General features: G+C 37.8%; 4 protein-coding genes, 1 long non-coding RNA gene and 1 pseudogene across 6 annotated transcripts; 2 read left to right on the top strand and 4 right to left on the bottom strand.

Annotated features, from left to right (window-relative positions):
- Nucleotides 1–29,778: 29,778 nt before the first annotated feature.
- On the top strand, nt 29,779–188,198 carry NT5DC1 (5'-nucleotidase domain containing 1). 2 transcript variants are annotated; one of them, XM_010358138.2, is made up of 12 exons: nt 29,779–30,156; nt 36,781–36,872; nt 38,605–38,676; nt 41,048–41,154; nt 44,808–44,887; nt 46,979–47,063; nt 153,777–153,951; nt 155,751–155,848; nt 170,006–170,124; nt 171,212–171,373; nt 171,980–172,148; nt 182,587–188,198. In XM_010358138.2, the coding sequence occupies exons 1-12, from the start codon at nt 30,064–30,066 to the stop codon at nt 182,700–182,702; spliced, it is 1,368 nt and encodes a 455-aa protein (XP_010356440.1). In that variant the 5' UTR covers nt 29,779–30,063; the 3' UTR covers nt 182,703–188,198. The 2 variants fall into 2 exon arrangements, with proteins under 2 accessions (XP_010356440.1, XP_010356443.1); XM_010358141.2 differs by having other exon boundaries at nt 46,982–47,063.
- COL10A1 (collagen type X alpha 1 chain) lies at nt 48,911–55,228 on the bottom strand. The gene is made up of 3 exons (XM_010358125.2): nt 55,155–55,228; nt 54,441–54,609; nt 48,911–51,103 (listed from the first exon to the last, which is right to left on the bottom strand). Exons 2-3 carry the CDS (start codon nt 54,592–54,594, stop codon nt 49,215–49,217), a joined length of 2,043 nt encoding a protein of 680 aa, XP_010356427.1. The 5' UTR covers nt 54,595–54,609; nt 55,155–55,228; the 3' UTR covers nt 48,911–49,214.
- LOC104658201 lies at nt 66,728–67,323 on the bottom strand (annotated as a pseudogene).
- A 473-nt stretch (nt 188,199–188,671) lies between the features above and the next one.
- TSPYL4 (TSPY like 4) lies at nt 188,672–192,725 on the bottom strand. The gene is made up of 2 exons (XM_010358114.2): nt 190,641–192,725; nt 188,672–189,116 (listed from the first exon to the last, which is right to left on the bottom strand). Exon 1 carries the CDS (start codon nt 192,599–192,601, stop codon nt 191,357–191,359), a length of 1,245 nt encoding a protein of 414 aa, XP_010356416.1. The 5' UTR covers nt 192,602–192,725; the 3' UTR covers nt 188,672–189,116; nt 190,641–191,356.
- Nucleotides 192,726–192,785: 60 nt separating this feature from the next.
- On the top strand, nt 192,786–197,034 carry LOC115896955. The gene is made up of 3 exons (XR_004056904.1): nt 192,786–193,053; nt 195,813–195,934; nt 196,834–197,034. It is a non-coding gene; the product is annotated as an uncharacterized LOC115896955 (long non-coding RNA).
- A 14,720-nt stretch (nt 197,035–211,754) lies between these two features.
- On the bottom strand, nt 211,755–215,038 carry TSPYL1 (TSPY like 1). The gene has a single exon (XM_010358102.2). The coding sequence runs from the start codon at nt 214,922–214,924 to the stop codon at nt 213,602–213,604; it is 1,323 nt and encodes a 440-aa protein (XP_010356404.2). The 5' UTR covers nt 214,925–215,038; the 3' UTR covers nt 211,755–213,601.
- Between the last annotated feature and the right edge of the window lie 47,768 nt (nt 215,039–262,806).

Here is a 262,806-nt window from a genome sequence, read left to right on the forward strand (position 1 = left end):
TTAAAATTCTTTTCTTTAAGAACGTTGAATATTGGCCCCCACTCTCTTCTGGCTTGTAGAGTTTCTGCCGAGAGATCTGCTGTTAGTCTGATGGGCTTCCCTTTGTGGGTTACCCGACCTTTCTCTCTGGCTGCCCTTAAGATTTTTTCCTTCATTTCAACTTTGGTGAATCTGGCAATGATGTGTCTTGGAGTTGCTCTTCTGGAGGAGTATCTTTGTGGCGTTCTCTGTATTTCCTGAATTTGAATGTTGTCCTGCCCTACTAGGTTGGGGAAGTTCTCCTGGATGATATCCTGAAGAGTGTTTTCCAACTTGGTTCCATTTTCCCCCTCACTTTCAGGCACCCCAATCAGACGTAGATTTGGTCTTTTTACGTAATCCCATACTTCTTGCAGGCTTTGCTCATTTCTTTTTCTTCTTTTTTCTTTTGGTTTCTCTTCTCGCTTCATTTCATTCATTTGATCTTCAATCGCTGATACTCTTTCTTCCAGTTGATCGAGTCGGTTACTGAAGCTTGTGCATTTGTCACGTATTTCTCGTGTCATGGTTTTCATCTCTGTCATTTCGTTTATGATCTTCTCTGCATTAATCAGTCTAGCTGTCAATTCTTCCACTCTTTTTTCAAGATTTTTAGTTTCTTTGCGCTGGGTACGTAATTCCTCCTTTAGCTCTGATAAGTTTGATGGACTGAAGCCTTCTTCTCTCCTCTCGTCCAAGTCATTCTCTGACCAGCTTTGATCCGTTGCTGGCGATGGGCTGCGCTCCTTCGCAGGGGGAGATGCGCTCTTATTTTTTGAATTTCCAGCTTTTCTGCCCTGCTTCTTCCCCATCTTTGTGGTTTTATCTGTCTCTGGTCTTTGATGGTGGTGACGTACTGATGGGGTTTTGGTATAGGTGTCCTTCCTGTTTGATAGTTTTCCTTCTGACAGAAGGACTGTCTGTTGGTCTGTTGGAGATTGCTTGAGGTCCACTCCAGACCCTGTTTGCCTGGGTAACAGCAGCAGAGGTTGCCGAAGATAGAATATTGCTGAACAGCGAGTGTACCTGTCTGATTCTTCCTTTGGAAGTTTCCTCTCAGGGGTGTACTCCACCCTGTGAGGTGTGGGATGTCAGACTGCCCCTAGTGGGGGATTTCTCCCAGCTAGGCTACTCAGGGGTCAGAGACACACCTGAGCAGGCAGTCTGTCCGTTCTCAGATCTCAACCTCCGCTTTGGGAGATCCACGGCTCTCCCCAAAGCTGTCAGACAGAGTCGTTCACGTCTGCACCGGCTCCCGCTACTTCCCCTGTTGGTCTTCAGCTGTGCGCTGTCCCCAGAGGTGGAGACTACAGAGACAGGCAGGCTTCCTTGAGCTGCTGTGAGCTCCACCCAGTTCGAGCTTCCCAGCGGCTTTGTTTACCTACTTAAGCCTCAGCAATGGCGGGCGCCCCTCCCCCAGCCTCGCTGCTGCCTTGCGGATAGATCGCGGCAGACTGCTGTGTTAGCAGTGAGGGAGGCTTCGTGGGCGTGGGACCCTCCCGGCCAGGATTGGGATATATTCTCCTGGTGTGCCTGTATGCTTACAGCGCAGTATTGGGGTGGGAGTTACCCGATTTTCCAGGTGTTGTGTGTCTCAGTTCCCCTGGCTAGGAAAACGGATCCCCTTCCCCCTTGCGCTTCCAGGTGAGGCGATGCCTCGCCCTGCTTCAGCTCTCGCTGGTCAGGCTGCAGCAGCTGACCAGCACCGATTGTCCGGCACTCCCTAGTGAGACGACCCCAGTACCTCAGTTGAAAATGCAGAAATCACCGGTCTTCTGTGTCGCTTGCGCTGGGAGTTGGAGACTGGAGCTGTTCCTATTCGGCCATCTTGCTCCGCCCCTCAGCAATTATTCTTAAGTAATGAAACATCTCCCTAGTACACCAGACACATTTCAATGGAGGAAAATCATAGTGATTTACAAATTCTAATTGGAAACAAAGAAATGTATTGAACTTAACAGCAAACAAAATGCATCAATATGTAACAACAATAATAAAATTAATTTAGCAGGAATTACTATTGAGAACATTAAATAACAAAAGCACTAAACGTATTAAAAATGAATAGGGAAGCAGCAGATAAGTGATCACCACTTAAAACTCTCCCAAGAAGCCACTACAGCCCATGACTTATTTTCCTTGTACATATTATGTAGGAAACTATTTTTCAGTTCATGCAATAATATTTATACTGCATTTTCCATTAAAATGTGCTCATAAGTATTAATCAATTCCCATAACAGCACAGAGATAGCTAAGAATTATCCAGAGTTGACAGACTGAGAGCTTGAAATGATGTTTGACTATAATGTTAAGACTGCTGGGGGAATTAATAAGAGCTGACATGTGAGTTCCAAATTCTGGCTCCTGGCTGCTGCCAGGGTGAAGGAAGCTGTCAGAAAGTTAACTTATCCTGTCCTCTGCCCACCACATTGACACAAAGGAGCCAAGAGCACCTGCTTGTACATTACCCCTGCGTGATCAGCAAAGCTACCACAGATACTCTTTCTATCTTAGTTCTTGGTGTCTCACAGAGTTAGGTATTTCACTTGGAGAAGATTAAGAAAATCCAATCCACAATTCAATGACCTGGGTCAAGAAGTCCTCCACAGGTCTGACTTAGAACTTAAGCAATAATACTGTTATATCCTAAAGCTAAAACCAGGAGACTGGGGGTGACTCCTCTGTCTTCATAATGACTAACACCTTTGTTTACATGCATTTAATGTTAGGAAGCTTGTGATTTGTACATGGCATACTGGTTACCAGGGACTGAGGGTCTCCAGCTCTGCTGGACTTTCAGTTTCAAAGCTGAGGAAGTCCCGGGCAAACCCAAATGGTTGGTCACCCTTCTTCTGGGTAATGAAATATGCCATGCTTCTTCATTTTATGTAACCGGTGAAACTAATGTAATCAGTTGTCTTATTTCTTTGAGTAACCAGATATACATGGGACAAAATTAAATTCAAGCAAACACTTTTAAATTATTTATTTAAAAATATTTTTAGTGAGTTATGGCTACGTCTTCATAGATAGCAAAATTTCACTAACAATATTCAAACTGCCATGAGGTAAGACCACCCGTATATATCAAAGACTATACCAAAAACTTGTCTTGAGATGATTTCCTTGCATAGAAGTCAGACGGGAGGAATCTAATTTCCTTTGTACCATCCCAGGTCCACTTCTCATATGTGGCCCTCAGTCAACCTACATCACAGCCCTATGAAGGGATGTGAAAAACTTCCTAATGCTCTCCAGTGCCATACCAGGGCACAAGAGAATCTGAGGGACTGCCATTAGTTTTCTGTGTCATGCCTGTCCCTCTGTTGTGCCATGCTGTGTTCCCTTTGACTTTACACCTTGACGTTATGGCCTCCTAGGGTTACAGTCTGGGAATCCAGGCAGCAATATATACTACTTTGGGACCTACCCAATTCGCCTCCCTTGTGAGCGCTCAGAGAGAAGGAGAAGGGCAGAGATTAGGGTCATTTCAATCATCCAAGGGGGTTTTCAGCTCTCACGAAGGCCCCTCTGATTCTCTTTCTCCCACTTGCATGTTGAACTCTTCTCTCGTTTTGGAAGAGAAACCAGTTCTTACATGTTACCATCCACTCTTTCTCCACTGTGAATCATGAATAGATTCTATGCTAGGTCCCAGGCTTTGGCTTCTCTATAATTACTTTCTATTTATATGACTGTGAGTAAGTATTTCTTTTTAATCTTCTTATGCCCATGTCCTCATCTGCAAAAATAGGGATAATTATAGCATCTACACCATATGGATCATTGTGAAGATTATATGAGTTAATAGGTATAAAAGTCTTACGAAAATTTCGACAAAAAGTAAGCCCCCAAAAAAGCTAATAGTATTTTTGATTTTGGTGTGATTATTCAAATGTAAGCTTTAGAGTTGGAAAAAAAAAAAAAAAAAAAGCTGGAACTTTTTTCCTCCCAGAACTTGGTATAAAGACTTTTCTTTTTTAAGATGATTGTTTCAGGCAAAGCCTCAAAGGCCCACTTTGAAACTCAGGTAAGAAATTAACACTCTTTATTGGGGTTCTTTTGTGCCCTCCTTTCCCTAGAGACCTAGACCTCAATCTTTGGCTCTGTTTTTAACAGTAAAAAAGTGCTCCCCCCACCACCCAAAATTAAGGAGTAAAAGGATGAAATAAAACCAGGATGATATTACTGTCTTTTGCTAGCTGTGTGACCTTGGCAAGTGGCATAAATTCTGAGCCCTACACTTTACAGGTGCTCAAAGAAGGCTGTTAAGGCTGAACTGAACAAAGTGAGGAGAGTGACAAGAGGTGACAATGAAAGAGGGATGAGATCTGCAGGGCCTGTAGACTGTAGAACACAAAAATGTAATGAGATAATAAATGGAAAATTTTGGCACATATCAACTCTTCACTTAACATTGATTCCTTGACATTCCTTGACACTGACTCCTTCCTGGAAATTCCTTCTGCAACACAGAATTTCTCATCTTCATTATTGTTTTCTTAGTGCTCTTCTTGTTTTAGGTATTTTAAATTGAGTCACTTCATTTGTATATGTCCATTTGCTAAGTGTCTTGCATATCTGTTTCTGTTATGAAAACTCTCACCAAAAGTTTATATGATGATTGCCAGATGATAAAAGATTTTTCTGAAATTATTTCAAGGAAATTATTCATTTTTTTCTTACAGTATGTTATGATGGATGTCATATTTATGCAACGTTGTATGTCAAATTTATTTATGTAAATATATAAATACTAAACAGCAAAGTTCAAAATGATTTATTTTCTTTAAATTATTTTAAAGTATCCTGTTCTATTGAACCACACTTCCTTTTGTATTTCACATATTTTAATTTCAATTATTGTGTCAATTTCTGGATTTTAAAAATGATTCCACCATTAGATTTTTGCTATCTTTTTCTAACAAATGAGAAAATATGATTTTTTTTCATCCATTTCAGCCTTTGTAAAAGTATAGCAATGATAAGGAAGCAAAGGGTATGAAATAGCTTATAAACACCATGCTGAATCGTTTCTGGTTAGTCACGGACTGACATGTCTAACATCTTTGTTGCACTTATTCTGAGGATGAAAGCTGATAAGTGAGCTTAACTGCTCAAGAGTCACACATTTCCAACCAATTCTCATGTGTTTTTCTTTGACTAAGGTGGTGCAGTGGGCTGGCTGCACAAATGGCCATCCTGACCCAGGCAGTGTTTATCCTTCTGTTGTTCCATGAGTGCCCTATGCACTCATTCTCTAAGTTAAAATAATAATAGTAACAATGCCTTTCACTTTGCTATCAGTTTGAATCTGAACTTGTCTAAGAAAGGTGTTTACCAGATCAAGGAAAGAAGGATGATAATGTTACAGATTATTTTCATTGTACTGTATCTGCATTATCTTGAAAAATCTATCTCCCAATTCATAAACATTTTCAGTTACCCAAGGATAATTCTGAAGTATTCATATATCAGATTGACTAACCAAAAGATGAAAGAAATGAAAATCAAAAAGTTGTAAGTTCTTACCACATTTAGATTAATAAAGAAATTCACATAGAAATAGAGGTGCATTACAAACTCCATTTTACATGTTTTTACCTGTAATGTAGTTACTGTCAGTCGACTTTAAAACAAAATAGAAAAACAGAGGCTTTCGGTTATTTACTGAGGTCACATATCAAGGACCAAACAGGAATTAGTTCCCAACGCATCCAGTGCGAAAGACTTCACTCCTTTATGATGTTATGGAAGGAATATTTCGCATAGGGCTTAGCTGTGCCTGTGAAAATGCACCCTAGGACACCAGCCCTTCCCCACCTTGAAGGACCCAGGGTTGCTTTGTCTTTCACAAAGATTACAATTGACTTCAGCTGCTCCTCAGGTAAAGTGGACTTTAAATCTTATAGCTCCCCACCCAACTCATTCAAATTTGTAATTTGATCCGTGTACATATATGCACGGTGCTAATTCAGTATGATCTTTCTCTAAAATATGGCTTCTCTCCTCTGATTTATTTAAACTGTAATTACCCTTAACTTCTTTCTTGATCACATATTCATGTGTACATTACCTTACTCCTTGAACAGTTTTTTGAGTATTTCTTAAATTCCAGGGACTATGCTAGGTACCAGAGAAAGCTTGTGCTTCTTTCTTTCAGAGAAAATGGGGAATCTCCTTTGCTTTATTATAGATATTGATGTCATCATGCCTATGACCAGACTCCTTTATTTGTTCCAATCCTGCCAGATCAACTAAGACTATACAGCAGTTATGCAACTGGACGTTGGCATGTCTTACAAGACAGTCTAACCATTTGAACATTGGCCAGGTGCAGTGACTCATGCCTGTAATCTCAGCACTTTGGGAGGCCAAGGCAGGCAGATCACGTGAGGTCAGAAGTTCAAGACCAGCCTGGCCAACATGGTGAAACCCCGTCTCTACTAAAAACACAAAAATTAGCTGGGCATGGTAGCAGGTGGCTATAATCCCAGCTACTCAGGAGGCTGAGGCAGGAGAATCACTTGAACCTGGGAGGTGGAGGTTGCAGTGAGCTGAGATCATGCCATTGCACTCCAGCCTGGGCGGCAAGAGCAAAACTCCGTTTCATAAACAAACAAACAAACAAACAAACAAACAAACAAACATACATTTGAAAATGAAAATGAGCAAAATGACTTCTTTACTCAGGAGTAGTGTCCCATCTTCTGGACAACAGTTATGAACATGGGAGGAATTGTTAGAGGTGTTTAGTTTGTTAGATAATATTGTTTTTTATTACTAGGACTAAAGACAATACAATAGTCTCCTGGGAACAGTCTTATTTTTCTTCAATGTCCCTTGACCAATCTGGGAAAATGAGTCTAACTAGCCTGGTGTCCAGTTATTAGATATCTGAGGTCCTAAAGAGCTTGGGATGGACACATAGACTCCTAATAGCTAATGTATGTTAAGGGTTTTGTTTGTTTGTTTGTTTTAATGGGGTCAGGGTTAGTGTTAGTTGTTTTAATTCTGAAAACACTCCATGTGAAGTAAATACCTTGTTTTGTTAAATTTTCAAAATTGTGAGATAGAGCCAACATACAGAAGAGTGCATAAACTTAAACGTACAGCTTAACAAGTTGTCAGATGCGTGCTCATGTACTATAACACAGATAAAGAAATAGAACATTATTGACACACTAAAAGCCCCCTGCAGGACCGGCTGCATCATAGCCCCCATCTACCCTCTCCCAGTGCCAAACACTTTCCTGACTTTTACAGAATTCAACTTCCTTTTATTTCTTTATTGTTTCACAACAGAATTAACCATCCCTAAAAATGTACTGTAATTTTGCCTACATTTTTGTTCATGCAGTTCCCGTTTTGGTGCCTCTGGCCCCTTTTGCTTAGCATCATGACATTAAGATTCATCTAGTTTGTAACATATCAAAAGTCCCTTCCTTTTCATTGCTGTGTATTGTAACTTTGTGTGGATATTCCATAACTGTGTATTCTGTTGGGATGCACTTTTGGGTTATTTGTGGTTTGGGGCCATTTTGAACAATGCTATAAATCTACATGCACACATCTTCTGGTGTGCAATGTGCACATTTCTCTCTCTAGTGGTGAAACTGTTGAGTAGTAGATTATAGGCAACTTTACTATATATTACCAAAGAGCTTATTCATAGGAGTTCCTGTTGCTCCACATCTTTGCCTGACCTGAATTATCAGACTTTTAATTTTTGCCAATATGACGGATTATAGTAATAGTTCCCTGAAGATCTTAATCTTCATTTTTCTGGTTTCCAATGATATTGGGCATCTTAATTTGTATTCTACTTATATGCCTGCTTCTTTGATTCAGGGCCTTTGCCTATTTCTGCATTGGGGTTCTGTATTTTTTTTAAATTTATTTTTCGGAGTTCTTTCTGGATAAGAGCTCTTTATCAGTTATATATGTTGAAAATACACATTTCTTCTTTGAGGCCTACTTCTTCACTATCTTATTGTGTCTTTTAATAAAAAGAAAATTTCATTGTAGGTACATTTAAAATGTTTTTCTTTTATGGATAATATTTATTATATTGTTTAATAAATCTCTTCTTTTTTTGAGACAGGATCTTGCTCTCTCACCCAAGCTGGAGTGCAGCAGCACAGTCATGGCTCACTGCAGCCTTGACCTTCTGGGCTAAAACGATCCTCCCACTGCAGTGCCCTGAGCAGTTGGAACTACAGACACATGCCACCACACGTGGCTAATTTTTTAACTTTTTGTAGAGACAGGGTCTAACTACGTTGCCCAGGCTGGTCTCAATCTCCTGAGTTCAAACAGTTCTCCTGCCTCAGCCTTCCAAACTGCTGGGATTACAGGTGTGAGCCACCATCCTTGGCCATAACTCTCTTCTTATTCTAAGATTATGAAAATAGTCTCCTATGTTACCTTTACCCTACCTCAGCTCAAAATGAATAGGTAAAATGTAATCAATGAGAAAAAGAAGACCTATTAAATAAAGGGTATTGACTCAATTGACTATACATTAAAAATAGTAATAAATGTGAATATGTACCTTTTTATAATAAAAGTATTCGAGTTAGATTAAAAGCATAATGCAACAATAGCATAAAATATTATAAGAAAATATAAGAAAAATGTTTTTAAAATCTAGGTAGAGAAAAAGTCTTTTTGTTTGTTTGTTTTTAATATGGAGTCTCACTCTGTCACCAGGTTGGAGTGCAGTGGCATGACCTTGGCTCACTGCAACCTCCGACTCCCAGGTTCAAGAAATTCTCCTGCCTCAACCTCCCAAGTAGCTGGGACTACAGGCACCTGCCACCACACCCGGCCAATTTTTGTATATTTAGTAGAGATGAGATTTCACCATGTTGGCCAGGATGGTCTCGATCTCCTGACCTCATGATTCACCCCCCTCAGACTCCCAAAGTGCTGGGATTACAGGCGTGAGCCATTGCACCCAGCCAAAAAAGCCTTTTTAAGTATGAAACCCAGAAGGCTGGAACCCAACATATTTGCCTACGCAAAAATGTTAAACTTCTACAACATACCACATTTATATAATACAAGGAAAGTTACAACACAAAGTTGAAAATAACTGCAGTCTAGAAAACAGACAATAGATTAATATTTGTACTATATGAAAACTTTCCACATGTTAGAGAAAAAAGAAATAACCCATAAGAAAATGAGCAAGAGATAGGAACAGACAATTCATAGATTAAGAAACATAGAAGGACTTCCAAGCATATAGCATATGCTCAAAGTCATTAATAATGAGAGAAATGTAAATTAACCCTATAATGAGATCTATTGTTTGCCCTTGATTGACAAAAAATATAAATACTGATAATATCCATTTTGATATGGATGTGAGAAAACAGATCTTGTATTAGTCTGTTCTCATGCTGCTAATAAACACGTATCCAAGACTGGGTAATTTATAAAGGAAAGAGGTTTAATTGACTCACTGTTCAGGATGGCTGAGGAGGCCTCACAATCAAGGTGGAAGGCAAAGGAGGAGCAAAGATATGTCTTATATGGTGGCAGACAAGACAGCGTGTGCAGGGAAACTGCCCTTTTATAAAACCATCAGATCTCGAGAGACTTACTCACTATCTCGAGAACAGCATAGGAAAAACCCGCCCCCATGATTCAATTACCTCCCACTGGGTGCCTCCCACAACATGCAGGGATTATGGAAGCAAAAATTCAAGATGAGACTTCAGTGGAGACACAGCCAAACCATACCAGATATCTTCGAACACTTTTTGTGGAGGTGCAAATCAGTACCACCATTTTGGAGAGCAATTTGTCAATATTTATGATATACATTCTGTTTGATTCCATAATTCTACTTGTAAAAAATGATTCTATAGGCCAGGTGCAGTGGCTCCCAGCATTTTGGGAGGCCGAGGTGGGCGGATCACCTGAGGTGAGGAGTTCCAAACCAGCCTGGCCAACATGGTGAAAACCCTGTCTCTAACAAAAATACAAAAATTACCCGGGGGTGGTGGTGGGTGCCTGTAATCCCAGCTACTCAGGAGGCTGAGGCAGGAGAATTGCTTGAGCCTGGGAGGCAGAGGCTGCCATGACCTGAGACCATGCCACTGTACTCTAGCTTGGGCAGCAGAGTGCAACTCCATATCGAAAAAATATATATATTCTATAGATATACAAGATAATAATAATAATGGTTACATTTACTGAGCAGTTGTTATGGGTCAACTGATATTATTAAGAGAAAATAGCAAATATCTACACGTTTATCTAGTGTTTTAATTGAATCCCTATTATGCATCATATGCTATTCTAGATGCTGGAACTTCAGCATAGGCACACACCAAAAAGAAAAATTTCTGTCTTCATGGAGATTTATAGTAAAGTGGGAGGGGAGATAATAATAATAAAAATAATCATAATAAATCAATAACATGCTCTATTAAAAGACGGTTAAGTCCTGAGGGAGAGCACAGGAAAGATCAATGGTTTGTGGGGAATTTGAAATCTAATCACCCAAGAGGGTATAATTTAAGCAAAAATATAAGGAAGTTACACAGATATCTAGGAAAAAAGCATTCTAGGCCGAGTGATAAACTGCTGAAAGATCTGTGAAGTGGGAGCTTGTACTGCATATTTAAGGAATAGAAAGAAGGCTGGTTTGATTGTAGCAGAGTGAGAGCAAAGACATAGTAAGAGATAAGAAAGGGTAGCAGAGACCTGACAGTGTACACCTTGCTGCACCAGGATGACCTTAGACTCTATTCTGAGTGAGGCTAAAAGTCATTGGAAGGATATAAACAGAAGTGAAAATCTATTTTATGCTTAAAGAAGCTCTCTGCCTTGGATTGAGGACAGAATTGGGATGGAGAGGGATGAGGGTAGACGTAGGAGGACCAATTAGGGGCTATTGCAATATTCCAGGCTGGAGATGGTGGTGACTTGGATCCAGGTGGTAGAAGTGAAGGTGGTTAGAAATAGCTAGATTCTGGGTATATGTTTAAAGTGGAAGTGCAGCATTTGATCATGAATTTGCTGTGAGATGTAAGAGCAAGAAAGGAATCAAGAATGGCTCCAAGCATTTTTGCCTGACAAACTGGAAAAAACAGAGTTTCTATTAACTAGCTTGGGAAAGTCTATGGGTACAGCAGGTTTTGGAGGAAAAATTAGGAGGTCACTTTTAGACAGTTGAGCTTAACAGGTCTATGAGATCTCCAAATGGAGATGTCAATTGGACAACTAGATCTATAAACCCAAATATCATGAGAGAGGTCAAGGCAAGGAATAAAAATGTAGGAGTTTTCAAAGTATAGATATATATTTTAAGTCATCAGATCAGATTTAAAGAAGAGAAAATAGGAGGCAGAAGGAAGGGGAGGGAAAGGAACACAGATGTTTAGACATCAAGAAGATGAGGAACCATCAAAATATCAAGAAGATCAGGAAGTTCAAGGAACGCAGAAGTTTAGACATCAAGAAGATGAGGAAGAACCAGCAAAGGAGACTGAGAAGGAGCAGCCAGTGAAGAAGGAGTAAGGTTCCTATAAACACAAAGGTGTTTACCGAGGAGGGAGAGATCAACTCTGTCAAATGACAGTCATGGGTAAAATAAAATAAAATAATACTGAGGATTGACCATTGGATTTAACAAATAAATAACATCAGTGACCCTACAGTTTTCGTGGAATATTGAAGGGCAAAGTCCACCTTCATGTGCTTAAGAGAGAATGGGAGCAAAAAGAGATTGCAAACAGTGAGACGAAACAACTATTTCAATCAGTTTTCATCAAAGGGGAGCAGAGAAGCAAGTTTGTATGAAAAAAAAAAGCTTTGTTTTGTTTTAAGATGAGAAAATTAACAGCATATTTATGATGATGAGAATTATTTAGTGGAAATTAAAAATATCATTGGTTGGGGGGAGCAATATTTTTGAGAGGATGCATAAATCTAGAGCCTAAGTGAAGGGTTGGCTTTACCTAAAAATGCAGATAATTTATAGCAGTGATTCTCAAACTCTAATGTACATCGGAATCACCTAGAGGTTTTATTAAAGTACAGATTGTTGGGCCCGGCCCCCAGAGTTTCTGGTTCAGTGTTTCTCAAGTGGGACCCAAGGATTTGTTTCTGACAAGTTCCCAGGTACTTACTGCTAGGAACCACAAGAACCACTGCCCCCGGGCGCGGTGGCTCACGCCTGTAATCCCAGCACTTTGGAAGGCGGAGGCAGCAGATCACCTGAGGTTGGGAGTTCGAGACCAGCCTGACCAACATGGAGAAACCCTGTCTCCACTAAAAATACAAAATTGGCCGGGCGTGGTGGCACATGCCTATAATCCCAGCTACTAGGGAGGCTGAGGCAGGAGAATCGCTTGAACCTGGGAGGTGGAGGTTGCGGTGAGCCGAGATCGCGCCATTGCACTCCAGCCTGGGCAAACAAGAGTGAAACTCCGCCTAAAAAAAAAAAAAAAAAAAAACCCACTGCCTATAGTAACAATCATAGTTTACTGCAAACTCAAACTACTGGGCTCAAGTGATCCTCCCATGTCAGCCTCCTGAGTATGTGGGAGCCACCAGGCCCAGCTAATTTTTGTTTTTTTTATTTTTTGGATAGATGAGGTCTCATTATGTTGTCCAGGCTGGTCTCAAATTCCTAGACTCAAGTGATTGTCCCACCTTGGCCTCCCAAAGCACTGGGATTACAGGCGTCAGCTATAGTGCTTGGCCCTAAGGAAGCTTTTTTGACTGCTTATATATTCCCAGAAAAATAAAAGTTTGGTCAATATCTGAGAGTGAAGATGAGGTTGAAGGTGGTAGCAGTTTGATGAAAGGAAAAATATGAAATAATTGTTAGGATACCAGCACAGCAAATGCACCAAGGCAATAAAATATGATTACCCAGTAGCATTAAGTACTCATCGAATGGTTGCATATATTTTCTTTAGGCAGGATCAGTTGCTCAATTGTGAATGCAGAGAGCGAAAAGAGTCAAACCTATATCTCTGTTAACCAAAAGAGGATAACCAATGTGTATAAGTATTGCTACACAAGTAACCCCAAAACTTGGTGGTTTAAAACAGTATTTATTATTACTCAGGAGTCTATGGTCAGTTGGGTAGTCATGTTGATCTGGACCAGGCATGGTCCAGACTGGACTCATTCATGGTCTGTAGTCGGTTCACAGGTCAGCTTGGGACTGAGTGTTTTCAGGTGGCTTTGCTCACATGTCTGGCAGATCAGTGATTACAGGCTGTGATGACTGGAGTGACTGTGATAATCATCTCCTAGCAGTCTAGTTCAGCCTTATTCAAATAGCAGTGGCAGAGTTCCCAAAATACTGTGGAATTCCTCATGGCCTCTTGTGACTCAGACTCAGAACTGGCAAGATGTCACTTTCCACTTGATGTTATTGGCCAAAACAGGTCACAAAGCTAGACCATATTTAAGATTGAGAGAAACAGATTCTATGCCTTGATGGGAAGAGTTGCAAAGTTGTATTGTAAGGGGCATGGATACAGGGAAAGGAACAATAATGCCTATTTTTGATTGTGATTTTTTTCTAGGAATACAAAGAGGTGAGAGAAGACTATCAAATTAGGATATATCAATGAAGTTATTATAATGATTCTCTATGAATATTCATAGCTTTGCAAAAAGAAGTGAGAAGATAATGGCAGCGAAGGACACAGTGAAAAGGAAGTGGGGATCATTAGATTTTAGATACCAGTGGCCTCTAAGGATTGTTGGAGTAGGATACTTGAGAACATGAGCGGGAAAGATAGAAGGGGGTGGTTAAGAGAGTGGTATGCCTGCTTTTGAGATTATGAAGGATGTGTGAAAATGTGGTTGAGTTTGTGTGGGTGACAAGAACATCATAGAAGTTAAAGGAATTGAGAGGCTAGAGTATTAGAATCATTAAAAATTAAGAAATAAGTAGGATGGAAAAAATTACAATGAGGTAGGAGCTAAAATCTTAAGGAAATGGGAAGTGTGGGGAGTTGAGGGATGACTAGGATAGGCTGGTACATACCGCATATATGTCTGCATTTTGCGTGTTGGAATAGGTCTTTAAGGACATTCACTCAACTGCTATCAGCAGTTACTTCTGGGAAGAAGAATGATGATAAATGTGTGAAGTAGTGAAAGAAGATTTTCACTTTGAATATATTTGCTTCTCTTTTTCATTGTTTCATAACACGTATGTATTATGCATAAATGACTTAGTCTAAAGAAAATGTTCAAGTAAGAAAGCAAAAGTGTTGAACTTCTTGTCACAAAGATTGGAATTTGAATTATATTTGTAAAATGAGTATGCATTTACTTACTTCCATGCTGTTACGACGAGTGAGGCAATTATCTGCTGTTCTTAATACAATGTCTGACACATTAGAAGGAGCTCAAGAATGTTTTCTATTCCTCTACCCACTGACAAATCTCCCCATCACCACATGCACCACATGCACAGGCTGTGTGAGTGTGTGTGTGTGTGTGTGTGTGTGTGTGTGTGTGTGCCACAGAGAGGGAGAGATGGGATAGAGAAGGATACATATGAACACAGAGATTCTGTAGCACTTTTGTATTCTCCTTGGGGTACTCTCAGATTTTGAGATGAAAAGGAAGAAATAAAATGGACACGTTTTTGTTTATATAACAATTACCTGGCTAATTTCCAGAAGAGAATAGTAGTAACAATAAATTATGCATATATTGATACTTCCATTGTAAGCTGTAAGCAGCATTTATTCAGCCATTCTCATTACTGTTTGTATGTCCATATGACTTTTTTTTTTTTTGAGACAGAGTCTCACACTGTCACCCAGGCTGGACTGCAGTGGCTTGATCTCGGCTCACTGCAAGCACTGCCTCCCGGGTTCACGCCATTCTCCTGTCTCAGCCTCCCCAGTAGCTGGGACTACAGGTGCCCGCCACCACACCTGGCTAATTTTTTGTATTTCCAAATGACATTTTAAAAATACAGCTTGAAAAACAAGTTGCAGGAGACAAAAAGCACTATTTTCCAACAGTCAAAAGTCACAATGAAAATAATTTAGTAGGTAGTATTATCTCAATATAGATAAAATCTATTAGTAGGAACTAAGGGAACACTGTGAATCTCATGATAAAATGCATAAACCTAAGTTCCTGAAATAAGTATTTTTTCTATGTGATGTACTATTTAAAAAGTAAGTGCTGCTAGGTAAGCTCATTCTCAGTTTGCTAAAATGTTAGCTTAGGCTGTCTTTATGCTGTAATTATTTATATAGTCTGCATGTCAGTTCTTGGTGTGGGCAATGGTCTACCAAAGGTCAAATTAAAGGTAGTAGCTCATGCACTGATACTGGTATTTGACGGAACTAAAAATTAATGGTTGTCAGAACACTTCCTGACATTGGCTCCAAGCAACTAAAATCTTTATTCTAAATCAGTGAAATGTGGATCCTGATTAATTGATTACTAGGGACATGGGATTCAGAGTTTCAGTGAAATATGGGTGCCTCCAGCCTCTGAGTAAAAGCTTCTTTGCAGCCATTGATAACTTCACAACTGAAAAGATGGAAATGAATAAATGGGAATTCATTCATTCATTCAATGGACATTATGTGCCAGGTTGTGTGCTAGGCACTGAGACACAAAAATGAACAAGACAAAGTCTCCATCTGAAATAACTTAGAGCTGGAGGAGAAGACTGACATGAAAACAGGTTATAATACAACAAAAAGTTGTAAAGATAACTTCAGGTTCCTGCAGCTAGACAAAATACTTGATGTCGTTTCTGAAGGTAATGTGGGAGATATCCTGCATGGGAATGGAAATCAGGAAATCAAGGGGGAAAAAATATTTTGAGCAGATCGCACAGCATGAATGAAAGATGCCTTGCCAAACTAACCTCTCCTCTTTATTGTACATACAGTGTTTTATTTGAGTTATCAGATTATGTGTCATCTCTTTCTCTAAACTGCAGGCCCCTCTAGACAAGGCACTACTTTGTCTATATTTTTATGGTAGTTAATGTAGTGCCTAGCACACAGTGCATTCTCAATAAACATTTGCTAAACTGCACTGAGAAGTAAGAAGCCAAGAGTTTACTAGCATTTAAAAAGAAAAAAATAGAAGTTGATTCAATAAAATATTTCAACCAATGTGCTCAACGCATACCAGGTTATATTTATGCTATGATATTGATCAGCCCTGCCCTCTGCACCCTAGAGTAAGCCCAAAGCCTAGGCTGCCCCACCTACCTGGACCAGCTTTTTCTGTGTGTTCCAGCTTGCTAAATAAACTTGACCGTTTTCTAGGTGAGTCATGACATGAACACGTTTGGAAAGCACTAAACTATTTATGGTAATTTCCACTGAGTTGTATTACTTTTCCTTGGGGCAGAGAACACACAGAGTAGCCCACAGATGGAACAGAAAGAGAAGATACAGAAGGAACAGGGGGTTAGAGACAGACTGGCCAACAGATGGAGACACCATTCCCAGACTAATTCCTATAGATTGGAATAAATTTTGTGGACTATACTGAAGTGAATGAGCTTTTACAAGAATGGCCACTGTAGCAGATGACACTGGTATCCTGTTTCACATCCCCTTAGCCCACTTTTGATTTCAACCACAGCTTATACATACTCATTTTCATGTAAGTACAGACTTATGGCACACTAGCAATGACCCACCTCAACAGAGCTCTGCAAGATCTTTCTCCTTTGTGCCCAGTGGCCTTCCCTGAGGCCATAGGAGCCCAAGTGCAAGCATGGCCTGAACAAGTGGATAACCCTCAATCATGACAACAGGAGCCAGAGGGTAAACACTCAGCCTCTCCTCCTTCCAGTGGACAATTTCAGGAAGGATCCTCTGTGCTTCATGGGACATGCCAGCAGAATTGAACCATTGATGCCTACAACAGTGATCTTGATGTTGCTTTTTGGTATTGTTACTGGCTCACTCTCCATTACTTTACTCTTTATTCCTGGGATCATCTCCTAATATACCACCTGCAGCTAAGTCCTTGTCACAGGCTCTCCTTTTAGGGCAACCCATCCATGAGAAAGAGGCAGTAAAGTAACTTTTGAGAAATTATAAATTTTCTGCAAATAGTAATAAAAAAACAGACATGAGAACTCAATACCTCAGTGCACAATGGTGTAGGACAAGAACTATAAAACAAGCTAACCCTGGAAGAAGAGAAAGCCAGACCTAAGAGCATTCTCTTACCACAAAAACCTTTCCTCTGATTTCTTAAGGGCAAGGAAGTTGAAAACAAATGTCACAATCTCACCAAATAACATTTCTATTTTGTTGCACATGTACACACATATAATTGTTCACTACAGAGTATGTGATACATGCTATGTCACTTGCAGCTAAAATATTTAGTACCTTCTTAACATCCCCGGTTCAAGGTTTCTTCTTATGTATTATCGTAGTTCAATTTCTCAAGTCTAGCTAATATTGCAGATGTGATTCTGGTGCTCAGAGCAAGCAAAGCCAGGGACTATGTCTGACAAATTCTGTAATAATTTATGAATGAATGACTGATTGGTCTTTTAATATGATTAGCTCTCCTTGGATGCTTTCAGTCAGTTAAGTCATGAAAGTAAACACTTTCTGAGTTAACTGACTGAAAGGTGCCCAAGAGGTCTGAAGACGAAGAAGTTATGCACTTAAGACTGAGCCATGGGGAGCCCCACATTGACTGGATCACAGTTTATAAGGGATTCCTGAAATATGTTCATATTTGGAATACCCTTAAAGAATGAAAAATTTAACTCACCTAGTTTTTGTGAAAAATTGGAATCGATACTTGAGGCAAAAGAGGAAAGGACAGACATGAGTGTAAGAACCATTCCAGTCTTCTTACATATTATTTATACTGCTATTACCATCAAAATGCTGACCACACTCCAAAACTATCTCACACATTTCCAATAATCCCTCAGAGACACCAATCCCTAGACAGGAAAGCTTGGCTTAAATGCTTCCATTATATCTTTGCTTGTAGATTTTGCCCATGCTGCATAACATTAAGATATTGACTGAGATATCTTTGCTTCAAATTTCCTCCCACTCAGAAAGCAGCAATAGTTTTCTGAGCCCAGCCCTTAAAGGAAGATCTTCTAGAGCAGAAAAGAGAGACAATTCTTGGTTTTGTTTCCAAAAATGAACTCTAGACTCTAATAGTAAAGAAATAGTCTTGAATGCTGTATTAGTTTGCTAGGGCTGCCATAACAAAATGCCACAGATTGGGTAGCTTGAACAAAGGACATGTATTTCTTACAGTTGTGGAGGCTGGAAGTCCAAGACCAAGGTATCAGCAGGCTTGGTTTCTTCTGAGGCCTTTTTTGTCTTGTAGATGGCTGCCTTCTCGCTGTGTCCTCACATACTCTTTGATTGTGTATCCCTGCTATATGTTTACATGTCTAATTTTCTCTTCTTATAAGGACAACAGACAGATTGAATCTGGGCCCACCTTAAAGCCTCATGTTAACTTAATCACCTCTTCAAAGGCCGTATCACCAAGTATAATTACGTTCTGAAATATTGAGGGTTAGAGCTTTAAAATATGACTTTTGGATGGACATTTTTCAGCCTATAACAAACCCCAAGGCACATCTGATTTTCCCTCTCAAGGAAAAAAATACTAATTACAAAAAGGTTTTCAAGAAGTTTGTTTCAAAAGAATATAGAGTCTCTGTCTCACAATGCCAGATTTAGCAAATAAAAATACAGAATATCAATTTAAATTTGAATTTCAGATAAATTTGAATTTCAGATAAACAAATAATGTTTTAGTATTAGGAAGTTCCACAATATTTTGGGCATTGAAATTTAATTGGGCATTTTGTATTTTGTCTGTGAATGTTAGTCTCAGATAAACAGGATGAAGAGCATGATAATGAGCCTTGTCACCGGTCCTACATTCTGTCCCACTGCAAGGTTAAATCCCTTCCATGGGAAACAACAGCACCCCCAACATGAGCGTGGGGATCCCAAAGCAGAGAAAACTAGGTCCTGATTCGCATTTGGAATTCTGAGAGAAAACAGTTTTGCAGAGTGTCCTGTGATGATATGGGACAGTGATTAGAATAGGAACAGTAGGTCACATCTAGAGACAGAGTCTGAGGTAGTGACCTCACCTTCCCGCATCATAGTACATACATCTTCTTTTTCTGTGGTTCCAAACCCAAAGGTTTCCTGTGATTGCAAGATAAGTATAGAGGTTGGCTGAGTGTGGAAAGGCAGGTCTGAAATTGTCTCATGGTTTGAGTCAAAACTAAACATGTTTTGGACAACACTGTAACTGAAGCATTTTAGAATTTAGGCAGCAGTGTGGTTAATGACAATGAGTCCAGAGGCAACCCAAAATCACCAGCGATGGTCTAGTCCAGGAAAAGCCATGTATATGGATTCCATTAACCAAGGATCAGAATCCTCTCTCCAGACCTCTCAACAGTGTGTTAGCCCTTCTGCAATTTAGAAGCCCCACACCCCCAAAAGAACAGTCAAAGTCAAAGAGAGGTATTATAAAGTGACAGTCAAAGAGACATTAAGTTTAACCTGGAACTAGCTGAGCTTATCTTGAGTTTATCCATATTGTATTTCCATCTCGGCTGCTGGCAAATCAATACTCCCTATCAAATATCATTAAAGTTGATTATTTGAACCTTAAAGCAAAACTTAACATTTAATTAAATTTCAATTCATTGCTCTACCATTTGAGATTTTTTTTAAATTGTAATCCTGCCACTTAATATTTATCCAAGAGGAACTCATTTCATATTTTAAACTTTTTTTTAAATCTAGATACAACTTTATAAGAAGTTTCCTACAAAAGTGAGAGGTGAAGCCAGCTGGACTTCCTGGGTCAAGTGGGGACTTGGAGATTTTTTGTGTATAGCTAAAGGATTGTAAATGTACCAATCAGTACTCTGTGTCTAACTAAAGGATTGTAAATGCACCTATCAGCACTCTGTAAAAACACACCAATCAGCACTCTGCATCTAGCTAAAGGATTGCAAATGCACCAATCAGCACTCTGTAAAAATGCACCAATCAGCGCTCTGTGTCTAGCTAAAGGATTGTAAATGCACTAATCAGCACTCTGTAAAATGGACCAATCAGCGCTCTGTAAAATCGACCAATCAGCAGGATATGGGCAAGGACAAATAAAGGAATAAAAGCTGGCCACCCTAGCCAGCAGTGGCAACCCACTTGGGTTCCCTTCCATGGTGTGGAAGCTTTGTTCTTTCACTCTTCACAATAAATCTTGCTTCTGCTCAATCTTTGGGTCTGTGCCACCTTTAAGAGCTGTTACACCACGAAGGTCTGTGGCTTCATTCTTGAAGTCAGTGAGACCAAGAACCCACTGGAAGGAATCAACTCCAGACACATTTTGGCAACCACAAAGGGACTATCGCCTGTCGCCAAGCAGTGAGTACCATTGGATCCCTTTCATTTGCTATTCTGTCCTATTTTTCCTTAGAATTCAGGGGCTAAACACTAGGTAATTGTTGGCCAGTTAAAAGAGACTAGCGTGGCTGTCAAACTAAAGACACAGGTGTCAGGCTTTCTGGGAAAGGGCTCTCTAGCAAACCCCAACTCTTTGGAGTTGGGAGTGTTGGTTTGCCTGGAACCAGCTTCCACTTTTCCTGTACTTCTGGGCTGAGCCAAGCGTCGACAGAGAGGAAAGCCATTCAGCTCCAGGGTCCGGACAAAAAGTTGGTTGACCCTGTAGCCATGTGCGAAACTCTCAAAGTCACATCACCCAAGTGAGACTCACCCATCTATCCTATCTATCCTGACCCTCCCCTCCTGGGTCCTAATGCTCGTCAGACAAACTTTCTCTCACCTCTTGCCTCTCTTCTCTGAGGCTAGTCCCACTTCTAAAAACCACTCCCTGTCTCTGGTGCTTTTCTAGCTTCTACCAGCAAAATGATTTCTAGTATAAACTTCAGGACTCTGTTACCTTCTTTAGGCACCTGGGCTTACGAATCAGAGACATACTTTTTGCCCAAAGCCCTGTCGGCAGGGGGCAGGGGGGCAGGACTATCTGGAATTTTAGGATCCCTCCTCATACTAGAAGGCCCAATAAAAGCTATTCCTGAAGCTAGGATATGCGGAGCCTCAGAAATGATATCCTTCCTATCCAAATGATGAGAAGTGAGAACAAAAGGCATCACTCTTCCAACTGTGGAGATCCCTTCCCTCCCTCAGGGTATGGCCCTCCACTTCATTTTGGGGGCATAATATCTTTATAGGACAGTGGTAAGGTCCCAATACTAACAGGAGAATGCTTAGGACTCTAACAGGTTTTTGAGAATGTGTTGGTAAGGGCCACTAAATCTGATTTTTCTCGGTCCTCTTTGTGGTCTATGAGGACAGACAAGGGTGCAGGTTTTCGAGAATGCATTGGTAAGGGCCACTAAATCTGACCTTCCTCGATCCTCCTTGTGGTGCAGGAGGAAAACTAGTGTTTCTGCTGCTGCGTCGGTGAGTGCAACTATTCCAATCAGCAGGGTCCAAGGACCACTGCAGGTTCTTGAGCAAGAGGGGTTTCTGCTGCTGCGTTGGTGAGCACAACTATTCTGAATCAGCAGGGTCTGGGGACCATTGCGGGTTCTTTGGCAGTGGGTGGGGGGGACAAACAAACCAAAACTGTGGGTGGTTTTTTCTTTCAGACGGGAAACTCTCAGGCATCAACAGGCTCATCCTTGAAATGCATCCTAAGCCATTGGGACCAATTTGACCCACAAACCCTGAAAAAGAGGTGGCTCATTTTTTTCTGCACTATGGCCTGGCCCTAATATTCTCTCTCTGATGGGGAAAAATGGCCACCTGAGGGAGGTATAAATTACAATACTATCCTGCAGCTTGACCTTTTCTGTAATAGGGAAGGCAAATGGAGTGAAATACCTTATGTCCAAGTTTTCTTTTCATTGAAGGTGAATCCACAACTATGCAAAGCTTGCAATTTACATCCCACAGGAGGACCTCTCAGTTTACCCCCATATCCTAGCCTCCCTATAGCTCCCCTTCCTGTTAATGATAAGCCTCCTCTAATCTCCCCTGCCCAGAAGGAAACAAGCAAAGAAATCTCCAAGGGACCACAAAACTGCCCAGGCTATCGGTTATGTCCCCTTCAAGCTGTAGGGGGAGGGGAATTTGGCCCAACCTGGGCACATGTCCCTTTCTCCTTCTCTGATTTAAAGCAGATCAAGGTAGACGTGGGGAAGTTTTCAGATGATCCTGATAGGTACACAGATGTTCTACAGGGTCTAGGGCAAACCTTTGATCTCACTTGGAGAGATGTCATGCTATTGTTAAATCAAATGCTGGCCTTTAGTGAAAATAATGCGGCTTTAGCTGCAGCCTGAGAGTTTGGAAATACCTTGTATCTTAGTCAAGTAAATGATAGAATGACAGCCGAAAAAAGGGACAAATTCCCTACCAGTCAGCAAACCGTCTCCAGGATAGATCCCCACTGGGACCTTGACTCAGATCATGGGGACTGGAGTTGCAAACATCTGTTGACCTGTGTTCTAGAAGGACTAAGGAGAATTAGGAAAAAGGAATTATTCAATGATGTCCACCATAACTCAGGGAAAGGAAAAAAATCCTTCTGCCTTTCTCAAGCGGCTACGGGAGGCCTTAAGAAAATATACTACCCTGTCACCTGACCCACTTGAGGTTCAATTGATCCTAAAAAATAAGTGTATTACCCAATCAGCCACAGATATCAATAGAAAGTTCCAAAAGTGAGCCCTGGGCTCTGAACAAAATGGAGGCATTATTAAACCTGGCAACCTCAGTGTTCTATAATAGGGACCAAGAGGAACAGGCTGAAAAGGAAAAGTGAGATAAGAGAAAGGCTGCAGCCTTAGTCATGGCCCTCAGACAAACAAACCTTGGTGGTTCTGAGAGGACAGAAAATGGAGCAGGCCATCACCCAGTAGGGCTTGTTACCAGTGTGGTTTGCAAGTACACCTTAAAAATATTGTCCAACAAGAAACAAGCTGCCCCCTTGCCCATGTCCACTATGCCGAGGCAATCACTGGAAGGCACACAGCCCCAGAGGACAAAGGTTCTCTGGGCCAGAATCCCCCAACAAGATGATCCAACAACAGGACTGAGGGTGCCCGGAGCAAGCACCAGCTCATGTCATCACCCTCACTGAGCCCCGGGTACATTTAACCATTAAGGGCCATGAAATTGACTTCCTCCTGGATACTGATGTGGCTTTCTCAGCGTTAATCTCCTGTAAGGTCTGTTACCAGTTGAGGAATCCTGGGATGGCCTGTAACCAGGTATTTCTCCCACCTCCTCAGTTGTAATTGGGAGACTTTGCTACAGATAGTAAGTATGCTTATCTAATCCTACGTGCTCATACTGCAATATGGAAAAAAGGGAGTTCCTAACCTTTGGGGAAACTCCCATTACATATCACAAGGAAACCACAGAGTTATTGCACGCAGTGCAAAAATCTAAAGAGGTGGCAGTCTTACACTGCCGAAGCCATCAAAAGGGGAAGGAAAGGGGAGAACAGCAGCATAAGCAGCTGGCAGAGGCAGGGAAAGACCAGAAGAAAGGAAAGAGAGAAAGAGACAGAAAGTCAGAGAGAGAGAATAAGAGAGAGGAAGAGACAGAGACAAAGAGGGAGTCAGAGAGACAGAGAGAGACAGAAAGTCAAAGAGAGAGAGGAAGAGACAAAGAGGGAATAAGAAAGAGAGAAAGAGAGAGACAAAGAAGAAGTCAAAGAGAAAGAAAGAGAGATGGAAGTAGTAAAGAAAAAACAGTGTACCCCATTCCTTTAAAAGTCAGGGTAAATTTAAAACCTATAATTGATAATTGAAGTTCTTCTCTGTAACCCTATAACACTCCAATACCACCTTGCTGTCAGTGTAAACAAGGTCATAGCCCGAAAATACTGAGGCCACTGACAACCCATAGTCTTCCTATCAAAAATCCTTAACCCAGCAGGTTTCCTAACAGGGGATCTAAATCTTAATTAATTATCATACAAAGGTCCCACCAGACCTAGGAGGAACTCCCTTCAGGACAGGATGATAGATGGTTCCTACTAGGCAAGTAAGGGACAAAGACACAATGGGTATTCAGTAAGTGATAAGGAACTCTTCTAGAAGCAGAGTTAGGAAAATTGCCCAATAATTGGTCTGCTCAAACTTGCAAGTTGTTTGCACACAGCCAAACCTTAAAGTACTTACAGAATCAGGAAGGAGCCATCTATACCAATTCTAAGTTAATATGGACTGAAAAAGGTTTTATTACTAGCAAAGAAAAATTAAAATCCCAAACTCGCAAGGTTTTCAACAAAAGTAAAGTATGCTAAAAGTTAACAGTGTAACATGTATTATCCTAACTTCTAATCTTACAGAAATCAGACCCTATCAGTGCCCCTCAAAGCTCAAGCCCATTAGCGCAGGGCCATACAACTAATACCCCTACTTATAGGGTTAGAAATGGACACTGCTACAGGAAGTGGAATAGCAGGTTTATCTACTTCATGATCCTACTACCACACACTCTCAAAGGATCTCTCAGACAGTTTGCAAGAAATAACAAAATATATCCAGTAAGGATAGTAACTACAATCCCAAATAGCCTCTTTGGCAGCAGAGACTCTCCAAAACCGCCAAGGCCTAGACCTCCTCACTACTGAGAAAGGAGGACTTTCCAGCTTCTTAGGGGAAGAGTGTTGTTTTTACACTAACCAGTCAGGGATAATACGAGATGCCGCCCAGAATTTACAGGAAAAGGCTTCTGAAATCAGACAACGCCTTTCAAACTCTTATACCAACCTCTGGAATTAGGTGACATGACTTCTCCCCTTTCTAGGTGCCGTGACAGCCATCTTGGTATTACTCGCCTCCGGGCCCTTTATTTTTAACCTCCTTGTCAAATTTGTTTCCTCTAGGATCAAGGCCATCAAGCTACAGATGGTCTTACAAATGGAACCCCAAATGAGCTCAACTAACAACTTCTACTGAGGACCCCTATACCAACCTGCTAGTCCTTTGACTGGCCTAAAAAGTTCCCCTCTGGAGGACACTACAACTGCAGGGCCCCTTCTTCGCCCCTATCCAGCAGGAAGTAGCTAGAACAGTCATCGTCCAATTCCCAACAGCAGTTGGAGTGTCCTGTTTAGAGGGGAGATTGAGAGGTGAAGCCAGCTGGACTTCCTGGGTCAAGTGGGGACTTGGAGATTTTTTTTGTGTCTAGCTAAAGGATTGCAAATGTACCAATCAGCACTCTGTGTCTAACTAAAGGATTGTAAATCCACCAATCAGTCCTCTGTAAAAACACACCAATCAGTTCTCTGTGTCTAGCTAAAGGATTGTAAATGCACCAATCAGCACTCTGTGTCTAGCTAAAGGCTTATAAATGCACCAATGCGCACTCTGTAAAAACGCACCAATCAGCACTCTGTGTCTAGCTAAGGGATTGTAAATACAACAATCAGCACTCTATAAAATGGACCAATCAGCACTCTGTAAAATGGACCAATCAGCACTCTATAAAATGGACCAATCAGCACTCTGTAAAATGGACCAATCAGCAGGACACATGCGGGGACAAATAAAGCAATAAAAGCTGGCCAACCCAGCCAGCAGCAGCAACCCACTTGGGTGCCATTCCATGCTGTGGAAGCTTTGTTCTTTCACTCTTCACAATAAATCTTGCTTCTGCTCACTCTTTGGGTCAGTGCCACCTTTAAGAGCTGTAACACTTAACCGCGAAGGTCCGTGGCTTCATTCTTGAAGTCAGTGAGACCAAGAACCCACTGGAAAGGACCAACTCCGGACATAAAAGGACTTTGTCCCATTACATCCTCCCTCTCTATCATCAAAAAATAAATTCACACACACACAAAACACAGTGAAATTTCTAAGTAGGCTTCTTTTTCTTGTGGTAAGAGCAGAGTAGGAAATCAAGAGAGTAGAAAATGAAGTATGTTTTATTAAGAAATGTAAAGATTTTAAGATTACTAAAAAAATGAAAAATATTCCTTATGCAGAACTACTGCCATCTAAAGGCCTCAGCACAATATTACAAACAAGTATTTGGTTCTATGTAGCTAAATGGCTTAATATTTAAGTGCCATAGAGTTTTATTTTTAGAAATTTATATTTTTCCTATTTTTTTCCAATTTAGTAAATGAACTTTTTTCTTACCCCTTAAAGAAACTATATGTGCCACAGAAGATATGTAGATTGGCTTAGGTTATACAAAAAGTTGAACATACAATATTTAATTAGAAATATTTAGAAAAGCATATTTTAAACCAATGAAAAAAGAAACAGGCCATTTCCCTCCTTCCCCAAAATGTTTGGCAAATCACATTTACAATATAGATGTTAAAATACAGTATTATAAATTCACAAAAGATCAGTTAGTGAGATATTAGGGAGTCTAAAGCTTAAGCTAGCTAATTACAAGTCACACCTAAGGTTAAAACTGCTAAATTATAGTACCACCTCAATTAAAAGCAGGTTCATTGTAATAACGAAATTCAATTCTAGAAAATCAGTTGTAACATAACTTCCTATTTCTGAATATTTCTTAATTATTACATGACTTACAAGTATAAGAAAAAACAGTACATGAAATACTGAAAACAAAAAAAAACTAAAACTTCTAAAACTTCACAGCATGGTATTAATGTTACACATAAGCAAAAGCACCCAACTTTAAGAAGTCAACAAATAACATAAACCCAAGTTCATGTCCTTTACAGATCTTTCAAATGGCAAATATTTCCTACATTTATCACAACACTGATTCAACTATCCTTATTAACTGCCTTAGTTGGCTCAGCCTGCCTTAACAGAATACTACACAATGGGTGGTTTAGACAACAAAAAATTATTCTCACAGTTCTGGAGGCTGAAAGTCCAAGATCAAGGTGCTGTGAGGGTTGGCTTCTGGTGAAGCCACTCTCCTTGGCTTCAGACAGTTTTTTTTTAGACAGGTTCTCATTCTGTCACCCAGGCTGGAGTGCGAAGGCCTGATCCCAGCCCACTGCAACCTCCTCCTCCCAGGTTCCAGCGATCCTCCCACCCCAGACCCTAGAATAGCTGGGACTATAGGTGCCTGCCACCACACCCTGCTAATTTTTGTATTTTTTGTAGAGACGGGTCTCACTATGTTGCCCAAGCTGGTCTTGAACTCCTTACCTCAAGCGATCTGACTACCTTGGCATGATGCCAGGCAGACAGCCGTGGTTTTGTGGCTCCTCACATGGCCTTCTGTGCCTGCAGACGCTGGTGTCTCTTCCTCCTCTTACAAGAACGTTAATCTTGTTGGATTAGGGCTCCACCCTTATGACCTTATTTAACATTAATTACTTCCTTAAAGGCCCTATGTCAAATACAGACACATTGTGGGTTAGGTCTGCAACACATGAATGAGTGGGGGACAAAATTCAGTCCATGATACTCAAAGAAACAGAAATTAATTGGTATCTGAGTAGAAGACTGAACTTGTAGTTGATAATACAAGAGCTTGGCATTTTATCAGTAAATGTGATAGAAGTTTAATATGCAGGGAAAATGAAATATCCTTATCTGGAAATAAGCCTTATCAAACCATTAAATTGTGTGTTTGTATTTAAACTCAGGGTTATATAGGGAATGGGAGAAGAGAAGGGAACCATCCCCTGTATCTCTGGAAAAGTCAGACTGAGGTTTGAGGTAGAAAGGAAAGGTGAGTGGGGCTCAAGAAAGAATACAAGCCTCTAGGATTGGATCATTTGCAAAATTCTCCCACAAAGTTTAAATGATGTGGACTCTCTAGCACAAGAACTGTTTGTGTAAACATGCAGAATATATATAATTTGTTATTTAGCAAATACATAAGATTGTTGATGTGCATGTAAAGACCAGATTCAGTCCCAGGACCACTTGGCTATACACCCAGGGGTCTTTTCCTCTTTAAGAGTGCCCTGGTTCCCTCTCTCCCTTCACACCCAATTTCCTGTTCACAATTCAGCACACTCAAGAGGTTTTGTAAGGACAAGTTTTGGCTAAGTCAACAAAAAACAATCCTTTTCTATTCTTCCCTCTTAAAATGAATGTACTATTATATTTGTATTACTAAGGGAAGTCCCTAAAGCACCTAAAGCGCCTACTCCCACATGAAACAAGATATTCCCCAAGGACACATGTGCCCTTCAACGTGGCATCTACCTGGAAGTTTGACTTTGGTAGCGCTCTATTGCAAGGGGCAGAGAAGAATGCCAAGGTCAATGCTCCAGGGCCAACAAGCTTTTTCCAGCTCCTCCAACAATCCAGCCTTTTCTCTTTTGGTTCACAGACATTGAAGACATGGTTGTTGGACTCATCAGTGAACAGCTCAATCTTCTTGAAGATTCTTTTTTTTTTTTTTTTTTTTTTGAGACGGAGTCTCGCTCTGTCGCCCAGGCTGGAGTGCAGTGGCCGGATCTCAGCTCGCTGCAAGCTCCGCCTCCTGGGTTTACGCCATTCTCCTGCCCCAGCCTCCCGAGTAGCTAGGACTACAGGCCCCCGCCACCTCGCCCGGCTAGTTTTTTTTGTATTTTTTAGTAGAGACGGGGTTTCACCGTTTTCGCCAGGATGGTCTCGATCTCCTGACCTCGTGATCCGCCCGTCTCGGCCTCCCAAAGTGCTGGGATTACAGGCTTGAGCCACCGCGCCCGGCCGAAGATTCTTTACTTTCCCTATTCCAGAGAGATTTGTTTGGGGCTTTTAAGTATTATAATGGAACAAGTTATAAATTTTATTCAAGTGGGTCTACTAGGTATAATAAGTGTCCTCCTACTCAATTACACTATTGCACTAAATTAATCCTCTGGTCTATTAGCCTCAAAAGGATTATTATTTGAAAGGGTTAAATGCAGTTCTTAATTATATTTTCATTATGTCACGACTATTGATTTGTCCCATTAGACACACTGTTCCTTTAAATTTAAAACTGAAGCAATATAAACATAATAGATTTGTATTTTCTTTTTAAAATGAGCACTATGTAATAAAGATCTCAAAGTGCTAGTCCTTCACATCAGGAAATCCGGAAGAGAATTAAATGCCCTAAGGCATACATTGTATGTAATGGATTAACTTTCTCTGCATCTAAAATGGTAGTAGTTATACAGTTTTTGAGAGAATTGAGCAAATGTCACTCAAATAATTTTGTGCTCTATAAACCTTAAACCCGGTTTACAAAAGTTTTCTTTTTCTGTAGCATACTCTATATATTTCTGTGAAGTGTCTGATGTCCTTTCATAGAAAATTCTTCATTACAATAACAAAATAGGATGATCAAGTAATAACCAATATTGGTTTCCATAACCAGTATCATCTTGCAGAATGGTTCTTCACGATGTCTGATACATTTATTTTCTAACGCACTCCAGGGTATGAAATGGTGAAAGGTCTCTCTTTCATTTTACACTTAGGAAACCAAGGAATACAAAGTTTTTGGTTTAAACCACTATCAAAGATCACGTGGGCGAAAAGACCTTCCAAATTGCAGGCTAACTGGGTCAGAGGGATATTAGAGGATGAATTTTTTCCATGATCTTACACTATTCCGCACACAGGGGTAAAAGGTCAGGCCTAACCTCAGGATCTCCTGGTTTCCGAGGCGCCCTGAAGGCGATGGCGAGTCCGGTTAATTTTGTGGTAGGAAGGGCTAAGTGCCTACAGGTCTCAGCTGTGCAGCAGCGGCACCGCTCCTGGACCCCTATTGCCTTCTGGGTTCCCAGCTTGCGGGACAGATCGAGGTCGCCGGCGCTGGGGTATCAGGAGGACGCGAGCTGACTACCTGACTCCGGAGGGCGGCGCAGGACGCCGGCCCCGCGAGGGGCGGGGGCTAAGCGTATCCAGGGGCGGTGCTGCAGGGCGCGGGAGGCGGGAGAGGCTGCCGCGCCGGTGCCCTGACAGCCGCAGCCCCGCCCTGCGGCGTCCGACCCGGTCCTGTCCCGCAGCGTCCCGCCCGCCAGCTCCTTGCACCCTCCCCGGCCGAGGGGCTCCTCGGTGCTCCCCGCGCAGCCATGGCTCAGCAGTTCTCCCTGGCCGCCTGCGACGTGGTCGGATTCGACCTGGACCACACTCTGTGTCGCTACAACCTGCCCGAGAGCGCCCCGGTGAGTGGCGCGGGCTCCCCGGGGCGCACTGCGCGCAACCTCCATGGCGGCTGGGGCTTGAGTTTCCTCCAGGCTTGGGCAGCGGCGGGCGCTGTCGGGGGCCTGCGGCGGCCGAGTCTTTCCGCAGAGCGCGGCCTCCAGCGGCGAGACGGGGCGGAAGTGTGCAGCCTCCGCTCGGCGCTAGTGCCCTGGGGACCGGCCCATTTAGCTCAGCCATTAGCTAATGTTGAGAAGGGTAGGGAAGAACGAAGGAGGGGCAAACTGCGCAAGATCGTGCTGGGGAATTGGTTTCTAGGACAGAGGAGGGGCGGGGTCAGGAGCACTGGGGCTGTCCTTGAAGATCCCATGTTGTGGAACTTCTCTGCATGTCTTTCTGGACACAAGCTGATTGTGGACACAGCCACTTGATTTGGGACTTGCATTTTTCTTGGCTGCATTTTTCAATTTGCACGATCAACCATCTATCAGTGTTTAAACTGCAATCTGGGAGAGATGTGTAGTATATAGCGTAGTGTATTGGACGGAACACTAGTTGAGAAGTCATTAAGATCTTAGCCCTCATTTTACCTCCTGTCAAGAGAAGAAAATAAATATTTATTGCGCATCGACTGCGTGCTCCCTGCACTTTGAATACATTCCAGTCCTACCAACAGCTTGCAAAGTTTAGGTCCTCACTGTGCCCAGAGGGAGGGGGACATGGAGTATGCATGCTTCCAGACCTGTACTCTCAAATTAGTTGCCCTCCCTCCACTATTCCTTTGGTTTCCCAATTCCCAAGGAAACTAATTTTGAAAAGTTACCAGATTTTTTTAGTCCACGATCTAAGCATCCAGACAGAAAAAGAGCTGGTTATGAGTACAATAGTGAAAGCGAGGACTCCTCAGCCAGACTGCCTAACATAGGACACCAGCTCCACTGTTACTAGCTCTGTGACTTTGAGCAAGTTACTTAACCTGTGCTGCTTCTCAGTTTCCCCGTCTGTAAAATGGAGCTAATAATTGGATTTACCTCACAAGATGGTTGCAAGGATTAAATGAGTAAGAGATGTATAATGCTTAGAATAGCACCTTGGCAAAGACAAGTGTTTGCTTTTATGGTTACCACCCAAACCATTTGGAAACCTCAGTTTATGGCTAGAACTCTAGATCACTGGTGCAGACATCCAGCCTGGGCTGTGCCCCTTTATGGTGATGTCCTTGCACCCGCTAGTTCAGGTACACGTTAAAGGTCAAAAAAGAGTGGCTGCCGGAATTTATTGTGTGTTTTCTATGCCCAGATGCTAATTTTTTTTTTTTAATGTCCTTTTTCTGCTGTTACACTTTCCTGCTTTCTTACCTTCCAGGTCTGGTTTCTTTAGTCACAATGAGAATTAAGAAGGCTTTTTTACTGCTTGATTCTTTGGCCACTGCTTCCCCTAGGTCTTTGATACATGTGTTCCTTCCCTCTGTGCCTTTTAAATCCTTCCTGAATCACAGTTTTGTGTGTCTCCTCTTTAGTTACCTTCATTTGGAGGGAATATTTTTAAACCACTGTCATATTAGAGCTAGTGTTGTCCATAGGTGATCATAAAATTTCAGAATATAAGATTCTGAAAGACAAGAGTTTTTTTAGCTGCAAACCTGGAGAATAGTGATGTTTAAAGCTTGAAAACGGTAACCTATTGAGTTTTGGATCATGTTTGGTGTGGAAAATCTTTTTTTAAGTCCCACAGTGTGCTGAGCACCATGCTAGAGCTGAGGATACAGAGATCAACACGCAGGCCTCCAGGCAGCCTCACGCAGTAGGCAAAAATGCTGAAGAGTTAGTCTTGGTCCCCTGCAGTGGGTAGTATGACCTGGGTCTTGCTGCACACTGCCAGTGCCTGGAGGGCCTCTTTGCTCTGCACAAAAGCTCTTCATCCCATCAGGCCTCATCTTAAACATGGTTCCCCTTAGGAAGCCTTTTTGGCCCTCTAAAGTTTGCCCTTCCACTCTAAGCCCACCTTCAGTTTTCCACAAAACCCTTCCTTCCTCAGAGCACATACGACATGATGTTAACACTTCCTGTTTACTTGTTGGACTTCCCCTAGAGCTCCATCAGTATCTGTGACAGTTTCTTGTGTGTTCTATGTGCCAAGCTTAGTGCTGGGCACATACTGGGCTCAATAAATAGACTGAATAGATAATTGGTATTTTAATAACAGAATATGATACAGCCATAATTCTAATAAGCATGCTGCTTTTATGAATGGATTTAATCCTTACAACGTCCCTGTGAGGTAGATATTATCACCACAGCCACTGTTAAGAGAGCATCGAGCAATGAGGCACAGAAAGAAAGTGTATCCAGGGCAACCAAGCAAGATAGTCTGGCTGTGGATTTCTGCTTCTTCCCACCTTGTTGTCTGTATGGTGCCCTAAAACACAGAGGGAATGCCTGGAGCTGGCAGGTGAGGAGGTAGAGAGGAGTGCTTCACCCATAGGAGTTATAATAAAGGCCAGGACCCCGAGGTGAGCAACAGCACCAGGAACTGCTTGGTGCAAGCAAAAGGTAGCAAGTTTCAGGAGAAGATGGTGGAGAAGTCAGTGGGGGCTGCATCATAGAGAGCTGCGAGTGCCTTTCCTTTCAATTTTGTAGGCATTCACATGAGGCCTCGGAAAGGCATTGTAGAAGAGAGGATGACACGTGGTTTCTCCTAAGGTTGCAGACTCAGAAGTCTGATGCCAGTCAGTTAATGTAAATGTGTGAGTGGGAGAGTAGGGTCCCAAATATTGCATAGGACATGCTTATACCAAAAAAAAGTATTTGTTGTTTATTTGAAAGGCACATTTACCTAGGCATTTTTAAATTTTATCTGGCAACCTTAAGTGGGAACCAAACATAATTTGTAGGCTGCATATGGACCACAGGGTACCAATTGGCAACTGCTGTAGAGTATGTATTATTATTAGTTCTGAGAGACTGTGAGGTGGTGACAGCTAAGGCTGGGAGAGGAATGTCTTAGAGAGCCCTGTGCCATGAAGGTTTCTAGAGAGACTCAGGACAAACTGCAAGAAGCCTTCTGCGTAGACCAGGGGTTTCAGAGTACAGATGCCCCTGCTTTTCTTCACACTGCTTTTCTCTGCTTCTCTCCTTGTCCATTGGCCCCCTTCTGTCCTGTTACATAAAAATCTCCTCCACAAGGTAAGGAACACACTGTGGCTGTCCCTGTTGGCATCTCTGATGGAAAGGGCTCCTTCGTTCCAGGAGATTTCGAGTGTTTTAGAATCACATGCCCATATCGTAGACTAATCACTTGGATAACTGGAGAAACTCAGAAGTGCCTCAACCAGAGGCAAATCTAAGGTGTACAATAGCTGACTCTTAGGGGCTTGTGAAAGCCGGTTGTTAACTATTCAGGAATTGTGCAAGCAGGTAAACTGCTGTTGGTGGCTTGAAACAGGCCATGGTGGGAATATTTACACCGTGGAGATGGGTGAGCGCCACATGTCAGGACATTGTTTTTGTTTTCTGTTTTTGTTTTGTTTTGTTTTGTTTTTAGCAACATATGACATAATAATAGCAAATACTTAAATTGGATTTGCTGGTGTGCCAGGCTCTGCTCTAAGCACTTCACATCTGTTAGCCCTGCAGCACTGGTTTCTTATAAGCAGGATCATGGTGTGGACTTTTTATTGTCCATAGTACTTTGTACCACAGAGTGACTCAGTGTATTTTTTATTGTTTTTTTCCTTTTAATGAGTAAATGAAAATCTGTAAAACACGCAGGTCAGTGGTTTTCAGTGTTCTCTGTGCTTCAGAGAGGGCCCTCTCTACCCTGTACACTTGGAAACTCTGGGTAGTTTTAAGAAGCGTCACCTGTGGTTCTGAATCACCATCAGGGTTGAGAACTGTTGATATATAGTGTTAACATAATGTGGGTCGATTAACAGTTGACCTGGATAAGGTCACATTACACTGGATGACGTACCTGTGTAGTGATTTTAATAGCTTTATGACAGGGAGCAACTCAATTTGACATTTGACAAGGAGCCTTTGCTTTCTCCATGCTCATATCCTGACACTCAGACCCTGATACCGCTACTCCAGCTGTGTGCAGGTCCCTCAGTTTCTGAACCTGAGTCACCCCCCATTCCCTCTGCATTCACCCAGCGAACTGCTACATCTAAGTATCAGTGTAAATCTCACCACCCAGGAGAGATTTCCCCCACTCCTCTGACTCCATCTTCTCCCTAAGAGTATGACATGTTATCAAAACCTGTCATGGGTTAATATCTGTAGAAGAAGGGTCAGATTGTTCAGTGTGTCCTTTTGGACACTGTGCAGGTTGACTCAGACCTCTGTTCTGCTCAGGCTCAAGTGTACCTGACACTGGCCAAAGAACATTTCGAGGTAGAACAAGGTTGGGCCATCTACCTTTTGTGCACTTTTTGTTTGGTATGTACAGTTCTTTTAAAGTTAGCCAGCACTTAAAAACCAGATATTTTACTCAAAAACCTAGCATTTTTTGTTGTTGAGAAATAAAATCTGTCAGCAATCAGCAGAGTATTTCTTATTGTAATTATTGTACTTGCTTCCAGAGGCTTTCTTTGTCCTTTTTCTTTAGGTTTTTTTTTTTTTTTTTTTTTTTTTTTTTTAATGGTTTTTGTGTATGTGTGTGTGGAGAAACAAGAGTGATTTCCTACATCTGATAGAGGCATCATGACTTGTTTAGATCACCTGCCTGGTCCCCATAGGTATTTCACTCTGAGATTTCCCTAACCTGGGGCTTTTCTGGCCAGAATGGACCAAGGATGGATGGATAGAGTGGTCATCATATTTATTATCTTAGTGATGTATTAAATAAGTTTAAAAAGCTTTGTCAAGTCTTAAATTATGATCTCCAACCCAATAGAAATCAGGAGTAGGGTTAATAATTGTCTTTGGTTATATAATTGTATGCCGATGGTATAATTTTGAACGGGACAGCTACCTGGGGCATGCAGGGGTTGATAAATTGCTTGTGAAGGAGAATTAAACTGCAGAACTTCACAATTACAGATATTTCCTTCCTCCTACTTGCCCTCATCAGCAATTCCATTAGGGTTTTAGGTCTGTGACATTAAGAATGAGTAAAACCCTAGAAGAAAACCTAGGTAATACCATTCAGGACATAGGCATGGTCGAGGACTTCATGTCTAAAACACCAAAAGCAACGGCAACAAAAACCAAAATTGACAAATGGGATCTAATTAAACTAAAGAGCTTCTGCACAGCAAAAGAAACTACCATTAGAGTGAACAGGCAACCCACAGAATGGGAGAAAATTTTTGCAATCTACTCATCAGATAAAGGGCTAATATCCAGAACCTACAAAGAACTCAAACAAATTTACAAGAAAAAAACAACCCCATCAAAAAGTGGGCAAAGGGGCCGGGCGCGGTGGCTCAAGCCTGTAATCCCAGCACTTTGGGAGGCCGAGACGGGCGGATCACGAGGTCAGGAGATCGAGACCATCCTGGCTAACACAGTGAAACCCCGTCTCTACTAAAAATACAAAAAACTAGCCGGGCAAGGTGGCGGACGCCTGTAGTCCCAGCTACTCGGGAGGCTGAGGCAGGAGAATGGTGTAAACCCGGGAGGCGGAGCTTGCAGTGAGCTGAGATCCGGCCACTGCACTCCAGCCTGGGAGACAGAGCCAGACTCCGTCTCAAAAAAACAAAAAAACAGAAAAACAAACAAACAAAAAAAAAGTGGGCAAAGGTTATGAACAGGCATTTCTCAAAAGAAGACATTCATACAGCCAACAAACACATGAAAAAATGCTTATCATCACTGGCCACCAGAGAAATGCAAATCAAAACCACAATGAGATACCATCTCACACCAGTTAGAATGGCAGTCATTCAAAAGTCAGGAAACAACAGGTGCTGGAGAGGATGTGGAGAAATAGGAACACTTTTACACTGTTGGTGGGATTGTAAACTAGTTCAACCATTATGGAAAACAGTATGGTGATTCCTCAAAGATCTAGAACTAGAAGTACCATATGACCCAGCCATCCCATTACTGGGTATATACCCAAAGGATTATAAATCATGCTGCTATAAAGACACATGCACACGTATGTTTATTGCGGTACTATTCACAATAGCAAAGACTTGGAATCAACCCAAATGTCCATCAGTGACAGACTGGATTAAGAAAATGTGGCACATATACACCATGGAACACTATGCAGCCATAAAAAAGGATGAGTTTGAGTCCTTTGTAGGGACATGGATGCAGCTGGAAACCATCATTCTCAGCAAAGTATCACAAGAACAGAAAACCAAACACCGCATGTTCTCACTCATAGGTGGGAACTGAACAATGAGATCACTTGGACTCGGGAAGGGGAACATCACACACCGGGGCCTATCATGGGGTGGGGGGGGAGGGATTGCATTGGGAGTTATACCTGATGTAAATGACGAGTTGATGGGTGCTGACGAGTTGATGGGTGCAGCACACCAACATGGCACAAGTATACATATGTAACAAACTTGCACGTTATGCACATGTACCCTAGAACTTAAAGTATAATAATAATAAAATTAAATTAAAAAAAAAAAGAATGAGTAGTGGATGTTATATTTCATCTGTTTTTCTTCCCTTTATTTGCAGCTCATTTATAATAGCTTTGCCCAGTTCCTAGTTAAGGAGAAAGGGTACGATAAGGAATTGCTCAGTGTGACCCCGGAGGATTGGGATTTCTGGTAAGTTCTTTTTTGTTGTTTTTTTTTTTTAAGTCTGTACATCTCCTGTGGTTCTAATTGTTACTGATAAAACTGGGATGCTTTCTCTTCTATGAAGATAGAATGTGAAATGTGAAATTGAGTCAAAGGACTCATGCCTTCTATATTAAAAGTTTTGTATTTAATGAATTAAAGGGTTTTCTGCTTTAAACACTTTAAACACTAAAAAAATTAGACTTGCCTAATTAAATGTGAAAATAAGCTAAGAGCTTATGTGACTAATTTGGATATTTTCATATAGCTTAAGTTTGTCATAATAGTTTCAGAGGTTAATAAGAACTGTTTCTAAAATTTACATCTTTAAGAAAAAGGTTTGACTTAACTATCCTTTAAGAACTATAAGAGAAAAGGAGGAATCATCACATTTTGAGTAAGTCTAAATTAAGACCATTGGTTTTCTGTCATTTAGATCGACATTCCTAAGACTCTTACTGCGAATTCCCTTCCTGGGTCAGGACTCCCAACTTCCAAAGCTTCCTTTGTCTTCCTCATTTAGATAACAAAACAAACAAATATCCTAAGCCACTTTAAATTGTTCAGTTTAAAATCAGACCAGGCAGACGTGGTGGCACATCTGTAATCCCAGCACTTTGGGAGGCTGAGGTGGGCAGATTGCTTGAGTCTAGGAGTTGGAGACCAGTGTGGGCAACATGACAAAACCTCAACTCTGCAAAAAATAAAAAATAATTAACCAGGTGTGGTGGCACATGCCTGTATTCCCAGCTACTGGAGAGACTGAGGTAGGAGGATTGCCTGGACCCAGGAGGTCCAGGCTGCCGTGAGCTGTTGATCATGCCACTGCATTCCAACCTGGGGTACAGAGTGAGATCCTGTCTCCAAAAATAAATAAATAAATAAAATAAAATAACAATCCTAAACCACATGAAAAATACCTACATTATGTTGATCTAGTATACATTCTTTTGATATTTTGTTAGTCTTTTTTGATGTATCATTTTTGTAAAAGGAAGAAACAGTAACATGTTACTGTATTAAATTACTGACTCTGGAAATTTTACCCTGAACAAAAGTAAATAATCCTTCTAAAGTACCCTGTCATTTTTTGTTTAATTCCCTTGGTATTTGGTAGCCATTATACCACTTTGCTTTTGTTATTCATAATAATGAATCTGTACTTACCTTTCTCCCCAAATCCCACAAGTCTTTTACAGTAAAGGAGATAAAACTTAGTATTTGACTTTCTTTTAGTGGTTTTCAATAATATGCCTTGTCCAGAGAGCAAGTTCTTGTAACCTGACCTAAAATGAGACGAATTCTAGAGTGTAGGAAAGACTGGCGAAGTGCTTAACTTGTAGAATATAAATGTGTGTGTGTGTGTGTGTGTGTTTTATTTAGTGAAAAACATTTGTACGTTTTAACAAAGTCATGGGATGATGTTCAGGTTCTTTTTTTCTCTTTTGAGTTTTAGATTTATCTTTTGAAAAGCCTAAAGATATTATAAACTAAATATGCTGTCCTTATTTGCCTACATAACAATTTTCCTTGTATACTTGCTCAGTGATAGATATTTAATTTTACGGTTCTTAGATATTCTTAATTGTGTGATTAACATACCATTCCCCTGGGTGGGAGAATATCTTTTTAGCATTATGATGTTTGGAAAATATAGGTTGTCATTTCTTAGGTTAGCTAAATATATGAATCGATTGATAATCAGACTTTCCTATTTCAGTTGCAAAGGTTTGGCATTGGATCTAGAAGATGGGAACTTCCTTAAACTTGCAGATAATGGCACTGTTCTCAGGTAATAAAACTTAGTTGTGAAGTCAAAACTTTACCTTCTCTGAGATACTTTATTACTGAGTGTCATATGACCCTTACAGTATGGGTTAAATACAAATATTTTAATTAATGACAGATTGTCTGCCTGCATGTCTTTGTATGAATTGTTTGAGCCATTTAAATATGAGTTTGTGAGCATTAGATTTAAAGGTCTAGTTCCTTTAAGTTTACCTCATTAGAAATATTTGTAGAACATACAATAGAAAGTTTACAACTTGCTACATCTCATTGACCACTCCTTCTGGCAAAAGAGCCCAGGAATTACACTGTTTTAGCTGAGTATGTAGCTGCCTAAAATAAAATTGGGGTTATTTTTGTTAAGGAAGAAAGAATGGGTATTGGGTAGGGGTTGGTGGTCTGTACCCTCCACCCTCTCTTTCTCCATTTATCCAAATTTGGCACTGTCATGCAGGGGTCATGTTGTGTCCTAGTTCCTTTTGGAAGTTTTTCTGGACTGTTCCAAGTCTCATCAACCTCTTCCTCCTCCCACACTCCAGGCTGACTTTCTTTACTTCTCTCCTCTGTGAGTGGGCCCAGCCTCTCAACTGTTGCTAAGGGTATCTTAGCTGCTGTCACTGCTCTGTCTCTCACAGGGCACCAGGGAGGGAGCATCTGTTTTTCTTCCAGTACTAATAGTACAGGAAAGTCAACATGGCCATGAAGCTATATCATTTATTACATATACAAACAGGATCAGAATCAAAGAAGAGAACTCCCAGGCCCCTAATATATACTCTCTGTTGATGCATCATTCTTTTTGCATGATGTAAACTCCCTTCACATTTTCCCCCAGACCTTCCCCTAAGGCTCATCTAACGACAGCAGGTGTAGCCCCACCTTTGGTATTTTGTAGTTTATTTCCATGTTTATTTCTCAGGTATTGACAGATAGGGTATGTGTAAATGCAGCTTTGTCTATGACCTTTAACTTTACTGTCAGATTCTCACAGTGTTCTTGGCTATCTTCAACCACAGTTAAAAGAATGAAAAGCTTTCTACAATTTTGTTTCTTTCTCTCTTTGTTCTGTGTGTCTGTCCCTGTCCCAGTACCCCTCCTACAAGGTCTGTCTCTCTCTATCCAAGTCCTGGCTAACCTTTAGTTTCTCCTGAATTTATTAGCATACCTCCTTGATGCTTTCTTTCCACCAATATAGTAGATTCCTTCTCTGATCATATTTCCCATTCAGGATCCTTTGATCTTTACATAAAGCTTTCTAAAATGTTAACTGCTTTATAAAAAGGAGCCCATTTGTGATTTTCCCCCATTTGCTTTTCTTATTTTATTTCTTTTTTCCTTCATATTATTTTATTACCACATTATAACACCAAGAGAATAATACTGTCAATCATTATAATTTCTCATAATAAACTACATTAACATTTCAACTACAGTAGTCCCTCCTTATCCTTGGAGATTATCTTCCAAAACCCCCAGTGGTTGCTTGAAATCATGGATCGTACACATCCCTGTATGTACTATGTCTTTTCCTGCGATAAAGTTTAGTAGATACAGTGAGAAAATATAAAATGTAACAGTAGAACTCAGAATGGTATGCAGTTTAAAACTTATGAATTGTTTGTTTCTGAAACTATGCCCTTAGTATTGTTCAACCCAGGTTGACCACAGGTAACTGAAACTGTGGGAGAGCAAAACTAGATAAGGGGAAACTACCATATTTCTCTATAGCATAGGATTCTCTTAGCTGGACCTAACTGATGCAAAAGCAGTATTTTGAGTACAGAAAATGCCTACTTTCTTGTCATGTTGCTCTGTTTTTCCATATTCCTCTTTGATTTCCCCATGTGGTTTTAGCCATGCTGTGTCCTTGAGTGGGCAGGTTGCTCCTCATCTTGTCTTCACAGTCCTGCGTGCTCACAGTCATCCATCTGTGGGTGCCAGGTGCTTCTTGTGCCTCCTGTGGCCCCGGTGGACTCATGCTTTGACTCTGGTACCTACTCCTCTTTCTCTAGTGCTGCCAGAACCAGCTTCCCACTAAGTCACATGGTTGTTTTCTAATTGTTCCAGGTGTGTTCATCTTATTTGTATAGTTAAATGACAACTTCTCTAAAAAAGGGTGGTATCTTATCCAGTGATGACTTCTGAATGAGCATCTCCTAAGCACCTGCTACTTGGTGGATTAAAGCGGTGAAGTGCTACAGCTGTCCATAGAAATGCTTTACAGAATCCTAAACAGGGAGGCACCTAGTTGAAAACAGAAAAAATATATGTATTTGTTAGCTCCAGTGGCAACAGGGATCAACAGTCCCAATGACAGAGGAAGGGGCATTCAAGGGAACCATTAATGAGCAATGTGCATCCTCTCCCAAAATCAGGGCAAGCCATGGCACCAAGATGATGGCTCCAGAGGTACTGGCAGAGGCATATGGCAAGAAAGAATGGAAGCACTTCTTGTCGGACACTGGAATGGCTTGCCGCTCAGGTATGACTCAAATGAGGCAGCTCCACCATCCACTCCCTGTTTGTTTTGTACCCTAAACCTTCGAGGTCAGGACAAAGAAGACCCCCCCTTTCCCCTGCTGGGCAGGATCCAAAAGGGAGCAGCTTCAGCTTTATAGCAATAGGATGTATTTTTTCCAAGTGTATTTGACTTCTGTTTGGCATATGGTTCAAAATACTGTTCACGGAAGATTTTATTGGCACTCCTTTTACCTGTACTTGTTCTGGTTTAAAGATTAGCACTTAGGAATAATATGAGTCTTTTTAAATGTAGAGAAGTATGAAAGAAGGAAAAAAAGGGCCTGTGATTCCACAGCCCAGTTAAAATTTATTTACATTAAATATTAATCTGAGCACATGGTTAGAAAATTTAAATATTATAGAAATGAACAGAAGGAAGAGTAACTGTCTTCAACTCCTGTCCTATTTTTTAAAGGTATACAAAAGGGATTATGTAGTTACCTTGCTCTTTTGAATTTACATCTTGGAGAGTCTGGCATCAGCACACACACGAGGTATACTTAGTTCTTCTAAATGCTGGGATGCTCTGCAATTCAGTGCCTGTATCATGATTTATTTCATCAGGCTCCTAGCAGTGGACATTTATGTTGTGTCTGGTGTTTCACAATTACAGACAAGCCTGTGGTGATGTTTTCATGAATGTATATTTTTCACTTTCATACATATATCTAGGATAAACTCCTAGACGTATACTTGCTCTAAAGATATACAGGTTTAAAATTTTGATAAATATTGCCAAATAAGTCTTTTATTTTCAGGAGCTCCAGTTGATTCTATAGTTGTAGCTTTCTTCTACATTTAAGTATATTAATCCTCAGAGTTAAGAACAGAGTTGTAAAGTACATTCCCTATCAGTACATTTAGGAAATTTAAAGCACTGATGGATGTAGAGATGTTTAATGACAACTTGTTTGATAATCTCTTTCCAGGTTGTTGACCTAACATAAGAACAGTGTTCCTTGCCAGCTGATCTCCAGAGAGCAAATCCCTTTGAACTTATCTTCCCCAAATGGTAGATTATGCAGAAACAGCTTGATCTAGTGGAAATCACAAGGGGCTTGGTGCCAAACAGTCCTGGATCATATTGACTCTGTTATTTGATGGATAAAGTGACTCTGGTACTAAGTCACTCTTAGCATCAGTTTTCTCATCTTTGAGCGGAGATAATACCACCTTTGCAGAAGTGAGAACCTTTGTTAACATAAATTGTTCCCTTCCCCTCAGTCCTTCATTTGCCATTCTACCATGGCCACTAAGACAAAGGGAGTAGGGTTGATAGTAGCTTCTTGGGGAGCAGTTTTTCTCTGTGTAAAACTTCATGATTATGGGACTTGATCTTGATTCAGAGGCTTGTTTTGTTGAACTGGGCTTACTAATCACTTCATTCCCAATGAGCTGCCTCTTCTATACAGAGGTAGAGGTTGAAGCTTTCATGTGGTATAGTGTCAGAGTGTGGGTGTTGGGTGAGGCACTGCAAGCAGCCTGGCCCAGTTAACAGCTCAAGGCTGAACAAGCCCCTTTGTGTCCACACAGCGGACATTCTGCCCAAGTTCGACAGTCAAATAACCTTAGCCTCTTGCATTGTGGGTGAAAACCAATGAGCTCTTCTCATTAGGTTCCCCCTGAATTATTTGATTAGACCTCAATCCTTACTCAACATCAGTAGTTCAATTCTTGGCCTGAATTTCATCTATTAATACCCACAAAGGAAGAAGAATGGGAGGAGAAAACAAGGTTATGTAACTGGCAGTGCTGGGATGCTTCCTGCTCCAACAGTGCTTGAGATAGCTGGCCATGAAGTTGGGTCAGTCTAGTGTCAGGCCAAGAGATACAACAAAGTGCAGATTAATGAACCTTGGGAAGCTTTGCCCACTGTCCTAAGTCTTGGGAGTCCTGGAGTGTCATATAGTCTTACCGCATAGCAAAGCAGAGGCAGAAAAGCACATGGCATATCGTCTTCCTTTTCTTCCAGATCACTGGTTCTTCACACTGGCAAAGCCATGCTAACCTTTCTTAGGAATTAAAAAGAGCCTGAGAGGTTCCCCTAACAATATAAGCTGTGAAAGAGTGAAAAGCAGGAAGACTGTATCAACCAAAATGTTTTTAACTGAGGGAATGGACACAAACTGGCACAGCCATTTTGTGAATTAACAAAAAGAAAACTTTGATTTTTTTTAATACATTTTAAAATAAATTTACAGGAAGAAGTAAGAGGCACAAAATAATATTCAGAGGAACAGAACCCTGGCTTCTGCATATGGTTTTCTTCTAATTTCCTTATAATACTTCTGCATTCCAAAGTAATCTATTTGATTATTGGATTATTCATTCATTCATTCATTCAGCAAACATCTATTGAGTGCTTAGAATATGCTGAACACTATGCCTAGTCAACACTAAAGAACAAGACAAGTGTGTTCCATAACCTCGTATACATAGCTTACAAATGAGAGGATGGGGGGAATCAAAATCAGGCGATTATAATGATGTACTCAAGCACCTTATTATTAATGTAAAATCTGGCTTTACCTATTGGTTTTGTTTGATTCTTCTTTGTGTCAGGTATTCTCTAGGGAACTCTATGAGGTTGGATTCCCTCAAAAGCAGAGTGGTTATTCTTGATCCCAGTAGTCAGGAGTGAAGGAATGAGAGGGTAAGACATAAAAGGAACAATGGTTGCTGGACTCTACTGGGACTTCCAAGGAGAAGTGCAGAGAATACCTCCCAAAGTTGTCTGTCCATGGAACAGGAAGCAGGGCATTCATTTACTGGTTCCTGAACCTGTTCCAAGTGTGAAGTTGGCCACATGGGCTCCAGAGCCTTTGGGAGAAAGAGAATGACTCAGTTGTGCCAAGGTGGGATGGTGCTGTTAGCATAGTGGTGGTTGAAATCAGACATGGGCCAGGGGAATGTGACATGGGTCATCAAAAGTGTCTGTTCAGGGACAGCAGATCCAAAAGTCATATGTGCCAGAGGAGGGCTCAAAGGTAATTCTACCCTGCAGTCATACAGAATAAACCAAATCCCTCTCTTCCACGAAATCTTGGAATGTACCTGTCCTTCACTCTACAGTTTTTATAAGATAAGCACACTGTGTCTTCACATGGCATGGTTATATTCTACTTATCACCACAGTTTTTTTCACATTATACTGAAATTTGTCTTAAATGGCATAAAAATAGAATGCGGTACTCTAGGTGGGGACAGCCAACCAATCTGAAAAAGCACTATTGTGTGGAGCACTTCATGGTACTCCAGGGTTAGGTTAATTGATTGTTTTGAAATTCAGTGACATAGATAACATCATATGGCTTTTTCATATTCTATTTTATTTTTTACATATAGCCTTTTTAGTTTTTACATTCTTTAAGATGACTAAAATATCTTCGAATACAATGCTTCAAGATACCATGTTTTAACTTTCTTGTGGTGCCCTCGGAGCTTAAATCTTTCTTAAAAAACAGTGACAGCCAATGATGGTGCCATTTTGAATTGAAATGGAGGCTTCTTCAGATAATTAAACCAAAATCTAGTGTCTCTTCAGCCATATTCTTGTGTATTTCACATACATGTAGCATTATGTTGTTCCTAGTTTAAAATTTTGTTCTTTTTCAGGAAAGTATTATTTTTACGACAACTACTTTGACCTGCCAGGAGCTCTTCTGTGTGCCAGGGTAGTGGACTATTTAACAAAAGTAAGTGGGGACTCATTTTTTAAAACTATGATATGTAGTCAGTCATAAATTGGAGGACCTAATTATATATTGCTTCTGAGTTGTGATTTTGCTTAGTTTCTTCTTTGTGGTTTCAGAGGTGACTGGGAAAGAAAAACATGGTGAATTTGGTTAAAATATTTTTGGAAAATTAAATAGCAGTGACCTTTTTTTTTTTCTCTCAGGAAAAATAAACCTGTTCTCCAGCAGAGGGTGCAAAAGTTTAGGAAAAGAAAAATACAGAACTTGCATCTGGACAAAACATTTTCTTTAGCAAAATAAATAGTTTCATTAGCAAAATAAAAAGTTAAAGGTGATTAAGAAAATTCAGCATGTCTTTTAGCATTCTAAATACAATAAAAGCAGAAAAATTGGATGGAATTTAAAAATTCACCATTTTGAACATCATTTAATGAATATAAATGTTTTCTTTTGTACTGTATATCAAGATTAAATAGATCTCTGCTTATACTAGTTTATACTTAGGACTTAAGACCTATGAGCATAAAACAGATTTATATGTCAGAATCACTTTCCTTTATGCATATGTCTTTTAAAAATAACTACTTTCCGGGCCAGGTGCAGTGGCTCACACCTGTAATCCCAGCACTTTGGGAGGCCAAGAAGGGTGAATCATGAGGTCAGGAGTTCAAGACCAGCCTGGCCAATATGGTGAAACCCCGTCTCTAATAAAAATACAAAAATTAGCTGGGCTTGGTGGTGTGCATCTGTGGTCCCAGCTACTAGGGAGGCTGAGGCAGGAGAATTGCTTGAACCCGGGAGGTGGAGGTTGCAGTGAGCCGAGTTCGCGCCACTGCACTCCAGCCTGGGTGACACAGTGAGACTCCGTCTCAAAAATAATAATAATAATAATTATCATTTTGATAATAGAGCACAGTAATGCTTTATTTGTGAATCAGAATTACATTTATGTGTTGTGAAAGTTTCCATTGATCAATAGTTTGGGTATGTTTATAGAACTCTTTATTAACACAAGATGGAGTCAGTTTCTCCTTTGGTAGTTACTACAAGCAAAGTTATCAGTCTTTAAATATTTTGGAGTTTGTATAATTAGATATAAATATCTAGTAGTCTGTCTTTGTTTAGATAAGTCACTGGTTAACGTTTCCAAGGAAGCAAAGGATCATAGGATCGTTTATTTTAATGTAATGTTTATTTGCTTTCTGATTTAAAAAAATCTTAATGAAAACAATTTACATTTTGGATTTGGAACCTCATTCATCTCTTCTATTGAGACTTACAGCTCTTTCACATTGAAATTCAAATTAAGTATGCACTGAATTCTAAAGTAACTAGCTTTTGGGGTTTTAGAATGTCAGTCTTCTTAGTCCCATTGATGCCATAGTATATTATATAACACATTCTGATATCCCAGAAGTTATATAACACTGTGAATTTGCTGTGTTTAAAAAATATTCTATAATTTTTAGGCTTTATAATGAGTGGAAATTTTTATTTTATTTGGGCTATATGAGCTATATTAATATTTAGGTATATTTATGTGTATATGTAGCAGTCATTTTCGTGGAAGATTTCTTTGTAAAATCACATTTAGAAGAATGATAACTTTATTATGTTTTCTAAAATATAAACTTCTATCAGAATATAGTAATACAGATGCTCCTTAACTTATGATGGGGTTTTTTCCTGATAAACCCATCGTTAAGTCAAAAATACTATAAATCCATTTAATACACCTAGCTTACTGAACATCATAGCTTAGCCTAGCTTGTCTTAAACATACTCACAACACTTCCATTAGCCTACTGTTGGGCAAAGTCATCAAAAAAAAGCCTATTTTATAATGAAGTATTGAAAAGCTCATGTAATTTATTGAATACTGTACTGAAAGTGGAAAACAGTAGTTGTATGGGTACTTGAAGTTAAGTTTCTACTGAATCTTTATTACTTTTGCACCATTATAAAATAAAAAAATTATAAGTCTACCCATCTTAAGTCAGGGACTGTCTGCATTGTAATTATTTGCCAGCATTTTTCACTATGCTTAAAAACTGAATTATTGCATTTGTTACATTTGGAATTGTTTTTCAGCAGAACAGTGGTCAAAAAACATTTGATTTTTGGAAGGATATAGTTGCCGCTATACAACACAATTATAAAATGTCAGCTTTTAAGGGTGAGTATCGTGAAGAGGGGCCTTCTAATACATGTTTGTTAAACTATGTTTGTCTAGTGAATTAGTTGGAAAGCAGATACTTTGCTGTGTATCTTACTTAGGATTTAATTTGAGCTTCAATATTATTATAAAGTTGGTTCTGCCTACATTTTCAGAGGTCCTTTTATTTGTGCTGATTTCATGGCTATAATTGCCCATGTTCCAAGCTATGCTGTTACACTCTCTTTTACCATGCCTGCCGTGAGGGTCGTTCTGTGAGTTCCCTAGAATCAAAGTCCAGTTTTGCTTTTTCCTGGTTTAGGCATGAGGGTTGGTGACTTGTAATCATTAGTGTAATAGTTATAGACAGGTGGGCAAAATGTCTGCCGGCAGAAATTTTGTTCTTGTTGCTTAAGGAACAAAACTGGCTGACCCAGAATGAGGGCAGAGATGTCATCAATCTTGAGCCCAGAGTTTTGCCTTTCCAGTCACAACTTTGCTTGGATTATACAAGATTGCTTCTCTAAGGAATAAATAGATGCCTTTAGAGTAAATAGATTGCTTCTCTAAGGAATAATAGATGCCTTTACTGTTACCTCAGTGACTTGAGCCACATTGTCCTGATTCAACTAATAGGATGATGGATGCTCAAAAGTAGTATTTTTCAACTTGGAAAAAACGTTACCTTTTGATTGACATAAAAAATTGCTTGCCTTTTTAAAGTATAATTCAAGCCATCAAAACAATTTTAAATATTATAACTAAAAACATGTCAAGACAGTAAATAGTAACTGCAGAATATTTGTTCAAACTGCACATTTCTCTGTCACCTGCTTCTTTCCTTCCCAGGAGAAAATTACAACTTTGGGGTGATTGTGTCATTTTTCTATCCCTAGTCATCAGCCCTTGACCCTGACTCAGATTGCATGTGGTTTTGTGGGTACCTCTTCACAGTCAACACTGAGTGGTTGGGTCTGTGGGAATAAAGATGCATCCCCAATATAGGGACATATCCATGACAACTGTAAAAGCCACCCACCACTTTATTGTCCTGCTTTTTTATTAACTTTGAACAATGAAAAGCCTTGAAAGAATGGTTGAGAACAGCAAATTGCTGCTTTCAGATTAATTCAGCGTAAAAATCTATTGATGTTATTTTATTGTGTCGTAAATAAGGAGTAGGTAAAACATTTAGTGCTTTAATAAGTGAGGCACAGCTTAAAAGTTTTAAACAGCAATATAAAAATACAGTACAGAGCATAAATAAATAATATATCTCCACTTCTAGTCGAATTTTGAAACCCTCAGGGTTAATTATAACTTCACTTGAATGGGAGGTACAAGGTACATGTGCTAATGTTTTGTAAATCCAGAAAATCCATTAAAGAAATCAAATTAATCACACTTGTGTTAAATAAATAATAGATCAGATACCTGTTTCCGAGTTATGCTGGGTATATAAAAAGCTTCTCTGCAATCATAGAAAAGTTTGTAAAGATTCATTGACGAAAGCACCTTGCAATTCAGATGAACTTCAATACAATATTTTGGGGCTTTTTTATGTAAGAGCTTTAAAAATATATATGCACCTGTATATTTGAATAGATATTGATGAAACGGGCCATACAGGCCTCAGAGTAATGCACCATCAGAAATATTTCAGGGGATACAGTGTCTTTTAAATTTGAATATTCAAGTATTTAAGTTCTACGAAGTTATATGATACCTCCTGGATGTTTCCTAGAAGTTCTCTTATTCATAGTTAGAAATAGGCTTTTTTTAAAGAGGAAATGCCGAGTTTCTCAAATCAAGTTTCACATAACTTAGAGCTCTATTTCTGGTTGTTGTTTTCTTCTAATGATGGTTTTTTGTTTGTTTTTGCTGCTGTTGTTGTTTTTTAACATAGCAGGACTTCTTTGGTGATAAATATTGGAGAAAACCTTAAAGAGCCTTAAGACTGCTGACTAGAAATTCATGAGGGCCTTCACATACATTTTTACATTGCTGCTCACTTTTCAGAGGGAAGGGTTGTGGGTCTGATAGCTCAAATCTGTCTCAGAAAATAAAAATTACATTCTTTTCAGCCTACCTCCATATGCATTTTATAGGGTGGGGTAGAGTTGGAGAATGCTTTTTGTAGCACAAGATTTAGATTAGCTCTATGGGGTGTACTCACATTGGAGCCACTAGGAATCCTGAGAAAGAGGAGTGGACATACTCAGAGGAGTATAGGCCATTCGACTCGGCATTGGGCAGCTGGAGCCACACCTGGTCATTTTCTGTGAGATCGATGATGGCACTCCCTGAAGCCTGATCCAGGTAGCCTTTGGTGTATTCATCATAGGTGTACATTACAGGGGTGCCATTCTTATACAGGCCTACCCAAACATGAGTCCCTTTCACATGCACGTGGTACGAAAAATAGTATATTCCTGGTATCCTACAAGTAAAGATTCCAGTCCTTGGGTCATAATGCTGTTGCCTGTTATACAAAATCTTATCAAACGGGATGGGAGTTCCTATTGCTGGGTAAGCTTTGGAGAGAATAACAGTAAAAGCAGACACAGGCATTCCTGTTACCCCCTGGTTGGCACTAACAAGAGGCGTCCCAGAAAGACTGGGCCTTTGGCCTGCCTTTATAAAACCCTCAGGCATGACTGCTTGACCTGGTGGGCCTGGAGGCCCAGGGGGTCCTGGAAGGCCAGGCTCTCCAGAGTGGCCTCTTGGACCTGGAGGCCCTGGTGGCCCAGTGGGTCCATTGAGGCCCTTAGTTGCTATGCCAGCTGGGCCAGGAGGACCGGGATTTCCTGGATCCCCTTTAGACCCAGGGAATCCTGGAATGCCTGGTGGCCCAATAGGGCCTCTAGTACCTGGTATTCCAGGGGCACCTCTTGGGCCAGCCTCTCCATTGTGTCCGGGCATTCCCTTTGCTCCTGCTGGGCCGACAGGGCCTGGGAGACCAGGAGGTCCTCCAACTCCAGGGTTACCTTTTGGGCCTGGTAACCCTGGGTTACCCTTAGAACCATCGAGACCCGGTTCTCCTGGGTACCCTGGTTTTCCATCTGACCCAGGGGAACCCCTTTCACCCTTAGCCCCAGGGTGTCCTGCAGGCCCAGCTGGCCCTGTCTCACCTTTAGGGCCTGGGAGACCATGGTTGCCCGGGATGCCTTTTGGTCCTTGGGGTCCCATATTCCCAGGGGGTCCAGTCAGACCTGACTTCCCAGGAAGACCTGCTGGCCCTTGTTCCCCTTTGGCACCTGGACCCCCAGGAAGGCCAGCAGGTCCTCTTTGTCCCTTCAGACCTGGCAAGCCTGGTTTCCCAAAGCCAGGAGGCCCTGGGGGCCCAGCTATTCCTGGAGCCCCAGGGAGACCTTTTGTTCCTGGAATCCCTGGCTGACCTGGGGCTCCAGCAGCTCCTGGCTTTCCAATACATTCTGGCCCTCGTTCCCCAGGAGGGCCCTGGGGACCTGGTGGGCCAGTTGGTCCCATTTCTCCTGGAAAACCTCTATCACCTTTGATGCCTGGCTGTCCCGGAATCCCATTTTCACCTCTTTTTCCCACTCCAGGAGGGCCCGGTGGTCCTGTGGGACCCTGAGGGCCTGGAAGACCCCTCTCACCTGGACGACCAGGAGCACCATATCCCATTTCCCCTTTCTGTCCATTAATACCAGGAACTCCTGGTGCACCCTTTTCTCCAGGAAAGCCCCTGGGTCCCGGTGCCCCTGTGGGTCCCTGTTGTCCAGGTTTTCCTGACACAGAAATTCCAGCTGGTCCAGGGATTCCAGGTGGTCCCGGTGGGCCCCGTGGTCCTGGTAGGCCAGCTGGTCCAATATCTCCTTTTGGTCCGTATGGTCCTCTCTCTCCTGGTTTTCCTGGGAGTCCTGGCACACCTGGCTTCCCTACAGCTGATGGTCCCGGTGGTCCTGGCAACCCTGGCTCTCCTTGGAGTCCAGGACTTCCGTACCCTGGTTTTCCTGGTGGTCCGGAAGGACCTGGGTGCCCTCGGGGTCCAGCAGGGCCTGGTGGACCAGGAATACCTTGCTCTCCTCTTACTGCTATACCTAAAAGACACACCCAACACACCCACCCATAGAAGGGAATGGTTAGTGACATTAAATATGAATTGGGACATGATATTTCAGCGTCATTTATTCCATGTAGACAGAACAGTCTGAAATGGTTTTAGATTATATGTTTTATATTGTTTTAGAAAACTGTGCTGGAGAAGATGGTTTCACAAAACCATGGCCACCATAATACTTTTATCCCATGACAGTGACTCATGAAAATGAGCTTGGATTGAAGAATTCTTCTAACATAAATGCAGTGGAGGTAAATTTAGTACATTTGTTTTGGGAAAATCATGTACAGAAAAGGCAGAAAAAGAGTAGTGCAGAATAAGTGAGAAAATGTTTAAGAACTGTAAAAATTTTCCCTCCCAAAGCTACCCTATCAGACTTAAAAGAGAAACAGAATTAATTCTGATTTATATCTGCCATGCCCCTGCTGAACACAGGTTAGATTTTGGTTGATTTATTTTTGCCTCAGAATATACTGTGAACTCTTCTACTCTCCATTATTGACTTAAAATTGAAACAAAGAACTAGAGAATTAGACATAATGGGTGAAGTACATAAAATAGTGTCAAAGTACTTACCTAAATACAAACATATATTGTTTGATTTCATAGAGCTGTAAGTTCACTTGACCTTATACACTAAACTTAAACTAAAAATCATAGTGCCTGTGATGTGAAAAATGCTACTGGGCCACAAGTATGAGGAAAGCACAGGGTAAAGATGTTTCTGAGATTTGGAAAACATTTGGTGTATATAAATGCAGAGCAAATCATTAAAACAGATATGCCGAAATAGAAAAATAATTGTTTTAGATGTAGGTTTTTTTTGTACTACTTAGAGTTATATTTCAATTTGAAAACATAGAGCTTTCCCCATGGATTTTCAGAAAATGACATCAGGAAAAAGACTGTGAGAAAAATTAAGTTATGTAAAAGATTTCCATATATTAACAAATATTTCATTGATTGTACAGTACATACATGACTATATTATGTATAAGTGGATGTTGACCAATTGCAAATAGGGAATTTTTTAATGGGTTGGAGGAATAAAATAGTGCATTTTTTAAAATGCCAACTATGTTAGATTGAGGTTTGCTTCAGAATCTGATTATAAGGGTCATGTTCACACTAAAAATAATTGTCTTAGTCTGATTGGAAATCTGTGTTACTGTTAAAGAGGAGAAACAAGTCAATGGAAATGAGTGCATTGGGCATCGTCCGAGGCTAGAACTCCAGTGACAGGGCGAACTTTGTCACTTGGAAGGTTGTCCTTAATGGGTCCTTAACTTCTCAGTGCAAGAAAGAATTTGACTTCTATTGAGTGCTTGGGGAACAGCCCCTGTTTCTAGGTTGTCATCTGAAAAACTTTTCTTCATTCAGATTAGGGTGGCACAATCCTCAAGGTAAAATGACTACTTACTACTATGAAGTTGTTTAAATGCCACAAATTGAAATCGTGATTGGTTGTGTCAGAATGTGGCATGTGCATCTGCCCATCAGCTGTGGAATCCTCTGCAGCATAATTTAGTATGTTTTGACAGAACTCTTTTTTAACCTGTGTTGGATAGGTATGCCTAGGAATTATATAGTAACTCTTTGAATTTCTTTTATCAATTTAATGTTTTACTTGTGTACACTGTGGGCTTTTGTGTTTGTTACAGTGCGTTAATGCCGACCAATGGATGATAATATAGTTGAGTGTCTATTTAAAAAGAGACTAAGGTGGATTTAGTAGTTTAAATACAGCTCCTGAACTTTTCATTTGTTAAGATATTTTCATTTGTTCTGCAAAAATAGCCAAGGTAACAGAGTATATTAAGAGAAGATCAAAGTATTTTTAACCTTCTAAAATAGTGCATTTTCTTTTTAATTCAAGACTGTATATTATGCTCTTATTAAGGTATTAAAAACTCTGAATTTGTGATCATAGAAACTATTGAATCCAGTGCAGTGCTGCTTGTCATAGCATTTCAAATTGTGTTTGTTGCTTCAAGTAAAGCAGAAAGTCCCTTTGTCTTTTATTTTTTCTTTACTAGCTTTTAACTTTTAAAATTTTTGTTTATATTTTGAGACATTCAAAAGTATCTGTTGTATACCTATGCATTTATTTTCAAATATCGTTTCCTTTTGTGAAATATTTTAAATTCCATCTTTCTTCTTAAAGAGATAATTCTGTTTCATTTGCTCAAAATGGTTGTTCCCAAAAGCATAATATTTAAAGTTTATAACAAATATCCTTAGCTTTGTTTACAATATAAAATATATAACTAAAAATATTATGGAAAGGGAATTTGAAGCCTACAGTTAGTTTATATCATTCAGTAGATATTTTATAGGCAGTCATGTCAGTTGCTATTAAATAAAATTAGTGAATATGAAGCCTAGAAGTTGCCCTTCTTTGGGAACCTTAGTGCTTTACATGTATTTTCTCAGTACTCTTCAAAGAGTAACCAAGAAAACTGGACAGATAAGCAGCAGATTCAAGAAGAAAGTTAACTTATTGAAGGCTATATTAGTAGCTAAAAGTAGTAGAAGTAAAACTAGGAGTCACAGAAGTAGTAGTAGAGATAATGGCGACGCTTAAAGCACTTTACAGGTATTAATTCATTTAAACTTCGCAGCAGCCCTTGAGATAGCTGCTCCTTATTTTACAAATGAGGAAACTGAGGCATGGGAGGACAAGTAACTTACCTCAGGTCACACAGCTTGTGCATTATAGTTAAGTCTCTGCATTTTACCACTAAACTATATTAAAAATGTATAAGTAATTATGAGAATTGCAGTTTCATTTGCCTGCTTGACAATTCTCATAATTACAGTTGTTCATTGTAGGGGTGGGCATCAGATGTTTTTGATAAGACTCAGTTTTATGTCTGTTTGTGAGCTAGTTGAATTAGTTTTGGAAGTAAATGTTTAAGTATTCAGCTAAATAAACCAGCTATCTTCTTTGTACAATTGACAGTTATTTTTAGCTTAAAATTTTTTAACTTGATTAATTTTGATTAGATCAAGATTTCTGGATTACATGCAGTTATTTGTGCAAAAATGGCATCTGAGAAAAAGATTTCTACACGCAAAAGTTCTTAATTTTCTGTAGGTGTATCTTTCTACTATATTTTCAAGTATATCCTTTCTACTACAATTATTGGATATTCTTATTCTACTTTTTTCACAGATCACTTTGTTGTCATAATTTGGGCTAATTCAGAAGTTTGAAAATAACACTGAAGCTAAATGCATTTTGTAACAGAGATTATTAAGATTATAGAAAGCAGCAACCAACTTGTTAATAGAACAAAATATACAATTCAGTTTACCTTTACTCTTTATGGTATAGGGAATGAAGAAGTGTGTCTTGGTGTTGGGTAGTGGGCCTTTTATGCCTGTGGGTGTTTGGTATCGTTCAGCGTAAAACACTCCATGAACCAAGTTCAAGGATACTAGCAGCAAAAAGGGTATTTGTGGCAGCATATTCTCAGATGGATTCTGAAAAACAGAAAAGAATAACTTTATACAGCATTGTTATTAACCTATTTTGTTATTCTCATGTTTCACAGATGAGTTATTTATACAGTTATCTACTTTTTTAACCTATCCTATATATTTTTATATGTGCCATAAATAAATGAGAGGTCGTTTTTTAGTTACGTGAATATATGTCTTAGTTATTTTTGGAAGCTATACTCAGGTAATCAAGTAAAAATAAAATGATGTACCTAAAGCAAAAGAAACAGAAATTAGGATTGGATGTCTGTGTTAAATAATCCAGGATCTTTGACATAGCCTGAAATATCTAATAGTTTCAAAATACACTGAGATTCAGATTAGGGCAAATTTTTACAATTTGGTTTTATTAGGACTATTATCTATAGACTGATGTAATAAGAACTTTCTGAGTACATTTTAGTAGAAACCTATTTTTTAAAATCACTTTAATACTTCTAATGCTTGAGAAAACTCTAGTACTTAAATTACTGAAGTTTCTTTCCAAGCAAGTTAACATGGAAGTCCGCCAGTGAGCATACACTTACCTGGGTGCTGAGAGTTCCTGGAGATGGTGCCTTGGCAGCTTTCTGAAGCCTCCTCTGCCCAGGTGAGCAGTGCAGAAGGTGCCTCTCCAGACCTTCTCAGTGGTATTTATACTGTTTTTCTCTTACTACATGAGGTTACCCTGAGCTTAACCTCCTCCCCTCAAAGGTGGTAAGCACTAATTATGGTGGAAAGTTCTATTGGGCAGGCACACAAGATCAGGCTGGGCCCTCCTTTTCTTTGTTTTCTTATTGAAAAATAAACCCTTTGTCTTAAATATATATTAATAGTTTTAACCAGAGACTATCTTTTCCTGTGATTTTATTTTATTAGTTATTACTCTAGTGTTTAGGCTGGTTCATGATAGAATGATGATACCACCTTTTTATTTTTGAAAAGCACATTCTTATGTTGTTTGGTTGATATTATATAGTATTTGGTAGTACATAAAAGTGGATAAAGAATTCCTTGAAGGGGGTACTGGATTTAAACTGTCATCTAAATTATTGAGTTATTGCATAAAGTTATCAGTGTGTCTGTTAATGTTCATAAATTTTTGTGAAAATAGCTGACCCCAATTCTTAATTACTTTTAGGCTGACGCAAAAGAAGGAAAATGGTGAAAATGTAGATATGCTGTTTTGCATATCAGAATTTTAGTGTAAGCCTCCAGAAGTTAATAAGAGAAATTTAAAATATGATAGCATATTAAATATTTCAAATTTTTCAGACAGGGAAAATTTGAATAGTAGAGTGAATTTGATAGTTGAGTTAGCAATATAATTATCCTGAAGGATTTAGATCCCTTATTCACAACACTATGCTATATTCAGTAAATGACTTCAGATTTTCTTGCTTAAATTTGGATTTACTTTAGAGTTGCAGTAGAGTTTGCAAAAACCCCTTAATTTGATAATCTCATATTATGTTAATTTACATAAGATTGCTGTGTTTATTTCAGGAGAAAAAAAATCTTCAAACTTGGCTTTCAGTTTAAAAAAAATATTATTGGCTTAACTTGCAGTTTCCTTTAGGAATTATCCCAGTTAGAAATACTTTTTCCTCAAAGGTGGAAGTAAACAGTTATTGTTGTCAATTTCGGTAGTTAGAGTCTGTTTAACAATGTTAGGAAACCTTTAAAATAACTTTTTAGGATACTAAAAAATCTAATAAAGATGGGAAGTTGAGAGTCCAAATTTTTTTATCTTTTTTAATTTCTTCATTTTGAATCAAAATCAAATTGACTATACAGGTGAACTGGTTGAGGAGGGCAATTCCTTACACAGGCATAGCCACATCATTTTTCTACCTCCACAGAATTAAAATAGTATGAATTCGGGACTCATCAATAATTGAAATAATTGAAAGTTTGACCAGTGAATGAAATAAAGATTTGTCCTTTTTCTTTTCCCTTTCCCTCCCATGCAAGCAACTTTCTATGTTTTAAACAGAGCCTTGTATAGCCCTTTATGGATATATAAATGGACAAGGCATCTCATTGCCTCTGTCCTGTCACTTTTAAGCCTTTTATTGATTGCCATATTTTAAAAAATCTACGTTGTTATATATGTCTCTGTATAATACTCATAGATACGTATAAGATATGTTTCTTATAGCAGTTCAGAATAACAGAATAGGAAAGTTTATATTATAATCATTCTTTCGTCATTTGGAAATTATATATGGAATAGCTTTTGTAATTATAATATGTACTCTACTACATCTGTAGGAGACTACAAAAGATAAGTGTGAGAAAACACCTGCCTTCTACTGGCTTATGGTTCATTTGGACACAATTTTGAAAAAATAGGTGAGGTAACTTTATGGATACTTTTGAATGCTAGGTTGAAGAATTTGTTTTGGAAGGAATTATTAAAAACATATGTTTTAGTATTTTGTGTGTATATATGGTGACACACATGCACACACATACTCCTATTTTCTTATAATTGAGACTGATACCCTGTTAATTATCATTCATGTGAACGTTCAGAAGACTAATTCTCAGCTCTTAATACATAGCACTATGCCCCCATGTATACCATTTGTTCATCTGTGGCTATTGCAACAATTTTCAGAGCCTTTTACTTTAACCTCTCTGGGTGTCTGGTTTTTTATCAACACAATGGAAAGTTTGGACTAGGTGGTTTCTAAGCTCCTCCAAGTTTTAAAATTAGATTATTCCTGTGCTTGAGGTATTCTGCTGTTCTCCATGGTCAGATGGTAGACTTGGCTCCAGTTAGTACTTACTAGAGACACAAAAAAATCCATACTGGGAGGTTGTATGTCCTCTTTTAGGGATATGTAAATATATGTGGGTATTTGTCATTCTATACTCCCCTTTAGTTTTGGAAAATGCGGTGTCCTTATTGAATAAGCCTTAGACAGTCAACCCTTTTTGCAAATAGTGTACTTATTTCAGCACAAGGAATCTGACTGCTGTTTGCTTTGTTAGTCACATAAGAAGCCCTGTCTTGTCCAAAACAGATTGTAGAATCAGAATATTTTCTAGCCACACCCCACCCAATTGTGTATTTAAAACTATTTTTACTCTGGGTGTTTACTTGTAGCTGTTTGAAGTGACTAGTCTGTGGCTTTGTGAGGGAAACCCATTCCACTCAAAACAGAGAGCCATGCTCTTTAAACTCTATAACCTGAGTGATTTTTTAAAATATCAAATATGACTGATTTTTTTCACAGCTATCAATTAGCTACTCTTAAGCTCGCCTATTCATTTGCACATCTGTGGATCGTTAATTAATTCATCTTATGTTTCTTAAGTGCATCTTAAGTGTTAGGCATTGAAATAAATACTGGGTGAATGATATATATTCTCTACCCTTAAAGTGTTTACACAGTGGTTCTCAACCTCTTTTCCCCACTTCTGCAGTCCTGAGGGAAATGGCACAATTCCTTCAGCCTTTGAGGTTCATTAAGATGGTGGTGGTTCAAAGACTGTATTTTTTTTTTTTTTTTTTGAGACGGAGTCTTGCTCTGTCGCCCAAACTGGAGTGCAGTGGCCGGATCTCAGCTCACTGCAAGCTCCGCCTCCTGGGTTCACGCCATTCTCCTGCCTCAGCCTCCCGAGTAGCTGGGACTACAGGCGCCCACCACCTCGCCCGGCTAGTTTTTTGTATTTTTTAGTAGAGACAGGGTTTCACCGTGTTAGCCAGGATGGTCTCGATCTCCTGACCTCGTGATCCACCCGTCTCGGCCTCCCAAAGTGCTGGGATTACAGGCTTGAGCCACCGCACCCGGCCCAAAGACTGTGTTTTTATAAAGCTCCTCAGGTGATCATGATGGCCTCCTAAGTTAGAATGTATAGTCTGATATCCGTGTTCTATCATCAGCTTGTTAATATTAGTTACATTGTTTTTTGTTCCTTGTGCTCATATGCTTTTTAAACTTTTTTACAGTAAACTTTAGTCTTTTATAGAAGTAGTGAGGATAGTTACAATAAATGCCTAGATGCCTATCATTCAAACTGATCTCAACTCACTGTCACTCAGTTCTCCTTTCATTCACCACTCCTCCAAATTTTGAAGTAAATCCCATATATTGTATCAATTCACCTGTGAATATTTCAGTATATTTTTCCAGAAGATAAGGAGTCTTTTTCCTTTAAAACAATGTCATCATCATATTAAAAAATCAGCTATTTCTTAATATCAAATGCTGTAGTTCATATACATATATAGACATGTGTACACACAAACATGTATATATACATGTCTGTATTATATATATGGAAACACATACATATCCACTTTTTTTTTATTGATTGATAAATTGTTCGTTGAAATTAGGTTCATGAATTGCCATTGATTCATATATCCCTGTGGTCATGGTTTGAATATATTCCCCAAAGTTCATGTATTGGAAACTTAATCCTTAATGTAACAGTTTTGGCAAGTGGGATCTTTAAGAGTTGATCAGGTTGTGAGGACTGTGCCCTACTGAGTGGATTAATGTTGTTATTGTGGGAATGGGTTAGTAGTTGTGAGTGGGCTTTATGTAGAAGCAAGCTCGGCCCCCTTTTACTCTCTTGCACACTTTTGCCCTCTTTTGCCCTTCTGCCTTCTGCCATGTGATACTACAGCATGAAGGCTCTCTCCAGATACTGGTGCCGTCCTCTTGGACTTCCTATCCTTCAGAACTGTGTGCCGAATAAAGCTCTGTTCATCATATATTACCCCGTCTGTGGCATTCTGTTATAGCATGCCACAGTAAAATGAACTAAAGTACCTGTTACGCTAGGTGTCTTGTGCCACTTTTTACTCCCTTACAGTTTATTTGTTGAAAAACCGTGTCATCTATCTCATGCAATTTCCTATTATCTAGAATTTGTTGTCACTTAGTTTGCTGCTCTGCAGATTGGTAGGCAAATCTAGAGTTTTCACCTGATTTCAGGTTTGAGATACACACATTCACTCACACACAGACACAACACACACAAATACATTTTTGTCAGGAACACTTTATAGAGAGTGGATAATATACTTCTGTCAGGAGGCCCTTAATTGCTGGTGTCTCTTTGGTGTTACCAGACATTGGTAATTGCCTAGAGTCAGTATTTTATTGTAGGTTATAAAATGGCGATATTCTGATTTTATCATTTGTATTTTATTTATTAGCTAGGATTTTTTCTATAAAGAAAAACACCCCTTCATCAACTATTTGGTTACCCTGAAGTACAGTGTGTATAGAAAAATCAGGAGAAATGCCTTTACCAGCATTTAGAACAATAAGCTGTTCCTAGCATCCTCTACAGGTGTAGTGAGGGAGGTGTGTGTATTTGAGTATCATTGTAAACATTGAGTTTATAATGTATTATATGTGTTTCAGTCCATGGCACTTATTAATCTTACTATTGTTCAGAATTTTTTACCCATTTTTGGCCAGTGAGAGCCTCTCCTCTTCCAGTTGGCTTGTGAGTTCTTTTGACCATGGTCCCAGTAGTTTTTTGTTTTTTTTTTTTAATAGCTTCTTTCCTTCTAATATTTTATACCTTTTGTGGCCCAGATCTACAATAAGACATTTCTCGACAGACTCTTGGTTTCTTTTGTGGGAAATAGAAACCACAATCTGAGTGCCTAGATGTCTGGGTCCTAGGGACACACATTGTTTCTGGGTTGGTCATTCTCTCTAGTGAACAGAGCTAAGATATGTATGCACAGGATGTTCCTTAAATATAAGAGACATAACTTTTTACTGATGTAGCCAATGCACATTCAGGACCACAGGTGTTTACTTAATGACCTCAATCTTGTATCTGTAGCTCCTTGGTCCCATGCTAAAAACCCCGTACTCATGCCAGTAACATAGTTGTTCATTTGTTTATTCCATGATGCTCACAGTTTCTCAAAATAAAAATACTAATATTCGTACGAGAATATTGAAAAAAATGTAAGCTGTTTGATTATGTTTGCAATACTTTTGGTATTTTCACTAGAGCTCCATTACTGTACTGTGAAGTCACGTGACACAGTTGATTCAATGTGGTAATACTACCCACTCAATTCACTGTTAGGTTTGTTTCATTTTGCTTTCGATTTTTAGGAATGCTCTTTTTAAATTTAATTTGTTGCATACTTTCCTAAAGTACATATGTTTTCTGTGGTGTTCTGATAAATGTTTAACAACCAACTTCAGGGTGAAGGAGATGTGTTCGCTGATCTCCGTGGGTAGTCCGTTTCCAGACAACTCGATCACAAAATACCTGAATATTCACCAAGAGCCAATATAAACCAGCTCCAGCAAACATTGTATATTTCTGAAGTCAAATTTATAAGACCAGGAATATTCAGAGAAGGGTAGCCTCTGTTACTGACCTATCCACTCTGTGTTTTACCTTCCTTCTATATGTAACTATTTTTTAAAAATTGGTTTGATTTATCCTTTTTATTAAAAAAGTATCATTCATTTATATCCCTCCCAACTTCTTAAGTGAATGGCATCACAATGTACATACTTTATTTTGTAAATGACTCAGTTTTTCTTGACCTGACCTGAAGTTTTATTGTATGTAACAGTTTATATTGGAGATCATTGCATAACATTGTGTAAAGATGGTCTGCATTCGTTTTTACAGCTTCATAGTACTCCATTGTATAGATTCACCATAGTTTTTTCAACCATTGCCCTATAGATGGATATCTGTGTTATTTCCTGTCTTTTGCTAATACAAATACTTTTTTTTAACTATTAAATTCAGGAGTACAAGTGCAGGTTTGTTACATAGGTAAACTTGTGTCATGGGGCTTTATTGTACAGTTTATTTCATCACCCAGGTATTAACCATAGTATCCATTAGTTATTTTTCCTGATCCTCTTCCTCCTTCTACCCTCCACCCTCTGAAAGACCCCAGTGTGTGTTGTTCCCCTCTATGTGTCCATAGCTTCTTATCATTTAGTTCCTACTTATAAGTGAGAACATGCAGTATTTGGTTTTCTGTTCCTGTGTTAGTTTGCTAAGGATAATGACCTCCAACACCATCTATGTCCCTGCAAAGGACATTATCTTATTCTTTTTTATGGCTGCATGGTATTCCATGGTGTATATGTACCACATTTTCTTTATCCAGTCTATCATTGATGGATATTTAGGTTGATTCCATGCCTTTAACACAAATACTTTATAGTGAATAACTTTGTGTGTGGGTGTGTGGGTGTATATATAGCCTGAGTATCTTTCGGAGAGAGTCATAGAATGGGGATTCATGGCCCTGTTTCCCCTCAGCATCACCAACAGGATATGTTGTTTAGATTTTGTTGAGCTTTTTAATTTTTGTTCACCTTAGAGGTGAAAATTGAAATCTCGGTCTAGTTGTAATTTTCATTCTTCTTACTAAAAGCATGGTTGAGTATCTTTACATATAGCTTAGACCATTTCTCTAGCCTACTTTTCCTGTACATTTTCTGTAACTTAAACCTCTGTTCTGTGATACAGTTTTCACATATTTTTCCCAGTTTATTTGTGTTTTTAATTTGCTTATGAGGTTTTTTTTCATGCAAAACTGTCTTTTAAGGTACATATGTCTTTACTCAGAATATTATTGTTCTTTCATAAGACTCAGCGGTAAGGGGCAGGAAAGGTCATCCACATCAATCGTTTTATTCTTCAGGCAAGGAAACTAGTTTATTATGCACATCCCCTGGCCTAATGTTTAACTGACTTACATTTCTGATGTGACAAGCTGTTGGCGAGAGAGCCCACTGAGGGAAAACACCAGCAACTGAGCTGACGTGTTCACCCCCTGTTCTGGCAGGATACTGACTTTCCTGTTCTTCTAATCCTTCATCCTTTTAGAGTAGAAATGGGAAACGTGCCAAGTTTAGTCAGGGCACCTTCCACCACCACCTTGCTGTACCTCATTCCTCTTGAAAAAATTTTAAAAGAATATTCTTAGGTGCTATTATAGAGCCCAGAAGCTAAAAATGATCTATTTGTGTAAATAGTCTAATGTGGTTTAGTGGTTAGATACCTGCTGAGGGTTTGAAAAGAGAAATTCATGCATAAAAACAGGTGTTTATGAAAAACCCCTGAAACGTCAGGTCAGGTCAAGAAAAACTGAGAGTCATTTACAAAGTTTTAACAAGGGCTTTATATTCTATTTTCCGTTTTACACAAATTGCTACATTACTTGAAGAGCTCATCGTTTTCTGTGCCAAGTGCTTAATGACATCATCTGCTTTCCATAGTAACCCAGCTGAGTTAAAAATATAGAATGTCTTGGCCCCTTGACCTAAGATCTTCAAGGATCTTGGCCATCAATGGGTTCTCAACCATTCACACATGTTCCTACTCTATTTACAACTTCGACTTTCACATGCAGTTTCTGCTAAGTTGGAAGGAGAAATAAAATAGATAATTAGAGTGTTAATTAGAGAAGTCACAGGGTAACAATTTTTATTTAGATCTCTTTCTTCCTCTGTTTACTATCATACTTGAGAACAACTCCACAGTCACCATTTATAGTGTACAAAGTAAAGTACTTGTAGGGTACATGAGTACCTGTAGAATATTAAGTACCCGTTGGGCACCTGAGTACCTGTAGGGTCTGTGTGGCAACACAGACCACCAGGAAACCCATCGCCAAAATGGATACTTATGCAGCTATTTAACTTAATTATATTAACAATGAAAATACATCCCAGTAATGCTGGGCCCTTATCTGTTTAGCCATTGATCAAATAATTGTGTTACCTCACCCAAAAAACCTCTCCCCTAACAGTGCAAAGATGCTAAGTGAGTCTTCCTACCGTCCCTGGTTCCTGCCTCTTGCCCACCAGTAATGCTGACCAGATCGCCTGGCCTTTTTGCACCCTGGTTTCCTCTTTGCCTACTTTCTTTCATATTTTAGAAGTAATTGCTATTTAGGAAAAATGTAACAAATAGAAAATAAAATGTATATACTATAGAGATATAATAACCATTAATAGTGGTTTTTCCCCCAGTGATCTTATTAGTACTGAAATTCTTACTATCTTTAATAAATTTTGAGTCAAAAATAAGTCTTGCCACTTATGATGCCAGTTAGGCGGAAGTTTAGACATGCTGTCATCTTCCCCTGCTTTCTCTTAATTTTATGTTAGGAACTTTGGAAAGTTAAATGACACATATGTCAAGTGACAAAACAGTGCCTGGGAATGCTCCACAGTTGTGATTGGTGATGATGACCATACTGGTGTCCAAGAAGTAAATATCTCTGATATTAGACAAGCCTTCTCAAATGATTGTCAGACTTTTTCTGGCCCTCTGTGTGTACCAGTAGCCAGGCTGAATTCTAGGAATCTGGAGCAGGAGCTACTTCCTGCTGTAGATTCACGGAGATAAACGCCAGACCCCAAAGCCTCTTACGGCCTCTGGCTCCTTCAGTGTCTGTGTGGATCTATCTTCCAAATCATGACATGGTGTTTTCTCATACTTTATACTCTTTCCTGAATGTAACTCAAGGACTATGGGTTATTTATTATTGAAATTCCATTCTATACAAGTAGTGCCTGTTGTAAGGCCTAGACCTTATAAATGTTGCTGAATGAAGGAACTAAGAGTGTCAGGACACCAGATTTCCATGTTTATTGAGGTGGATGGTTTGCCTCGTGCTTGTGAATGCCCAACGATAGGGCCATTTGCATGGTGCTGGTTTGGACCTGAGTCTTTCCAAACCTTTCCTTACCTTAAAATAATAACTCGGAATTCTTGTAGAGGTCCTAGTATCAACAACTTCTTCCCAAAGTAGTTTTCGCAAAAGAAAATAACTGTGATTGTTGTTCTAATAAGTGTGTACCTTAAATTGTTCTACTGGCTACTAAGTTAGAATTTCAGAGATTTTTCAAAGACAGTTTTTTCTGAAAATAGGCATGGTAGGAAGATATAGATGTAAGAGGGTAGGTTCAGGTTGGGCCTGAGATGGAAAGAAAAAGGAGAAGAGCCCAGAATCTTGGGAATTTAGAGAGATTTCTTTAAATATCTAAGAAACCTGAACTATGCAGTTTCAGAGCAACAAATAACTTTTTAGACATAGCTATGCTTCACTTTCCCATTGTCTTTTACTCATCTATATCCCATTTACTTATTGATACTTTGATTTATTCAACTCTTCAATGTATTAAAAATATATTATATTCCAGGAAATAAATGGGCTCACAGACTGCTGATACCATTTATTAATTCTTTCCCTGCTCAACCTACCTGCTAGCATCTTCTCTCTTGAGTGGAAATACATATATGACCCTGAAAGGGGGAAGATGTTATTATTTGGGTTGTGAGTATTAGATAGATATTTTAGAACACTCAAGTTTATAAAATGAAAATTTGAGAATTGCATCAGTATCATTAAAATACAAATATTAGAGCTGAAAGAGATACTAATCCGAGTAAGTACTAGAAAATGATACTTCAATTTTTTCTGTAGCATCCATTAACCCCCCCCTTTTTATTTAACAACTCTATGTGAGTTCTCCAGATAATATTGGTAGAGCCCTCAGTTCTGCTTATTACTCAGCAAAGTTATGCTTGGACAGAATAAACTTTTTTCTCATTAAAATCTTAGGTAGTATTCCATTTCATTACTTGATGAACAATATAACTTCTATTACCAAAAGCATTTTGCACAAGCTATATTTAATATTTACTCTAGACTCATTGGACTTTAATTCAATTAAAAAACTTCTTTTCCCCTGATATATATGCTGCTGGCAGTACTGTAAACTGTGGATCAACATACCCATCCCTGGCCATAGTTTCACAAATATTCAGGTTTAAAAAAATTTTTCCGGCTTTATTGAGTTATAAATGATAAAAGCATATATATTTATAGTATACAATATATTTTCAGAGATATATATATGTGTGTGTGTGCATATATGTACACACACACACACATTGCTAAGTGGTTACCATAATCAACCTAATTAACATATCCATCACATTGATGAGAACACTTAAGACCTACTCTTTTAGCAAATTTTAAGTATATGATACAGTATCTCTAACTATAGTCACCATGCTGTACATTAGATTTCATGAACTTATTCATCCTCCGTAACTGAAACCTTGTGCCCCTTGACCACCATCTCCCTGTGACCCTCCACTCTGCAGCCCTTGGCAACCACCGATTCTACTCCCTGCTTCTATGAATTTTGACTTTTTTAGATTACACGTATGAGTGAGATCATGCAGTATTTGTCCTTCTGTGTCTGGTTTATTTCACTTAGCATATTATCTTCTAGGTTCATCCATGTTGTCAAAAATAGCAGAATTTTCTTCTTCTTTTAAGGCTGGATAATATTATGTGTTTGTGTATATGTATATAATATGCACACTTTTTTTTTAAAGGACAAGGGGACTGATACCTCTCATCTTCCAGACACTGTGTTACATGCTTTATAATCATGATTCTTCTAATTCTAAAAACCATTCTTAGGTAGATGGTTATAGCTATTTCTTAAGTTTTGTGTGTGTGTGTGTGTGTGTGTGTGTGTGTGTTTTTAAAGAAGAAAATGAAGCTTATTAAAGTTGAATGACTTATCCAAGGTCATTTAGCTGGTAGGTGGCAGAACTGGGGTTTGAAACCAAGTTTTTCTTCCACACCACATAACACTTACGATAAATTGCTTTTATTATTTCAGTCAAATTTCATTTGTGAAATCTCAGATGTGACCTACTGTTCTGATATGGCAGTATCTATCTTTCATATTAATAAACAACAGAGAAAACCCATGTGCTGTTATCATGAGTTTGGAAAACAAAGTATTATCACAGATAACAATAAGCATTCTTGTCCTTAGTTCCAACAGTTCGGAATCTGTTACTCAGAACAAGAAGCCCTCAGATTCAGATATGAAACAGAATATTTAGTCACAAACACAAAGATCTGAAACCCCAATTCTGAGCCATTTCTGTAGAAGAAGAATCCAGCCTGTGTTTGTCCGTGATGGATAGCATATAAACTAAGAAGACCTAAAGAGGTCGTAGTGTTGACAAAATTCAACCTGTTGGTGGAATCCAGGCAAACACAGGAAACGAAGCTGGGCCTTTCCACACCACTGTGAGTCCTTGCAGTGACTTCATTTTAAGTCAACGTCTTTTTGTGCCGCACATATTCACCAATGTTTGCTTGAAGAAATACCACAAATTGGTGGGGTCTCCTTTTGTGCAGTCTTGCACAGATGTTGCTGCCACCCCAAAACCCAAAGGGTGTCTACCACCACCACTTCCTGGCCAGAAGTATTTATCGTGATTTGATGCAGACCAGATTTCAACATATCGTTCCCATATGGGAAGGACTGCTCTGCTCCAGGTTTTATCCACACTTTATACTTGGCATAGGGTGCAAGGTAATCCAGAGCTGTGATGTGCAACTGAAACTTGTGGGTCTTGGTGAATTTTCTGAAGCAGGTCCCAGGGAAATCAGATATCAGTGCCAGCTTCAGAATCTTCTCACTCACATAGTACACCTGGTCTTTCTGCAGCCGAGAACAGTAGGTGCCATTGAGCCTCTCTCAGCAGCTAGAAATTCTCCCTAATGCATTTCACAGTCTTCTCAAATATTACATGGGTCTCCTCTTCAGTCAAAGGCTGCGTTTTCTCAATGGGTTGGAACACTGGATCCTCATGCCTCAGTAGTAGGAAACAGAAGTCCCACATTTTCTTTATCCCTTCAGCCATCAACAGACAAATGCAATTATTTACTGAACCAAGACATCTTTTATAAAATGAATGTGTGCAATACTTAGATGTTTATATGGAAAACCAGATATCTTTTAGAGTTGTGAGAATCTGTTAGAAAATGTCCAGCTCGGCCAGACACAGTGGCTCATGCCTGTAATCCTAGCATTTTGGGAGGCCGAGGGAGGTGAATCACAAGGTCAGGAGTTCGAGACCAGCCTGACCAACATGTTGAAAAAACCCCATCTCTGCTAAAATTACAAAATTACCCGGGCGTGGTGGCGTGCACTTGTAATCCAAGCTACTCAGGAGGCTGAGGCAGGAGAATCACTTGAACCTGGGAGGCAGAGGTTGCCTTGAGCCGAGATGACACCACTGCACTCCAGCCTGGGTGACAGAGTAAGACTCTGCTCAAAAAAAATAAATAAATAAAAATAAGTAAATAAATAAAATGGCCAGCTCAATAGCTGACGTTTTAAGGTCTTATGTGCTAGATCTAATTCTAACAACTTTGCATATATTATTTCATTTACTTCTCATAGCAGCCCCATGAAGTAGGTACTATTATTATTCTCATCTTTAGAGATAAAGAATTTGAGGCCTAGAGGTTAAGCATCTTAGCCAAGATCACCATGGTAAAGTGACTGTTTTCTATGGATGTATTTCTTTAGGATTTATGAGAAACAGTGTAATTCCGAGAATAGCACTACTTACCTAGGAACTACTGTGTTGGCTATTCCTTGTTAAGATTTGTGTGAAAGCGTAATCCCACTACATCTGCTTTCCAAACCATCTCAAATTGGTGAACACTGTTTTTAATTCTTTATAATTGAAAGAGCTATGTTGTTTCAGTTCTAAAATGGGCTAGTTCAGAATTTGCTAATTAAAAAAGAAGCTAATTGAAAAGCAAATAGTGCGAATGTCAATATATTTGTTTTTATTTTGAAGACGTGTCAAACATGCTTATTTTTTAGGACATCATGGCCTGTTGTAATGATTAAAAGGCAGAGTGGTGTAACTAAAAACTTCTCAATGTTTTGGGAGACTTTTGAATTATTACTAATATATGAATTCTTACTAATGGGGTACATGTAGAACTTCATTTTGTAGTATTTATATTTGTGTAGAATTATATATTTAACATGAGTTAAATATGGCAGGGGAATGCCCTTGATTACAACTATGATATTGAGAGAGTAAGAATAGATAGTGAATATTTTTTCAGTCCTGCTTTTGGTTTGATTTCCCCATAAATCTTGATTTCTCACATTGGTAAGTGTTAGTTTATAATTGCATTATTAGTTTTATGACCAGTAGGATTTGTATAATTGCAGCAGAGTAAAACTTTTAAAGATTAATTTAGTAAATGATATTTTGATCATACATGACTTAGAAATGACAAAATAATGCAACTACAAAAAAAGATGTTTTTTTTTTTTGTTTTTTTTTTTTTTTTTGAGACGGAGTCTTGCTCTGTCACCCAGGCTGGAGTGCAGTGGCCAGATCTCAGCTCACTGCAAGCTCCGCCTCCCGGGTTCACGCCATTCTCCTGCCTCAGCCTCCCGAGTAGCTGGGACTACAGGCGCCCACCACCACGCCTGGCTAGTTTTTTGTATTTTTAGTAGAGACGGGGTTTCACCGTGTTAGCCAGGATGGTCTCGATCTCCTGACCTCGTGATCCGCCCGTCTCGGCCTCCCAAAGTGCTGGGGATTACAGGCTTGAGCCACCGCGCCCGGCCAAAAAGATGTATTCTTATGATTTATAGCACAGCTATTAAAAATACAGAAAAAAGGATAAAGAGTTATTTGGCAAAAATTCTAATAGACGAATATTGGGGGAAAATGTTAAGAGTTTTGGAGCCTGTGGGAAGTAACTGACCTTACCAAAGTGTGGGGTTTTGTGGGGGGAAATAAGTCTCTCAGTCTACTAGTAACAATTTGTGGGTAATTAACTTAAAGAATAAATTCTGTGTTATTTGGTACAAATGATGATTAAACTCTTGTGTAGAATTTGGATAATACAATGATTATATTTTGAATAATACAGTCTAAAGCTGACTCCAAAGCAGTATTAAGAATAATTGTATTTGAAATCCACCTATTTGTATACTTTTTTTTAACTTTCAGTGTTGATAACACAAAATTGTTGTGCAATTTAATATACATTGTATACTGCAGTGTAATGATATTGAAGTGCTTTCAAAATGCATTTTACTTGTGGTGTTAATAAGTTTATCAGAATTTTAAAAAACATTTTATAAGACAGTAAAGAGCACTTCCAGTTTTTAAAATTTGTTTGTTTTACTTTATGGCACTTTACGATCTAGTTTTTTGATTTACAAATTATACGTGTGGGTCATGTTATGAGCTATGGTTCTTTAGATCTTTCTTGTCATGGGAGGAAAGAGAGAAATAGGAATGAGACAGTTTTTTGCTTAAAAGGCATTATAAATATTAATATTAAGACATCTTCTTCAAGGTGAGGGCCATTTGTATAAAAGTTGTGTCTTTGAGACCTAGTACAGCACTTGAGTCTTCTGCCCCTCATTTTAAAAATAACATTCCATGATTATCATGATAGTTAGGTCTGATTCAGCTTTGTCTTCAGATTGGACTTGTGTTTATTGAGAGTCTTCCCTGTGTCAGGTGTTTTGCTTTTCTTATTTGATCCAGAAGAGACTTATGTGATAGACATTACCACTGTATTTTGTAAGGAAACTGAAGCCCAAGAGGTTAAGGAATTCCACAGGTTCATAAAGCCAGTAGGTGGCACAGCGGAGAGTTGAATGCTGCCCTCCTATGGACACCAGTTTCAAAGGCTACTTTGGCATTTTTCCACCAGTGCATGCTCTCAGGTATTTGAAAGTATTCCTCTTTTGTTTAATTTCCTTTGTTACCTAAAGCCATCAACTTATGCTTATGTTCCATCCCTTATAAACTAGCTGAAATGCTGTGGCAGCAGTTACACATCACTTAGTTAATATACTTTCTCAGAGTGGGAGCACCTCCTTTGCTCTTCTGGGCACATCATACCTCTCCTTTTTGCCTTACATTGCTGGTTTCCACAATTTTCAAGAACAAGTACCCATTTTTTTCAATATTTAAAATTGGGAAAACTTTGATATGTGTATAATATTTAGCATTCTTTTATGCTAAAGGTGAGGAATATTAATTTAATGAACAAATGTATGTGTATCTGCTACCCAGCAAAAGAAACTTAACATTACCATTCTTTTTGAAACCCTTATGCCATCTCCCTGGCGGCATTCCCCGTGTTTCCTCATGTAGTTAATTATACTGAGTCTCTTATTCCCTCTGTCCTTCTAGAAAGTATACCACTCTACATCCCACCCACAATAATGTTTTTCTTGCATGTTTTTAAATTCTGTATTTAAAAGGAATTATGCTGTGTGTATCTGCTTGTGCAACATACTTTTTTGATGTAACATTGTATTTTTAAGATTTGTCCATACTGTGGGGCTGTTTATTCATTTTTCACTGCTCTGTAGTTTACAATGGTATAAGTTTATCAGAATTTTTTTTTATCTGTAGTGGATATTTAGCTATCCAAAATAATACTGCTCTGAACATTCTTATACATGTTTCCTGGCTACATGCAAAATAATCTTTCTAGGAAGTATACCTAGGAGTGGAATATTAAGTATATATATTTTTCTGCTTTGCTGCTAATTCCAAATTATTTTCTAAATTGTTTCATGTTTTTACCAGCAGGGCATAAGGGTACACCCACTTGGTATCATCTAAACTTCAAGGTTTGCCAACCAGTAGTTGTAAAATGCTGTCTCATTTTATTATATTTGTATGATACTGATTCTAATGATGGTGAGCATATTTTTATATGTTGATTGTATTTTTTTGTGTTTACTTCTCTCTCAAATACCTGTTTGTACCTTTGCCCACTTTTTACCAGTTTTTTTTTTTTTTTTTTGGTGGTGGTGTTTTTTTTAGTATTCTTACATATTTTGGATATTGATTTTCATTAGTTATATGTGTTGCAGATATTTTCTTTCAGTTTGTGACATGTTCACTCTCTAGGGCTTTTTATGTGTTATCTGCAGCTATCATCTATCTAAGAAAGACTCCATTGTTTAAAATAACTCATTGAGATTCAGTAAATTACTTATATTGTTCTTTTCCCAACTTTCCAGTGGGACTCCAAGTCGTTGTATATTCGAGAAAAACTTGGCACCCTTGTGAATGACGGTAGAGAATGTTTCATTAATTTCTTTTGATGACCTTCCTTTCTCTAGTGGAATTAGGTGACCATTCTTTTTATAGAATTTCTAATTCTAGGTTTACTTGCAAAGGTTCTGTGCAAATCATTAACAGAAGTTTATGTTCAACATTTGAATTCAAGAAAAGGTTACTTTGTTTCTTATGTGATTAAAAACTAGTACCACATTTTCTTTCTTTTTTTTTTTTCCAACAGGAGAATGTTTACAGTTGAGGATTATGATAATCATTTAATTACTGAAAATCCTTACATAGAGTCTTATTTCAGTAAATGATTTTCTGCCAAACACACACACACACACACACACACACACACACTGTAGATGTGAGATGTTTCTAGTCTAGAAAATATATAGGAATTCCTATTTCAGGAAAATTTTGATGAAGTTACTTAGATGAAAACTCAAAAACAGATTTGTTACTTCTCAGTTTCATTTAATAGCTGATTTGTGCCTGATAACAAATGTAATTGTTATTAGGATCTTACTCTTTTGATATTTACAAAACCACTTTTTTGTAGGAACTAAATGGATACTCTTTCTAAAATGTGAAACTAATTTAGTATAGTTCACAGTTGTTCCATTTTATTTTTGAGAATTTGTTTGGGACCAAATTTAGTAATGTAATTGTAAAAGACAAAACACCATAAACTATTTGATTAAATTCTATTTTTTGCTTTTTTTTTTTTTTAACTTAAAAACGTTGTTACTTGGCATATGCTTAGGAAAAGGTAGTAGAGATTTCAAGTTGGAAAAAAAATTAATAACATAAAAACAAAAACCACATATACTCAAACTTGAAAGCACCTCTTTCAGGTTTCATATTTTACATTTAATTGTTTTATATATCATCAGTGCTGCTTCTGCTCTTAAATTCGTGTTTCACTCCTAAAACATGTTAAATGAGTTTATAATTTACTTCTGATTATTTGGTTGAAATGTGTTAGCATCTGAAAATAAACATATACAGGAAAATAAGATACTTGATTTATAGTATGTGGTAAAAACTGTGTTTTTTCCTTAGAGTCAGGAATGTCTTCAGCGAGCTGGACATCTTGATAGAATGATAGCTTGAAGGGGTCGATGGCAGTGGCTGAGATAAACAGGAAGCAGTGAAATACATTAATAGTGTTCTTCCAACCCTGAAAAGTAGAATTTGGCACTGCTTTTCTTGTTTCTTTTTGTTTCTTATGAACTGTCTGCTTCAGACTGAAGATGTAAGGTTCTGTATTTATCAGTTCTAAAAGTTATTTTCGTGTTCTAATGCCTTCTTTACATCTCTCCCAGTTTCTTCACATATATGTCTGTCTGAATACATGGAAATCAAGCAGATTCCGAAACAAAATCCAAAGATCTGGATTAGCTATTCTCTATGTTTCATGGTGGGAAAATTTGATGGATAAAATTGTAGACATTATGGTTTGTGTCTTATTTGGAAGAAGACTATGGTTCTGTCCTTTTGCTGTTACTAGGAAATTCCTGGAGATAGGATTTTGTTATTCTGAATAATATTTAGAAATAATATTAAAATAAAGGAATTTTAAGAAACATAGATCATATTAAAAGAGATAGTACTACACTTTCTCACCTCTTTTGTTTTTGTTTTTGAGATAGAGTCTTGCTCTGTCGCGAGACTGGAGTGCAGTGGTGCGATTTCAGCTCACTGCAACCTCCGACTCCCAGGTTCAAGTGATTCTGCCTCAACCTCTCAAGTAGCTGGGATTATAGGCACGTGCCACCACACCCAGCTGATTTTTTTTGTATTTTTAGTTTTCACCATGTTGACCAGGATGGTCTTGATTTCTTGACCTTGTGATCCGCCCACCTGGGCCTCCCAAAGTGCTGGGATTACAGGTTTGAGCCACCGGGCCCAGCCTTTCCCACCTCTTTAATTGTTTTTGTTCAGGTTAAATTAGTTCTATTACTTAAAATTTTTTTTTAATCCTATGAAAACTTCCAAGTCATACTGTCCTTGTTAGCTATAGTTAAGAAATGAGAGTGTGCCATTTTTTATTGCTGTTAATTTAATATTTTGTTGCATTACTTTTTTTTTTTTTTTTGCATTTTGGGTGTTTGATATATAATTTCAAAGAGAAGTGATTGTTTTATGGATAAACCTAGGAAGTAAGTTATTCAGTCAACAAAATTAGCTATAGTAATTCATTTTATTATAATCAAATCAAGAAGAATTAGGACTGTCATTTATTGCAACATTGTCAAATTTGTAGTAGTGTTTGGTTGTGTTGTGTTTTCTCTGTTAGATTTTAATCTATATCGATTAGCAAAATATTTGTAATGCTTTATAATAAAGAACAGATGTGAGTAGAATGCCTTAAACCTTTTTATGACTTGAGAAAAAACTTACAAAGATTAGGAGCTTTATCATTTTTCACACTCATTGCCAAATAAATACAATCATTTGTATTTTTGTAATGAGGATATTCAGAGTTCATGTATTGGTGGTGTCGGGTATTCTGCAGTCAGATATTTGGATATCCTAGGAATTTATATAATTGGAATCCTTTTTATAACAGATAGTATGAAAACAAACATATTCTTCTTACAACGTTAAAGTGTGAAAGGAGGCCAGGCGCGATGGCTGCCACCCATATCCCAGCACTTTGGGAGGCCAAGGCGGGCAGATCACGAGGTCAGGAGATCAAGACCATCCTGGTCAACATGGTGAAACCTTGTCTCTACTAAAATACAAAAAAATTAGCTGGGCATGGTGGTGCATGCCTGTAGTCCCAGCTACTTGGGAGACTGAAGCAGGGGAATCTCTTGAACCCAGGAGTCGGAGGTTGCAGTGAGCTGAGATTGTGCCACTGCACTCCAGCCTGACAGCAGAGCGAGACTCTGTCTCAAAAAAAAAAAAAAAAAAAAAAAGTGTAAAAGGAGAACACCAACTTTCATTCGCATATACTGAGTTGCTAACTCTATTAAATTTGTTTCTCCTGGTTTTCTATATTACTTTAAATATATGACTCTAAGTTTAGAATTCAAATATTTAGGTGTATTTAAATTAACCTTGAGTTTTAATGAGTTAGTAAATGGACTCTTAGAGTTTGTTTGTAATCCACATCAGACTTTGGGACAACTGTTTGTTAGACTTCACACCAGTAACATACTCCCTAAGGGGACTGGGTGTGCTAGCAGGAAGTAAACCAGGAGTGGTGAGCCAATGGTATTTGTCCCTGACAACTCTGAGTTAGTTCACCACGTCCCAGCCACAAATATGCATGATAGGAGAATGAGAGTTCTGTTTGGCACATAGTTCAAAAACAGACATTTTCAAACAAGGGATCTTAGGTTGATGGCATTGAAAGTTACTAGATTTGTTCTAAAATGTACCAGTTACCAGCAGTGAAGAAGTGATCTGAGGGAAAAGGGCTCAATTAGAGAATGTATTATGTGCCAGTTATAGATTTGATTCGTACATCAGATTGATGCATGAGAAATGGAATGCCTCTTAAATATAACATATGAGCAAAGTTACAGGACATAAGAACTTCTAGTTTCTGTCTTGAAGCATTATAATAGATTGAAAGCTTCTTTAAACTCTCCTTCTCACTCTGCAGTGAGAAGTTGGACAGTTGTCCTCAACAGAGGACAATTGACAACTGCTGTTAAATGTCCCCAAAAGAATTTGTTTAGAAAGGTGAGATATGATAAAAAGAATGGGCAACAAAGTGTTTCCCTTATCATAAATTTTGTCAGATCATAAGATCTGAGTTCAGTAACTCTACACTATGAAATGCTGAAAAAAATCAACATTAAATTGATGGTAAAAAGAAATGCTGATTTTCAAAATGCAGAATTTTTCTGTTCTTTATTATCTCTTATTGAGAAGATTGGCCACATCCTTACTTCAGGGTACATCTACAAGTTTCATACTTATTTAAGAGTTTAAAATGGGTCCTGTATTATTTCATTAGAAGTCCTGTCCTGCTATTGTCATCTTACTGATTATTCTTGAGATTGTTTTCTTTTCATCTCTTACCTAATATTTGTTTATTTACCAAAGTTACATAATCTCATCTTAACATTTTAGAGTTTTCTTTAAAGTATCTCCAGCGATCTGAAAATCAAATTTGTATCTTCTGTCCTATAAAGTAAAAAATAGTTTGTTTCATTTTTTGAATTTATTGTTCATCTCCAGATACTTACCAATTAATATTTTTTAGTTTTTACTTACCATTTTGTTTTTAACGGTAATTTAGCTCAAAATTGTAAACGAATGAAACCAAATTTTTGATACTTTCTGAACTTCTTTTAACATTTATGTGATGGTATTTGAGAGCAGCAAACACTCGTTTTGTCTTTGGTAACTATTTCAATTTGGTATGCAGTCTAATGTTTGTACAGAGCACTGTGCCAGGCAGAAATCTTCCCTTACTTACTTCTGGAGAACACCACAGAAGTAAAAGGATGTCCTCCTCGTTTTCCTATCACAGTTAGCATGTGCACAGTTACCAGCCATAGGTCCCATAGCCTGACTTGTTGATGATGGTTACAATTAATACTGATGAAAAAAAGACTTTCATGCTTTGTGTGCTGGGTGTGGTGGGCAGTTTAAGGCAGGGAGAGTCCCTGGGGATATGATAAAGGAATATAGATAACCTGAGATTTAAGTCCAGTATGTGGTTAAAAGGGACTCGAGCAAATAAAAAGTTATCTAGGCTGCAGAACAATGGTGGCTATGTACTTTTTGAGTAGGTGACGTCAACCTGTGATTTTTAGACAGCTTGCTAAATAGACTTTATCATACTTTGACCTCCCAACTTCAGATAAAAGGGGTAAGAACGAATTTCTCAGAAGCTCCATGACAATAAGTAAATAACTGGAGTCACTTTACTCAAAATGGGTGAAAGAAATCCCTTTGGATTAAAGCCAGAGAAATTCTTAACTGGCCACTTGAAACTTCCTCCTTAAAAAAAGAAAGTATGTGCCAGGGGAAGAGAAGGTTAAATAAATTATTGTTAAATGAATTAAATAGGAATAAATCTAGAGGAAATACTTTATCTGTATCTTATAGTTTCCTATAATTACGATATAACTTATGTTTCTTAAACTTAAGTATGCTATAAATCTTTTTGATCTACATTGTTTAAGTTCATGGTGTTCAAACTGAATAGAAAGTTCAGAAATAGACCCAAAAAGAGTGAGAAATTTAATGTATGAAAAAGATAGCATTTCAGATCAATGAAAGACAGATTATTCAATAAGTAGTGTTTGGCCTATGAATAGCCATCTAAAAAAATACAGTTATGCCCTACCTCACACCTAATACCTAAATAAATTCCACAGAGATCAAAGGTCTATGGATTAAAAAATAAATTATAAAACTACTAGTAGAAAATGTAGGGGGATTTTTTTATATATTTTTTTAATCATGTAGTCAGAAAGCCTTTGAAGTATGACCTCAAACCCAGAACTATAAAAGAAAAGATGTATGAATCTGACAACATTTTTTTAAAAACCCTACATATAAAGAAAAATACAAGTAAGTTAAAGATAAATGACAAACTGGGACCAGACATAGTGGCTCACACCTGTAATCCTAGCACTTTGGGAGGCACGGTGGGCAGATCACCTTGAGGTCAGGAGTTTGAGATCAGCCTGGCCAACATGGTAAAATCCCGACTCTACTAAAAATACAAAAATTAACTGGGCGTGGTGGCATGTGCCTGTAATCCCAGCTACTTGGGAGTCTGAGGCAGGGAAATTGCTTGAATCCGGGAGGCAGAGGTTGCAATGAACTGAGATCCTGCCACTTCACTCCAACCTGGGCAACAGAGCGAGACTCCATCTCAAACAAGAAAAAAAAAAAAAAAAAGATAAATGACAAACTGGGAGAAACATTTCCAGCTCATGTAATGGAGCTAATAGTCTTAATATACAAAAAGTTATAAAAAGTTTATTTTAAAAAGTATTTAAAGCAAAACAATAACCCAGTTGAATAATGGATAAAGAATTATAAATGACCTTAAACCTATGCAAAGATGTAGCTTTATTTGTAATGAGAGATTGCAAATAGAAACTGTTATAATACTTAATCAACTTTAAAAATGTTAAATGCACAGTCACCCAACAATTATATCTCTAAGAATTTATATTACAGATACAGTTGCATATGTGCAAATGATGTATATACAGGGTTATTGATTATACCATTATTTGTAATAGCAGAAGAAGGAACTGCTCAAATATTCATTCATAAGAACTAGTTACATTAGCAGTCATTAAAAAGGTGGAGGCAGGCAGGGGAATCACTTGAACCCGGGAGGTGGAGATTGTAGGGAGCCGAGATTGTGCTGCTGCACTCCAGCCTGGCGACAGAGCGAGACTTCATCTCAAAAAAAAAAAAAAAAAAAAAAAAAGGTGTAGGCACCTTGTTATGGACTATGAAAGACATCCAGAATACATCTAGTAGAAAAAAAAAAAGTATATAGAATAGAGTAGATGGTGTACAGCATTTGTGTAAAATACATAATTCATACGTATGTAACACAGAATATCTCATATTCCTTGTATAAGAATAAACAAACTAGTAAGAGTGCTTGCATCTCAAGAGGCAAATTGAGTAAGTTGGGGACAGGGATGGGAGGGGGACTTATTTTTCATAAGTCTGTATGCCAGCCTTTACATTTTGAATGTTGCACCAAGCATAATCTATTCCAAAATACATTGTATTTTTGAAAATCCTTACAAAAAGATAAAAGGCAAAATAGAAAATATTGTAGCATTTGTTTTCATTGCAGTTTACCATACATGCCATCCAAAGATTGTCTACTTTTTGGAGCATTTGAATACAGTGATAGACAACTGTGATCCTAAAATTATAGTTAATTTATATTCCTTTGCTGGTACTACTCAGTCTTGCAGTGCATTAGGATCATCATTGTGAATATTGATTTTCATTGTATTCGTGTGGATGTGTTAATTAATAGAGGTATTACTATGATAACAGTTTATTTTTTTAGAGCATCAGTTTTTTTTTGGTTAAGAAATGACTGAAAGTTGGATGCTTTGTATAACAAAGTCATTAATAACTAAAATGGATTTTTGAGAAAATTTTTGTTTTTCTCTATAGGAGATAAGTAATCAAACAAAATACTGTTTGTTATTCAGATAATATGTGAGCGTACTGACTTTTTAACCCCATATTTTGAGTGAGTTACAGGTAGTCATTTCTATAAGTCAAAAGTAAAGCGTAACAGGGAAAATAAGGATCTAGCCAAAGAAATGTTTTTAAAATATATGTATTACATGATATCAATTTGTAAGTTACAGCTTATTCTAAAAAGTCAGTCTTTTGTTTTTAATCTCTAGAAATATACTAAACATTTAAGTGATGAGAATTGACCATTCTTTTTAGACTTTCCTAGATGTTTGGATTCTTAGCCCATTCCATGTGTTTTTTACATTTTCTTTCTTTACTATAAGACAGGTGCATAATCCATGGATAAATTCAAGTGGACAGTAAGTCAACAAAGTTCTCAAAATATATTTTGCCTGGCAGGACATTTTGGAGTAATTATACATTTGGTTCAGAATTTGAAGGTGTGGGTGATATTATTAGCTGTTTGACACAATTTAAGTTACTTGGTGACTTCTAAAATTTTAAATCAGGAATTTTTAAAATAATTAATAGCTTAAGTATATGTTTTCATCACTGCAAAATTTCAGAATATTATAAGCCATTTCTATATACTAACTTATTCTTCCAGTACGTATGACAGGAAATCAAATAGACAGTGTGTCTTTACCAGACTGACTCTGCATTTTTAGGATTATGATCTTCTAAATTATTTCCCTGCCAGTACTAAGAGAACACTAACCTATTCAAAGGCTACTTTAGTAGGATAAATAACTTGAGTCTGAGACAGAGCTTTCAAAACAGAATGGTATTTGAATAGTGAAGTACATAACACTTTTAACAAAGGTGAACCAAAGGATGACTGTCGAAAGGGTATCTAGACTTTATTGGAGAAACTGTTTTTCCAAAAGAGCCCAAATGCCTGGTGGAGACCCTGAATTAAAAAGGCAATATTTGAAGTTAGTGTTGAGACACCAAATCAGTTTAGAGATTAGGGTAGAACTTTTGAATCTGGAATCTCCATGTAAAATAAGTGGTGAAAGAGTTATGAAATCAGACAGCTTGAAGATTCAAATAGGAATCTTTTTAGCGAGTCTCCTTTCTTTAAAGGTGAGGACATTGAGATAAGGAATTTGATTTGCACAAAGAACCAGCATTAGGACTTATGGCTTTTTATCTAAAGCATAGTGCCCTCACTCACAGGTAGGTAAGGTTGAAAGTGTTGCTGCATTCATGTACCTTTATTGCCTATGATGTTTCCCTTTGACATCTGCCCCGCAAAGTGCTGTTGAGAAGCTGAGAGAAGGCTTGTGGGCCGTAAGTGTTGAAGCTTAGAGAATAGGAGCTAGATCATGTTGTTTTGTAGGCCCTGATAAAAAGTCAAGTCTTTGACAAGGGCAGTGAGAGGCCAAGTCTAGAAGGATTTTTATGAGTGACCTAATTAGATATGTGTTTTTACTATGGCTCTAATATGGAGAGCATACTGAGGGAGCCCATGGCCACTGAGAGATCAGTTAAGAAAATGTTTTTTTTAATTTTTAATTTTTTATTATTATTTTTTGAGACGAAGTCTCACTCTCACCCAGGAAGGAACGCAGTGACACTATCTTGGCTCACTGCAGCCTCCACCTCGTGGGTTCAAGCAGTTCTCCTACCTCAACCTCCCAAGTAGCTGGGACTACAGGTGCCCACCACCACGCCCAACTAATTTTTGTATTTTAATAGAGATGGGATTTCACCACGTTGGCCAGGCTGGTCTTGAACGTGTGACCTCAAGTGATTCACCTGCCTCGGCCTCCCAAAGTGCTGGGATTACAGGCATGAGCCACTGCACCTGGCCTTGAAAATAGTGTTTTAGATTAGAATGGGGCAGTGGAAATAGAAGTCCCTGGGCAAGAGTGAGTTTTAGGTACGTTACCTAACTTTTAGAGATTGGAGCATTAGTCTTCGGTATTTTTGCAAGCTAGTTTTTATTTGATGTTGTTTGCTATTATTGCTGTCTGTCATATAAGGTTGTAATCTAATAAAATATCTGAAGGTAAGGAAGCTGGAGAACCTTGGAGTCTTATATATCTAGTGAATATCAAATGTGGATTTGAGAATGTCACATCAAATTTTGTGTAATAAATACGGTGTTCATATTTAACCATTACATAGGTTGATTTTAGGTACTATGATTGACATTCAGATTTTATAAGTGAAGCATGGCAGATTGTATATTTTATGATTTTTTGATAGGTGAGTGAATAAGATGACATTAACAACTCTTTGCGGCATTTAAAATGTGATGTCATCGATAGAAATCTTGACATCTCTGAGTTTTTATATTTTTGTGAATTTGCTCAGGGATTAGAATTTGCAGCTCCTGATTGCAATTTGTATCACCTGCTTAGCCCTCTTTTTGCTTCTGGGCCACTATCCAGCCCATATTCCTGCCAACTTCAGTGCCTGCACCATCACTTATAAAATCCCATCTTCCAAACCCCCACATTTTAAGGACTCTGAGATCAGAATATGTGGGCCTGTGATGAGCATATCAACCATCTTTGATAACATTCATACATGCAAGTGCATTTTTACTATACATATTTTTCTTGACTGATTTTTTTCTCAAAATTGCACAGGAAGAAAGATTCTTTATGTTTTCAACTCATATTGTTTTTGGTTTCTACCCTCTAAGTGATTGTATAGTTAAAAGGCATTTATAGAGTAAAATTTTATCTATCCTTTTATTTATTTACTTGAGATACATTGAGCACTTACATGCTGTTCCTTGTTTAAATTTGTTAATATAAGACTAGTAAGTAATGTATATATGTGATCTATTGGTATGCTTTTAAAATTCACAGTGTTATCTAGAGAATGTAGTACATGCAAATAATGACAAATGTGATATTGGATTTAGGGTTACATTTATAGATAATATGTTAGAAACCATTATTTTATATTTCTCTTTCCCACTTATAATGAGAATTAAATATGTTCATTTTAGCTTGTCTATAATAAATACCAGCTTAGTCTACCACAGCAAATAAACTTTTTTTAAAAAAAGCAGCAACAACAAAATACTTCAATATACTCTTTTCTTGGTTTATTGAGATATTAACTGATAGTTTTGTCTCATCAAATATTCTTTTGTTCTGGAACACCGATGCATTTATTTTGGCTTCTGAAGTTTTATAAGAACATGTTATTTGGGGAGTATTGATGCCAACTTTATTGAAAACCCTCATTTTACTTAGCTAATTCTGTTGACTAAGATGCAGGATTATAGTAACCTGGTTGAATCTGCTACACTCTTCCTTACAAAGGAGAAGGTGAAATGGAAATTTTGGAGGAGGTGGAGTGAGGTTTGTATGTCACAATCTATTTTAACAGAATGCAGTGCCTTCATTTTCATTATACTTTCAGTGTAGTTGACTTCTTAAACTAGTTTGAAGATTTGGAATTTAAATGAGAATATAGGATTGGAAAATTCAGGAGCTATCTATTTAATTTTTTTCATTTAATAGTGATTAAGTTTTAACACCTTAAAGGTGCACACAACAGTTGATTCTTCAACGTATTGTACCATTTAACTCCCATTCCTTTCTTCCTGGCCTCTGCTTTTCACCATGAGGTAGATTTCCTTGCCTCTTGTTTCAAAAGTAAGAAAAAAAAAAAAAATTAGAAAACAACTTTTGAACTCCTGCGTCCTCTAGCTTTAAACTCATCTATTATGGTGATTATCTCCCCTACCATGCCAGAGAATGAGGCAGCATGCTCTCTCCAAGGCAGTCTGACTCCTGTGTAATGATTTATTCCTCTCTATCTCACATGGGACTTTTATCCTCTGTCCTTTCTTTACCAGGTCTTTATTTAACCCCTTAACATAATGAAGACTTTGAATGCTATAAAACAAAAAGAGAACCCTTCTTCAGCCCAACTGTTTCTTCTCTTCTCCTCTTTTCCTCCATCTTTTTACAACCATACTTCTTGGTTAGAATGTTCCATACTTTTCTGTTTCCTTTTATAACTCTAATACAGTTCTTGGCACCATTCATTGTTCTTGCTAAGGTCAACCAGAAACTCCAAATTACTAAATCCAGTGATGTATTTTTGTAGTCATATTGCCTCTGAGTTCTTGATTGTGCTCTATGATGTCACCAAAGAGGAAAAGTAAGTTTAAATAATTTATAATCCTTCTCCATACTGCCTGTCTTATTTTTACAGTATAATAAAATACAGAGGAATGATTGCTTTATACTTTACCACTAGATGGCTGAACTACATTGTTTTTGGAAAAGAAGTAAAATCTTAATCACTTGAGGTAGGCTAATGTATAACATTTAATAAAATCCCTGATATATTAGTATAAAAATATATACACAAATATATGTATATACATACATATTCACACATACTACAAATATACAACATAATTTTTGAGTAGGGTTAATTAGTATTAAGAATTTTTTAAAATCATAAAACATATAACCTTGTCTGATTTTAGCTCTATTTATAAGATATGTTATATAAGACACATAAAAGATCATAGTGTTTTCACATCATGTTCTTACACAGACTATCCATAAACATCAGCTCTAAAAGTTTCACAAACATCTTGAGGGCGAATTTGGCTCTATTTTAGATCTATTATCTGTTGTCAGATGATACATTCAGTTATCTGTAAGCATAGTGTTTTATAGAGTCTCTATTCCACTAGAGTTCAAAATAATAGAAGATAATATGCCATTTATTCATTTAAATTTTTAGTTGTAAACATTTTATTCTAATTTTTAAGTCTCCATAAGTCAAGGATTGGTCATAAGTACCTCTATTAGGTACCTAGTTAGGCTTCAGAAATATAAAAGTTACATATGAAATTGCCATTGTTGTCAGAAACAGTCAAATATTGGCAGTTTCATGTGATTCAGTGTAATAACTTTCTTACTAGTTTAGTCATATTCATTTTTATGTTTTATGCAATGACATGAATAGTCCTGTGGGACTAAGTTTTGATAAACTAAAGTTTTGACCTTGAAGTATTGTTTTCCTTACCTTCTCTGTGGATTTTATTGAAGATACATGTGCAGAAATGCAATTTGGCAAAATAAGCATCAAAAGGAAAAGTAAGTCTTACTACATGGCGAAAGATTTGTTCAAGTACCATTGCAGTATAAAGCTGTATGTATTGCATTTGGAAAATGCATGGTTCGTCTTTGAAAACAGAATGTACAATACATGCCTAAAGGGAATTTTTTCTTTTTTTTTGAGATGGAGTCTGATGATGGGCTAATTGCAGTGATTGACCGAAGAGATGTTAAAACATGGCTCTCAAATCAGCATTGATTTGTAGTGTACTTTTTCCCCCTCAGAATAGCAGTTAAGAGTCTATTGATTTTACTTTTGGCTGTTTAGTTGTAGTGTTAACACTTAATTAAAATGTGTGAGATTTTAAAATAGTTGGTAAATATGTTCAATATTTTAACAAAACAGCAACATGTCTGGAGTAGTGTTTTGTCTAGATTAAAAGATGCTGTCACTGAGGCCTGGATTTCTTTCTGTTCCTGTATCCTAACACTGTCCATGATCACCCAGTTTCCCCTCAGAAGGAGACATGGTTATGACTTGTTTCTTACCTGGCCTCTGACAACAGATTCACCCAAACACATTATACTCATTGCTACAGGTGATAATGTTCCTGCTCTGGAATTTTTGTGTTGACCTTATTTTAAGTCTTCCAACAAATGCTGATGAAAAAAAAAATACACAAAACTTTGTATTTGCTTTTTTAAAAAATGCTAGAACAGTGAGGTGGTGTTTAAAACAGTTTGAAAGTACACTGTTCATGGTGTTTATTTGGTAAACTTTTACAGGTTAATTTAATTATGAAAGGGAGAGATTCTCCCTGAGAAATATTGGGATGGTTTTGATGATGGAATTAAATACTTTCTCATTCATTCTATTTTATTTCACTCATCAAACTAAAAACAAAGCACCGTTTGATTTGTTTATGCCTCAGGATTAATAACTCTTAGCAGAGGCATCTTGTTAATTCTTTGACTTGCCTATGATGCCTTGTAGGTGAGTAAAAATAATGAATTGTTTTAATATCATTTTTCTTCATAAGATAAAAATTTAAAAAATCATTTAGGATTTAAAAAAAAAACCATAAATAACCATATACAGCCACATTGTTCTTTCTGTTTTACTTGTACTCCGTTTGCTGATTTGAAATGAGGCTGTTATAACAGAATAGAACTTTAGTTTGACAGGGAGTATACAGACTTTATATTAGGCTGGTGCAAAAGTAATTGCGGTTTTTGCCATTAATAGCAAAATATGTGGCTGAGTATGATGTGGCATTGAAATATTTCTACATTTGGATTAGTTAAGGTTACAAATAGTTTGCATGGGTTTAGTGCTTATAAGCATTTTTAGACAACTGTCGTGATGGTTACATGTTATATAGTTTCCTAATGTCTCTGAACTGCTCCAGATGTCTGGGATAATCTGAGAAAAATAATAATCTTTCTTATTATTAATGACCAATTCATTTAGCACTTTATAGTAGTGGTTTTTATTTTTTGGTTTTTGTCACTCGCCAACACAAACATCTCGTTTGGAATTCAGTGGCCACTTTCTGGGTGCCTTAGAGGACCATTGTGAATTAACATGGCCTAAAATTGTATTTTAAGAATATCATGTAATACGTACTGAATCCAGTTTAAGAAGTTTGACTAAAGCAAACAATCTAAACAATTTAAAATGACTTTGAATCGATCCAAAATCACATGTGTATTTGCCTATCAGTATTCGGCACGTCAATGAAATGACATATGAGTGAGGTTACTCCGTTACAACATAGGTTGTAAAAGCAAAAGATTAGAACCAAGGCTGGTATCCATGTAAAGGGCACTGGGTGAATAAACAACACTGCATCTACACAAAGAAATAATGTACTTTTTCTTAAAAAAAAAAAAAAAAAAAAAGAGAGAGAGGAAGTTCTGTGTGTACTGAAATGGAAACATTTCCAGGGTGTATGTTTTTTAAAGAAGAGATACAGAGCTTATACATTTTGTGCTATCTTTTATATAAATGAAAGTGGAGGGGGACAGGTAAGTGTTTATACAAAGAAACAATGGGAGAATATACAAGAGACAAATGTATACAGTTGCCTAAAGGCATTTAAGGTTGGGAATGGGCTAGAAAAAAATTATATTGACTTGAATCAAGTTCAAGAGTAGCTTTTATGTCCTGTAATGAAATATTATGATAGTGACAAATATACTTTCCTAATCATGCCATCACTTAAAAATTTTGAAGTTATGTAAAAGTCAATAATGTGTATTTTCTTTGAAAGCATATCCTCAGTCTCCTGTTCTCCATCATCTTTTTATTTTGGGGAGGAATATGTAAAATATTTGCCATTTATCCCCTGTTTTCTTGTGTTTGCTCTTCACTTTCTGTAGTTATTTTCTCCTCTGCACCCATTTCTCTAATTTTCTGGCAAAACTAATGAGCTTTGCTTTTAGAGTTTAAAAATTTTTTTTTAGATTGTAGATCTCATTCAATTAATTGTGTTTCATTAGTTAGTTTGTTGGTTTAATACTATGTAGGCACTTTGGGGTTGAAAAAAAAATGTGTTCCATTATCTTTTCTTTCACTTAGCTTATTGTAGTCTGCCTCATAAGGGATTACCATGCTGTGTTAGTGCAAAGTAAAAAGGAATGTGTCTTAAAGAAGATGTGGGCAAAGTAAGGGAAAAGGAGGCTGATTACATGTGCTATTTCCAGACATATGAAAGAGGGCAAAAGGGAGTCTTCCTGGAGGCAATGGTAATTTAGAGTTGCCTTGAAAGATGACTTTGGTCATGTAGAGATAGGGGAGAGAAGTCAGATGGAATGACACTGCAGATATTCTTATTGTACTTTCATAATATTTGCTTTTAAATTTCAGCATATCTTGAATAAGAAGTACACTTAAGAGTAATATCCAAGATATCTATGGATATGAAGAAAGTAGAGATCAGATAGCAATAACTTTGTGCTTCATGTCCTCTCCCCAGGCCACCCCATGGTCACATTTCAACACAACTCTTGCCACAACCCCTTTTGTTCTCCTCAGGAGCCCAGCATGTGTAAGTAGCCCCTGGTGCATTGACCAGCCACTCACTCCCAGGCAAGAGGGCCAGATGCATTTTCCTCATCACAGCTTATTTATTTGGATGGTTTTTTTTTCTCTTCGCCTAAGTGTGTTCACTTCATAGCACTGCTTCCCTTCCACCAAATAGACATGGAGGGGAGGAGACCAGGTCTTGGGCTGCAATTACGTGGATTATTTAGGTATAAGAATATGGAAAACAAAGCAAAACTAACCTTTGGGAATATGTGTATCGCAGATATTTGCTCCTTTTCCCTCTACCTCATGTTTTCATTATTAATTTGGTTTAAAAATGAGGATTCCCCCCATATCTCTTGAGTTAACTAGAGTGCTCTGAGTTTCTGTAAAAATGTCAGATTGTGTGGCACCAGTCAGTTGTTAGCGTAACTTGGTTAGTGGAACCCTAGACAAGTAACTGTACAGACGTCCACCTTATTACAGTCCTTTGGCCACTGCTGTCTTGGAAGCTCAGGCAGTGGGAAAAGAGCTATGGGGACAGGTTCAAAGAGTTGAAACTATGTTGAAAACACTGCCTGCCAAAATTCAGTGAAGTCTTAAAACTAAATAGTTTTTTAACTTCAAAAAATATTAACATGAATTGTTGAAGAGATTTGAGTCCAATGGGGATCGAGTGTATGTGAAATTGCATTTTTTAAAGGTATTCTTTTCCGGTAGACCATAACAAAAAATTACATGAAACCACAAGAGAGGGTGTCTCCCTGCCTTCCCTGAATTTGGGCTCGTTTTTTAACAAAACAGAATAAAAAGAGTTGAACTAAATTAGAATGTTGAAATGGTGAGAGTGGGTGGAAAGATGAAAGGCACTTCACTTCAAACAGACTCTAATGGGGAAATCAAAAACTGATAATAAGACCACCCAGCTGACCTGACTCACCTATTCAGGATCCTTCTGACAGCCTCTCATCCCTTATATTGTACGTCTTTTAGGCTAGTAATAATATCATTAAAGTACAGAAACAAAATGTCTCACACGTGTTACAGTAACATCCAGAAAAATGAACAGCATATTTTCCAAGTATTATCTTTTAGTACTTCTCTTTGCTGTTTTTTTCCTCTCATCATTTGACATTTCCCCTTTTTAAAAAGAAAAAGCATCACATATTGACAGCTTGAGCTCTCAAAAAGTCAGTTTCTCTGAACTGCAAGAACTTTCTAGTTTCAACAGCTATTAATATAATGAGTTCAAATTACTACAGTTTTTATTACAATTAAATCTGCAATTGACAATACTTGTCATTGTTGGGAGATGTTTAGTATTACAAGTGAGTGCAGACGTGGGAATAGTGTGCTACCTCAGTGAAGATACATGGCATTTCAAACAATAGCTTTCTTGTTAGCCCTGTACATCTACATGGACGCTTTCCTCCTCCTTTTTAAATCGATCGCCTACTCAAGCTTCTCTTCAAATCCAGAAAAAAAAAAGGGGGGATTGAGTTTATAAATAAATTGCTTTTTATTTAACCTTTGCTTAGTGAAGACAAGAAGATAAAAACAGCAATCTTATGAGACACAGAACAAAGTATCATTTTCTTTAAATATATTTTATCTCTTCAGAGAAATTATTTAAATAGTCACAGCCAATATTTATGCCCTGTTTTTCATCTCATAACATTATTGGTTACATAAACCTATTGTTGCACGTTTGAATTTCTCCTACCTGTATTTGCTGAAGGATTCCCTATATGCTTGTTGTTGGCTGCTCTTTAAAAGTCACTACTTTGGCATCCTCGTGTGTTCTTCTGTCAGAACTTCATGGATGCTGTCAGTGGTGATTCCAGGAGGGGTAAAAACAGTCCACTACTTCTCGAGCTTTTTTGGGGTTGTTTTTGAACTTTATACTTTTATACAAAGCTCTGCTGAATCATATGCTGGCTACCGAATGATGGTCTGCCTTCTGATTCATTTCCAGGAGAGAATATCTGTTGTTTTCCAGCAGTCAGTGAGTGACTTTTTTGAGACGCAGATGGGGATTGGGGAATTTCATTTATTTGATCCCATGGGTAAATGCAAGAATGGAATGACACCTTGGCATGAATGCTTGCATTAGAATAGCTCAAATACAAGTTCTTCAGTAGTTTTAATTAATAAATCTAAATGATATGTACATTTTTAAGGGAAAATTACTTCCTACCTACCTACTAACTAGCAATGTTATGGAATTCCACAGAAGGATGCCTTCTTATGCCATTGCTCTGGGATCAGTGTTTTTATTTTATTTTATTTTTTAAGTATACAATTATGTGACTTTTTGGTAGTTTCCATCTTTATGTCCATGTGTACTTCACTTATATGTGAGAACATGCAATATTTGGTTTTTTGTTTCTGAGTTATTTCACTTAAGATCATGGCCTCCAGTTCTATCCATGTTGTTGCAAATTTCACTACCATTTATAGCCGTGTAGTATTCCACAGTGTATATATGCCACATTTTTTATTCCAGTCAATTTTTATTCTGCGTTACTCCTTTTAAAAATCAACTTCACTGTATGTTTATTCTTATCAAAAACCAGAGAAGCATAACTTTCTTTTTCCATAAAGAGAAAAAAGACACTTTCAAGTCATTAATTCAATTTTTTAATTCACATGCTTTGTCATAATTGACAATTTACACATGTATGATTATTCATTTTCTACCCATTCCTTTATTCTTTATTGCCTCCGAGTTAAAATGTACCATGCATTGTAGAATGTCTTAAATGTTGCGTACTTTTTTCACCATTATAACTGTCTGTCACGTATTCTGGATGTCATGTGAATAATTTGCCACCTTGCTGAATCTATATGATGTAGCTATACCCTATAATTTTCTTTATGCTCCCTGCAGCACACACAGCATTGCTGTCATCTTTTTCCCCTTTTCTGTTAGATTCAAGGAGTATATGTACAGGTTTGTTAATGTGGACATGTTGTATAATTGTAAGGTTTGGGTTTCTAGTGAACCCCTTACCAAAATAGTTGACACTGTACCAAATAGGTAACTTTTCAACGTGTGCTTTCCCCCAGCCCCCACCTTTTGGAGTCCCCAGTATCTATTATTTCCATCTTTATGTCCATGTGTACTTCACTTATATGTGAGAACATGCAATATTTAGTTTTTTGTTTCTGAGTTATTTCACTTAAGATCATGGCCTCCAGCTCTATCCATGTTGTTGCAAAGGACCCAATTTCATTACTTTTTATGGCCGTGTAGTATTCCACAGTGTATATATACCACATGTTTTTTATTCCAGTCAACTTTTGGTGGACACTTAGGTCAATTCCATGTCTTTGCTATTGTGAATAGTGCTCAGTAAACAGATTAAGTACAGGTATCTTTTTGATAAAAAGATTTATTTTCCTTTGTGTATATACATAGTGGTGGAGTTGCTGGATCAAAGGGTAGTTTTACTTTTAGTTACTTGAGAATTGCCCATACTGTTCTCCAAAGGTGTTGAACTAATTTACATTTCCGCCAACGATGTATATGCATTTCCTTTTCTCCACATCCTCTCCAACATCTGTTATCTATTGGCTTGTTCATAGCATCTATTCTGGCTTGTATGGCATCTCACTGTGATTTTAATTTGCATTTCTCTGATGATTAGTGATGTTGAGCATTTTCCATATGTTTGTTGGTCACTTGTATGTCTTATTTTGAGAAGTGTCTATTTATATCCCTTTGTCTACTTTTTAATGGGATTTTTGTTTTTTTTCCTTTATGGTTTGTTGAACTTATTTACAGATTCTGGATATTAGTCCTTTGTCAGATGCATAGTTTGCAAATATTTTCTCCCATTCTGTAGATTGTCTGTTTGCTCTGTGATTATTTCTTTTCCTGTGCAGAAACTGTTTAGTTTAATTAAGTCCCATTTGTCTACTTCTGGTTTTGTTGCATTTGTTGTTGAAGTCTTAGTCATAAATTCTTTGCCTAGGACAATGTCCAGAAGAGTTTCCCCTAGATTTTCTTCTAGTATAATATTTATAGTTTGAGGTCTTACATTTAAGCCTTTAATCTATCTTCAGTTAATTTTTATATGTGGTAAGAAACAGGGGTCCAGTTTTATTCTTTTGTATATGGATAGCCAGCTTTCCCAGCACTGTTTATTGAGTAGGGTATCCTTTCCCCATTGTTTATTTTTGTTGACTTTGTTGAAGATCAGGTGTATGGCTTTATTTCTGGGTTCTCTATTCTCCTCCATTGAACTATGTGTCCATTTTTGTACCAGTACCATGCTGTTTTGGTTACACTTGACTCGTAGTGTAGTTTGAAGTCAGGTTATGTAATGCTTGCAGCTTTGTTCTTTTTGCTTAGGATTGCTTTGGCTATTTAGGCTTTTCTTGGTTCCATATGAATTTTATAATTGTTTTTTCTAATTCTGTGAAATATAACATTGGTAATGTAATAGGAAATTGTGTTGACTTTCTAGATTGCTTTGGGCAGTATAGTCATTTTAATGACATTGATTCTCCTGTCCATGAGCATGGGATGTTTTTCCATTTGTTTATGTCATCTACAGTTTCAGTGTTTTATAATTCTCCTTTGTAGAGGTCTTTCACTTTCTTAGATGTATTCCTAGATAGTTAGTTTATGTTTTTGTATGGCTATTGTAAATGGGATTGAGTTTTTTATTTGGTTTTCTGCTTGACCATTGTTGGTGTATAGAAATGCAGCCAATTATGGTGTGTTAATTTTGTGTCCTGAAACTTTAGCAAAGTTATTGATCAGGTCCAGGAGTCTTTCAGAGGAATCTTTTAGGTTTTCTAAGTATAAGATTATGTTCTCAGTGAACAGAGATAATTTGACTTCCACTTTTCAGATTTGGATGCCTTTAATTTTTTCCTGCTGCCTGATTGCTCTGGCTAGAACTTCCATAACAGTGTTGAATAGAAGTGGTGAAAGTGGGCATCCTTGTCTTGGTCCAGTTCTCAAAGGAAATGCTTTCAATTCTTCCCTGTAAGTATGATGTTGGCTGTGGGTTTGTCAAATATGGTTCTTAGTATTTTCATTTATGTTCTTTTAATGTCTAGTTTATTTAGAATTTTTATCATGAAGAGATGTTGGATTTTATTGCGTGTTTTTTCTGCATATTGGGATGATCATGTGATTTTTGTTTTTAATTCTGTTTATGTGGTGAATCACATTTATTAATTTGCATATGTTGAACCATCCTTGTGTTCCCAGAATAAAACCCACTTGATCATGATTAATTATCTTTTTGATGTGCTGTTGGATTCAGTTTGTTAGTATTTTTTTGAGGACTTTTGCATCTACGTTCATCGTGGATATTGGTCCATAGTTTTCTTTTTTGTGTGTTATCCTTCTCAGATCTTGTTATCAGGATACTAGTTTCATAGAATGTGTTTAGGAGGAATTCCTCCTCCTCAGTTTAAAAAAATATATATTTTTAGTAATATTGATAACAAATTTGGTAGAATTTGGCTGTGAATTCCTCTGGTCCTGGGTTTTTTGTGGTTGTTGTTTGTTTGCTTTGGTTGGTAGATCTTTTATTACTGATTCAATTTTATAATTTGTTATTGGTCTGTTTAGGATTTTAATTTCCTCCTGGTTCAATCTGGGAGGTTATATGTTTCTGGAAATTTATTTGTTTCCTCTAAGTTTTCTAGTTTGTGTGTGCATAGAGATGCTCATAGTAGTTTCTGATGATCTTTTGTATTTCTGTGGTATCAATTTTAATGCTACCTTTATCATTTCTGATTGTGCTTATTTGAATCCTCTTTTTTTCTTGTTTAATCAAGTTAGTAGTCTATCGATTTTGTTTATCTTCTTAAAGAACCAACTTTATGCTTTATTGATCCCTTGTATGATATTTTAGTCTCAATTGCATTTAGTTCTGCTCTGATCTTTATTTCTTTTCTTCTGCTGGCTTTGGGTTTGGTTTGTTCTTGTTTTTCTAATTTGTTAGGTATATCATTAGGTTGTGAATTTGAGATCATTCTGTCTTTTTGATTTATGAATTTAGTGCTATGAACTTTCCTCTTAAGACTGCTTTTGCAGTATTCTAGAAGTTTTGATATGTTATGTGTCCGTATTCATTTGTTTCCAATTTTTTAAATTTCTGCCTCAATTTTGTTAAAGTCATTCAAGAGCAAGTTGTTTGGTTTCTATGTACCTATATGGTTTTGAGAGTTCCTCTTGGCATTCATTTCTAATTTTATACTGCTGTAGTCTGAGAAGATACCTGATATGATTTTGATTTTTAAAAATCTGTTGAAATGTGGTTTGTGGCCAAGCATTTTGTCAATTTCTGAGAAAGTTCCATGCACAGATGAGAAAAAATGTATATTCTTTGGTTGCTGGGTGGAGTGTTCTTTAGATGTCTATCCATTTGGCAGAGCCCATTTTAAGTCAAGTTTCTTTGTTAGTTTTCTCTCTCTGTGATCTGTTTGTTGTTTTCTGTAGGATGTTGACGTTTCCCACTATTACTGTATGGCTTTTTATTTTATTTTCTTAGGGGTACTGGTACTTCTTTTATAAATCTGGGTCCTCTGGTGTTGGTTATGTATATATTTAGGATAGTTAAATCTTCTTGCTGAGTTGAAATGTTTATCTTCTTTGTCTTTTTTTACTTTTGTTGGTTTAAAGTCTATTTTATCTGACATAAGAATAGCAACCCCTGGTCTTTTTTGTTTCTCATTTGCATGATATATCTTTCTCCTCCCCTTTACTTTAAGCCTGTGTATGTCTTTATACATTATGTGGGTCTCTTTTAGGCAGAAGATGGTTGAATCTTGTTTTTCTTACCCAATTTGCTAATCTATGTGTTTTAAGTATTTATTTTCAAGGTTAATATGCATATGTGAGGTTTTGTTCCTGTCCTAGTATTGTTAGCTAGTTGCTTTGTAGTCTCAATTATGTAATTATTTTATAGGATGTGTGAACTTTGTACTTAATGGGTGCTTTTGTTGTAGCAAGTATCACCTTTTGGTTTCCTTTTAGCATTTTTGGTGTACTGGTCTAGTGGTGACAAATTTTCTTTGCATTTGTTTGGGAAATACTTTATTTCTGCTTCATTTATGAAGCTTAGTTTAAAAAGATACACATTTTGGGAGGGCAAGGCAGGCAGATCACAAGGTCACAAGGTCAGGGGATAGAGACCATCCTGGCTAACACAGTGAAACCCTATCTGTACTTAAAAAAAAAAAAAAAAAAAAAAAAAACTAGCCAGGCGTGGTGGCGGGTGCCTATGGTCCCAGCTACTTGGAAGGCTGAGGCAGGAGAATAGCATGAACCCGGGAAGTGGAGCTTGCAGTGAGCTGAGATCTCACCACTGCACTCCAGCCTAGATGACAGAGCAAGACTCTGTCTCAAAAAAAAAAAAAAAAATTCTTGCCTGGCGTTATTTTTCTTTAAGAAATCTAAAACTAGTTCCCTGTCTCTTCTGGCTTGTCAGTTTCTGCTAAGAAATCTGCTGTTAGTCTGATAGGATTTCCTTTATAGGTGATTTGATTCCTTTTTCTAGCTGCCTTTAAGATTTTTTGTTTAGCATTGACCTTGGATAGTCTGATGACTGTATACCTTGGTGATGTTCACCTTATATCATATCTCACACGTGTTCTGGATTTCTTGTATATGGATTTCTATATCTCTAACAAGATCAGGGAAATTTTCCTGAATTCTTTCCACCAATATGTTTTCCAAATTGCTTACTTTTTCTTCTTCTTTCTCAGGAATACCTATAAATTATAGATTTGGTGACTTTACATAGTCCTGTATTTTACAAAGAATTTGTTCGTTTATTAAAATTCTCTTTTCTATTTTAGTCCGACTGGGTTAGTTAGAAAAATGCCTCTCCTACATCCACAACAGTAGTAGTGGAGTGAGGGCATACCTGCACAAGCTAGCCACTGTGTGCTCTGTCCCCAGGAAGGTCCTCAGTCCCCACTGACAGCATTGCCTGGTTACATGAGGGGTGAAAGGCTCCCTGACAATTTGGCAGTCAACAGCTTATCGCAGGGATGAAGAGAGAAGAGAAGCACTCCAACCTACCCTTTATGCAGGATTCAGAGGTTCTCGGGAGTCAATCTCTGCCAGACTCTTGCTGCTTTCCTTTTCTGCAACCTCACATCAAGCAGTGGGGTCTCCAACAGATCCTGGCTGTCTTCTGTAAGCTTTGCATTCAGATCATGACCATTCACCTATGTCTTTGGTCTTCTCTCTGAGGATAACTGACATCCAAAATCCCTAGTCAGCCATCCAGATTCCTCCTAATCAACAATTTTGATACATGGCTGTTGGATGTTCAGTTTTAATTAAAAACATAAAGGAATGGATCAACTGATCTTCAACAAAGGTGCTAAGAAATCACAATGGAAGAAGGATTTTGTCTTCCGTAAATGGTATTGGGAATAGTGGATATTTGACTAGTACTTGTGATGAATTGCTAGAGACTGAGTGTTGGACCATCAAGGAGTGAGAAACTCCTGGGATCGATCTCCGTTTACTCAGTTTCCCAGATATTCCCTTGAGGTTTTCACTGCTGACATCCTTTTCTACATGCTGATATAAAACGCTCTTAAAACCAAGTCAATAATACATTTCAAAAGTTAGTTCAGTTATTATCTAAATCCATGAGAAATTTCTACTAAAGTTTCAGAGACCTTTCATCTTATATCTAGTAGTTACTTAAATTATGTAAGGGATAAAAATGGTTCCCTGATGTAAACTTCATCACAGTGGTTTCTATTTAAAGATGAAAGAACTGAAATTCTGAAATGTCTGGAATCTGACCTTGAAATGAGAATAATTTTTCATTATTCAGAATTGAGCCAAGGAATGGAGCCAAGGAAGTATCTTGCCTTTCTTGTCTTTATTAAGTTAATTGTTTTGGGGAGACTACTCTGTACAGAATTGTATATTAGGCCTATTATAGCACTTATAAAGATGGTTGATAAATTTTTGCCCCCAAGAAAATTAAATCACACTTAAGACTATTCAGAGCATGTGACATCCTTAGAATTATCTTTTATCACTGATGATTTGTATATGTGCAACCAAATGCATCAGATGTAAAAGTGACATACTTTGTACTTAAAAGGTGTTTGTAAAATTAGTTCAAATAGAAGAACTTTTTTTTTTTTTTTTTTGAGATAGAGTCTTGTTCTGTCACCAGGCTGGAGTGCAGTGGCATGATCTCCCAGGTTCCAGCGATTCTCCTGCCTCAGCCTCCTGAGTAATTGGGACTACAGTCATGTGCCATCACACCCGGCTAATTTTTTTGTATTTTTAGTAGAGACGGGGTTTCACCCTGGTAGCCACGATGGTCTCAATCTCCTGACCTCATGATCCACCTGCCGCGGCCTCCCAAAGTGCTGGGATTATAGGTGTGAGCCACCGTGCCCAGCCCAAATAGAACTTTCTAAGGCAAAAATGTACATCATTTGACATCAATTGATTGTACTAATTTCATTTGATAAAATTCCAATATTTGTAAATTGGCAGGTATTCTTTACTTCTTTCTTTTCTTACCCTTCTACCCTCCATTAGTTTTTAATTTATTTGAATTGTTTATAGGCAATATTTCAGCTCAGTGACTTGAGAAATAGAACTTTCCTGGAAAAGTCAATACCCATGGCCATTGTTGGATAACTACCTTGCATAACCCTCAAGTTGTTATGAATACGTATGTATGTTACAGTACAGTACATTTGAGCTAAACAATCATTATCTGTATATTGGATGTTTATTTTCTGAATAGTATGGCCTTTTGGGTCAAGGTGAAGAGCTTGTTAACCTCTAATAAACCATGGAGAATTTATTGGCCTCTACCCAACCTTGGTAGGCACCGGCCTCCATTTTTTGTCCTCCAAGCCTCTTGAAGATGGAGACTTCTTAGGCTCTCTTTTGCATTCTTGAAACTGGTGTTATTGCTAATCCAGGCAGAATCCCCAGATTCCAGGCTCAGCTTTCTGGGTTTCTCTTTTCCTTAACTTGACCTTTTAAATTTTCATTGACTTTTTAGTTCTTCAATGCTGTTAAGCAGATATTTTTTAAAGTTTGTTTAACTTCTCTAGTTATCCTCAGTAAGATAGTTTGTTCAAATGGCGTAGTTCTACACTGTCAGAAGCAGGAGACCAATTTCCACAACATTTAAAAAATGAAAACGTGTTATAGTTTCCAGTTTATGACTGTTATAATATTTTGTATCTATGCTTATTATATTGCCACTTCTGTAAGTTCAGTAAGCACAGTGATAAGCCAGAATATCATATGTTACGTGCTGTAAGTTCTGTATGAAAGACTATATGGTAGGAAAATATATTTCTTAACAAGGCTTTTGAGGATTTTAGCTATCTGTTTTGCATACTGATCAACTATATGCAGCATTGCATGAACTCTTTAGCTATGGGGTAGCCTATAGTACCTGCTATCTGCTAAGCTTTAATTTTCATTGAGAAATTTTAACAAATGGACAAAACATGAGGAATGAAGAGTTCTATTTTGGACCTCTTGGGTTTGAGATACCTATGTGATGTCCTAGAGGAGATGCGTGGACAATTGGACAGACAGTTGGAGTTCAGAGGATTATCAATAAAACCTATTGATTAAAAGTGTGTATAGATGGTATTTATGAAAGGAAGAAAAACTCAGATTGAGCAAGTGATAGTCCAGCATTTATAGTTCCTTAGGGCAGAAGAGGAGTTGAGAGGAAGGGTAAATAAGGAAGAAAGGAAAACAACAGACATAGGAGAGAGGGGTTTCCCAGAACTAACAAAAAGAATTAGTCACCTGTTGAGCCATTGGGTAATAGAAGGACAGTTAATTGGCCATGGGATTAGCACTATGGAGCCATAAGTGACATTGTCCATAGCTAATTCCTCTTTTCTTCAGTAGGAAGGCAAGTTTAGAAGGATAAAGGGAAATTAGAAAGTGGATATGGCCAGTGTCTTTATATAAACACTCCATTGGTTTTGCTGTGAAGTGGAGAGACAAAAGGAGTCATAGCTAGGGGATGATATGGAATGAAAGGAGATTTTCTTGTGTCCCTACCAGTGATTAGGGGGTGTGACCTGATTAAGAAGATAATTGTGTATATGTGTATACTTTTTTTTTTAATTCAAGAGAAAGAGTTCATAAGAGTACAGACTTAAGTTAAACTGAATTTGAAGTCCTTTCTGCCACGTAGTTGGTGTGCTTGTAGGCAGATTATCTCGCCACCGTTTATTTTTTCCAACAGGGAAAGTACCAGGTTCATAGCCACCATTTTCTCATAGACATAGTTCCTATTTTAGGGTTGTTGTGAATATATAATTAAATCAGAAAAGTATGTAAAGTACCTGACTCATAATAAGTAATCAGTGCACCTTAGCTGTTGGGTTTGTTTATTTGTTTTAGTCACCTTTAAATTCTAAATAGGGTCTATGTTCAGAAACTACTAAGAAATGTTTATGGATAGAGCCAAGTTTCTTAGCATAGCATACATAACCCTGGCTATTGCTGTACCTCCCTACCCCAAAATTCAGCCTTAGCAAACTGCTTGCTTGCTGGTACTTGCTTGCTGGTACTAGGAAGCACCTCTGAAATCAACTGAAAATACTTCATAGTACCTTCATAATACTTCATAGTACCTTCTAAGTTGATCACCTTAGAAGATCTTGCAGTTCTCACTCCCACCTGCCGTGTAGCCGGCTTATCCTCATTATCTGTCGGGGCCAACTTATCTTTCAAACTGCAGCTTAAGGTCACCTCCTCCCTTAAGGCTTTTCCTGACACCTAAACTGTCAAACCTCATTCTGTAATTGACCTGCCCATTCCTCCTCTCTGGTCTCATTTTATTTAGCCTGTTACCACCCTACCACGCCTCTTCATTAGACTTGATGATTCACACATCTGTCTGTTTTTACTGGCCTGTAATATCCTTAGAAGTCATCTTTTTTTTTTTTTTTTCAAATCTCTGATATAGTACTTGATCCATAGTAGGTGTTCCATAAGTGATTGTTGAATAAATGAATATATGTAAGGTTAAATGACCCACTGATATTATTGTCACCACTACCTTTTACGTATTTTAATGTTGTAATTGCTTATTTGTTAATTGCCAAGATTATTATTTTACGAAGAGTACACATTATAGAATCAAATAAATATATGGTTTTTGCTTTGACTAGAAAAGCATTATACTGTGCGTGCAAGGATTTTGAGACCAGGAATTACAAGTAGACACTGTTCTAAAAGGCCATTTATAATCTATTTGTCAGAAATTTGGAATATACTTTATAAAACAAGCCAGGCCATGCAAATGTTAGTGATGGTAAAGATGATTATTATCATCATCATCATCATCAGATTTCAGACTTGTACTTACAAAATACTTGTTTAAACCATATGTCATATAACTTAAGAGCCTACCTTTTTGGGGGGACTAAGAATAGGGCAATAATGTGGTTTAGGTAGGAAAAGCAGGAAGACAGTTTATTCTATATTTGACTTGGCTGAATTCTCTCCTTGGTATCCCCTATACTTTTCTCTGCTGTTTCTATTCTATTTTTGAATTTAAAGGTTATTCCAGAATGCTGAGTTTTCTCCCATGGTAAGAACAGTAGGGCTGTGTTGAGCAACTGGGTACAACCATTTGCATGAATGTGCAATTTGTAAGTTTAGTGTTTTGATATTAAAGAGGTACTTAAAGAGTTGTCTTTAAATTTGGTTTCTATATACAGGGAAGTTTAAGTTCAAGAGTGAGAGTTTTCTGATTTACTTTGCTTAGTGGTTAGGATTTTATTGATAGATAGACAGCTGTATGAAAACCATCACCACATCTTAAAAGAGAAATTATGTTGTAGAAAGATGAAGAGGAGGATAGAGAAAACACTATCACTTCCATCCACACATCTTGGGTTTCAGTATTTTTTTTGTTTGTAAATCAAAATGACTGAAGTAGTAGAGCATTTCCTAACCCGTTGTAAATTTGTGAACTCTTTCCTCCGTGATACAATGTCATGATTTCCTCATAGAAAGACTGAAAATTATTTTTTTCATTTTTACGTAGTATATAATAAGTGGTTTTAAGTTTAAGGTTGTATTAGATAAGTGTATTATTAAATATTGGATTATCAAGTTCATTTTAGTATAACCCCTTAGTAAAATTTTTTTTTTTTTTTTTGAGACGGAGTCTTACTGTGTCACCCAGGCTGGAGTGCAGTGCAGCAGTCTCAGCTCGCTGCAACCTCTGCCTCCCGGGTTCAAGCAATTCTCCTGCCTCAGCCTCCTGAGTAGCCAGGACTACAGGCACATGCCACCACACCCAGCCAATTTTTGTATTTCGAGTAGAGATGGGGTTTCACCATGTTGGCCAGGATGGTCTCAATCTCCCGACCTCGAGATCCACCCGCCTCAGCCTCCCAAAGTGCTAAGATGACAGGCGTGAGCCACCTCGCCTGGCCACACCTTAGTAACATATATACTTTGTAAGGAAAATGTTTACATTTTATCAGTATAGCAGATAACATATATTATTTAATTACATAAGAAAAGATTATTTCCTGAGAAATGTTAAGGTATTTATTATATTTCTTTATATACTCAGGCATCAAAAATAGTCAAAACTGTTTTCATGTCTGGATGTTTGGAATTCTTGAAATCTGACCTTTAGGAAAATCTACTCTCCTTGTTCTTATTTGGTTTCCAAATGATGAGATAAGATAGAATGTTTCAGGATTCTTTTTGCAGGCACTTTTCTACAATTTCACATTGCAGGTGTGGATAACCAATTAGGATAAAATTATATTTATATCTTGAGTTATCTTAGATTTTTACATAAGAAATTTGATCAGAGGAATGCAATTCACAGATATTATTTTGGAGCAAACCTGTGGAATTGTCATTTTTGTGTTCTATAACTTTTTAAAGTTCGAAATTTGTGGTTCTTGTGCTGTCTTTTATCAGTGATCCATTATGGAGATAAATTAAACACAATATACTAAAAATGATAGCTAAAAACACTGTATGTGTCTAAACCACAGCCCCTGGCAGTGTTCATCTAAGGTGTAAACTCTAACTGTGTCAGTGGCTACTCCTTACCACTCAACTTGAAATACACATGGAGCCGCTCCACGTTTTAGGGGCTGTAAAATTTAAAACTTAGAAAAATATGATTAAAAAATAAATTAGAACATTTACTCTTTAACAATCTGTAATTAAAATACCTTCTCCCAATTAAAATACCTTTTCCCGGGGTGGAAAAACACTGAAGGTTCCTTCTAGCTGTGTGATTTTTGGACAACAGAACAGAACCCTCCAATGGTATAATGAGAGAGGTAGGCAGCCTTTAAGTCCCTTTACAGCAGAGAGCTTCGTTCACTTCGTGTAGAGGGTTCCAGCTGAGCAACAGCAACACTAAAGCTGAGTGAGGGCAAGTGTGCTCCTCAGGGTATGAGGAGCTGTGGACTGTAGTAAAAATCAGACTGAGCTCAGAAAATTTCCTTGGGCTCCTCTTTTCCTGCACATATTATTTTTGTAATTTATTTATTTTTTTGGTTGTCTTGTACACTTTGTTTCAGAATAATCCCTAAATGTATAGAAAAATGATAAAGACAATATAGAGTGATCCTGAATATCACCCTGATGTTCACATCTTACATTATCATGATACCTTTGTCACATCTAAGAAACCATCATTGGCAAATTCCTGTTAACTAAACACCAGACTTCATTTGGATTCTACCAGTTTTTCTACTAATGTCTTTTTCCTGTCCCATAATCCCATTCAGGGTACCACATTGCATTTAATCATCACGTTCAATGAGTCTTTTCTGGTCCATGACAATTTCTGACTTGGAGTGCTAGCCACATATTTTATAAAATGTCCTTTTATTTGGATTTCGTCTTATGCTTTTCCATGACTAGACTGCAGTTGTGGGTTCACTTCACAGAAGTGAAGAACTAGTTTTATCACATCATATCAGGGGTACATGCTGTCAACATGACATCACTACTAATATTAATCTTGATTACCTGAGCAACATAGCATTTGCCATGTTTCTCTGCTGTAAAGTTATTGTTATTCCCCTTTCCATACTGTGTTTTGAAAGCAAGTCACTAAGTCCAGCCCACTCTCAAGTGTCGGGGGGTAGGTGTTAAATTCCCTTGCCCGAGTAGAAAAAAATATACTAATTTGGAAATCTTTGTAAGAAATATCATAGACATACTGTTTTGACCCTACTAATAAGTCTGTTCAGCAGTGTTAATTCTTTCCCTCCCTCCTGAAGGAAAAGACGACATGAATGTTTAATGAAATAACCAACTTAAATTATGCTCATGACTAGATTAAATGTATTTTTCACCACTGAATATAAAATTTAGAGTGCCAATGTTAAGTGAATAAAATATTTCCTGTTCTTGTTTTGTTTCATGTTAAAAGTAATGAAAAAGACAAACTTGTATGAGGATTAGGTAGACTAGAGAATTCAGATGTTTTCCCTTTACTATTTTCAATAATATTTTTTAAAGACATCTTGGATTTTTATACATGTGCTTGTTTTGCTCTCCTTTCTAGCTCTCATAATTTTTTTTTAATTTGTATTTTGCTTTCATCATACTCCATTTTGAAGGACTCAGTTTCCAACTCTACCACTTGCTTTATAATCTGCTGGTACCATAAAGCATGGCTAATTCAATCTAATGGGATTATTAATAGTTCCCCACAAACACTACATAAGCCATTTTAGGATAGCAAGAGTTTCTTGTAGTATTAAGGATATATCTAAAAAGTCACATTTTATAATAAACCATTTTGTCTCCCTTTCTTAATGATTAGGTTATTGAAGGACGATGATAATCTTTAATAAGGGATATAGAATATTTCCATGAACAGCATTATCTGCTCATTGTTTTAAAAATTAAGGAATTAGTCTTTTTAACTTCAGAAATTTAATTTTCTTGAGATATAATTTATATACAATAAAATGTGTATATTTTGTGTAGAGTTTCATGCATTCTGACACATATACACGTTTGTATAATTGCCATTCCAATCAGGATACAGAGCATTTCCAGTAAGTTTCTTTGGAGGCAGTTCTCCCCATCTCTACCTCTCACCCAAGAAAACTAATGATCTGATTTCTGCCACTATAGGTTAGTTTTGGAAAAGCAGTTATTTTATATTACATTTTTTCTCTCTAGCTACTTTTATGATTTTTCCTTTATATCTGATTTTTAACAGTTTGGCTATGATGTGCTAGATTTTGAAGTAGGGGGAGTATTTATCTCACTAAACTTATTGGATCTGTGTTTGATATCCTTCCTTATTTTTTGGAAAATTCTTGGTCATATCTCTTCAAGTATTTCTTCTGCTCCATTGTCTCTCCTCTTTCTCTGGGACCCCAATTATGAGTATGTTGGACCATTTGATAATGTCTTACAGTTAGTGGATGCCCTGTTCCTTCTCCCCTGACACAATTTTTTTCTCCTTGTGTTTCAGTTTAGGTAAATTCTATTGACTACTGTTCAAGTGCACTGATATTTCCTTTGTTATGTCAGAAGCTGATGAGCACACCAAAGTAATCTTCCTCATCTCAGATACTGTCTTTTAATATTTCCATAGTTTTCATTTATCTACTGAAATATCCTATCTACTCATTCATGTTGTTTATCTTTTTCACTAGATCCTTTAACACTTCAATCTTAGTCATTTTTAAGTCTCCGTCTGATAGTTCCAATATGTGAATTATCTGTGAGTCTGTGTCTTTTGATTAACTTGTCTCTTAGCACTGGGTTGTTTGGGGGCCTCTTGTTTGTTTTGTATATGAGATTTATACTTTTTGATTGAATGCTGGACATGTGTGAACATTAGGCACTGAGGCAAACAGTATTTACACCTCAAAATGGACTTGCCTCTTCTACTAGGCTGTAATTGTGTGAGGTTGAATCAGTCTAGTCAGCAGCTGAGCTGGATTTGGGTTTTGCTACCTATGGTAGACCAAAGGCTTCAAATTCTTCGAGTGCTAGAGTATTGTTGCCTAGTGCTTAGAGATGCTGTGCTGGCTAAGTTTTCCTCAGGATTACTGCTCCAGCTAATCTTTCAACTGTCCCGGCATGCATGTACCACAGAGATGGTATAGTACCACACTCTTGCTCTTCCCCTAGCAGAAGACTGCTGTTGCTTAGCACTCTGTGGTTTGCTTCTGTTGGGGCTGGAGGCAGGGTATAGTTCTCTGTTCTGGCTCAGTCTCAGCCTTAGGGAAGCCATGTACACCTGGGTCTTGGGGATTTTTTCTGCATTAATAGTTCTCCTCCTTGTGGCAGTTGAATGCTGCCTTTACTTGCAACTGACATTAGCAGAAGTTTTCTGCCTCTCTTAACAGCAGTAGGAATTCTCAAAAAAATAATGAAAGATATCAAACGCAGTACCATCTACTTGGTATTTGGTATAGGATCTTAGGCCCAAAGCAGTCTTGTGCCCATAATACAGTTTTCTTCCACCTTTCTCCCAGCCACATATTGTCCTTTATGGTGCCCTATGGGACTTGCTACCCTTCCTCCAGCTGCTTAAGCCTTTTGTTTCATTAGCATGAAGAGTCTGAGGAACAGGTAGCACCGAAGCACTGTGGGCTAGGAGGATTTGTTGTTCCCCCTGGAGGGACAGGTACATCCAAAGTCTATTTTCTTCTTGCCTGGCTGACTGTCCTGTGATCTTCTAACTTCTCCAAGTACAGCATCTAGTCCAAGTTATGAAAGGGGCCCTTTTCTTGCCCCATGTAATTTTAGAAAGTTTATAAGAGCTTTAGATAGAATTTTAATACAGTTCTTTATCTTACTGAATTGAATACTAGGGCACATATGTGCTACAAAATGTCCAGAGAACTACAACTAAAATTTGAAGTTTCGATTTATAGTATAGTTTCTGTTATAATATGTGGACTGGTTTCAGTATAAATACTCACTAGTGTCTCATAGAGTGAATTGATGCATAAGACTATAAAAACTAAGTCTTTTGTTACATGAGCTTTTCATTTCCAACAAATTCTCAATACAAATAATTAAGTTTAGTCTCATAGATTATGTTTCTTTGCTATATCCCTTAACTGTTTAAAACATTCATGACATACTTTTCAATTAACTGTGTTTTTATTCATGGGCGTTATAGACTTTAAATAAAAAACTTGATAGAATATATCCAAAGACAGGCACCACTATAAAATCTAGACTTTATTATTTTGTGATTGAAACTCACCACTCTAAATTAGAAGTGGCTTCCATCTGTTTCATTGTAAAATGGGTAAAAATATATGCATGAGCTTTCTTCTCTTTAATGATATAAATTTTCTACTTAAATGTGAGCCACAGTGCTAAATGTAAAATATACTTTAAGTAAATAAAATTACATGATAAAATGTATTTAGAAGCAAAATATTAACAGTTGCATTCAAGCCCTGTGTTTTCCAGTGCTCTTATACTTTTTAATTAAATGAATTTATCTAAAAATTCATGGAAATAAAAGATAATGTGACAAAATACCATCAGCTCTCTTAGTTTGTTACTAAATAATCTAAGTAATTAAATAATACTCTAAAATGTTTTCTGACATTCTAAAGCATAACCATGTGAAAGGGCATTAAAGCATCCCATTTGTTTATTTTCTACTGATAAACTTTAGATTATAGCTCTGAAATGCCTACCGGAAGGGCAGGGAGGTTGGAAAGAAAATGGACTTTTGGTGTACTTTTGCTAAAATACACTTAACTCCTTAGAGATTGGAGGTTAGTTTCATAGTCAGTATAAAAATACCACTACCTTTCACTGCAGCATCAAGGAGTTTACTCAGTGGGATTGTTTTACCCTATATATCTAGCTTTCGTAAATTTTACATAGAGGAAGGTGTGTGTGTGTGTGTGTGTGTGTGTGTGTGTGTGTGTGTGTGTGTGTGTGTACAAGTGGGTCTGGGTCTAAATTTATGTGATCTAAGTGAAAGTTAATTTACTTAAAACCCCTCATGTTTTAACAAGCTGAGGATCATACCTAGGGGACGTTTCTCCCATCCAAGTACTAACCAGGCCCAACCCTGCTTCACTTCTGTGATCAGGTGAGATTGGGCTCTTTCAGGGCGGTATGGCTATAGACTCTAGGATACCTTTCTGAACTCTTTAACATGAAGTGAGCCTTTCTTGATTCATAAAGGGGATAGAAAGAATCTGTAAACATCTCTATGTTTTATGGTCAGGTATAAGAATCCTAAACTGAGTGGTCAAAACCTGGACCAGTTTCTTCAAAGAGATTACTGCAACAAAGCAGAAAACTAACCTACTTCCAGTCATTTGTTGTTAAAGCAGTCATAACTAGTGTGAGCTGGTATGTGAAAGCCAAGTTACCAAGTGTTCCCACCTTTTACTCTGAAGAATGAACTTTTCAAACTCAGCACGAAGAACTATAGTTTTGGTAAAGGCAATTTGACCGAATAGTCCAAAATGTTACTGTACTTCTGGAAATATATAGCAGCTTCCCTGTAATAATAAAACCTCTTGATTGATGCCCCCCAAAATGTGAGCATCTCAGAAGGGGAGGGAAACTCATGGATTAATTGACTTAGGTGAGAAGCAGAAAAAGCCCCCAACTCCCAATAAATTTGCTATTTCAGTGTTTGCCTTATAAAAATCTTCTTGCTGTAAGCAAAATTTATTTTACCTGATATGCATTTTCAGCCCTTTAATTTTTCTTTCCTTATGAGTCTGAAGGCACAAAGACAGTGAACAATAGAAAGAAAAGATCATTGTATCCATCTTCATAGTTATACAAATGATAATTTCTTGACCCTAAAATAGTCAAAGTAAATTTGTAAAATTAGATATGTTCATGCTGTTTTTTCTTCTTATTTATTTAACATAAGTAGAGATATTTAGCTTCAGGAAGTGTCATTGTAAGGGTAGGCATACCAATTTATTTGTTTCTCTTTATAGCATAATTCTAGCTTAAAAATATTAAATAACATATAGTAGATATTCTTCCAGTGTATTTCTTTCACTATTAATGTGAAAATACTCCTTATCTTATTAATATTACATTAAAATGAAAAATTCTGAAAACTGCATCGTGGCAGGAGGATTTACATTCTTACTCTGATCAGACGTTAATACTTTCTTCAGAGAATTGGAGTTTTAGCATTCATTCCTTTTCATACATCTGACAAAGGACTAATATCTAGAATCTACAAGGAATTCAAATAAATCAGCAGGAAAAAAACAATCCTATCAAAAAGTGGGCTAAGGACCTGAATAGACAATTCTCTAAAGAAGGTATACAAATGCCTGACAAACATATGACAAAATGCTCAGTGTCACTAATGATCCGGGAAATTCAAATCAAAACCACAAAGACCTTTTTAAAAATTAATCTACTGAAATTAAATTGTTTTCATCATTCCCAATGTTATCAAAAAGAATAACGGGTTTTGAGCAAGCATTTGGCACTTTGATGACAGGAATCTAAATCAGCTTCAGTGATGAACTCAATAAATTATAAGATTCTGGTTTGATTGAGACACACACCTATCTTTGATGTCCTGGTTTGGCTTAGGCATACTGAGGATAACTTAATCTTATTTCTTTTGGAAAGGCACAAGAATATACATATTGCTACCAAGATTCTTGATGTCATGAAAATCACTGTCATCCTAAAGGATTTGTTAGCCAGTGATCCCTCTGAAGCAAGTTCACATTTATTAGAATTTCAGAACAGTGTAGATAATGTGGATAATTTTAATTCTAGCAGCATAAAATACCAAGAAGCTTATTATTACAATTAAATCTTTTTTTAATCTCAAAATACCATGATGTTCTATATAACTGTGTTGAATTTATAATGATCTAATCGAGAGGAATTTATCCCCAAAAGATAAATGTTTACATTTTTTATTTTAAATTATTAAGGGCATATATTATTTTAATTATAGAGATAGTATATAAGTAAAAGATTCATTTTACTTTAAATGTTTTCTTAAAATGTGTTATGTCTCATTTGTCAACATTTAGAGGATGCAAGAGAACCAACTCTGAAAATCATAAAAGGAAAAAATGAAACAATTATCTTACTTCTCCTTTACAAATTCTAATGCAAGGTAACTAATGGATGCAGCACAGTTTCTCTTTATAGAAGAATTCCAGCTTTTAAAAAGTGAAAATGGAATGATAGAATTGATATGTCACACTTTATAATCCCTAATGAAATAATGGACGTAGGCAGTGATCATCGATGGCTGCTAAAACTGCTAAAACTTAGGTGAAACTTAATGAATGAAGAAGGCTGGTAACACCTGAACTTACTGATCAATCTTATCACAAAGAAACATTCAGCCATTTTGTGCCTCATGATGTGATGCCGTAAGAAATACATTCTGTCTTGCCAAAACATCAAACCCAGATTGTATTAAACCTCTGTAATTACCAATTCGTAGGAACTAGAGTACCAAGTTAGTTGACACTGTAGAAAGGCAATAAGCAGAATCCAGAATGAGGGAAGTTCTGTCGGGGAAATGACCCAATTTCATCAGTGAATAAAGGGAAAGAAAAAAGAATGAAGGAGAACTATAGGTTAAAGGACATTTAAGTGATGTATCAACCAAATGCAATTTGTGAGTCCTGTATTTTCAGTCAACCAAACCAACTTTTAAGAAACTATTTGGGAGATGCTGGTGACGTTTTCAACACTAACTGGTATATGATGATAGTAAAGAATTATTGTTATATTTTTTGGGTGTCATGTAGCTTAATAAGAATTCTTATTTAGATATACATACTTAAAGTATTTTGGGATGAAATTATATGGTGTCTTGAATTTACTTTAAGACAACCTAGCCGGGCACGGTGGCTCAAGCCTGTAATCCCAGCACTTTGGGAGACTGAGGCGGGCAGATCATGAGGTCAGGAGATCGAGACAATCCTGGCTAACATGGTGAAACCCGGTCTCTACTAAAAATACAAAAAAAAATTAACCAGGCATGGTGACGAGCACCTGTAGTCCCAGCCACTTGGGAGGCTGAGGCAGGAGAATGGCATGAACCCAGGAGGTGGAGCTTGCAATGAACCAAGATTGTGCCACTGCACTCCAGCCTGGGCGACAGTGGGAGACTCCATCTCAAAAAAAAAAAAAAGACCACCTAACAGAGGTACAAGAGAGATACATAGATGAAAAGATTAATAATTATTGAAGTTGAGTGATGAGTATAGCAGTTTGTTATACTGACCTCTTTACTGTTACATGTGTCTGAAAATTTCCATAAGAATGAAAAACTAAACTTAGAAATATCAGATAAATAAATATAGTAAACATTAGATAAATTACTATAATAAGAATACAATGTAATATGGATACAAAAGCATCTTACAGAAATATTAGCAAATTCAGAATATATAAAAAGTTGCAAAATTAACATTGGAATATCAGTTTAATTTATTATTATTTCAGTGGATGCAGAAAAACCCAATTAATAAAACCCAGCATCTATTCATAATAAAAATAGTAGGAAACTAGAAATAGAAAAGAACTTCTTTCATCCCATTATAGGATATCTCCAAAGCTTCATGCTCTTGGCTAAAGTATTCTCTTTGACCCTGAGAATAAGACAAGGAGGCTTATTGTCACCACTTTTTTTCATTACATAAAAATCAGTTGTATATCCAGATCCCAACACAATCAATTGGAAACTAAATGTTAAAGAAATGCCATTTGCAGTAGTATTACAAAATACAAGTACCTAGGGATAAATTAACAAAATCTATTGCAAGCTTTCTGTGCAAAAATAAAGTGTACAATATTGAGAGAAATAACTGAAGACCTAAATAAATAGGAGCTATATTATGTTCCTGGTGGAAGACAATATTTTAAAGATGCCACATCTTCAAATTAATTATATAAATTCAGTGCAATTCCAGCCAAAATTTTATTTTATGTCATCCATTTTTCTATTTCAATAGGTTTTTGGGAAACAGTTGATATTGGTTATGTGAATGAGTTCTTTAGTGGTGGTTTCTGAGATTTTGGTGCACCCATCACCTGAGCAGTGTACACTATACCCAGTGTATAGTCTTTTATCCCTAACCTGCTCCCACCCTTTCCTCCGAGTCCCCAAAGTCCGGTGTATTATTCTTATGCCTTTGTGTCTTCATAGCTTAGATGCCACTTATGAGTGAGAATATACAATGTTTAGTTTTCCATTCCTGAGTTACTTCACATGGAATAATGGTCTCCAATTTCATCCAAGTTGCTGCAAATGCCACTATTTCATTTCCTTTTTATTTTTTATTTTTTTAATATACTTAAAGTTCTAGGGTACATGTGCATAACGTGCAGGTTTGTTACATATGTATACTTGTGCCATGTTGGTGTGCTGCACCCATCAACTCGTCAGCACCCATCAACTCGTCATTTACATCAGGTATAACTCCCAATGCAATTCCTTCCTGCTCCCCCATCCCCATGATAGGCCCTGGTGTGTGATGTTCCCCTTCCTGAGTCCAAGTGATCTCATTGTTCTGTTCCCACCTATGAGTGAGAACATGCGGTGTTTGGTTTTCTGTTCTTGCGATAGTTTGCTGAGAATGATGGTTTCCAGCTGCATCCATGTCCCTACAAAGGACACAAACTCATCCTTTTTTATGGCTGCATAGTGTTCCATGGTGTATATGTGCCACATTTTCTTAATCCAGTCTGTCACAGATGGACATTTGGGTTGATTCGAAGTCTTTGCTATTGTGAATAGTGCCACAATGAACATACGTGTGCATATGTCTTTATAGCAGCATGATTTATAATCCTTTGGGTATATACCCAGTAGTGGGATGGCGGGGTCATATACTACATCTAGTTCTAGATCCTTGAGGAATCGCCATACTGTTTTCCATAATGGTTGAACTAGTTTACAATCCCATCAACAGTGTAAAAGTGTTCCTATTTCTCCACATCCTCTCCAGCACCTGTTGTTTCCTGACTTTTTAATGATTGCCATTCTAACTCGTGTGCGATGGTATCTCATTGTGGTTTTGATTTGCATTTCTCTGATGGCCAGTGATGACGAGCATTTTTGCATGTGTCTGTTGGCTGTATGAATGTCTTCTTTTGAGAAATGTCTGTTCATATCCTTTACTCACTTTTTGATGGGGTTGTTTGTTTTTTTCTTGTAAATTTGTTTGAGTTCTTTGTAGGTTCTGGATATTAGCCCTTTGTCAGATGAGTAGATTGCACAAATTTTCTCCCATTCTGTAGGGTGCCTGTTCACTCTGATGGCAGTTTCTTTTGCTGTGCAGAAGCTCTTTAGTTTAATTAGATCCCATTTGTCAATTTTTGCTTTTATTGCCATTGCTTTTGGTGTTTTAGACATGAAGTCCTTGCCCATGCCTATGTCCTGAATGGTATTACCTAGGTTTTCTTCTAGGGTTTTTATGGTATTAGATCTAACATTTAAGTGTCTAATCCATCTTGAATTAATTTTCATATAAGGAGTAAGGAAAGGATCCAGTTTCAGCTTTCTACTTATGGCTAGCCAATTTTCCCAGCACCATTTATTACATAGGGAATCCTTTCCCCATTTCTTGTTTTTCTCAGGTTTGTCAAAGATCAGATGGGTGTAGATGTGTGGTATTATTTCTGAGGACTCTGTTCTGTTCCATTAGTCTATATCTCTGTTTTGATACCAGTACCATGCTGTTTTGGTTACTGTAGCCTTGTAGTATAGTTTGAAGTCAGGTAGCATGATGCCTCCAGCTTTGTTCTTTTGACTTAGGATTGTCTTGACAATGTGGGCTCTTTTTTGATTCCATATGAACTTTAAAGCAGTGTTTTCTAATCCTGTGAAGAAAGTCATTGGTAGTTTGATGGGGATGGCATTGAATCTATCAATTACCTTGGGCAGTATGGCCATTTTCACGATATTGATTCTTCCTATCCATGAACATGATATGTTCTTCCATTTGTTTGTGTCCTCTTTTATTTCACTGAGTAGTGGTTTGTAGTTCTCCTTGAAGAGGTCCTTTACATCCCTTGTATGTTGGATTCCTAGGTATTTTATTCTCTTTGAAGCAATTGTGAATGGAAGTTCATTCATGATTTGGCTCTCTGTTTGACTGTTACTGGTGTATAAGAATGCTTGTGATTTTTGCACATTCATTTTGTATCCTGAGACTTTGCTGAAGTTGCTTATCAGTTTAAGGAGATTTTGGGCTGAGATGATGGGGTTTTCTAAATATACAATCATGTCATCTGCAAACAGGGACAATTTGACTTCTTCTTTTCCTAACTGAATACCCTTTATTTCCTTCTCTTGCCTGATTGCCCTAGCCAGAACTTCCAACACTATGTTGAATAGGAGTGGTGAGAGAGGGCATCCCTGTCTTGTGCCAGTTTTCAAAGGGAATGCTTCCAGTTTTTGCTCATTCAGTATGATATTGGCTGTGGGTTTGTTATAAATAGCTCTTATTATTTTGAGATACATTCCATCAATACCGAATTTATTGAGTGTTTTTAGCATGAAGGGCTGCTGAATTATGTCAAAGGCCTTTTCTGCATCTGTTGAGATAATCATGTGGTTTTTGTCTTAGGTTCTGTTTATATGCTGGATTACGTTTATTGATTTGCATATGTTGAACCAGCCTTGCATCCCAGGGATGAAGCCCACTTGATCATGGTGGATAAGCTTTTTGATGTGCTGCTGGATTCGGTTTACCAGTATTTTATTGAGGATTTTTGCATCGATGTTCATCAGGGATATTGGTCTAAAATTCTCTTTTTTTGCTGTGTCTCTGCCAGGCTTTGGTATCAGGATGATGTTGGCCTCATAAAATGAGTTAGGGAGGATTCCCTCTTTTTCTATTGATTGGAATAGTTTCAGAAGGAATGGTACCAGCTCCTTCTTGTACCTCCGGTAGAATTCGGCTGTGAATCCATCTGGTCCTGGACTTTTTTTGTTTGGTAGGCTATTAATTATTGCCTCAATTTCAGAGCCTGCTATTGGTCTATTCAGGGATTCAACTTCTTCCTGGTTTAGTCTTGAAAGAGTGTAAGTGTCCAAGAAATTATCCATTTCTTCTAGATTTTCTAGTTTATTTGCGTAGAGGTGTTTATAGTATTCTCTGATGGTAGTTTGTATTTCTGTGGGGTCAGTGGTGATAACCCATTTATCATTTTTTATTGCATCTATTTGGTTTTTCTTTCTTTTCTTCTTTATTAGTCTTGCTAGCGGTCTATCAATTTTGTTGATCTTTTCAAAAAACCAACTCCTGGATTCATTGCTTTTGTGGAGGGTTTTTTTGTCTCTATCTCCTTCAGTTCTGCTCTGATCTTAGTTATTTCTTGCCTTCTGCTAGCTTTTGAATGTGTTTGCTCTTGCTTCTCTAGTTCTTTTAATTGTGATGTTAGAGTGTCAATGTTAGATCTTTCCTGCTTTCTCTTGTGGGCATTTAGTGCTATAAATTTCCCTCTACACACTGCTTTAAATGTGTCCCAGAGATTCTGGTATGTTGTATCTTTGTTCTCATTGGTTTCAAAGAACATCTTTATTTCTGCCTTCATTTTGTTATGTACCCAGCAGTCATTCAGGAGCGGGTTATTCAGTTTCCATGTAGTTGAACGGTTTTGATTGAGTTTCTTAGTCCTGGTTCTAGTTTGATTGCACTGTGGTCTGAGAGACCGTTTGTTATAATTTCTCTTCTTGTACATTTGCTGAGGAGTGCTTTACTTCCAATCATGTGGTCAATTTTGGTAGAAGTGTGATGTGGTGCTGACAAGAATGTTGAATTGGGGTGGGTAGTTCTGTAGATGTCTATTAGGTCCGCTTGGTGCAGAGATGAGTTCAATTCCTAGATATCCTTGTTAACTTTCTGTCTAATGTTGACAGTGGGGTGTTGAAGTCTCCCATTATTATTATATGGGAGTCTAAGTCTCTTTGTAAGTCTCTAAGGGCTTGCTTTATGAATCTGGGTGCTCCTGTATTGGGTGCATATATATTTAGGATAGTTAGCTCTTCCTGTTGAATTGATCCCTTTATCATTATGTAATGGCCTTCTTTGTCTCTTTTGATCTTTGATGGTTTAAAGTCTGTTTTATTAGAGACTAGTATTGCAACCCCTGCTTTTTTTTCTTCTCCATTTGCTTGGTAGATCTTCCTCCATCCCTTTATTTTAAGCCTATGTGTGTCTCTGCATGTGAGATGGGTCTCCTGAATACAGCAAACTGATGGACCTTGACTCTTTATCCAATTTGCCAGTCTGTGTCTTTTAATTGGACCATTTAGTCCATTTACATTTAAGGTTAATATTGTTATGTGTGAACTTGATCCTGTCATTATGATATTAACTGGTTATTTTGCTCGTTAGTTGATGTAGTTTCTTCCTAGCATCGATGGTCTTTACATTTTGGCATGTTTTTGCAATGGCTGGTAGCGGTTGTTCCTTTCATGTTTAGGGCTTCCTTCAGAGTCTCTGGTAAGGCAGGCCTGGTGGTGACAAAATCTCTAAGCATTTGCTTATCTGTAAAGGATTTTATTTCTCCTTCACTTCTGAAACTTAGTTTGGCTGGATATGAAATTCTGGGTTGAAAATTCTTTCTTTAAGTATGTTGAATATTGGCCCCCACTCTCTTCTGGCTTGTAGAGTTTCTGCCGAGAGATCTGCTGTTATTCTGATGGGCTTCCCTTTGTGGGTAACCCGACCTTTCTCTCTGGCTGCCGTTAACAGTTTTTCCTTCATTTCAAGTTTGGTGAATCTGACAATTATGTGTCTTGGAGTTGCTCTTCTCGAGGAATATCTTTGTGGCATTCTCTGTATTTCCTGAATTTGAATGTTGGCCTGCCTTACTAGGTTGCGGAAGTTCTCCTGGATGATATCCTGAAGAGTGTTTTCCAACTTGGTTCCATTTTCCCCCTCACTTTCAGGCACCCCAATCAGACGTAGATTTGATCTTTTCACATAATCCCATACTTCTTGAAGGCTTTGTTCATTTCTTTTTCCTCTTTTTTCTTTAGACTTCTCTTCTCGCTTCATTTCATTCATTTGATCCTCAATCGCTGATACTCTTTCTTCCATTGATCGAGTCAGTTACTGAAGCTTGTGCATTTGTCACATATTTCTCATGTCATTATTTTTATCTCTGTCAGTTCGTTTATGGCCTTCTCTGCATTGATTATTCTAGTTATCCATTCTTCCATTCTTTTTTTAAGATTTTTAGTTTCTTTGCGCTGGGTACGTAACTCCTCCTTTATCTCTGAGAAGTTTGATGGACTGAAGCCTTCTTCTCTCAACTCGTTAAAGTCATTCTCCGTCCAGCTTTGATCCGTTGCTGGCAATGAGCTGCGTTCCTTTGGAGGGGGAGATGCGCTCTTATTTTTTGAATTTCCAGCTCTTCTGCCCTGCTTTTTCCCCATCTTTGTGGTTTTATCTGCCTCTGGTCTTTGATGATGGTGACGTACTGATGGGGTTTTGGTGTGAGTGTCCTTTCTGTTTGATAGTTTTCCTTCTAACCGTCAGGACCCTTAGCTGTAGGTCTGTTGGAGATTGCTTGAGGTCCACTCTAGACCCTGTTTGCCTGGGTATCAGCAGCAGAGGCTGCAGAAGATAGAATAATGCTGAACAGTGAGTGTGCCTGTCTGATTCTTGCTTTGGAAGCTTCGTCTCAGGGGTGTACCCCGCTGTGTGAGGTGTGGGGTGTCGGACTGCCCCTAGTGGGGGATGTCTCCCAGTTAGGCTACTCAGGGGTCAGGGACCCACTTGAGCCGGCAGTCTGTCCGTTCTCAGATCTCAGCCTCCATGCTGGGAGATCCACTGCTGTCTTCAAAGCTGTCAGACAGGGTTGTTTGCATATGCAGAGGTTTCTGCTGCTTTTTTTGTTTGTTTGTTTAGCTGTGTCCTGTCCCCAGAGGTGGAATCTACAGAGACAGGCAGGTTTCCTTGAGCTGCTGTGGGCTCCACCCAGTTGGAGCTTCCCAGCGGCTTTGTTTACCTACTTAAGCCTCAGCAATGGCGGGCGCCCCTCCCCTAGCCTCGCTGCTGCCTTGCCCTTAGATGGCAGACTGCTGTGCTAGGGATGAGGGAGGCTCCCCTGGCCTGGGACCCTCCTGGCCAGGTGTGGGATATAATCTCCTGGTGTGCCGTTTGCTAAGACCCTTGGTAAAGTGCAGTATTGGGGTGGGAGTTACCCGATTTTCCAGGTGTTGTGTGTCTCAGTTCCCCTGGCTAGGAAAAGGGATTCCCTTCTCCCTTGGGCTTCCCAGGTGAGGCGATGCCTCACCCTGCTTCAGTTCTAGCTGGTCGGGCTGCAGTAGCTGACCAGCACCGATTAGTCCGGCACTCCCTAGTGAGATGAACCCGGTACCTCAGTTTAAAATGCAGAAATCACCCGTCTTCTGTGTCGCTGGTGCTGGGAGCTGGAGACTGGAGCTGTTCTTATTTGGCCATCTTGCTCTGCCTATTTCATTTTTTTTATGGCTGAGTAGTATTCCATGGGGTGGGTGGGTGGGTGTGTGTGTGTGTGTGTCTGTGTGTATCACATTTTCTTTTTCTTTATCCACTCTTTGATTGATGGATATTTGGGCTGGTTCCACATTTTAGCAGTTGCGAATTGTGCTGCTATAAACGTGTGTGTAAGTATCTTTTTTGTATAATGACTTTATTTTCCTCTGGGCAGATCAGGAGCAGGATTGCTGGATCAAATGGTAGAATCTACTTTTAATTTTTTAAGGAATCTTCACACTGTTTTCCATAGTGGTTGTGCTAGTTTACCTACCACCAACAGTGGAAATGTGTTCCCTTTTCACTACATCCACGCCAACATCTATAATTTTTTAATTTTTTGATTATGACCATTCTTGCAGGAGTAAGGTGGTATCACATTATAGTTTTGGTTTGCACTTCCCTGATCACTAGTGATGTTGAGCATTTTCTTATATGTTTGTTGATATCTTTTTGTATATCTTCTTTTTAGAATTGTCTCTTCATGCCTTAGCCCACATTTTGATGTGATTGTTTGTTTGGTTTTTTTCTTGCTGATGTGTTTGAGTTCCTTGTAGATTCTAGATATTCCTCCTTTGTTGTATATACAGATTGTAAAGATTTTTTCCTCACTCTGTGGGTTGTCTGTTTACTCTGCTGAGTATATTTTTTGCTGTATATAAGCTTTTTACTTTAATTAAGTCCCATCTATTTATCTTTGTTTTTGTTGCATTTGCTTTTGAGTTCTTGATCATGAAGTCTTTGCCTAAGTCAGTGTCTAGAAGAGTTTTTCCAATGTGCTCTTCTAGAATTTTTATGATATGTGGTCTTAGATTTAAGTCTTTCATCTATCTTAAGTTGATTTTTATATAAGGTGAGAGATGAGAATCCATTTCATTCTTCTACATGTGGCTTGTCAGTTGTCCCAGCACCATTTGTTGAATAGGGTATCCTTTCTCCACTTTATGTTTTTGTTTGCTTTGTTGAAGATCAGTAGGCTGTAAGTATTTTGCTTTATTTCTGGGTTCTCTATTCTGTTCCATTGGTCTGTGTGCCCGTTTTTATACCAGTACCATGCTGTCTTGGTGACTATGGCCTTATAGTATAGTTCAAAGTTGGGTAATGTGATGCCTCCAGATTTGTTCTTAGTCTTGCTTTGGCTATGCAGACTCTTTTTTGGTGCCATATGAATTTTAGGACTGTTTTTTCTAGTTCTGTGAAGAATGGTGGTCATATTTTGATGGGAATTGCATTGAATTTGTAGATTGCTTTTGGCAGTGTGGTCATTTTTTAAACATGGATATTTTATTTTGTGGGATTTTTATAATACCCCATGTTATAGGGAGCATGGGATGTGTTTCTGTTTGTGTCATCTGTGATTTCCTTCAGCAATGTTTTGTAATTTTTCTTGTAGAGGTCTTTCACCTCCTTGGTTAAATATACTCCGAAGTATTTTATTTTATTTTATTTTATTATTATTTTTTGCAGTAAAAGGGGTTGAGTTCTTGATTTATTCTCATCTTGGTCACTGTTAGTACATAGCAGGGCTACTCATTTTTGTACATTAATTTTGTATCCTGAAACTTTGCTGAATTAATTTACCAGTTCTAGGAGCTTTTTTGAGGAGCCTTTAGGGTTTTCTAGGTATATGATCATGTCATCAACAGAAGCAACAATTTGACTTCCTCTTTGCCGATTTGGATACCCTTTATTCTTTCTCTTATCTGATTGCTCTGGCTAGGACTTCCAGTATTATATTGAATAGAAGTGGTGAAAGCGGGCATCTTTGTCTTTTTTCAGTTCTCAGGAAGATTTTTTTCAACTTTTCCCTGTTCAGTGTAATGTTGACTGTGGGTTTGTCATAGATGGTTTTTATTACTTTAAGGTATGTCCCTTCTATGCTATTTTTGCTGAGGGCTTTAATCATAAAGAGATGCTGGATCTCGTCAGCTGCCTTTTCTGCATCTATTGAGATGATCGTGTGATTTTTGTTTTTAATTCTGTTTTTGTGGTGTATCGCGTTTATTGACTTGCATATGTTAAACTGTCCCTGCATCCCTCATGTGAAACCCACTTGATCATGGTGGATTATCTTTTCGACATGCTGTTGAATTCAGTTAGCTAATATTTTGTCGAGAATTTTGCATTTATGTTCATCAGAGATATTAGTCTGTAGTTTTCTTTATTTGTTATGTCCTTTCCCAGTTTTGGTATTAGGGTGATACTGGCTTCATAGAATGATTTAGAGAAGATTCCATCTTTTGAAATAGTATCAATAGGATTGGTACCAATTCTTTGAATGTCTGATAGCATTCAGCTATGAATCCATCTGATACTGGCCTTTTTTTCTTGGTAACTTTTTAATTACCATTTCAGTCTCACTGCTTGTTATTGGTCTGTTCAGAGTTTCTGTTTCTTCCTGGTTTAAACTAGGAGGGTTGTATATTTCCAGGAATTTATCCATCTCCTCTAGATTTTCTAGTTTATGCACATAGAGGTGTTCATGGTAGCCTTGGATGATCTTTTGTATTTATGTGGTATCAGTTGTAATATCTTCTGTTCCACTTCTAATGGAGCTTATTTGGTTCTTCTCTCTTCTTTTCTTGGTTATTCTCACTGATGGTCTATCAATCTAATTTATCTTTTCAAAAAAACAGCTTTTTGTTATATTATGTTTTGTAATTTTTTTGTTACAATTTTTAGCTCTGCTCTGATCTTGATTATTTCTTTTCTTCTGCTGGGTTTAGGTTTGGTTTGTTCTTATTTCTGTAGCTCCTTGAGTGTGACCTTAGACTGTCTGTTTGTCTTTCGGACTTTTTGATGCTGTGAACTTCCCTCTTAGCACTGCCTTTGCTGTATTCTGTGGGTTTTGATAGGTTGTGTCACTATTATCATTCAGTTCAAAGAATTTTTGAATTTCCATCTTGAGTTCATTGTTGACCCAAAGATCATTCAGGAGCAAGTTATTTAATTCCCATGTATTTGCGTGGTTTTGAGGCTTCCTTTTGGAGTTGATTTCCAATGTTATTCCACGGTGGTCTAAGAGAGTACTTGATATAATTTCAATTTTCTTAAATTTGTTAAGACTTGTTTTGTGGCCTATCATATGGTCTGTCTTGGAGAATGTTCCATGTGCTGATGAAAAGAATGTCTATTCTGCAGTTGTTGGGTAGAATGTTCTGAAAATATGAAAAATATTAAGTCCATTTGTTCTAGGGTATAGTTTAAGTCCATTGTTTCTTTGTTGTCTTTCTGTCTTGATGGCCTGTCTAGTACCGTCAGTGGAGTATTGAAGTCCCCCACTATTACTGTGTTGCTGTTGATCTCATTTTTCTTAAGTCTAGTAGTAACTGTTTTATAAATTTGGGAGCTCTACTGTTGGGTGCATGTATATTTAAGATTGTGATGTTTTTTCTGTTGGACTAGTCCTTTTATCCTTATATAATGTCCCACTGTCTTTTCTAACTGTCGTTGCTTTAAAATTTCTTTTGTCTTATGTAAGAATAGCTACGTCTGCTTGCTTTTGGTTTCCATTTGCGTGGAATATTTTTTTCTACCCCTTTACCTTTAGTTTATGAGAGTTTTTGTGTGTCAGGTGAGTCTCTGGAAGACAACAGATACTTGGTTGATGAATTCTTAGCCATTCTGTCATTCTGTATCTTTTAAGTGAAGCATTTAGGCCATTTACATTCAACAATAGTATTGAGATGTAATGTTCTATTCTATTGGTCCTGCAAGTTGTTTCCTGAAAACCTTGGATTTTTTTTTCAATGTATTGTTGTTTTATAGGTCCTGTGAGATTTATGCTTTAAGGAGGTTCTATTTTAGTGTATTTCAAGGATTTGTTTCAAGATTTAGAGCTACTTTTAGTAGTTCTTGTAGTTTTGTAGTTCTGGCTTGGTAATGGCAAATTCTCTCCGCATTTGTTTGTCTAAAAAAGACTGTGTCTTCCCTTCATTTATGAAGCTTAGCTGCACTGGATACAAAATTCTTATATGATAATTATTTTGTTTAAGGAGAACAAAGGTAGGACCCCACTGCTGTCTAGCTAGTAGGGTTTCTGCTGAGAAATCTACTGTTAATCTGATAGGTTTTCCTTTATAAGTTACCTGATGCTTTTGTCTCATGGCTCTTAAGTTTTTTTTTTTTTTTTTTTTTTTCATCTTGACTTTGGATAACCTGAAGACTGTGTGCCTAGGCAATGATCTTTTTGCAGAGAATTTCCCAGGTGTTCTTTGAGCTTCTTGTATTTGAATGCCTAGATCTCTAGCAAGGCTGGGAAGCTGTCCTTGATTATTTCCTCAAACAAGTTTTCCAGACTTTTAGATTTCTCTTCTTCCTCAGGAATACCAGTTGTTCTTAAGTTTGGTCATTTAACATAATCCCAAACATTCTGGAAGCTTTGTTCATTTTTTAAAATTCTTTTTTTCTTTGTCTTTGTTGGATTGGGTTAATTTGAAAGCCTTGTCTTTGAGCTCTGAAGTTTTCTTCTGCTTGTTCAGTTTTATTGCTGAGAGTTTCCAGTGCATTTTGCATTTCTCTGTGTGTGTCCTTGATTTCCAGAAGTTGTGATTGCTTTTTTTATTTATGCCAAGTATTTCACTGGAGATTTTTTCATTCATATCCTGTATAATTTTTTTTTATTTCTTTAAGTTGGACTTCACCTTTCTCTGGTGCCTCCTTGATTGACTTAATAGCCGACCTTCTAAATTCTTTTTCTGGCAATTCAGAGATTTAGTCTTAGTTTGGATCCATTGCTGGTGAACTAGTGTGATCTTTTGGGGGTGTTAAAGAACCATGTTTATCATATTACCAGAATTGTTTTTCTGGTTCCTTCTCATTTGGGTAGACTATGTCAGATGGTAGATCTGGGACTCAAGGGCTACTGTTCAGATTCTTTTGTGCTCCCTGGATGTGGTGCTCTCCCCTTTCCCCTAGAAACGGCTCCCTGAGAGTCAAACTGCAGTGATGCCATTTCTCTTCTAAATCTAGCCAGCCAGCAGCACTACTGGGCTTCGATCTGGTACTGGGAAGTGTCTGCATAGAGTCCTGTGATGTGATCTGTCTTCAGGTCTCTTAGCTGTGGCTACCAGCACCTGCTCCAGGAAAGGTAGCAAGAGAGTGAAGTGGACTCTGTGAGGGTCCTTGGTTGTATTTTTGTTAAGTCCAACCAAAATTCTGGTATCCTGGAAATTTTCTACTTTTTTTTTTTTTTTACCCGTTTAACAATTACATGAATGTTTATAATGTTTCAACTAAAGTACAGATTTATGTTTTTTGTCTTTTCTATGTGTGTATATGTTTTATAATTTTTAAGATTATGTGTAACTTCTGATTTAAGGAGAGAAGACCTATTTCATACCTGATACTCTGTTTTTTTACTTTGTTCTATTTATTTATAATTAAGCTTCACTACCATTTTGCAGAATGGAGTCTAAGTTTATAATTGGAATGGATAAATAAAACATTAACATTGGCCCCACATTAGAACTTCACTGTATTTAAAACAGATTTTATAAATTCTAGAAGTTGTGTCCTTGTATATTCACAGTTATAGAAAAGTTTTTATCAGTTTTCTCATTACAGTTATTTTTTAATAATTATTTTAATCATGTTGAAATTAGATGTTTAGTAGTAATACCTTTCCTACTTGAATTTGTTCTTTTTTTTAGTTGACCACTCTTGAGAAATTTAGGTACAAATTCTCATAAAAGTTTTACTTCTATTTATTAACTGGTACTTTTTTCTCTTGTAAACCTTTAGAATTGTATAATTGATTGTGCCTGTGTATATTTTTCCCCTCAATTTGAGTGCTAGTAAGCTCACAACCCAATTTGAGACTTACATATAGTTCCAGTATTGCAGTATGTTTACATTTATTTTTTGTCTTCCTAGTCTTGACATTTTATTCTGATTTTCTTTGGCTTGGGATACTTACGCTTTATATACCTCTTTCTCATTTCTAACTATTTTGCAAGCAATTTAGAACCTTTTTATATTTAGGAGGAGATGACACACATGAACATACAAATGAACAAGTATTGGATGACATTGAGTTGTGCTTGAGACTATTGGCTCTCTATAGTTCTTTTGTATGAAATAAAGTTCACAAGTTTAAACCAGTTATGCAGACTGTTTTTCTATTTTAAAAAGGCCCTTGCCTGTCAAATGAGAGTAAATATTTATAGTTGGCCATGGTGAAATGTTCTGAGGATGAAAAAAAATGATTTTAATAGAACTGCATCCTTAATGGAAGATGGATACAAAAATCCATTCATACATAGAAACTAGAAAAGAATGAAGTAATGGTAGACAGCAGTTACCTAGTTACAGCTAAATGCTTAATACCATCACTTCAGGGGAAGCACATAATTCTCTTATTGTATACCATGCTATATGTATGTTTTTGCCTTTTAAGATTTTTAACTGATTTCAATAAAGAAGTGAAATGTTTGTTGTCCTTTTACTGTTTTGCAGGTAGTGGCACAATAATGATATAATGGAAAGTACACTGGCTCAGTTTAAATGTGGGCAGATTATTTCATCTCTCTGAATCACTGTCAATACTTTTTTCAGCTTCATGGGAATAGCAGTATCTATCACAGAGCTTATAGTGGATATTACTTAAGATGTGATATCTGTATGATACCTGTTACATAGTGGCTGGTCAACATATGTTCATTTTCTCCTCTTCTCATCAAAGTTCTCAACCTTAGAAAGTCAGCACTCCCTGAGCCAAAATACATAGTATTTTTTAAATTATCTATGTATTTTTCTTTTATCTATATATGAATATTGTCTTTTTCCTTAAAAAATAAGATTGTTACCATATGATAAAAGGAAGTAATTGTTTGTATTTCTTATTTTGAAAGAGCAAAATAAGTTGTGTTGTTAGTAGACTTAGAAACAGAGGGTAAATGTGGATAGTTACTTGGATGAGGGATGAGAGGTGAGGAAGACAGTAGATAGGTTACAGAAGTTAGCAGCAGTGGTATCTGAAGAAAACAAAACAAGCATGTTCCCACCCCCCATCACATTAGTTGCCCTTTTTTACACAGCTAAAATTAAATTGAGAGGGAAAAAGATGACAGTGGTCGTGGGGGTAAACACCCCATGCAGAAAGCCTCTACTTTTACACAACTCTGCTTTATTGGATCGTCAATAAAATCAAACAGGAAAGACTTCAGACCTGCAAAGCTGCCAAAAATGTAGTGGTCTCTGGATTCTTGACAACTGAACTGTGAGAGTCATGTGGTATGTAAAACGTCTGGAAAGAATCGTTCTGCTGAGGGGCAAGTGACAGGTCTGCTGGATTTCAGTAATCCAAGAAGGTGCCAGAGACAAGTTCTCGGTTTCATTGGGATGGGTTCTGTGTGGTGCTTCTACATGGCTCTCAGTAGTAGTTACCCCTGTTTATAAAGATGAATACAAGGAAATCCTGGTATTCCAGAACTGGAAAAGACTTGAGAAATTAACTCCAGCTCTTTATTTTAAATGAAGAAACTGAGGCTCAGAGGCCTCAAGTGACTTCCCCAAAGTTGCATAATGAGTTAGTGTTAGAACTACAGCCAACACCTGAGTCTCTGAACTCCTGAGTTAAATGCAAATATCTGTGAAAACCATTTTTTTAATGTAGTGTAGGATTCTCCTCATGTAACCTTATTCAGCTCTGGAAGTTGATATCCTAAATAAAGAAAGAGAAATAAACAACTCCTACCCTTCCTTTGTAGTTTAGCAAGAATTTGTACCTCTGACCCAAACTCCAAGGACAAGTTGCTTCAAGATGCAAAACAAGGAAGAGCGTCTGAGGTCTTTAAAAAAATATTAACCATAGTAAACAAACAAACAAAAGAAACCCTACTGTACTTACTGTGTGATGACCCCCTTTTCTCTCTGGAAGGGGAAGCAGAGGAGATTCAAGGGAAAGAAGAGGAGGGAAAAATGTTTTACAGTGTAAGGGGTTTCTACTTAGTAAGTGCTTCATAAATATTTACTGATAGATGAAATAGCCTTCAACCATCACTGTCTAACTCAAAATAGTTTTTTATGTAATAAATTATACCTTAAAATAGCCACACTTTTTCTCCTCAAGGTACGTGATACCACCAATTTTATATGAAATGTAGTGTAATAGGAAAATACAGTCTGTCTAAACTAACTGTAAAGAAAATCCATTGCTAAAAAGAGTCAATAACATTGTCTAACATTTCTGTGTAATAATGTAGTTTATATAAGTTTCTAGGATTACTATCTAATGAGGTGTTTCTCCAAATACCTCAGTCCTTAAAGTGTTTATATTGATGTGCAGTATTTATATGTTTGTATTCCCCAAACCTTAAGGCTGCCTGGTTCTCATTGCTCATTAATGTCCCCACCAACAAGGGAACAGGAGGCATTATCAGTGATAAATCAAATCAGTTTTGCTGCTTCCTGAAAGCTACATTGATTGCCATGTGTTTTTGGATGGAACAAAGATGAGGTAGAATTTATGAGCAAACGTGAGGATGAGGATGCAGGCTTATGAAACTCATCCAGTTAATCTCCGGTTAGCCCATTACTTAAGTGAAAATTGGTAATCATTAATATCATGGTAAGAATTTGTTGTGTGGACTTAGGTGGTTAGAGAGAGTGGTAGTTTGTGTGATGTTTAAGAAATGATGTGAGATCAGACTTAACTGTGTGATTTTGGCAAGTTAATTAACCTTTATAAGTCTCTGTTTGCTCTTAAAATTGGAATAAGTTGTATTATGAGTGAGATAATACATGTGTTATGTTAAGCACAGTGCCTAATACATAGTGAGGAGGTCTCAATTAATATCAGCAGATAATATTACTGATGAAAAGGCATTATTTCCATTTTGGGTATACTCGAATGTTCTTTTAAGATGTCATTTCTACTTTAAAGGGTTATACACAATTCCCTCCATTATTTTAAAAAGAGAAAATTAGTACTAGGGTTTAACTATATACAGATGAAAGACTTGAAATGGACATTTCATGTTGCTCAAATTGGATTCTATGTTTCTGTTAAGTAGATATTGTTTTTAAAAAGCAAAACTTCCTATTTTCTTTTGCTATAAAGTCAAAAATCAAATCTTAAAGTACATTAAGGAATGTTTACTTGTATATTATAAAAAGTCAATATGAAGTTCAAAACTTTGTAACTGAATTTTGAGGTTTTGCCTTACACCTGTATAGAGAGTGTAAAACTACAACTAACCAGAATCTACCTGGTCTGAATACTAATATTTTGTCTTCATTTCTGTGTGAACATTTCCTCTATTTCCTCTATTAGGAATTCCTCCTGGTATTAAGCTGAAACCTGCTTCTTTGGCCTCCTACTATTGGAAGGTGTGTCTTTTCTAGGCTCAACTTCCCCTGCTTCTTCACATTGCGTCTTCAACAGACCCCAGTTGTCCTGAGTGGTCTCTGGTTGGCCTTGACCTTAAAGTCAAAAGCAAGGATTGTTGCTAAGAAGCTATTTGTGTGAGATATCCTCAGTTTCTCAGAGTATTGTTGGGATCACTTTTCCTTTTTATATGAATGCAACGTTACTAAAGCTGTACAGAATAGCTCCGTGCCTTACAGACTCTCATTTATTACCTGAGAATATGCTTATAAACCTTTGGCCTTTCTTGACTATTCAGTTTGTTATTAGCAACTGTTTGTGTAATGGCGTTTTAATTTATTTGTGTTTTACTCTTAGTTCTGCCAGTTTTTCAACTGTTTATTTTTTAAAATCTTGACCCATAATATCCAGTAATAAGTAAGAAGTAGAGGTATTGTGCTTTCCTTCTAGGAGTGTTGTGATAACAAAACCTATAAATAAAAAATTATGATGTTTTACTTTTAAACAAAAGGCAGGAAGAGCCCATGTGTTAAACAGCTGTGGTGAAAGCAAAGAACACTGACTTTTTAAAAAATTTGATTTCAAATCTGGAACTTGCAACTTACTTGCTGTGTGATCTTGGCTAAATCTCTCTGTTTCTCTAACTTTAAGATACTTTGTGAAATGGAGAAGATATTTCCTACTTTATGGATTGAGAAAATAAAATAATATATGCAAGCAGTGTTTCATAAACTGAAAGTCACTAATATAAAGATAATATATCTCGTCTCTGTGCTAAGGGACCACATGAGCAAATGGTTATCTTTGTGTAAGCATTTAAATCAAGAGTATTTTCAAAGTTTGCTTTAATTTTAACTCTGCTGTAATAAACCTTGAATCTTTCATCTTTATTGTTGGACTTAAACATATAATTATACTGTTAAAAAAAAAAGAAGAAGAGTTGGGCCAGGCACAATGGCTCATGCCTATAATCCCAGCACTTTGGGAGACCGAAACAGGCAGATCAGTTGAGCCCAGTTATTCAAAAGCAGCCTGAGCAGCATGGCAAAAAATACAAAAAATACAGAAATTAGTCAGATGTGGTAGCATGTATCTGTGGTCCCAGCTACTAGGTTGGCTAAGGTGGGAGGACCACCTAAGCCCAGGATCCATGATCACTGCACTGTACTCCAGCCTGGGCAACAGAGTGAAACCCTGTCTCAAAAAAAAAAAAAAAAAAAAAGAATATTTGGTCAGCAATAAATAAAGTAAAAGCAATTAGGAACTCCAGGTAAAGTAAGAAATTGTAGAATGAGGTCATGATCCAATCAGAATGCACAAAAAATATGACATGATTTTGAGCAATTATGAAAATTAAGAAAAGGAAATCTATTTGACCTTTATTCTAGTAACATGTTCTTTCAAATGACGGAGCTTATAAAAATGGAACTCTAAAAATAGAAATGTAATTCTAGCACATTACTTGTTTTCACAACAAATGATATTTATATTCTATTTATATTCATAACAATGTAAACAGATTATTTACCTTTAATTTTTAGGAACAACTTAGAGACAAAGCATAGAAAGAGTAGTTGACAATTTGGGGTACAAATGGCAGTCAGAGGCTAAGATATAGAAGGGGATTGGAGAATTGGTGGGAAGGGGAGAATCACTGATAGCCTATTTTATGTTGTGTGGAGTTAAAAATTGATCGAACAACAGCTAGAACCTGAAGTATATTGTTTAAAGTTAGCAGTGGCCAGTAAAAGAATAAAACTATAACAACTGGGAGGAGGGGGTAAGAATAATAAAGGATAATGTGAATTAAGTCCTTATTTCTTAATGGGAGGTCAGTAGATGTTGTTTATGGCTTTTGAACTAAGAACTACAAGTATAATTATATTATTTAGAGTTTTGAATGTAGATTATCAGAAGAGTTAGAAACAAATGACTAAAGGTAGTGGCTTTGGGAAGCAGTGCTGAAGTGGGGCAGGTATGGGGCTGGAACCTATTCTTTTCCATTATAAGACACTCTATACTGTTGTAATATTTTTATGGTTTACATTATTAGGTTGATACAAGCATGGTTTTCTAACTACTGATAACCAAAAGTCATAGATGGATACTGTGGCATATTTGCTGCCATCTCCAAATCTGGAAGATATACAGTGATTATTCAAACCTAAAGTTACCTCACCTTCCTGCCATCCATACTCTGCCGCTGTCTCTATATTCTGCTTTGACTTCTAGGTAGCATGAATTGTTTTTGCTTGCCAGTCTAGGATCAGCCTGTGTCACATTATATTTTATGTCATCTCATTCTTAGTTCTCTTGTTCACTGAAATGTCAATCTGGTTAATTTCTATAAAATAAAACATACTGAAGTTATAGGCATATGATGGTAAGAGAAACAATGTATCTACTGCTTAGAAAATAACTTGCATTATACCAATACTTTATATCACGATTTCACTATTAAAATTATGCAGAGGAGAATATTAATTGACTCGAACACTGGAAATTTTTTGGAAACCCTGTTTTCTGTATTGCTCTATTAAGTTTACCTTAACTTTTTTATTTAAATTAACATGTTTTTATTCAAGAGGTCATAGTAGTTTACCAGATTAGTTTGGTCATGGCAAAATTGTGACCACATCATTACTAAAATATTCATTTTTAAGAATAGTTCAATACAGGGATTCCAATGATAATGCATATATTCTGCTTTATATATGATTGTATTTGAAACGATTACTTGCATATCATTTCTCTGCTCCCTCCCTCAAATGTGCATAATCAGGAGTTAGAAAGATGACTGGCTGTCAGAACAGCTTTTAAATTTTTGGTTGGAAAAGGTGCATATCTTTAGAATATGGTAGATTCTCTTATTAGTTAGCTAAATATATTCACTGATTAAGATTGAAGTATAGGCAGATTTAGATCAACAATAGCAACTAGTAGCAATTAAGCAAATTTGATGGTGAGATTGTGGGTGGGGATTGAAGGCCAAAGAGATGCTATTTTCTAGCATTAACTTTAGAAGAGACCAAAAAGCTGTTTTAAGCCACAGGTTGGAAGGGGGAAGGTGGAGATGGAGAGACATTCCTGCCTCTAACCATATTTGATAATGAACATTTTGGTCAGTTATTCATTCATTCTTCCACCCATCTGTCTAGTGTTTGTTTGAGTACCTACTGTAACACTTATTGGTGGGTGTTGTCAGGATGTTAAGGGGCTAAAACTTGGCATTCTGTTATCCCTGACATTCTGTTATTTCCTGACATCATGCTATCTACAAGAGTGAGATTGTATTTCAAAAGGACAGTCGTCCTTTCCTTATTAATCATATACTCCATAAGCATCTAACTTCCTTGATGGCTTCAACCTCAAATCACCCAGCAATGACTTTCAGGAATTCCATTTTTTAACTAATAGATTATTTATATTTTCCATATCGCATTTGTTATTTCCTAAAAGTACATGTAAATCCTTAAATGTTTTTGAATTTTTGTGTCACTCTAACAACAACAACAAAATATATGCAATGGGAAAGAGTTCGGTTAATCAAAATTTAAGCCAGTTTACATAATAGCATTTAAATCTTTTCTAAATTTTTCCCCAAACTATGAATCAACCCATTATTAGTGATTAGTTTGATCTAGGGAAAAAAAAGTTTTCTCTTTTCCATTTGGTTTTTAATAGCACAAAGAAATTATATCAATTCGAAAAATACTCAAACTATTTGGATGTTATTTTGTCAGATTATATATAGTACATAGAAAGTTGAGGTCAAGGGAATAGGAGGAGTAGCTTCATTACACCAAACAAAATAGTGTTTCCTTCTGTCTGCTGTGACACTTTATGAGCATTTCACCAGCATTGCTGACTTTTTCTGGGTCGTGTTTGCTGCTTCTTAACTCTGCAGTATTGGCAGTGCTGGCTCACTCCACCTTTTCCTCTTCTACTTATGCGGCCTTGTGTATGCTGTTTTTAACACTCGCATAGTGCTTACCATGAGCCAGGCACCATTCTTCATTAGACAGGGAAAGGAGATACTTCCTTTTCCACTCCTCTTCTACTCTGGTATTGAAGATATCCTCAAATGAAGTACCCATGTTTTCTCCAGAGTTCTATCTAGTTGCATCTGACCAGCTCTTTTTCCTTTCATTTCTGGCAGAACTAGTGTCTGGGGGCTCCTCACTCTTCTACAGCTGTGTGTGTCCATCAGAGCCATAGCCTCAGAGCCAGAGGGTCATGGGAAGCAGGATCTCCTGTCCACCCCCACCTCCTTTCTCCATTTGTAGTGGGCCAACTGCCCTCCTCACCTCTGCTGTCTTCTGCTGTCTACCTAGGGTCTGAAGAGGCATAAGTCTTCATGGGCATCTGGCCACGGATCTGCTTTGCCTGTTTAATGATGTTGATGTCAGCTTTGTCCTGAACCACATACCACCCATAGTTTGTAGACACCATTCCCTTATTGGGGGCCAACTGAGACTTATAACTGAACTTTTTACAAAATCCATAAAAAGTCCTTGATTCTCTGCTAGGTCTCTGATTATCATCTTGTCTGATTTAAAATGCTAAACAGAATTGAATCATTGGAAGATACTGGAAAGGATCACTCAACATTCTTGACCTTCACTACCTTCTACCTCTGCCACCCAAGTTTTAAGAAGAAACAACCAGGTACAGTGGTTAATAATAATCATTTAAGTTGCTGCAGTACAGATAGAAGACAGTATAATACAGTAATGAAGGCACCCAAGTGTCAGAGTTAGTCTGTTACAGATTCAAATACCAGCTCTACTTTTTGATTGTTTAGCATTGGCCAATTGACACAATTACTTTTAAGTTCCACATATGAAAATAAACCTGATAATGGTATTTATCTTATAGGATGTTACGCAGATTCAGTGAGATAATGTATAAAGAACTTAGCACAAAGACTGATGGATTGAAAGCACTAGGTAAACATTTCTTCTTTATTTTTGCTGCCATTGAGAAGCAGTTTACATGTACCAGATTTGGCAGTGCATTGACTACTTTATATGCACATATCTACTTCATTAGGAGCTCCACAAATAGCTTCACCCCAGATAGTGCTGCCGCCAAAGCTCTCTGAATTTTGTCATAGAGGGCAGTGGCAATTGATGGCCCCAGGGCACCTAGCTTTACTCAGAAAAATGTCCTTCATCAACTTGTTAGTGCCAAGAGTGAGCAAGCTTTTTCTAAATCTTCCAAGAGAGATCCTGGTAAATAAAAGGGTTCTTTCTCCTGTCAAAGTGCTGGGTGGTCACCACATCAACAAACAGGGATTCAGTCACTCACTTGCTCTCCAAATTGAGGTCCCTGAGTAGTGAATGACAGTTTCTGGGTAACAGCCATCTACTTGGTAAAGTTCATCCATTCATTCAAAGCCACCTAACTTCCACACAACTTGTTCCTGAAACAGGAAGCAGTCAATGTGGCCAATAAATGATGGCTTATATGGAAATAGGTCTTTCCTTTTCAGGACCATTATATGTAACTGTGCTCATGCCCTGCTTGACTCAAGCAGCTTGTTTAAAGAGCATGCCTTCTTCTATTTGTCCCATACATAAGCACTACAGGTGGCTGGGTATAGTGACTCATGCTTATAATCCCAGCAGTCTGGGAGGCTGAGGCAGAAGGATCACTTGAGGCCACGAGTTCAAGACCAGCCAGGACAACATAATGAGACCTCATCCCTAGGAAAAAAAATTAAAAATTAGCCAGATCTGGTGGTGTACACCTGCAGTCCTACCTACTTGGGAGGCTGAGGCAGGATTGCTTGAGCCCAGGAGTTCTAAGTTACCTATGAGTTACGATCACGCCACTGCACTCCAGCCTGGGCAACAGGGGAATATCCTGTCTCTAAACAATATATATATATTTTAAAAGTACCGCAAGAGTCTCTTATCTGATTTGAGAGCCATGTTTCTTAACCAAAGCGGGGACTTTTTCTTCTGATAGGCTAACTCATGAGGTCACAGAATGAGACAGAGTCTTCCATGGTGATCCCTCATAGCCACCAATAGAAAAGTAATTCAGTGAGAATGTGAACAGTGTAAATTAGATTAAGAATCTTGTAGTATTTACTCCTTTAGCTACCTTAGCACTGTTGTCATCTTGAACTGGGTAATTCTTTGTTGGAGGAGCTGTTCTGTAGCAGCACCCTCCATCCACCAGAAATCTCTCCAGGCATTGCCAAATGTCCCTGGGGGTGAGGGGAGCTAAATCACCCACAGTCAACAGCCATAATATATAAAAATATCTTTCCATGAAAGACAGACTCTCCAGTTGTTTCTTCTAGATAGACAAGAGAGTTTGTCAGTTACTCCTATTAAATTTTCCCTCCTGAAAGGACTATCTTCTGGAAGTGACTTTTTCTTTTTCTTATAGGTTGTTAATCTGGTCTTTGCTGCTGTGTTCTTAATCCAGAAGACATTAGATAGTCAAAGGACAGGGAACTATCGTGAGAAGACTGAGTTTTATTCCAGCACTGCTATTATTAGCCTTGGCACTGAGCAGATCCTTTAACTACTCTAAACCTTAGTTTATCTATCTGTCATCAAGGTTGTGGAAAGAGAAATATGTATGTACAAAAGCATCTTTAAAAAACAGAGCAGTCACCTAGCACTCAGATCTTGGTTTCTAACACCATTCTTTAGTATTAGAAGCCAGGGCTCCTTGGAGAAATCTCTGACTTTAGGCCTGGGGCAGGAAATATACAAGATGACCTAGAGCATCTTGTAGTGCTAGAAAGTAAATAAATGCTTTTAAAAAATTATAATGATGGGGATATGTAAAAGGGACACAGGAATTAAAGGATAGAGCTCCCAATGGCTAATGCTGGAACAATTTGAGAACAAAATAAATAAAGTAGTATGGGATTATAACCCAGAGTATAAAATAACCATCAATGAGTCTGCTATAAATAAGTGATTAACAAGTAAATTAATGGGGAGAAGAGACTAATCTACCACTCAAAAGATTCCCAAATAATTTATGTGCACATTTTACCTTCAAGAAGGCAGAGCATGAATTTTTACTCCTTAAGGATAGCCTGTGCATTGTACTTCTTACAAAGAGTACAGTATGGAAAGAGGGGGGAAAGAGTAACTTTGCAGTGGGGCAGCCTGACAAATACTGTCCCGGCCAAATCCTCCAGATCAACATCAACAGTGACCCTTGATAGGATATACCCTTAATATAACATGAGAATGGCACTTTATCTCCATGGTCTTCCACCCAACAACACATAACCTAGTCTAATGAAGAAAAAGTCGGACAAATCCCAATTGAAGGACATTCTACAAAATATCTAACTAGTACTCCATAAAACTGTCAAAGTTACCAAAAACAGGGGAGGTCTGAAACTATGTCACAGTCACGAGTAACCTAAGGAGACATAACCAGTAAACATAATATGGTATCCTGGATGGGATCCTAGCATAGAAAAGGGACATTAGGTAAAAATTAAGGAAATCTAAATGAAGTGAGGACTTTAGTTAGTAATAGTGTATCAGTATTGCTTCACCAGTTGTGACAAATGTACCTAATATAAAGGAAATCTAAATGAAGTGAGGACTTTAGTTAATAATAATGTATCGGTATTGCTTCACCAGTTGCAACAAATGTACCGTAATATTGAAAGATATTAAAAGGGAAACTGAGTGTGAGGTGTATGGGAACTCTGGACTATCTTTGTAATTTTTCTGTCCATCTAAAACTATACTAAAATTAAAAATTTATTTTAAAAAGCATAGCTAAATAAAGGTAAGACACTATTATAAGTAATGATTATTTTATCCAGAAGGATATTGTCGAGCTCTGGTGTATAATTCCCTTAGTTTTAAAAGTCTATTCGTGAAGTCATTCCCCAGCTTCCCTCTCTGAGTGATGTTTAATGTCCTTATGGATCGTACTTCATCTCTTCTCCCACTAGCTTGGAGCAGTTTTAGGTTTCCAACTAAAGAAGCTGAAGGATATCATGTAACAGTTCTTCACCTTCTTGGCATAAATCCTGTGGCAGATCGTGTTTACTTTTTCTTATGAGGAAATCCACATATGCTCCCTTCATCTCCCATCCACTCAGAAATACAGCTGCCTTTACAACTTACCAGTGCTTTTTTCTAACCAAGGTCTGAAAGGTTGTTTAGTTTCTTTGTTCTCAAGGGGAATGGAAAAAAGCAGGAAGGTACTATGGTAGCACCCCACAGCACCAACTTGCCCAGTAGGAATGAAGCACCAACTTGCCCAGGAGGTACTGCAACTAGATGTGTACAGAATAAGAAGGTAAGATGAGAGGATCCTTCAGAATGTGTCACCACATGTAAAATCTTGGAGGGACAACACATAAGCAGATAGAAAAGTTTAATATAGGTAACTACAATTAGTTACCTCTATGATACTCTTGCCTTTTTGGCTGTAGCCATTATAACTAACTGTATAATTAGAAGTCATTCCAACCACCTTTATTTCAGTGAACAGTATTGTTTATTCATTCTGGGCATGTAGCACTGTATAAAGTATGTATTTGAACATAGTTTGTTATAGAAATTAAATTTAGAATCACTCCAGTATATAGAGTAGTGTTCTGCAATCCATTGGTGAAGAAAAATTGACCAATCAAATTTCCTTAATGGGACCAGTGATTTATGGGACTGCCTCAGTAATGCTTTTCAGTTCTGAGAACTTCAGTGAGGTGAGCATTTGCCAGAGTCAGGTTTACTGATGATATTAAAAGTATTGGTTAATATAAAGATAATAGCACAAACAACATGTGCTTACTATTGTTTAGGCTTGTTTGACATCGCATCTCACCCATGAAGTTGGGAAGGTAATATATGGCCACTTCTGATATGTGAGGTCATGGGCAAGGACATGAAGCTGAAAGAAACACAGGTGTACAGCCTAAGCCACTTGATTCTGGGCAGAGTATTTCCCCTTCTAGTCTGCACTAAAGCCTTGGCATGGTTTCATGATTATAATTATTACCTGTACTTTTTTAAATGCTCTATTTCTGGACCAAATCATGTTTGCTTATTATTTGGATCCAAATGCCACACTTGTAGATTTATGCACCTACAGCTGATAATTTTAGGAACCATGGACTAAGGTTAATTTACACCTGGAGGAGTGCTGACCAATAGAACTTCCTGGAGGGATGAAATAGTCTATATCCAGGCTGTCCAATGTGGTAGCCACTAACCACATGTGGCTATTGAGCACTTGGAATGTGGCAGGGAGTTGCAGGAACTGACTTAAATTTTACTTAATTTAACTTTAAGTAGCCACCTGTGGCCCATACCTGCTAGAGCACCAGTCTAGACAGTGTAGGAATCCTCCATGTGATGCAGGCTCCCCTGCTACCTTAGCTCTGGGCCTTGCTTGCACACACTTGGCTATTCTTTTCGAGAAAACATTTCTGTAGTACCTTTTTTTCTTATGCTTAGCATGGTTGGAATATATAGATCACTAGCAGAACAAAGTTCCTTCTCAGTTTTGGCACACTTAAATCTAAAGCTGTAAGTTCTTAGACTCATCACTAAAAAATAAAATTCACTGAGTTTTGTTCACCATACTTTTTTTTAGGGGAAATGAGGAAACAACGATCCCATATGTTCTTGATTCCACCTTTGAGAGTTTGAACCTTTAGAAAATTATTATTGGCAATAGGTTTATGTCTTTAATTCTAAAAACAAAGGCTATTTTCTTTTACAGATGCAAATCTATTAATTTGATGCCTACAAAGTTCAGTGACACTTGAAGTTCAGATTGAGTGATATTTACAGAGTCATGTGAAAATCCAGTCACATGATGTTTGTTAGGTTAAGAATGGCGTTCCGAGATTATAGTCTAGGAAAGGGGGAACTGCAGTGTATAATTTCATAAATGCATTGCAGATAAACATTAAAATATTAAGACAATGACAGCTATTTTTATTATTGTTGTTAACTTGAGCAAGTAAATTCAGAAGCTCTATGGAAGGAATCAGAAAAAGTGACAGTTCTTAATTATCTCACATTTCCTTAACTAGAAAATCTTAAGGAGTGAGGAAAGTACAAAGGCAACAAATATTACTAGGGGTAATACAGTAATGCAAAAAGGGAAGGAGGAGCTGTCTCACAAGAAACTTTTTCTTCTCCAAACATGGTTTTTCACTTCTTAATACAAGTGCTTTTTAAATTTAATTTTAATTTAATTTAATTTAATACACAATTTTTTCCCACAGATTGTGATATTAAAAAAAACTTTTTATGGTAGGATACAGGAAATAGTGAAGTTAATGTAAAATGTCACTTAATGCAAATTTGAACAGACCAAATTACCAACTGGTTGCTTTTCTATACTAAACAGTTTTACAGTGTTGTATTAAATTCGCATTTAATGTGAGTTTCTGATTTAACACTTGTTTTTATTCTATTTCTTGGATTCATTTTCATGGTCATGAAACTATTATGTCAGTTCTTTATTATTACTTTACTATACATTGTTATTAAATGTGAACATATTTTTAGCTAATAGAGCCCTGCAGTCCCCCAGAAGCTCTTTTCATGCTGCCTTCTAGCCAACGTCCCTTTCCTGGAGAGACACCTAACACCACAGATTAATTTTGTCTCATTTTTAATTTTATATACATAATTATACAGTATATATTTTCCTGCGTCTAGTGTCCCTTCCTCAACATTGTGCTCCTGTAATGTGTCCCTGTGCTGAATGTCACAGTAATTCATTAGTTTTCATTGCTGTACAATATGCCAGTATATTAATATAACTACACCACATTTTATTTATTCATCCTACCCTTGGTAGACACAGGTTAATTTAGTTGGGGACTGCTACAAATAATGCCTCATGAACATCATTTCCATGTGATTTTCATGCCTATTTACATGTTACTCTTAGATCTACACCTAGAATTAGAATTGCCACATTATAGAATGTATCTGTGAGTTCAGTTTTAGTAGGAACTGCCAAATAATTTTTCACAGTACTTGCACGGTGTGAGTTCCAGATACTTTATATTCTCAATATCCCTACCAGTACTCGATGTTGTCAGAAATATTTTTTTCCACTTGATATCTATAATCATTATCATAATTTGCCTTTTAGAGAACACCAGTAGTTTTAGACCACAGATGTCCTGACACACACACAGTGATCGTCAAATATACCTATTCCCAGCTCTCCATAGACCTGCTGGAAAAAACCCTTGAAGACAGTGGCCTCTGACCCAGCTCACTTTGGGTTGTATAATTTGGAATTTGGTCCTGCAGTGAAACACTTGGGTAAGGGAAAGGAGGCGATGCACTGCTGTGAGCCTGAGGCTTTTGGTGGGGTAAGAAATACTTCAGGAGTTAATACTACCGAGTTTGCCAAGTGCTCTCAGAGTGTGTTTGTTGAATTTTTATAGTAAAGTAATTCTTCATAAATAGTCCTTAGTTTACTCAGTTGAATACAACAAATTGCTTTTTGGTAATTACTTCATTCTGAGCCTTGAATGTGGAAATGTAAAACGGATGAGAGATAATGACTAAGAAAGATTCAAAGAGATGCCCTACCTAATTAGTAATCAGGGAAATGCAAGGTAAAACAATGATGAGATGTCCGCTTTCACTTAGTGTATTAGCAAAAATTAAGAATCTGACAGTATGACCTGATGAGAGCGTGGGGTAAGTGTACACATATATATGCTGCTAACCATGTTAAAAACTATTGTCCCCAACAATTCTGAAAGCAAACTCGTGTGTATATTAAGATTAGAAATGCAGATATGCAGTAAGCCAGCCGTTTCACATTTATAAGCCCTAAAGAAGTACTCACATGGGTACATGGACTCATATACAATGTTGTTTACTCCAGAATTTATAATGAAAAAAATCACCAAAGGACTGTTGTATTCATATGCTAGATTGCAATGTTGTGGTTAAAAAGAATGAAGTGTTTCTAGAAAAGTAAGCTGTATGAGACAAAAAATTTTGTCCATGTTTTCAACAAGTCAAACAATGAATAGTATGTAGTAGGTGCTCAGTAATTATTTGTTATAATTACATGGCTAGATTTAAGTACATGGCTAGATTTTGAAGTCATTCTGTTGGGTGAAGAAAGCAAATTCCACAAAATGTGTACTAGAAAATACACATATATGTGTGTAAATCCATAACACCTTATTGGAAAGATACACACCAAAATATGAACTACATATGTGTGTATGCAAGTCCCTAGAAATTTATCTTCAAAGTATACAGTGCAGAAGTGTCCAAGGAAAGAATACAGTCATGGGTTCTTAGTTTCTCTTTCTGGTTAGGCCAGTAAAGCCCCTTCCTCATCCCTCTTTTCTGCTTATCATTACAGACAGAAACTAAAAACTATGTCTTCGGGCTGCTAAAAGCCTAAAACAAAACAAAATAGAACAACAACAACAAAATAAGCCAGGTTGGACAAGCTTGGTATGACACTAAAATGACAACAATGATACCCATCAGGGTTTAGGGACCAGTAATTGAGAGTACTATTTAGAGAAGACTTCAGACTTTTTTTTTTATGTTTCAAAATTTAGAACATATATCTGGAAATTTGTAAGTGTTCACATATATTACTTGAGTTATTACAAGATAACTTTAAAATAACATTTAACCTTAGAAAGATAATTTCCGTGTTATCTGGTAGGTTGATACTTACTGAGTCAGGAGCTTCTCCCTGTGGAGCCCCACAGTCTCTACACAGATATACAGAGCATCTGATCTTGCTAGACCTAGTCCTCCCAAAGGAAATTCCTTAAATGTGTGGAATAAATTGCGGGGGGGAAGGCTGTTCAGATATTTTACATATTTCTTTAAGAATAAACCAACTGTTTGTGTAGTTTCTGTCTTTATTCTGAATTTGTATTAAAAGTGTACATTTTAAATTTTTCACTAATTGTATTTAAATCTTTACAACAAGGCTGTAAAATGTCTTAATAAAAGGGATAAAACAATAAGATTAGTAGATATGGCAGTAAGGATTGTGTAATGAAAAAAAATCAAAGAGACCAAGATTTTCATTCTATCCTGCTGTTTTCCTCATTACGTCATGATGATAAGCAAGTCTGCCTCTCTAGGCCTCATTTTCATATCTGCACAATGAGGAGATTAGGTTTTGTGGTCCCCACGGTTTTAGTAGCTACCCCAAGTTTCTCTGCTCAGTCCTCTGAGAATGATCTAATAGACCATTGGGCCATCTGGCCCAGTGTTTTGTCCTGGAAGTAACAAAAAGTAGAACCACCCTGCCTCCCGCTCAGTAGGACTTCTAGGGTTTTTTCGTAGCATATGTTTCAAAATATGTTTTGAAGGTGAGTAGCATTTTGATAAGGGAAATCTTGAATTTTTGACCCATGCAGGGCAATTCTGTGATGCAGTGTGTCCCATAGCATTTCGTGGTTAATCGACTGCCTCTACTCAAGCCAGAGGAACTTGATAAAGTAAAAATAGCTCTCACACAAAATGTTTACTATGTGTAAAGCATTGTGCTAAATGTTTCACATATATCATTGCATATAATTCACATAATTACCTAATGGGGTGAGTGTTATGACTATGATCATTTTATAGATAAGCCAACAGTCTGAATGACTAAAGCACTTACCCAAGGAGATTGCACAACTAAGACTTGACTCAAGACTGTCTGATTTGGGTCCATACCACCCAGGAACACTGGAGACCATATCGTGTAATATACTTTATCTGTGTGTCTACTCTGGTACAGAACTTTGTCCTCTGAAGCTTTTCAGTAGAAATGGAATAGCAACTCTCCTTACATCAGCAGCAACAGCTGTTTCTTAATGAAGTCACCTGCAAATTATGAATTTCTTTCTGCCATCCCTGCTACCCTGCTCCATAATGATTTAATTTGCTGGCATGAGACATTTAGATTAAGTTCCTTTTGATGTTTTAAATTAATTTTTTATCTGGAGGGCAAAACATTTTCTTTGCCATAGTTTTTAGATAAACTGTTAATTGGTCAAAGTCTAGTGCAGTTTTCTCTTTACTCACATTTTTCTTCAATGAATACACATAGGGCATTTAGTGTTTATTGCTAACATTTGCCAAATAATTGTGTGCAAAATATTTGTCTCATTTAAATTGGATTTTGAATGTTTTCTTCTTATTTATTAATTCTAGAGTTTAGAGTTCTCTAGATTTATATTGACATATTTCCTTTTAAAAATAAATAGTCCAATCACTTATGTCATATGCTTTCTTAACAAACTTTTTCCTAGGTCAAAAGAAAGAATATAATTTTTATTAGAAAATAGTTTCATTATTACAATATTGTTTTATTCAGATCCTCTGGGAGCTGATATCTCTGCATTAATAACTATGCCTATTCCCTGCCTACAGCAGATTTCTTCCACTTTATTCTGAAAGATTGAAGGTATGCACTCAATAAATGGATCATGTATCTTAAGAAATCATGGAAAAAAAATATTTCTGTACCTACATTTCCTTTTAAGATCAATAGAGTCTATAGCTATAGAAGTAAATGTTTTCTTTTTTATTGTGGACATAATGTATTCTAAAGAGAGAAAGCAAAAAAAAAAATCCTTTAAAATATTTAATTAGATAGATGGTAGATACATATATATATATTATATAGGTAAAGACTAAGTTTATAACCTTATTTTTTATATTTTTTTCATGTTAACCGGGTAAAGAGTTACTTAATTTTTGGTTTAAAAAGTCTGTCTTTATGTTTGAAAAGTATATGTGATTGTTATTTTATTATGATTATACATTTGTTAATTCTAAAAAATAACCAAAATACATAAACTTGTTGCATTAATTAGATTGGAAGGAGGCAGTGTGAAAGAGGCAAAAATAAGACCAGAGAAGGAAAAAGAGGAATTGAAATGGTTAAAAGTCCTGCTTAGAGTAGAATATTCTGGGAACCCAGCCATACCCAGCCATTACTCAACTATGAACCCCTCATGCCCAGGTTCCCACTGTATTTCTACCTGAGTCTCTGCCCACTCCTTACAGAGGCTATGAAGAGCTGCCTCCAGGCTTTCTTTACTCTGAGCCTCATTACTGATCATTGTGGAATGAGTACTGGGTTCCCATCACAGATTATTTTCGTTACTTATATTGATTTGGGAGCTGAATTTAGCATAGTGTATACATACTGAAATGCTGTCTTGGCATTCTGTTAGGCTACCTACTACAGAAGAAAAACCAGGTTAGAAGAAACAGTGAAAGTTCTATTCCAGGTCTTTTGTTTGTTTAATAATTGAGCACTTCAGTCCTCAGTGTGGGGCAGATTTCCTTAAGACATTGATAGTTAATGACCCCTAATGTCTAGCTTATGATTTCTTTGTTCCTGTTATTTTTTCTGATCTCTTTGTGCCTCAGAGCTAGAGAAGTCAACTGTAACTTTTTTCAAAGGGATAAGCATTGCCACATTTCTGAGTCTGCTTTGCCCCGAGGCATCCCATTTTAGTTCTCCTAATTTTTTCCAGCTTCTCTCTTCTGAAGGAGGTAGAAGATTTCAAGTAAGGATAATGTCACTGGACTGACTTCTGTTGAAAACAAAACCCTCCCAAAATGGTTTTGTGCTTCACAAATACATTTTAAAACCGTTTGAAATGAAACCTTCAGTGTATCTCTTTGAAGCTAGCCCCTAAAACCTGTCCCAGGTTTTACCTGGAGGCATCTTTATTTTTCTGTACCAAGGAAAACATTCCTATTTCTTGCACAGTTAATTTGTAAGACTGTACTTAGGCAATAGTGCCTTTATTCATTCATCTCAAGCTACAAGCTCTTTAGTTCTTTCTGATGATATCATCATGTCATCATGTGCATTTTTTGGATCTTTCAACTTCCTTTGACATTCATGAGGGAAAATATTACCAGTGGTAGCTTTCAGCCCTAGACTTGTAGTGTCTTTCTGTGACCCCTGCAATTGCTCTTTTAATAAGCAGACCAAGTGAGCCTGAAAACATCTTATTCAGAGACTAAAAATAAAGTGTGCTAAAATCATAAAAGCAATAGCAAAGGCACATATAGATAGGTTTTAAAGAGATGGCAGAGTGAAGAGAGCCATCATCTGGCTCAGAATATACTAATAGAGAACCCAGGCCAGAGAATAATTGAGGGGTAGTTACATCATGGTGGGGATCCACTGTGATTAAAAGATACATAAAGGTATTTATGTTGTCTTTCATTAGTTTGATCACAAATGATTTTTTAATATTCACTCTGCTCAGAGACTTCATAGCCTTTAAACAAAGTCTCTTAAATTGATGATTTTATTATTCTTTTGGTACTTTCTAATAATAGTGTGTTATATATAACTAATTATAACTAATTGTATTTTTATTATGTTACTGTCCTGTAGTTATTAAATACTGCATATCAGGACTCAGCAAACCTTTTCTTAAAGGGCTGGATAGTAAATATTATAGGCTTTGGGCACCAAAAGCCAAAATCAAGGCTATTATGTTGATACTTATATTACCATTTTAAGATGTAAGCACCTTTCTTAGCTTGTGGGCTGTGGTTTGCCAACCTCTGGTCTTTATGGTCACCTGGTAAGTCTTGCTTGGTAGCTTTTTCCCACACACACTTACTTCTATAGTTAGGAATCCTCTGGTATTTGCCTGATATTAAGAGTATAAGCATGAATGTTAAGATGGTTCTTTTCTTAAAAGATCTCGGAGTCTCAGAAGAAAGAAAAATACATAAATATGGTTATTACAAGTGTTGATTATAGTGTAACATGATGAATGCCATCATTGATGTGCAGAGTGGGTATTGGGGAGGGCTCCTCATAGAAGGTAACTTTGTGACAAGCCTCCAAGGTTCACCAGGCGGCAGAGGGAGGGCAGTGTATTCCAGGAAGGGAGATAATATTTATGCCTTAACCTGAGATGTTTATTTGGAGTTTGTTTTCCCATCTCAGTGGAAGGTCTGAGTTTTCAGATAATAGCAGAGACAATATCAGTTCAGCGACTACAAAGAACTTCTACAGAAATCCTGAGGAAAAGCAGAATTGAATTTTATAATTATTATCCAATAATTATATAGCTAAACAGGCATACCATTTAAAGCTTTTGATTTCTGCTTCGGAACGCAAGTTATTTTTCTTTAACAGATAATGGTCACCAAATAAGTTAGATCTCAAACATATAGATTTAGACGCGTAAATGATGAAGTTTAGTGGACTAGGATTCTTGAGGACTCTATTCCATACCCAAGTTTGTTACTAACTGTAATTTTGAGTAAAATATGTGGTGGCTACTTAATCATCTTTAATATGACAAGGTTGAAGGATGTGATTTCTAAGGCTCCTTTCGGTTCTAGATATAATTAGAATGCATATTGATGGATACTTTTTTCCTCTGCAGAAATCTAATTTGGTGTTTCAGTTTTCTTTTCTGGCTTTCGAGTTCAGTGCCATGCTTAAAAGGCTTTCCACATTGCAAGATTTTAAGTACATTTATGTGTAAGGTTCAAAAAGAAGCGGATTTGTCTAAATGTATCCAAATTCTGAGCTCTCACTTATTAAAATTCTGATTAAAACCCAAACCCCTGAACTGTAATACTACATCATAATGTACCATGAGAAAGAAAAAAGAGTAAGGATTTGTGGTGACCCTGTAGTTACCATAGAGTCCCCAAATGCCTTGTAACTGGAGGGGCAGTATTGCACAAGCTCTGAAAGCAGACTGGCTGCATTCAAATTCCGATTCTGCCACATGGTAGCTGTGTGACTTTGGGCAAGTTCCTTAGCCTCTCTGTATCTCAGATTTTTCAGTTGCAAAATGAGAATCATGTAGGAGGAATCATATAGGACCTGTCCATGGGGTTGTTATGAGGATTAATTCCATTAATAGTTATAAAGGTCTTGGAACTGTGTCTGGCAAAAATAAGCACTCAGAGTATGTCAGTTATTATAAGGGTGATGATTATAAATAATCTATTTTAAAATGTGTTATTAAATTAAAACCATGGAAATGTTTTAAAATAAATGTTAATGCCATAGGAAATTCCTCAGATACAATGCTGAACAGAAACACAGGTAAAAAACTATATATGGTATCCTTAAAATTCCCACAGAGTTAGATATGAACAGAAAATATACTGGCAGGAATCACATAGAAGTATTAGTATGTTTGGTAGCTAGTCTGCAAAGATAGCTCCCTAATGAATCATGCCTCCCGGAAGTCACACTTTTCTGTTTTCTTCTTGAAAATGAGCTGGACCTCTATCATCAGTAAAATTCAGCAGAAGTACTACTGTAAAATTCCTAAGACTAGGTCATAAGGAGTCTTGCAGCTTTTGCTTGTCTTAAAACACTTGCTCTGAGGGAAACCTACTGCCACTTAACGAAGTCCAGCTACCCTGAGACCCAAATGCAGTGAGAAAGCTCAAGCTAGCTAAGTGGAGAGATGTTTGTTTCACCAGCTCTCACCGTTCCAGCCCACCCAGCCCAGGTGCCAGACAGTGAGTGAAGAAACCCTTAGATGATTCCATACCCCCAGGCACAACTCCAAGTGAGAAATGCCTGGCTGAGTTCAGTCAACCCTCAGAATCAGGAGATGATAATACACTGTTATTTTAACCCATCATGTTTGAGGTGGTTTGTTGTGCAGCAGTAAAAAACCCAATACAATGAATTTTCTGTAGCAAAAGTGTATCATATACAAGAAAAGCAATAATTTAATCTATTTAAATACTTATTTTTTCCATGTAGGTTCAACAGTAAGAGTTGATTATATTTTATGTATGTTTTTATATTATATATTTGGTTATTCTTAATTAAGCTACAAATTAATTTTACTAGAACACCCATTCATTAGCCATGCTAAATAAGTATAAATTTATTGGACTTAGAATATTTACATGTAAAAAATATAGAGTCCAGGAAGTATATTTATTCCTGGACAAATTGTGTACAAATTCTGTACTACCTATTACAGAGAATTTCCTTTTGCTAAGACATTTTTATAAGATTTTTCTCAACTAGAACAAAGGGAGGGATATTGGAATGTTTGCTTTGTTGTACTGTACAAGTCTACGAGAATCTAAGTCTGTGGTTCTTCATGTCCCTAGCCTCAGGAATCTAATTAAAGGTAGAGCCTACACCTGCTGTGATCCCCCAACGCACACAACACACTGATGAACAAAATGGTGCAAAGAATATTGGGGTTTCATTCACGCACCAAGGCCCATGTTTGGATTTTAGGATAAGAACCCAGGCTTAGGGCATTATTACTCCTCAAGCAGTGTTACAGAGTATTACACATAGACTATCCTATATGTTTATGTTTATTATATCAAAGAAATTATTTCATTATTCTAATGCTATTTCATCAATTCTATTTCAGATTTTATATTAAAAAGTTACTAACTTTGTCAAAACAATTATCTGAGTTAAAATCTCACCGAGTTGAAACTTTAGTATGTTCTTTTTTTCCTTTTTCTTTTGTTACCGTGGAGTAACTAACCAGGTGATATTTTATGAAGACATATAGAAGATACAACTGATGTGATACAGATATAGGTGGAAAGTATAGTGAAAAACAGAGTAATGCCTCATTAAAATAGCTGCTTAACTCCTCTGTCTATGCAAGGTATAGATGTGGCACAGACCTAGAAGGCTAGAGAGGGCTTTCCTATTTATATAATACACTGTCTGGACATTGAACAAGTAATCCTTTGTGATTATCATCTTTATGTGTGTTCTGAAATGAATTGCTTCTAAGTGAAATATAGCTCTGCATACTTTTGACTTTATTATTAAGAAAAGATATTTATGAAGAAACTGAGGATATTTGAACTAAATTAATTAAGGAAACAGTGCACTCTTGTGATAAAATTTGATCTTTAAAATGCATATTCCTTTGAATACCAATCTAGTTTTTTAAGAAAAATCCAAAGTTTTTGAGTTGAGATTTAAAGGGTAGCAGGGAGGCAGGGGAACAAACATCCCAGGATAATCATTTTTTACTGCTGTAATCACTCCGTGTTTCAGCAATTATTATTTTCATTTTCTAAGTGTTTCATATTTGAACTAGATGAGAAGTGATAAGTATGTAGAATTTGCTTTAAATACTTGTTAATTTTGGTTTTCTTTAAACTGTTTAAAACATTTATGCTGACATAAGCTCTTCATGTATTTACATTTTGTAAATTTATATGCAATAGAAACCTTTGAGTTATTTTTTGGAGGTGAAGAAAAACAATTTAGAGCCTGTTTACTTTTATTTCAGCTGTTTCTAAAAGGATTTGTAAATATTTTATCTTGAATTGCATAGAGATAATCATTAAAATTGGAACTTTATTCCAAAGCATCTTGTTTAGGTTATCTATTGCTCCATAGAATACCACTACACAAAAGAGTATTATGTCACTTACGGATTCTGGGCTTAGTTGGGTACTTTTCATGTGGGGTCTCTCCTGTGGTTGCAGTCAGAGGTCAGATGTCAGCGGGGACAGTAGTCATCTGAAGGCATGACTGGGCTGGATGTCCAAGGGGCTCACTATATGTCTTGCAGTTGAAGCTTTTAGCTCAGCACTCAGCTGGGGCTGGCAGTTGGAGCACCTACAACACAAATTCTTCATATAACCTATTCCTCACGGCATCTCAGGTAGCCTCAGATTGGTTGCACATCTTAACATGGCACATGGCTTCCAACAGATAAGGAGTTGAAGCTGCCAGGCCATTTAAGGGCTACACCTGGAACTAACACAGGGTCATTTGCACCACATTCTATTGGTCAAAGCGGTAAAATAACCTGCCCAGATATAAAAGAATGGAACAATTAACTCCAACTCTAGACATGTGAGGTGGGAGATATTGTTGTGTCCATCTTGGAAACTCAGTCCACCTCACATCTTTTACGTTTTATGTTCAATAAATTTAATATCTGTTCTATGTGTAGATCACATGTAGGAGAACATGAAAATGCCCCTTCAGTTATAATGAGCTACTGAAAACTAATGCTACTTTGAGAAGTGCAGTAACAGGCACAGGATCCTGGCTATTTCACCTCTAGTGATAGGCTCCCTGCAAAAGGATCAGAAAGAGTTGTGTCTAGGTAAGTAGAAGGTGTGGAAGGGAATTCTTATTGGGGATTTTGTGCCAAGCACTATGAGATGGATACTTTACCCATACTACTTTTTTTGTTTTTTAAGAGATGGGATATCTCTGTGTTGCCTAGGCTAGGCTCAAGTGATCCTCCGCCTCAGCTTCCCAAGTAGCTGGGACTATAGGTGCACATCACTGTGCCTGGCTTTCTTCTCTGTCATTTAATGAGATTTTATAGGTGAAGAAATTAAGAATTAAAATTAAAATTTTTAAGTAAATTTCTCAAAAATCCTGATATTGTAAGGGGCAAACCTGGGATTCAAACTTAGGCCATTTGACTTCAAAGTGTGTGCTTTTTCTACTTTACATACAAAAGTATTGCTCTCAAGGCTGAGAAATGAAAGTGAATGTGAAATAGTACAGTGAAAAACATAAAACAGTTCATCATTAAGTCTTTACCCTCACATATGTCCTTCTTATAAAGGAAATAAAAATAAATTTTATTTTACTTAAAAGATTTTTACTTAAAATGTTTTTAAACATAGACACAGACTTGAGCATTTTTATCAGATAACGTTAAATATGTGTAATCTGGTTTTGTACTTCTAGTCGAAATAGTGAGATCCATGTTCTGCTAGGAGAAAAAGACTTTCAGAAAGCTGTCTGGTTTTGTAGGGGTATTCTGCTGAAGTAATTCTCAAAGTATGGTTCTTGGACTGTCAGTTGACCTGAGAAATTGTTAGAAATGCACACTTTCAGGCCCCACCCCAGACCTACTGAATCAGAAACTCTAGGAGTATTTTTGAAAGCATTCTGGATAATTCTAATGTACCTTCATTTTGAGACCCACTACTCTACCAAAAGTCTGTTTTGGAAAGATCATATTCAAAATGCAAAGACATTTCAGAGGAGGAGAAACACTGTGGAAATGGGTGTTCATTGTGGCTAAAGAGTTATCTGGCTGGACATCACCATGCAGGCATAGACTCAAGCAACCCTAAGATTAAAATGGTCCTTCGAAGCTGCCTATTTCACGGGTTTGCAAATGTCTGATTGGCCAGGTGTAACTTTCTGGGGCTCCACCAGAGATCTCTAGGGTGGGGCATAGGAATTGTTAACATCATCATTCTCCTCTGGACATACTTTCTTGTGAAAAGTGTCATGCAGAATAGAACCCAGTTATCAAAGTTTAGTCTGAGAATGATTAAAAGAGTGGAAGTTACTGCTTTCCTGGTTCTGAACATTGTACTGATATTAATGTAGCTCTATAATCTAATCACCTAATTGGATAACACAGAGCACATGAAGATAAGATGCCTAGGGCTGCCACACATGCTTCTTACCCAGCTTTCTGGGTACATAGTAGTAACTAAATAAATTGCAAAACGTGGTCTCCAAACTTTTTATTATACTTCGTCTATATTGTGGAGCCTAAGCTGACTGTAAGCTCTATATTTTGAAGTTGCTGACAAACAACATCTCCTCCATTGCTATGCCTGTATGGCTGAGCTTTCAACCTGGTAAGATTACATCTCTCTCTATGAAATTTTACCTCACTGAGTCACCTTGTTGACCTTACAGCCTGTCCAGATGTTATTGTATGTGATTCTGTCATCAGATCCATCTGCTGTCCTTCCCAGCTGTCAGCGTCCTCATTAAAGGATTTGTTATATTTTGAATAAAACCAGGCAGACCTTCAAAAACCTCTCTCTCCGCATTTACGTTGTCTGTCCAGTAACCATGTCAGAAAGAGGAAACTAGGTTCTTTTAGAATGATTCATTCCGATATCATAGGAGAAAAAATAGGTTGTGAACTCTGATGCCAACAGGGGAGTTGACTAGGCCAAGTGTGGACAATATGGTATGGTGGGATTGTGGGTAAACTATTAGAATACATATGTAATACTGTCCAAGGACATTAACATCCAAAAATTTTAAAATACCGCTGACCCAAAATCGTATTTATAGACTGTATTTAGCCCAGAGTCAGGCAGTTTGATGGCTTTGGAGAGATAAAGGAGTCTGTTTGGCTTGTCTATACTCATTTAAACTCTTTGAATAATTTTTCTTTCAAAGAATTTCATAATATACCCTTTTTCCAGGAATCCTCCTGTCATAGGAGGAATGAAATCCATTATTCTGTATTCACAATACTTAATTAAATCTAGAATACCATGCTTAATTGGTATAGGATAAGAGTAAACATTTTAAAGATCATCAACCACAATAACATTTGAGATCATTGGCAACAGTTATGATTTGTTGATTACCTAATATGTACAAGGCTATGTGTTAGGTAATAAAGATACTACAAAACTCAGAAGTCCCTGCCCTCTGAGAGCCTGTGATTTCCAGTGAAGCAGGCAAAATACACAGAAAATAATAGTAAGAATTCTAGTTTTCATATTTTAGGGCAACAATTCTTAATCCTGGTAGCACATTAGGACTACCTGGGAAGCTTTAAAAAAAATTAAAAATACCAATGTTGTGGCCCTACCCCAAGCCAATTAAATCAGAATTTTTGGAGTAGGGCCAGGATATGCAAATTAAATTACAGAGCTGGAAATCAGATGCTATTAAAATGTAAATTTTATATATTATGTTTTTTTCATATATTCTGTACTTCATTTCCCAGTTTTTATTTGAGAGACTTTCCAAGCATTATATTTAGCATATAGATTTTCACTTTAAACAATCTATTCTAGATTTCTTTATTTTATTATAAAATTAGATATAAACCTTATATTTTATTATATAAACAGCAAATGTTTTAATAAATTTTAATTTTATATTTTGCCACCTATAAATAAACAAAATAAATTTATCTCTTTTATCCTCCAACAAATATTTCAGCGTCTTTTAGCAAAGAAAAAAGTTTCTTTTTTACAGAAAATTAATTATATCATTTCTACAGCAAGTACATTTAAACAGTTCATCGCTAAACATTTTAGCTGTTCACTAGCATGCGCTTATATAACTTGTAAAGATTATAAATATTTAAATCTCTTCTAAATTGTACTATGCAATGGAAACAACAACAGACCTTATTTGGAGGCTGACCATGGAAGTGTTAACATCCTGGCATCTCTAGTCCCCTCGGACAGCAGCTTTGAAAATTCTGGCCAAAAATCATGCAAACAGTAGTGATACAGTTAGCAAGAAAAAGCTTATTCAGTGATGATAGAAATAGTGATGTGGCACAATTGTCTGTTAAACTGAAAAAAAGGATTTTTAATATTCAGGTTGCACTATATTTTTTTACCACGAGAGGTCCCTAAATCCTCTTGGTGTATTCAGGCCATTTGATATGCATATCAGACTGTTGCAACACTTTGGTATTATTTCTGTCACTCTACATTAACCAATTTTCTAACATAGAAGGCTAAACTTTTATTCTTTAGAATCAGCTTTTTAAAAGAATTTCCTTTAAATCTTCTCTGGACCTAGAAAATACCAGCATCAAAGGATCTAAGAGTGGTGGAAAAACCAGGAAAATAAGTTACATAAAGTGGCAGTGAAATAGAATTCCTTTAGAGGTTAAGTGAAAACACAGGCTTCTTTGTGAGTTAAGAACAAACAATACCACTCCTTTCCATCTTAGGTCTAAATTCCATTTTGTTCAATCAGTGTTAATTAGTATCATAATTAAACATGACTTTTTTCATAGGCTGCCTTAATCGTGCATGAATAGTATTATTTTGGTCACTTCAGTTTGGCTCTGTGGTTCTAATCAAACTCCTGCCTTGAATGTAAGGAAACATAAATGTTCCTGTGTCTGCTCCTGTACTAACTTAGGTATTCATATGTTGAATACTTGCTCCATGCCAAGCAGAAAGATATATTTCTTGCCTTTAGAAGTTTATAGTTTCTTTGGGGATATAATTTAATAGACAGTTATAATCCATTGTAGTATGTTTAACATAACTCTTCATTTGATTTAATACCTTGACTTATTTCAATAAAAAGATGTTTCTATTTGTATAATTATGTCTCCTATTCCTTTAATAATTGGAGGTTACAAGGGGGCAAAAATATTTTCTCCATGGCAGCCAGTGATCTTTTGTAGTAAGAGCAACTCATAATCTACCACTGGGTATGTGTTTGTACAGGGCTTGTCTTTTTTAGTTTGTTCATTTCAGTCTGGCTTGTGAACAAAAGAAGGACATCTCCATTATGACTTCAGAGAATAATTTTATCTGATTAAATTATTATATTTGTACTCTTTTCAATCAGACATTACTAATTAAGAGATACTAATGAAATTAACCTAGGTAAGAAATTTAAAATATTGTATTTAAATGCATATGTCTTATATTTTTATTCCTTTGGAAAAGTTAACAGTAGCTTTTTAATAATAATTTATATTTTGATCACTAGATGGCACTAAGCACATATAGCTAAGAAAAAATAACTTTTTCTCAAGTTTTCTGAAAACAAGTCTATGTTTTCAGCATTACGCACTATAAATTTTTTTGTTCTGTAACCCATAAAATTCTTCTTGCTACAAAAGCTTTGTTTTACTCAGTGAAATAATCTCGCATCTGACTCCCTTAGGTATAGTAAGTTCCAAGAGAGACACAGCCTCTGAAATTAGCAGCCATCCACTCATCACGCTTTTCTATTCTTGGCCATTTGCATTTATTATTATCATCTGTTTCTTAAACTGGCCTTTTCTTACTAGTACTTCCTCTTCCCTGGAATACAGAGAATATATTTTAATTTTTTAAAGGGGTATTATATAGCCTCTGGTATGTTAAAAAGAGATCCTAGAGATTCACACACAAAAGTTCCTGTAGGGCAAGATATAAAAAGAGCAAAAACTTTGTTTTTGTTTTTGGTCTTCTAAATATTCTCATATTGCAACATATTCTTTGTTTTGTTATTTTTGGTCTGGTTATGATATTCATGAAATATATTTTCTGAATCATGATGCTTTAGGTTGCAAATAATAAATATCCTTAATGTTTAAGCTATTATTAAATTGAGTTATTTTGTACAACTGGAAGTTGTCCAGAAGTTGAATGGTACTTCCAGTGGTGGTTAGAGTTAGTCAGAGACTTAATCAGAAATCCAATGGTGGCCAGGCACAGTGGCTCATGCCTGTGATCACACCACTTTTAGAGGCCTGAGGTGGGAGAATCACTTGAGCCCAGGAGTTCAAGGCTGCAGTAAGTCATGATTGTGCCACAGTGCTCTCCAGTCTGGGCAACAGAGCGAGACCCTGTCTCAAAAATGGAAACAAAAGCAGAAACCCAGTGATGTCATCAGGGACCCAGGTTTGTTTCCTTTCATATGTCCACTCCGCTATCTCTGATATATCAGACTTGTGCTTTGTGTTGATGATAACCACTGCAGTTCTACATAGAATTTATAATCATGGTAAAGTCTAGTAGTAGAAGTGGGGATATTTCCCCCTTTATAGGTTTCTTTTTATCAGTGGTATATATTACTTCAGGATCCTGCAGCAAAGTTCTCCTCAGGTCTCATTTGCCATGCCTGGATCCCCAGCACTTCCTAAACAATTCAATGACAGGAGAAGGGAATAAATGTGATGGGTGTAGACTGATAGAGACCCTTGCCCTTGCTAGCATCACAGACCCCCTCAGAGGAAGATGAAACCTGAAACAATATCAGAGCACTCCCCAGCAAAGAGGGAGACGGATGTGGGGAGGCAGACCACAGTATTTGCTACCGTTTTTGTTTTTATTTGTTCGTTTTGTTTCACTCAAAGACTCTTCTTCCTGGCCGGGCGCTGGCTCACGCCTGCAATCCCAGCACTTCGGGAGCGCAAGGCAGGCAGATTGTGAGGTCAAGAGATCAAGACCATCCTGGCAAACATGGTGAAACCCCGTCTCTACTAAAAATACAGAAGTTAGCTGGGCATGGTGGCGCCTGTAGTCCCAACTACTCAGGAGGCTGAGGCAGGAGAATCGCTTGAACCTGGGAGGCGGAGGTTGCAGTTAGCCAGAGATCACACCACTGCACTACAGCTTGGTGACAGAGTGAGACTCCATCTCAAAAAAAAAAAAAAAAAAAAAAAAAAACTCTTCTTCCTGATGTCCTGATGTTCTTGAAGTATAACTTTCAAGTATTTCAAGTGTATCACACTGGACAGAGTCACAGATGTATCCCGTATCTAGCTACTGCAGACTCTATCATTCAGTACAAGCTGTTTAAGCTATTTTTTTTTTTTTTGTATTGTCTATGCATGTATCCTTTTCGTAACAATTAGAGAAAGTAAAATCTTGGATTATTTTTATCTGCTTATTAGTTCTATCATGCTCTGAGAGCAATATTTCTAAAAGGTGTTATGAATCTAGTAGCATTTCAACTAAATCTGCAATTGCCTGCTGAGTACCCACAACTTTAAAAGCACTGGGTCAAGCACTATGGGTAAGTCTGGCCCAGACATCTGGAAACACTGCCACCATCTGCCCTGGAGCTTAGCCAGACCCGTGGACACTCTAAAGGGGCAGAGTAAGCAGTCCCACTTCAGTGATGGGAGTCATTCAATGTTCCCTGTCAACTACAGTGCCTTTTGGCCTGTTCTGGCCTATTTTACACCAATTTTTCCATTTGATATCTCAGCACTTCTCAAAGGCTATAGAATGGCTCCCCTAGTATAGGTTCCATCTGAAATAGTAAACTGTGACTCAGGAACTTATTCCCCTTCTTGGCTATTTATGCCAAAAACATGATCCTGGTGCAGTATCTGAATGTTGATTTGTTTCTTATCTGTATTCAGCAAATATTCGTTGAATAATTAAAAGAATATTTGTAGCCAATTGATATTTCACATGTAAGGTTTTCTCTTACAGCATTTGAAAATGTTGATCATATTGTGTTTCTTGTGTTACCTGTTTTAACAGTTTATCAGTTCTTGTCAAATAGCCAGCAAATATTATCAACTAACATTTTCAAACAATAATTTGTTTTCAAGTAAAGAACTATTCTTAAAAAGCAAATAGTATTGGCATAATTGCTAGGTTGGTCAAACTTTGTTCTTAACCTTTTAGTTTTATCTATAGATTTGAAAGAGATTAACTTGTTAGAGAATACATTTAGTTAAAAAATCTTTAAAAAGGGAAACCTCAATGATATTTTTATTTTTCAGAAAACTGTGGAATATATTTTCCAGAAATAAAAAGAGATCCAGGCAGATATTTACACAGTTGTCCTGAATCTGTGAAAAAGTGGCTTCGACAGCTAAAGAATGCTGGGAAAATTCTTCTGTTAATTACCAGTTCTCACAGTGATTACTGTAGACTTCTCTGTGAATATATCCTTGGGTGAGTGATGAGTCATTCAGTTTTCATTGTCTCATGAAATACAGATAGCAAATTAGACCAGGGCTTTTTTAGAAGTATCAGCCATGACCATATCATTATTTTAAGCAATGCTGAGTGACAAGTTTTTGTTTTTCTCATGACATACCTCAATATCTGCTGACAGCAGCCCAACCAAGTACATTTTAGCAAAGCAATGTTACTGGGGACCAGTATGCTCATAGCTCACCGAATGTCCAGGTTTTAGGTTTTCTAGAAGGTGGTAAACTGTATATCCTTCAGTTTTCCATGAATTTGGTTTCTCATCTTTGGATGATGACTGAGGAACACTGAGTTGTAGGTTATACTCCTCCACAGATACCTGGAGTACAGCCACTTTTTAGTCATTTCAGTTTGGAGCCATGTACTTTACTGTTTAACACAGCCATAATGGGATTGAATTCATGAAAATGAAGGCAGTGTAATTGCATAGACTTTAAAGTAAGACAGACTTGACTTCAAGCCCCACTCTGCAGTTTACTGTATTACCTGGGGTAGGTTTTATAACCTTTAAGCTTCAATTTTGTCATCATAAAAATGGTACAGTAATGCCTTGTGGGTATGAGGGGATATTCAAATAGCATAATACAGGTAGAGAATTAGATAGGAATAGTTGATAGACTTCATTGTGTAAATACTTATTCTTGTGGGCAATACCAGGAAATGCCTTTGGTCAAAGCAAGATTCCACAGTGAGCTATTAGGTCTCCCCTAATGTTTCCTCATATTCCATCAAATACCAAATTGCCGTGAGTATGGAGCAAGTTTGGGCCTTAAAACCTACCTTCACCAGCTTTTTTAGCATCATGATTTCCATGTTCCTTAGCATGTGTGGCTTTAGTTTGTTCTATGATATGCTTACAATCTGTGAGTAGAATTTCTGCTTTTTGAATAATATATAGGCTGATATATAATAATGCATCCTTTGGGTGAATTAAGGCTAAAGTCCTGGATGTCTTGGAAGGTGCCGCTCATAGAGACATTTGCTATCCTAGTAGTGGACCCATGCTTTAAAATGAACAATTGAGATTTTAATTCCTCTTTTATTAGCATAGATAGCTATAGTCTTTCTTCATCTCAATTTCTATTTATTGCTGTTTGATTCATAAAAGTATTCTGGAATGTTGCATAAATATTGTTTCCCCCATTGTAATAGTGAGTCCTTCAGGAGAAGGGCTACCTTTCCTTTGCCATCAGAAATAATCCTTAATATAATGATAAGTACAGATTTAAAATCATTAATTATTGTCATATAAAAGTTACCACATTATAAGACTGCACTGATTGTCAGATAAAGTATCTTCTTCACATTTGAAGCACTTTCTGAAAGATGACCATAACTTGCTGTAATGCTGCTTTCTGTGGGACCCATGTAACACGCAAAATTGTTAACTCTTCAAGCTAACAAAGCCAGCCAATTGCAGGCCCCCAAATTTGAAGATAGATTTTCCAAATATTTCCAACTGTTAGGAACTATTGACTTCAGTGCCAAAGCCAGCTTGGTACCTAGAGTCTGTGTACTGCTTTCTTTTTTTCCTGATTATGTTGATACTTCAAAGAGTTGTCAGGAAGACTAGTACTCAACCACCTTCTATTTCCAGTGGAATGTTCACCTTAAAGTGTGAGAAAAATATGAAGCATATAAAAGTTAATCAAAAGATAAATGATGCTGTTGTAAAATAGGTAAGCAAAGATCAAGTTCTGTTTTATATGGACCTATTCTAGTTCTTAAAATAAATTTATGAAAAATTGTGTTGCTTTTAGGAATGATTTTACAGACCTTTTTGACATTGTGATTACAAATGCACTGAAGCCTGGTTTCTTCTCCCACTTACCAAGTCAGAGACCTTTTCGGACGCTCGGTAAGTTACATTTGGTTTCTTTCTTCTCCTGTATACAGTTGACTAGCAATCTTGTGCAGAACACTGTTGTTACATGCAATGCCATGTCTTCTTTCCTCTCATGGGGAAGAAAAAAAGATAATAAACCTATGTTTGTATTAAATTTTACACTACCACTTTATATCACAATTATTTCTTTGCATGTCAGCCTTTCCCTGACTTTAAAAATGAAGGGCATGAACTTCACCTTAGTTTTTAGGACCTAAATAAATGCCTCGATAAATGTTTGAAGGATGGATTACTTGTGATAAATCAGTTGAGTTATTTTCTAGAACAAAAGCACCTGTGGAACACATGAGGATCATAACAAATGAAGCATTCCTGTCTCTGGGGAAAGGGAAGGCCTTCCTGAAAGGGTATTTAGAATTGTCATTCATGTAGAAGAGACTGATAGGGAGAGAGGTGGAATGAAAGGGATTTGCGGGTGAAAAAGAATGATAATAGAGTGAGGTACTCATATTAGGTGCTCTTGAAAGCTTCTTAAATAAATACATAAATGAATAAAAAGCAAAACCTGATCAGGAGTAGAGAAGTTATAGTTTTTGGGGAGTGAAAGACAGTGAGTTTAGTTTTGATATCTGTTGTATCTTTTATTTCTATTTAAGTAGTTTCAAGTAAGCTCAATGATATATTAACATTTGAGGACCATTCAGAAGTTCTCTTAGGAGAGGACCATCTAAAATAAATCCAGGATGGTTAGAAATTGAAACACAGTTAGTGGTTGTAAATGCACATAAATGTATAAAAGATTATTAAGAAATAAAATTTATAGATCTACCTAGAAATCTAGCTGTCTTTTAAAGAGAATGATAAAATTAACATACATACATATTATATGCATAGTATATATAAGCATCTACCATAATATATGATTTATAATTTTACTTTTGATTAATATGCTTGGCATTATATAACAACTTGGGCCAGGTTGGACTGATATTTAATATACATTTCTCTTTACTTTCCCATGGCCACACACTACCCTGTTCTGAAATAAAATTTAAAATTTCTCAAAAAAGTGTTCAGGTGAATCAGACACATTTAATACATTTATTTAATATGGTAATACAGTATTATTTACTTTGAACTTATTTTTGCTATTCAAAAGCCTGATTCAATTCTAGGCATTTGATAGTAGTTCAGTACTCAGTGTTGGGCTTATGAACAGTGAAATCTAAGTGAGGCTCATTGTAGCACGTGTCAAGCACCAAGCCTTTTTCTGTGCACCAGACAGATATGTGAACATGTAAGCACGTCAGCAAGTGCAAGGGATGCTTATGGATTTTAGTACGTGTCATGAAGGTAATAACCACCTTATGAGGTACAGTATATGGGGCAGGCTTCCTTAGAGTGGCTGGCCAGGGAAGCTCTGTCCAAAAAGGTTAGGTAAGGTGACTTGCAAGGTGAGCCCTGAGGGACAAGTGATGAGAAGAGCAGAGGAAGAGTGTTCCTGGCACTCTTCATTCATTGGATCAGATGAATGCCAGGGCCCAGTAGGAGATTAGTTTTGTCACATTCTAGTAACAAAGAAGAGACCTGCCATTCTGGCACATGGTCATGGGGTGGGAGGGGGGTGAAGTTAGGGAGGCAGGCACCCTCATAAGCAGTGGAAAGGGGTTTGAATTTTATTCCACAAGTAACCTGAAGCTGTTCCATTGTTTGAGGCAGAAGAGTGATATAAGAGACTGCTTTGGCTGCTGGGTGGGGAATGGTTTGGGTGTGGGGAAGGATGGAAAGAGGAAGACCTGGCAACTGCAGTGTCCCTAGTAAGATACTGTGGTGGTCTGGTCCAGAGCGACAGTACTGGAGATGGAGAGCGGTAGATACATTTAAGATACATTATGGAGTTGGAAAACACAGGGCTCCATGATACTTAAAGAAACAGCAGATGAAAAGAAAGGAGTAATAAAAAAATAACTTCCAGGTGGTTGATTTTTCTTTTTCCTGAAATGAGCAAGTGAGTAGATGGTGGTACCATTTATAGACTTGGGGAAAAATACAGAGGATAAAGTTATTTGGAGCAGGGGTTACATCTATTAAGAACTCGTTTTTCAACATGTTAATTTTGAGATGCTTATGAGTTATGTAACTGTCACTATCAATTAGGGAATTGTATAAATATGCCTGGAGTCCAAGGGAACAAGTCTAGGCTGAAGATATATATTGGGAGTAATCAGCTCATAGATAAGTATTTGAAGCCAGGGGCTTATATGAAACCAAATATAGAGAGAATGTAGATAGGCAAAAGGCCTAGACCAAGCCCTGACATTCTCTAATATTAAGGATAGAGAAGAAAGATTGCAGTGTGGCAGCACATAGATTATGGTACGGAAAATAGTAGAATATGTGTGCAGAAACCAGAAGAAAGAGGAAAGGGTAGCCAGCTAGTCCAAATGCTACAAAAAAAAACACTGAAATGAGGAAAGAGAAATCTTCACTGGGGTGGGCAAGATGGAGATCACTAGTGCCTCAGTGAACAGTTGCCATAGAGTGGTGGGATAGAAACTAAATTGCGGTATCTTGAGTAGTTCATTGGAGGTATGGAACCAGGGCATATGTACAGCTCTTTCTAGAATTTTAGCTCTGAATGTGGTCAAAGAATTGAGGTTTTAGCTGGAAGACAATGTAGGATTAAGGGCGTATTTTATTTTTTAAGATAGAAGATACTGGAATATGCGTATGTGGTGATGAGAATGATCTAGTACAGTGGTTTTCAAGGGAGGCAGTTTTGCCCTTCATTGCAAATTTGGCAATGTCTGGAGACATTTTTGGTTGTCACAACTTGGCAGGGGGGTAGAGGCTAGGTGTGCTGCTAAGCAGCCTACAACACACAGGACAGCACCCTCCAACGACAAAGAATTATCTAGCCCCAAATCTCAGTAGTGCCAGGGCTAAGAAACTCTAGTCTAGTAGAAAGAAATAGGTTGATGTTGTTTTCATATATTGGTTTAAAGTCTTATATAATAAAATCCTTGATATTAAGGAATAATCTGTTATCAAGGATTCTGATAGTCTTCTTATAATTAAACCAGAAAAAAATCTAAATGTTTTTCCCCACTTCACAGACTTACATTTAAATACGTAAGTACCCAATAAAATTTGCTTTTATTTTTATTTTTGTAGGGTTTGCATATTTTGTTCTAAGAAAATCTATACCCCTTGTATACCCATAGTAGTATTTATGCCATTCCATAAGATTTTTATTAAAATTTCACACAAAGATACAAATAATGGGAAACTGCACATTAAAAATATACCAAGTTTTTTTTAACATATTGGAAAGTATAAATGCATTAACTATGTTGACAATTTACAGCATTTTATGTAGTTTTTCTCTATGTAATTGAGAGTATCCTGAGATAAAAGGGTGGAGTGTTTAAAAAATGATTACTTTAGAAGTAACTATCTTAAGACTTCTGTGCAGTATTTTCTGTTAGTTGTACAGTACAACTGGATTTGAGGGCTGACATAATGATGTTTATCCGAACTACATCTTTAAATATTATACTCATCGAAAGACTTGAAAGTCTTTTTGACCAAATTTATTGTATGGAAATATTAGGAATCTAAACTTTAAAAATAAGCATATCCTGATAATAAATATACCATTTTAAAAAATTGTTTTACATTTTGGGTTGTATAAAGACTTAGTTTTTTAATTTCTACTTTCTCTAATTTGTATTTCATTTATTTTTTAATTGACAAGTACAAATTATATACTTATGTTGTACAATATGGTATTTTGATATGTATATACATTGTAGAATGGCTAAATGATACTATTTAAATAAGTATTACCTCACATTATCATTTTTTTGTGTGTGGTAAGAACATTTAAAATCTATTCTCTTAGTAAATTTTAAATATACAATGTATTATTTTTAACTCTGCGTTATATACAATATATTTCTTGGATTTATGGATTTATTCCTCCTAACTGAAATTTTGTGTCCTTTGACCAACATCTCCCAAAACCCCTACCCCTAGCCTCAGATAACCACCATTTTACTTTCTGATTCCGTGAGTTTGACTTTTTTACATTCCAAATGTAAGTGAGATCATATGGTACTTGTCTTTCTGTACCTGGCTTATTTTGCTTAACATTGTGTCTTCCAGGTTCATCCATGTTGTCACAAATGACAGGATTTCTTTCTTTTTAAGGTCAAATAGTATTCCATTATATATATATACGATATTTTCTTTATCTTTAATCTGCTAATGGACATTTAGGTTGATTTCATGTCTTGACTATTGTGAATAATGCTGTGATGAACATGGGAGTGCAGATATCTCAACATACCAATTTCATATATTTTGCATGTATACTCAGTACTGGGGTTGCTGGATCATATGGTAGTTCTATTTTTAATTATTTTGAGGAACTGCCACACTTTTTTCCATAATGGCTAAACTAATTTACAGTCCCACCAAAAATGTACAAGGATTCCCTTTTCTCCACATGCTCTTTAACACTTATCTTTTGTCTTTTTGATAATAGCCATCTAATAAGTATGAGGTGATAGCTCATTGTGGTTTTACTTTGTATTTCCCCGGTGATTAGTTTTGAGCACATTGAGCACTTTTTCATATTGCTGCTAGATATTTGTATAGCTTTTCAAGAAATATCTATTCAGGTCCTTTGCTCATTTTTTAAATTGGATTATTTGTCTCCTTACTGTTGAATTGAGTTCTTTTTATGTTTTGGATATTAACCCCTTATCAGAAGTATGCTTTGCAAATATTTTCTACCATTCTACAGATTGTTTTCACTTTGTTGAGTGTTTTCTTTGTGGTTGCATAGCTTTTTAGTATTATGTAATCTCATTTGTCTATTTTTGCTTTTGTTGTCTGTGCATTTGGGGGTATAGCCAGAAAGTCTTATAAAAATTTCATTTTAACTAGCAGTCTACTGTGTTTCATTCTCCTCTGTGGTTTTAGAGATGAAAAATCTGGATTGATGAAGCAGGACCCAAAGTCCTACCAGTCTCTATAATGAAGACTGTGAAGTGCCTAGCAATCTCAGCATATATAGGATTTCATGCTTTTTGTACAGATATTTAGAAAAGTTTACCTCATTTTGGCCGGGCGCAGTGGCTCACGCCTGTAATCTCAGCACTTTGGAAGGCCGAGGTGGATGGATCACCTGAGGTCGGGAGTTCGAGACCAGCCTGACCAACATGGAGAAACCCCATCTCTACTAAAAGTACAAAATTAGCCAGGCATGGTGGCACATGCCTGTAATCCCAGCTACTAGGGAGGCTGAGGCAGGAGAATCGCTTGAACCTGGGAGGCGGAGATTGCGGTGAGCCAAGATCACGGCATTGCACTCCAGCCTGGGCAACAAGAGTGAAACTCTGACTCAAAAAAAAAAAAAAAAAGAAAGAAAGAAAAATTTACCTCATTTTTATCACATCCAGGAGGGCTAGATGTCTAAGGTTCTTTCCAGCCTTTGTTTTCTGGGCCTCTGATTTAAAATATTTCAGTGGAAGAATATTTTTTAGAATTAAACCAAAATACTTTATTCTATTTAGAATGCAAAAAAGATTGCCAGAACTATTACTAATTACAAGATTGTACTGCACATATTTTAAAATCCCTACTTCATTACATTCTGTGTGTTTATTCTGCTGCTGATTCTGATTCTTCAGCTACCTCTAACTGCTTTACCTCCGTTTCTACTACCTTTCCCTTTTAATGTTGATATTCCCTAACATTCTATATTTGGTTCTCCTTTCTTCTGTTGTCCTTCAGCTCTCCACCACTGGGAAGGTTTTAACTATCATCTATATACTGATAGTTCACATTTCCTTATCTCTGGGCTTCACATTTCTCTGACCTTCAGAAGCCTATTTCTATCTGTCTTCTAAAATCTTCACATCCCACAGCCTCAGAGTCGCAGGAAACTTGATATGCTTGCAACAGCTCATTAAATCCCCATCCCATTCCCCTCTTCCCATATTCCATAATTACATTTTAGCTACTTTTCCAAGCACAGACCTTAACCAAGCTAATAAGCAAAAACCACAATTACTTTTGCACTAACGTAAAAAAATCAGTCATCCTCATTTCTTCCCTCCCTTTTAAGTTGTCCTTCCGTTTGCTCAGGTTTGTCCTCACTACATTCCCACCACTGCCCGTATCATCCCTTGTGTGAAATGGCACAATATTTAAGTCATTGCTCCAAATGGTTAAAGTAGAGTTAATACAACTGAGCTTGCTGGGATGGAAGGCACAGCGAGCCAATCACGAAACACAGCATGGCCTTAGCGAGTGGCACAGGTTTGACATCAGCGGTTGTCATGGTAACAGGGGCGAAGATGCTGATACCAGGGTCAGTCAGGACTGAGCTCCTCCCACCAGTCTGATTCCTGCCAGTGCTTAAGGATGTATGGAGGGGAGAAGCGGCTTCCAAGCAAAATCTTCTTCCTCTCTTTTCTCTATCACGTGCACTGCGTCACCAGATCCTCGCCAGTGCTGAGAGCGGGGATACGGGGAATCTCTGTCTTGCAAGATTAAATTATTATTGGCGAGGGAACGTGTCTGCCTTGTTCACTGCAGTGTCGCCAATGCTGCTTAGCTCAGTTCCTGCCCCTGCCCGCCATTGGGAGAATCATGATCCAACTCTGTCTCTTCCCTCTCTTTTCTCTTCTCTCTCTCTCTCTCTCTCTCGGCCTTAGCTGTCACCAGTACACTGACTCTGACTCCCAATTCTTTCCCTGAGACCTGTTTTCCTGAGTCTCATACACAGTTCCTCGTCCACACTAGGCAGCTCCACTCAGTGTTCTGAAATCAAGCTTGAGATTCTCCTTCCACCTAGAAACCACAAACAACCAAATATGCTGGTCACCTTGTGTGTCTTCCTTACCTAACCATCTATTAAAATTCTCGAGCTGATAACCTCCGTTGTCTTTACCCTTTTACCTCCAGTATGCTATGCATTAAATCCTGCTTAATATGCCTGGGAAATCTCTCATCTCTGTCCTCCTTTCCCTTTCCACTAGACTATCTAACCCCTCCCTAACCTCTCTTCAGACACTTTTCATTAGCACAGAGTTCTATTTTTGAGTTCTTTAAAATTTCCCACATCTTTTTTATTAATTACTTAGGCACAAATATATTTAATCACATGCACACAGTATCTCATTGGCTTCCATTCCATGTAGCATCCTAAGGCTAATTGTACAATATGGTTCCTAAATTACCTTTCCATCCTCCTTAACTTATCTCCATAAAAGTATTCTTTACTCCTACTGAAATGATTGCCTTTTATTCTTATATCAAGTTTTTGTTCTCACTATTCTGTCAACATCAGTGTTTCTCAGACTTTAATGTACACATGAATCACCTAGAGATCTTGTTAAAATGGAGATTCTGATTCAGAGGCCCTGGTGAAACCTTACATTCTGCATTTCTGAATAACTTGTCTGGTGAAGCAGATGCTACTGGTTGGAAAACCACACTCTGAGTGGCATAGATATGTGTAGAATGCCTTCTCTCTTTCCTCTCTGGTGACTTCCTACCTCTTATTTAAGGTCAAACATACAAATCACATTTCCTTTGCAATACCTTCCTTCTGCAGCTCCAGTCAGCTGTTTCTTTCTGTGTATTGTTTAGTGTTTTCACTTGGTTACAGTTGGGAAATTGTCTGATGAACTTTGTCACTGGATATTAGTGCTGAGGGGTGCAGCTGTGTGCAGGAATCTTTCTGTCTTTAGCACAATTCCAGCAACATTAAAAGCTCCCAGAATGAAAGAGGCTGAATCCATCAGCGAACTAGTCAACTCCATCTCTACTAAAAATACAAAAACTTAGCTGGACATGGTGGCAGGTGCCTGTAATTCCAGCTGCTCGGGAGGCTGAGGCAGGAAAATCACTCAAACCCAGGAGGCAGAGATTGCAGTGAGCTGAGATGGCGCCATTGCACTCCAGCCTGGGCAATAAGAGCGAAGCTCCAGCTCAAAGGAAAAAAACAAGAACTATGAATGAATGGTAAACACCTCCCCCAAACCAAAGTAGATAAGGGTAAGAATCACACTTTTTCTTTAATAGTATAATTTTCCTGTTATAGCCCCCAACACAGGCATTTTACTAGACCTTCTACTTGAGAAATGTCTTACCTGTCCATGCTAAGAAACAGAGAATGTATGTATGAAAATGTACAACTGGAGAAAAAAAAGTCTAGCCCAGAATTGAGGAAGGGATTTATAAAAGTAAAAATGAACTGTTCAGTCAACTTTACATATATACCGAAAGGAATCCTAGAAATAAAAACTGTAAATATATTTTAATCATAATTCATTATTTAGTAACCTCTAACAAGTCAGAGATTGCCACCAGAATATAAGCATCCTTAGAGAAGAGACCCTAAGTATGCTTAGGGCAGAGACTTGGGCCGTCTCATTCACTGCTATACCCCGACTGACTAAAACAGTCTGTGAAATATAGTAAAAATGAAGAATGAGACGAGAAAGAAAATGAATTGTATTTCTTTCTTTCTTTTTTTTTTTTTTTTTTTTTTTTTTTGAGACTCGCTCTGTCACCCAGGCTGGAATGCAGTGGCCGGATCTCAGCTCACTGCAACCTCCACCTCCCGGGTTCACGCCATTCTCCTGCTTCAGCCTCCCGGGTAGCTGGGACTACAGGTACTGCCACCTCGCCCGGCTAGTTTTTTGTAGTTTTTAGCAGAGACGGGGTTTCACCATGTTAGCCAGGATGGTCTCGATCTCCTGACCTCGTGATCCGCCCGTCTCGGCCTCCCAAAGTGCTGGGATTACAGGCTTGAGCCACCGTGCCCGGCCGAAAATGAATTGTATTTCTAGCTCAGATTCTGTTTGACTCCACCAGGCTGTGCAGATCCACTCATGTTTATAACTTTTTACTTGTAACAGAAAAACAGTGGCAACAACCCACATGTCTATCTATAGAGGACTATTATTAATAAATAATACAACATGTATAAAATAGAATGAAATGCACATATTTTAAAAGGAGGTAGATTACACTGTGCTAGCTATAAAATAGTTTAAAAATAGCAAGTTGCAGAGCCTCATGCAGATTATTCTAATATTAGCATTTAAAAGCATTTTAAAATTATTAGTATTATATTAGTTTACTAGAGCTACCATAACAAAATACCACAAACTAGATAGCTTGAACGATGTATTTTATTTCTTTGCAGTTCTGCAGGCTGTGAAGTCTGAAGCCAGGTTGTAGCAGGATTGGTTTCTTCTAAGGCCTCTCTCTGCTTGGTTTGTAGATGGTTGTTTTCTGCCTGTGTCTTCACATAGTCTTTCTTCTGTGTCTATCTGTGTCCTAATCTCATCTTCTTATAAGGAGACCGTATTGGATTAGGTCCACCCTGAGAGTCGCATTTTAATTTAATCCAGCCTTTAAAGGCTCCGTCTCTAAATAGTCACATTCTGATATACTAGGGGTTATTATTTTAACTTATGATTTGGGGAGGAACATAATTCAGGCCATAGCAGGTATATATATATATATATACTGAAACTCATCAAATTTTTTTATATTCAATTTATATATATTCAATTTATTGTATGTTGATTAGGTCTCAACAAATATGTAAAAACATGGAGAAAAGGAATATGCTCATATTCATATTTGCTTTTATGTGCATAAAAGAGTGATTGCCTTTTGCAGAAAAGGTGAGTGCATACCAGATAGAGTTCGAAAATAAGACTTTTTTTTAAAATATGTAAATATATTACTGATTCAGAAAAAATCTCATAAATACATATTTTTAAACATTAGTAAAGTAATGACACCAAGTGCTTTGGGAGTTTAGGAGAGGCAGCAGTCACTGTGAGTTGAGGTTAGAGAATCTGGCCTACAAAACTTATCACAGGTTCTGCTCTCTGTGGTAAGTTTCGCTGAGCTTTATTCAAGAATGTCAGTCTAGCCTTGACTGTATCATTGTCCCATAGCTACTTTGTAACTGTTATACTGTCAAAAACTTTACTGTTTTTTAAACTCATCTTGTCCGTATGTTCTTACAATAAGAAAATAAAAAGATTTACTTCATTGTAGTAAAGCATAGCTATATTTAGGAATAAATTACAGTTTCCAAGACAGCTTTAGTTTTATTTATTTGCCTAAATTGATTGCTCCTCCATCTCTTTATCCAACTTCATTTGTTTCTTACCTTCATTAGGTCAGTTTTTTGGTAGTTTGTAGGCTAAAAGAAAGGGTTTGAGCTTTGTTCTCCTATGAGTTTTCTCCTTTATAGTTATTTTATAACCCAAACATCTATTAGTGATTAAGTTAAAGGATTTGAGGAATGATTTGTATATCTTGTAGAGCTTTGGTATAGAAAATTGTCCTAATAATATATTTTTATAGAAAAATGTTTTCAATTAATACATTTTACCTAACTGTTAAGACTGCTTTAAATTAAAGCTGGGACAGTGGAATTTTAGGAAAATAATACAGGTTTGCTTTTTTTACGAGATAAAGCTTTTTATCAGTGAATTTGGGAGAGACATTGTGAAAATAATAAACTATAAAATTCAGTTCAAAGGGCATTCTAAAGCCCTCCTTCTTTTCTTCATTCATTGCTGAACTGTTTCCAATACAAATGGAAGGTTGCACTAAATTTGGGCCTTATATAAAGATGTCATAGGGAGTTAGCTGAGGCTCCATCCTAAGTGAGAATTGTTAGTTTGCGGGTGTCCTCAGGGATAACAGATAAAGGTTTATTCTGTGCTATAGTTGTTTCCTGTTTGTGGCAATACCATGGGACACATTTAGGTCCAGGAATCCAAATTCGGAAATGGTCTCTGGGAGTATCATCTTACTTTGTCTTCTAGCCCTAATTTGAAATCCTTTGGAATAAGGAGGCAAAGTGCATTCTTGTCCTGGCTCTTATTATAACATTTCAGTGACTTTGGGCAGATTCCTTAACTTTTTCAGATATCAATTTATTCACCTGTAAATTGAAGGGATTATAGCTAAGACTTCTTAAACACTTACTTTGTGGCAGACACTTTTCCGTGTGCTCTATTTTTATCTGCATTAATTTATTTATACAACCACTCTGTGAGGTAAGCATTGTTTTTAGCCCCATTTTAAAACTGTGGAAGCAAATTATCATCACCGTCTATCCCCTTTGTCTTCTTTATATTTTCTATATCTTCTAACTTTTTTTTTTTTTTTTTTTGAGACAGAATCTCGTTCTGTCACCCAGGCTGAAGTCCAGTGGCGCTATCTCGGCTCACTGCAATCTCCGCCTTCTGGGTTCAAGCAATTCTTCTGCTTCAGCCTCCCGAGTAGTTGGGACTACAGGCACGTGCCACCATGCCCGGCTAATTTTTTGTATTTTTAGTAGGGACAGGGTTTCACCATTCTGGCCAGGCTGGTCTTGAACTCTTGACCTCATGATCCACCTGCCTCAGCCTCCCAAAGTGCTGGGATTACAGGCGTGAGCCACCATGCCTAGCCCTTCTAACATATTTTTAATTAAACTTTTTAAAATCAGTATCCTCATTGTACTCTTTGCAGGACGCTGTTTTATGGGTTGGGGTGGGGGTTGTTTTTAGACAGGGTCTACCTCTGTCATCCAGCAGGGAGTGTGGTGACGTGATCTCGGCTCACTGAAACCTCTTTCTCCGGGCTCAAGCTATCCTCCCACCTCAGCCTCCCAAGTAGCTGGGACTACAGGTGTGCAACCCCTTACCCAGTGAATTTGTGTATTTTTTGAAGAGACTGTGGTTTCACCATGCTGACCAGGTTGGTCTTGAACTCCTGGACTCAAGCAGTCTGCCTGCCTCAGACTCCCAAAGTGTTGGGATTACAGGTGTGAGCCACCATGCCCAGCGTACATTTTAAAATATTATGTAAAAATAGAGATTTATGTAACTATTTTCAATTGACCTTATAAAGAAGTACAGTGCCCTATCTAAATAATGTAAAAAATGTTTATTTGGGTTTATAAACACTGTGCTTGAAACTTCCCTGAGCTTGTTCATCTGCACTGTACAGCTTTCACCTCAGGTCTGTGGCTTTCACAGTCCGAACAGGCTCTCTACTGCAGGAATTAATACTTCTCTGAGTCTTGCAGCTTCCTAGCTGTGAAGGCTCTGCCAAAACCCTCAGCCTCAGCTGCCCTTGTAGATTAATTATTCGTTAAGGCAGCCTCCAGTATAGGGGCTGGAAACAGGGAGGGGAGGTAATGTTTGTATATAGTGAATTTTTTGTTTTGACTTGATTTGGGGTTTTTTGCTTCCTATTAGATTACTGAGTCTCAACATTTAAGAAATTATGATACTATGGATTTTTAAAAATTTTTTCATAAGTAGTAGAAAGATTCTCTTCCCATTATCCTTGCAAAGTAGGCATCTACATATCAACTGTGAGTCTTTTCAGAAATATTGCTGTAAATTATTCATTTTCCATTTGCCATCAAATCCACATTACTTGCATAGTAAGACATTTCAGTAAATAAACAGACATCAGAAGTGATCACTTTTTACTGTGTTTCTCCAGGAATATGCTGAATCTTCTTAGACCCTTTTATTGTTAGGCTAGTACATGATTTTGGCTTCCTATCTATTCTTTCTTTAAAGAATAGTGGGATTTTCATTTAATTTTGCAGAAGAATTTTAAAATGGCTGCTGAAATGGCAGCAAGATAGGCATAAATATTTATTGAACATAAGCTGCTAGTTGCTATGATTTGGCTTTAATTATCTATAAATGTAGTTTTAAAATTGTGTTTAAAATATCTGAGGTTATGCAGAAATGCACCTTAATATTGTGATATATTTGACTCATTTTGTAGTAGAATTAATAAATTATATTTCATTTCAGTTATAATGACCAATCTTTAATTTGTAAATCTTCAGTTCTCTAGTACCAGATTCAAGATGTTTTATGTTATAAACTAGGCAGAGATTTACTGTTGTTGTCTGTGACTTTTACATAGAGTTTCTTTAGGGAAAATTCGATTTTAGTTAAAGGTACTAATATTGCCAGAGATGTATTTTTAATGACTAACTTACCCATCTTTGCCTCCTTTCTAAACCGTTTGTTTTCTCCCTGTCCTACTCCAGAGCTGATTTACAACAAAGCCAATGAAGCTTAAGCTTTAAGACCCCCTCATTTATCTCTTCCAAATCCTATCAGGGACCATGGTAATTTTGTATTAATTCTGTATGTGTTCTCTTAAAGAGAACCCTTCTAATTATATAAGCTTCTGTATACACAACCTCTGTATCCAACATAGGATTGTATCTTATAAGATTCTTCTTAGTGGCACAGCAGAGAGGACCAAAAAAGTGGGGGGAATAAACCTGTTTAAAATCAGAAATCATACAATTGATGTGAGAAAAAGGAGGTTATTTTTTTCCATACAGTTTGCAAAGCTGTATCAACAGCTACCAAAGTCTCTGCTGATATATCATGTATTTCATAAAACCTTACTCAGTCTTCCTTTATCATCGTGCTGGTAGGCAGATTCTCTTCAGCTTTTCAGCTCGTGTATAAGTAATAGAATAGTGGGCAAAATTCAGAGAGGCAAAGACTCTTTCACCAGCCCTGCTTTAACAGGAGTGGGAAGGTAATGTGCTGGGAGAGGACAACTTGGAATGGTCCACAAACTTGTGCTTTGGCATCAGATAGTCCTCTCATTCTCCGTCCACCCCAAGCTGGTACTAGGGTAAAGCATTTGAGGCATCAAGGGTGCAAAATGTACATCTGAATATGATAGACTACTAATTAAAAACTTATCTCCCTCACCCTCAATTCTAAAAAATTAACACCTAATGACTTTCACTGTGTTGTTTATTTGGTAAACCATTTTGTAGTAGTAGGGGCCTGATGTCAAGCAGATGTCTATCTAATCACCGAATAAATCACTTACCAGCAGTTGAGATCCTGGGCAAAATAACTTCCTGGAACCTTATTTTCCCCAATTAAGAAGGCCATAGGATTAAAAAGTATATACCTTTAAGGGCCTTATAATATGTAGGTACCACTGAATGTCAGCTCCTTTCCCCACAAGGTTCTTGTTTGTACATGTCCTGCAGCCATGCCCTAAGTGTGGTCTGCCCAACTGGCTACTCTCACTTGATTAAAAAGTATATGATTGTCACTGTATTTTCAGAGAATGATGAGGAGCAGGAGGCGCTGCCATCTCTGGATAAACCTGGCTGGTACTCCCAAGGGAACGCTGTCCACCTCTATGAACTTCTGAAGAAAATGACTGGCAAACCTGAACCCAAGGTATTTCCAGTTGAGGAGAAGCCCTCAGTGCCCACTTGTAGACATAAGCAGTTGTGAACTGCCAAATCTCTCCTAATTCTTCTGCTTAAATAAGCCTTTCCTTTGTCAGTGTAGACAGGCTGTCTATCTGTGATAGAGAAGAGCAAGGATTCCAGGCAGGACACCACAAATTTAGGGGGTGTGTGAGTGTGTAGGATGCCTGTGGAATGTTAATCCTGATAATAATCCATCCAAAAAGTTTTCATATATAAAACAAACAACTGAAATTATGCTACAGACTAGCTTAAAGATACACTTGTTTTTGACACCATGACCACGTTGTTGATGTTGGACACTGGTGCATTTCTAACAGCAGAATCCTTTCTTCTAAGAAAATATTTACCAGAATTTCTGTGAGCTGAGAGATCATGGGGTAACAGAGCCCTGCTCCATTGGCTGTCACCATGCCACAGTCCTCTGGGGACTCCTGAGGGTTAATGGATGGAGCAGTCTGACTTGCAGATGCTGATTCTCATATCCCTTGACTCTGTTTTCACATCTGAAAATTGAGAGGTATGGACTCAATCAATGGAGTTTGCCTCAGACTACCTAGGGAACTTCCAGCTTCAACATGCCTAGCCCCACTCTCACAGATTCTGTTTCAACCGATCTGAGGTTGGGCCCAGAAACTCTTGAAAAGTGGTTGTGATTTGCACTTTTAATAATCTCTAATCCACAAGTTGTCTCTAATACCTCACCAGCTCTTCAACTGCAGGGGCCATTTTATTAATAATTGTAAACATCTATATAAACATATAGGTTCACGTCTTTAGAAAAATTGAATAAAATCACTTATTTCACCTTATGCTCTCTTCCACCTGTGAATGTGTTATATAACTTCTTAAGACAAATCTGGCACCCTGTGAATCAAATGAGACAAGTTGATGGTCACCTGTGAGGTTATTCAAAGACGTTTAAGCTGTTTATGCAGTTTTTGATTGTCATACTCTGATGCCTGTTGAGAAATTTTCTTCTTCTTTATATGAAATAAATGCCACTCTCTTTCACAATTCTGTGCCTCAAACAGCATCTGCTGTCTGTCTTACAGGTTGTTTATTTTGGTGACAGCATGCATTCAGACATTTTCCCAGCTCGTCACTATAGTAATTGGGAGACAGTCCTCATCCTGGAAGAACTCAGAGGGGATGAAGGTGCGAGGAGTCAGAGGCCTGAGGAGTCAGAGCCTCTAGAGAAGAAAGGAAAATATGAGGTTAGGGTTCCCTGCATCTCTTTCCTTGAAAGAAAAATATTTATGTTTGAAAGCTAAAGTATCTTTATACTACTTGACTCCAAAATTGTCCTGGTCAGGCTGAATGCCATCATGTTAAAAAAAAAAAAAAAAAAAAAGACTAATAATTTGAAACTTTGTACTAATTTTATTGACTTCATGTTCTATTTATACTGAAAGCAATAAATAATAATGACATCCTCATTCCTTTCTAAAAAATAAATACTAAATAAGAAAATTAGACCAAGTTTTTTTTTAACTACCCTTTAGACATCATCATCATCATCATAGAATTACAGAGTTATTTTTATTGTAGGGAAAAAAATTCTCTTTCTAGGTTGCTCTGTTTGGGCTAGTTTTCAGATAATAACGAATTGACCATATAAAAAGCTAGTTTCTGTTTAAAATAAAGGATACTTCCTAATAAGGAGGAAATATTATTCCTATTCCAAAAACTTAATGTGTGCCCAAAGCCTATTTGTAGATTCCTACAGGTTTTCAAAGTTTTTATTTACTTCATAGACAAAAAAGTTATGAGATTGAACATTAGTTAATCACCATTTTAATTATTCTGTTCTCTTGTTTCAGGGACCAAAAGCAAAGCCTTTAAATACTTCATCCAAAAAATGGGGTTCTTTTTTTATTGATTCAGTTTGGGGACTGGAAAATACAGAAGACTCCTTCGTTTATACATGGTCTTGTAAGAGAATCAGTACTTACAGCACTATTGCAATTCCAAGTATTGAAGCAATTGCAGGTAAGGGGGAACGTACCTATAAAGCTTCACCTGTTACTAGACACTAATGACCAGTACTAGAATTCTTGTCTTTAAGAAAAAGAAATCTTCCCACAACATTGATTTATCTTTGGGGAAAACATCTTCTAGATATGGAACCTAGGTAATTAGGACCAGCACTTCTGTGGGAGGCAACTACAAAAGCTCGACAATTTTTTTTTTTTTAATTCAGCTTGGAGGCATGTTATAAATTTAGGGAAGAGTTACCAGGACAAGCTGCTGAGGAGGCCCAGTAAGGTGAACCTGGCATTTGAGGCTACTTTTCCCCCTGGGTATTTGCTGCTTCTGGAGAGGGCACCACAGAGGGTGAATGGGCCTTTCAGTAACTTCATGAATCTATAGGAATAGGAACAGAGGAGAGGGCCTGCCTGAGGAGGGGTGGGTCTGGTGAACTCCCTCAATCTATGTTGAGGCCCTGAAGTGCTTTACTTTACAATAAGGATGAATTGAGAAGAAATCTCCATTTTCACAGGAACTAAAACTCAGCTTGAAATCAGCTGAATACCTAAAATTGGATTGAGGAGATTCCAAATTAGTAGTGCCCCAATATATTAGTAGAAACAAATATAGATTCTCTTTTGAGGGGGATAACATCATTCTAGGACTCAAATTATTTCTAAAAACAATTCATATAAAATTCAGCACATAATGAAAAATAGCCAGGCACATAAAGATATGAGACCACACTAACAGAAATAACCATGCTTATTATAGTCAAATACAGAAATGGAAGGAATGAGAAATTTGGTAGAGACAAAAACTATGGTATAAACTGTGATATAAAAAGAATGCAGATTGTAGAATTTAAATATTTAAAAAATGAAATTAAGAACTTAACAGGTGGATTTAATAGCAAATTAGACAGAGATGAAAAGTCAGTGCACTGGAAATTAGGTCAAAAGAACATATTTGGAAGGAAACAGTAAGAGAAAAATCATAAAAGGTACAGAAGAGAGACTGAGACATAAAAGATATAGTGAGAAGGAGTAAGGTTTCTATATGGCCAGCCTTCTGTATTCTCGGGTTTCACATTTTCAGATTCAACCAGCTGTGGATAAAAATTATTCAGAGGAAAAAAACAATAAAACATAATACAACAATTTAAAATGTTACAAATTTTTAAAAATACAGTATAACTATTTACATAGCATTTACATTGTATTCGATATTATAAGTAATCTAGTGATGAATTAAAGTATACAGGAAGATGCATGTAGGTTTAATGCAAATATTATGCCATTTTTTGACTTGAGCATGCGCAGGTTTTGGTATCACAGGGGTGCCCTGCAGATACTGAGGGGCATCTGTGATTGGAGTCCCAGGAGATGAGAGAATAAGGGAGATGAGAGAAAAGTGATGGGAAAAAAATAAGCCAAAGGTTTAAGAAGCCCAAAGAAATGAAACAAAATGAATAAAAAGAAATTCAGAGTTAACTGCTAAATGCCAAAGATAATTAAATATTAAAAGCAATCAAGAGCATAAATATAGATTAAATAACAGATTGACATCTGACTTATCAGAAACAGAGAAGAGTCAAAGACAATAGAATGATGGCTTTAAATTGCTGAAAGAAAATCATGTGAATCTTGATGGAATTCTATACCCAGGAAACTTTTTAAAGAATAAAAGTAAAATATTGGCTGGGCTTGGTGGTTTATGCCTGTAATCCCAGCACTTTGGGAGGCCGAGGTGGGCAGGTGAATCGATAACATCTGAGGTCAGGAGTTTGAGACCAGTCTGGCCAACATGGTGAAACCCCGTTTCTACTAAAAATACAGAAATTAGCCAGGTGTGGTGGTGGGTGCCTGTAATCCCAGCTACTCGGGAGGTTGAGGCAGGAGAATTGCTTGAACCTGGAAGGCAGAAGTTGCAATGAGCTGAGATCACACCACTGCACTCCAGCCTAGGTAACAGAGCAAGACTCTGTCTCAAAAAAAACAAAAAAAAGTAAAATATTTTTAGACGGAATAATAAAGAAAATGTATATCCAGAAACCTGCACTAGAGGAAATAAAGATTATTGTTCTCCAGGTACAATTAAGAATAATTCATGTTGGAAGACTGGAAATGCAAGAAGAATGTATGTGATATAAGTATGTGGTATAAGTGTATGAATTAAAAATGAATGCTTAGTGTTTAAAACAATAAAAATTAAGGTCCCATGGGATTTGCATAAATAGAGAATTAAAATGCCTGACAACAATGGCATATATATGCCAGAGTGGGGCAGCAAACATTAACATGTTCTAACATGCTAGAATTAAAGAATTAAGGATAAGACTATGTTCAATATTGATGTTGGAAATGCATGTTGTAATCTCTAAAATAACTGTCAAAAGAATTGTGATGATATACATATACCAAGCTAATATGTAAAATAATTTAAGAATCTAAAAGAAAACAAAGGGGATGAGAGAATGTTAAGAATCAGCAAGACAAATGGAAAGCATTTAGTAAAATGTTTAATTTAAACCTGAAGTAATTACATTAAATATATGTGACCAAATACTCCAATTAATAGCTGATTTTTAAAAAATAACAATACCCAGCTGGGCACTGTGGCTCATACCTGTAATCCTTGCACTTAGTAGAGATGGGGTTTTACCATGTTAGCCAGGATGGTCTCCATCTCCTGACCTGGTGATCTGCCTGCCTTGGCCTCCCAAAATGCAAGATTGTTTATAAAAGATATATCTGAGGGGGGCGGAGCAAGATGGCTGAATAGGAACAGCTCCAGTCTCCAACTCCATGCGCAAGAGACACAGAAGACCGGTGATTTCTGCATTTTCAACTGAGGTACTGGGGTCATCTCACTGGGGAGTGCCGGACAATTGGTGCTGGTCAGCTGCTGCAGCCCGACCAGCCAGAGCTGAAGCCCGACCAGCGAGAGCTGAAGAAGGGCGAGGCATTGCCTCACCTGGGAAGCGCAAGGGGGAAGGGAATCCCTTTTCCTAGCCAGGGGAACTGAGACACAACACCTGGAAAATCGGGTAATTCCTACACCAATACTGCGCTTTAAGCAAACGGGCACACCAGGAGATTATACCCACACCTGGCTGGGAGGGTCCCACGGCCATGGAGCCTCCCTCATTGCTAGCACAGCAGTCTGTGATCTAACCGAAACAGCAGCAGCGAGGCTGGGGGAGGGGCGCCCGCCATTGCTGAGGCTTAAGTAGGTAAACAAAGCCGCTGGGAAGCTCGAACTGGGTGGAGCTCGCAGCAGCTCAAGGAAACCTGCCTGTCTCTGTAGGCTCCACCTCTGGGGACAGGGCACAGCTAAACAACAAAAGGGGAAGCAGCAGAGGCCTGTGCAGACGCGAACGACTCTGTCTGACAGCTTTGAAGAGAGCAGTGGATCTCCCAACACGGAGGTTGAGATCTGAGAACGGACAGACTGCCTGCTCAAGTGGGTCCCTGAACCCTGAGTAGCCTAACTGGGAGACATCCCCCACTAGGGGCAGTCTGACACCCCACACCTCACAGAGTGGAGTACACCCCTGAGAGGAAGCTTCCAAAGTAAGAATCAGACAGGTACACTCGCTGTTCAGCAATATTCTATCTTCTGCAACCTCTGCTGCTGATACCCAGGCAAACAGGGTCTGGAGTGGACCTCAAGCAATCTCCAACAGACCTACAGCTGAGGGTCCTGACTATTAGAAGGAAAACTATCAAACAGGAAGAACACCTATACCACAACCCCATCAGTACGTCACCATCATCAAAGACCAGAGGCAAATAAAACCACGAAGATGGGGAAGAAGCAGGGCAGAAAAGCTGAAAATTCAAGAAATAAGAGCGCATCTCCCCCTGCAAAGGAGCACAGCTCATCGCCAGCAACGGATCAAAGCTGGTCAGAGAATGACTTTGACGAGATGAGAGAAGAAGGCTTCAGTCCATCAAACTTCTCAGAGCCAAAGGAGGAATTACGTACCCAGCGCAAAGAAACTAAAAATCTTGAAAAAAGAGTGGAAGAATTGATAGCTAGAATAATTAATGCAGAGAAGGTCATAAATGAAATGACAGAGATGAAAACCATGACACGAGAAATAAGTGACAAATCCACAAGCTTCAGTAACCGACTCGATCAACTGGAAGAAAGAGTATCAGCGATTGAGGATCAAATGAATGAAATGAAGCGAGAAGAGAAACCAAAGGGAAAAAGAAGAAAAAGAAATGAACAAAGCCTGCAAGAAGTATGGGATTATGTAAAAAGACCAAATCTACGTCTGATTGGGGTGCCTGAAAGTGAGGGGGAAAATGGAACCAAGTTGGAAAACACTCTTCAGGATATCATCCAGGAGAACTTCCCCAACCTAGTAGGGCAGGCCAACATTCAAATTCAGGAAATACAGAGAACACCACAAAGATACTCCTCGAGAAGAGCAACTCCAAGACACATAATTGCCAGATTCACCAAAGTTGAAATGAAGGAAAAAATCTTAAGGGCAGCCAGAGAGAAAGGTTGGGTTACCCACAAAGGGAAGCCCATCAGACTAACAGCAGATCTCTCGGCAGAAACTCTACAAGCCAGAAGAGAGTGGGGGCCAATATTCAATGTTCTTAAAGAAAAGAATTTTCAACCCAGAATTTCATATCCAGCCAAACTAAGTTTCATCAGTGAAGGAGAAATAAAATCCTTTACAGATAAGCAAATGCTTAGAGATTTTGTCACCACCAGGCCTGCCTTACAAGAGACCCTGAAGGAAGCCCTAAACATGGAAAGGAACAACCGGTACCAGCCATTGCAAAAACAAGCAAAAATGTAAAGACCATCGAGGCTAGGAAGAAACTGCATCAACTAACGAGCAAAATAACCAGTTAATATCATAATGGCAGGATCAAGTTCACACATAACAATATTAACCTTAAATGTAAATGGACTAAATGCTCCAATTAAAAGAAACAGACTGGTAAACTGGATAAAGAGTCAAGACCCATCAGTCTGCTGTATTCAGGAGACCCATCCCACATGCAGAGACATACATAGGCTCAAAATAAAGAGATGGAGGAAGATCTACCAAGCAAATGGAGAACAAAAAAAAGCAGGGGTTGCAATCATAGTCTCTGATAAAATAGACTTTAAACCATCAAAGATCAAAAGAGACAAAGAAGGCCATTACATAATGGTAAAGGGATCAATTCAACAGGAAGAGCTAACTATCCTAAATATATATGCACCCAATACAGGAGCACCCAAATTCATAAAGCAAGTCCTTAGAGACTTACAAAGAGACTTAGACTCCCATACAATAATGGGAGACTTCAACACTCCACTGTCAACATTAGACAGATCAACGAGACAGAAAGTTAACAAGGATATCCAGGAATTGAACTCATCTCTGCACCAAGTGGACCTAATAGACATCTATAGAACTCTCCACCCCAAATCAACAGAATATACATTCTTCTCAGCACCACATCACACTTTTTCCAAAATTGACCACATAATTGGAAGTAAAGCACTCCTTAGCAAATGTAAAAGAACAGAAATTATAACAAACTGTCTCTCAGACCACAGTGCAATCAAACTAGAACTCAGGACTAAGAAACTCAATCAAAACCGCTCAACTACATGGAAACAGAACAACCTGCTCCTGAATGACTACTGGGTACATAATGAAATGAAGGCAGAAATAAAGATGTTCTTTGAAACCAATGAGAACAAAGATACAACATACCAGAATCTCTGGGACACATTTAAAGCAGTGTGTAGAGGGAAATTTATAGCACTAAATGCCCACAAGAGAAAGCTGGAAAGATCTAAAATTGACACTCTAACATCACAATTAAAAGAACTGGAGAAGCAAGAGCAAACACATTCAAAAGCTAGCAGAAGGCAAGAAATAACTAAGATCAGAGCAGAACTAAAGGAGATAGAGACACAAACCCTCCAAAAAATCAATGAATCCAGGAGTTGGTTTTTTGAAAAACTCAACAAAATTGACAGACCACTCGCAAGACTAATAAAGAAGAAAAGAGAGAAGAATCAAATAGACGCAATAAAAAATGATAAAGGGGATATCACCACAGACCCCACAGAAATACAAACTACCATCAGAGAATACTATAAACACCTCTACGCAAATCAACTAGAAAATCTAGAAGAAATGGATAATTTCCTGGACACTTACACTCTCCCAAGACTAAACCAGGAAGAAGTTGAATCCCTGAATAGACCAATAGCAGGCTCTGAAATTGAGGCAATAATTAATAGCCTACCAACCAAAAAAAGTCCAGGACCAGATGGATTCACAGCTGAATTCTACCAGAGGTACAAGGAGGAGCTGGTACCATTCCTTCTGAGACTATTCCAATCAATAGAAAAAGAGGGAATCCTCCCTAACTCATTTTATGAGGCCAACATCATCCTGATACCAAAGCCTGGCAGAGACACAACAAAAAAAGAAAATTTTAGACCAATATCCCTGATGAACATCGATGCAAAAATCCTCAATAAAATACTGGCAAACCGGATTCAGCAGCACATCAAAAAGCTTATCCACCATGATCAAGTGGGCTTCATCCCTGGGATGCAAGGCTGGTTCAACATACGCAAATCAATAAATGTAATCCAGCATATAAACAGAACCAAAGACAAAAACCACATGATTATCTCAATAGATGCAGAAAAGGCTTTTGACAAAATTCAGCAGCCCTTCATGCTAAAAACGCTCAATAAATTCGGTATTGATGGAACATATCTCAAAATAGTAAGAGCTATTTATGACAAACCCACAGCCAATATCATACTGAATGGGCAAAAACTGGAAAAATTCCCTTTGAAAACTGGCACAAGACAGGGATGCCCTCTCTCAGCACTCCTATTCAACATAGTGTTGGAAGTTCTGGCTAGGGCAATCAGGCAAGAGAAAGAAATAAAGGGTATCCAGTTAGGAAAAGAAGAAGTCAAAGTGTCCCTGTTTTCAGATGACATGATTGTATATTTAGAAAACCCCATTGTCTCAGCCCAAAATCTCCTTAAACTGATAAGCAACTTCAGCAAAGTCTCAGGATACAAAATTAATGTGCAAAAGTCACAAGCATTCTTATACACCAGTAACAGACAAACAGAGAGCCAAATCAGGAATGAACTTCCATTCACAATTGCTTCAAAGAGAATAAAATACCTAGGAATCCAACTTACGAGGGATGTAAAGGACCTCTTCAAGGAGAACTACAAACCACTGCTCAGTGAAATAAAAGAGGACACTAACAAATGGAAGAACATACCATGCTCATGGATAGGAAGAATTAATATCGTGAAAATGGCCATACTGCCCAAGGTTATTTATAGATTCAATGCCATCCCCATCAAGCTGCCAATGAGTTTCTTCACAGAATTGGAAAAAACGGCTTTAAAGTTCATATGGAACCAAAAAAGAGCCCGCATTGCCAAGACAATCCTAAGTCATAAGAACAAAGCTGGAGGCATCACGCTACCTGACTTCAAACTATACTACAAGGCTACAGTAACCAAAACAGCATGGTACTGGTACCAAAACAGAGATATAGACCAATGGAACAGAACAGAGTCCTCAGAAGTAATACCACACATCTACAGCCATCTGATCTTTGACAAACCTGAGAGAAACAAGAAATGGGGAAAGGATTCCCTATTTAATAAATGGTGCTGGGAAAATTGGCTAGCCATAAGTAGAAAGCTGAAACTGGATCCTTTCCTTACTCCTTATATGAAAATTAATTCAAGATGGATTAGAGACTTAAATGTTAGACCTAATACCATAAAAACCCTAGAAGAAAACCTAGGTAGTACCATTCAGGACATAGGCATGGGTAAGGACTTCATGTCTAAAACACCAAAAGCAACAGCAGCAAAAGCCAAAATTGACAAATGGGATCTAATTAAACTAAAGAGCTTCTGCACAGCAAAAGAAACTACCATCAGAGTGAACAGGCAACCTACAGAATGGGAGAAAATTTTTGCAATCTACTCATCTCACAAAGGGCTAATATCCAGAATCTACAAAGAACTCAAACAAATTTACAAGAAAAAAACAACCCCATCAGAAAGTGGGCAAAGGATATGAACAGACATTTCTCAAAAGAAGACATTCATACAGCCAACAGACACATGAAAAAATGCTCATCATCACTGGCCATCAGAGAGATGCAAATCAAAACCACAATGAGATACCATCTCACACCAGTTAGAATGGCAATCATTAAAAAGTCAGGCAACAACAGGTGCTGGAGAGGATGTGGGGAAATAGGAACACTTTTACACTGTTGGTGGGATTGTAAACTAGTTCAACCATTATGGAAAACAGTATGGCGATTCCTCAAGGATCTAGAACTAGATGTACCATATGACTCAGCCATCCCACTACTGGGTATATACCCAAAGGATTATAAATCATGCTGCTATAAAGACACATGCACACGTATGTTTATTGTGGCACTATTCACAATAGCAAAGACTTGGAATCAACCCAAATGTCCATCTGTGACAGACTGGATTAAGAAAATGTGGCACATATACATCATGGAATATTATGCAGCCATAAAAAAGGATGAGTTTGCGTCCTTTGTAGGGACATGGATGCAGCTGGAAACCATCATTCTTAGCAAACTATCACAAGAACAGAAAACCAAACACTGCATGTTCTCACTTATAGGTGGAAACTGAACAATGAGATCACTTGGACTCAGGAAGGGGATCATCACACACTGGGGCCTATCATGGGGAGGGGGGAGGGGGGAGGGATTGCATTGGGAGTTATACCTGATATAAATGACGAATTGATGGGTGCTGACGAGTTGATGGGTGCAGCACACCAACATGGCACAAGTATACATATGTAACAAACCTGCACGTTATGCACATGTACCCTAGAACTTAAAGTATAATAAAAAAACCTAAAAATAAATAAATAAAATAAAATAAAGATATATCTAAGACATAAGGATTCAGAAAGTTTAAATATCAAAAGATGGACGAAATAATACCATGCTAACAGTAACCAAAAGAGACAGTAACTGCATTAATATGAAACACATAGATACTAAGGGGAAAAATGATTAGCATGAGAGAGATCACTTCATAAATACAAACTCTTAGTTCTCAGAAATATATAACTGCCAGTCTAAGATACTCACAAAGTCCCCTGTCCTCTGTCAGGTCAGAACTTAATGTCTCCATTTTCACAATACCAAGAAAATGCCTAAAAAAGAAAACATCCACTCTCCTTTATACAGGCATATGCTTTCCACTTGGATTCTTAGTTTCCAAGTTTCCTTCAGCATTTGACAAAGGGTTTGAGGAGAAAACCAGCAGAGTCCAGTTCTCTAACCCTTCCTTTACAGTGGTCCTAGCCCCTCAATTTTTGTCTCTGCAGCTCTGCAAGACTGCCAAAATCTCTACTGGTTTTTCTGCTGCTTATGGTAACCCCTACCACCAGCCAGAATCCCAGCACCAGAGGAGAAAAGCTGAAGCTTAGTGCTAGCTCCTCTCTCCGCTGATTCCTCCTTCCCAGGAATTGTGTCTTAAGTCTTGGTTGCCTCTTTAGCTCTCTGGTGACTTCAGTCTCATGTTTATATTTTATCCGGATTTTCTAGTTGAAGTTAGAAGTCTAGTTAATTTTTTTGAACTTCAGATTCTTCTTCCTTCAATTGAAGAAAGTTGCCATGTTGTATGTATTAAAATTCTTATTTAGCTAAGCATTTGAAGATTATTCTCAGTAACCCTCTTCCTGGGACTATGAAGAAGATTATTAGGTCTCATTCACCAGTTACATGATCCTCTGAGGAGGGCCTGGGAGATTTTTTTTTAAATTTTTATTCAGATAAGCCTTCATATTTTTGTATTAACTTCTGTGCAGAGTATTAAAATTAAACTCACTAGTTAGAGGTCTGGGGATGATTTGAGATATCTCTAAATGTGATTTGACTTAAACATTATTATAAATTGTATAGGGAAAGATATCTAACTCTTCATCCTAAGTGACCTTTGATAGACCTTTTCTGTAATATGGGAGAAAGAATAAAATTAAATTGTTTTAAATGAGATAGGAAGTGAAAAATAACCTAGTACATCCCTTTTGTCTCTTAAAACCTTATATTCAAGTAATGTTTCTGTATTTGTGGATATTCTGTTAGACATGGTTATCTCGTTCACATTTAAATGCCTAGAAGCCTTTTTTATAGCTGTTGTAAAAGTTTGTATTTATTAGCCATATATATATGTTACAATGGTGATTGGTTTATACACATTTTTAACCTTATAATAATAGCTAACAGAGACCTACTGAAGGAGCAAAAGAAATGTTAAAATTTTACAGGTTTCAAAAATAAGTTTTACTATCAGTGAATATCAAGTTTTGATTTGTTTATGAAAGGCATTCAGAGGCCTGTGCAATAATTAAATTTTTTTTTCTCCCCAGAATTACCTCTGGACTACAAATTTACAAGATTCTCTTCAAGCAATTCAAAAACAGCTGGCTACTATCCAAATCCTCCACTGGTCTTAACAAGCGATGAGACACTGATATCCAAATAAGTTGTCTTTATTGGAAAATGAAGTGAAGACCCATATATGCAGTCCATATATGCAGTAAAAAAAAAAAAAAAAAATTTTTCAAAAAATACTGTAAAAGACTTTAAGGAATGAGTTTTATTGACCAAGAAGTTGATATTTGCCCATAGGTCTCCTTTCTATAAATCATCTTGATGTTTAACAACTCTTATTATATTAAAATCTCAGTATCCTAAAACTTAGAACCTTATTGATATTTTCTATACAATAGTTTTGTGATTAGAATTCACCTGGGGACACACACTCCCACACACAGTCACTCTTACACATATGCCTAATTCAGTGGTTCTCAAAGTGTGATCCATAGACTAATAGCAGAGCATTACCTGAGAACTTGATAATGCACATTGCAGGCGCCACCCAAAACCTGTTGAATCAGCAGCTCTGAGAGTGGGGCCTACCAATCTGTGGTTTAACAAGCCCATCAGGTGATTCTAATTTACACTACAGTTTGAGACCCACCGACCTAGAACATATTCTCCAGAGACTTGGCTTAATTGGTCTGGCTAAATATAGCTGAGCATTGTTACCTTTTATATGCCCTAGGAAAGTGCAGCCAGAATTGAAAACCAACTGATCTATACCAGTTCTTTCAATTAATAGTCAAGAACACTGAGTCCAGTGAGATTAAGTGATTTTTCCAGGCTATGAGGTTTTATGCTATTCCTGTGTTCTCTAAAACAAGAAAATAAAAAGATATGATTTCTTCTCTGTTCATACAGCAAGTATGGAACAGAGATGGTCTAGAAGTCAGTTATCTCAACCTCCATTGTTACCCACTAGTTTTTTTTTCTAATAATGTTAAAGGCCATTTAATTTATTTAATCAACTTTAAGCATTACATTCTCAGTAGGGGATGAAAAATTGGTTATTGGGGTGGAAAAAAATTCTAGATGGGGTGAAAAAATATATGGATAGGATGACTTCCAAAATCATCCTATCCAACAAAATCTTATTCCTCAGTATTAATTTCTCTCATTGGGAAGAAATTTGTAGTTGAAACTATTTAATTTAATTTGAATTTAATTTCTGTAATTGGGAAGGAAGGTAATAATGAACAAAAAGTTTGAGAAAAAAATGCTTTAAGGGGTTTTACAGGCATACTACAGTCCAGGACTGTAGTGTTCTATGTGCTATGTATAGTCATATTAGTAGCTATTTGTTGCAAGATACTTGAAGCCAAATGTTTGCAGTATACGTTCCTGGCTACTCTTTATGCTGTGATTTCACTCTATCATGGGCAGTATTAGAAAACATACTGGTTTTCACTATCTGGTTTTCAAACACTATCATTATTTTACCTGGATTGTAGTGGAGAATTGAGCATATCAATGCATGCATTGGAAAGAAAAAAATCTTGTTAAAATTTGGAAATGTTCAGCTAAATCCCAGATATACTGTGGGATGAGTTATCTCAGGATAGGTAAAAAAAAAAAAAATTACTAAAATTTTTCCCTCACAGTCAGTACCTTTCTTTGATATTTAACAATAAGTATATAGTGATATACTTGAAGTTTATGTCCAGAATGTCATTGGAATATTACAATGAGCATAAATAAGCTTAGGACTAAATGAAAGATGCTATCTCATGTATGCTTTAAATAGAAAATTGATTTCTTTTAAAAATAAAGCTATTTTTCCTTATCCATGTTTATTCTGTAAATGGCAAATAATACATCTTTAAGTACTTATAAACTACTGTTAATATGAAAAATGAGAACTCCAAAATAAGAAATAATTGCACTTTTTGGGCCACTGAGTAGTGGCGGGGGTTCAGGAGGCAGAATTCGGTTGTCAGAAGTTCTAGGCGCCCCTTTAGCATTCTACCTAAAGACCCTGAACAAGTTACCACCAAATTTGGCTTCAGTTTTTTCCATCTTATAAAAAGAGAGGCTTAGTTTATTTCTAAGTTTCCTTCCTTGCTAGCAGTCAGTATTTCTTCTAATGAATGTATTTTTCTATAATTAGCAAGACTATAATTTGGTTTTTTAAATTTATATTTCATTGTTTCTAAAAAGTGCCAGTGTTTCTGATTGGATATGAAGATTAAAAATAATCATTCAAATGTGGCACCAAAAAAATTAAAAAGAAAATATTAAAGTAGTTATATGAAACAAAAAAATTGTATAAATGGGCAGAAGACATGTAATATTTGCATGCAGGCAAACATTCATAATCTAAAGGACATCTAAAAATAGATTTAAGGGAGCAGAGGTTTTCTTTGCTGGCCACTGTTTATCGCATCAGCAGAGGAAAGATCTGAATGGCTCATGACCAAATGTTTTGTCAGAATCTGGTATTTGGAATACCGAGGTAGTAAAAACTTCAACTGAACCATGAATTGCAATCTAAAATCAACTTCTGAGTTTGTTAAACTCTGAACTGAAATCAGGTGTTATTTCCCCACCAATGTTCATATCCAAAAATAACTTTAAATACACACATACACACACTTTTAGTGAACTGGTTTGAATGAAAATAAATTTATATAATTATTTTATATAACAAATCAGCATAAAGTGGAAAATCAAACTGCCTCTCTAGGTATAATAACCTTGACTGAATGGTAGAAATACATGGATAGCTTTTTAAAATATTCAGTGTTGGAGTAACAGTCCCTTACATCTTTTCAGGCTCTTGAGCACAAGAAGACTATCCTAACAGTTGGTTCCCAGATTGGTGCAAGACTGGAATACACTTGACTGCTTTTGTTAAAGCCATGACAGCATACCAAGTAATTCACCCAGTATGGTCTTATGGCCATCCTTGAAAATCCCTGGGCATGGTCCAGTTCACATAGAATGAATTCAGAAAGGTGTCTCTTGTTGGTCTCTAGAACTATCCTCAGAAATAATAGTAAAATAGTGGTCATGAGTGCTGACTCCTCGCTAGGCTACTTCATGTACATTGTCTTGTTTACTCTCTACAGCAACCATATGAGATGTATATAATTATTAAATTGTACAGATGAGAAAACAAATTCAGAGAGATTAAATACAATGCTTGCTCTACGTTACACTGTTACTAAGAGAGCAATACATGAACCCAGGTTTGATCCTCAAAATCACACTTTTAATTACTTGATACATAATGTCTTTCAATGTTGAATCTAGACTGGGGCAAATTCTCAGCGCAAAACCACACTTCAATTTAGCAATAATGCCATTCTAGGACATGAGAGGGATTAAAAGTGAAGACACAGTCTCTATCCTTAAGTAATTCATAATTTAGCCAAATATATTAAATATCTGTAATATAAAACTTACTTAGGAGAGTAAAATAGAGATCCAAGAATCATGGGAGTCCTAAAGCATATAATGAATTTGCTCTTCTTGGAAGCCACACACACCAAGGTCATCAGTAAGCAGGCCTACTCTTTCTTCGTATTCTGGGTTCATTTTCACCTTGACTGCTTGGTAAATTTCCCTCAGTTGCTGAAGTAACCAAAATGGAGAATGAGTGATGAACACTCATCTTTGAGTAAACTTAGTGGGAAATGGGATATCTGGGCCTATAGAGAAGTTGGGTCATTACTTAGAATGACAACTAGAAAAGTACATAGACTGCTTGATAATTAGTTTCTTGAACCACGTACCTGTTCACAGACTTTTCAAAAAACAAGTTTGTTTTACTTTTTTTGGTACCTTGGTCATGTTACTTCCTTGGTAAAGATCAAAGTTTAATAAAGCTTAACAAAGTTTAATAAAGAAAAGGAATAAACTACTATCTAAATGTGTTAAAAGCAATCACCAAGTTTAATCAATTTAAAAATATTCTCTTAATTTAACGGAAATGTCAGCAGTTCTTTACAATGCTTAGCAGCTAAATTCCGTGAGTATAACATTTAATGTCTTTTTGGTACATTTAATGTTCAATGCCTTTGATGAAGGGAACAAACTGTTAATTTCATACATGTGCAGCAAACATCAAGATTACATAAGTAAATGCAAATGTGTTCATCTGTAACTGTATGGAATCCTGTATTAAATCAAGGGATAAAATGTACTCCTCTCAAAGGCTGTTCATGAATGATTAAGCATAACTTTCAACTGAGGCCTGAATACTTGTGTCAATAGGGTTTAACATTTGTATGCCGAATTTACTACCATAGCTGTGATAGTGTGGAAGGTATGCTAGCTTGAAATCAGAAAACTCAGCAGTGAGACTTGCATCTTAGGCAGTTTACTTCCACTTTCTGGACCTCTGTTTTCTCAACTATTTAAATGGAAAGAATAAAATTTGTGTTACAAGGTTTATCAAAGTAATATGAGACTGCATTTCGAAGTGCCTGACACATCTCAGATCTTTTGAGGAGATTGTGAAGCCAGGGAATATGTCAGTGAAACAAGATCAAATATCCAGGTCTTAAATTGTGATTCTGTAGGACAGGAACTCACAAATTAAAAATACAGGTAAGGGTTTCAGTTTTTGCTTGTTAATGACGAAAACTTTTAAGGACGCTTGAGTTAGCTGGAGACAAAGCAGCAGCACCAGGAGTAATGGGGAGAAGGGGCTGATAAGAAGGTCAGAGAAGCCTTTTATAAGTGTCTGGCTTGTGCTGAATGCCCAGAAATGGAAGCCCAAGGAAATGTTGTGTGAGGACCAGGAAATTATGCAGTGTCACCACTACTCACGGAGATTATCGCCTGAGAAGACTAAAATGATAATACTTCTTAGGTGACCAGAGGATGGGAGAACCTCTTAACAGGTTTGGAGGTCCACATAAAGAATAATTGGGGTCTAGAATTATGGAAGAAAAACAAAGCAATACAAAGAAATGGAGCAGGGCTATAGCAGTGAACCAATTGGTTGGTAAGTGAAACCTGTAAGATGCCTAATTGAGTAACTTAATGACTAATTTTATTAGACTAAACAGAACAGAAACCATGCTAATCTGTAACAAATAGGTGGCGCCAGCCTATTAGAGTGAATGCTATTGGTTAGACTAAAGCAGATAATAAGCCAAGTGTAGGAAAAATGACATTTTCTGATTACATCCAGAACAGGCACAGGAAACATATAATAAAGCTTGAAACAGGTGGTTGACAATGCAGAAATCAGTCACTGAACTGAAAAGATAAGATGAACATTGTTAGAGGAATTTAGGATTAAGATGGATGTAGAGCTTGCAAAAGAAAACCTAGCTCTCTAAGAAAGTTCTCCAGCCCTAGAAAAAAATACCTCAGCAAGAAATTGCAAGTAACAATTGCACCAGGAGTCAGCATCTATTTAACTGTATGTTTAATTAAGTTTCTAACTCAAATGAGAAATTTTGGGCCATTGTCAAATTTTTGCTTAGATGGCTACAAATACTTGGCAATTCATTTTCACAGATTTTGCAGCATCCATAAAGCCCTCCTTACTGCAGAGAATGCAGAGGTATTTATCCAATAAAACTTCATGTAATTGCTGCTATACAGCAAAACTATCATTACTGGTAATTAAAGTTGTGATACCTGATATCATTTGTCTCTAGACATTTCATTTCATGTTTTCTTGGTATTCTTTTTAAAGCCACACACTGGCGTAAGAATGTAAGTAGCACTCAGAATACACAATAATTAATTCTTCCAAAAGTCTATCTTAAGCTTATTGAGAGTTAGACCTCCAAAGGCACAGTTAATATAAATGTAATGAACAAGGATGCTGCATAGACAAGTTTTCCACTGAAAACAGTATTTTAAGTGATACTATATGGTGCTTCAATTACCACCAAAAACTGCACTGGTTATATAGAAACAATAATGCTCATGAGTATGCAGTTGTAGTTGGGCTTCTATTTACCATTTTTCAAGTGAAAAATCTTAGGAGGTTTGGTGGCTGTTGCTTTTTTTTTTTTTTTTTAACTTTCAGGATGATAGTTACTGGTATCATTTGATAACTTTAATGATTTCCCAACCTTAAATTAACCTAGACAACACAGAATTTTTTATTTATTTTTATTTTTTGATGAAAACAAGAAATACAGTAGTGACACTTTATTTTTCCTTCAAGCACATGGGAGAAGACAAAAGTACTAATAATCATCATTGAGTTTGACAAAGAAATTCTACTAGTACTTACACTGCTTAGGAACATAAATGTCAAGTACATTACTAGGGCAAGAAATATCAAGTAAGACAACAGAGTCATATTTTTCTTTTTGAGGTTATTTTCACAAGACATAGCAACAATTTGTAAAATATTCAGACTACTGAAAGATCACATTCAAATTATATTTCTAAGAATAGAGCCATATATGAACAGAGAGAACAAGCTAATACATTAATGAATATTCACTGAAGTCTTCATACTGCACAGGACACAAATTTGGTATTTTTGCACATGTTGTCAATTATAAGCAAAAAGCAGGCCTGTAAACATCAATTTTGTCATAGGCTGAAATGGAGAAAGGAAATAGATTTTACTCAAAAACAGTGACATAAGGAGCATATACCATTAATCTTCCACACACATAAAGGTCACTCCTAGGATAATCGAGAGGAAATACCCAGACTTACAGTTTTGTTTACAAAAATCTACTGGTGAATTCAAGGACTTAGGAAAAATTGAAGGAAAATCTTCCTCCAAGCATACGATTTAAATCCCAGCTCCTCTTCCCTGGGGAGCACCTCAGGGGCCTACCCTGCCACCCCTGACCCTGCAGGGTCTTTCCTGTGGGCCTTTCCAAACCCACTCCACAGCAGGCTCATTTCTGCTCTGGACTTAGCTCAGTTTCCCAACCTAGACTAACCTCTCCACTGTGTGTGTTCAGACCTCCTCAATCCTAAGGGAGCTTAGGGCAAAGCCTTCAAAACCGAAGGGGAAAAATTCCCCTTATCCCCTACAAGGAGGCTGGAGATCTTCCACAATGCAGGCTGCAGCCTGCTTCTTCATTTGTTAGGAGCAGGGAAGGAAATGCAGAAGCTGAGAAATAAGGGCCAAGAAAGCCAGGCAGTAGGATGGAGACACATGGGACATCAGGGCAGGAACAAAATAGTACAAAGGAGAAGAATGACCTACAAAATGCTACCCTGGGGTCATTTCCAAGCAGTCCAAGGCCTAAAAAAGAATTTCCATCTTTAGAAAAGTGGAGTGAAGCTAAGTTTTGGTTGCCTTCACTCACATCCTGTTCAGGACCTGTCCTGAACCCATCACTGTGAGGCCCTTCTCTCTCTTTCCAGCTTCTCAAACTAAAAGCTCAAGAAATACACAGGTTTTGGTAGAATGGATGGGGTAAAAGATAAAGATGTCAAAACCTGCCTAAAAGAACACTGCCTATAACTAAACAATTAACCTATAGGTCTCCCTTTGAAATTTGCAGACCTTGCTAAAGGAAGTGGGGTGGAGGAATAAGGGCAATAAGAGATCTGGAACCCATTTAATCATACCTTTCCTCTCTGAACACAATCAAGGAAAGAGCAAATTAAACAAAAAGCCTGCTTTGCCAGTTTTGTTTTCTGTTCATAAGCTTAAACTGCTTCACAGTGAAAGGGAAGAAAAGAAGGGATGGGAGGGAGAGGGGAAGGGGGCGGGAGAGAAAGAAAGACACGGAGACAGAGGCATAAGAACTCTCACATTCCAGAAATATCTCTTCCTCAGTGCCCCAACTCTGGCAACTTTGTCATGTTCAGAGTGAGAGCAGGCAGGGAAAAGAGGAAATGCCTAAAGAAGTTGCTCAGATTAAGGATGGTTTGTTGGCTAGGAATCAGAAAGACTAAGCTGGAAGGGACTGCGTTCCAGCCTTGCTTTGGGCACTGTCACATATGACTGCCCATCCTGGTGGTAGGGAGTGTTCCTGTGAGCTCCCTGGGAGCTACATCTACAGATAGTTCCTGAAGGCAGACAATGGTGGCCTAAGCAAAATTCAACCAGAAGGTGAGAGCAAGTAGGGATGGGCTATAGCACAGGCTTCATACTTACCAGTAGCTGGTCATGATGTAGAGTAACCAAAGGTACAGGAACACCAATGTGATATCATAGAACACTTTTCATCTATTACCTCATTCATGCCTAGCAGTCACCCACCAGCCACCAGCTTGTTCTACCAGATAACCAGTAGGGTGGATGGCACAAGCCCAGGAAGGCAGCTGGGATCCAGTTGGTGGTAGTCTGGAATGTCCAATTTGGGTTGACAGCTGTGTTAAGATACCAGTTTTGTCTTGCAGTGGTAATACCTAAAGAGCTTACCATAAGTACATGGGTATCAGGTACACAGCCAGCATAAAGTATGAAGCCCAGTCAGTTATTTGTGAAGATGTATCAAGATTCTTTGTGGCACAGAACCACTTAAACTGGGAGAAGACCAGGGTCACAGACAGGGTCCAAGCCATGCAAAGAAAAGCAGTATGGTACAGTACATCTATAGTATCATATGTTTGGCATAGAAGCCGTAGAAGGCCATGCACTTGAAACATGTTAACACAATGCAGAAAAGCATGAAGGTCCAGAGGAAGAATGGCATAGGCAGGTAAGCCAATAATCTTACAACTGATTACTGAAGATTTAGAAGAACCAAAGGAAAAGATAATCCGCAGTATGAAGAGAAAGCAGACAGAAGACTGCATGCTGTTGGCCAAGCATAGGTCCAAGAGGAGGTGGTAAGGAAACTTGTGCAGAAGCTTCTCACAGGACAGAGATTAGCCAGACTGGAACCTGAAGGATCTGGCGCTCTCCACTGGCTGCCTTGGTGGGCCTCGAATTCCTCTACGGGGCCCTTCACCCATCAGGTAGTATTGTAGGGGATTGGGCCACAGTTCTCCTTTGATAATCTCTGCAATTCTGTCGAATTCTAGAAGGCTGTGGTCTGAAAACCAGTTGAAGAAACTAGGGATAGTGTTCCCTTCCCGGTTTCTGTGGATATGAGCCTGGGGATCTTGGCCTCGGTGCCAGCGGATTGGCGTGGAAAGAGACACCACCCGCCCAGAGGATCTGCGCTCATATTCCTTGACGAGCCCCTCATTTCGGAAGTAGGGGTTGCCCTGAAAGATGAACTTGAATTTGCAGCCTGCTCTGGGGTGCTTAAGCTCCTCCACCTCCAAATTGATCATGTATCTCAGCATGTCTTCATCTTGGCCACTGATCATAGGTGACAGCTGGGGGTGGTTTCGAAAGGCGGTGACCCAGAAACCTGGGATATTCTGGATAATGAAACTTCTGCGCTGCATGTGGAGCCTTCGCATGCGGCCAAACTTGCGCTCAAGCTGAAGGAAGGCCCTGTCAGCCTGGGCATTTACGTTTGACAACTCTTGATCGATGGCCTCCAGTGAGTCCATGCAGTTATTGATCTTCGGGGCCCTGGGCCGTGTCTCCTCTTTCACCCCTCCTGCCACTTTTTTTTCCTTCTGCACTACCTTCTTTTCCTCCATCACCGCCCCTGCTTCTCCCTCCTTTTCCACCGCTGCTGACATGGCGCACTTTTTAGTCGTCACTTCCTTGGCCTTCTTCCCGGCTATCATCTGAGACCCCAACCCCCCTGCGCCACAGGCTTCTAGAGCCTTCTGCCCAGCAGGGCCACGGGGCTCTCCAAGCTGACAGCCATTTTTCTGGCTGTTAGCAGCAGCCTCGGAGGCAGAGGCTGCTTCCAGACCTTTCGTAGAAGGTGGAGCATCCTCCTGCCCGGCTTTGGTCGCCACACAGCCGCGACTCCCGGCAACTGGGACGCGGAGCGCGGGGCCACAGTCAACAGGATCCCGGGATGCACCTCCCTCAGCTGCGGTCTCCAGGCTGCCCCCACCTGTGTTCGCCATCACCTGTGTCGCCTCGGTTTCTTCATGGAGCCCTTGGCACTGGTCTAGGTCCGGATCTCCTGGGGCATGGTCGGGAGCAGCCAGGCCGCCGGTTTGGGCGAGAGGGAGCTTGTTGCCCCCATCCAGACCGCTCATTTTGGTAGAAGTCAGACTGGCGGTAGAAGGAGAGCTCCTTGTCCTCCGCAGCTGCCGCACTCTGCCCGAAACGTCTAGCGCCACCCTTCTTTTACTCTCGGCGGTGCTACCATGGCAACCGGTGATGTCACGGCGGTAGCTTCCTAACATCGCGCGAGAACTCTGCGCCGGTGACTACGCTTATCAATCCGTCGTATTCCTTTGTCTTCTTGTCACAAAAAGAATTTCATCGATCTGGAAGGGGAGTTTTACTTACGTAAATGGATGTAGACCAGACTCAAACATGTGAGAACTGTGTTAATGTGGATTTATAAGCCTCTGAATGAATTTCTAAGGCACCTAAGCTATTGTTTCTTAAAATAAGGTTAGTTTCTGTCTATTCAAGTCAGTTCATAGGGCTTCTCGTGAGTAGGAAAGTGGATTCACAAACTCACAGGCCTTCCTTCTTTAAGGTATGGATTCTTGGCTATTACCAAAGAATTTAGATGAGCAGAGTTTGATTTTTAAAGAGAAGTGTTACTATGTTTAGTGTTATTTTTAAAATTAAGGAGCAGCTGAAAGGCAAACTTCTCTCATCCTAACAAGACATAATAAAGGAATATTTCAGTTTGTCTTACAGATTTTAAAGTTTATATAATTTGACCAACATCTACAAAGCAAGTGGACAATATTTCCTCTTCACTTTTAACTAATAAAGAGTAGCAAAATGTTTTTCCTTACGTAGAGGTAACTGGCACAGGAGCACAAATTGAGGCTTTTAAGCGTTACTGAAAGAAATACCTCAGGGGATTTTAATTTCTAAACTGACGCATATGTTCTTTTCCTCAGGTTACAATCTTAATCTAAAAGCGGTTCCTGCTTCATAATGCCTGTAGACATGAAGCTAACACATCTTTGCCAAAATGTGTTCATGTGGTAATTCACTGCAGCACAGGAGCAATAATCAGCTATGTGCGGGGGCATCTATGCTATTGTCTCTTAAAATATTTACTTTAAAAGTAAGGTTAGTTATTGTCTATTCAAGTCAGTTAGCCCTTACAATTCATTTGATAGTGATTACCAGTACAATATGTTAGTTTGTTGGAGAATAATGGTGTTAATCCTTGGGAAAATGCAAGACCAAAGGGAAATTTAAATTTTGCATATTTATGTTTAATGTCTTACATTTATATTCGAATAAACGGTTATGATTATAACTCTTTGTTAAAGAAACTCCATTTTGAGCACCCTAGATTATGATCACTTTCAAATACAGACTCAGAAGTACAGATTTAGAAAAAAAAGGATTTAGAGGAATGCAGCATATATACCAAGACTTCTAGCGAGGGAAGGAGTGTAGCTGTGGTTCAACTAAGATAAGGTACTGATGAAAGGTCACTGGCAGATAATACAGAGAAACAGCCAGCCTTGCAGGGTTTTTTGTATGCCTAGTCAGCCTACCAAGGACAATGTGTCCAGAATGACCTCTTTACTGCCTGCCAACTAATCAGTTATCCCATAAGAAATAGCAAACAAGATTCACACAACAGAGAGCAATTATTTTTCTCTCCCTCTTTCCTCTTTGTCTTAATAAACGCTCTTTTTTTATTTGTGTGGTGAAATCAATCTATTGAGGTATCATCTTTGTAAACAAGTAAACAGTGTGTTATAATTGACTTTGTGACTTTGAATTATTGACACTGCTCTGTTTCTTTTCCAAAGAATCTTTGCAGTGTTGAAAGAGTAACTCTTTTCCATTATAACCTGAGCCAAGTTGAAGAGAAGCAGGGAATACTGAATGAAAGTTACTTTTCCATGCAGGAGGAAAAAAGTTTGCTATTATATAAATTTATAGAAAAGTATAAAATTACATGTGAACTTATTTTTCTTTCTATGTGTGCCAAAATTTTTTAAAGATTTATATCTCTACTACTCAAAGCATTCCCATCTCTAGCTTTTATTAGCTCTGTCACCTGAATCATTTTTCACTCATAACCACCTGGCCATTCTTTAACACTCAGTTCATGTAGATTGTACTAGGCAGTTTAAATACGTTAGATTTTATAAACAAAGACCCAGTGAGCACAGAGAAGTTAACATGCCCGTGGTCACATATATATTAATTGGCAAACTACCTCCTCCCACTTTAATTACTTTACCTCCTTCCTTAATTACTTGCCATTTTGACGGTCTTCTGATTTCTGTATAGCCCTTATGACTTTTACCATCCAACTTAGTACAGTTATGTTTCACTTAATGACAGGGATTTTGTCATTATGGGAACATCATATAGTACATCTATCAAACCTAACTGCAATAGCCTACTACACATCTAAGCTAAATAGTATATCATATTGCTCCTAGGCTACAAACCTGAACAACACAGTTGCTGAACTGAATACTGTAGGCACTTGTAACATAATGGTATTTTTGTATCTAAACATAAGAACAACACAGTAAAAATAGAGTATTATAATTTTATGGTCCCACACTTGTATATGCAGTTCATCTTTGACCAAAATGTTATGCAGCAAATGACCGTAGTTATTTATCCTCTACTTTTTAACTTTATTGGTTGTTTAATTAAGGTCAATTTTATCCCAGCTAGATAATGATGACTGCATAGCAGCTTCTGTAGCATCTACGATAGTATAGCCCAGTTACTGTCTCATAGAATGTTTTAATGAATCTTGATATTTAAGTGAAAATTTAAATTTAAATAAAAATTTTGATTTTACCAAAATGAATAGTGTGACTATCCTTGTGTTTCATTTTGAGGTGTGTGGATATATAATAGTAGCTATGAGTTATATTTTACATTTTGCATATTAGAGTAATATATATTTTGTACATAGTAAAGTCTGTTCTACTGGAAATTGGCAGTAAACCTTACTACACAGAAAAAACTACATCAGTGACTTATGATTCTATGGAAAAAAACGATAGAAAATGCCATGAAAATCTATGAGGTAGTTTTTATTTGCAAGGAGGAAAGGTATTTAATGGAAGTTCAAACATAAATTAATACAGTCAAACAGAAATGACTTTACTAAAGTATACAGTAAAGATTGGAAAATTTGTGAAATATCCCCTATTGTTACATCTTTGGCCAGCAGTTTCTTTTTCAGAATGATATAGTTTCTGGTTCATTATAGCTTACATTTATTTAGTGTTTTCTATATACCATATACTTTTATGTGCTTAAATGTGTATCTCATTTAATTTTTACAAGGACCCTGTGAGGTGATATTATGACCTCCACTTCACTATGCCTCAGAAGGAATTGAGGCAATGAGAAATAAAGTGGTTTATCGAAGATTACACAGCAAGTAGTGGAGCCACAATTTGAACGAGGTAATCTGACTAGAGAGCCTGTGCACTCATTCGCCATACTATTCTGCAACCTTACACAACCTCTAACATGAAAAACCACCTTCTTAGAAATAAGACCACATGACCATCCCAATTTAATGTTGAACTTTCTTCTTTATCTTCTTTTCCTTTACCTGTCTTTGTCCATTCAGGCTGCTGTAACAAAATACCATAGAGTGGGTGGCTTGTAAACAGTAATTTACTTCTCACAGTTCTGAAGGCTGGGAATTCCAAGATCAAGGCACCAGCAGATTTGGTGTCTGGTGAGGGCCTGCATCCTGGTTCTTAGACTATAGTTTGTTGGTTTTTGTGTTTTCTTTTGTTTTGTTTTGTTTTGTTTTGCTGTGTCCTCACATGGAAAAAGGAGTGAGGGATCTCTCGGGTTTCTTTTATAATGGCACTAATCTCATAGGGCTCTAACCAGAAGTCTCTTTTATAGGGCACTGATTGCCTCCCAGAGGACCCTATCTCCAAATACTCTCACATTGGGGATTAGGTTTCAATATATTAATTTGGGGAGGACAAAGACATTCAGTCTATAGCCTGCCCCCATCCATAAAATTAGTGACAATTGTTGAGGAAGTGCCCAGTTACTAAAGAGAAACAAGAATTCATGATTCTCTGTTTCAATACCTTAATAGTTCTCAACTCATCAGGTATAACATTTATTTTTTACTTTTATTTTTATTTTATTTTATTTTTAGATGGAGTCTCACTCTGTCGTGGCCAGACTCGAGTGCAGTGGCAAGATGTTGGCTCACTGCAACATCCACCTCCTGGTTTCAAGCAATTCTCCTACCTCAGTCTCCCAAGTAGCTAGGATTACAGGCGCCTGCCACCATGCCTGGATAATGTTTTCTTTTTTTTTTTTTTTTTTTCAGTGGAGACAGGATTTCACCATATCGGCCAGGCTGGCCTCGAACTCCCAACCTCAGGTGATCCGCCTTGGCCTCCCAAAGAGCTGGAATTACAGGTGTGAGCCACCGGGCCTGGCCAGATATAACATTTCTTTTTATAACATGTGTTCCTTTCTTGAAATTCATATTGTATATCAACATGCACATTTTTTAAAGTCATTATAATAATTTAGCTGTAATTTAAAGGAAAAATAAAAGGAAAGTAATTTTTAAAATATCTATTTTAAAATATAAATGCTTTGACATGCCAACACTTTATGGCATGATAAATTAGTTAGATGGTTATACCTGTAGACTCACTAGTGTATGAAACTACTGATGCAACTTGATATAGGTATAAGTTACTAAAGACATAAGCAGCAATGCTTTTCTAAGATAGATTTTCTGAAATTTTGAGCAGGTTTATGATAAAGTTCTGGAGGAAAAGGACAGAATTTCCTCAATTCACATTTATATCTCTTTGATTATAAGACACACTTTTTTCCCCCACATTTCTTTTTATTTAACTTTTAAGTTCAGGGGTATATGTGCAGGATATATAGGTAAACATGTCATTGGGGTTTGTTGTACAGATTATTTCATCACCCAGATATTAAACCTAGTACCTATGAGTTATTTTTCATTATCTTCTCCCTCTCCCAACCCTCCACCCTTAGATAAACCCCAGTGTGTGTTGTTCATCCATGTGTTCTCATCATTTAGCCCCCACCTGTAAGAGAATATGTGATACTTGGTTTCCTGTTCCAGGTTTAGTTTGCTAAGGATAATGGTCTACAGCTCCATCCGTGTTCCTGCAAAGGACATGATCTCATTCTTTTGTATGGCTGCATAGTATTCTATGGTGTATATGTACCACATTTTCTTTAGCCTATCATTGATGGTCATTTAGGTTGATTCCATGGCTTTGCTGTGTGAATAACAGTGCAGTGAATATAGACATGCATGTGTCTTTATGATAGAATGACTTATATTCCTTTGAGTAAATACCTATTAATAGGATTGCTTGGCCAAACAATATATCTGTTTTGAGGTCTCTGAAGAATCACCACACTGTCTTCCACAATGAATGAACTAATTTGTACTCCCACCAACAGTGTATAAGCATTCCTTTTTTTCTGCAACCTCACCAGCATCTGTTATTTTTTTACTTTTTAATAATAGCCATTCTGACTGGTATGAGATGGTATCTCATTGCGGTTTTACTTTGCATTTCTCTAATATTCAGTGATGTTGAGGTTTTTTTTTTTATATGAATATTGGCTGCATGTATGTCTTTTTAAGAAGTGTCTGTCCATGTCCTTTGCCCACTTTTTAATAGAGTTGTTTTTTCTTGTGAATTTAAGTTCTTTATAGATGCTGGATATTAGACTTTTGTCACATGCATAGTTTGAAAACATTTTCTCCCATTCTGTAGATTGTCTTGTCACTCTGTTGATGGTTTTCTTTGCTGGGCAGAAGCTCTTTCATTTAATTAGATACCATTTGTCAATTTTTGCTTTTGTTGCAATTGTTCTTGGTGTCTCTGTCATGAAATCTTTGCCCATTCCTATGTCCGGAATGGTATTGCCTAGGTTGTCTTCCAGGGTTTTTATAGTTTTGGGTTTTACATTTAAGTCTTTAATTCATCTTGATTTAATTTTTGTATATGGTATAAGGAAGGCGTCCAGTTTCAATCTTTTGCATATGATTAGCCAATTATCCCAGTACCATCTACTGAATAGGGAATCCTTTCCTCATTGTTTGTTTTTGTCAGGTTTGTTGAAGATCAGATACCTGTAGGTATGCAGTCTTTTATTTCTGAGTTCTGTATTATGTTCCATTGGTCTACGTGTCTGTGTTTGTATCAGTCCCATGCTGTTTTGGTTACTGTAGCCCTGTATTATTGTTTGAAGTTGGGTAGTGTGATACCTCGAGATTTGTTCTTTTTGTTTAGGATTTCCTTGGGTATTTGGGCTCTTTTGACTTCCATTTGAGTTTTAAAATAGTTTCTTCTAGTTCTGTGAAGAATGTCAATGGTAGTTTAATAGGAATAGCATTGAATCTATAAACTGCTTTGGGCAGTAGGGCCATTATAACAATAATGATTCTTCCTACTCATGAGTGTGTAATGTTTTTCCTTTATTTCATCTCTGATTTCTTTGAGCAGTGTTTTGTCATTCTCCTTGTAGAGAACTTGAACCTCCGTGGTTAGGTGTATTCCTAGGTGCTTATTTATTTATTTATTTATTTATTTATTTAGAGATGGAGTCTCGCTCTGCTGCCCAGGCTGGAGTGCAGTGGCGCAATATCGGCTCACTGCAAGCTCTGCCTCCCGGGTTCACGCCATTCTCCTGCCTCAGCCTCCCGAAGTACTTTATTTTTTTTTTTGTGGCTATTGTGAATGGGATTGCCCTCCTGATTTGGCCCTCAGCTTGACTGTTTTTGGTGTGTAGGAATGCTAGTGATATTTACACATTGATTTTGTATCCTGAGACTTTGCTTATGTTATCAGCTTAAGGAGCTTTTGGGTTGAGACTATGGGGTTTTCTAGATACAGGATCATGTAGTCTGCAAAGCAGGATCATTTGACTTCCTTTCTTCCTATTTGGATGCACTTTATTTCTTTCTCTTGCCTGATTGCCCTGGCCAGGACTTCCAATACTGTGTTGAATAGGAGTGGAGAGAGTGGGCATCCTTGTGTTGTGCTGCTTTTCCGGAAGAATGTGTCCAGCTTTTGCCTATTCATTATGATGTTGGCTGTGGGTTTGTCATAGATGGCTCTTGTTATTTTGAGGTATGTTCCTTCAATACCTACTTTATTGAGAGTTTTTAACATGAAAGGAGTGTTGAATTTTATTGAAGCCTTTTCTGCATCTATTGATATAATCATATGGTTTTTGTCTTTAGTTCTGTTTATGTGATGAATCACATCATTGATTTGTGTTTGTTAAACCAATCTTACATCCCAAGGATAAAGCCGTTTTGATCATGGTGGATAAGCTTTTTGATGTGCTGCTGGATTTGGTTTGCTAGTAGTTTGTGGAGAACTTTTGCATTGATGTTCAGCAAAGATATTGACCTGAAATTTTCTTTTTTTGTTGTATCTCTGCCAGGTTTTGGTATCAGGATGATGTTGGCCTCATAGAATAAGTTAGGGAGGATTCCCTCCTTTTAATTTTTTTTTGGAATAGTTTCAGTAGGAATGATACTAGTTCTTCTTTGTACATCTGGTAGAATTCAGCTGTAAATCTCTCTGGTTCTGGGGTTTTTTGTTTTTTGGGTTTTTTTGGTTGGTAGGCTTTTTATTACTGATTAAATTTCAGAACTCACTATTGGTCTGTTCTTGTATTCAATTTCTTCCTAGTTAAGTCTTAGGAGGTTGTATGTATCCAGGAATTTATCCATTTCTTCTAGATTTTCTACTTTATGAGCATAGAGGTGTTCATAATATTCTCTGATGGTTGTTTGTATTTCTGTGGGGTCAGTGGTAATATCCTCCTTGTCACTTCTGATTGTGTTTATTTGAATCTTCTATCTTTTTGTCTTTATTAGTCTAGCTAATGGTCTGTTTTATTAATGTTCTCAGAAAACCAGCTCCTGGATTTGTTGATCTTTGAAATGTTTTTGGGTCTAAATTTCCTTCAGTTCAGCCCTGATTTTGGTTATTTCTTGTCTTTTGCATGCTTCTGGTTTGTTTGCTCCTGGTTCTCTGTTTCTTTTAGTTGTGATATTAGGTTTTTAACTTAAAATCTTTCTAACTTTTTGATGTGGGAATTTAGTGCTATAAATTTCCTTCTTAACACTGCCTTAGCTGTGTCCCAGAGATTCTGGTATGTTGTATCTTTATTCTGATTAGTTTCAAAGAACTTCTTGATTTCTGCCTTAATTTCATTATTTACTCAAAAGTCATTCAGGAGCAGATTTTTCAATTTCCATGTAATTGTATGGTTTTGAGTGAATTTATTTGTCTTGATTTCTAATTTGATTTTGCTGTGGTTCAAGAGATTTTTTGTTATGACTCTGTGCCCACCAAGGCTTTGTCTACAATGGTAGTCATCAGGGGGAGGAGAGTAAACAGCACTCCCACATGCTTGGGGGGCAACGAAAGCAAAATCTGCCCATATAGACGTACTAGCAAAGCAATGTGGGGAGTTGCTGTGAGCCCAGGGGAAGCTGCAGTATGAGGAGAGAGCATGCAGGCTGGCACATGGCTGTAGTGGCCACCCCACTGGAGCTCTCTGCTGGTTAAGCATGGTCCACCAGCACAGAAGGTATGGTGTGGGCCCCCAGGGAACCCGAGATCACCCTGCAAGCAGGAGTGGCCAGGCTGGGGCCCCAGGAGAGGTCAGCAAATCAAGGGGTGCTCAGGTCAGACCTGCCCTGTCTGACAGGCAAGACCACTCTGCAGAGTTCAGATCTGACAGTTCCTCTAGGGTTAACATTTCCTATGGGAGCAAGTCGAGCCTAGAGGGGATAACCAAACCCTCTGGGTTCTGCATCAGCCGACTTGCTGCCCCTAACCCTTCTCTAAATAGCTCTCTCTGCCAACTTGAGTGTCCATGGTGGTCGAGGGGTTCCCTTCTGCCAGGGTTCCAGAGGCTGCGTGACAGTAGGTTGCTCCTTGCCAGTTCAACTCACCCATTCCCCTGGAGCCAGTGGAAGTCAGGAATGAGTCCTGGTATGCAGTAGCCCCATGCAGGGTTCCCAGCTTTCTCCCCTTTTAACCCAGTTTCTTCTTCCACATTTTAACATCTCTGAAATGACTATCCATGATATAATCAATGGCATCTTACAACTGCTACCAGCAGAACAGCAGTCATGGCATACTAGTCATCCAGGGGGTGTGAACTTGGCTATTAGCCTTGCCGACATGATTGGACAACTGCAACCTCTTGACGTTTCAATCAGTAAACTCTTTAAGAGCCATTTGAGGAAGGAAAATCAGTCTTATTTGTTCCCTGAAAATATTCTATTGATACCTTCTGGTAAGATCAAGAAAGTGCCAGCACCAAAACTTGCAGAATGAGTACTGGAGGCTTAGGGGGAAAATATCCCAGAAGCATACTGTTATTAGTACTAGAACATTCTACTAAGATATGTTGTCATCATCAAAATTATTCAAGAATTTTGAATAGAAATTGATTACTATTATAAATGGGAAAATAATTAGAATAGTGAAACTAGTTTATAGTGAAACTAGTTTATTTCACTCATAATTTACTTTGTATATATACCTATGAGTGACATATTTTTAAAACTACATTTTTAAAATCAAAAGGTCTTTCAATATGTATGCAATAAAAATCCTAAGAATTAGAAAGCTTTGTGTCACAGTTTAATTGAAAGTTCTTTTCGTTCTTTTTCTTTCTCTTTCTTCGTGTTTACTAATGGCTTATCTTACATTGAATACTTTTAGAGCAGATGAAATAAATCACTTGTAAAAATACAGCACATATCTAAAAAGTGCAAATTTTTTGTTTTCATATGTGAAATATTCATGTGCCACATAATGATGTTTCAGCAAATGATGGACCACATATCCAACAGTGAAATTATGATGGAGCTGAAAATTTCCTATTGCTTAGTGTCATCATAGCCTAAGTAATGTTGTAGCCCTCATAACGTCATAGTATAACCATTACTCGTGTATTGGTAGTAATGCCGTTATAAACAAACCTACTACACTGCTAATCATATAAAAGTATAGCACATACAATTAGGTACAGTACATAATACTTGATAAAACATAAATGACTATGTTACTGGCTTATGTATTTACTATATGTTATTGTAGAATATATTCTTTCTACTTATTAAAAAGAAAACTTAACTGTAAAATAGCCTTAGGCAGATCCTTCAGGCGGTATTCCAGAATAAGGCATTTTTATCACAGAAAATGACAACTCTGTGTGTTATTGCCTCTGAAGACCTTCTACTGGGACAAGATGTTGAGGTAGAAGACAGTGATATTGATAATCCTGAGTCTGGGTGTGCCTAGGCTAATGTGTGTGTTTTTGTCTTCATTTTAAACAAAAAAGATTAAAAATTTTAAAAAAAGAAAAAAAATTAGAAAAAGCTTATAAAGATATAATTATTGTACAGCTGTACAATATTTGTGTTCTAAGCTAAATGGTATTATAAAAGAGTTAAAAAGTTTTAAAAAGTTAAAACATTATAAAGTAAAAATTTACAGTAAGCTAAGGTTAATTTATTATTGGAGAAAGAAAATTTTTTTTATAAATTTAATGTCCCAAAGTGTACAATGTTTATAAAATGTACAGTAGCATATGAGTCCATTTTCACACTGCTATAAAGAACTACCTGAGACTGGGTAATTTATAAAGAAAAGAGGTTTAATTGACTGACAGTTCCGCATGCCTGGGGAGCCCTCAGGAAAGTTACTATCATGACAGAAGGTGAAGGGGAAGCAAGGCACATCTTACCATGACAAAGCATGAGAGAGAGAATGAGAGAGAGAGAGCAAGCCACACACTTTTAAACCCCCAGATCTCATGAGAACTCACTATCAAAAGAACTGTAAGGGGGAAGTCTGCCCCCATGATTCAATCACCTCCCACCAGGCCCCTCTGACACATGAGGATTACAATTTGAGATGAGATTTGGGTGGGGATATAGAGCCAAACCATATCAAGTAGTGTACACGAATGTCCTGGACCTTCACATGCGCTTACCACTTACTCACTGACTCACCCAGATCAACTTCCAGTCCTGCAGGCTCCATTCATGGTAAGTGTCCTATACAGGTATACCATTTTAAAATCTTTTATGCTATCTTTTTACAGTAGTTTTTCTATGTTTAGATATGTTTAGTTACACAAATACTTGCCATTGTGTTCCTATTGCTTATAGAATTCAGTACAGTAATATGCTGCACAGGCTTGTAGCCTAGGAGCAATAGGCCACACCATAGAGCCTACATGTGTAGTAGGCTATAGCATTTAGGTTTGTGTAAGTATACTGTATGATGTTCACACAATGACGAAATTGCCTAATGACACATTTCTCAGAATGTATCCTCATTGTTAAGTGAAACATGACTGAACTGCTATGTTCTAGACTTAAAAAATAATGAATTTTTCATCTACATGAATGTTTTGAGCTGGAAAATTATTTTATATAGGGTACTATCCCTCACATTCATGATGTCTAGCATCCCTAATGCCCTTAATGAATACCAGCCGCAGCCCTATTCATCGTAATAACCAAAATTACTCCTGAAAATTTCCCAAATACCCCCTAGAGGGAGGTGAATCAAGTTTTCTAAATGCCTGTAGCTATGATATTCCCATTCCTGGTCACTAGAGGGAGGAAGTAGTCTTTAGGATGATAATATGATTCTGTTTTGTCTGCCTTCAAGTTTAAGCTGATATAGATCAGCTTGGCAAAAGTAGATCATATTTCAGTAAAATAACTGTGGCATAGTTTCTCAACATACATTTGGTACTCTGTGTATTATTACAATGGAATCACAATCTCTATTTAGGCTATCACTGTTACAAAATTAATGTTTTCTCAGGCTAATTATCTAGTTGTGATCACTGCCTGTGATAATACTTTGAAAAAAAAGAAAAAAGAAAAAAAAAAAAAAAAAACTCATATGCTCCTGCTTTCACCAGTCTTAAGAGAAACCAGAGACAAAGGCCCTGACCTGAATGACCCCACACCTTTGTATGCTAGTTAAAGATGCACCCTTTGAAATCAAACAGATCTGACTTCAAGTCCCAGTTCTGTTACTTACTAGCTGTTTAATTTGGGCAAGTCACTTCACCTCTCTAAGCCACAATTTACTCCTATACAAAATGAATATAATAAAACAACTTACAGAATTTTGAAGGTGAAATGAGATATCTGTGAAGTGTTTTTCACAGTATGCTTTCAATAAATAGAAGCTGACCTGCTCATTTTTATTATTTTTATGCTAAGAATTACATTAAATAAACAATATTGTCGGCAGTATAAAATCAATGCCAAATTCTATTATGAAACTGTAATTGTATAAAAGTTCAGAAACAAAAGTCATCCATGTAAAATAAGTGAAAGGTTTGTGGAAGAAAAGAAGAGTTGAATTGGACCAAGTAGGATAGCATTTGAATAATCTGAGGAAGTCATGAAACACTGGCACATAGTAATAATGTTTGTCCACTATGTTACAGTTAATTCCTAATGATTCTAGGCATATGGTATTTTGGGCTAATAGGGAAAACAATCCTTTTGCTCTAACTAAAGTGCTTTACTACATTCTTCCACATATCACTTTAAAGACTTCATAAAATATCCTAAGAAAAAACTAGCTGCATCAAATACATACTTTTAATAGCTGACTTTAAGCAGGCTTGGTTGTTCAAAGTCACATTTTCTGTGAGTAACATACAGTCTGTATTTCAAACCAAGTTTGACCTGAAAATCTTTGCTTATAATAGATTAACACATTAAGTTCATCAATATTGGATCAAGAGTGTAACACAGGCACTCTCTGAAATCACATTCCAATTGAACATCTACCATGCTAAGAAATGTAAGATACAGAGATGAAGAAGGCACAATCTTCTGCTATGATAGAGCTATACTTTAGTAAAGAACAGCTAAATACAAATAAATAGAGAGTAAAAATTTTCTGGGAAAAGAAAACAATTCTGGAAAAACAGGATCCTGAAATATAAGGTGATTACACCTTGTAAACATTCTATTTCTGGGAGCTGTAAGGCCTTAAATAAGCCCACTCTTGCCTAATATACTTAGTGCTCAATGCTTGCCTTGAAATTACATTTCCCTCATTGTTGATGAAATTGGAGAGGAGTTATCAAAACTGACCCAAGAGAAGTTTGGCCATTAAATAAAATAGTTAACAAGAAGAACATGTTGTACCATGCACCTGTTTTTAAAGTCATCTGAACACAACTCTTAATTGTATTGTCCAAAGTTAAGTTGGAGTTTGGTGAAGAAGATGATAATTAAGTACTACATGCCTCTTATAAGTAATCGCTCTATTGACTAAACCTCAATAAATATACACTATTTATTTATTAGTGATATCAATAGTTCTTTACATCGCAGCAGCCAAACTCCAGAGGAATATTAAAATATTTGAACTGCTTTGGTCCATTCTATTTCTCTGAGGGAAAGTAAAACTAAGCAATTTAATTCAGGCAGTAGATGTCAAAAATTACATTTTTAAAGACAGGATAGTTCTCTGATAGGATTTGGAGACCTATTTTTTAACATAAACATATCCCTTTTAAAAGCTACTTGTGAATTAATTAGGAATAACTTTCAACTAAGACCAAGCTATTCAAACTTAATTAAGATTTTAGATATATTTTTATGGCAAATTTAGTTACAGGCTGCTTTATTATGGTGCGAGGTGTCTTAGCTGGAAATGAGAAACCCTAATTGAATGCAGCCCATGTTACTTTTGTCTTGGATAATACACTTCTCTTTCCTGATCCCCTATTTCCCTATCCATTAAATGGAAGTAGTGACACTGAAACTACAAAATGAGAGCATATATGGAAATTACTGATATATCTAATAATTTGTTGAGATCATGAAGACAGAGATATGTACTTGATGCAGAATTAGATATCCAAAGCCCAAATTGTGACCCCACAGGGTAGGGAACTTGTGATTAATAATATAGGTAAATGTCTTGTTTTGCTTTGTTTTTATAATGGAAACAGTTCAGGAAATTGAATCAACAGAAGATGAAGCAGAAGCAGCAACTGAGTTTAGGGCAATGGTTCCCAAATGATTGATAGCAAGCATTAGAATCACTTGGCACATTGGTTAAAACCTGGTTTCTAGGCCTCACCTTCAGAGTTCTGTTTCAGTAGGTCATGGGTGGGGTTCGAAAACCTGCATTTCTAACAAGATCCAGGTGGTGCATATACTGCTGGTCTGGAGAACACTTTGTGATCCACAGCTTTAGGGTAATGGAAAGGAGCAGTTGGAGCTGAAGAAGTCAGAGAAAAGCATCTTGTAAGCATCTAAATGGTCATAAATGGAAAGGGAAGCTCAGAGAGATTCTTGAGAGGGCCCCAGGGAATGTCAATCCTATTTACAGGACAACATGTCCTTAGCAGACTTCACTTCAATGACCAGAGGATGACAGGCCTCAGTTTGTAAACTAAGAGAATCTTGAGAAAGGTCAATTTTGGCCTGGAATTGAAAGGGAAATAAGTTTTTAAAAAGTAATTTCATTATTAGAATTATAAATAAAATCATGCAACAGTAAGAACTTACAAATAAGATCTTGCAAGTAGAGTCAGCGATTTTTACCACAGAGGAAGAGAAGCCAAAAGACTGGAGATGGGCAAATGAAGTTCCATTTTTTAAACTCTCAACGGTATTTTAAAATCTATTTATTGAGGTATAATTTACTTACACTAAAATACATAAATCTTAAAATGTATAATTGGTCAAGTTTTGAAAAGTGGATGCATCTGTGTTATCACCCAACTCAAGATATAGAGCACTATTACCCCTGCACATGTGCTCAAAATTTACCATTACTCCCCTCAACCTTGAGGCTACCATTCCTGGGATTTCTATCGCCACACAAAAGTTCTCTATGCTAGTGAACTTCATATGCATGGAATCATATAATATATACTCCTTTGACATCTTTCACTTAACATGTCTCTGGGATTCATCCATATTGATGATCAGTAGGTTGTTCCTCTTTATTGTCGAGTGGTGTTCCATTGTATGAATACACCATAATTTGTTCATTCATTGCTTGTTGGTGAACATTTGGGCTGCTGCTAGTTTGGGGCTGTTATGAATAAAACTGCTATGACCATTCTTGTGCTACATGTAAATTATACTTTAATAAAACAACAAATACCAATTATCTATTAAAACATCTTTGGACACTTTAAAAGAGCAAATAGTGATCAACAGAAGTAAAGCATATCACTAATAAATCATTTCCTTTTCTGACAAGGGAATTTCAAAGATGACACCTGCTGTTATGAATTTTAAAGAGTTCTTTTGTTGAATTCAGGTTAATTCCATTCCGCAAGACCACAGGGGGAAAACTATGAAGTAGATATCCTGAAACTCCACGCTATACCAGGCTCTTTGCAATAGCTGGATGCTTATAAGGTGGCAAATTTGAGTCAATTTGACAAAACTAGGAAGGCAGTATGTATTCCCTAACTTAAGGAGTCCAAGAAAAGGTAATCCATGATTCTCAAACTCAGCTGCACCTTAGGCTGTAGTTTAATTGGTTTGGAGTACAGTCTGGGCATCAGTATTTTTTGAAAGTTCAAAGCTATATATAAAATGATCAGCCAGGTGTGAGAACCATGAAGCTACATGACTATTTGTCTGAAAGTAAATTAAATGAGAAATTAAAATTGAGAGGAAGATAAATGGAAATTTTAATTGATTGCATATTATATGCTAGACATGATGCTTGCTGTTTGTCTAACCTCTTTATTATATTAATACTTGAAATCTCTTAGCACAGTGTCGGGCACAAAGTCAGCTCTCAGATGTTTCTGTTGTTATCCTCTCTGTAACCTTATAATGCAGTCTCCAAATGCATCCTAAAACATTAGCTTATACAGCAAGTTTTATTAACCCTACATTATGGATAAGGAAACCAAGACTCAGAGTAGTTTATTTTGGCAAACGCCATACATGGTAATCATAAAACCGGGATTTAATCCTAATTTATAGCTAGTATGCCTTCTCTGCCCATCAGGTCATATATAAGACATGTAGGTGTTCACAGAAATTAGTAGCTTACCTGAATGACCCTTTCCTTTTTAATTAACCCGTTTCCTTTTACCTGTTCTCAAAGAAATTACCTTAAATACAAATCCTAAAAAAAGTGAAGCCAAAAAGTAGACATCCACATTTTTCCTAATGTGGCTTGATAGAAACTCTTCTATAGGTCTTGACAACCTCTGAGGTCAGAGGGAATGGATTAAGATGGCCCTTCAGAGCCCAAAGCACTTAACATGGAGGAAGTACTGCTTCCAAGTAAAACACCTCCCATAATAATAAATGCAGAGAGAGCATACCTGTCACTTCTATATAGTCTAGGACTTTAATTATATAATAATGTTGAAGAAAAGGAAGTCAGTCCTGAGGGGGATGGTCAACTCCTCTCAGCCAGGCTGGTCCTCTCTGAGTTTGCTTGTTGATGTTTTGAATGTGTATATTTGCTGGAGAAAAAGAGGAAACATTCAAGGAATGGTACCCCCCTCAATGAGTCTGAGTTCCTTAAGGGCAAAGACAACCTTTACTATCCCATTCAATCCTTACTTATGCTAGTATTCAATAAACAACTACTGCAAGATTACAATTACAGACCACTAATTTTCAAAAAGTATGCTTCTTCAAGTAGTACGCATTAATTGAACTGACTTAATGCAGAGCTAGACTCATATTTTCCTTTTCTGTTGCTAGCCAACTGTTAAAATACAACTGAAAATATTTTCTGAACATCATGTACATTTGTAAACTAAAAATAGAGCATTTGGTCAGGCACGGTGGCTCACGCCTGTAATCCCAGCACTTTGGGAGGCCAAGGCAGGCGCATCACCTGAGGTCGGGAGTTTGAGACCAGCCTGACCAATATGGAGAAACCCCATCTCCACTAAAAACACAAAATTAGCCGGGCGTAGTGGTGCATGCCTATAATCCTAGTTACTGGGGAGGCTGAGGCAGGATAATCCCTTGAACCCAGGAAGTGGAGGTTGCGGTGAGCCGGAAGGTCGCCTTGTGCCGAGATCATGCCATTGCACTCCAGCCTGGGCAACAAGAGCAAAACTTCGTCTCAAAAAAAAAAAAAGAGCATTTAACTTTAGAAAATATGAATATATGGGTCTTAAATTTTACTAAACATTAAACCAATATAACTGTGTCAATTTGGCATCCAAATCTACCCTACCTATATCAAGAAAGTGTTGCACAGTACATTGTGCAAAATATTCAATGCATCTGAAGAACTCAAGAACAGTTCATTAAAGAAATTTTACTCACCTACTTTTTACCCATTGGCCTTGAATTTTAGCAAGATAACCCTTATCTTAGTCACAAGAAGTTTAAGGAGGAGAAAGTATTAACATGTTTAATTTTTAGATATTTTATAATGCTTTCAGTTATTCCTCAGGAAGTCAAGAGTCATGCTGTCCTATGTAATTTTAGATTTACTAGTAGCCACATTAAACAATGGCAAAATGAGGATAATTAATTTTTCAATATATTTTAACATGTCAAAAATATTTCAACATGCAATCAATTGAAAAAAATTTAGATATTTTAACATTTTTCTTTCCATAGTAAGTCTTCAAAATCCAGTGTGAATTTTATATTTATAGATCTCAATTCAAAGTAATCACATTTCAAGTGCTCAATAGCCACTGGTGGCTAAAGGTACTGTATTGGACAACACACATCTAGAGTCTAATCCCCTTCTATCTCCAGTATAATCAACTTAAAATGTACCAAGTATATAAAAGGCGACCCAAAATTAAGTAGTGCTCTGTTAAAATGCAAGTGAAAGATTAAATGTTAAAAGTGTTTGGACCTTTTCTAATGACTAAAAGGGGAAATTGTTATTTAGGAATGGCTTTGCAAATCTTTTTGACATTTTTCCATTTGCTCATTAAGTCTTTCTGAGCACTAGGTTATTTTGTTCTTTTTCCCCATCTAAGTTATTTTGTCATTCAATATTTATCTGCTGACAACTATGTGCAAAACATTGCTAGATGGGCCAGGCATGGTGGCTCACGCCTGTAATCCCAGCACTTTGGGAGCCTGAGGCGGGAGGATCATGAGGTCAGGAGATGGAGACCATCCTGGCTAACATGGTGAAACCCCATCTCTACTAAAAATACAAAAAATTAGCAAGGCATGGTGGCACGCGCCTGTCGTCCCAGCTACTCGTCCCAGCTGGAGAACTACTTTAACTCGGGAGGCGGAAGTTGCAGTGAGCCAAGATACTGCCACTGCACTGCAGCCTGGGCAAGAGTGAGACTCCATCTCAAAAAAAAAACATTATGCTAGATGCAATGAACCATGTAAAATACACTGCATCTCCACTTTCACAAAGTTTCCAAACTGCTAAGAGAGGAAAAGAGTAAACATGTGAAAAACATAAAAATATAATCTCTGTATTTTACTGTATCACTCTGTTATTCTTTATCAGTCCTTCCCCTGTTCCCCAATGAAGGGAATGGACTTTATCTTCTTACTCTTTTTCTCTATTTGTGGAATTCACTGTAATGAATAATTATGTGTTATTGTCTAGAACAGAGGTCCCTGCAAAGTACACTAAGTGCATAAAGAAACATTTATCTCCTCTACGGGGAATATAAAGACTAAAAGGCAGAGGAATTACCAAGGGCAGGCCTTGAAGGATCTGATAGAAGAGAGTGGTGAGGAAGTGTGAAGAAAAACCGGAAGTTTTCACAGATGAGAAAGTATGAAAATAGAGGAATACATCACATATGATAGGTACTCCCTTCATACAAGTTAATAAAAAGAAGAGCCTGAATAACCTGAGAATATAATTTATGGAGATAGAAATGGAGGATTTGAGCAACTGAAGGGGAGGTGGTGCTGCATAAGCTATATGGAAAAAAGTGATTGAGTAAGCAGTTGCAACTGCTGACATTTTAAAGCAAACTACTTTGGAAGATACCAAACATACCATGCCCTGTTTTCTTCTCTTTGGGATAAGGTCTATTGCGTCCATTTAAGGACTTTAATGATTCCATAATTTTTAATTAACATGAATTTAAGGACTTTAATGATTTCAATCCATTAAGGTCTTTAATGGATTATAGGACTTTAATGATTCCATACTTTTTAATTAACATGAACAATTTCATTCAAGCATAACATTTATGGGTAAGGTGAAAAATAAGAAATCTAGCAGAACAACATGCTTTTATTTTACCATCATGCATAAAAAGGAAGACAAATATGCCAATGGTACACTTCCAATTTGTCAGAGCAATTTCAAAGTATTTAAGCAATTTAGGAAAAAAGACACATCACTTACTAAGTTGTTACCAGGGAAAATTATCATGTAAGACAATCAATTAAACCACACTTTTGTAGATTATTTTTCCATGAAGGCAATTTGACAAGCCTAACAAAGACCAAGTTGTTCAAACTATGTTTCTAGGAATATAGTTTAACAGAAACAAGAACAAGTTGAAAACTGTTATGAATATTCATATGTCTCTATATTGTACAGGAAAGTAAAGACTATTGTTCTTCCAAATGTTCCCAATTGAAATCAAAAGAATGTCTGCACAGCTCAATTTTCACAGTAAGTTTAGAAACAGAAAAAAAATATGATTTTACTAAATCCTAATGAAATAACAATCTTCCACAGAAATCAGGTCACAAAACAAGAAAGCAAGCATTCAAACTTGCGTTGTGTTTCTTTAAAGAACCCTTGTCTAGGCAACATATTTAACACTTTAACCCCTTCAATTCTCCTTTAGCAATCCTGAAAAGAATTTCTCCATTCATCACCATTGAGGAGTAAGTACTCCTACCTCGAAGGCTCTTAAGGTCAGCACAGTCTTCATTCTAGGCCCAATTTTTACCTGGTCCATGCCTCTAGCCTTTTGTTCAGTTTCCCCTGCTTAGGGCACCCATCACAATCTCTTTAGTTCTTCCACCCATTATAAACTAGATCTCACCTTTCATCCCATCTAGATGTGTCTCCCTTTAAATATTCTAGGAGCTGATAAAAGGGCTAGGAAGTAGGAAGTTGGGAAGAAAGGGGTGGGCGCATAAGATCTCTAGCACTCTATTTTACAGGACAATTTGTCTCTGAAAATGACAAAGCCAAAATGAAATTAAAAGCTTGCTTTTACAAATGTTTCTGAGCTAATAATACTTTTTTAAGAGAAAGGATTGGGAGGCTGAGGGCAGATCACGAGGTCAGGGGTTCGAGACCAGCCTGGCCAGCATGGTGAAACCCCCCCCCCCAACTCTACTAAAAATACAAAAATTAGCCCAGCATGGCAGTGCACACTCTTAGTCCCAACTATTCCGGAGGCTGAGGCAGGAGACTCGCTTGAACCCGGGAAGTGAAGGCTGCAGTGAGTCGAGATGGCGCCACTGCACTTCAACCTGGGCGACAGAGCAAGACTCTGTCTCAAAAAAAAAAAAAAAAAAGGAAAAGAGGGAGAGTCGGACCTTGGCAGGAGCCAATGCAGGGCAAGTAGCAATAGAAAGTGACTAGAGGTGAAGGAAGAGCAATAAAGTAGCATAAATCACACAGAACAAGCGGCTCACTGCTTTTCTCCTCTGAGTTCGTTAACGTCCAGTAACTGTCCACAGGGCATGTGCCCTTACTTCTCGATGCAGAGCTGAGTAGGTGGAATAGGCTCCCAAAGCTAGAAATCCAGGTGATGGCAACCAGTTCAGAGGCCCTGGGAATAAACAGGGTCCAAGCAGTGCAGATACAGGCAGTACAATCTACAGTATCATTTGCTTGGCTTACAAGTAGCGTGAAGGATGGCCTCGTAGCATGTGATATTCCAGAACAGCATGAAGGTTATATGCAAGTGTAGAAGCATACCCACCACCGTCTCAATCTTGAGGTTGAGAGAACTGAATATCCAAAGGAAAGAGGGTGCAGAAAAGTCAGCAAAAACAAAACACAGTAGAAGGCATACCCATTGCTGATGCCCAAGCACAAGTCCAGCAGAAGGTGGTAGGAGACCTTGTGCAGGAGTATTCCCAAGGGCAAATGTTAACCAGACTGGAACCCAAAGGGCCTCGGGATCTCTACTGGCTCCCTTAGTGGGCGACGTCTGGCTCTACGGACTCCTTCACGCAACAGGTAGTATTGCAGTGGATTTGGCCACAGATCCTCTTTAATAATCTCAGCAATTTTGTCGGACTCTGGAAGGCTGTGGTCTGAAAACCAGGTGAAGAAGCTGCAGATGAGGTCTTGGTTTCTGCGAATGAAGGACTGGGGTTCATGCCCCCTGCGCCATATAATTGGAGTAGAAAGAGACACCACTCGGCCGGAGGATCTCACCTCATACTCCTTGACAATCAGCTTGTTTCTGAAGTAGGGGTTTCTTCTAAAGAAGAACTTGAACTTGCAGCCGGTTCTAGGGTGTCTGAGTTCCTTCACCTCTAAATTGGTTATGTACCTTAACATCTCTGCATCTTGGCCCCTAATCATGGCGGACAACTGGGGATGGTTTCGAAAAGCTGTCATCCAGAAGCCCGGGATATTCTGAATGATGTAGTTCCTCCGCTCCAGGTAGTGTCGACGCATCCGCCCAAACTTGTGCTCCAGCTGTTGGAAGGCCCTGTCGGCCTGAGCATTCACAGTGTCCAGTTCCAGCTGGATGGCCTCCAGAGGGTCCATGCGGAGAGCCTCATGCAGAGGCCAGGGCCCTTCCTCCTCCCTCGCCTCCTCCTCCACTCTATCTTCCTCCGCCACTTCTATTTCTTCACCTTCCGGCAGCTGCTCCTCTACCTCCATCTGCTCCTCCACTACCTCCTTCTCCGCCAGGCCTTCCTTCACCACCACCTCAGCGCTCTCCCCCTCCGCCACGGTTGCTGAGACAGTGGCGCACTTTCCTGTCTTCACCTCCTCGGTGTCGTTCTCGGCCCCCGCCCCCGCCGGCAGCTCAGACGCAGATCTCTCGGCGCCACAGATTTCTAGGGCCTTCTCTCCACCCCGAACGCCCTTTTTCAAGCTGCGGTCCACTGCCACCACCACAGAAGCGGCTACAAGGCCCTCAGCGGGAGGCTGGCCCTCTTCCTGCCCGGCTTTGATCGCCACATGACCGCGACCCCCAATAACTCGGATCTGGGGAGTACTGCCACGGCCCGCGGGATCCTGAGGTACGCCCCCCTCCTCTGAAGGCTGTGGAGGCGGGAGCGCGATGGTCTCCGAGCCTCCCTCACCCGGCTCCGCCATCACCTGTGTCGCCTCGCTTTGGTCGCGGAGCTTCAGCCACTGGTGTGCGTCCGGGTCGCTCGGGACGTGGTCAGAAATAATGAAGCTGTGGGTTTGGAGGGGACGGGTCCTCTCGACCCCATCCACGCCGCTCATGTTGGTAACAGTCGGACCAACCGCAGGTGAACGCCCGTTTTCCTCAGAGAAGCCGAGCTCGGAGCTACCCGCCGCTCGCACCGCCCACCCTCCAGTCTCACTAACATCTTCGCGGCGGTGTCGTCAGGGATGCAGATCTCCCGGTATCGCGAGAACTTGCTGAGCCCGGGATTGGTTCCGCCGCTCCCTGACAGCCAACCGGATTCTCTGGGCTTTACTTATGTGAATTTACCCATAGCAACAGTAATTTTAACTACGTAAATAAATGTAGATTGTGCTGAGTCTGAAAGCACTGACGATCCACCTTGAGATGCATCTGGAGACTGCCCCCAGCATGTAGGGGCAGTTGTAAAATCACAGCCATAACAGTGCCTGCTCTCCAGTGTCTGAAAACAAATGTTTTTCTGGTCTTCACTTTTTTGAGGCTATTAATCTTAAAAAGAAGTCTTTTGCTCCTAGTTACGTGGAGTAACTAATATTTCCTCCCTTCTTAGTAAAAGTGACATAAAAATGTCAAGTCTAGCCTCTACGATTACTGGGGGAAAAAAAGCTACTCAGCTTCTTACCACTAAAGCGATGCATATTATTCATTGCTAATATTTTATGTATAATCTGCATCAAATAAGAGTTTATGCTGCATAATATCTGTAGGAATTAAGCCAGGATCAGTTTGCTAAATGTTGTTTCATGCCTCCTCACTGCAAGAAAGAGGAAATAATAACTATTTCCAGCCCCATGAACTTAATTTGTTATATTTAGTTATGTAAGATAGGAATGTTTGGCTCTAATGAAGCATCTGTCTTTAGCAATCAGCTAAGAGTTCATTAGAGCGGAATGTCAATGTCTCTGGTCGAAGTGTTCCAGTTTTTTGACTTGTGAGTTAAACTGGTGCTATCTTAGAGAGTTACAAGGCCTCAGAGAAATATCAGTAGGGGGAGCCACATACCACCATTTTGTGAGGAAAGGCTAGTTAAAATGGATAACAAAGATGGCCTTGAAGTTGAAAACAAACTTGCAAAGGGCAACATGCAGCTGGTTGACTCAAGGTGTAAAAGAGGCAAACGTTATTTTCTACTTAATTTGCTTTGTGTGGTAGTAAGCTGATGGGCCTCAAAGATGTACCAGTCTTAGTTATGTGGCTAAAGGGACTTCGCAGATATGATTAAGTTAAAAGTTTGGAGATGAGAAGATGATTCTGGATTACAAAGATGGGCCCTATGGAATTACATTTCTTATAAGAAGGAGGCAGGAGGGTCAGAGAAGATGAGAGGACGAAAGCACAGAGAGAGGGAAAGAATGGTGGAGAAAAGGAGGGGGAGGGAGGAAAGGGAAATCGCTATGTTGCTGGCTTTGAAGATGGAGGAAGGAGCCAGGATCGTAGGAATAAAGGCAGCCTCTAGAAGCTTGAAAGGTAAGGAAATAGATTCTATCCTAGAGCCTCCAAAGGAATGACAACACCTTGAGGTTATTACCTCTAACCTCCAGCACTATAAGATAATGAATTTGTGTATTTTAAGCTATTAAATTTGTGATAATTTGTTACAGAAGCAATATTAAATGAATACACCTTGCATTAAGGTTTGGTTGCATCTATGGGTGCCTCAAATTGTTTCTAATTTGCCCCTTCTACCTTGCTCATTGCTTTCCATGAGTTCCTGCCCAACAGCTGTGATGTATTACAGCTTGAAGCTGTCTTTCAATATCAAGACCAGAAATATACCTAGGCAATACACAGAAAGACAAAATTAAAGCCTAAACATACCACAAACGATATCTGAGGAGACTGTAAACTGCAAGAGGACAAGATCATGGTTTTGTTTCCCTAGCACACTACCTTGCACAGTATCCCATAGATTATTAAAATGTTAAATAAAGGAGCAAATGAGCAGAAAACAGTTTCTCTTGCTTACAACTTGCTGCTTGCAGAAGAGAAGTAAGGGGCATATGGGTTGTCACCTGCTCTCCTTCCTATCTGCCACTGGCAAACCAGAGGGCGGCTCTCCTGTATATAGTAACATTCTTACTCAGGAGAATAAATTTCTATATATGCTTCAAAGGCTCTAAAAGGATAAGAAAATCACAGAGAAAACAATTTTATTTTACAAATAATTTGTCTGTAGTCACACTGTGTGACAAACAAACTCTGAAAAGACCAGCATATTTAGGTGAGTTTACATATCAAAACCTTGGACTACCAATACTGTATTTCCAATTCTTCTCTCCTTTCTGGAAAAGTCAAGGTAATCATTTCAGGCCTTACTTCTTTTCTGTCTACAGAAATATAGAATGCTTTCTTCTCTACAAGCGATGGAGCCTGTTATGCATGGCTGAAATTACTTTTGGTATAAATAAAAAGGAATAATGGAACTTTTCACAAAGCCTGTTTCTAATTGCCGTGAAATCATCTTCTATATTGAACGGGTATAATTTCATTCGGCCTAAAGTGGAAACTTTTATTATTCCAATAAGCCCTATAGTTTTTTCAGCAGAAAAGAGTGTCAGGCTTGGACCAATCCTGGAATGTATATGACTTTGTCAAAGAAGCCATTATGTAATTAGTGTAATTAACACTCTTACCAATAATGCTAGGAAAACTCTAATTAGGATCATGTAAGTATAATCAGGACTCTGCTGAATGTAATTTCCCCCAAATAGCATTGAGACTCTTTAAAAACTCTTCCTTCTCTTCTTGTCAGAACATTTGTAAAGCTGTGATAGGGAATATTTGAATATCCAGAGAACGTGAGATAAAATTAGAAGTAATATATCTCATGTTCTCTATATACTAGAAGAAAACCACATTAGAGAAGTGATTATGATTAAAACTATTCCTTGTAGGTAATGGAAAGCTCAGGTTACGATTGCTTTTGGACAAGTGCTCAGGAGAAGGGTCAGTAAAGGGCAACGATTTTAGAGGGAAAAGCACATATGCATACTTTATGTCCTATTTTTTTTAAAGAAAGAATCTTTGCTTGGAAGGAGGAACTCTCTAGGAATGTCAACATGCACCAAGGCTCACGTGCTCAGGGAGTGATTCTGCCATACAGGCAAAGCTGTGGTTGCTATTCAACACAGAAGATTGTACTTATTAGAGCAGGACTATTACTTGTGGATTTTTTGTTTACCTTTTTGTATCTAAAAGGCTTAAAAAGGATATCTGCTTCTTTTACATGACGCAGGTTATCCTGCTATCTGAGAATTCTCTTTCTAGGTAGATATGACACATTCTCTAAGGCTTACCAAAAACTTGTCTTACTTTAGAATGTGCTAGGCATTTTACGTGCATTAAATTATCAAATTTCATAAAAGAGGAAACAGTAACACTGAGAGGCTAACTAACAAGTCATACATTCAGTAACTGGTAAATTCTCCCTTCTCCTGGGTGCCTCTTTCCTAAGTACCCTATGCTGCTTAATCTTCCTCACCTGAATTCCTGCAACTCTTTTATGAGCTGCACCATGCAATTTAGCACTTAATTATGCTTTTCCTCTTAGTGACTAGTTGATTTACATGTGTCAGTCTCATCATCCCAGCATTCCAGCATCATCTCATGGGATGAGAGCACAGTTGCAGCTTCTTTTGCCTTTATTCATCGTAGCATGGGGCTCGGATTTGGGTAGATTCTTTTTTTTTTTTTTTTGAGATGGAGTCTTGCTCTGTCGCCCAGGCTGGAGTGCAGTGGCACAATCTTGGCTCACTGCAACCTCCACCTCCCAGTTTCAAGCAATGCTCCTGCCTCAGCTTCCCATGTAGCTGGGACTACAGATGCTGGCCACCACGCACGGCTAAATTTTGTATTTTTAGTAGAGACGGGGTTTCACCATGTTGATCAGGCTGGTCTCAAATTTCTGACCTCAGGTGATCCGCCTGCCTCAGCCTCCCAACGTGCTGGGATTACAGGTGTGAGCCACCACACTCGGATAGATTTGGGTAGATTCTTAACAATATTTGTTGATTTGAATAAAATAAACCTTAAATTGTCTTACAAAAACTAACAGTGTATCTGTACCGGCATTATATTTTATTTGCAGAGGAAATATATTTTGACTATGCTTCATATATCACCTTTTTGCACTTTAAAATATAGGATAAATTGGTCCGTGACAGAGCATTTCTGTGGCAATTGACAAGAAACTTCACTACCCCCAAAGATAGTTGAATCTTTTCTAATACGGTTCTATGGGAAAACATCTGCAAAAAGCCCTGAGGTTTTTCTCCATAATATCAAGGAATCATAGATTCTTTGGGAATGATTTCTCGGGTAGCAAGGAGTTTAGCAGAAGTTCAGACATTTTTGTTTTGCAGAAAGGTAGATTTTACCATTATAATTAATAATAGCTTTCACTTATTTACTGCTCCTGATGTACCAGCCACTTTTATAAACAACATCCAGTGTGTCACATCTTTTAGTTGTCATAAGAACACCATGAGGTAATGCATTTATGACCTTCATTTTACTCAATAGGAGACCGAGGCAAAGAGAGACTGTCACTTGGCCAAAATGATACAGAAAGTAATAGATCCATCATTCGAACCCAGAAAGTTTGTCTCAAAAGCCTGTACTCTCTGAACAAGTGTGAACTCACTTTTTAAAAAATTATTATTATACTTTAAGTTCTAGGGTACATGTGCTCAATGTGCAGGTTTGTTACATATGTATACATGTGCCATGTTGGTGTGCTGCACCTGTTAACTCATAGACTTGTCATTTACATTAGGTGTATCTCCTAATGCTATCCCTACCCCTCCCCCCACCCTATGACAGGCCCTGGTGTGTGATGTTCCGCGCCCTGTGTCCAAGTGTTCTCATTGTTCAATTCCCACCTATGAGTGAGAATATGTGGTATTTGGTTTTCTGTCCTTGTGATAGTTTGCTGAGAATGATGGTTTCCAGCTTCATCCATGTCCCTATAAAGGAAATGAACTCATCCTTCTTTATGACTGTATAGTATTCCATGGTGTATATATGCCACATTTTCTTAATCCAGTCTATCATTGATGGACATTTGGATTGGTTCCAAGTCTTTGCTATTGTGAATACTGCTGCAATAAACATACGTGTGCATGTGTCTTTATAGCAGCATGATTTACAATCCTTTGGGTATATACCCAGTAATGGGATGACTGGGTCAAATGGTCCTTCTAGCTCTAGATCCTTGAGGAATTGCCACACTGTCTTCCACAATAGGTGAACTTGTTTACAGTCCCACCAACAATGTAAAAGTGTTCCTATTTCTCCATATCCTCTCCAGCACCTGTTGTTTCCTGACTTTTTTTTTTTTTTTTTTTTTTTTTTTTGAGACGAAGTCTTGCTCTGTCGACCGGGCTGGAGTGCAGTGGCCGGATCTCAGCTCACTGCAAGCTCCACCTCCCAGGTTTACGCCATTCTCCTGGCTCCGCCTCCCGAGTAGCTGGGACTATAGGCGCCTGCCACCTCGCCCGGCTAGTTTTTTGTATTTTTTTAGTAGAGACGGGGTTTCACTGTGTTAGCCAGGATGGTCTCGATCTCCTGACCTCGTGATCCGCCCGTCTCGGCCTCCCAAAGTGCTGGGATTACAGGCTTGCGCCACCGCACCCAGCTGTTTCCTGACTTTTTAATGATCACCATTCTAACTGGTGTGAGATGGTATCTCATTGTGGTTTTGATTTGCATTTATCTGATGGCCAGTGATGATGAACATTTTCTCATGTGTCTGTTGGCTGCATAAATGTCTTCTTTTGAGAAGTGTCTGTTCATATCCCTCACCCAATTTTTGATGGGGTTGTTTGATTTTTTCCTGTAAATTTGTTTAAGTTCTTTGTAGATTCTGGATGTTAGCCCATTGTCAGATGGGTAGATTGTAAAAATTTTCTCACATTCCATAGGTTGCCTGTTCACTCTGATGGTAGTTTCTTTTGCTGTGCAGAAGCTCTTTAGTTTAATTAGATCCCATTTGTCAATTTTGGCTTGTGTGGCCATTGCTTTTGGTGTTTTAATCATGAAGTCCTTACCCATGCCTATGTCCTGAATGGTATTGCCTAGGTTTTCTTCTAGGGTTTTTATGGTTTTAGGTCTAACATTTAAGTCTTTAATCCATCTTGAATTAATTTTTGTATAAGTTGTAAGGAAGGGATCTAGTTTCAGCTTTCTACGTATGGCTAGCCAGTTTTCCCACCACCATTTATTAAATAGGGTATCCTTTCCCCATTTCTTGTTTTTGTCAGGCTTGTCAAAGATCAGATGGTTGAAGATGATTGGTATTATTTCTGAGGGCTCTGTTCTGTTCCATTGGTCTATATCTCTGTTTTGGTACCAGTACCATGCTGTTTTGGTTACTGTACCCTTGTAGTATAGTTTGAAGTCAGGTAGCGTGATGCCTCCAGCTTTGTTCTTTTTGCTTAGGACTGTCTTGGCAATGCAGGCTCTTTTTTGGTTCCATATGAACTTTAGAGTAGTTTTTTCCAATTCTGTGAAGAAAGTCATTGGTACTTTGATGGGGATGGCATTGAATCTATAAATTACCTTGGGCAGTATGGCCATTTTCATGATATTGATTCTTCCTATCCATGAGCATGGAATGTTCTTCCATTTGTTTGTGTCCTCTTTTATTTCACTGAGCAGTGGTTTGTAGTTCTCCTTGAAGAGGTCCTTCACATCCTTTGTAAGTTGGATTCCTAGGTATTTTATTCTCTTTGAAGCAATTGTGAATGGGAGGTGAACTCACTTTCTTAAAATGAGTAACGATCCTTGATGTTAAATTGATTCACAATTTTCTTCTTTCTTCCCTCTTTCCCCTATCCACAAGCATATTAATATAATATTTGTAAGGAAAGTACCCAAATATTTTATTTATTTTCAGAGGAGAGGCAGTTATTGATGATCCCCAAATTCAGTATTATCTTTATCAGACTGAATGCCATCTTTTTGTAACAGATATCTTCTAAAAGAGTCTTTACTTTCCTGAAATGAAATTAATAGACAATATAACCCGCCTACACATGTAAATAGAAAAAACATCAATATAATGACATCATAAAAGAGAAATAAAAGCAATTTATAATAGTGCCTATTTTGATATGTAAGGACATTAACATTGCCTACACTGTAAGAAATAGCAAAGTCACTAGAAAGTTATACTCGTTGATATAATCACCATGGATGGAGTATGGGTATGTTCTACTTGTGATTCAAATACCTTGGTGATGAGGTTTTCTGAAATGGTGACCCAATCTTTGTTAAGTTCTGTAAAAGAAAAAGAAAAAGCTCCCCTTGGTACATGTTAATGTATTTCTTCCATTATAGGAAATACATTTCACATTTCTTAAATCAGGATATGTCTTAGAAGCACAGTCAGCCATGTGTCAGTCATTACATCATTGCCATCATCACTGCCTGAGCATGTGTGAACCTGGTTATTGTTACCAATTTCATTTCTGGACAAACTAAAGACCATCTGAAGAAAGAATATGCGCTGTTTGTTGTCTTAAAACTTTCCATTAATCTCCTTGGAAGACTCAAAAGAGTACTGACATCAAAACTCACATAATTTGTGGCTTGAATGAAAACTCTTCTAGACAGAAGAGTTGAGCACTGTTTTAGGAAATATTGCATCATTAAAACACTTGATAGCAAAGAGGATAGTATTGTTTGGAAAAAAATATGGAATTTGACAACTCTGAGCCAAACTTTCAGTAAATTTTCTGAATATGAAGAAGTTTTAAGAATACCTTAACAGTTTATTTTGCTTTTCTCTTTCCTTCCATATATTTCCAAGTATGATATTTTATTTCTGTCTAAGCCTAAAAGAGTTCTTTTTTAAAACATAAAATAATTATGTATAAGAATGCATCATGTCACAGTTTAATTGGCAGTGTTTTTTCTCCTTGTCTTCCTTTCTTGGTGATACTTAAATAATACTATGTTTTACAATTGATGTCTCAAATTAGATGAAATACCATAATTTCCTTCCTGGAAAGCTTATTGCACATTAAATCAGTGTAAACATATTTAGTGTTTATATGTAAAATGATGTTAAATTCCAGGCCCAGATAAATATAAATAGGTTTTCCCTCTGGGAAGGAGGACATTTTTTGTTGAAGGAGACTTCCCTTGGATAGTATGATATCTAGCATCCATGACCCCACCTAATAAAACGAGAAACTCTCATTGTTTGTGATTACTAAAATTCGCGTCTACAAACTGCCAAGAGATCCTTAAGGAAGGTACAGCTCCTGCTGAGATTGTCACTTTTAAATACATGCTAGGCATGTCATTCCTATTGATGCTCACTAGAGGGAGCAACTGGTCTTTAAGAAAGTGATGTATCTAGTCTGTGATGGAAGAACTATGGAATGATCTTTCACTATAAATTATATACTTTTTAATTTAAATTGAATCACAAACTTTTATTCCCACTAAGTTGTAATTGTTACAATGTATTTTTCTCAGACAGGTTTAGGTTTATTATGATGGCTCCAATACTCAAATTGTGTTTACGTATCTCATAGGAGCCTGCCTACAAGGTCGCTACCCAGTCATAAATCAGATTTCAAGTTCCAGCTCTCCTACTCACTAGCTGTTTGACTGGAGCTAGTCACTTCATCTTTCTGAGCCACAATTTCCTCATAGGTAAAAATGGAGATTATAATACATACTTCACAAGCCTATTATGACAATGAAATAAGATGTGTATAAAGTGTTTAGTACTATAAGCTTTCAATGAACAGAAGATGGTAGTATTATTTATACTATGCTAAAACTTAGGCATATGAAAGTTAGACTATTGTGCAAGGTATAATCTGGCACTAAATTTTCAATTTCCTGTACACAGCTAACTATGTAGAATTTCATTGAATATAATCCCTGTGGATTAGAGTGATCAGTGGTAGAAATGAGCCTTGATTTATATTCTGCTATGGGTGAGCATTGAATAGCTTGAGAAAGAAGTGGGGCGTGAGGACATAGTGACCACACTTATCCACTGCTCCAGCTATTTCAACATGCATTCAAGACATGCACTGTCCAATACTATAGCCACTAGCCATATATGTCTATTTTGATTTAAATTAATTAAAATTAAGTAAAAAATTCAGTTCTGTCCAATACTATAGCCACTAGCCATATATGTCTATTTTGATTTAAATTAATTAAAATTAAGTAAAGTAAAAAATTCAGTTTATTAGTCACACTAATTACATTTCAAGTACTTATTAGCAGCATCTGGCTAGTGGCTGCTATACTGGATCTCATGCAACATTTCATCATGGCAAAAAGTTTGTTGGACAACATTATTCTAGACATATAGTATCTTCAAGTGGTGGGAAAAGGTGTAGTTGCTGGAACTAAAATGCCATACCACAGAGGTAGCAGGCACACACTTTATAAGAGTCTGAAGGGGAAAAAATGCTTTTTGAAATTCATGCTAGCAGCATTTTTTGAGCAAAAATTTTGTGTGTTTATAATTGGGAATAAATAAGTAGAGGTACTTATCCACTGGCTCACATAACATAAAAAGGCTAATCCAAATATTATGTTCCTTCACTATAAAACTTACATATTTAAAATAAGTTACAAAAGCATCTGAGAGAGAGAGGAATGAAGCTAAATGGGTCAAATTCAGGAAGTGTTAGTTGAAAAATATGTGTAATTAAATTAGTTATTTAAATAGTCAATAAAGTGTGTGCTTGGTGGGACAAACCCCTACTGTATTTTTAGCAAGGTAAAACGGCAAAGGTGTAATAATATAAAAGAAAATTTAAAAATAATGTACATGAAACAATGAAAATGCTTGCATAGATTTTCAAAAGTCACTATGAATCATAGTGATTTGTTTGTTACTATACCAAAAATTGACAGTCAAGCCATTTAATAAACATGACTGTTATATGTGAAAGCATCTCAGTATCCTAAGATTAAGCAATTTCATACAAAGGAAATATTTCTGTGTATTTTTTAGGTAGTATGATATTTAGATCTGCAGCTAAAACTCTTTAAACATTTTGTTACTTGCCATTCATTTAAAACTCCAGAGCTCATGTATCATCTTACAAAAATACCAGAAATGTCTTTTTTAAATGGAAATATAGTCCTAGGGTCAAAGAACCTTTTCAAAACAACTAGACCTTCATGATAAAAAAAAATAAAAAAATAAAAAATAAAGAAAACCAGGTCTCGTTTTAAGACAACATTTCATCAAGGTCATTTACGACTTTCCACATACAAATTAATTCAATATGAAAAGTTCATATTACGGTATCCAACTTAATACTTTGGTTGTCATAACAATTCATCCGTTAGCTGAGAACTCTGCCTTGTGAATTCTTTGGCTCTAAGACTATATCATAACTTCACTTGGTTTGTAAGCAAGCCATTCTATGCACATCTGTTTTAAAAATGTGAAAGGCTGATTTGAAAAATACCATCATTCATTCATCATCATAAATAGAAATATTTATATTTATTGAGTATTTACTATGTAAGAGATACTGTGTTAAATGCTTTTCATATATTAATTGCCTCACCCCTCCATGACATAGGTAGTATTCACCCTATTGTGAAGATTAAGAAATCCCAGAGATATCAGGTGACTTGCCTAAAGTTACATGACTAATAAGTAATGGAATAGGGATATAAACCCAGTTTATTGGCTTCAAAGCTCTTTCTACTATGCCATGTTGCTTTTCTGATTTCTTGAAATCTTTGATAGTAACCAGGAAACTCAAGGGTTACTGCCACCTATTTTCTAATAACTTCATTTTCTTGGATCTGTATCATTAGTGCCTAGCACCTAGAAGATTCTTAGGCAGTGTTGGCTGCATTGATTGAATGATTCCACACAGATGGCTAGCTTAAACAGCCACGGAAACTTTATTTATAATGTGTTAATCTAAACAGGACATATGATTTTTAGGAGATAAGTGCCCTCAGGGGAGGCATTTACTAAATGTAGGGCAGATTTAAAAAATAATATATCCTGCTACTGCTGATATTTCTAAATTAACAGTATTTCTAGATTCTCATACTTGGGGTTCAGAGATTTCGCTTGTTGATTAATTCAAGGATATAAGAACTCTAGCAAATAAATATTTTATTAATTTGTACTGTTCTACACTCAGGAGCAATTATTGAAAATTAAGATTTGTTATCAGGAAATACATGAAGTCCTATTTGGGAATAATTCCTTAAAACTCACCCTGAGAAGAGACAGTCTGTGTCCTTCCCACTTAGTATATCATCTACCCATTTGTGGTCTCTCATAATTGGAAATATTTCCCTAATTCCAAAAGCCGAAAGGAATCCTCTTAACTGCTAACTTCTCTCCCAAAGGGAGAAACTTTTTCCAGTCAGCCTCAGTGAAATCGTTGATTGAATGCTGATCCTAGAACTTCATTATGAATGCAAAAAAGTAAACAAAGCACCCATCTAAGTTTGCTCAATTTTCTAGCCACCACTGTGCTCTGCAACATCATCTGTAGCACAGAAGATTGGAGACATAGACCTGAGACCAGACCACTTCGTCTGTTCTTTCCAAACTCTCTAAATTCAAAACGTTTGTTGGTGTTTATTACATGCAGGACACGAGAGTTGTGTGATGACATAAAAAATCTGAAAGACATGGACTTTGTTCATTAGGTACCACAGTGTTGTGGAGAAGATAGACACGGAAACAGATAATACCAGATGCAACAATTATAATACCAGATGATACCAATAATCATAATACTAGGAGAGTGTTGTCCCAGCAAGAGAGATGTGGACAAAGGGCTTTGGCTGCACAGAATAGGAAATATGTATTCCTATAATTGGTAAGAGAGCTGGGTAAGAATTCAGAGGTGATAATTTTGAGATGAGTCCTAATAAGAAAAATAAAATTGTAATGAGAGAGTGGGTGAAAATCCCAGGTTGACTAAAATACCCTGAACAAAGACTCAAATACAAGTGGAAGTCCAGCCAGCATAGGGATATGGCTGAAAGATAGGGAGATTAGTTGGGGGTAATGGTTAGGTAAAATGGAATCTGATAGTTAAAGGCTTCTTCTTACACATTATTATATGTTTATGATATATTAAATATAATTATATATAAATATTTGTTAATCCTATGGGTATTAGAGGATAATGGAGGCTTTTAAACAGGGGATTGACATGGACTGTGTCAGAAAATAATATTAATTGCCATATGGAAAATGATATGAAGGTTATATGATTAAAGGCTGGGATATCAGTTGTGAAGTATTATAAAAATGCAGGCAAGGGTAGATGAGGATATCTTTAGGAATGTGGTAAGTGACAACAGAATTTTTCAGATAAATTGTAGAACCGATTGAAAAACTAGATATGAAAGTAGGCAAGAAGTTAAAGAAGACTGATTTGTTTAGTTTGGGTGACAAGGATGGGTGGAAATGTGATTGAGTTATGGAATACAGGAAGAAGATTGGGTTATAGTGGGAGGGGAGAGATCAACAGTTCAGCTACAGACAAGGAGAGTTTCGTGTGACTCTAGGGAGATGTTGGGTATTTGTAGATCAGATAGATTTGGGTATTTGTAGAGCAGGAGAAGAGTGGGGTTTACAGTTAGACTTGGAAATCTTTAGTGTTTAGGTGGTAGTTGACATCATCAGAATGGACGAGATGGAGAGACATAGACCTGAGACCAGACCACTTCGTCTGTTCTTTCCAAACTCTCTAAATTCAAAACGTTTGTTGGTGTTTATTACATGCAGGACACTATAACCCAATCTTCTTCCTGTATTCCATAACTCAATCACATTTCCACCCATCCTTGTCACCCAAACTAAACAAATCAGTCTTCTTTAACTTCTTGCCTACTTTCATATCTAGTTTTTCAATCGGTTCTACAATTTATCTGAAAAATTCTGTTGTCACTTACCACATTCCTAAAGATATCCTCATCTACCCTTGCCTACACCAGGAAGACATGCAGAGGAAGAAGAAAGGAAGGCCAAAAGTAGAACTCTGAGGAACACTGACATGAAAGAAACAGGTGAGGTGGCACAAGTAGAGGAAACTGAGAAATAGCCATTAGAGGTAGGGAAAGAACCAAAAGAGTGTTGTTTCAGCATGCAAGGGAAGAATGGACTTCAGGAAGATAAGGTTCAAGAGAAGCAGTCATATTGAGTGAGATGAAGACTGGGAAGAAAAGTTTCTGAATTGGGCAGCAGCTATACAGCATGGATGTCTTTACTGAGAGCAATTTCAGAAGAGTGGCAAGACAGAAAAACTGCAGAGTTGAAAAATGATTGATAAATGAATATATAGATAGTGTGTGAGGCCAGTTCTTTTGGAAAGACCAGGTGACAAGTTCAGGGAGATGGAGGGTTGAGGGAAGAATGTTTGTAGGGAGCAGCATTGTTGGGAGCAGAGTAAGGATCCAGTTATTACACTGGGAGTGTTGAGGAAGCAAACAAACAGAAAAAAAGAAGACAAAGAAAACAAATGGAATGTCAGTAAGTAGAAGAAAGGTGGAATAAATTATGGCATGTTTATACAACTGAATATTACATAACCTTTAAAAGGAATACATTGGATCCAAAGTAGTGACCTGGAAAAGCATCTATGTTAATTAGAAAGATGTAAAAGAACATTGCAGACCAATAAGTATATGCTGATTATATTTTAATAAATATTAACTGACACCCATGTATCTATATAAATGCAGGAAATGTTAAGAAAGGATGTGTACCCAGTTGCCAACAGTGGTGATCTCCAGGGCATGAGGATGGGAAGGGGACTTTACCTTATTGCTTCTTACAATTTTAAAGAGAGGTGGTGACATCAGGAATGACTTTTACACTTTGGATTTAAAATATTTTTCAGGCAAACTAAAGAAAACCCTCTCGTACAATGATGAGATAATTTAACTTTATATAATTAACTACAGAGTTCAAAGAAGAAAATAACATAAATGAAAACATTTGCTTTAATAACTTTCTGGGCTTGTATTTAAAGGCTGAAGAAAAAACATTTGCTCAGATGTGATATTGAGTTCAAGGTGAATTAAAGGTTTTTCTTTTCTTTATCTTTTTTTTTTTTTTTTTTTTTTTTTTGAGACAGAATCTCGCTCTGTCGTCAGGCTGGAGCGCAGTGGCATGATCTCAGCTCACTACAAGCTCTGCCTCCCGGGTTCAAGCTATTCTCCTGCCTCAAACTCCGGAGTAATTGGGACTACAGGCGTGCACCACTACGCCCAGCTAATTTTTGTACTTTTGGTAGAGACAGGGTTTCACCATGAAGGTTTGTTTTTCTTAATTCTGGAAGATGAGGCCAATATTTGTTTGAAGAGTGATTTGAAATAGCTGAAATTCAGAAAAAAACTTAATTTACTGGGTTATACCTCCTTATTATGAAGTATTGGTTGCTTTTTAAATGAGCTAGAGGCCAGGCACGGTAGCTCACATCAATAATCTCAACACTTTCGGATACCAAGGCAACAAGATTGCTTGAGCTCAGGCGTTGAAGATCAGCCTAGGAAACATAGTGAGTCTTTGACTGTACTAACAAAAAAAAAAATTAGTTAGGCATGATGGTGTCTGGAGGCTGAGCTGGGAGGATCACCTGAGCCAGGGAGATTAAGGCTGCAGTGAGCTATGATCACGCCACTGCACTCCAGCCTGGGTAACAGAATGAGACCTTGCCTCAAAAAGAAATAAAAAGAGCTAGGAGTGACCTTGGTGATCCATCTGGTAATATTTCTTTTGTCTAAAGTATGTTTGTAAAAAATATATACTAGTTAGTAACTAATAGTTAATAAATGGCTATTTTTAGAAAAATTTATTATTTTATTGTCTATTTTTTAGACAGGGTCTCACTCTGTGACCCGGGCTAGAGTGCAGTGGCATAATCACAGTTCACTGCAGCCTCGACCTCCTGGGCTCAAGCAATCCTCCCACCTCAGCTTCCCAAGTAGCTAGGACTACAGGCATGTGCCACCATTCCAGTTAATTTTTTAATTTTTTGTAGAGATGAGGTCTTGCTATGCTGCCCAGGCTGGTCTTGAACTCCTGGGCTCAAGGGATCCTTTAGGCTCAGCCTCCCAAAGTGTTGGGATTACAGGAGTGAACCACTGTGCCTGGCCAAAAATGATTTGATATGGAACACTCAGAAGCAGGGTGCTGGAATTAGCAAAAAACAGTTTTCAAGTTAAAAGTAGTTTAGTAATCAGAATTGTATTGACAGTAACAGATTCATTGTAAAATAGAAATGTTCCTATATTCATACATTAGTTTAAGTAAGTTAAATAATCTGTAAACCAACTTTCTTAGATTGAATTCTGAGGTCAAGGCAGTTTAACAGAAGGGTCAGGGAAGATAGGAAAGCTATAAACAGGGTTCTTGAAGCTTGTGGGCACAAGAACGCGTGGAATGAAGGGTAGATGGGGAGGTATTTGTAAAGGGAAGTGAGAAGATGTCAGGAAAGTCCTGCAAGTGGGTACCTGAATCGTGGCATTACCAATGGTTTAGCATATGAGAACCTCAGCCCAGAGTTTCACTGTCTAGTCTCTGGTCCCATCCCGAAGCCGGAAAGAACATAAGGAAAAAGAGGAGATGTGAATAACAAGTCTTCCTGCCAATTTCCTCCCACTCCATCTGTATTACCAATTACCAGTGGAAAGCAAAATGATATATGCAGAACACACCATCTCAAAGCCCTAAAGGGGGTTAAATGAGTAGACTGCTCACAACTCCTTACTGAGCACTTCCTATAGTAAGTATGATAAGTGATGAGGATTTAAGGGTAAAAGACACTGTTCATGCCCTTGAGAGACTGCTCACAGTGGGGTGGAGGGTGATTTGGAAATAAATCATACTGCAGTGTGAAAACAGGAATATTAGGTATATTCTACCAAGTACAAGCTGAACGCAGAACAAAAGACCTACTGATTGCTGTGGCAGTTGGAGGAGCTTCCTAGAAGGAGAATGTACACTTGAACTGGGACTTGAAGGCAGAAGAAAGGTGGGAGCAGAGAGGATGGGAGGAGATAGGTTCAGGGAACAGCCTAGGCAAAGGTATGGAGGGGTGTGGGGAGAGACGGGGAGAGTAGATGAGGAAAGAAGGCTTGAATGTGGCTTGGCTTATATTTGAAGGACTTTCAGACTCATACTTTCAGGCTTATATCTGAAGGACTTTCAGTGGAGTATTATGTTCTGCTGTGATCATCCTATTAAACCCTGACTACATCTATTGATTTTTTTCCTATTTAAAATTTCCTATTTAAAATATTTCATCCCAAATACTTTTTAATTTCAAGGTCTTTATGTAAGATGAGATGTGATCCAACAACTATACTAGCCCACATGTGCAATGACAAGGCAGAAATCACAATACAGAAAATAAAATAAAACAGCCTTAATTTAAATATTTAAAGTGGAGCTGTCTAGATTTTCAGAAAGCAATAATTTATCTCCTGGAAACTGACTGATACATTTTTTGACACTGTTAGTTTCAGTTATTTTTCAAGGCATCACTAAACCCTCGAAGAGAACAGTCTTAATTTATAGTTTAAGTAGGTTTATTTAAGGGGAAAAAGAAAATTGCAAGATGTTGTTTTACTTCCATTCCAAAAATAGGTATAACATTATCATAGACACCTCTATGAAAGTAGAACTTCATTAATTGGGACTCCACTGAGGAAAATTTTTCCATAATCTCATCAGTTTTGCCTTTGCTTAGCAAACCATCATTTTATGGTTATCATAAACCAATAATAAACTAGACATATTGTAATTATATTTACAATATGAAAGATGGCACTTTTCATTCAACCTCATCAATCTTGGAAACCTATTTTTTCATTAAATCAATATTTCTGAAATACCTAAAATGTGTTTGGCATTCTACGTACTGGGGATATATAGTTGTCTCTTGGTATCCAGGGGGATTGGTTCCAGTACCCCTTCAGATACCAAAATCCATGGATGCTGAAGTCCTTGATAGAAAATGATGTAGTATTTGTGTATAATATACACACATCCTCCCCATACGTCAAATCATCTCTACATTATTCATCATATCTAATACAATGTAAATGCTATGTAAACAATGTTATACTGTATTCTTTTTTAATTTGTATTATTTTTTACTGTTGCATATTTTCTTGAAATATTTTCAATTCATGGTTGGTTAAATCCACAGATGCAGAACCCTTGGATATGAAGGGTGGACTGTAGGGTTGAACAAGACATGCTAAATCTCTGCCTATTAGGAGTTTATATTTTGATGTGGGGAGAAAGATAATAAATATGAAAACATGCAAAAAAATAATTTGAAGGACCCAAGAAATGCTCTAAAGAAAGTAATTTAAAAGTGTGACTGGGGCTAAGGTGGTGGGAGAGGCTTTTGTGTGGAGGTGATATTTAAGTTAGACCTGAGTGGTGAGAAGGTGTCAGATGTAAAGATCCACTAGGAATAGCGTTATAAACAGAATGAACAAAGGAGCAAAGACCCTGAGACAGGTTTAGTTAACAAAAAAGAAGAGTAGTGTGGCTGAGTAGTGAACATCCTTATTTTGGAAATGAGGTCAGAAAGATGAAAGTGGGGGCCGGGCGCGGTGGCTCAAGCCTGTAATCCCAGCACTTTGGGAGGCCGAGATGGGCGGATCACGAGGTCAGGAGATCGAGACCATCCTGGCTAACATGGTGAAACCCCATCTCTATTAAAAAAATACAAAAAACTAGCCGGGCGTGGTGGCGGGCGCCTGTAGTCCCAGCTACTCGGGAGGCTGAGGCAGGAGAATGGCGTAAACCCGGGAGGCGGAGCTTGCAGTGAGCTGAGATCCGGCCACTGCACTCCAGCCCAGGCCACAGAGCGAGACTCCGTCTCAAAAAAAAAAAAAAAAAAATGATGAAGGTGGTCAGATCATGTGAGGCTTTAAAAACTAAAAGGAAGCTGGATTTTATTATAGTTACAATGAGGATCTGTTTGGATTTTTGGAAGGGTGAGGGTAGGGTGAGTTTTTGGTAGGGCGAGAATCTGAATTTTTGGTAGGGTGGATTCGACGTAATTGAATTCATGCTTTGGAAAAATCATTTGTGCTGTTTTGTGGGGATTAGGTAGGGAGGAAGAGTTGAGGCAGGAAAACTGCTGAAGTAGTTGCTGCAGTGGTCCAGGAAAAGTGGCTTGAACTAGGGTTGTAGCTGTAGACACTCTGAGAAGTGGTAAGATTCAGGATATGATTTGGATAGGCAAAGTATAGCAGAGCTGTTGGTGCTCTGTCCATATCCCTTTGCATGTACTGTTTCAATGTGTGCTGAAGGCTTCCTACTGCCAGTCCAGAATGCTAGGGAATTGATACCCTAGGAGCCGTCCTTAGCCAAAGTCAACTCTAGGAGCCATCCTTAGCCAAAGTCAGATGGGAATTGGAGGAGGAACATTCCAGCTTCCTCTCCTCTTGGCGGAAGAACAACTCCAATACATGTTCTACACCATCTCTCAAAGGTCCCAGCTGGCCCCTGTCGGTAACCTGCTCATCCTCACACTTTGTACTTGGTTCCCTTCCTTCCTTTCTCCTTTCCCTACCTCCACATGAGTGCCTCCCAGGATCACCTCCTAAAGAAGCAACTTACACTCCAATTCCTGACCCAACATCAGCTTCTAGGGAAATGCAATCTGAAACACTAATTTTAGTGAATTCTAAGTAATTAATTAGCAGGGGCTATAATAGGACCTATAATAGGTAATGGTTTGGGATTATTTGATTTGTTAGACATACTACAAGAAGACAAAACTGCATTTCCACTTCAAATTCATTCTTTTATCTACTTCCAAGGTTCTGCTTATGAATCTCCTGAGGATAAATTATCTTGACCATTTTCAGCAAATTCATTTTTGTCAAACCAGGAAAAAGTGATTTGTAGAAAGAGGTGGCATTTCTCTAGCATCTCTTTGCCATGTTAGGCAATGTCTGCCACGACAATAGAGCTCTCTGGAATTTAGCTGTGACCTATGATCACTAGGCTCTAAATAAAATCTTGTTAAACTATTGTTACCAGGATTTGGGTTAAAGGTTCAGACATAATGACTAACCATCATGGTTTGCCTGGGGCTAGTGTTTTCCTGGCTTGCAAAATTCAGTGTTAAAACTGGCCAGTCTCAAGCAAACCAGGATTGTTGGTCACCCTGTCAGAGTTTAGGCCCTGGGGTAAGAAATATTTGAGTTCTGATTCTTGAATTGTCATTTATTGACTTGGTGATTATAGTCAAATGGATTAACATTTATATGTCCTCACTGCTTATCTGTAGAGTTAATGCTAGTACCAAATCTATAAATCTATTGTGAAGATTAAATGAGGCTATCCATATGTGGTAGGCAGAATAATGCCCTCCCCCCAGCAAAGATGTCCATGTTCTAGTCTTTATAACCTGTGAATATGCTGTTACATAGCAAGGGAGAATTAAGGTTGCAGGTGGAATTAAGGTTTCTCATCAGCTGACCTTGAGATAGGGATATTGTCCTAGATTAGTCAAGTGGGCCCAACGTAATCACAAGCGTTCTTTAAAGTAAAAAAGGGAGGCAGAAGAGATCAGAGTGACACAATGTGGGAAGATGTCAACCAGCCACTGTTAGTTTTGAAGACAGAGGAAGGAACCACTAGCCAAGCAATATGGGCAGCATCTGGAAGCTGGAAAGGTCAAGGAAATGGATTATCCCCCTAGAGGTTCCAGAAAGGAATGTAGCCCCTCTGATACCTTCAGTTTAACCCCATGAAACACATTTTAGACTTCTCATTTCCAGAACTGTAAGATAATAAATTTGTGCCCTTTAAAGTCACTAAATGTGTGATAATGTTTTACAGCGGCTATAGAAAACTCAACATATAAAGCATTAACACATTATCTGACATATAGTGTTCATGTAATACTGTCAGTTAACTCAGCTCCAGTGTTGAAACTCACAGGAAGCCTTTGTCTTTTCTGCGTTCTGATAGGTGGGACATGAAAAAAGGAGCCATCCTCTCCTATGCAAGTCATTCATTAACACACTTCTTAATAATTAACTCCTAAATAAAAAATTGTTTTGGATACCTCAGGCTAGATATATTATCTTGTTCTTTTGAACCGGTAGGCATTGTGTGCATATCTATTACGATATTTGTTTTACTTTGTTTCTAGCTATTTGTGATTTTACTTATCTCTCTTAGTTTATAAACAAGTTGAACATGGAAACAATTTTTACTCACTTTTCTATTCTCAGGATGTTATCAATTTGCATAAAGTAGCCAATGTACATTAAATATTGTTAAGTAATAAGTATGGGAAAAGAGGAAGTGAAGGCAAGCAGTTTTCTGATGTGACCTAGAAACTGCACAGTTTTGTCCACTCTCATGCCACTGGCAAAACTTGGTTTGCAAGACAAACAGAGGGAAATTTGTCTCTAGTTAACATGGTTTTGTGCTTACCTAAAATTCTGGGGAAAAAAAGGGAGGACTGAATGTTGAAGAACAATGAGCAGTCTCTCTGGCAAATGGTTTTAAGAATAATTTGAACCAATTAGAAGTTATCTATAGTTAATTATGAGTTTAGAAAGTTATAAGGGAAGAAAGTGCCCCAAAGGTATGGTGAACTAGAAATGTAAGTAAATTCTCATCCTGAAAGGCTTCTTGAATTTTACATATATATATATATCGTATCATAATAGATATGCACACAATGCCTACAGGTTCAAATATATATATATTATATATATATAATTCAAGATATTTTTATATATATTATATATGTGTGTATATGTATGTATGTAGGTATAAGTATAGGTATAGATTATATATTATATATAAATATATAGGTATAGATTATATGTTATATATAAATATATAGGTATAGGTATAGATTATATATTATATATAATATATATGTATGTGTATGTATGTAGGTAGGTATAAGTATAGGTATAGATAAAAAGATAGAGATAGATGATGGACATTCCTCTGCACTCAACTTGTACCACATAGAATCTCTAATGTTTGAACAATACTATTCACAGCTTTTTATTTTGTCACCTAAGAGGCCAAGATGACTTTTTAGGGCACATCTTTAACAGTTATTAATCTTGAAATAGTTAATTCTACAGTGTACTCTGAATTGAAACTGAGAAAGTAAAATCAATATGGTCCAAAAGAATGTTACCTAACACATTTTACTGTTTTCTGACGTTGCTGGTGTTTTGGCAGTGACTGGCTGTGGGCAAGGATAACATGCAACATTAGATGGAAACATAGTTGTGGAATTTTAATAAACTGTTGGTCTGCCAATAATTTGCTTTTATTCAAACCATTTTTAAATTTGGCAGTTATTAATAAATCTCAGTCCAGAAAAAAGTGTCAACTTTTCTTAGGAAGATGTGTATAGGAGTAAGAGAATAAAGAAAAGACAGGCCTTCACATCTTCCAGAAAGAGATTTTATTTTGCCCCAACCTACTGAATTTGTACTTTCAGAGTCTGCCATAGTACTTTAGGACCCAAAGTCACGATGAGAGGAATAATAGGAACTAACAGAGTCATGTCCGAATAGTAAGTTTCAAATAGTACATTTTAGGTGATAGTTACTATTTCTTGGAATACTAAATAGTTCTGATGAGTACAATACTCATTTCCTTCCATATTTGAGTATTTTTTCATACAAATGCAAAAATGAAAGAAGAAAAGCCTTGCTTCAAATGGACAAGTTCCTTAAATTTCTGAATATATCATTTTATCCTGCTTGTTGATAAAATTCCACAGTATTGAAGAGCTGGGAATTTTTAGAATTCACAGGGACCATGCATAATATTTGGTAATGGCTTGATGTGCTTCATGACATATGTTATCTTTCTCCTTCTACTCAAGCTCTACTTTGCATAACTATTTTCCTGACTTCTGCCTCAGGCAATCAAGTCTAATGGGGACATTTTTGGCCTTTTGCTAAGTTACCAGTGCTGGTGGCAAAGAACTATTGTCCTTCCCCCCTTTCTTTCACCCTTTGAATCTGAGTCCAAAATAAATGAATGGTAACAAGTTCTCTTCACTGCTTTTTAGTGTAAAGTTTCAGTTCAGGGAAAGTTCTGTTCAAGAATGAATTCCAGCAGTGTTCCCAATGCCAGCAGGCAGCATAAAGGTCTTGGAGTGTGGAAGTAAGCCAGAATAAATTCTTCTCAATTTGAGTGAAGTCATTTATATATGATAACATATGATTATGATTCTTAATGCAAACTTCATGGCCATCTTAAGAGCTTAAATGATCAGTATTTATGGACAGCAAACTTAGGGGTGAAATCATCTTACTGTGTTTTTTATCCCAATAAGATATTATTCATATACAAAACATGGAAGAAGGTCCTAAGAGATAGAGAATTCTTTGGTTGTAGCACAGTGGGTGGACTTCTGAGGTGGTCAGCCTGAAAGATTTTAGAGTGGTTATATGGGCAGAGTAGTGAGAGAGGGAAGGAGGGAGAGAGAGACAGAGAGAGAGACAGAGAGAGAGACAGAGAGAGAGCCAGAAAGCACACAAACATAGGCATTTATGCACATGCAAGAGTACAACCTCCCTCAGGGCTTCTCCTTCAGAGGTGAAGGGCAGTTCTGAGGACCCATCTGGAGAGACAGTTTTGTTTCTCTTCCTCCTTGGAGATGACGGGGACTTCCTGGAAACCTTGGCCTTACCCATGTGCAACTAGGCTGTGTGATCCTCCCTAGAGCAGGGAGGTTCTGTCTGCTCAGAGTCATTCTCCTTGGGTATGTTTCTGTATTCTCTCTTCTATTAGATGTATATGTGTCTTAAGAGGGAAAAACCATTTTATCTTTTATTGATTCTTCCTACATTCAGTCTTCATCTTCCAATGCCTCCTCCACACTACAGCCAGAGTGATCTGCTGAGTAGTATCTGATTATGTCACATCCTTACTTAAACTGCCTCAATGGCTGAGCAGTACTCTTAGGATAAAAATCAGCATTTTTAAAAATACTTTAAGTTCTGGGGTACATGTGCAGAATGTGCAGGTTTGTTACATAGGTATACACGTGCTATGGTGGTTTGTTGCACCCATCAACCCGTCATCTGCATTAGGTATTTCTCCTAATGCTCTCCCTCCCCTAGCTCCCCAACCCCCCACAGGCCCCAGTGTGTGATGTTCCCCTCCCTGTGTCCATGTGTTCTCATTGTTGAACTCCCACTTATGAGTGAGAACATGCAGTGTTTGGTTTTCTCTTCCTGTGTTAGTTTGCAGAGAATGATGGTTTCCAGCTTCATCCATGTCCCTGCAAAGGACATGAAGTCATCCTTTTTTATGGCTGCATAGTATTCCATGATGTATATGTGCCACATTTTCTTAATCTAGTCTATCATTGAAGGGCATTTGAGTTGGTTCCAAGTCTTTGCTATTGAGAATAGTGCTGCAATAAACATATGTGTCCATGTGTCTTTATAGTAGAATGATTTATAATCCTTTGGGTATATACCCAGTAATGGGATTGCTGGGTCAAATGATATTTCTGGTTCTAGATCCTTGAGGAATCACCACACTGTCTACAACAATGATAGAACTAATTTACACTCCCACCAACAGTGTAAAACATTCCTGTTTCTCCACATCCTCTCCAGCATTTGTTGTTTACTGACTTTTTAATGATCGCCATTCTAACTGGCATGGTTTTGATTCGCATTTCTCTAATGACCAGTGATGATGAGCTTTTTTTCATGTTTGTTGGCTGCATAAATGTCTTCTTTTGAGAAGTGTCTGTTCATATCCTTTGCCCACTTTTTGATGGGGTTGTTTTTTTCTTGTAAATTTGTTTAATTTAAATTTCTTGTAGATTCTGGATATTAGCCCTTTGTCAGACGGATAGATTGCAAAAATTTTCTGTCATTCTGTAGGTTGCCTGTTCACTCTGATGATAGTTTCCTTGGCTGTGCATAGTTTAATTTTTAGTTTAATTAGATCCCATTTGTCTATTTTGACTTTTGTTACAGTTGCTTTTGGTGTTTTAGTCATGAAGTCTTTGCCCATGCCTATGTCCTGAATGGTATTGCCTTGGTTTTCTTCTAGGGTTTTTATGGTTTTAGGTCTTACATTTAAGTCTTTAATCCATCTTGAGTTAATTTTTGTATAAGGTGTAATGAAGGGGTCCAGTTGCAGTTTTCTGCATATGGCTAGCCAGTTTTCCCAATACCATTTGTTAGATAGGGAATCCTTTCCCCATTTCTTGTTTTTGTCAGGTTTGTCAAAGATCAGATGAATGTAGATGTGTGGCATTATTTCTGAGGCCTCTGTTTTGTTTTGGTACCTGTACCATGCAAAATCAGCATTCTTTTATCTCATCCAGTGTGCTCTCTCTTTCTCTTCTCTGGCCACAGTTACATTTTTCTTTTCTGACTTTAGTACAAATTCCTTCCTGCCTTGGCTTCTTTTTATGCTATGTGCTTTGCCTGAATTTCTCTTTACCTGCACCCTTCCCCTCAACTTTACCCTCTTAATCTGGCTACCTCCTTCTCGTCATTCTCTTTTCAACGCAAAAGTCACTTCCTTCAGGAAGACTTCTTGAATCTTTACACAAAGTTAGGCCACTTCTACCCCCTTACACACTCTTGTTGCACTCTGCAATCCCCATTTGCCGCACTTAATACAATTGTAGATATTTAATAACCTTTCCCCTTGTCAGATTATAAGCTCAATAATGACACCAAATATGTCTGTTAATTACTGTATGTCAAGTACCTAGTGTAGTTAAGGAAAAGACATGTACAACATCTGGCATGTTGTAGATGATCGATATATATTTCTTTTCTTTTTTTTTTTTTTTTTTTTGCCAATGAGAAATAAACTTGTTTATTCCATGCTTTCAGGGTTTGATGAACTCTTGGAAAGCATTTTCTTCATCCTGCTGGTTGTGTAAGTGTTTTCCCTGCAATAAGTTGTCAAGATGCTTAAAGAAGTGGTAGTTGGTTGGTGAGAGGTCAGATGAATATGGCAGATGAGGCAAAACTTCATAGCCAAGGTGAGAGGCTGGAATTTGGAAGGTGGGTGTAAGCTGAAGCCTGTCCCCCAGTGGCTGACATACAGTGGTGACACTCTCTTGAGCATCCCCGCCGCTGGTCAGCACGCCGATGGCCTTGCCGGTCCCGGAGAGGTGCTCCAGGAACTTCCGCAAGGAGCCCTTGGGGGCCCGGGAGTCGTCCGCGTCCATGGCGAGGAAGCCGAGGGGAGCAGATAGTACGGGTGCGCAGCAGGCAATGGGGACGATATATATTTCTTGAATGAATAAATGAAGCAAACAAATGACCAACAGGATAGGTGAATGGCCATCCACTCCCCCTTCCCCCAACAACTCAGGGCAGGAAAGCAAGAGACAGGTGACCATAGGGGTAAGGGAGGGCTGGTCAAGGAAGGGGGCTGGTAAGCCCTGTTCTTAAAGGTAGTTACAATTCAGAAGAGTCACAGATAAAATAGCAAAAACCATATCCTGAAGAATGAAGACTTTGGATCAGGATGGTGAGCCAGTCCTGTAATGATTGCCTAGGGACAGAAACAGCCAAATATCCTGCAATAAGAAACAGTGGGGGCCCTGCGCGATGGCTCATGCCTGTAATCCGGACACTTTGGGAGGCCGACGTGGGCGAATCACGAGGTCAGGAGATCGAGACCATCCTGGCTAAAATGATGAAACCCCGTCTCTACTAAAAATACGAAATATTAGCCAGGCGTGGTGGCGGGCACCTGCAGTCCCAACTACTCAGGAGGCTGAGGCAGGAGAATGATGTGAACCCAGGAGGTGGAGCTTGCAGTGAACCGAGGTTGCGCCACTGCACTGCAGCCTGGGTGACAGAGCAAGACTCTGTTTCAAAAAGAAAAAAGAAAAAAAAAAAAGTGGGTCAGAGGAGGTGAAAGGAAGGTCTCCTTAGTAGTTCCAGATATGAAGTGTCAAAGACTGGGGAAGCTTCTTTGAGTGCCACTCACATTTTCATGAGCAAAATATTCATTTAAAGGGACCAGTCTAGGTTGCAAAGTATTTAGCCCACTTTTCAAATACATTTCTATATCTGAAATTTTTCGTCACATGAATTCGAAATTCAGATTTTTTTGGATTTTAGACAGGAGATAGAGTGCCAACCCAGAATACTTTTACCATGAATAAACTACCATCCCCAGTGGGTTCTGAGGCAGCATTTGTTATGAAACACATTAGTAGCCATGCAGTGAAACGTGAATATTTACAGTGTGTGGGATACGTAAACTATCAATAGCCTCACATCATTTCAGGTCAGGTTTTGCTGCCAAATGAGATACCAGAATGCTTTTTGCTTAGAAGAGGTTTTGGGGTTTGGAAATTCTGGTTGGGGGATTGTGGCACTGGTACAAAGCATTGTGTGCTTCTGGTGCCCTGTTAATTCTTGTTTGACTGATTCCCAGCACAGGGGAGGAGCTGCCCTGGTTGACTGACTCAGGGGTTCCTCAATTCTTCAGGGAAATCCCCAGAGTCCCCCCAGCCCTCATCTGCCTAGAATGAAACTCTGCCACCCCTTGCCTTTTTCTTAGGCTACTGTGAAATGGTTGTCATTCTGCTATCTTTATTAAGTATTTGCTGTGTTCAGAGTTCAGTTGGGAAATAGAGAGATAAGCAGAAGCTGGGTTGTTTAGGTTTATCCTCCTTTAGGTAATCCATCTCTATCCTAGATATCTCACTTGAGCTCCATGTCTTATTTCCAGCTGCCTAGTACACAGATCCACTTAACAGTCAAAATCAAAACTGGTCATCTCCTTCAACCTAGAATCAAACAAAACCAAAATCTGCTGCTTATCCTATAATCCTTGTCACTATTCACGAAATGGCCCAAACTGGAATCAAACTTTCCTTTTTTTTCCTTTTTGCATATAACCTGCACTGAATCCTGTTGGGTCTCCCATATAAGTGTCCTTCCTCCTCTCCCATCCCAACAGCATCTTAGCTGGATTGATCTCCCAAGGCTCCTCCCTGCCCCATATTTATTACTGTCTTGTCTATCCATTTCTTTCTTGAAGACCTTAGTTATTTTTCAGTAATAAAGATTTTTAAACATATTGTTGCTTTAAAAGTCCTCACTATTAAAAAAAGGTTAGTTTCCTGAAAAATAAAAAAAGGCTGAGGAACTGTTCCAGATTGAGGGAGACAAAAGAAGCAAGAAAGTGAAATGCAATACATGATCCTGGATTAGGTCCTATACAAGAAAAGCAATTGACATAGTATACAGGTCACTATTAACGCAATTGATAAAATTGGAATAGATAAAATTATTATATCAGTGTTAAATGTCCTGAGTTTGATAATTATACCATGGCTATAGAGTATCCTTTTTTTTTTGAGATGGAGTTTTGCTCCTGTTGCCCAGGCTGGAGTGCAATGGTGCAACCTCGGCTCACTGCAATCTCTGCCTCCCAGGTTCAAGTGATTCTCCTGCCTCAGCCTCCTGAGTAGCTGGGATTACAGTGTAGCATGTTTCACCACGCCCATTTAATTTTTGTATTTTTAGTAGAGATGGGGTTTCACTATGTTGGTCAGGGTGGTCTTGAACTCCTGACCTCAGGTGATCCACCCACTTCAGTCTCCCAAAGTGCTGGGATTACAAGTGTGAGCCACTGTGCCCAGCATAGAGTATCTTTATTTCTGTAAAGTACACACTGAATTATTAAGAGATAAAGGGATTCATGTTTGAACCCATTCTCAACTAGTTCAGAAAAAAATGTATGTATATACATGTGAGTATGTGTATGTGTGTATAGATACACATACACATCCATTTATTTATATAAATAATATATGCATATATATGTAAAAAGAGAATTATAAATATGGCAAGAGAGTAATAATTGGTAAATCTGGGTAAAAAGTACACAGAAGTTCTTTGTACTATTCTTGCAACCTTTCTATAAGTTTAAAATTATTTCGACATAGAAACTTTTAAAAACTCAACTTTTAGGTATTGAACTTATATCTGTTATCCAAACAACAAACTTTATTATAACATACATACACACACAGGTGCATACACATACAATTTCATAAACTCCCCACTGCCCATATAAAGAAATTTTAAGCTCATAAACATTACGCTCAGGGAGTTTCTACAATCAGGTCTCATCCTAATTTCCTGCCTCACTTTTTCCTTTCTCTAAGGCACTCCTTAGTCTATATATGCTGAAATGATTATGTTTGTTTCTCGTTCTGTGTTTTTGTTCTTGTTGTTCACTCTACAAGGTAAACCCTCCCAGCTTTTCCATTGGTGACCTCCTGTGCCTGCTTTGAGATCAAGCTCAAATGTTGCTTCTATAGTACCCTTCTCTACAGCACTAGGCGGATACAACTCTTCCCTCTTTTTGTGAACTGAATGTTGTGTTCCCCCAAAATTTGTATGTTGAAGCCATAACCCTCAATGTGATACTCTTTAGAGATGGGGCCTTTGGGAGGAATTAGGGTTAGATTAAGTTATGGGGCAGGACCCTAATGATGGGATTTATGCCCTAAGTGCTCTCTTTGTCTTGGGAAGATACAGCAAGAAGGCTGCTGTCTACAAGACAGAAGGGGAGCCCTCCCCAGGAGCCAAATCGACTAGCACCTTGATCTTGGACTTCCCAGCATCCAGAACTTTGAGAAAATAAAAAATACATTTCTGTTTTTTAAATCTATTCAGTCTATGTTATTTTGTTAGGGCAGCATGAGCAGATTAATATACCTCCTCTGTGTATTCATATAATTTACACAGAGGTAAAATATAGCAGTTAGAACTTTATCTTATATTGGGTTGTTGATGAACCTTTCTCTCACACAGGCATGTGAGTCCTGAAGACAGCAGCTATGTGTTTCGTCTTTCTGTCCCTAACACACTGCCTGACCCATGGAGACCTTAATCCCAGGCTTGCTGAATGAATGCGGCATAATCTGAACCTGACCACTCCAATCATTCATTAACCTTACTGTTTGGGTGTGGATTGATCATTACTTTGTTTGAATTTGTGACAAGATAATTTCAGCAGTTGACAGATAGCTAGTTTCTAGTCAAGCAGAAGCATTGTATATGCTCCTATTTGCCTGTTCCTATATCTTCAGTGATGGATTCAGTGACCTCAAGAGAATATCATAATAAGAATTTTGAATGCATTTGGTTGAAAACATTCTGAAAAGAAACTTTTCTTCATACATTGTATATGGATATGAACTAGACAATAATGTATGTTTATAATAATTGAGAAGTTTTTAAAAATGAGATGCTGTTACTATAAATTATGATTAATTCTTTCTCTAGAGGTAGTATGAAGTTAAACAATGGTAGGAATCTTGGTCTCTGTTTGTTATCTTTACTCCAACTCATCTTTCATTACAAATATTTTTCTTATGCAGTCCCCTCTCTACCCTCTCAAGCAGAGGCATTTCAGCAGATATTTTATTGAAAACAAAGCAAAACACTGTGCAGCCCATGCTGCACAATGAAAGAAGTGTGTACAATATCATTCCAAAGGGTAATACATGTTTCCAGTTAAAAATTGGAGGGTTGGCCGGGCGCGGTGGCTCAAGCCTGTAATCCCAGCACTTTGGGAGGCCGAGACGGGCGGATCACGAGGTCAGGAGATCGAGACCATCCTGGCTAACACGGTGAAACCCCGTCTCTACTAAAAATAAATATAAAAAACTAGCCGGGCGAGGTGGCGGGCGCCTGTAGTCCCAGCTACTCAGGAGGCTGAGGCAGGAGAATGGCGGGAACCCAGGAGGCGGAGCTTGCAGTGAGCTGAGATCCGGCCACTGCACTCCAGCCTGGGCGACAGAGCGAGACTCTGTCTCAAAAAAAAAAAAAAGAAAAAAAAAAATTGGAGGGTTATGTAAATATGAACTGTTTAGTCAAGTTCAGGTAAAATTAGGAGAAATTACTGGAAAAGTGTGAACAGTGAATATATTCCTTAGTTCCAAGTCATTCAATAGCAATCTCTATCAACTGAGAGATTGCTTTTGCTTGTTTTTTTTTTGTTTGTTTTTTATTTCATTCTGTACAAGGCCTTGACCATTCAGTGACAATTTATGGTAACTGCAGAATCTACCATCACCATCCTGTGTTCTTTGGATAACCAGCTGGCCTGATTTTGAATGTCCTGAACCACATATTACTATAGCTCTGTGTTAACTATGTCATGGAGTGGATTTATTTCTCCTGTTGGCTATCAGACAACCTGGCTGCTTCCACTTACTATTTATTCAACTAACACTGCCTGTTATATTGTATGTTGTAAGAGTTGGAGGCAAGTTGTTTCCTGGTAATCATTAGACTCAGAAATTCTGGGAGTGTTTTTGTTTTGGTTTTAAGCTTGGCTTCAATCTTGTAAGAGATTTGTAAATCTCATAAATGTATAAGGTAACATAGAACCTGATGTGATCTTGTTTACCCTTATATATTTTGATATGAGCTGTTTAGACAGAAAATATTTGTTCATAAATATGAATGGAAACATCAGGAATATTGAACATGGAGACTAAATGTCAAAGTATTATGATGATGGCCTGGCATAATAGATGGAATGAGGGCTTTTTAATGAGAAAGATCAGGGTCCACATTCTTGTTTTGCGACTTACTAGCTATATTTTTAAAGCAATTTACATAAACTCTTGAGCCTCAAGTATACCTTCCATAAAAGGGTGATAATAACACCCATCTTTTTGTTGCATTTTTTGTTTGTTTGTTTTTGTTTTTGTTTTTTTGAGATAGAGTCTCGTTCTGTCACCCAGGCAGTGCAACCTCACTGCAAGCTCTGCCTCCCGGGTTCATGCCATTCTCCTGCCTCAGCCTCCCGAGTAGCTGAGACAACAGGCGCCCACCACCATGCCCAGCTAATTTTTTGTAGTTTTACTAGAGATGGGTTTCACCATATTAGCCAGGGTGGTCTCGATCTCCTGACCTCATGATTCGCCCACCTCAGCCTCCCAAAGTGCTGGGATTACAGGCATAAGCTACCGCACCTGGCCTTGTTGCATTCTTTTGAAAATGAATAAAAAAGGTATATAAATTATGAGTTACAGTGCCTTGAGCATAATAGATACTCATAATAGATATTCTAATAAATAGTGGCTCTTATGGTTAATATTTTTTAAATCAAGAGGACAAATAAGATCAATTAAATTTTCTAATTGATTATTACTTTTACTAAATGTTATTTTGTTTAGAACAGCCATTAGTAAATTGAACTTATTAATATTATCTCATGATGTTTTTATGAAGAGTAAATTAAATAAAATTAAAATCATCTGTTGTACCAGATGACACACAGTAAGCACGCAATGTGCTCATTTTATTCCCTCTTCCTCAACCTGTATACACACAAGTCTACTTTTTAGGTGGATTTCTTCCAAGATGGTCTAGAAAATAATTTTTTTAAACTTAGTCATTATATATTTGGAATACACATACATACATACATACATACATACATACACACACACACACCACTCTAAAATGAAAAAGGTCAATTACCTATTATCTATTTGTCTAGCATGGGTTCTATTATTGCTCCTTTACGTGTTTAACTATGATGGTATTAACTTTTGTTCATACATGGATGAGGATAGTATTTATATATTAGTAGATATATCTGTTTTTAGATATACATGAATTATTCATCTTTGCTTATATTAACCCAAATATAAAAATAACACAATAGTTATTGTCTGTTTGTGCTGCTATAACAAAATATCTGAGACTAGGTAATTTATAAAGAGCAGATATTTATTTTACAGTTCTGAAGGCTGGGAAGTCCAAGATCAAGGCACTAGCAGGTTGATTATCCAGTGAAGATGTGGCCTAGAACTGCAAGATGGTTCAAGATGGTACCTTGAACACCGTGTTCTCCTGAAGGGAGGAATGCTGTGTCTTCATATGGCAGGAGGCAGAAGGACAAAAAGGGAGCAAACTCCCTCTATCAAGCCCTTTTAAAAGGGCACCTAATCCAAATCATGAGGGTAAAGTCCTCATGACTCAATCACTTCTCAAAGCCCTCATCTTCCAGTACTGTTGTATTGAGGATTAAGTTTCCATATAAATTTTGGAAAGAAAAAAAAAAGAAGCATTTAAACCATAGCATGCATGCACATAATGAACATTCAAAATTTTGCCAACTATTAGAGTTTATTGAATATTTATTGTGGCCAGGTTTTCTGATAGGCATCTCACATATATAATCCTATTTAATCCCTACAAATTCTTACATGAAAGTACTGTTTTACAGTTGAGGAAGCCAGAGCTCAAAGTCTGGGTCCTATGACTTGTAGGTAACTTTGGAACCCTACATTCTTTATTTGTTCCACCTATTTCTCATCTCTTTTACTTAGTCCTTTTTTTATCAGTCTCTACATGTGGAAGGGTGTGACTGTGGTCCTCTCCTTTTCTCTGTGTATGCTCCCTCCTTAGGTTGTTAAACCTAATCAATTGGTTTTTAAATATACTAATAAATTATGTGTAGGCAAAATATTTCGTTTTTATTCAATTGCTGGTTGTATCTTTTGCTTATCCAGCCATTCACGATAATCTCCATCCAGATGCCTAACAGGTTTTCAACTCTTACTATGTCCTTCTTGACATCTTCTCCCATAACCACTCACTGTGCTCCTACTCCAGTTTTCCTCATCTTGATCCATGGCTCCACTATTCATTCAGTTCAGGACAAAAACCTTAGAGTTATCCTTCATTTCCCTCTTTTTCCTTTTTTTTTTTTTTTCTATGTTCAGTCTACCAACAACTCCTTTTGGCTCTGCCTTCAAAATATATCCCAAATCTGCACACTTTTCAGCATATTTATCATGTCCACTCTAGTATATGCCACCATCAGATCTCACCTGGACTACAGCAAGACTCATATCCCTGGTTCCACTGATCCTCCTCATAGTCTCCTCTCTGTATACAGACAGAGCAAGCTTTCTAAACATAAAATTGGAACATGTAATTTTCTTTTTCAAACGCCCTATCTAACGGTTTCCCATTACACTTAAAATAAATCAGAATGTCTTGTATGGCCACAAGGTCTCTGAGCCCTGTCTTGCCTGTGCGTCCAGCCTCAACTCGTTTCCTAATATCTGCCCAGGTGTGCTCTGACCATTCTGCTCTGACCATTCTGCTTTCTTGCTTTGTTTCCCGTGTTCCATGTTACTCCTCATCTCAGCTCTTCACACATGCTGCACTTCTGTCTGAAATGCACTTCCTCAGACTTTTATATAGCTTGCTCTCACATCATTCATATTTTGCTCAAATGCCACCTCCTCAAACGCTGTCTTTGACCAACATATCTAAAACAGCACCCACAGCTCTGCCCAAGGTCCTAGGAAGACCTTGTCCTTCTTTAGTATTCTTTACATCATTCGTCACTATGCAAAATTATATCTTTTAATATACATGTTCGTTTTCAGATTGCCTGTCTCTCCCACCAGAATATAAGCATCCTGAGGACAGGAAGATGAACCACCTAGTTCACTTCTGTATCTCTAGTGCTGAAAACAATCAGTGAAATATAGTAGAAATAAAGAATAACACAAGGAAAGAAAGAAAGTGAGTTGCTTCCAGTTCTAATTCTGTTTGATTCCACCAGGCTATGCTGACTCTTCATTGTGTGTAACGTTTTGTTTGTAACAACAAAAAATTGGCAACAAACTACATGTCTTCAATAGAGAACTATTAATAAATCATAAAGCCTACATATAATAGAATAAAATGCACCGATAACAACGAATGAAGAGGATCAAAATGTACTAGCTCTAAAATAAAGTGAAAAGGCCTGTTGCAGAACGTTGTGCTCCAACCATCTGCTTTCCTGCTCTGGGCCTTTGCACTTGCTATTCCTTGTGTATGGAATGCTCTTCTCCAGATCTTTCAGGTCTCTCTCAAATAGCACCTCCCAGAGAATGTTCCAACCCCGTGTTTAAAGTATCTCCTACCCCTTTCATTCACTAAGTTCTTGCCTTGCTCTATTCTTCTGCATGATCACCATCCAAAATTACATTCACTCATATGTAAATGTAAGGCAGGGACTTGACAGTCTTATTTGCCACTGCATTCCCAGGGCCTACAACAGTGCCTGGAGTAAGGTTGAGAACAACAATGAGAAGTAAAAAGAGAGAGATATATCTGGTTTTCCAATCAGGTTCTTTTGGATAAGAGAGTAAATTACCACCATATGCTACCCCTCATCTTTAAAAACTCAGTGTTAGGACCTTTGTGTTTTTAGGCTGATAGGGACCTTAGAGGTCATCTAGTCCAAGCCATGATTTTGCAAAAGAGTAGATTGAGAAGGGTGTTAGGTGATATGTGAAGGTCCAGTGAATATGGAAGTCAGTGGTGACAGGATGACTTTTTATGCTTTTTGAGCTTTGAGTTATGTAATGTGCTACTTAATTTAAAAATAACCTCCACAAATATATTTTGAAAAATATCAGTGAGATGGTAGCCAGTTAAATAATTCAGGCACAAGCACTCAGGGGTTTGGAGGAAGATAAGGTACTTTTAAGTCACTGTGGATACAGTCATTAATCAGAGCAGGCTTCCTGAAGGAGGACATCAGCTGGCCCTTGAAGAACAGAAGGAATTTAACGGTGAGGAAGGATAAGGAGCATTTCAGGAAAGCTTTGCAGCAGTTAACAGTTGGTGGGAGAGGTCCAGGTATAGGAGGGAGACCTTGAAGGAGAAACCTATAAGGGCTTAACAAGAAATTAATTGTTACCCATAATATAGTTAGCCCTGGAAATAGGAACTGGAACATCAGTCTATAATCCTTAGGGCCTATAATGGAAAGACTTACTTTCTTAAAAAGTATTGTTTTAAAGATATTATTTTCTCTATAGACAGATAATGTAAGTGAAACAGTAATTACACATCGTTATGGATTGAGTTGCATAATATATATATATATATTTATATTTTTATTTCTATATATAAATATGTAGACCCTGGGAATGTAGCAGGAAATAAGACTGCCAAGTCCCTGCCTTGCATTTACATATGAGTTAATGTAATTTGGGATGGCGATTACTACTATGCAGAAAAATGGAGCAAGGCAAGAGATTAATGAGTGAGGGGTGTAAATGTATATATATATATATGTATATATATATCCTCTCTAGTCCCTCAGAATGTGATCTTAGTTGGTGGTAAAGTCATTGCAGATATAATTACTTAAGATGAAGTCACACTGGAGAGGTGGGCCCCAATCCAATATGACTGGTATCCTTATAAGAAGATCCCATGTAAAGACAGAGCTAAACAGGAAGAACACCATGTAAAGATGCAGGCTGCTATTGGAGTTATGCTCCTTAAGCCAAGGAATGCCTGGGTCTATTAGAAGCTGAAAGAGGCAAGGAAGGAACCTCCCCTGTAGGCTTCAGAGGGAGTATGGCCCTGCCAATAGCTTGAATTCTAACTTTTAGCTTCCAGAACTGCGAGACAATAAATTTCTGTTATTTTAAGCCATGCAGTTTATGGTATTTTATTACAGCACCTTAGGAAACTAATGCAGAAACTCTGCTTTTACAACCCAATGTTGAAATGAAGCCAAACAGAAGAAAACCATCACTTGCTTTGTAACTGGGTTTATGGAACGTTTGGTAAATTTGATTAGAACTTTGTATATGTTTTTGTTGATTTAGTAATAACGATTGGTTACATAATACCTATAAATGCAAGCACCATTAAATTCTATGTACATAAGTCCTTTGTAAATTAATTGCAAGCATAGCTGGAGTAACTCAATCCACAAACTGAGTGAATCACTAGTAGAATCACACATAGATCTTTTGTTTTCATTTTTGTATCTTAAAAACTCAGTCTTCAACAGGCATTCTTTTTCTCTGATTTTAGAGAAAGCATTCATTCCTATGTATATTTAATTTTAATCACATGATTAACAATCATTGGGTGAATCTGTTCATATAAGAATAAAGAACAGATTTTTAACTTTTTTGGTTTTAAGTTCATGAACATGCCTATCATATAGTCATTTATTATGCCTATTTAAGTGTAACAAGAGATTTAGGACTCACTGTGCCAATAATCTTGCTAACTTATGTCCTGAATCAGAAAGAAAATTCATAGAGAAATGAATTATATGTAAACTTAAACCACCTAGGCAGATAGCTGTTCTCTGTTGTTTACAGAGAGAAAATCAACTTACATCAGGTTTACATTTTACTAATCTTTGTTTTCAAAGCTCTCAGCCACTGCCTTGATGGTTTCCTTTCCCCTACTTTTTTTTTTTTTTCTGTCAGTGCTGTCTCTTAAACCAATATCTAATGTTTTGTCTTTTTCTTTTCTGGTCCATGTGCTTTCACAATAAGGATAAGAGATATTGCTTTGTTATCATATGGCAGGACTATAAATAGAGAAAATCATATTTTTAAAAATCATTTCTAGTATGGTTTGCAACATGTTTAAATTGATTGCTCCCCATTCCTTTACTCAATCTCAAACTTAATTCTTAATTAACTCAGTTTTTCTTTTTTCTTCTACTTGAGGGTCATGGGAACAAGTTTGAGGTTAGTCACATCATATGGGTTTTAACCTTTATAGTTATCTTGTAACCCAAACAAACATTAGTCATTCTGATAAAGGGTTAGAAGAATAGTTTGGACATCTCATAGGACTTTGGCTCAGATAAATTATTCCATTAATACATTTTCCCAAGAAAATGCCTTCATTTTTGCTTTCCTGACTTCTGGTCTCCTGTAAGTTTTCTAAGTTTCATCTGACTCTAAAATGCTTTAAAATAATGCTCTGGACTAAATATATTTGAGGAAATTGTCAGATTTGCTTTATTCATCAGATAGTGTTATTTTGAGGGAAATTATTACATATTAAATTATGTCAAAGATTTATTTTATAGTTTCTTTTACATTTTTCCTTAGCCATTGCTTACTTATTCATGATATAAGTGGAGACCAGTAGATAACCCGTTATGTGAACATTCTGGAAATGTATTCAAGGAGTTGGCTGGAGCTACAAGCAAAGTGAGTTTCTTTAGCCTTTTAACTTATCCATGCCCACAGGGATGCTAAATAAAAGCTCCATTTAGCAGCATTTGCTTCTGATGTATGGCACCAGCAAGAGTTACATTCAGGTACAGGAATCTGTGTCTGGAGGTGGGCTCTGGACCCATTGTTTTACCTTCTGTCTTCCAGCCCCAGAGTGAAATTCTTGTAGGAGGAAGTTGAGTGGGGAGAGATGGGGGAAGTCCTGGGCCTGATTCACCTCCTAACTCTTTGGGTTGTTTGGGCAGCTTCCTCCAGTTCTCTAGAAGTCAGTTTCCTCATCAGTACAATGAGGGAATAGCCACTACCACTTACTGAACATTATGTGCCAGGCACGGCTCCAAGTACTTTGCATGTAAAATTTGTTAAATCTTCAAAACTCTGTGAGGGTGAAAAGTCAACACACACGTACTCTCTCGATTCTCTTATCCTGCTTTTCCCTCCTATTGTCTCATCACCTTCTGAGAGAGAGATATATATATGCATTATATTTTTGTTGTTTTGTCAGTCTCCTTGCTCTAGAATGTAAATGTCATAAGGGCAGGAATTTCCATTTGTTTCCTTTACTAGTATACCTCTAAAACAGAGCCTGGCAAGCAATAATTATAAAATCAATGCTGAATGAAGTACAGAGATTAAGTAATTTATTAATGTTCACCAAGATAGTAATGGGGCAGAGGTGGGAACTGGTCCCAGGTTGTTTATCTCCAGATCCCATACTCTAAAGCACCATGTTATACTGACTAAAATTAGGCAACCAATGGCTTTCAAGCCATGGTTCATCATGCTGGTTTCACATCAGAATTATATGTGGTGTTTTAAAAGCTACAAATGGGGGGGGCGGGCGCGGTGGCTCATGCCTGTAATCCCAGCACTTTGGGAGGCTGAGGTGGGCAGATCACGAGGTCAGGAGTTCGAGACCAGCCTGACCAACATGGTGAAACCCCATCTCTACTAAAAATACAAAAATTAGTCAGGCATGGTGGTGCATGTCTGTAATCCCAGCTACTCAGGTACCTGAGGCAGTAGAATTGCTTGCACCCGGGAGGCAGAGGTTGCAGTGAGCAAAGATCGTGCCACTGCACTCCAGCCTGGGTGACAGAATGAGATTCCATCTGAAACAAAAAACGAAAACCAACTACAAATGCCTGCTGCTCTCTACTCTTCCCCATTACCTACTCTGAAGGAATTTAGTGAGTTTGGAGTCACAACATTTTGTCCTAAAATTCCCAAGTGAACTTAGTTTGCACCTAAACTGAGATAAAGTTAAAAAACATAGCTTAAGTTTATCTCAATAACACCCTTAATTTTATAAATCTTTAAAATATATTCTAAAAGGAGTTCAGATTGAACCTTTTGTTTAAAGGGGCAGATGGAAGATAGTAGGAGCAGAGTTTCCTTCTGACATTGATTCATGGTTGGGTTTATGGTTGAGTTCATGGATCTTTCTGTAATGATTTTCCAGCTGATTCTAAATGTTAAATAGGATTGGCCTGTGACTGAGATCTACAGACCTTACTATAGACTGGCAGTAAACTCATAATAATCTATATGATTTAAAATCAATTGTTTAACCACAGTGTAATTTCAAGAGTATAATTCCCTTTCAGACATTGGTGTTTAACAGGTGGATAGTCTAAACCTACCCTGGGACTGGACCTTGGGAACTAGTTCCAGTTTTCAATTAATGAACCACATTATACTAGATGAATAAGATTTAAATAATTTTGTCAAAGCATTATCCCCTCAAGTCATGAAATAATCTTTACTAGGGCAATAATGGGACTTGGTGCAGAATGACCTGAAATGACAGCTAGCCCAGAAACATTGGTATTTGGTTGTGTTGTAGATTACTTCCTTGTCCTGAAACTAATTACAGAAAGGAAGATATTTAACAAATGCCTTAGAAATTGATTAAGCTTATTCTTCTTTTTCCTTATTTCTTCTTCTTCTTCTACTACTACTACTACTACTACTACTACTACTACTACTACTACTACTATTATTATTACTGCTACTACTACTACTTTTAATGTGCTGTGCAGGTACCTCAACTCAAATTCTGTGAGCTTATGTTAGCATGGATTATCCAAGAAGCAGATGCTGATTCAGCATTAAATGTGCAAGAAATTTATTAGAATAAATGCCTGTGAGAAAAAAATGTGAAGGGATCCCAGAGAGGCTAGAAGAGCTCTTAATGCAAGTCTGACCCTGAGGAAAAGATAGAAAGAGAAAGGGAAGAATGGTGTAAGCATTTCAGACTGCTGTTCAGTTCCATGAAAACTTAGCAAGGCTGTTGAGGAATCCTCAAGCCAAAGCCAACGATTAGAGGAGTCCTTTGTCTCATGGGATTGGGCCTGCCTTTGTATTTCTGTTGTATACAGTCATTGGTCAGGAGCAGCATGTGGGAAAATGTGGACCTCAGTGGATTTCAGAGTAGAGCAGCTGGGGCTTTCAGTCAATTCTACTCCCTGCAGTCAAAATCTAGGAGTCATATTGTTATAGCCAATATCCTCATATTTAGACATTATGTTCTAGAGATTCCGGGAAGTTACTCTTGGCTATGTGTCCAAGATGTGTCCTTTCCAGAATAATTTCTCTTTACACATTCTTTAACCTGGTTATTATTAGTCTTGTGCTGATAATAACCCATGTGGATAATTTTTAGTAAGGATACTAAGTAATTTCAAAACATAAAATCCACACTGCTAGTCTCCAAATCTTCTACATAAAGTTTAATGCTAAACAAAAGGGGTGTGTGTGTGTGTGTGTGTGTGTGTTTGTATCATGTATATGTACACACACATGCACACATACACTGGGTATTGAGTAACATAAATTTACTCAACTGGTTATTATAGACCATGAAAGGAATTGTATTGCCATATCTAAATAAAGTGTACAGTTGTTTGGGTTTGTGTACTCTGTGCTTATGAGTGTTGTGAGTTTCTCACTTGGACTTTTACCTCAATATAGGTCCTTTTTGATTTCTACCTCTTGAAATAATAGTTGTTCACTCAAAGCTCAGAGGTGGTAGAAACTGGTAGCAGATATCAGGAAAACAAGAATAATTGTCATTTACTATTATTGGTCAATTTGGTTTTTTATTATTTCCTTGGAAATTATACACCATCAGAACAACTACTTGAGGGTTTTTTAAACCTCAAATAGTATAATCAAACCAAGTTTTATTCATTGTTTTTCTCTGATCAAACAAGGGGTGGACAAATATATATTGAGCACTTGCTGTATGCCATGCTGAGGCATTTGACATTCATGATTTCCTTTTTTGTAGCATTATAATTATTATGCTTCACAACAAGCCAGTGGGCTAGGTGTCATTATGTACATTTGAAATGTGGGGGCCAGGCGTGGTGGCTCATGCTTGTAATCCCGAAACTTCGGGAGGCTGAGGCGGACAGATCAGGAGATCGAGACCATCCTGGCTAACACGGTGAAACCCCATCTCTACTAAAAATACAAAAAATGAACTGGGCATGGTGGTGGGCGCCTGTAGTCCCAGCTACTCGGGAGGCTGAGGCAGGAGAATGGCGTGGACCCAGGAGGCCGAGCTTGCAGTGAGCCGAGATTGCGCCACTGCACTCCAGCCTGGGTGACAGAGCGAGACTCTGTCCCAAAACAGAAAAGAAAAAAAGAAAGGTGGAGAAGGAGACTGAAAAAGCAAAGCTAAAACTCACTTGCCCCATGGCTCTCAACTAGCAAGTGGCAAAACTAGCAACTTTACAACTATCTGACGGATACCAAAGCTCCAGTTTGTGTTTCTCAGCTATATGTGTCTTTTAAAAAATGAAGGAAATTAAATTTCAGCATCAAATTACCTGGCTAATTTAGAAATGAAGGGTTAAGAGTAAATAGAAAATGAGAAATTTAAAAATATTTTTTGGAGGGAAATACCCAAAGAGTAAAATGAATTAAATCATCTTCTTCTCTACTTGCTTTAATCATGCTAACATATCCTACAAAGCACATAGCAGAAATGTCTGAGAAAACTGTGTACATAGTGATTTAAAGATGACTAAAATAGAGGACAGAATACCCAAAATGCTTTTTTTCTGTTTAGGATGAAACCATTGAAAAAAATGCTTCAGTACTGTCTTCTAGAAATTGAGGGGAATAGGCTAGGTCATCCCTAAACTCCCTTCAGTTCTCAGGTTCTTTATTCTTTAATTTTTCTAAGCACTTTGACATAGTACTATCCATTTATTCTCAAGATGTTCATTGAAAAATAAATATTATAGGAGATAGATGAATAAACATGGCTAATTACTTAGAGGATTTCTCACAGATTAGTTAACATATATCCTTGTATTAGTCGGAGTAGATAGGTTATGCTGTAGTAACAAACAAACCCTTAATGCTCAGTGATATAAGACAACCAAAGCGTATTTTTAGCTAATTATACATATTCACTGTAAGCAGGGGAACTCTGTTTTTGTAGTTATTCAGAGACCCATGCTAACAAGCAGCCAAGCTATTCAAGTTTACCAATTCTTGTACTATAGGGAATGAGGAAATACGGTGAATCTAACACTTACCCTTAAAGCCTCTGCTTACGTTCCATTGACCAAAGCAAATCACATGGTCACATCTCATATGGAAAGAAGAGGCAGGGAAGTACAACTTAGAAGAGGTCTGAAGTGAACGTATTTGTTGAAAAACCCTAATGGATGTCATAAAACTAATACAATGTGGGATGAGAATCTGGTCATATTCTGGTCTTACTTAAAATCCTATACTATAGTGCCTTACAATGGCCCTTGGGGTAAATATGATCTTTGACATGGCCCTTGAGGCTCTGTTTATCTGACACTCACCTTCAAAACTTCAGCTTTTGGCAGGGCGTGGTGGCTCAAGCTTGTAATCCCAGCGCTTTGGGAGGCCGAGACGGGCGGATCACGAGGTCAAGAGATCAAGACCATCCTGGTTAACACGGTGAAGCCCCGTCTCTACTAAAAAATACAAAAAAACTAGCCGGGCGAGGTGGCGAGCGCCTGTAGTTCCAGCTACTCGGGAGGCTGAGGCAGGAGAATGGAGTAAACCCGGGAGACGGAGCTTGCAGTGAGCTGAGATCCGGCCACTGCACTCCAGCCTGGGTGACAGAGCGAGACTCCGTCTCAAAAAAAAAAAAAAAAAAAACTTCAGCTTTTGATTCTTCCCTTTTCGCTTTTTTTAAATTATTATTTTATTATTATTATACTTTAAGTTCTAGGGTACATGTGCATAACGTGCAGGTTTGTTACATATGTATACTTGTGCCATGTTGGTGTGCTGCACCCATCAACTCGTCAGCACCCATCAACTCGTCACCACAATCACGTTGGTCAACTCATCCAACATGTTGTTTTCATAAATATGTTTTTCTCCCTCCTGTTTACACATCTTTGTACTTCTATTCAGTCTACCCACTATTCCATAAGCTGAATCCTACCCCCACCCTTACAACTCAGTTTAAACATGACTTACTCTTGGTAAATGTCCCTGACTTTCTAGGAAAAGATCCCCTGTTATGTGTTCTCATAGCACCTGATACATTTTCTCAGATATAAACTGTGTCTGTTTAACTCACCACCCACAGCACAATACCCAGCACATAATCAAATACTCAAATATTTGTTGGCCAAATATGGGTTTTGGATTAGTGCCCAAAGATTACATTACCAGATTTCACAGAAAGAATAGACAGCTTTACCAGCAGAGCTGTTAGGAAAGGGACCGATACCAGGATTGCTTACATAAGAGGATGTATAGCCAGATGCCTCTTAGGTATATATTTTATTGCAAAGGTTACTCTCAACATCAGAATGTGTTCCCGCTTAGTTCTACTTGTGGGACTTTCTGAATCTTGTTTTCTATTTTTGTAAAAGTGAGATTTCCTAGCAAGAATATGTCAATTTTTTTATCCTCCTTCAAGAGTCTAGGATGTATTTCTAGATAAATAACTTATTAGATACTAGATAAGTCAGAAAATATAAACTATGCTTTGGGGAGAATAAAACAAACAAAGGAGAGAACAGTGCAGGTTGGGGCAGGTGAAGGGGTCCTCCTTCGGGGAAGGAGGTGTATTAGTTTGCTTGCACTGCCATAACAAAATACCATAGACTGAATGAATTAAACAGCAAAAATTTATTTTCTCACATCTGAAGGCTGGAAGTGAAGATCAAGGTACCAGCAGTACTGGTTTCCTCTCCTTTGCTTGAGAGAGCCACTCTATTGCTGCCTCTTCACATGGCCTTTTCTCTGTGCATGCACATCCCTGGTGTCCCTTTCCTGTGTTCCAATTTTCTGTTCTTATAAGGACACCAGTGATATTGGATTAGAGTCTACCCTAACGACCTAATTTTAACTTAATTACCACTTTAGAGGCCCTATATCCAACTATACTGAAACATTCTAAGGTACTAGGGCTTAGCATTTCAATATATGCATTTTAAGGAATACACAACTAAGCTCATAACAGAAGGCAAGGAAGGAGCGTGCAAAGGCGATGGAGAGGTGGAGATAGGCTGCACATGTCAGCAGGCTGGTTTGTGCTATGTGAGATTGCTGAATGGGTCACTGAAACATGACTTCCTTAGAAAAGCAGTTCTGCAACTCTCCTGTCTCTGTTCCATCCTCCTGGTATTGCTCCCCAGGTCACACTTTCAAATCCATATTTTTAAAATAATCTGTTTATTTATTTACTTATTTATTTATTTTAGAGACAAGGTCTCACCCTGTTGCCCGGGCTGGAGTGCAGTCATGCAAGCATAGCTCACTGCAGTCTTGAACTCCTGCACTCAAGTGATCCTCCTCTTGAGTAGCTGGGACTAAAGGTGTGTGCTACATGGGTGTGATTCTCCTTGTGAGTAGCTGGGACTAAAGGTGTGTGATTCTCCTCCTGAGTAGCTGTGACTAAACCTGTGTGCCACCATTTGTAGCTAATTTTTCATTTTTTATTTTAGGGATGGGGGTCTTGCTATCTTAGCCAGGCTGGTCTGAAACTCCTGGCCTCATGCAATCCTCTTGCCTCAGCCTCCCAAAGCACCAAGATTACAAGCATGAGCTACTGCACCCAGCCCACAAAACCTTTTTATATTTACAGTTCCTGTCCAGGCACAGTGGCTCACGCCTGTAATCCCAGCACTTTGGGAGGCCGAGACAGGTGGATCACAAGGTCAGGCATTGGAGACCAGCCCAGCAAACATAGTGAAACCCCGTCTCTACTAAAAATACAAAAAATTAGCTGGGCGTGGTGGTGGGCGCCTGTAATCCCAGCTACTCAGGAGGCTGAGGCGGGAGAATCGCTTGAACCCGGGAGGTGGAGGTTGCAGTGAGCCGTGATCGCACCACTGCACTCCAGCCCAGGTGACAGTGCGAGACTCCATCTCAAATAAATAAACAAACAAACAAATATTTACAGTTCCTTAAGTAGTGTCTGCCTTCTCCCCTATACTGTGTCATAAGGGCAGGAACTTTGTCTTTTTTGTTCACTACTGTACGTGTAGTACCTGACAATCAATGTGCCACAATTTTTTCACATTATAGAAAAAGTGGAATATGATGTTAAATAAAAGAGATGAAGTCCTGGATGTTCCCAAGGGTCTATAGGCCTCAGCCAGACTCCCAGAGGGAGCAGAGCCTCTGCCATAGAGTCTTTAGACAAATCTTTCCTTCCTCACCATCCCCAAAATTACTACTGCCCCTCCACCCCAATTAAATCAGATTTACCTTTGGGGCCTGTTGAATAAACCTGGAGTGATTTTTTAGGTTTCTGATTGCCTTCTTCCTAAAACACATCATTTCATTGATGCTTGAAGTAAATACAAGATAAAGTATTTCTTTCCTCGACCAGTGATAAAAGATTTAAATGCAAACCTGTGATTGAAGCTGAGATTTCAATTTGTTGAAATGTAATCAGCCCTTATGCACATACAAATGACTCTCAACCAAGATTTCCTCCTGTTTAAATATGGAGAGAAGAGAGAGAAGAGGCAGGGGAGAAGAGACTGCAGAAAGATGTTTCAGAAGGCTAACTTCCCTGATCTGACACTGCACTCCATGTAGTACAAGTTGGAGTGTTAGTGTAGAGGGCATTTTTTGCTTCCTGGCTGTGGGAAGTCCTCCCCTAACCACCTGCAGAAAACAATTTATCCATGCAGGGAGCAGAAGAGTATTTTGCACTTTACTGGTCTGTGATTATGGAATCCCAGATTTACAACAATTGTTTGAAGTCTGGTTTTGTTAATGTTGTTCTTTAAGATGTCAGTGAAAACATTTCCCTCCCAGTTCCCTTGTAAAGTGAAAATTACACATCAGTTGTAAGCCAGCTTTTAAACAGATTTCTTTAAACTATATATTTTTTTCAGTTGTAGCAATGTCATGTCATTTACCATGTAAGAAATCCTAAACTGAGAAATATAAGAGTTGAACATCTTTCACTGTGTTTCTTCAGGACTGTACTCAATCTTATTAGATTCTTCTACTGTTAAGCTAATAATTAATTTGGATTTCTATTTTTTATTGAGTAGTGAGATTCACATTTGACTTGCCAGAAAAATAAAAAACATTTCAATGGCAGCAATGCAGATAATAATTATTTCTTGGACATTAGTTTAGCAGCCAGGTGCTATAGTGTGCTTTGTCTACAAATGTGCTTTTAAATGTTCTTATCCAAAAGTGTGTCCAGGAAAAGCCTTTATATTATTATGATCTATTTTACTCATTTTAGTTCTAAGAGTAATGGAATTTCATGTCATTTCATTTGTAATGAACAACACAAAGATTTTTGAATATTCTGAAGAAAGTTTTGAAATTTAAATCTAACATAAAAATAAGAAACATGTTTAATAGCACAGCATTTCAGGTATAAAATATATACTGAGAGAAAAAATTAAGTTGGCAATAAGTTATAGTTAATTTTGTACATGGTTTCTATAAGGGAAAAACAGGTCCTTAGCTTGATCGTGTGCATCTTTCATGATACGTTTCTTCCCATTCCCTCTTCCTTTATCTTCTCTCCACCTCTAACTACCATCCTTCTTCAGCCAGGATACGTTTTTAATGACTGATTTATCCAGCTCTTCTCTTTTTTTCTGGGCCGCATAGTCAAACCTGCCCCACACAGTCAAACTACAACTCATTAACACCCCTCAGAGGCAAAGCAAGAGGACAAAAGAGAAAAGGAAGTGCCCACCTGTGGGATCTGAATTCAGCAGTTAGTAGGTCCCCCTCTTACCCCTCACCCCAGGTTCCAAAGGGGTTTTCTTCGTATTAACATATGGGTAACACAAGTCCCAAAGCTATGTCCGCTAGTAGGCTTTCCTGCTAATTTCACCATCATTTCATTAGACTTCACTTATATCTTACTTCATCAGCTTGCCATTGGCAGGTGGGCAGATTTTCCCCAGTTTTTGGCCTGACTCCAAGATAGATGCAACAGCAGGCAAGATCCAGGGATGCAAAGGTATTTTGACTATTTTTCCCAGTTTGCTTTAATAGCTTAGGACAAGTAACCTGCTGGGAGGCAGCAGTTTAGATTATTGACAAGAATGTGAGTTTGGAAGTCAAATAGTCACAGGTGAAATCCCAACTCCAACCCCACCCCCACCCCCCACCGCCTTGTAGCTGTTTGAATGGACTCCATGAGTTTTAGATCTTCATCAACACAAAAGACGGGGAAAGCACAATTGCCTTAGAATAGGTTAGTTGCAGCTTATGTAGCTTTGGAACCTACATGAGATTCTGAGGATTGTATGCAGGGGTATATGTAAAATACAAAGAGAGCTGGCTTTGTTAAACAGCAGTGGTAGAACAACCCAGGTGACCCAGAAGTTCATTATCCCCTCTCATTGGTAGCTCAACGATCCTGAGTTAGCTTAAGGAAAGAACAGGCTTTCATTTCAACTACTTGTTTCCGTTGCATTGATGTTCACTGCACTTCTCTGTTCCCTATAATGAGTAGAATCTTATAGGGGGCGAGTTTCACCCTTTTGGGGATACATGCAGTTCATTTCTGCCTGTGTGCACTCTCCTATGTCTGTGCTTTTAAGTTTTCTCTCAATTTGTCCCATTTTATATTTGTACTATGAGGCACTAATAAGAAGTGCTAATGACTCATTTGCATGACAATTGGAGATGAGCTAGAGACACATACCACCCACTCTGGGGTTATGTGTGTTTTTGGAAGCAGCAGAGTTTAACTGGTTCACCCAGGGTGGAAACAATCCTTCTAGGAAAGGCTGGAACCACGTGGCTACTAGCCCCGAATCATGTTTGGTGGCATCATAGGAGTCCTTCTGACATCAAAGCCTCCAAACCCACAAGTCACTGGGAAAAGTTGGATTTTCTGCCAAAGAAAAACCCTGGCGAGTGAGACTCATGGTTGCCTAAACTTTGTAAGTCCCGAGACCTCACTTTCAGATGTTTCTTCCCCATGTCTGGGGTGAAACCATGCTTGATTTTTGAAAAATGTCCACCACAAGTTGTGATGTGCACTCCAGGGTGAGTACTGCATAATAATACATAATCTCCAAGGTCCCATCAGCTCTTTAGTTCTTGAGGTAGGTATCATTGTAAACATATGGGCTCTTTCCCTTTTGGATTAAATTGTATAAAATGATTTGTTTTTATCTTCTATCTTGCCTTCATCCCCAGATTTCTTGTAACTTTCACCATTTTTTATAAAATCTAATGTCCTGTGTTGCAACTGGAGTAGTAGGTAGGTGTTCTCCTGCCAAGTTAAGATGTTTATAAAACGTCTGTTTGCCACACTAATGCATGCTGTGGAATTCTCTTCTGCCCTCCACGTAAGGACCATCTCTGCCTTCTCAAATACATAACCCATGTATAGTTTGCTATCTGACTTACAGCAAGCATTCAGATATTTTCCTGGCCTATCA

This window comes from Rhinopithecus roxellana, chromosome 4 (assembly GCF_007565055.1).
Source record: "Rhinopithecus roxellana isolate Shanxi Qingling chromosome 4, ASM756505v1, whole genome shotgun sequence".
NCBI classification, from domain to species: Eukaryota; Metazoa; Chordata; class Mammalia; order Primates; family Cercopithecidae; genus Rhinopithecus; species Rhinopithecus roxellana.

What these genes read in the sequence shown, in the direction of transcription:
- TSPYL4 (XM_010358114.2), bottom strand. Translation starts at nt 192,601, where the DNA reads ATGAGCGGTCTGGATGGGGGCAACAAGCTCCCTCTCGCCCAAACCGGC.
- TSPYL1 (XM_010358102.2), bottom strand. Translation starts at nt 214,924, where the DNA reads ATGAGCGGCGTGGATGGGGTCGAGAGGACCCGTCCCCTCCAAACCCAC.
- NT5DC1 (XM_010358138.2), top strand. Translation starts at nt 30,064, where the DNA reads ATGGCTCAGCAGTTCTCCCTGGCCGCCTGCGACGTGGTCGGATTCGAC. An exon ending in TGGAATGGCTTGCCGCTCAG is followed by an intron (nt 41,155 to 44,807) that starts GTATGACTCAAA and finishes GTTCTTTTTCAG; the next exon opens with GAAAGTATTATTTTTACGAC. An exon ending in CTCTGTGAATATATCCTTGG is followed by an intron (nt 153,952 to 155,750) that starts GTGAGTGATGAG and finishes TGTTGCTTTTAG; the next exon opens with GAATGATTTTACAGACCTTT.
- COL10A1 (XM_010358125.2), bottom strand. Translation starts at nt 54,594, where the DNA reads ATGCTGCCACAAATACCCTTTTTGCTGCTAGTATCCTTGAACTTGGTT. An exon ending in CTATACCATAAAGAGTAAAG is followed by an intron (nt 51,104 to 54,440) that starts GTAAACTGAATT and finishes TGTGTCTTTTAG; the next exon opens with GTATAGCAGTAAGAGGAGAG.